This window comes from Nyctibius grandis, chromosome 4 (genome assembly GCF_013368605.1).
Source record: "Nyctibius grandis isolate bNycGra1 chromosome 4, bNycGra1.pri, whole genome shotgun sequence".
Classification (NCBI taxonomy): Eukaryota; Metazoa; Chordata; class Aves; order Nyctibiiformes; family Nyctibiidae; genus Nyctibius; species Nyctibius grandis.
Window position 1 is genome coordinate 10554836 of NC_090661.1, and position 268994 is coordinate 10823829.

The 268994-nt window shown below is 41.1% G+C and overlaps 2 protein-coding genes across 2 annotated transcripts; both read right to left on the reverse strand.

The window, feature by feature from the left end:
* Positions 1 to 5456: 5456 nt before the first annotated feature.
* Positions 5457 to 75443, reverse strand: PARVA (parvin alpha). The gene is made up of 14 exons (XM_068399354.1): positions 75381 to 75443; positions 74932 to 75141; positions 29834 to 29923; positions 29664 to 29734; positions 28923 to 29025; positions 27473 to 27613; positions 25357 to 25472; positions 19861 to 19919; positions 18789 to 18808; positions 17345 to 17406; positions 16605 to 16673; positions 14853 to 14954; positions 13990 to 14062; positions 5457 to 10550 (listed from the first exon to the last, which is right to left on the reverse strand). Exons 2-14 carry the CDS (start codon positions 75065 to 75067, stop codon positions 10474 to 10476), a joined length of 1119 nt encoding a protein of 372 aa, XP_068255455.1. The 5' UTR covers positions 75068 to 75141; positions 75381 to 75443; the 3' UTR covers positions 5457 to 10473.
* Positions 75444 to 84389: 8946 nt separating this feature from the next.
* On the reverse strand, positions 84390 to 237012 carry MICAL2 (microtubule associated monooxygenase, calponin and LIM domain containing 2). The gene is given in 37 exon segments (XM_068398565.1): positions 84390 to 84574; positions 85514 to 85587; positions 87058 to 87157; positions 92588 to 92681; positions 94622 to 94714; positions 96825 to 96919; positions 104467 to 105829; positions 107337 to 107434; positions 111755 to 111829; positions 114550 to 114570; positions 114573 to 114721; positions 118259 to 118451; positions 138646 to 138745; positions 139091 to 139179; positions 140232 to 140418; positions 141823 to 141918; positions 142348 to 142455; positions 159030 to 159161; positions 159774 to 159875; positions 160103 to 160315; positions 161702 to 161806; positions 162976 to 163125; positions 163703 to 163774; positions 167955 to 168067; positions 168580 to 168779; positions 170812 to 170959; positions 171055 to 171145; positions 171357 to 171483; positions 172720 to 172835; positions 173669 to 173926; positions 175584 to 175684; positions 176624 to 176779; positions 178624 to 178725; positions 179559 to 179675; positions 180344 to 180551; positions 201110 to 201467; positions 236902 to 237012. Coding segments are annotated over 36 exon segments (5895 nt in total). The 5' UTR covers positions 201374 to 201467; positions 236902 to 237012.
* Between the last annotated feature and the right edge of the window lie 31982 nt (positions 237013 to 268994).

The following is a 268994-nucleotide window of genomic DNA, read 5'->3' on the forward strand; positions in this document are numbered from 1 at the left end:
CCTATCTTCACATCGTGCTCTGCACCCTGGTGGATCATACAGTACTTCGTAGATTATATAAAGGAGCTCTGTTCAATGGAGGGACGTTATTGTAAGCAGAAAACAGAAATTCAGACAGTTTTGGTAATCCAACATCAAACAATGTGGGCATAGAAAATCTACTGTGGCTAATGAAAAATGAAAAGCAAAGTCTAGTTATCAGCAATGGAATTTCAGAAATCAACACTCAAAACTTTCAACTGAGGAATGTGTATGTTCCTGAAAAGCAGTGTAACTGTTCAAAATACCAGTATATAAATCTGTGCCCTAAATCAGCTTCCTAACAACTTGGTAACTTTCCACAGTGACTGGGAAGTGCATATTGTAGCAAATCCATTGCCAGACTATCTTTGTTGCATGGGAGGACAATGTCCCTCCACGACAAAAAAATCTTTGAATCTGGACATGGAGCTCTGGCTAAATGAAGCTGAGTCTGCTACGTGCCTCTAATTTCTTTGCTTTGATGGAAGTCCTAATGTCACCACTTAGGCAATGAGAAGGCGAGTTAGGGTTTTATCAGGACTAACTGGCAGCAGTCAGAGTTGAAGGCAGATCTTGATTAAGTGCTCTAAGCAACTGGAATTAAACTGTGGGACTGCAGAGTCTGGGAAGTAGTAGTCCCCATGCAAGTTTTCATTTCAGAGCTCCTCAAACTAAGCCACTTTTAAAACCTGACCTTTTTCCTCCAGGTCTCCTCTTCATGCTACAAGTAAACTCACGGAACCTGCCAAAGTAGAAAACTAACTTATTAGTCACAGGACAGTTGGTGGCACACAGAGCATACTCCTGATTAATTTATCAGTCTAGGTTATTTTACAGCCAGCTGGCCCACCCTCATTCTGTTATACGAGCGTGTTGCAAACTATAAAGTGTTCACACAAAGATACATTTCTCTCTCTTCCCCTCACCCTCTGCTTTTGCTCTGCACTTGTTTCTTTAGAGGTAGTGGTGTTGCAGGAAGGCTCCACCAAGTATCTGTATGCCTGATTCTCATTTGCATTAAGAGTCCCCAAGGTGCCATGAAGAAAGTTCAGTGTTAAATAAGATTCAGGAGTTGATTTCTGTGAGGGTCAGAGAGGGGTGGATTGTTTTCTTGTTTTTTGTTTTAATTCTTTTAAAATTGTGTAAATACAGTTAGTATGGCTTCTGTTTTGACAGGCTACACTCAGTAGTGGCTCAGATTACCCTCTCTGCCATTTATATTTGAGGAGTTCATTTGATTTTGGTATTGCTTTATTAGGAGAAGGCACAGTGACCCAATTAGAAATACTGACAGAGATCCTGACCAATTCAATCTTCACATTTTATCTTAAAAGAGAAAGGAAGAAAGAAAATAAAAGTTCTCAGATAGCAAAATTATGAAAAATCACAAAGGCAAGTGCCACCTAACACTGTACTTCTATCGAAAATGTAACCACCACAAACTGGTTTTCCACTTGTCTGAATCAAGACTGGGACAAATTTCCTAATGTGTTAGGATTGTGCATTTCTTTTTTTGTTTTCTTATAGTTTGCAAGGCAAACAAACACAATTAATTACAATACATTAACAGTCTGTCAAATAAGGCAGTTCTGTTGCTTACTTTTTAAGCTAGTGCATTCATGGGTATCTTTTTTTTTGTAGCATTATCTCATAAAAATACACATGTAAGTTTAGCACAAACCATAAAAATGTATTGTAGACTTCAGCTAATCTAATATCTTTCATTTGTAAGGAGGATTTGGGTGGAGGCCAAGTTAATTAAAACCAGAACAGAAATGTGTTCTATTCATATGAGTCATATACCTCTGACTCACAATAGAGTCTGTGCAGCTAATGGGTTAATTTGTCCCAATAACACAGAAAAAATGAAGCTAGAGGTTATGACACTGTTTGAACTGAGTGCTGGTTTCAGACAGTAGATGTGCAAGGTTTTTATGCAATTAAGAATACATATCTGCTCTAATGATGTCCTTTCTGTCTATTCAAGTGCCATTAGAAAGCGTTCAGAAAGATCTGGATGTACAGAAGGCTTAGAAACCCAGGACTGACACCTTCAATACTCTATTATTGTAACAATATGCACATGAAAGTGTTTAAGCTGCCGTCACATAGAGGAAAGTCTAAATCACATGCACATAACTTGTAATGCTGGCAATTTCCTCCTAGCCGACATCCCTGCAGCACTTCAGTGGGAAAAATTGCTCCCCAAGCAACCTAACAAACCCATACGCTTACTTGCCTCAGTGGCCTGATGCTAAGCATCTACATCTTTACCACAAGAAGCGTGGTAATCTTTTAAGCTAACAGCCTTTGTAACTCCTCTTGTCCCTTTTCCCCTGGGGACTGGCATTCCACACAAGCCTCATTGGTAACTTTCTAGTTCCTTGTTTTACACCACAACTTGAAAGCACAGATAGGGTACAGAAAGGGGAACCTGGTTTCTAATCCATACCTATCATGATCTTCTGTGTAAAGTTAGAGGAGTTCACTTACAGCTTTCCTCCTCCCACATTCCTGCACGACTGTGAGCCTTTCAAGACAAGGACTGTATCATAGCATGCATTCATGGAACCGCTAGTGCAACAAACCCTGCAGGCATGGATATAAACCAAACAGCAATAATAAGCACACCTGAGTTATATCGGCCTAAAACTTAGTGCCAAGGTTGAAAGCAGACAGCAGCATTCTGCTGCTCTGCAGTTGATTTAGTTATCTGATCTCCAAGGGCCTCACAAGAGAAGACATAAATTATCCTGGTTTTTCAACCCTCATGCAGGTGAAACTTAATGAATACAAGAGTGGACAAGAAGCATGTATCTTTTATGAGCTAATTTACGAAGCGGCTACAAGGCATCCTTTGAGGAAAGCAGGCCTTAAAAGTAATGGGTTTGTGGGTGTAATTATATAGGATTGTGCTAAGATATGAAGACGATACAACGCAGGCCTCAGTGTAAATGTGACTGAGGCTTCCCCCAGCAATATGAATATTTATCCATTTCTAGGTAAAACAGACCCAAAGAAACCACAAGGACTTTTCTCACATATTTAAAATTAATTCAGTATTTTGCTGAATTGAGGCTACAGTCCTCAGCACCTTGCAAGTTTGAGTCTGTGCACAGGAATATATGTACTCCTTGCCTTACTGAAGTATTGTCACCCCCCCCAAAAAAAAAAAGGAAAAAGAATGGAAAATTACATTTTAAAAAAAAAAAGAAAAAAAAGCAAGTTCTGGTCACAGCGATTTCCCCCCACCCCCCTGCACGTAATTTAATAGCCCTCATCTGTTCATCTAATATAACAGTTATAAATTTGGCATGTGATCCAACGGACTAATCATTCAGAGACATGACTACAGTCAGCACCATTCATTCCTTCCAGCATCAAAAGCCCTAAGCAGTGGATGGTGCTGATTAGTCACAGTTGAAGACTTTAGAGCCTCAACATGCTAGTTTAGTATTAATTTTCACCTAACTGGAACAGTGCAAACATCCAGGAGAGGGAGGAATAGTTAAAGCATGTTTTCAGGCATATTCCCAATAAAATTAAACTGAGCCAAGTAGGAAACAGTCTGTGCAGTCTGCCACGACGTGGAGATCTCAGAAGGGAAGCAGAAGATGCTCTTCCCGTTTTCCCTCCCCAGCCCATGTGAGGGGCATGGCCCCAGGCAGACTTTCTGCTCTTCACACAGAATATAGGCACCAAGGCTGCAATCCTGGAAAATCTGTTCAAGCACCACCTCCCCCTGAAGCCATCTAAATTTCACCCTTGATTTTCATGTTCGAAGCTGACCCAGTCTCAATGGGACTGAGTAGTTCTAGTTTTAATCTGGCTGGGATCCAAAAATGAGATGTAGCACTCAATCCAGTACTTGTGCTCGGAGAAGGGCCAAGAAACCTCAACTGGCTTTACAAACAAAATGCAGTTGAGTCTGCCATTTTCCTAAAACACAGCTTGTAGATGATGTGGTGCTCACCTTCCCATGTCAGCTCACCTAATGGCTAGAGAAAGGTAGGAAGCAGGGGATGAAACTATTATTTGCTTTGCCTGAGGAAATGCAAACCTAACTCAGGCTCCAGGCTGTGTAGGGTAGGAATAGCTTCTCTTGGGGCTGTTTTGACAGCAGAGTCCTAGAAGAAAGGAGTCAGAGTGACCAAAGCTCAGCAGGAACTTCGCATTGAAACAGAGCTGATGTTAGTCCTGTTCCTCTTCAAAATGTGTTTGGTATTTTAGCACCCTTTGATTGACTAAAATACAGAAGTAGGCCTTACAGGAGGCCCAGAAGACAGGTTCTTCCCCCATATCCCTTTCCGTCTTTTCAACAACCTAAGCACTGGTTTTGGTCCCTCTTCTGCTCTTTTTCTTTCCCTGTCATTTAATGTGGAATTACTTTATACACAGAGTTGCAACTTCAGCTTATGAGTTGACAGTGCTCCTTCAAGACCACTAAAAAAAGCATATCACCTTAAGTTCATATTGCAGGTTACAGCACTCTTCTAAGGACGAGATCTAACTCCCACAGGTGCAGAAGGGCATTAAACCCAGATTTTTTACTTTCTGGGTGAATAGAGATAAATAAATAGAGGTAGCCAGACTGTGACCTTTTTTTGTACTGCAATGTTTGAAGAAGAACAAGTCTACTTGCTCTTTGGGACAAAATCCATAAAATTCGGGACAAAATCCATAAAATTCAGGACAAAAGCCGTAAGTGCATATGGTGCGGCTTAAGACCGTGGATCCTAAGCAGATAGAGATAACTACTTTCCAACCCTGAGCAATAGGGCTGGTATTGAAGAATGGCATTAAAACTCACCCTGTCCTTAGGCTTCCCTGTTGATTAGGCAGTTCTACTTGGTGGTTTCAGCTTTACAAGCAGACCTAAAAATCAAACACCTGCTTCTGGATTCATTCCAGGAATTCAGTGGCTAAAAATGTTGATCTGTAGCACTTTAGATGCCTATATTTTTTGACTGGTTCCAAGTTCTGCATTGAAGCTCCTGGATTAAAGAGTCACAACAAAAACAAGTTTACAAAAAAATAGATCTCAAAATCTTCCTAAATGCAGTTATTTTCTGAAACAGACAGTTTAATTTTGATCATTTAAACATTTCACTAACATTTTGTTAAATTTCAAATTAACAAAATTACTCCACAGAAAATTGCATTATACCCAGCTGCAATACTACCACTAAAGTGTTCAGCACAGTAACGTTAAAGCAAAGGTATACTTTGCTATTTTGAGTCACATACGGCATTTTTCCTGACCTGCTGCTGTTAATCATTTCAAGCGTATGTTTACATGGCTGTTTTTGCCAACCCACTTTCAGCTGTCACCAGCCCCCACAGAAAATAATAATAATAAACACCGAGCACACCCACAAAGAGGTAACTAAGAATAGGTTAGATGCACAGAGAGGTCTGGAAGCTCCAAAAACATAAACCATACAACCTTCCTAATTTATTGCCATACATCTCATACTTTGACCCAACAACAACATACAGTGTTGATTTTCAGGTGCAAATTTTATTGTGGATCATAACAAAGGTTTCAGAAAAAGCACGGGAAAAAAATCAGCAACAGAGTGTCTCTTACTTACAGAGTACATAAAATATAGTCTGTGAAAGCTACTAACTCTGTAGTTGAAGGCAATGCAGCTTAATTTAAACTAATTATTATTTTCAGATGCATATGTTAAGAAGCAAATTTTGCAAACATTCTTTTTTCTCAATTAGTTTGTTATTGAAATTGAGAACCAAATATTTCAATGACACTAACATTGTGGCAGAGTGTGTAGTATTAAACTGTTAGACAGAAAAGAAAACCTCATTATTTCAAAAAGAAATAGTCACACAGAAAATATTGTCAAAATACATAAAATTAGCCCTAGTAAATGTTAAATGACTCAAAACTTCTTTGGAAAATCTGTGGATGCTGAGGTATACATAATATTGGAATTTTGGTACTGTTAACTCAATTTTTCTTGTGATACATCAAAACAAAATATCTTACTTTAAACTAATTATGACTTTCTACAAAGGATTTCTTCAGCCTTTAATTGTACTTTAACTGTAAAGAGAAAACCCACACTAATTCTTACAGTAAAATGACAAAAGTCTATTAGGTAACAGTGTAGAAAATCTTGCAAGAGGTCAAGGCACTGTTCTCTCTTTGAGTGCTTGGCGCACACACACAGGTCATTCATGAAGGCTGTTTTGATAGGAAGACAAGAATAACAAAACCTAGACCTAAAGCTAGTATCTAGTATATTAAATATCATATGTATCTTTCTCTAATGAAATAAACCCCATTACTTTTAAAAGCCATTCTGCTTTACAACACTGTAGTTTGCAGTAAGGTGTCAGCTAAATTAATCTGAAACATGAATGTAAAAACATACTTTATAAAAATAAGAACAAAGGTCAACCAAGTAGCATTTACTTCAATCAATATAGTCTGCCTGAATGTAAACGATTCCCAAGTACTGTAACCCTCTGTAAAACAGAAAGAACCAAATGCTCTGTTGATTTAATGCCACCAGTTTACATGGAGATATGCCAATCAGCAACTCAGTCCACAGTCAATCAAAGTAGAGTAGGACTTGCTGGTCCACTCAAATTCCTGAACTACACAGCTGCAAGAGCTGCTGACCCCCTGTAACAGAAAGATATCTACTGACTAAGGAATGTAACGAACTAGATATTCTGCAGTCAGCTCACTGAATAAGAAACTTGGTGCATCTGTACTTGATCGGAAATACAGAGCAATCCAATTCTGGGCTTTATGTGTGTGTTTCAGGTAAAATTATGCAAAGATTCCTTCAATACCTTTTTTATAGGGCCTGTTCTTTATGGCAACTAAATGCCAGTCAGCTGGGAAAGAAATCTGAAAGGAGTTGACCTCAAGATATTAGGATTTTAGATAATTACTTTGACAACATGTTTTTGCCATACTATTGACAATCTGTAGCTCCTCTTTGAAAAAAATAACAGTTTTGTGTGATTGACAGAGCATGCCAGGATCCATCAGCAGGGAAAGGATGCCTATCTCCAACCACAAAACGAATCTGGATACCATATTGCTGGATGCAATGGATGGGTTAGAACTCAGAGAAGCACAGAAAACTCTGTTCTTTTGGCAGTTTCATAATCCCCCAGCAGCAGAAATGTTTACTCTTTGTTTGTTACTCAAGGCGGGCTAACAATCTGCCAGTTTTTGGTGGACTCAGCTACTGTGGGCCTTCATGTGACAGAGCACAACAGACAAGCACATTGGCCTGAGTGGTGAGATCCAAATACCACCATGAGATCTTAAGGCAGTAGCTTGGATTCATACTACCTGGCTTTAGAAACCTAGCCAAAGCGCCGAGATAGCAGCCTCAAGATCAGAGGCTCCTCTGGGACCAGTAGAGAAACTGGCCTCTCCAGGTGACTGTTCGTATCTTACATGGGCTAAATCCATTGATTTGGATCTATTTAATCATTTAAAGAAAATATAAATAAAACCAGGACTGACCTAAAACTTAAACAACTTCTATTTTAATATAAACAGTGGGGAAAATCCTGCATTCAGCTGTACATCAGTATACACTGCTGTGTATCAACAATAAAAGCATCAGGGGTGTCAGCAGAATTTGGCCTAGCTAACTTAACATTTCACTTCCCTGAAGGAAGGTGCTGGCCTACACTGATAGCTGAAGAGCAAACTGTCTACAGTAGTATTCTATATTTCTATAATATTCTGTATCAAATCAATAAATATTAGATATAATCTGTATATTAGATTTCATATTTATCTGATAGCTATTTAAATCTACACTGTCAAAAATATAAGCAGTGACCCACTCCTACATGGCAGCATATACTATTTGTGTGAATGCGTTAAAACTATCACATGGGTCTATATTTACATAGGACACTCTTGTTTATATAGCAGATTTTAATTTACATAAATTCTTACCACAGGATAGATAGTTGTGTAAAGGTTGAATATTGTTTAAATGTTTCTATGGTTCTGCATAATTGCATTTCAGCATGAGGATTTCATCATTCTGTCTCAGTTTTATGTTTTTTAAGGATGGAAAATGGAGTCTGACAGACTTCAAAATCTCCAGTAATGTTATACCAATATAGCATAGGAATACTTAATTTCAAGACCAGGCAAAACCTAGTTTCACTGTTCCTAACCTTTTTCCTTTACCTATATAAATCTCCTCTTCAAAGAAAGTGCACTCCTGAAAACAATGGCAAAGTGTTTTGGCATTGCTGAGATGTAAAAGAGTATTTTAGCTGAGCATGATCTGCAGAAAAAACATCACACATTTTTTAATTAACAATTACAATTACTACAATCTAAGTGTGCAAATGAAAAACTTCTATGTGAAACATTAAAATAAGCTGAAATTGCTGCTGGTATATACATGAGAAGTTCTGTCTCAGTTTGCTCAAAAAATGCTTTGTTAATTCCTATCATTTAGCTTCTCAGATATTAAAGATATAATGAAATCATGTTAATTGTCACCAAGGTCAAAACGTCCAGTTATTTACCTGTGTAAAAGGCAAATAATTGTTATTCTCTGCATCTCTACTTTCAGAAACTCAGTTAAAATATAGAGGTAAAAAAATATTTTAATAAAGATATTTAGAATGCTTATAACAATCAGACAACAATTTCTGAGTTCAGAGAACATCCAAGTATTTTCCTTTGAATTAAATATTGACTTTCCTTTGAATTAAATATTGACTTTCCTTTGCAAAAGTTGATATTTACTTCTCAGGATAATAATTTCTGTGGCCCTCCAGCAGAAGTCAGTATCATTTTGTTATTAAACATCAGTCAGTGTTCATCAAAGACAGAACATAATTGCTTGTCTTCCCTTTATGCTAATGTTGCACTGGAAAACTCTACATTAAAAAAAAAAAAACAAACCTGAAAAATTGAAAAATATGTAATGCTTTATGTACTAAGTAACATATAGCTGTTATTGACTGTTCTTGCCAGCACTGCGTGTCTTCAGATGAACAGACTCAAGAGCTGACAGATTGCTTTCCCTTTCACCTATACCAGTTCTGCCATAATTGGATGACAATTAACTAAGTCTCCTTCCTGCACTAAGCAGTCCGAAGATTTCTAAATCTGTAACCCAGGATCCCAAGAATCTGTGGTTGCACTGGAATACTTCTTTTGGAAAGGTATCTAATACTATCATCAAGACTGATTAATTTACTCCTCAACTTATGCCAGTGCAGTTTTTGATGAGTAACACTTGTGTCAGGCAGTCTCTATCAGCTTCTTTATGGAAACATAGCTGGTGCTTAATATAAAGGCTAAGGGAAAAATCAACTCTCATTTCTCTTTTGTGTCTGTTAAAGCTAAAACTAAACAGATAACAGCTTATACTTGGTTATAATTAGAAAAAAGTACTCCTTATAGCCATGTAAAATGACCAAAGAACATCACATGGAGTCTTTACAGATGGAAGTAGTTTTGACCTAAAAGTAGTGCTTTTGTATCTGAAAGGCTACAGGAATGTTTCTGGAAAATAAATCTTATTTTTTGTGTTAGACATTATGCAGTAACATACATTCATCATGAAAGCAACCAAAGGGATAGATTCTAAATCCTATTTAGCAATAAATCTATACTTGCAACCTGGCAATCCTGTGTTTAAACTACTGAAAGAAAAACAAGCCATTCTTTTACTTTCTAATACTACGTAATAATACAAATATTATAGAGAAACTGTATTATACAGGTGTGTTTTCCTGAAACGTGTACTTTGCAAAATAGATTTCTTCCTTGAACTAAACCAAGTCACAAGCTGCAAAGCGTGCTTATGTGGAATGCTCAATAACACATATTTAAAGCAGAGTATCACATTATAATAAGTCTGAAGGAATGAGTAGCCACTTCAGTTTGTACCCATAAAATTCAAGCCTAACAGCACTGGAAATACAAATTAATCAGGTTAAAGGCTTGAGAAAGTCTCTTTTTAGCTGTGAACAAGAGTATTTAACTGTTTCTCCCTGTGCACACTTCTCATAATTAGAATGCAACCATCTTATCATGGATAGAAAATCCCCAGATTAGAAAAGATATATGTAAAAAATATTAAAATAGATACTCAGTGCTGAATCTTCCTCTGATTGGCTTCAAAGGCTGATTTGAATTAAAGTTACTGGTTTTTTTCATTCTTGCTTCACCTACTATAAAACAGTGTGAAGACAGTTACTATTGAGACATTAATTCTCCCAGAATACACCTAAATACCTTCCTCCAAACCTTTTTCTTCATAATTTATATTAGTTTTAAATCTACTATGAAAATAGTAATGCAAGAATATTCAATTAAAAATTCTTCAGATACATGGTTTAGTTCCTTTTAGGATAAAGATGCAGAGGAATACCGATGAAAAATATGCTAGTTATGATTCTTTCTTTATGTCCCGAATCAGTTCTTCACTCCACGTTCCTGTATTTGGTAAACAAATTGTACAGTACTCTCAATGTAGACTTCAAGTCACAGTTCACAATATCTAGAAAAAATGACAAGGGAAAAAACACATTAATAACTATTAGCTCAAAACATTTTCAGAAAAAGTGCCTATTCTCTACTCCCTTTCCTTGTTCAGATCCATATCCATGAACATTCGAATCATAAAGACAGTAAGAAAGAGTAGAAATATAAATAAAGCACAGTTTTTAAACTGGCAACTCAAAAATCATTATTTCAACCACTTTTAGTTAGGGATTCAAATGCCTAACGGTGTCGATGAAGAAACGCAACCAAGGTTTAGATGCCCATGAGATAAATCGTGCCTAGGATTACGTATATTTATATGACCGAATCTTCAGTCGGTTGTGGCTGAAAAGTAATGATTTTGAAAAAATCATCAGGCAGGAACCAATGGAACTCTTCTCTTACGTAAGATTTGCAGAACTTGGCCCATTCTGGGCTGCAACATCCTTTATTAGGACTAATTTCAGCAAGATAGATAGAGGCAAGTTTAAATTTTCTAAAGGATCTAAAGCAGCTAGGTGTACAAGTGCCTCTCTAAGACACTTCTGAAAATGCTGTGAGTTAGCTGATGTACATGGCTGAATCAGTCCTTAGAAACTCAACATCTAAAGTAAAGGATTTATAGGAAACAAAAAGCTAATGAATACCTGCTGTTTCCAAGAGAAGTTGTTGAGAAAGTCAATATTATTTCACAAGAAATCTATAAAACAAACTGACAAGTACTACTGCAGCAGTCTATGCTAGTGCTTCAAGGAATATTCAGTCTCAAATAGGGACTCAGAATTGCCCTCAGAAAGAATAGAAAAGAATTAGAACAGAACAGAATTAGAACAGAATTAGAATAGTCCTCTCTCTTTCTGTTGGCTGTACAGGAACTCAATCTCTTAACTTTGGTTCTTAGAATTGGTCATGAAGGTGTAAAGCAGGTGGTGTGCATACTCCCATTATCTTCAAAACCTCCAAGCCTGCCTAGTAAATTGTGTATGTAATCATCAGGTATTTTTGCCATTATATTTATATACAGTGATGTTTCTCACAGATTGTGAAGGGTTTATACTTTGAAGAATGAATCCAATCAAACCTATGCATGGTCTCTCAAAGTATGCAAACTGTAGCTACATGGCAAACTGACATCCATGGACAAAGGGTGAAAACAATCAAACCTAAATTCTATGCTGAGACTTTGCATGGTCATGAAACCATGGCCACATGGTTTTGTGGCTCTTAATAAATCAGATCAGAAATGCTTGGTATAAAATGAAGAGAAAATGCCAAAAGCTACACGAAGAACACATTGCTCCCACAACATGTTATGTGCAAACAGTACTGCAGAGTGTAACTCGGGAAGTTTCCTCTTTTAGGCCAGCAGCATGCTGTTAACACCTTCATTTCCTAATACAGAACTTCACATGAATAAAGAGGTAACTTTAATAGGTCTTTGCAAGATTACAAGATGACTCTACCACCACAACAGAATTCCACAGAAAGGTCCAAATTAAAAAGTAGCATGCTCACAAAGAAAGATGAGTTACTTTCCTTGCTATATGTGTTTGACCAACATGTATAACATTTTACTGGCTGCAATTTTCAAAAAGAGAAACTTGAGTTTGGCTTTGATGTACACATTTCAAGTAGTAATCTCAAAAACTCAAACTGCAAATGAATTCATTACAGACTCAGTAGATTAATGTTCTGGCCATTTTGAAAGTAAAAGGTCATGGAAAGCTTTTTAATACCTTTTCATTTATATTGCAAATAACCCACATAAACCGTTGACCCCATAAAAATCATTGGTTTTCATACTCATTTATTTAACTGCATTCTTTTTTCCACTAAATATGTTTTTCATATTCTAAAGCACTTTTCAGCATATTTTTTCCTCAAGAACCTCAAAGAAACAGTGTAGGAATTTAAAGAGTATTTAGTATACACATTTAGGGTAAGATCCTTTTCAATACTCTCTTGCTCACTGGAAATTTTAAGTACGGGCATTGTGCCCAATGTAACAACACATAAAACAGATGTGTTTTTCCATTCACATTGGGCAGGAAGTTTCATATTAAGCATTTCAATAATTGCACAAGAAATGTCTTATATATGCTGAAATATCCTTATGGCTTGATTTATACTGGAAAAATTAGCTGTCCCCTAGAGCAATAAATACCTGAAAAATTGAATGCCATAAGAATTTTAAACCTCCATGGGGAGTAAGGGATCACAGATACTCTCTGTTTTACTTGGATCCCTAGATTTCACTATTTCCCCCTTCTCTCTTTGACTATTTCAAACATGAAAGTTTGTGATACAGTCACCAATGGTTTACTAAAGCATGACTGGGGATAAGAGTTCAAGAAATAAAAAGAGATTAAAAATAGGCTGGGTAGGTCCCGATTAAATGTGTAGGCAGCATAGGCTCAATCCTGAGACATATTTTTTGTGTGTGTGCATATGTCTGCTGCTGTTATGATCTGGAAGTTGGGAGGGATGGAAAATAAGCAGAATGGAGCAGAACTTGATTCAGTGATGTGTGCCTGAATCTCCAGAGAGCCCTTACTATTAGAAATAAAACTCTGAGCATTAGCTTATACCAACTCCTCAGGGAATGACAATCCAATATTACGGTAGGAAAAGACTGTGTGCACCATAGAACTGAGTCTGCAATGGGTCTTGAAAACAAATACATATTGATTATTATGGTAGGTAACCAGCAGAAACACAGCTACCACCCCTGTTGGGAAGAGTGGAGCAGAAGCTGCATGTCCAGCTCCTGCATGGTGAGAAGTAACTTCTCATGGGAGGAACCACAAGAGCACCCTATAACATGGTGAATCAAGGGCCCTATATCCAGCCCAAAAAGCTGGATTTAAACCCTGTATTTATATGAGCAAAGAGTAGTGGAAGCCCTGTCCTGCTAAAGTCAGCAGCAAAACCTTCATCTTCCCTGAAGACACATTTTACTTTCAGTCTCCAACTCTAAATCTAATTTAAATATGCATGATTAGGTCCTGCACTCAAAGGCAGTTATCTGAACATTTGAAATTCTTCTTCCACAACATCTACATCTTTTGTAAAAATCTTGTAAATGACACTGAAATACTTGAGGTTTAGTATGAAGAAGTGAGATGGGGGAAAATGGAGCAATTGGAGCAATTCATATCTGCCAGTGACACCATTCACAATTGTACTCTTTTTCTTTCAGTGAATATCTAAGTATTACTGCATATGTTTGGTCATGCAAATCTTACCCTAGCCATTCAAGAAAGGAAGCCTTGTAACATTTGAAAAAGCATATCTATCAGCCATTTAAAATACAGAGTTACCTGAGCCTTGAGTATCTTGCCTTTCACTCTTTCATTAACATTTTAACCTTCATTTAGCTGTACCATAATCCTGCGAGATAAGATCTGGATCCAGTGCAAATTCTTAAGAAGATACAAAAAAACCAGAATAGATACCTTCTGGTCTTGGCTTTGGTTTTTCCAATCCACCATCTTGCATTAGCTCAAACGCAAAGGATACATTGAGGACCTAGTAATATAATAAAGGTAGTCATTATTGTGAACTATATACAGTATAATATAAATGGTCAAAACAAGATGTATTTAAAGCTGCAGACCCAGATGCTTGTAAAGAAAACATAGCCAGGGCTCTGTACATCAATGGAAGATTTGGTCTATGGAATCCAGGCAATCCATTGTTCTGTTTTTTTCTGGGTGGTGATGGTGGTTTCAGAAATATAAAAGTAATTGAAATATAACATGTGAACTAATATTACCCACAGAAAAATTACTTACAAGTAAGAAAAGCCCACCTCCCGCAAGTTTAAAAATTGGAACATGATGGCCCATGAAGTGCTCTTGTCTTGAACAGACAGCAGAATTGCCTGGATAACAACAGACACTGGGGTAACGGTTGGTCTTAAAATGATACATAGTACATATATGCCTTTATGCTTCCAAAAAACATGAAATCTTTCAAATGCTAAATTCTTGGATTTTGGACACAAAAAATCAGTTCTGTCATCAATTCATGTGTATAATTATTTATACACTTAATGAACAGTAACAACATCACACACTGGCTGCTAAAATCAGTTAATACTTGCTAACCACCCCATCATTAATACAATTATCCCTTTTATTACGGATAAGCATTAATACTGAGATCTTAAAAATGCTTGGAAATGGTTACCAGTACAGTCCTGTCCTGATTTCAGCTATTTACATCAAACTTATGCAGAAAAGTTTGTGTCATCCTTGTACTACTAGACAAGTTTATATGTTTGTTTGTTTTTAACAGAAAAATGTAATCTAATTACCTTTTGTTCAAAACTATCAGGAGTCAAGAAAAAGCTGTGCAGAGGAACAAAGTAGCCTTCTAGGAGACCCATTAGCAGAACTAAGTACACACCATCTGCAAACTGTAAAAAAGACATTTCTCAGTACATTTTCTAAAGAATAACTCATTACTTTGCTTAATGAACATGATATATATTGTCTAATGCAGAACTGTCAACAAACTACTAATACAAATATTTTAAATTGGAACGAAAAGATCTCATCCCACTTCTTCGATTCCTTTAATTTAGAACGTTCTGTTATGCCTTCTCCAAAACTGACCTAATGCTAAAATACACATGCGGAATAAAGTTCCTGGAAGAGAAGTCGTCAGTGGCTTTGATCTATGCCTTTGCTTTCTCTTCTACTAGGTGTGGTGAATCAGAACAGCCACCTTTCAAGCTTTCAAATGGCATGCATCCCCTGAGCAGGGAAAAGCAGAATGAAGGTGCAATCTCATGACTGCAATGAAATTCAGTACGTTGGAGGAAATAAAGGAACAAAGATTCATCTTTATCCATGTACTGCAAGTCTGAGTCAATCTAATTTTAAAGTGTATGTAATTACAGATGGGAGATACCTAATTGCTATGATATATTTTCATTTCTATCTAAAAAGTAGCAACATCCTTAAGATTTTGTTAAAAGTGTCTTACTCTTATCCCTGTGGCGTCACGTCTATCAGTGCAGTGAGATATCCTCACAATCAAACTGAGTTATCTGAAGCAACCCATCACCTTCCTGAGGTAGATAATTTTCTTTCAACTGATAGAAATACAATCTCCCATCTTAGGGAATACTGTTTCAGATAAATGCTTACGTGGTTTCTAGGTACACTTGAATAACACTTTTTTTCCAAAAGTAAACAATGCAATAAGCAGGCATAGGGAACACCTTTCTGAAAGCCCTTACACATTATTTCCATCTAAATCTTAATTTTAAATTTGAAAAATCTCTATCAGATTGATAGCTATTTAAATAAACCAGAGATTCTTAATAACATGAATCAAGACATAAAATAAAGTCTGTCCTGAAGACACCTGGGTTGGATTTTTTTTGATAGCGTGGATACCATCCTTCCTTCCTGCCTGACCTTGTAATTTTCTTATGGTAACTGCTGCAATTGTTCACATGGGGAGGTATTAATACAGCAGGATTAAGCTTTTCTTTTAGCTTCTTTCCAGCCAATTTAGCAGCTGAGAACAAGAAAGAAGACCATGTACCACATTATTCCCGTGGTGCAATCAAGCCTGCAGCCCAACTGTACAGCTGCCTATACACTTGACTAGCTTTACTCTCAAGAACGTATCTCACTGAATAGAGTCATTGTAATCCCAAGCGATTGCGTGCTTGTATAAAGGTAGGCAGGAAACAACTGTTCAGCTTGACGTTGGATCAAACCAAGCGGACAGAGTTCTTTCCTGACCAAAACAAGCGCAGGTTCTACTTACAGCACTTGGCAGCACTCAAGAGGTAGCATCTGTTAATTAATTTTTATGCTAGTGGAAGTACAAAACTGTTTTAGAGAAATTTAGCTGCCCTCATGATTTCTTTGCTTAATTAGTCAGGGTCTTCTTCGTACAAACGCATTTAGAATTGAAGGGTTTCCTGCTGAAATAACATCTTAGAGCTCAATCAACAACAATTCAATGAAATTTCTGGATAAAGTTGGGGGCATAGTGCATAACACAGTGCAACTATCCCTCCCTTTTAAGGAAGGCTGTAAAATCCCACCTGGGTCTCCAGTTCAGTGACCTCCAAATTCAATTTGTTGAGATGCTTGTTCACAAAGGTTATGAGAGTCTGAAATATGAAAACAATGCAGTGAAGGCCTATTCAGTAGGGCAGCAGTTCAACACATGCAGTATGAACTCCAGTCAGAAGAGAATCTGCATGAATAAAGACACTGCAACACAATTTTTAAGTTTTAAAATTGAAATGTGACATTAAAAATCTTTTTTGCCCAAGAATGAAGAACAGAAATAAAATGAACGTGAAGTATATAAATAAAAATACACTGTTAAACCTTAATAATTCTTAAAAAAAAACTTGTAGCAGACTATAGGGAAGTGGGTAGCTGGACTCCACTCCAGTCTGACAGCCACCAAAATACTCTAGGTCAGACTCCTGGCAGTTGTAAACTGGATACCTCTTTGGCATCAGGACACTCAATCTACCAGTTGGGTTCTACTCAACGTACTCTTTGTGAGAACTTCTTTTTGATGGAAACTTTGATAACTACATGTTGTTCTGTGTTCCAAAGTTAAGTTCATGCTGCTAAATATTAATAAAAAATAACATTACAATTATGAATTTGTATATTTGTTTAATCATAAAGCTTAATTGTATTTAATGTCTGCAAACTATGCCAATTATATATTATATACATATACACTCACTACATATATACAAACAGATAGACACAAGCATGCACATGCACGTGTTACGTATTTTAAAAACAAAAACCTTCCAACCTTTTTCACTACATTGAGCTTGTCTGGAGCATGGTCAAATAAAGTATCAAATGCATCTCTTTCTGAAAAACATTCAGAGATGTTAATATACCGAGCAGCAGTTGTTCAAATGCAGAATAAACACTTATTAATGCACACACTCGTTTAAGACAACAGTCAGCAAAATGCTTCAACACAGTCTCTTTGTATTCCAAGTATCACGTATTTTTGCAGACTGCTCTCTTGCTGTAAGCTGCTAGTAACTTATTCTCCACTACTTACAAAAAGCATAATTTTCAAGTAGGATTTGGATTACCTAATAACCCTGTTTTTCAAAAATGAACAAAGAATGGTATCTTTATGCATAAAATCTTAAGGAGCCAGATACAGGGAGCTAAGTAAACAAATCATCGTGTGCAGAACATGAGTTTACACCTAGAGTCACTACATCTACAGAGGAAGATTTTCCCCATGGGCCACCGACTGCATTGTGGTGTGCTATATTATCCACCACCTCAGGGAAGCTTACGATTACACAGCTGCAATACAATCCTTTGTGTAGATGTTTTGGGGCCATTCTGATATGCAATTTAGGACATTATCAGCAGGACAGGCAACGTAGGGTGGCATGACTGGAGCGCTACTGTAGTCACCTTCTGAAGAAAACCGTAAAGAAAAAATAAATAAAAAGGCACCAGAGTCTTTCCTGAGCAATTTCCATTTCGACAATCACCTGAATGATGGAGAATGACTCCGCAAAAAGCTACATTCATATTCCTCAATAAAAAATGCTAGAGTAGATCCAAAGCCATTTGTAGAAAGCAGACTTCAAACAAAGTAAGACTGCTCAGGGATAACATAGGGAAAAGAGGTCATGCGTGTAACCTTTTAAATCAGCTGTAAGGCAGCCATTGAAATAATATAAGAAGGAAATGCTAAATTCTTGGTGGGACTCCACCTAAAGCTCCTCAGATGAGTGTTTTCTGTTGGCCCGGCATTTGGCCAGTCTCATTGCTAGCAGTAAGACATACTAGGCACAGGAACTTGCATGGTGTTCAGGCCTGTTGAAAAATGACTCGGTCATTAAAGTGTAAGTAGGTAACATATGCAAGAATCCCAACGAGTTCACCAGCTGGTTTACGATAAGACATCCTTTCATATTATGCTGGGAACTTATGACCATTAATACTACTACAGTAATGTTCTGGAGGTTAAACCACAAAGCACCTGCAGATTAACACGTGCTGAAAAGCAATGAAATGTGTTTTAAAGATGGTCAGACTGATCTTAATGTTTTTTCCTTTTGTTAACTGCCACAATAGCCTGTGGTGCATATATTTATATATTTGCCAGGGCAACGTGAAATCCTCTACTTCCTTGCAGTTTGATCAAAGTGACCACCCACTGCAGAAAAAATGTATACTTTGGCTGCCTCGAGAAAAAGATAATAATCAAATGAACTTACCATGCCTTCCTGATAATGCCCTATGAAAAAAAAAACCAACAAAACACAGTTATACATAATTCACTTGCAGACATTGTGCTGCAAAAGAAAACACTATACGTGGCCAGATCTTCAGCTTGGTGAAAACTGGAGTAGATCCATGGATTAAGAAAACCTTCATCAAGTTACTTCAACTGAGAATCTGGATTAATCTGGAGTCCATCAGTATAATATCTCCTGGCTTCACTAAAGTCTCATGGGAGGCCAGATCGCAGATTTCCTACTATTGAACCAAATCAACACACCTTGCCTGAGTGAAGAAGGCTTTTTCACATTGATTTTGTGAAAACTTTTCCCTTTGCTTTAAAGATGCATTTACCACACCAACTACAATAACAATTCCAGCCAAAATAATGCTTGGATTGGGTTCTTAAGGACTGCAGCATTTTGCTCCAGCTGATCCTTCATGTAAGTATTATAAGTAAACAAATCCATAATGATTAATAATAAGTCGATAGTCCGTCTTTTCTCCATCCTACTGGAAACTAGGATATTCTACGATTGCTTTTTTTTCGTTTGGAATAACTTTTCTGTTATAAATTGTTCAGTGAGATGACATGTACAGGGCTTACTACTGTCATTTTACATCCCCAAAGTCCAAACACCTAAAAATAGTCATATCACATCCCTTTTTGAAAGAATCTAGTTCTCTATCAAATAAATAACAACATTAAAGAATGAAGCATATCTTTCTTGTTTGTTTGAAGGACTTTTGAATAAAAAAATAAGAAATATAATAAATACAGAAATTAATAGTAGACAAATACAAAATAGAGATTTTGTATATCTTCACTCTGTCTTCTCTTTTATCCTGGTCTCCTGCTTTTAGTTCCCCAGCTCTGTATTTCCTCACTCTTTTGTATTTTTAGATGCATGTTTGTAGCTCTTGAAAAGGCTAAAATACAGTCAGTGGCTGATGCATCATCTTCCTTGGAACCCCAATACCGAAATCTAAATATCAGCAAATGTTTGAATTTCTGAGATGCATCTGTGTTCAATTACTGAACTGTTGGCAAAAGTGGTGTTGACATACTCAGTGTTACCAGTTATTTCCTCTTGGATTTGTCGAGACTGGAGGATTCCTTCTCGTTTCTGGAAAAAATAAAAAAGTTACATTTTTCTCAGTAAAGTTAATGCTTAGAGTAGAGCAAAAATTTATTTGTGATCCACAAACATAATTAGATAAGAAACCTGCAAAATAAGAAGTTTTTAAAACAAACTCACTGTAGTATATTATTTCACCTTGCAAGTATTTCAGAAAACTCTTTTGTACATTAACAAGAAACTTGAAACTCCACCTGTAGAAGGAAGTATTTCTTTTCCTTTCTCCATTGTTCTTAATTCACTTTTCTTTTAAAGGCCCCAATTCAGCAAGACATTTGAAACACCTAAACACATATGTAAGTATTTTAGTAGACGTACGTCTAGGTGAGTTGAATTAAACCTTGTATTTCAATGAACAGCTTGGCAGATGGTGCCCATGCTTCTCTTTTGCAAAAATCTTGCTCCCAGGCTGTTCTTTCTGCCCTGTTCGTACACTTTCTTTTTTGCCTCAGTGTTTTCCTCTTTTGACTTCTTCACACAAAGAGCTCTATTTGCTTATGATGGAAAACCGAAATGGAGGATAATCCATTCACAGCCTGCTACAGTCCCTAGTCATCTTGCTGTTAACATATGCATTGACTCCAATGTTCTTCAGATGTGAGAAGCCCTTTGTACATGGTGGTGAGTGGCCTGTGTCTAGAAGCTGTACACAAAATGGCAGAAGCTTACTCAAATGGTTGCTATTTGAGTCAGCTGGAAAATGAAGGAGTGTAAAAATTTGACATTGTTTCCAGGATGCTGATCACAGTCATCTAGTGGCGGTGTAAATACCACACATATGTTTTGCCTCTTTGTGTTCTCTGTTAATTCTATTCACTGGAATTAGTAAAATTTTGCAACACAGAAAGAAAAGTCAGGCAAATGCTGACGACTGCATGTAAAGTCTAGACATTAGGCAATTATCCATGATTCTTCACTCCCTGTCGTACAAGAAAATGAGAAAAAGAAATTTATGCTGGTCCTAGACTTGCCTTCTACATGGAAGAGAGAAAAGGAGAATAAACTTTTGGAAAAGTCCTTCATGGCGTGCCAATTGGGGCTGCTGCTCTTCTCTGCCTTAGAGAAGATAGTACATCCCCACCTGAGGCAGTCCTCGGTGTATGATGTGCTGAGGATTTGGCCAGGCTCGAGTCTATTACTTCTATACTGCATTATTAAAATATATCAGGATCAAACTTACTTTCTGCAAGAAAGCCATACTGGCACTTTGAGCAATCTGACCTGCCCTTTTAGCTAGATGATAGTTTCAGTGGTTTTCTGTTATGTTTTTTAAAGTCCTGTTACCAAATATATTGCACATGGTTAAAAATGCATTCAGGGAGAACCTTTGAACATTCCAGTGTGTTACATACTGAAAGAAGGGGCACGGAACAGCTGCTGAGACATCTTCTGTCACATATCTTGAAAGTCTGAAGGAAAGCTACCACATTTAGGGCTAACCATTTCCAGCTTGTGCAGACAGCAATAAGTACTTGCAAGTTACAATCTAGTTCATGCTAGCTCAAGTTACAGTTCGACTCTGGAATTTTTGTTTATTTTTCCCTTTGCTGCAGGGTGAAAGGAAACTTTTATTTCCTCCTGATGATGATGACTCTGACAGGCCAGTGATGCCTTCTGGAGCAAAAGCCCTATCACCCTTGTCTCCTAGAGGGGTTGAGCATCATAGCAATGGCAACTGTACTTCTCAGTGTCCAGTCTGGTGATATGGGAGAAAAAAAAGGCTTCTAATACTCTACCTTCCCTCTGCAAACATGCAAAAACATCCCAAAACATACTCTAGTACCGATATAAAATATATTTCCCTTTCTGACAAACTGCAATTAATATCAATAGGAATTCTGCACCTTAATCCTATTGTTGATAACAACAAAAAAAGACAAGACATCAAGCCCTAGTTTTGTGCCTGGCATCTGCTCACTAACATTAATGGAATTTCCATACTGCCCAAATATGACACGCATCTGCTGGACACTTATTAGACCAGCACATGTCAAGATAGACTCTCTTATGCTTTTCATTTGTAAAAAGACTGGTGAAAAAGTCCCAAGAGAAACAATCAGAACAGACCTTAGAAACACTAGTCTAAGCACCTTTGCTGTGAAGGCTGCTTCCTATACATCTTTTGCACTTTGAAAACTGTCCACCTCAAATTGACCCTAACACTGATGTCACCTATTGTGAAGTTTGCTTTATACTAGATAGAGAATGACACAATATTCCTAAAACTCAAAGAACTGCTACTGAGAACTGACAGACTCTCCAGCAATGTTCCTTAAAGACAACAGTGGCTATAACTGAAAGAACAAATGATAAACATGAACATCTACTATTTGAAAGTTACTGAGAAATGAGGCATGAATTAAGATTCCCCATTAAAAAGAAAAGCTGGACGCACATTCCAGCAACCACAAAAGACTTTATTTGCACAGGCTTGGCATCTTCTTCCCTCACAACTGAAAGACTCCACTAAAGGCCATGAAAGATCTTCCTAATCACTTATCATTTTAAATTGGTGACTACTCCTAGAACAAAAAAATACATCTGAAATTTGGGTAATATGTCTGGAAATGGAAAGGGTCTCTCTTCTTCATGTCTCTCCACATCACCTACATGTCAGCAGTTTTATATAACTGAGGGCCAACTGCTTAATTTCCCTCTCTAAGTTCCATTCTGAAAACCTTCCCACTATTTGAATGGGTTTTGGCTATGTACTTTTGCTGTCCATTTCATCTGGAGGATCATGTTTTATAATTGCCCTACCAAGATGAAATGCAGAACTATTCTGGAGCTTCAAAGGACAAATACATTTGTCATAGGTTCAAAAAAAAGACTCCTTGGAGGCAATGCTGCTTGGGAACATTTCAGACCTTCCCAGGGCTGTCAGAGAGGCAGTGGGACCAACGATCTCAGATTAAGCTTGTGATGTACACCTTCTTCTAATCTAATTTCCCAGCTTTGCTTAACAGTAGTTTATGCACCCAAGAACTGCTGTCCCAGTGCTCTGAATATGCTGAAGCCATTCTGACTGCTCTGCCAATGCATTCTTGTACTCTCTGACTTACAGCTCTTGCACACAAACAATCTGTCATTTAACCATTTGTGGATGGCATAAATAAATAATTTTCAGAAAGAGGCAAAACGATGGCAAGATCCAGCTCTCCACAAAAGCTCTCATGTTTCAGCAGAAATGATCAAACAAAGCCTGGGCTTTGTTGGAAGTTATTCATTCTATTAGTATGGAAGGAAAACAAAAGAATATAATAAAATAGCTACAAAAGGACCAACTCTCACATCTTTTCCCAAATCAGCTTATAACCCAGATTTCATATTACTCTCATTGCTAACAGCTTTTGTACAAAACAGCCAAAGGAAACAAGCTTTCATAAGAACTGTGCTGATTACCTGTTGTGCACGAGCCTATTTTTTGTTTCAGAAATATCTTTGTTTCTCTTTCAATAAACTACACCCAGCCAACACGGCAACCCTCATATTTTATGTGTTTCTAAACCTAACAAAATCATGAAATGAATTAGGGTAGTCTTCCTTAAAGACTTCCTAGAAGTACTTCCTTCTTTCATTTCTCTCTCTGTACTACTCCCTTTATCAAACTCTATAGAGTAGAATTTAAAACCAGCTACCACATAGTCTGTTGAGTTTCCCTAGGCATTACCTTACTTTACAGAATGTATGAGGGTTTAGAACATGAGGCGTGCAAGTTTGAACACTAAATTAGGCTTTAGGATCTGCTGATTGTTGATTATAACTTTGAGTTCAAAGGGTATGTGAGGAATTATATAGAACCAATCCCACAGGACATGAAAGACAGATTTAAAAAATAAAAATAAAAAACCCACTCACCATAAAATAAAAATGAAAAATGTCTTAAACACAATTACAGTAAGAATACTGGCCCCCACCCTATGTTAATAGGAATCAGCATAGCCTTGGAGTTCCAATGATTGGCTTTCACCAAGAGCTGGGTCTGCAGGGTGAAATCTTCTGCAGCATTACATGGATTTTATTCTGGTGCAACTGCTTTCTCTGCAATTCACTGGCGCCTGAGCTACAGCTGTGTAGCTAAGAGGCAAAGCAGCGAGCCAGATTCTCCCACTACTTATTGTTTTAAAATTGGCTTATCTCTACTGGCTTCAGTGGATTTGCTGTTGAGCTACATTAGCCTATTAAACAAGAGGACAATTACATCCATTGATTTCAACGGGAATTTTGTCTGGACATGCGAAGTGACAGTAGAATACAAGATCTGGTTCTTTATTTTAGGACTTTGTTCTTTTTCTGGTTTAGTTTCTCATCCCAAAGACGCTCCGACCACTGCACTCCTGATTTCTTAAGCTGGTTTTGGTCGAACTTTCAGATAAACCAGTGCAATTAATATATTTATAGCAGTCAAAGGAAAGTGCTTGAAAATTATGCTCCTCTGGAGCCTTAGACACATAAGTGCAGATTTGCTGGGTTTATTTTTCATTGTCTGTAGAGAAACCCATAAAGCAGAATCTGAGAGTCAATAAGTCATTATCAGGCATCAGTGATGCATCTACCAGGGACTCTCCTTCAGATTTCTCCCCAGATTACAAAATTTGTCTGATTTGAATGCTGGAAAAAGGAGTGGTTACTTTCTCATATCTGTCCCACAGATTTTCAGTCACACAAAACTTGAGCAATAGCTCTTTGCACCAGATACTTCAGGGTAACATCAGTTAAAACACAAAGGCAGATACAGTGTGAAAAATAAAGGCATAGTTAATTGGAGAGAAAGAAAAGCAGATTAAATGGGAAGAGGCCAAATAAGATAGAGCAAGCACAAGTCCAACTGAAAGAAAAATGAGGAACAGAATAACGTGAAGAGCTTGGATGGATGAGGCTCTAATAAGTAGACTGACCGAAACAAAAGGTTTAGTTGATGGGGTTTTTTTTGCATGCTTATGAGAAAGTCAACACTGTAATCAGACTAAATTAGCATGCACAAGGCTGAAAAAGAATATTTAGTCACCTAACATGAATCTGAATGTAATAAACAGTGACAATTCATCATCCAGTGCCAAGAATGATTTGAATCTCTACACAAGTGAGAAGACCGTCAAAAACGGGAAAAATAATAATTCTAGAGATCATATTGGGTGATAAACAAACACATTCCAACAATAACAATGCTTCATATATTTTTAATGTCAGAGCCTGGCCACTTCACAATCAAAATAAGATATTCTGAGCCACAGCTCAATCTGGGAAAGCACTTCTGCCTTTTTCTGGTTGAAGCACTGTCAGCAGTGAAGCTGCACATGTGTATTTCTTGTCAACCAGAGAGACACACGCATGCCTGCCCAAACAGAAGTTCCAGATGTATTTTTCAAGAAACCCCTCAGTCAATTTCACAACAGTACCAAGAGCTGTTTAACACCTCTCTTACCTGCACAACAACCACCTGAATGGACACATGATCTGGGAGTCTGATCGGTGCTCGAAAATACTGTGATAACGCAACCAGAAGATGAAGTATGGCTACGAGACTTTTAGCATGAACAGCTGAAACAGATATAAAAAGCACAAGTTACAAACTGCAAGGTAACTAGAGCACATATTTTTACTTTTTAGGATGTAGGTATTATGGGAGACTCTCCCTCTTGCCACCTGGAGCCAGGGGATGGTTTAAAGGGACCTCTCTTTTACTGGTCTCCTCCTGCTCAACAGGTCACGTGAATGCCGCCCAGTCAGTAATATGCGTCAGCACCAAAGTGTTACTTTTTGCAACATGTCTGGATGCCATAGGCTTGTGTAGATGGAAATCTAAAGCTAATCCAAAAACCAGATTTCATGTACAGCAGTTTAAGTGCTGTCTCTGCATTCTCCTTGCCTTTCCTTTATTCCCTTTATTTCAATAAGGATTTATGGACTATCAGAAAGATATTTTTGTACTCATGACATGCACTTACTCATTTTTAAGTGTCACAATGTCTGCAGGATGATAAACGAGCCTATTTTGGCAGAAGCCTTAAGCAATAACTTACTAAACTCAATGACTCAAACATTCCTCATGAAGTTGTTATAGTTCTTGTTATTGAAGCTTTTTCACAGCAGGTTTCATATGGGTAGTTAACACTAACACGACTTACAAGATATCTAAAGCCATACTGTAGGAAATCCTTAATCAAGTATCAAACTATTGGCATGAAAGTGAATAATTTCTAATTCTCATTATTGTCTTTCTTCTTCTTCTATTTTGTTTTTGCATTTATAGTCTTCCCCAGAGTAGTATTCCTAAATGATCTTTGATAGCTACAGCACAGTGCACTTATGTTTTTTGTACTTGAACTAACCAATAACTACTACCTTACTTCACCGGTAAAGCAGGATCAGATTCACTAAAATATCCTTCTTCACTATCTTCCAATGCAAGTCTCAGCCATGCTGTGGAAATACCTATTCATATAAAATGCAGCATCGCTGTCAAATTTTGTTGGGGTGCCAGTGGTCACAGATGACGTGCTTTAGCAGAACACTAAAAAGATGTCTGTCTGTCTGTCTAGTACCGGTGTGTGCTCCAGCTGGCTCCAGCTGCTGCTGTCTATCTCTACTTTAGCTCTAAAACACATGTAAAACATTAAATTAAAACTAGAAGTTAAATTGTCAGGCCACTCCAAACACCCTGCTTCCAGCTGCATAACAAAGAATGGAAAAAACCTGGGGGGAGGTTGAAGAGAGATAGGGACAGAAAACTCAGTGGGACCACACAAAGGGGAAAGTCAGAGATGTCTAATGTTCACTCTTTCTCCCTCAAGCTGTTTCTCTCCCTCTCACTAATTTGTTGTGAATGGAATGGGATACAAAACAGCTGAGCTCAAGACAGGTATAGGAGACAGGGAAACTGCTATATACTGGTCAAGGTATTCACCAGCGTGAAATTATTCCGGATACCAAACTTAAAACAGATTAAGGGGCCTAATTCTCTAAAACTGTTGATAACCTGCTTTCTGCAACACATACACACTAAAATGTCTTGTGTTGGTCTTCTGAGGGACTTTCTAGTAGATATTACGGTGTTCATTTTTAATACAATAAAACAGGAAGGGTACAGTCCTAATCTTGGTGAGAGTTTTGTAATCAAAATCAGTGGTTCAGATTTAGCTTTAAGCAATCAGAAATACTATTCATATCTATGTTGCAAATTTAACACAAATAAAGAGTCCTAGGACCTTCTGCCTATCTACTACATTTATGCATGTACTTGCCTGTTTCAACAAACCAATTTAGTAACAGAAAACTTAAGCTGGTCTGCATATAGACTTAAGAGCAGAAACACCATACTTTGACAAACTCTGAAAAAACAGTTTATTTAAATTGGAGGTTGAGTACCAGTAAAGAGGGTAGAGCATACTACATCTGGAAGTGCCTTGCAGAGTAGCTCCTACCATAAATACCAGGTTTCAGCCTCCCCTTATCATTGGATATGTCAATGAATTCAAGATAGCAGCTATAAACTCTCAGCTGTCAACAAATGAGAACAGCATAGAAAACACACAACTTACAGTCAACGTTCCATTTAATGCTTCTTGGAGGGAGTTTAAGGGTTTCATTGATCTTTTCAAGCACTGTCTGTAGCTTCTGTTTCTGAGCAATTTCAGACTGAGTAACTTCAGCAACATTCAGCTTCTCACTTTCAAGTTTCTCTGAAGTGATAATAGAAGAAAAAACAGAAGAAAACCTGTTGTCAACTCCATGAAGAACACAGAGACATTCCATGCACCCAGATGTACATTCAAGAGATATTAGACTTCCTAGTTATAGAATTATCTGCTTTACCTTCCAAAGCCACTTTCCCCCACACTTCTGAACTCCTAAAGACACAGTTCACATTTTCCCTTTATTTACCCATTGGTAAGAGCTGATCTTGTTCTCGTCAAAGCCAACTGAATAGCTTCCCAAAGAGAGTGAGCCTGAGCTACCAGTCTACGAATCCTGCCTGAGAGACTGCTATTTCCATGGGTTTCTTGTGCCTCCACAGAAATCAGTCTGTGCATAGTCTCACAACAAGACCAAAGTTTGTAGTTAGCATAGACCTGATTCACAAGGCATTAAGGGTATTGGAAAAGATTCCACTGAAATCAGTAAGTGCTGGATCGGTATACAGATATTTAGAGTCAGGATGTATCTGACATGCATTTTTTGGGTTTTGGGTGAAGTCCCTGGAGGTATGCCTGTGAGAATCAAATTGCTCAGGGGGCATATCCAGTCCATCACAATATATTCAAGAGCTTAACCATTCATAGAAGGGAACAGTCTGTGTAGTCTTTATTAGAAGTGCACACATGATGTTTCAAAATTCATTTAAGATACTGAAAAGAAATTTACTGGAGACTTTATGAGCTGTAATAACTAAGAAAATGGCTTCCAAGCCAACAGTTAAAAAAAACACATGCCAGCTCTGCATTAGCAGTTTCTTTTCTCTATCTGTTTCTCAGCTGAAGCTCAGTTTGCAGTCCACTGGGTACCATTACCTCAGTAACGTTAAAAGCCAGACATCAAATCAGAAAGAAATTCCAACTTTCCAGAGGAACTTCGTGATGTGAATAAACTATAGTATGGAACCAGCAGAGATTGAAAACATCCACCATTGCACTGAAAATACCCTTGCCTTCAAACTTACTTTCCACTTGTAACACTTCTTAAGTTTGTACAGCACATATGCAGATAATAAATTTAATTGGGAGTGAATACCGTTGCCAAGACAAGAACCCTCCCTCTCTAGCACCCCAGGTAGGCTTTATGCTGTTCTCATCAACTACAGAGCACCACACATTACACTGTAGCTATAAGGATTGTGCACACAGCCTATTGCTCAAGGGTCTTATGATACAATGCTATTTTTATATCACTTAGTGGCATAAATGTAAGATGACACCAAGGCTCCTAAGTAGGAACAAGTGATCCACTTACTGACAAAGTGCCCCAATAGCATGCACATACATTTTTTCTTACCAAATAATTTCTGCAATACTTGTCCATCATACAGGTCTTCAGCCAAGTCTTTCACAATAATCCTCTCTCCTACCAACACATCATTAATCCAGTCAATTAATACCTATATGGGAAACACAAATTTGGCAGTATTATACACTATTCATTTGCAATTTAAAACACATGTCATTTTGTACAACGATGAACTTATTTAGCAGAAAGAATACCGAAGCTGCAACGGCTCAAAATACAACCAGTCTGAAATGTCATCAGAAGAAAATAGGAAGGACTTAGGAAAGACTCTTCTAAGGTGACCATGTCAATGCACCACAAGGTCTAGACAAACACCGGATTGATGCAGTGCCTTCTGGAATGAAATCTGTCCTTTGCTTTCAGTAGTATTTTAACATTTTATTGTGAAGCAAAAGGTGTTGAAGTCAATTCTAATAAAGATTCCTGCTAAAGTTCTAACCCCAAGAACCCGAAGACTATGAGAGAATTCAGCGTGATCTTAGATTGGGGGTGGGACAGGACTAAGAACCTGGACTCAGGATTGTAATCCAAATTCTTAAGTGTGTCTGTGCCATATCTAGAGAAAGATACTGCAACAAATGACCTGCCCATTTCACTGGGATGTACGCATCACATGGTTTCATTTAATTAATATACAAACGGTGCTTTGAAGTGTTCAAAAAAAAGAGCCAGGGATAGCATTAAAAAATAGTTTCACTCTCCTGAAAGTGTTTACATGCTTTTCATTACCTTCATTAGTTCCTGTAATTTTGGGTCATTTCTTGAATTTGGATCAACCATTGTTCGGACTTCATTTTCCTCTGGAAGGTTTAAAAGAAAGGTATTAGAAACTATTACAGGCATGACACTTTATTTTACATCAAGCTTTTATGTTGAGATGTAAAATTGTTGTGAATTACCTAGCATAGTGTCCTCAGGGTCTAGTTCAAATGGAATTGGACTGAGAGGTAAGTTAATGGCATTTATTCCTTCTTCCTGTAATTCAGATACTAGGAAATAAAAAAGAAGAGCTTGGTCAAATTTCAATTCAATTTTACTGAGTATTTCACTCTTGCTAAAAGTAGCATTAATTGTCTTAATTTCTTTCTAAGAACATGACACTATTAAATAAACCATTAGGTGTAATTCCAGCAATAAAATATAGCTAACAAAAATGGGAGGCCCAGCCAACAAACATTTACTTGTATGAGTAGATTTTTCGTGGATAATGGTACTGGAATCAATGCAATTTCCTCAAATCTTTTCCAGGATAAGGCCCACTGTCCTCAAATTTTAAAAGGCTCACTTGCATTTTAATGGTCCTGATGTTTTAACACTAATGAATCATTTTAGCTGAGGGAAATTATTATTGCTCTCAGCTATGTCACTCTTGCTCTGGAGATGCTTCAAGTTCAGCTACTTGAAAGAGCTGAGTCTGGCTATATATCCACACAGGAGCTGCCAGACAGATAAACCAGTTAGGACTGAAGGTGCAGTCACAGCACATGGCTCTCTCCATTGTTCAGGTCAGAGACCAGCTGGAGCAGACTGTGGGATGCTGCTGGTCTGCGTTCTCGGTCTCTCTTTAGCAGAAACCACAGCAGCAGGACACAAAAAATGATGAACCCTCAAAAGCACTGCCTTAGTGTAGAGTCCAGACACAGGTTAAGAAAAAACTTGGACATGGGAATGTGGAAGTAACCCAAAATCCCATGGTTTGGAGATGCCCACAGTTGTCAGGAACTACGAACGAGTTCTTACTCAGCCAAAGTCCCCTAATGCTGCAGAAATCAATGTTCTTGTAATACATGCTCTGAGGTCATAGGAACAGAGAGATCCAGAGAAGTGTAAAAGCAGTCCTGCTGCTAGTTCTGTACTGTACAGGTTCTGTACCTTGTACAGTTCAGAGAAACTTTATTCATGCATCTCGGTGACCCAAACTTTAACAGGTTGCAAAGACCAAACCCTTCCTTCACTGCCCAAACACGCTTCCATAACAGAAGAGAATAAATACAAACAAGCCAATACACGAATCCTACTGCTATGGAAGAACATATCGCTGTGCAGGGAGGGTCCCCACTTCAGTGATTGGACAAGTTTGCATCCACTTTGTAACCAAGAAATCAGTGCAAACCTGATTTACCAAACCAGGAAAGAGGCTCACTGTCTTATGAATGACAAGTGAGTAATGTTGTTTTGACCACTCATTTTCCAGTGTACAAACCTTCAACAACCGGTTGTTAGCACAACTGTTCTGGTCAGAATTTAAACTTAAATAACTTAATTCATCCATCCTACATGTGTCCTAAAGATTCAGGTAGCTGTGACATAAACTAAAATATATGATTTACGTGCAGATGCAGATTCACCATCAAACATTTCAGATTTACTACCTGAAGCTTTCTTCAGTTTATTTTGAAAATTACAGAAACAATTTAGGTTCAGAGAAAACAGAGAAGTAGAAAGTGACAGTAGAGATCTTGTGTTTTGATCCTGGCCCTGTGACTGTCTCGTAAGTTACCTTTTGGAAAGTGGTTTTACCTCTCTGCCTTAACTTCCTGCATGCAGTAAGTACAGGTAAGTTTCACATGAACACTGTAATAATTAGGCAGTTGGTGTGGTAAGAGTACTTAAAGCTTTCCAAATATTTTCTACGTCTTGTGAAATGTTTTGTGCTCTGCCAGATGCATGTTTCAAGGGCCTGTGTAGCTGTATTCAAGCATCTATTTAAGATTCATAGCAATAATGGCTGTTAGAATGCTTATTACTTTTAATTGTACAAAAATAACTTTGAAAAGTCCACTACCTTCAATACCAAAACACTAACTGCACTCTGTACACTCACCCAGCTTGTGTATCTGTAAAATACAAATACTGAGAAGCTCTAAAGAGTCATAAAATAATGTTGACAATAATAGTTCCCTGGATTGTTGTATATCGTCTAAAAGTGATGGCTGAGAGCAATGGACCAAATTAATCCCTCATGTAACTCCATTGAGTTCTGAGGAGTTATAGCAAGGATGAATTTGGTGTAGCACGTACAATCTCAGGAACTGTTTATACTCAATGGCAGTTTTTTGAACTGCTAGCACTCCTTAGAGAAAATCATTGTTGGTTTTATTAACCTCTTTGATTTTTTTTTTTTCATTTTAATTCAAAATGGTTATGGGCATAAAAATGTCAGTGGATGGAAATCTTCCATGTGGAGGTCTTTCTGTTCTGAATGTTTAGTTCAATGGAGGACTTCTGCATAAAAGTGCCTAGGCAGAAAACATTTTTTTCACATCAATCCCAAGAGTAAATAAAATCTGTTCAAGCCAACTGGCTCCACTGAGCCCTCCTATCCCAAGGGGCTGTATGCTCTGCTTGGGTAAGACACACTGGAGGAAGCAGTCAGTGCATTTTCCTAGCGAAGGACAGTGAGGAAAGCTGTTGGCTCCTCTCTCCAGGGAGCGACCCACTGGTAGAGCTCGCTGACATTCTCCAGGGAGACTGAGGGGACCTTTCAAGGCTGATGTTTTGTAAGGCATTCTTTACAAAGCCCACCGAATCTCCCCATTTTTCTCCCCCAATGTGCACATCTATTACATTCTACTTTTAATAACATGACCTTCACCATATTATTAGAGTTTCTAAAAATAAGAGAAAGCAAACAAAAAAGCGCCGTATCTTTGCATGGAAAAGGAATATAAAATACAAATCAAATAATAATAAATATAGATGAGAAATTAATACATTGATGTGTTCTAGAATGCAAGTGCTGTATTTATGGTACAGCAGGGGCTAAGTCCTGCTTTGCTGTACGCACATATGCACAAGCGGTGGTCTTGTTCCCCCAAGCAGCTCACCCAAATCGCATACATTCCTCATCACACCTGCCCGAGCCATATGCAGAACCTACCCAACACACTTCCAGATGATCCAAAGATCCCAGATGGATCCAGTTTGCCAGAGAGGACAGCTCCTCCTCAGCCTCTGCATTCTGCAGTGCACAACCCATGCCCAAGACTGGTATTAGTCCCGTAATAAAGACTCCTCCTGTCCTCTACAAGCAAAAAACATGATGGAGAAACCCTGAGCCTAATAGCATCTTTTAAATTTCTTTCCAATACCAAAGAGAAAAGATTTAACGGCAGATTAATAATACTACTAAAAGGAACAGGTAAGAACACATGCATTATATCAAGTTGTACGTAAAGGGAGAGAAAACGTATTATGTAGTATAGCCTCACTTTCTAAGAATTTCCATCAAAAAAGTTCCATGACAAACCACTGTTATACACTTAGGTGTTTACAGAGGGACCAAAAAAATGTGATTGAGGTTAAGAGTTTGCATACCACGGTTTCAGCAGAGGAATCCATTTTTCAACTGCTTTTCATTAATTTGTTTTAAGTAATTTTCATGAAAATCACTTCAGCAATTTAGTATTTTAATAAAAACAAAGCACACAGGTTTGGGACAACTTTTGCAGCAGCTGAAATTAAAATAAAATCATCTCATTTCTTGAAATACTTTGAGGAATGACTTGGAGCATCAGCAAGACCTCCTCTCTGGGTCTTACAGTGTAAAGACCCAGGAAAGGAGGAGGGGACATAGCTGCAGCAGTTCATCTATACCACACCAGTTGCCAAGAGCCAGACCAGTGCACTGGGACCTGTGGCAGCTCCTCTGAAGGACCATGTCCACAGAGCTGTCTGCTTGACATCGGGCATGCTTGGCCACTGGATGACCCCAGCAATCAGTTAAGAGCACCTTTCTGTTCTCATCCTCTGCTGCAGCCTTGATGCAGCCCAGTGCATTGGCTACCATGGGGCTTGTTCTCATTGTGCTTATCTTGGCATGGTTAGGGACTTCATCCTTTTGGATGCAAGGGGAAAATCCAATCCTTCATGGTTTTTTTACAGTCACCATGCTGAGTGAAACTGGGGGTTGAAAGTACTCTTAAAGCAAGATCCTTAAAAGCAACAGTTACACATGGCCCAGACAAATCTCTGTGGACTGGCAATATGAAAGTCCCACTTTTAACTCTGGATAAGGAATGAACACTTCTGCTCAAACTTCTGATTCAGCTCTACATGCCAAATTTGTTATGATGTAATCAAGTGCAACTCCACTGCTATCAACTATCAACAGACTTCCTCCTATCATGCCAGCACCAAATTTGGCCCCAGAGCTGGGGAGCCCACAAGCTTGTATCAACAGGAACTACAGCAGCTATTTTAAGCTGGATAGAGTTCTTACTGTTTTAGACGCTCTAGGATTACAAGGTCATAAACCTACGCTATCAAATCCACGCGGGTGCTCTGAGCCAGACTTTGCCCTTTGATGCATGCATCCAACTGCCATTGAAACTGTTGGACGTCAAGCACATCTGAAAGTGGAGTACTGCCCATACGGTTTAAATTGACTTAATTCCTCTAGTACATGCAGCCTGTTGCTCCACATTGTATTTATTAGACAGTTTCATTTGGGTTTTTTACTTGTTTATTTTGTGTGCCGAAGGCTTTTTGCTGCCCTGTTTAGTATTCAGGGCTTAATGTTATTCTGATTGGAATAAAACACATCTTATTATTTAACTGAGCTCAGAAATGCCACATCACCCAGTGCACTCTCTGTGGTTTAGACATATTTTAGCATATCTATCCAAAGAATCATAAAATAAATACAGCAAGATGTAGTGTTAAATGGTCTCTCCTCTGAGTGCTACAGCCATTGCTTTCCATATAATTGATTCTGTACTTACAAAACCAAAACTACTCAAGTGCTACAACACTAATGGATCGATTCTGACAGTTTGTGATTAACTAGAACTGAACCCTAATGTTGGAGGAGCACAGTGACACATTGCTTCTAACCTCAATCTTTCAAAATCAGGAGATTTAAATATATGCATATACATCTACATAAATATATACATACACATTTCTGCAGTTCTTTAACTTTCTTCCTTTCTTTGACCCAAGGCTTTTCCATTCAAGGTCTCCTCTGCCATTTTTAAGGTTGCAAATACTTTGGTTTGTTCTGGGTTTTTTTTTTGGAAGCCAAGATTTGTTGACATGCACATGACTCCAGGAGTTTAAGCTTTCTATAAAAAGTCAAAGGACAAACTACCTGATATTATAAACTACTATGGTAGACGGTAGCTTTACGTGCCATTTATCTATCTTAAGCTACTTTTTCCTGGTACAAGCACAACTCAGAAGGCTAGCTGCAAACATCATATTGCCAGAGTAACACTGGATGTTTGTATATACACCCACATTCAAACATGCATGCCTATGCTACATATGTTTACGTATGTAGCCAGAAATTACAGCCAGTTTAGAGAAATGCTCATTTTTCAGTAAGAAATGTCTTTACTGCTCTTGTACAGACAGAGATACCCACTCAATTACAGTTGAGCCGTATTTAGATGAATAGTTTTTGATTTTATATTCTCTTTACTGGGTGCCAAGTTCTGATAAATGCTCATGACCTCAATGGCTTACTTTTGTAACCACTTGTGCACAAGAGCAGCTTTACTTCTTCTACTGACTTGCTAGTCTGCAATTCAGACTTGAGCATAAATTACTGTATCTGCACAGATTTCAGTGGGTTTATGCTGATTTATACCAGCTCACTGGCTCAGTGTGATTCCTCTTCCCCCTCACATACTCCAGTTTTATACCCTGATATAAGTCCAGTGGAGTAATTCTGACTTTGTACTGGCAAATGTGAGAAGAGATTCAAATTACCTAAGATGGTCAGAGAACGAGAGAAAAAGCAGCAAAAGCATTTTCAAAAAGCCCTAGTTTAGGCTTTTACAGAATGATACTATTTAGTCAAGCAAACTTACGCAATTGCTTTCTGGGCTATCCATCCAAAATGTTATTTTCTAATGCTTGTGTGTGTGCATCTCATCAGCCCACAAAGGCAAAAGAAAATATTAATCTAAAATGGTACTGCCTAATTTTCTTGAATACATAATTCATCCAATATGATTTTGGCAGCTCAGCTTTAACTCCGAAACAAAAGAAATCCACACAAAAGACAACAAATCTGCATTACACATGGTACTAAAATGATCCAATGGATTTATAGATGTTTACAAGTTTGCAGAGTGTGACACAGCGTCCACCAGAAATTTGATATTCACAGCACAAAACATCATAAACATATGTCTGCAACTACAAAGGGGCCTTTTTATGTGGGGATCATTGTTAAAATTGTCTTCAGAACATAAACCTTAAGTTGTAAATGCTACTCCCCATTTATTCTCCAAGACATAACAAATGAGGAAAGAAAAGCACAGATATGTTTGTAATTGAAAATGTTTCTCAGGAAATGATCTGTACAGGAACATCATTCTCATTCCATTAACTGCTGACTCCAAGCCAACCATTTGTAAAAGTAAATAAATATGCAAACTGGCTGACAACAATGTGCCTGCCTTTAATGTTACTGCATTAGTACCCAGTCTCCAAAAAAGAATCTATTTTCTTTTCTCATTTCTCCATTAAACCAAACATGGCACACACACAAAAGAACGGGAGAAATGCTGTTCACAAAAAATGGGAGAAATGCTATAGTTTAATTTTCATGTATGCAATACAAATTAAATGCTTATTGCCTTGAACTTTCTTTAAAGTCCAAAGGTACTCCGAAGCACCTCAGTGACCAGCTTGCTGTTCCTTTCTTTTTTGAAATTAGCAGGGAAAAAAATCCTCCATAGACTGACAGATCTCTGGCCTGAGTAGGTAAAAACCAACAATGAAACAGGGAGCAAACTCAGTCCTTTTAGAGTACACGTGATTTTCTTCACCATGTCACAAGTAGCTTCATTAAGCCTTACATGCTTTCACATTTCATTTGGGATGAAGGTTCTTTCTCAGAATTTTCCTGTAGTCTCTAAGAGGTAATAAGTGGGGCAGTGTCAAGCTAACACAGATGCCGGTCATTCCATTCATTCCTTCAACACATGCTCTCAACACATCTTTTAAAATACATCAGCAGTATTTGCAGATGTTTTGAAAAGCCTGTCACCCTATAGGAGCGTTTAAAATATCATTGAAAAACCCAAAAGACAGCATTAGGAACAAATGCAGACAGGAGTTCAAACGACACTGATTTTTTCCCCCACTGAGGAACAAACCACACATATGAGAAATGCTGTGACCATTCCAAGTCCTTATCAACATGTGCAGTGCTGAACCTGATCCCAGCCTGAAAACTCCTCAAACAGCCTCAGATACATTGGTAGGGTCTTTGTGCGAAAGATACCTGCAGGTTGTTAGCTGGTCTGCACATGGTAGCCCTACATACAGAATATTTTATTGAAACAAATCCTTTGACAGCTAAGATTTCCAATTTATTAAGATATTTATTGAGATATCTCAGAACGACATGGGGTGCTTGGGGCTATATGGAGACAGAAGGGAGAGCATTTGTATCCTCCTCACTGATATTTTGATATTTCTTGAGTTATAACAAATCTGCAGGTAGCAACATTCAGAAGAGAGTCAGACAGGCCTCTTGGTGTAGTCCTAACCCTAACCAAGGGGAGGTAATTGTTCATCCTACATGCTCACCAGTTTGCTGCTACAGTTTTTTCCAAATATTGTGGAGAAGCTGATTTTATAGGACTGACTTGCCTCGTTCTCTGAATCACCAACCAGCTAATAGTAGCTATTCCAACATCAATAAGAGGCGCTCATGCAGAAAAGACAAAACCAAAGATCTGTTCCAAGAAGTCTTTCCCAGCTCCACAAGTTCTAGCTATTCCTAAGGGAAAACCCAAAAATAGTTCTTAGGAATGTGAGGGCATGCTAGTAGCAAGCTGAGGATTTCCTGAATTTCTTGCTCTTTTCTCCTTGTATATATAAGCCTTGTTTTTGAAGAAGAAAAAAATTAAATGTCAGATCCACTGCATCTCAATAATCTAGATGACTTCTTCTTGGAAGCACTATAAAAATGACTAAATTTACTGCGAAGTTACAGTTCCTTATCAAGGACTGCAAATTGGTTTATGTATCACACATGGCCACCATTTTCAAACTGTAGTTCCTAGAGCTACTTGTGTTTTAATATAAACATCTGGTCATCTTCAAGGAATGACTTTGTGACAAAGGATCAAAGGATTTGTAGTAAGTGGCCAAGTATTTCTACATCCCAGAAGGAAAAAACAAAACCAAAACCACCTTAATATCTTCCGAGAGCTCCTCATGCTTCAAGACCTGTCTTTGGTATCAAAGTCAACCAAGATAAAGTTTGAGGGTGACATCAAGGCTGAACAAATAGCAAACACAAGGAAGATGGGATAAGACTGACCTGAAGAAATTAAAATAATAATGGATACAAAAATGCAGATGTATTACTTATTTGCATAACTGGTAGCTTGCAGTCCATGCTTTGGTACCTTCTGCATCAACCCTGAGCATTTAACTGTAGTTCTCAGATTCAGTAGAACAAACGAGAATTGCCCTGCAACATCTAATTCTTTTTTCCCCTCCATTTAAAAGACTTTCAGTTTCTTCCGACGTTTAATATTTGCACCTAACACACAGATGGTTTCTAAACATCTCTGCATCTTGTCCTAGGGAATTGAAGTTTCTTGTCAAGGACAGAATCAGGATCTAATTTGGGAATTGGGATCTAAAGACAGGCCTTCAACATGGAAAAACTAGGCTGTGGCTTTGGCTGGATCAACAGAACCCCAACTACATTCTTAAAGAAAATGGGCTGGATTTGGTGAAGGGCAGAAAAATGAAACCTTAAAATGGCAGAAATATATCTTCTAGCATACTGAAGAATAGACTACGCTTTGGGGTTCTCTCGACCAACATGGAGGTTACCATGCGTTTGACAGCAGAAATACTCCAGGCTTGGACTGTTACAGAAAGGACTACAGAAAAGGTAAACTTGTTTCCCCATCCTTGTTTCATATGAGCATACATCATCAAGATGCACATCTGATGTGTGGAAGCCCTCCTGTTCCTACCGAGCCGTACAGCGTGAAGGGTCATTTCAAGCACAGAGAGAAATATATTAGGGCTGTGGCAATCCTGACTAGAGGGAGGACTTCGGTCAGCTGGCATAAATCACAGTGTGGTGTGATCAACAGTATGGCTGTGGTATTCTCCTAAAACACATTTACACAAAAGTGTAAGATGATGATGCAAGACAGGACTTCGGTAGCACAAACTGGAAACTATGTTTGGCTCAGGAAAGCAGAGCTAGTTCTCAATTTGCACAGGAAATAAATCAACACTTTCCAGTCTAGGTTCTCAAATCCCGTAATCAGAATTAGTTAGTTTAACATCCCACCAGCAGAAGAAACCAGCATTATCCCCATTCTGCAGCACAGAAAGTGACGACCTTCTAGATTAAGGGATACATTTATATGCTTCCTTTCTGGAGACACAAATTGCACTTGTAAAATGGAAGCTAGGCACTTAAAAATACAGCCTTAAAAACCTGTCTATAATGTTACACTTAATCTGACATAGAATGGACAGGAATACCCATACCTCTTGTTTCCCAAACCCGTAACATAGCAAAGAGAACACCCTTCTTTTCATACAACCAGTAGTAATGATTTTCATGCAGCCCTGTGCCTTGTCCTACAAGGGCACTGCCTGGTGCCCTCCTGTGCACTCCCGATCTTGCTCATTTCCTTATGAAAATCAAACAGCTGCTCCAGCTCCCAAATGCCCTGTTTCAAAAAAATTACCATACTGAACTGTTCATCTGATTACGGCATTCACATGTTTCTTATCAGGAAACAAGTTGCAAGCAATGTAAGCACCAGCACCATAAGGGTAAACCCACAGCTCTGAACTGCACATGCATTGCAACCATCTTTTCCAAGAGATCTCAAACAAGCTGTAAGTTCGGAGCAGCACTTGCTACAACCTGTCAAGCACTATCAGACAAGGGAAAAAACTCTGTGTAATACTCCTACCTGTTAAATGCTTTTCCTGGATTGCTGTCAATACCAATATATCATTTTCTGCATGCAAAACATTCATACCAATAGCAGCTGTGGCTGTTACTTCCTGCTTTACAGGTGAACACACCAAAAATTCCAATCCAAGCATCCAATTAAATAACCTTAAATGGGTTTCACTTCATAGCAGTAACACATTCAGAATTTCCCAGAACCAATCTGCAGCCTTCAGTTGTTGATGCCATAAATGAGTTTATGTTAATATTCCTATTAGAAAGCATTTAGTACTACAAAATTTTCATTTTATTAAGCATGAATATTAAAACTTACCTACTGCATAATACATAGCCCATTTGAAAATTGCTACCTCAAGCATGCTTTTGGCTACAAATGACAATTTTCCCTGAGTGGAAATTCAGCTGATAAAAATCACTATTTTCACACTGGATCCAGTATTACTTAAGGACTGAATTTGTACCAAACTGAAGGTAACAGAAACACATACTCATATGAAATACCACTAGAATGGAACAGTTAATTCTATCTCACTCATATTGCAGAAATATTTTCATGGAATAGCATTCAAAATTAAGAAATTACTGTGGTTTTGTCCTCTTTTACCCAGGAGAAATGAAGTCTGACAAGGGCAGGAAGAAAATAAACTCCCATTCTTATCTTCAAAATCTTACAAACCAAAAATAACTACCATTGCAAAAATATAAGGTCAGAAAACAATACTCCTAAAGCATCACAGAAAGAAAGACGAAAAATAACTGAATGAGTCGGTCTAGTCTCTTACCTTTAGGGCAAAATGCTCCACAGCCCATCATAGGGTCGCTGGGCCACCCTCATAGTGCATCACAGGGAGAACTGCAGTCCTTAAAGTGTTTGAAGCCCCTTGCTCTGCAGGCCCCTGTGCTGCTGCTCTTCAGAGAAGCTGGTTTAGCTTTAGAGCCCGTTTTCCAACAGAATGGTCCAAGCACATCACAACTCTCAGCTCAGAGCATCGTTTCAGAACAAGTGACTGACTGCCTATATAATTTAATATAATGCCACATGAGACTCATAGACCATCTGCAAAAGAAACTAAATCTGCTTTTTGCAGCTTGGTAAGTTGCACGCTGAATACTGGGATGCAGTTTTGACTGTGTGCTTTTGTTATCAGTCATATAACTGAATAAAGTGCTCAAACAGCAAGTGTAAAGTGCATGTTTTTACCAATCTCAGCCCGTTTCTGCTGTAGGTGTCTTGTACCTTTTCCCCTTACAACTGAATAAAGTCACAATTCCCCTCAAAGAGTAGGCAAGGTCTTGGCACAGACATGGCAATATTGGAAGTGAAATTTCCTCCTTTTTTTTTTTTTGTTTTTTTGTGAAACAAAGGCTGGCCAACAAGAGCTACAGAATGCTTGAATCCTGTTGCCAGAATGGAGATGCACATGTGATATTACCAAATTCAGGTCCTGATCACAGTACTCCTTTCTCTATAAATACTTCCCTGCTGAAATAATTAGCAAAACTCACATGAAAGGAGGATTAAGCTCTAAAACAGGCAAAAGCATATAATAAGCTAAAAAGTGAAGGAAAGGAGAGGTATGAGCCATCAAAAGAATAACAAACTACTGATAAGAAATGAACTAGTTTTATGGGCTATGGGTCTTTCCAAAGAGGAACAGTCATGAAAAAATCTAAAGCAATTACTTACTTGGGCTAAAAATCAAATTGCTATGAAGTTTTCTCAGACTAAAACTTTTCAGAAGCTGTAAAATGCTTAAGTGTCTGTTTCAGTTTGGAGGAGGATGAGGGAAGTGACACATCCCTGGCTCACTTCTAAGTCATGGAAAGTGGTTACCTTTCTAGTTTCCAACTGAACTTCATTTAAAACACCAGTGTCAAAGGCAAGTATGGAGAAGCAAGAGGTGTTTATTGTTTAGGGTTATTCAGCTGTGCTACACAACATTCCTCCTGCAGGTTTTGTATGAGATGTGATTCCTTGCAGAAAAACACGGAGCTCTCATCACTGTTCTGAAACCACATTCTTCGCCAGTTCTAAGGAGTCTCTGATACACATTGGTCTGCAGCTACTGGGTAGCAGCTTTCCCCCGCCAACAGTCCTATTTCGTGCTGTACTCACAAGTAGTAACGGGGCTCCCCATTCTGACTGCCGGAGTCCCATTGCTTTCTGGCACTGGGAAACTGGATTGCTGAACTGCTGAATAACAGCATTCAATTACAGGACAATACTGAGCTGGCAGTTCTTTACCAAGCTTTCCTTTTCTTAATTTCTGAATAGAACCATAAGTGTCCCAGATACTTTATTATGGCAAGCCCATTTGGGAGATAAGTACAGCTAAAGGAAAACCACGCTCCACTTGAAACATTAAGGAGGATGCTGAAGACGATTATATGTTAAGAAAATTCACAAAGTCTGAAGCTACAGCAACCTGCATCATCAATTCAACCTATTTTATAAGTAATTATTTATACCTATTTATAAAGTGGCATTTTTTTGCATGCACAAAAATAGCTATTTTACAAAAATAGAAAATGAAAGGGTTTTTTTAACTATGAGTTTTTGTACCTACAGCAGTAGCCAAAAGATCATGTCCAGGTAAACTGTTCTAATAGGTGTAGGTACAGTAGAGTAAGAAAGCTGCAAATTAGCTAAAGCAGAGCTGCTTTCTCAGAGGGCGTAACATGGCAAGAAGTTGACAATAGCAGGTCTGAAGTGCATAACTTGGGGACCGAGTAGAGGAATTTCTAATCATACTCTCTGTAATCCATTTTCACTTGCCACAAATGTAAATTCAAGCAGGACTTAATTTCTAATTACTGTAATCTAACAACAACAAGAAAACCATCATTCAAAAAGCCTGTGCGCCTCTCCCTTCCCTCAGCAGAGATCACTGCAGGGCAAAACCAGCACATTGGTAAGATGCTTTGGGCCTAGAGTTTCCCAAAATGTTCCTTAAGGGTTCACTTTCAACCCCACAATTTTCAGCTTTGTAAAAACAGAAGTATAGCCAGGGAGGACTAAAGTCTTTTTCAAGTGGTTTTGGCCATCAATACAGGAAACAATTCAAAGGCAACATGACACTGATAGCTTAATTTGTGAAAATGGATAAATACCATATCTGCCACATAGCACATTAACCCATGTAACAAATAAATACAGAAATAGCACTGCAATACTTGGTTAAAAGGTTTTGGTTCACAGAGGAGGAAATTTAATTAAAGCATGTAATGTCAATTACTGTCATTTGTAATTTTATTTTGCTTCCCTAGAAACAATACAGATGCAGGATTCTAAAGTTACCTGCATGTTTGATGCAAATGGGATAAAATTATCTAGGTTCTGAGAAAATCCAGATAGTAGTAGGGAAAAAAATGCATTTTTACCTAACCTCATTCATGGATCTTCTTCAAAGTGTTGATTACATGAGGACTGACACGCCTCCAATTTAAACATATAAGCCAACAACCCAGACCTGAAACAAGACTTTTATGTTTAAAAAATTGTGTTAAGTCATCAGAAAGGTTGGGAGGGGAGCAACAGCCTAGTTCTCAGCTACTGCAAATGGGCACAGCCTTACTAAAGCCAACCAAAGAGAGTTGACTGATACCAGAAAAGAATTTGGCTTACTGTTTAAACTGATTGATTTCAACTGGAAAATTACAGGGCCAGGCCCTTAATGCTTCTGTCTCCTTCGCTCTGCTCTGTGCAAAAGTGACAGAGGCCTAGGAGCCATGTAGAAGACTCCAAGTATCTCGCCACCACAGCAATAAACATTGCCAAATCTTGTCAGTTCTCTTTCTCCTTTGCCATATGCAATGCACTGCAATACCAGCATCCATTTCTGCCTTTACACAAACTGCTTTTCAGCAGTAGAGCTCAGTGCTGCACAGAAGCATCCTACCCATACCATGTTCTGTTGAAGTCAGGAAATAATACCAGAAATGGATGAATTAAACTTACTGTCAGTGAAATACATGTCAGATATATTTCTACCTTGCAAACTATGATCTGAGCTACCACTGGAAACAACAGGAGAAAATCTGCTGTAAAGACCTCCGAGCCATTTTCCTTTAAGTACCACCACCTCTAAACATGGCAAGCATCCTGTCTTTGAAAAATCATACTTTCCTCAACAGTGTAATGCTACAGTAAAATGGTGATTAGAATTATAGGAAAGAGCTAACAAAAGAAAGATGAAACCAATCAGATGCTTTTTTATGTCTCTAAATGATACACATAAATTGTGTCTATCAGGTTCCCCCAGGCTATTTCAGGAGTATGCAGAACACAAAATGATGCAGATTCATTACAAAAAGTCTAAATCTAATCTACTTGAATTTAAAATGCCAGGAATCACGTAAGTGGAAGATGAGAAGACAGATCTCATACGTTATACATAAGCAGAAACAAGAGTCATACAAACTGGGAGTCACATAAAATGCTCAGTTACCAAATTATAGGTCAGATCTCTGGCAGTGCCAAAGTCTATTGGTGTATAACTGCAGTGAGGAAAGAGGTGTCTCCAAACTGCCTTCGTGCCTTCCCCTCTCCTCAAAGGGATGACGTGAGGCTGGCATCTGGGATTTCAGGGATGGCTCTGGGGGTATGAGTGACACTATTTTGTCATTGGAGGTCTCGGAGGTCTGCTATGCTTTCTGAAATCCATCTGTGGAACTCTCCAAAAAGTTCTTTGCTTTTCACAGTCCACTTACATGATGACACACGATATGAAACTTTTTGCATCCTAGGCCAAGATTTCACCATGCTGAGGAAATCCTCAGCTGTCCCAACAAACCTGGTGTAAGGCCCCTCCACGTCACTTTCACAACCAGCACAAAGGCCTATGAAGCAAAGCCAAGAAGCTGCCCTAGGACAAACAGCGCACTAGCTATTCACAATTCACTTAGCAAAATTGAAATGGGAAGATTTAATTGTGATTTTCAAAAGCACTTGCTATTGCCTAAGCTTTGCTTTCCTGGAAATCCATTAAAAAAAAAAAAAAAAAAAATTTAATCTTTATGCCTACCATCAATGCTTATGTAAACTTAACCTCTCCTCCCCATTGACCAGGGCTAAAATCCAGAAGTGAAGAATTCCAAAACAGACTGTGTAATGCAACGGGAGAATGTAGATACCAGAGTTATATTTTTAGACATGTAAATTATCAAACTGTGTCCTTCCCAAATAACACAGGTGAATGTTGACAAATGTCATTCAAAAGGGGCAATTACAACCAGACCTAGGTGGCAAATGCAAAAAATTAGACTGTTGCCAAAAATAAAACACCATTGATATGACACAGTTCACCTATACGTAACTGACAAATGACTAAAAATATGTTGACAAGATCCCGAGGGATTACAGCTCCCCCAGTATGTTACTATTATTTGTAGTGCACCTTGCAAGGTCCAAGTGTTACTAAACGCAGACATGCCTATTATCTTTTTCCCTAAACACTCAGGAGAGAGAGAATGATGTTATAACTATAAATATACACAGTTTTTTATGCGTTATATCAGAAACAAAATCTTTAATACAACCGTACATGCACACAAAATCTGATCATTTGGAACACTCAATAACACAGTTCTCTCTCCAAACAAGCAAGTCTCATTCCCTGACACACTCAAGTGTAAAACTTTGACCTAGAGCCAGGCTTGTTGACTTGTTATGTGCTGACATTTTAAACTGAATGCAGAATTACTCTCCCCACATTTTCTAAGCAAGTTATGCTGGATCGAAATCTAAACATCAGCAATGCTACTGAAAATACAGAAACAACCTCAAAATCAGCAGAATCTCAGCTGCATAAAACTAGTACGCAGATCGGACCCAAATCATAATTCCTGCTGATTTCTCTCGTGGCACAAAAATATTACTCAGCAAGAGCAGAGGCAGCACAACTGGTTACCAAATAGCTTGCTCGGTGTTATGATACTGTTTCTCAAGTGAAAAAATACAGTGTGCTGATCTATAAGGATGTCCAAAATCAACTCAAAGCTTGTGCCAGAGTAAGGGGAAAACCCCCTTGATTTATAGACCTGCACATTAACAACCCCTCTTTCTTGTTACCTCTCTCTGCCTTCCATTTAGTCTTCACATTACTTGAGTTGGATTTCCTTCAGGCCTGGGTCCTATTCACTAGCTGCATTAATATACCAATTCCATCTTGAGACCTCCTTTTCTAGAATACTGCCAAGCTGGCAATATGGTTCCTGAGAGACTACTTTCCCTGATGTGCAGTAAGCTATTTATTGACACACCACTGTTCCCATACAGTTCTGCACCTAAGCAGTGAACTGGATAGCAGTTCCATATGTTGGAGCTGTTACACTTCTCTGGAAAATTATATTACTTTGGGTAAATAAAAAGCTAAGAGCAGCAGGAAAAATATCATAAAAATGTAGCTGAACGTTTCATCCTGCCTCCATCAGCAAATTTGGTCTATGACCTCTGCATATGAGTCATGCAAGTGCTTTAAAACTCGCAGTGATTTATATTTTCAGGATAGGAAGTTCAAGGCTTATATTTCTACTCCCCAACCATACGTTATTTTTCTCCATACACAACTTCTTGATAATTATCTATGAACTAAAATACATAGGCATCTTTTTTTTCTACTTTGTGGTGCATATTAACCAAAACCATTCGTCTCAATAACCAGTCTCTGTGTTCTTGGCAGAGTATAGCTGATGTGTAGGTTATTCCTGGAACCATAAAAGGCTGATGCTCTCATCATCATTTTAGTCATGGAAACAGGCTTCTACCAAGACAGGCATTGTTTGTGAGAAAGGAGATTCTCAGCATATCTGACAGAAACAAGAAGTAGTAGGGTACATCACTTTAAAAATAAAAGTATCTAATATTTACATAGTGCTGTTCATCAGAAGACCTTAGTCTGTTCTACAAATCAAGTAATGATTGTCAGAGCTTAGGGCTCGTGTCCCACTGAGACAGCACTCTCTATTCTCACTCCCTCTGAAGCACAGCTTCACTCCTTGAGTCCTACTTTTATAAACAGATGAAAGGCAACAAGTCAAAATACCACACAGGCACCAGAAAAACAGATCTCGCCCATCGCATGCACACAAACTATTTCTGATTCCATTTTCAGTAACCTTTCAATTAGTTTTTCAGATGAAATCATTACGATACACACTATTATTTGCTGCCATCCTGCTGACCAGAACCAGTGACTAACTCCCCCTGAGGCAACTCCAAACCAAGCAGAATTATTTCTGTGCTCTTGCAGGCTACTACAGAACTGCACGAAACCTTCAGTGAAGGTGCAAGCTGGAACACAGGAGGTTCCACTTAAATATGAGGAAAAAGTTCTTTACGGTGAGGGTGACTGAACACTGGAACAGGCTGCCCAGAGAGGTTGTGGAGTCTCCTTCTCTGGAGACATTCAAAACCCGCCTGGACGCGTTCCTGTGTGATATGGTCTAGGCAATCCTGCTCCGGCAGGGGGATTGGACTAGATGATCTTTCGAGGTCCCTTCTGATCCCTAACATTCTGTGATTCTGTGAACTGGACCACCTATTTCCAAGACTTTACAGCATTTCTATTATGCGGGCACTCTCTGAAATGGTGAGATAAAAGGTAACTCTACAACCTACTGTGTAAACGTGGTACTTAGTTTACATATTTGAGATCTGAATTTTAATCCCGGAAATGGTAGTGCCAGGGTTCAAAGCACACAGTGTGTTGAAGGAGCAACGTGATGGTCAGTATCTGGGTGACATAACACTTCCCTGCTTGTCTTACAGGGCTCTACTTGAATTCACAGTCTGCTTTGGAGAGAGCTAGCAGAAGAGTCTACTTTTCAGTTTCTCTAAACATTATTAGCTGGGGTCTTGGGTCCACAAACCTGTGTTTTCTATGGTCTATTTAACCTGTATCGCAACACTTGAAAAATAAGATTACCCGGAAGGTGTCACTCACTTTAAAGAGATCATTTGTTTCCTTTGTGATGCAGGCCTATAAAAACCACAGTAGAGATACAGGTATGTTGACTTTACCCTCTAGGGACCAACTTAGGAATTACTGTATTGGTTAGCTGCAACTGATTAAGCACTCTTTGTCCTCTTCCTGTAAAATTTAACTAATAATCCCTTCATTGAGTAAAGGTGTAAAAATCTATCCCCACAGCTAAATTCTGTAGGGCTATGTGTCTTCAGCACATGCCTCTGTGGGATATTTTATGACAGCAAAATCAAAGTGTCTCGCACATCCGAGTCTTGACTGTATCGTGTGGCACTGTTGTTTCTCCTGTGCGCTCTCTTCAACTGGTCCTGCCCAGATAATGAGAAATTTTCCATCTTATTTCTCTAGAGTACTAACAGTGATCAATAGTTCTGCTTTATCTAACGGGGAATCTCTGGGGTGTTGTGAATCATGTGTTGGCAGCTTAATCTAGATGGAAATCTGTGTTCATCCTTGGAAAGCCTTGCTTTAAAACTGTTTTCTGAAACATTCAGACTTTAATTGATCTTAGTATTTATTTCTAGTTCGAATGAGTTAAAACGCAGGTGAGGCTCCCGTGCTGAAAGAATGATCAGCTCAAGCATAAAACCTGATCTCTGACATGTCTGGATCAGTTTTAGAACTCTGCTGCAAAATGTTACATCTGTGTACAAGTTAATCCTAGTCTTTCTGTTAGGTCTCCAGATACAACCAGGGACCTGAAAGCTTCTGTGTTTCTTCAAATGTGTCCATTTTCATTAGTACTAAAGGGCATGTGAGGCAAATCCTGCCCTTTGTTACTTGTGCAGCCCAACTGCAATTAAGTTAACAAGTCTGTTGTAGTAGCCAGGATGGTGTCCAAAAACCCTCTTCCATACCTGTGGTTGCTCTGTAGCATTAACAGGAAGAAGAAAGTACAACCTTGCATTTGTCACTGAGGTAAGCATCTATTGACTCTGGGCACAAACACAGGCCAAAAATCTCTGCTGTTTAAGAACTACAGTGGCACTTTAAGCCTCATGATATCACTTTGATGCAGATAATGGTCATTATCACTGTTTTATGGATAGGAAAACAGACAAAAAAAGAGAATTTCCATGCAGCCTTAGAACAGAACCAGGATTAGTGCTCAAGGGCTGCTGGCTCCCAGACACAGGCTTAGTCCACTTCAGCAGCAGTCCCCCACCCTGTCTAAGCTTCATCAACTCACCACAGCATTGCTTTCCCCTCACCCACTTCATCCTGATTCAAGCCGGTCACCTCCAGAACACTCCTGTCACCTTGTTCATCTGCCCATCCCCCCCTCCCAGGCCCTTGTTTATTGTCACCTTTCCACTCGCCCACTCTGGTGCTGCTGCCGCCACCTCCTCCCCACCTGTGCTTTCACCGCTTCCCCCCTCTCCACCCTAGAAGCACAGGCACGGAGTCAGAGCTGGTATTTCCAATAGATCTTGTTTTCCAGATCCTGCAGGGAGCAGAACCAGAAGTTAAACCATGAAAAACACTGCCCCATGCTGCCAATCCAATTTATCATATTTTGAATGCAGGTATTAAAAATATGAAAGGGACTATTAACTCTCTCTTGTCCCACTTAGTGGCATCTTAAATTGACTGTTTGAACTTTGCCTTAGAAGTCTGTTTCCAGTGTTAACCGCTGATTTTACATTACATCCTAGATTGCATCGTTCTCAGCATAATCTCCAACCTCTTCCAATTCCTGTAAAACACTTTTTCCTGACAACTTTTAAAGAAGCCTTTAAAAAAATATTAGAAAGAGAACCTGATAGTCTATGCTTCTAGAAACCAATCCTGTCAGAATTAAGTTTAAAAGCACTGTGCAGGCAAAATAAAATATTTCCTGGATCAATCAAGGCTTAGTGTAATAAAGGGAAGATGTTGCCTTTAATAGTCAAAAGCATCTACCACCTTGTTAAAGAGCGCCAGCCAGCTAACCCATGTCGATGAACAAACAGGAGATTTTCAGTTTCTGGGCCCTCACATGGTAAACATGTTGGTTTATAATTACAGCTCTCTTTGCTTTGCCAGGGCAGGGGGAAAAGGGCAGGGGGAGGCTGTGCTCCACCGCAGTAGCACCTGCATGCAAATACAGCGATACCAGCTTAGGGGCTCCGAAGGGAACCACTTGCCATAAGTAAATGCAGTTTGACAGCAGCTCCTAATAAGAGGAAGGAAATGAGGGAGAGAAAGAAAAGTGATAGGAGACAAAAGGACTTTACAAAACAGGGCTTTACTGCTTTCATTTGTAGCATTTTCTTTGTTCTGTTTAAGCACTGAGCCTTCCAATTCCAGATACTGCACAAAAGAGATACCTGTCTGAAAAGGTTTATTTCAATTGGAACTGTCTTGCAAGATGCTTCACAAACTCAGCAGTCCATTATTAGGAGTAACAACGAGCTACATCTAATTAATTTGGCACAGCCTTTGCTTCTGATACCAATCAAATCAATATTAATGGAGAGTTTGAGCTCTCTCATTACAGCACAAAATGGGTACCAATCTTCTCATGAAGATTTTTGGACCATAAACTGTGTTTGAGGTCAGCGTAGTTGGCTTCTTCCCACCCCCCTTTTTTCAACCAGGATGGAAAAAGTATATAATGATGTGCTATTTAGTACCTGGATAAAAATCTACATTCAGGCTGCCTACCCTGAGAGACTGAAACCAGTTCAATATGAAGAAATCTCAGTCTAAGAAAATAAAGATTTTAGTAGCTCACAGAGCTCAAATTAAACACTTAAATAGGTAACACTAGATATTTCTCATGCTGCCTCACATTTCTCTATTTATTTTTATCTGCAGGATCAGGCGTGTTAGAGAGGGAGGCCTGGTAAGAATTGCCTCAGCCATCATTCTTGGTTACTTACATCTGTGGTCAATTTTCCACACTTTCTTCCATAAAAGGTAAACGAGGCACTGTACTTGCAACAGGATAATCTAAACAATATGAACAATGTTACTGTTAAAGACCATCTGGCTCATCAAGCACAGCTCCAGACTTTTAACTCCTTGAATAAAGTGTGGAACCCTGCAGTGTATTTTTTTTAATCCAAAATTCATTTTTAAAACAGTAAAAGTAGATCTCCTGGAGACACAAGGGATTCAGAGTGTGAGGAAATTCATTTTCTGGTTTTATCCCTCTTGTATCTTACACGTGCTGCAATCCAGGCTAGAGACAAACACTTAGACGTCATATTTTTCTACAAAAAATAACCCCTCTAAAATTGTCTGCAAGAAGCTGCTGTGCGTAACTCGTACGTGTGGGCTTGGTGTTTCAGAGAGGAAACAAGAGGGTTAAGTATTTCATAATTCACTTCAACTTAATGGCCTGATCCTGCCACTTCTTAAAAGGTAATAAAAGTCAAAGAAGGGTCATCAGGAATTAGAAGAAAAAAGGAGTGGAGGGGTAAGAGTGAATGCAACCAAAGAAGGCTTTTGTTGATTGTACACACAATTTCTTATCTGTTTGATAAATTAACAAGTGGCTGGTTGATGGGGAAAAAAAAATGTTAAAGCAATGCAGGAACAAAACCTGGCAGAAGGCAAGCCAGCAGGGAGAAAGCAGAGTGACCCCCAAAGTCTGAAGAGCAGAGGAAGCAGTGGAGCTGGCTGTGCTCTGGGCACCTGGAAGTCAGGTCCCAGCTCCGTGCCTCAGTTTCCCCACCCACCCGCTCACGGGGCAATGGCACCCATGGAGCACATGGTCAGGATTCGCTTCGGTTCCGAACTGCTCTGAAACACAAAGCGGCAGCATGTCCCGCGACTTGAAGCAAAATAGCCCCACATACAGGCGTTAAATATTCTTATACACTTAAAAGGCTATGGACTTCAAAACACACTTGTTTTGGAACTGAACAACAGACAGAATTAAATCCTGTCATCGGTCTTTGTTCAGTTTTCTCTCAGCCCTAACTCTGTGATTACTGTGCACAGAGTGGGTTAAACAGCTCTGCCAGCCCTGTAAGTGCTGGACTGTAACAGAGGGCAGGGTTTTGGTCCTCAAGAGTTGTTTTTTTTCGTCCAAAGAAGTTTTAATGGCATTATATAAAAAAAAAACAAACCACCAAACCAAAACACCAAACAACCAACTGGTTTGTTGAAATACTTTAATGCTTTTTATTTAATTTCTAAAAACATTTTTGTAAGGCGAAGCAAAGAAAATGAATTAGAGCATTGCTGGAGTTTTTCTTTTTGGGTAAACACAAAAATTAATTTTCATATTCATTGGTTCCCTGCTCCACATTCTGCATCTTGATTTAACCAGAAACATCACCCTATCTTGTTTTTAGGTAGAGCGCGCACATGACTGAACCTTCCCCTACAGTAAATTCTTCCAGCCACTCCCAGAAACATGTGCCCATAACCCTTTTTCAAAGTCTACTCTAATTTGGATCTCATTTTCATTGAAGCTATTATATCGTAAGCCCACTGCAATGTGTACTGACATACATATGCTAAATTCTCAGCTTACAAAATCTTTCTAAGATGCAAGCAGGGCTTTTTTTGATTTTTAAAGAAACTGAATTTAATATATGCTCATGACTCATCAATTAAAAAAAGCAGTGTTACAGTAAGCAAGATAGGTCAGGCAGTTTTATGATTAATGGGGTCAAAAAGTTAGAATTCATATTTAAAACTCTGTTGCTCACACTGAAACAATTAACCCTATCTACTGAGCACCAACTATACACCAGCCAAATAAAACCAACGTAAAACTTCAGAAAGAAGCAGAATTATATTGCAAAACACTTATTTTGGTGTGTGTTCCTCCCCTTCAAAAATAAAAAGCAAAAAATTTTTCCAATTTATCAAGATATTTTCCAGGTGCAACTTTTCCAAAACAAATGCAGCTTTAAAGTATGAGATGTTAGAGCACAACGTGTAAACTAGACATGTCCTAGTGGCTATGTTGCTGCAAAAGCATCCTGTTTTCTGGTGTACCAACTTAAAATCCCTTTCCTCATACTAAAGCTAATATTAGGGTTTGGAAAAGGAAAACAGAAATAATTTGATCAACAAAGAGTCTCTTGCAGAAACCTCCTGTATGTTAATGATAACACCAGTTACAAAAATGTCTCCCAATTATACTGTACCTCCAAGAAAAATAATTCTTATTTTAAATTTATTTTTCTGCTAACTTGACTGAGCGCTCATGATAGTAAGCATCAAATGCACTCTAAGCAACTACTGGATTTTAATTAACGGCATTCCACAGGAATAATACTAACATGTGCTGAGTGATAAGCATGTATGTGCTAACACTGCACTGTAAAGCCTGAAATTACACGCTTCAGTGCGTTAGATTTAAATCCTAGAAGTCATGGGCACCAATTGCTGGGATTACAACTTTCAATTAAACCTGGTTTGAAATGCAGTCATTTAGTTCTATTTCTTTAAGCCACACCTGTCCGCTAAGCCTTTTACCACATTCACACTTAATAACCCTTAACATTTTTCATCTAGAAAGCTCAAATAGTCTTTCAAACTGAATCCATGTCACTGCTCCATTTCACATATCTGGAAACTGAGGCACACAATAATTAAATATCCAAACCTAATGCAGGAACCTGTGCCATGGCCATTGCTTTTGAAAGGGGTCATTGCACGTTGTTCCCAAACCTGTTGCTCATTCTCATTTTCACAGGATCATCATCTCTTGCACAAGCATTCACATGGCTTTATGATAAATTACATCAGGAAGGAGCTTCAGATTAAAACTAACCAACCAGTCAACAAAAAAAAGGTTAGTTTTAACCTATGTCAGTTCCCAATCCCATTCATTCCACAGCCACAAAACACCTGAATTGGCTCAAGGGAGGCAACACCCCAGGGGTTATGATCAGAGTGAGACTCCATCTTTCAGTCAGCTTGTAAGACTAATGAAACTACAGCATTAATGCTGGAACTTTCTAATATCCTGCTGTGGACATGAAATCATGCACACTCAGGTCCACGTGATCATTCAGCAGCAAAGGTCAAGGGGGAATACGCACTGAAAAAAACAATATTCCAGAAAATACAACCAACATTAAGGGACGGATCTTTGGAAAGCTCACAGTAAAACTGAGAAACTCCTTATGTATCACACTAAAGGTACCAAAAACTTCACATGGTCAGAGGCCAAATGGGAAAATTCACCCAAGAAAATATTTGGAGAGAGGTTTAGTAAACATACATAAAAGGAGTTGCCAATGACAAATTGTTGGAGGCTGGCAGAGCATTTTGAAAAGCCATCATATGCGTCTTGTACTCGTATACAGCTGTACATCTCTGGCCAGTAAGTGCTGAGCTGGTTGGGCCTTCCCTTGCCTGTTTTCATGTTAACTAGCAGATATAAGAGAGACAGTTACTATTTATAAAAAAATGCTTATTAAATGAAATATTAAATTAACAAAAGAAAAAAAATCTAACAATTCCAGTTTAGATTATAAACATCAGAAAAGTGCCAGACAATTAAACCCACTGGCGTAATTCAGCTTTTCTTTCAAGACTTGAAACGGTAAGATTTCTGTGGAGCCTTTAGATGGTCTTCTCCAATGAAACACCCAGAGGAAATACTTACCTTTTGGGGGCAAAGGGAATAGAAATTGCACTCTGGTCCATGCAAGTAAATTAATGCAGCTGAGTCTGTAGCCATTATTTAGGAGGTGTGCTCTAGGTGGGCACATCTCAGGCTGGGATTTTCAGAGCCAAATAGTGGACTTGGCTACAGAATGTTACATTGAGTCAGCACAGCAAAATTCTCTCGTTGGCTTTGAAAACCTGTCGTGTTTCCATCTAATTGAAGAAAAAGGAAAGAAGGGGAAAAAAAAAGAAAACGAAAAATATAAAATATTTCCTCCTGATCCAGGACTATTCTCTATTTGAAAAAGTGGTTAATTACTCTTCTAAATAAAGTTAAGCTTACTCAGACTAAATCTCACCAAGAAACATTTGACCCGACTTCATATGAATTTCATATGGCAGGGTACTCAAATTTTCTTAAAACCTCATGCCCATATTCTTGGCCAAGCCACAGTTGCATGGATGCTGCACATGGTAGAAAAGTAGTGGAGATACAGGGGAGAGCTTTGCACATACACTTTTACACGTGGAGTACTGTGCCCAGTTCTGGGCTCTCCTGTGCAAGAGACGTACGGAGCTACTGGAGAGAGTCCAGTAAAGGGCCACAAAGATCATTAATGGCCTGGAGCATCTCTCAAGAGGAGAGGCTGAGAAATCTGGGACTGTTTAGCCTTGATAAGAGAAGGCTCAGGGTGATTTCATCAATGTGCACAAATATCTGAAGGGAGGCTGTAAAAAAGGCAGAGCTAGACTCTTTTCAGTGGCGCCCAGTGACAGGACCAGAGGCAATGGGCACAAACCAAAACACAGGAGGTTCCATCTGAACATCAGGAAAAACATTTTTACTGTGAGGGTGACCGAGCACTGGCATAGGTTGCCCAGAGAGGTTGTAGAGTCTCCATCCTTGGAGATACTCAAAAGCCATCTGGACATGCTGGCTCTAGGTGGGGCAGGGGGGCTGGACCAGATGACCTCCAGAGGTCCCTTCCAACCTCAGCCATTCTATAATTCTGTGACTCCAGGCACAGAGTGATCTTTGTAGCTCAGCAGTGACACCGTCACGAGCAACTGTGAATGGATGGAGACACATCATCTACCTCTCATCACACTGCCTGTATGAACCAAAAGTCCCAAGGCTCTGGTACACACAGTGATTCTCCAACTCAGAAATGCTCAGAAGGTTCAACTACTGATATAAATTGGAGAACAAGACTCCCACGGCAATAGCAAAGAACTGAGCAAAGAATCCACCAGGACACGCATCCCCTCAACCACTCTTTCCACACACAGATGTCAAGTAAATAACGTGCATTAAGGAAATCTAAGCCATGTGCACGTACAGGAACGCCTCACTCTTTTCTTGAATTCCTACAGAGTTAGATTCATTTAGTACCCTGGTAAAAAGCGGTACTGCACAAACATGCTCTGGGCATAGGATCTGTTACAAATCAAAACTATTAAGAATTATTTTGTCTTTTCTCTTATCTCATGTTTGATATATTTCAGTTAAGTATTGTACACACCAGGAAATTAATGGCCTGTGTCCTTCTGAGAAGTCTGAAGCTAACATATATCACTTCTGAATAAGGAAATTATCCTCTCCTTTTCTGGAGATTGACATTACGAAAGTGGATGGTTGTTTTCTGCAGATGAACTCCCTGAAACTGCACATTCTAGCCCACACTCTGTAGTAACTGCTTTGAAGCAAAAATAAAAACGCTTGGTTTGCTGCTTCTTCTGCAAAGGCTTCAATGGCAGTAACAACAATGCGTGCTAACACTTTCAAAGCCTGGGGAACTAAACGACAAGGAGGACTCCGCTAAACACAGAATCCTCTACAGTGCCTGGATAAACAACTGAAGAAAACTGCTGCAGCTGATTGTGCTGTCTCTAGGTCTTGGCATTCATTATTTAAGTTCAGTGGAAACTGTTCAGCCTTGAAGCAGACTGACTCATGCACTTTAACTTCCAATTTCCTGCAAACAATCCATTAGTTTTTGGCAAGTTTCATACTGCACAGTACTTCCATGAAAAGGGCAGTTCCCAAACTCTTCCAATTTCAACAGTGTTTTTTGTAACAGAGTTTTAATGAAGACAGAATTTGCAGATACTCATGCCCTTACGAAACTGGATGTGATCCCCACCTGAAGATGTCCAACACACTTATCAAAGGTAAATGAATGACTCTGTTCCTAAATGTTCTCTTCAAATGTACTACTTGGGACAAATCCTACTGGGCTATACTATCGCCTCCATCTGGGGCAGTGGGCTTTTATCAGAGAACAGAAGCTGGGTTTACATGTGCAGCATTAAGGTTTATCTGACAAGGAAAGTAAAAAAATATTTGCATACCACATACACTTCTCCCAAAAGTGCACTACCTACTCCTACAGTTCTCTGGGTTTACAATGGCTGAAGTGAGCCACTTGATAAGTGATAATTCTGTCATTTGCAACTACAATTGTTTTTGAATTTACCATTCCCTTCAAATATTTTGTCACTAAGTGGCATCTGAAATATGTCAGTAACTCAAAATGGAAAATAACTGTGGTATCTCCAACACTGTCACTTGGTAACTGTAGATAAATGTGGTCTAGTAAATGGTGACTAGTAAAATTCTTCTTCTTCCATCCCCAGGATATAATTATTTAAATATGAGAAGAGAGATGAAAGCATCAACATATATACACGTGAATGCAGCTTTCACAGTACTTGATAGGATTCCAAATCCATACGTGCTCCAGTTCATCTGATACAGTACAAAAGCTTTCCCCCCCTATTTTTTTTAATTCATACACCTTGCAGAGTGTGGGGCTGGAGTCTTGTGTTTATCCACAGTAGACTAAACAGATTTCCTCACCTCAGCATATTGAATCTCAAGCTACACAAGGCAATCATAAACAGGTTGCAGACTTTTCATGTTCATTCAGTTCCCTAGCCCTCTCTCCTGGGACTGTCAGCAAGCACAGATTATTAACTGAGATTTGCAAAATGTTCTGCTCGTCATAAGAACTGACCCAATCTCATCCAAATAATTTTACTTAAGTGATACAACTGTCAAGCGATAGTGGATTTGTGGCCACCATAGGAAAGTTTAGATGCGACAAACTAGGCAAGATGGACTAGTAGCCAAAAAAAGTTTTACAAAATATAAAAAAGCTCCAGAATGTTTTGAAAGGCTTGTTTTTAAGTGTTTAAAAATACATTGTGTTAGAATCACAGGGAATTAGACATTGTGGGAACTTAGGTAGCTATTTAGGCACTTAGATCCGGTATGTATTTGGATGTCCAAAAGACACCCACTAGCTCTACAGGTGTAGAGCTCCAGCAGGTGAATGCTCCAGCATTTCAGCTGGTGAAGTCCACCAGATACCTAATTCCCTAGTGCTGGACATGAACACAGACATAAACCTGACTCAAAAAACAGGTGCTTATTTCCCAGCCTCCTTTCCCAAGCTGGACTTTGCACAAGTATTTCCTCTGTAAATAAGATATGCAAAGATGGCAGACCAAAGTTATAATAATTATTACCTACTGCAGAGGGTTACCTTACTTTCTGCAGAAGCAATGTGGCATTCGATGTTCCATGGCAACGCTGTTTTCCTTATTTTCTTGGTATGTAAGTTACTATTCTCCACTTCAGAAAGAACTCTCTCCTACCTTGCTGAAACCACTAGGAAGTATCCCCAAAGACTGGTTAAATGCTTAAACAATTAGCATAAACCTAACCCCTTTCTTTCTTTCTTTTTTTTAATGGACTCTAATTTCCTCACTTTAAAAATGTGTGATTTCTTGCAGCTATGCTTATCGTGCAGTCCGATAGATCCGCTTCACTCTTTCCGCTACATTTTCAAGCCTTAACATAGTATGTGCCTGATTTAGTCCTTAAGCTGTGTGCGCTCTGACTTGAGCCACGTATGCACCTCTTTGAGCACATGAATGGTTTCTTGACTTGTCTACTTGACTTGTCTACTTGCATGCTCATTGTTGAGCGAGGAATTAAGCGGTTTGTCAGACTGATCTCAAGTGCTCAGCAGCTGAACAGCATGAATTTTTACTCAGTTGAGTAAGAAAACCTTTCCCAGAGCTTCACCTCTCTATCCATGTTAACTCCCTACAGGTGACTCTACTTTCCTGACAAAAGAATAAAATTTACAGACATTCTTATCTCTCTGGGAGTTATTACTGAAACCAGAGACCAATGGTTTGCACTGGGGAATCAAATGAAGCAGAGCTGGTATACTAGTCATCTAGGGGTTAAGTTAATTTGTTAGCGCCCTTGCTGTTTTTTGCCGTCAGCCACTGTGCATCCACTCTTTAAACTCTGAAAAGAACACTGACCTTTAATCTGTGGTATTAGTTCCTTTGACAAAATGGAAGATTATGTCTTTTTCCCACAAGCCTTCATGTGAAGCTTAGCCAGCTTCCATCTGGTCTGGCTAATTAAATGTAAGTTAACATTAAGTTAAGAGCCAGCTCCAGCCCACAGACCTTCTATTCTGCAACTGCAGATTTATTAATTGGCCAAACCATTTGAGTATTTAATTCCAATTTTTGATTACTTCTATTTTCTTCACTCTCTCATGAAAACAGGGAAATGTTTTTGAAGACATATTTGCATAATTTCAGCTCAGAAACACAAAACACTAAGACATGCTAATAAGATTCTGAGCAGCCATAAAAATTGTCAGGTTTTTTTCTTCTGTATTTGACATGTTAATAAAGTACCGTCATAACAGTGTGAAGGATCTGCCTATTATGCACAAGATCTGGAATCGCTGGAGCTGTACACTTTTAAGCTGGCTGTGACCCACAATCTGCCCCTATATGTACTAAAGCTAGAGCCAGTTGTTGTATTCCTTATTCAGTCAAAACTTTCTTTGACCTTAATGGGTGTTCTGTCTGAATTAAGAACAAAGGGATTAGATCTAATATGGGGAGTTACTAATTGTAATTATGCCCACAGTTAACTTTTGATAAAATTCATTTGGAAAACTGAAAATACAGAGCATCTACTAAGTCAAAATGGTGCTTTACACTACTTTATTTTTAATATTAACTCTGCATAGGTCTGGTACCTAATCTGCTTTGCTGTATTCATCATTAGATGTTAGAGAGGAAAACTATAAGCTTTATGACTTTTAAAATAAATAATGTGGCAAAGTTACATTTATGAATTTGTTTTAACACCTGATATTACTTTGAGAAAGATTTTTATTAAGTAAAACAGCTTAAACCTCTTAACCAAATCCTCCTCCTTTGTGATAGAGGCAAATATCACATTAAGAAATGCTATTTCTTCACATATTTATCTAATATAACACCTGCTGCAACAGTATGTAAAACAAATTAAAAAATGCAAAACCCAGAAAATTTCTGCCTCATTCACGCAAACAAAAAAGTTAAACACTAAATGACCTGTTGTTTAAAAAAAAAAAAAAAAGACAACCAACAACAGTTAAAAGTTCGTTTTCATATAAAAATCTAAAACATATCAGGACAGAGTTAAAAAAAAACAACAAAAACCTGAATGGCACAAAATGCTATCTAATGGAGCAAGACTACACACTGAAATTAGGAGACCACTGCTCATTTCCACTTCTTACCCTGCAAAAAATCACCAGTAAATCAACTCCATTTACCTTTTTTTTTCTGCCTCAGTTGCCCCAAGCAGATGGTATGGATAGAACAAACATTTCTCCCTTTCTGTCCTCACTCAAAAATTCTCAGGTGTTTAGAAACGTTCAGATGAAGATGTTCTGTGTAAGGGCAGACTATTAGCAGCTATTATTATGCTGGAAATAGAAATGGACAAGTAATTCACTCCTAAGAGACTCTGAAAACAAAAATGGTGTTGTTACAGAGTGCAAGACCAACAACAGACACAAACCATTTTTTATTAAGTTTGGTTATAATATGGGATTTTCTTATCAACTTATTCTGTTCTGTCCCCTATCCATTAAATTTTAATGACCTGCTTGATAAAAACCTCTTATGAACCTTTGCATCTCTTTTATCCTCTGCCTAGCTTACTTTACATTTCTGCTCTTACTGTACACACCAGCTCTGTTTTCTCTGTAGCTTACCCTGGGAATGCTGTTCTGCACAGCGAGTTGTTACCTTTTGCTCAACAAAAGCAACCTAGCTCAGAACGCCTGGTAAAATTCACTGGGGTAACTCCTTCAAAAATGAAAAATGAGAAGCAAAATGCAACCTAAATTTACTAGTCCTGCTCTAAGACTAGACACAGTCTTCTTCCAAAGACCCATTAAGATTCAGTTCATATTCAAAATACCGGACCTGCAATAATACAGCAAAATGCTGAGCTCCATTCTGACACACTCGTGGCCGATTCCTGTGAACTGATTCCTGGCACTGACTCGCTCACGCCAGCTTTCCTCGTCAGCTGGAGCCACCTTGTGCCCTGCAGAGCACCTGCACCCTGCTGCCCCCGGAGGAGAATGTGCACTCAGGAGACAACAACTCCTAAAAAGTATTTATTCGGATCTATATAAATTGTTTCATTCGTGAGTAACTGTTTCAAGTCAGTTAAACATGATTCATTTGTGAGTAACTGTTTCAAGTCAGTTAAACACGAGCAAAATAATAAAGATGCAAATCAACTGGATGCTGATTATTTTTTTCCAATCCAACCCACCACTGCAATGGGTTTTCTGGAAATATGCAAGACACTAAGTCACTTTGAACACTCCTGGTATACTAAGGAACACCACCACTATTTTCCAATTTATTGTCTGTTCTTACCTATAATTAAGAACTATAACATATAATCCGAGATGATAACAAGAATCCGAGACCATGAGCTGCTTTGCCGCGTGTTTTATTTTGCAGTATAACAGTAAAGTCTTTTCAGTAATGTATCTGAGTGCACAGCATACGGCCTTAAAATGTTTACAAGTGCTACAGCTCAGATTTGGCCTCTAGCCATAAAATTCAAATCCAGCTTTGAAATATCCCCAAAACTCAAACTGGATTTTTTTTTTTTTGTCTCCTTATAAAATAGGGATCACATGCACCAAACAGATCTGGACATATTTTCAGAGGCTGCTGGGGCAAATTCTGATTCATGGCCAAATCTGCCTACAGGATGAATATCAAATGTGTTGAGGGTATGACAGTACTGAGCCAATACATATTTCCTTTCCTTCTCAAAGCAAGGGTGATTTTCTTTATTCCAAGGCAGGAGGGCAGGAGGACAGATGTGATCACACCTTCTAGTAAAATTAATACACATCATTTAAACACATAAGACCTGACACGTCTTCTTAACTCTGACAGCATAAGCCACAAAAAAAAAAAAAAAAAAAGAAAAAGAAAAAAGAAAAACAAACAAACAAACAAAAAACCAAACTACATAGTTACAACAAAAACTGTTCTGGCCTTTTACCATTCTTCTTCTTCATGCACTCTGACGACAAGTTAGGCATATCATCTTTTGAATCCAGCACTGCAATACATTATACTGCATTTACTCTGAGCACTCTGACATTATCATTATCTTCTTTTGTGCCCGACAGCAACTGCAGCTCCTATAATGCCGTTATTGTAATTAAGAACAATCTGAACCATTGACAGCATTGCCTCATTTGCTCTAGAATCCCCTGTGCATTAGTGTTCTTATAAACCAATATTTCACTATTAATAGTTTGCTGCTTTAGAACTGCCTACGGTTAAAAGAAAAAAAATTATTAGGCCTCAGCCTAACTCGATGGTTGAAGAAGAAACTTGTTAAGAAAAAAGAAATGAAAGGCTGTACACTGGCAAACTGTTACACTTTTCTTTACGCACATTGAAAATGGATTCACACCCTGCCAACCTATTCAGGCCGTTTCCCAGGTGAGGAAGCTTATTTTGGCTTGGTTCAAAAGGACCACCTGTACTGATACAAAAGAAAACATCTCTCTCTTCTCCCACTAAATGTACCCAAAGTACTTCTCTGTCTAAATTCTCCCTTTCATTAATGCAGCTCACAGTTGGATAAGTAGGGCACAGCAATTTAGACATTCTTGTCTGGGAAATTCTGACCTTAACACCCACCCTTGCTGCACACGTGCTCTCTAGGCTGCCTGTACCCCTGTCCATTTGTTTGCAAAGTATGACATCTGCTTGGTTGCTGAGCCAGAAAGGTGGTCCGCCAGAGCCCTGCGATCATTCAACACCCAAGTCTTTGACTGTCTGCAATTCCAGGGAAACCATCAGCTGTGAGCTAAAGAAGGGCAGGTACAACTGGCAGGACAGAGCTGACACAATAACATGCCCCTCTTAGAAGCTAGGGCCAGAAAGCCCATGGCCACACTGTGAGAAACAACTTACATTTTTCCTCTGTGGTAAATGAGAAGCTGGAGTACTAAGTTCCAACATAAAAGAAACCAGCAGTCATTACCTGCACACTACCTGAAAAGGTCTATGTTGAAGTCTACCTATTGAACATCACTGGTAACATGGACCTTCATCTATTTTTAGTAGACATGAACACAGGAAAGCACCATATGGAAAATGACCAAAGACACATTGCTAGTGGAAAAAGCTAGTATCTCCAAAGGGTAATACAGAAAAACATGTATGAAAAAAATTATTTTAAAACTCCCTTTCTCCATCCTGTTTCTAGCACAGTTAACGTCACCTGAATTGTTTGCTTGTGCACTGCTGCAGCCACCAAAGCCAAGAGGCCAGCTCTAATTAGAGCACTTAAAAGTTGTCTTACTGCATGCAAAGGCAGGCAAACGAGATTCAAGTACTACTTCAGTACAAATGCTAAAGAGGTGGTGACGGATTTTTCTTCTTGTGAACACACATTCCATTAAAAAATTATGAACCCTACACTAAAGAAACATTCAGGAAATTATAATGTTTAGACTACATTTAGGATTTTTGATGCTTTCCATGCTTTTGCAGTATGAGATTGTATTTTCATGTCTGGGACATCTCTACCATTCTGGAGATGAACAGTTGCTCCTTGCTCTACCACACCAGTCTCTGCTCAGAGCTTTCAAAGGGAGGCAGCAGTCGCTGACAACTGTTGCACCCCCCCTCCTAACACCCTGACTAAAGTCTCCTTTTCCAAGTGGAATTTCATAGGTTTCACTATGAATAAAGGTTAATCTCACCCACCACTGAGTCAGTGCCACAGACTATCACTCCACAGGAAGGGAAAAGAACAGAATCAGCTCTATGCTAAGCAGAAATCAGAGAAGCCAAAAGGACTTAACTATGACTACAACTATCAAGAATGACTCACAAAAATACATATTCCAGGTGTTTTCTTTTGCAAAAATAATTATCTAAGAAAAACAAGATGAGTAAAATATTGTCAACCATGGTACACTATGTGGTGCTTAACACAAACATCAATAAGAAGTCATGAAGAGAAATGAAAAGACTAAAAGAAAAGCAGTATTGCTAACTCACAACGAATGTGCTCTCTTTCATTTTGTATTAAATCCACATATATGATACAAATGTTTTATAGAACCACATGCAATTATTTCACAGGGACTACTATAAAACTGAAAGAAAAGCAGACCATTTGGGAGACTGTAGAGCCTTCTTACCTAACCCTGCAATTCTTTAATATTTTGAGTAAAATCATCACTTGGTTGAACAGTCTAGAGCCAGGTGCAGTATTAGGGAGAGCAGATGGTGGCTAATCTTCCTGACACAGCTCTGCCAACACAACTCACTCTTGACCGGTCACAACCCTGTTTTTCTTTTTTTCCTGGCCCTTGGTTTTCTCTGGCCTGAGCACAGGTTGTCAAGAAGTAGTTGCATGGTAGGCTAAGGATTCACATAAGGCTGCTGATCTGATTTTGCTTTTTGTTTGTATTTCAGTCTGGTCACCAAAGTGAATTAACTCATTGGCGCACTCAACACACACGTACGCGCCCAATCCCAAGAGGGGCAAGGGTATCCAAACCATGTAATGTTATCTACTAATAAGTATTAGCACAAAAACGTATGATGATATGTATAAGGAGCAAGGCTCTGAGTGCCTTGCTACTCAGTGCTCTGAGTACAGCTACACACTCGAAGCACAGGAACTACTATGAGCAGGAGAAGGCACAAGGAATACCCAGAGAGCAAGCTAAGCCTTCAGCCCCACCCCAGCCCTGCATTTAGAAGACCTGCAAGTGAACGGGTGAAGCATTGCAAAATATCCTGCCTTCCAGCTCATCCTCTCTCACGCAAAATGGCATCACTGCAACCAGCGCATCACTGACTGCACCTAGTGCAGTGTTAACCACACTTTCAAGGGGCATCTCTTGGTTTCAGCTGCAGTTTAGCTAAGAAAATAGCCTATTATTAGGGACACAAGTCAACAGCGCCATATATTTTAATAGGAACTGGTGTGGGGAGGAAAAGGAAGAGAACAGAAGCAACAGATGGGAAAGCAACAATATTTTAGGTACACCTCAACCACTGCTTTTCTAAAGCTTCACTTCACAAAGAACTGTGCCCCTACAACTGCTGATTTCACCTTCAGCAACATCAGTGTTTTGCTGAAAAAGACTGCAGAACTCTGTGGATTAAGTCAATACGAAGCACTTGATCTCAGATGCAGTGAAGTAACAGAAGAACTGGACTGTCTTTATCTTAATCTCAGTGAGAAAGGCAGAGAGCCCAGTATTAAACTACTCAGTCTGCAGGGAGGACATGGTTTACTGGTTGCAGAAAGCATTAGAGAAAAGAAAAAGTAGGATATATCCCAGTGATTCTGTTCGAAGGAGATTCACAGAAGCACAGACCTGCACTTACAGGGAGCTGCCTTTAAGCTGAGGGGTTTCAGAAGATGTAGAACCCCACAACCAGTAATCAAACCCAGCGAGAACTTTTCTCTTTGTCAGTCTTGGTCTCTTGGTCTTCTTTTACCTCGAGGGCATTCCTTAAATGCTAAGGGAAAAGTTGGAGTTCTAAAATTACAGATTCTCTTGATAGCATGCTCACTTTACCGAGGATTAAAATGAGAACTTCTGTCCTGGTTTGGCCTAAACCAGGCCAATTTTCCTTTCAGTGATTTTTACTTTCAGCTAAGTCCCTTCTAAGTAACTGCACTTTCTGAGACTAACTGCATGTTTGGCAGACAGTGTCTGCTTCTAGGACTGATAATGCTCGAAGTTTGTAGTTATCACTGAGGCACTGGTAGGGATGTTATGCAGAAAGGCTCTTGCTGTACTTATTCCTAGGAGGATCCAAGGTCACTGCTAAATTCCTCACTGCTTACGAGTGAAGAGCCGAAGGGGGGGTCGCACCTGCAGGGAGGAGCGGACAGGGCAGGTGACCCAAAATTGACCAACGAAGGTATTCCATCCCACACACGTCATTCTCAGTATAAAGCCGGGGGGATCATGAGGGTCTCGGTCCCTTCTGCTGTTTTTTGGGGGCCTCTGCCTGCTTGGGCTGCTTCTGCTGCTTCGGGCTGCTTCTGCGGCTCGAGCCTTTGGCCAGTGTCCAAGGAGGTCTCTGTCCGTTTTCCTGCTGCCCCCGATCCCGATCCGTGCATCCTTGAGTCCAGTTCTCGACCGTCGCTGGGCCCAGCCTGGGCCTTCCCGGAGCCTGCCCTGCAGTGCCGGTGGTGACGTGGCCGACATCGGGGGAGCTCGAACTTGGTTTTGTATATATTTGTATATATTTGATTATTTCTATTATTACTATTATACTCTTTTTTTCATTATTATAGTTTATTAAAACTGTTTTAACTTTCCAACCCGTAAGTCTCTCTCCCTTTTCCCTTTCCTTTCGGGGGGTGGGGGGAGGGTTAACAGAGAGCGTCTGCCACAGGTTTAACAGCCCGCCCAGCTTTGAACCATGACAACTTCATATTTACTCTGTTCTACAGCTTCACTTGGTTATATCCACCTTCACGCTGAAGACTGAATGCATTTTTTTATGAGTTGATATCAGGGATAGCATATTTTATATCTGGAGATGTAAAGAAAAAATTAACATTGAAATAAAGGTACATCAGTCTGAGCTCGTCTCCAGCTGATTTTTTCTCCTTTCCATGGCTCTGTCCTATAATTTGGAAGCACTGGAGGCTCTTCAACCACTTGTTTAATGCTGATTTTACTTTACCACTTTAATCTTTTTTACCTTTCATCTAGATAATTGCTATGCATCTAGCCAACTACAGCAGATACTGAAAAGAACTGACAGAGCATGCTGTCACCATGCCTTCATCACACCTGGCCAGTCAGGTACAAGCCTGGTGGACCACACCAGTCCACCTTCCCTTCAGTTGAGATCCTGAACCATCAGACACCTGAATCTTTAGATGATCTCCAGAGGTCCCTTCCAATCATAACTATTCAGTAATTCTGCAACCCAAGCTTTTCAGTCTCTGTGACAGCACGGTCCAGCTGGCAGCTGTGGCCACCACCCCTTCCCCGCAGATGGGGAACAGCTGCTGCAGCAACAAACACTGCCAAACCACCAAGCACCCTCATCCATGTCTGCTCACAGCACCCTCAAGAGCTCAGCAGTGACCACTGCAACCAAGGCAGCGCAAGGAGAGGAGCAGCTGCTGCTGAAGAGAGGAGAGGAGGAATGGACACAGCCTTACAGAAGACATCCTCCCTCCCCCTGCCCTCCAGGCCGTCCCTCCCAGCCTGGCAGCACCCCAGAGAGCAGCTGCTCTCCGAAGCCAGACCCCTTGCTCTGCTCCTCTTCACCACACCCCTTCCTTTAACCCATTCTGTGCATGTTTAGTTTAATCCTGTATGGAACCTATAGGCTCAGACGATGAGGAAACTGCTCAAATGGGAAAACCATAGGAAATAAAAGCCATACTTCTGTAACAGCTAACTTGCCCACATTACCTAAGGCTGCTTTTGGAAGTCAAAACGCAAAGACAGAGTTCAGTGGCTCTATGCCCACGTGCAGGTAGTCAGAGAACAACAGAATTAATGGCCGTATTGGGTCAGAACAGCAGATCAATGTCCAGGGTCCTCGCCCTTGGCAGAAATACATTCTTAACAATACAAACAGGGAAAAGCAAAACAACAGAATTTTTTCCTTTCATATAAGCTTCCTAGCAATTGTGGATTTAATGACAGGTATTGAATGATTTCTGAATCTGAAATGTCTATGATGGCCTACATGGTTTGCACGTGGGCCACTGCAGACATATCTTTTTTTTTATCTAGAATCCACCCAGACCCATTTTTAGCCCCTCTCCCTTTTAAAAAATATTTCTGACATCCAAAACATCCTATAGCAATATGTTTCAGAACTTAATCATGAAGAGAGAAAAAAAAATTCTGTGTCACTTGTTAGTTCAAAAGCAACTGGATGGGCTTAACGATTGGGGTGCTCTTGTGGGAAGAGGCAGGAGGGGCTCTGTCCCCTCTTCACACACATTCCCTACTGCACCCATGGGTCCTGCAGCCTCCTATGAGACACCGCCACGGACTCCTTTGCCTCCTCTCTGGCAGAGAAGATGTTGGCAGTGCTGTGTTTTGTGCTAATTTCAACGCTGTTGGTGCATTTTACGTATCCTATGCTTTCCAATCCTATATGATTTAATCCCTTCACATATGTTTACACATGCTAGGAGACATTCACATAAAGCAGGCACTGATGCTCAGCTCTACCGTGACAGGGTACCTCCGGATAGAGACTCAATAACCTGTCTGGCAAAAATGCAGGCATCCGGGACTCACACGTTCCTACGCATTTGACTGCTGTAGATGAAACACATGGACCAAGCACAATTGGACTGGGCCCTACATGAATATTTGGTTAAAACAATGACTTTTTTAGAATAAGTTTGGGATTATCTGTGACTTCTGAGATTCAGAAATGCATTCACAGGTAATATTTTCATGCTTTCTGAACCAACCAAAGCCAAAGCCTATTAAAGAAAAAAGAAAAAAAAAGTCTTTTGAAACCAAAAACAAAGAGAAAATGCATTAGATAAAATTCCCAATGAGATCAGGAGTTCTAGAAAAACTGAAATGCCAGAAATAATGCTAAAATGCAGATTACAGGAGGAAAAAAGAAAAAAACATCTGCAAGATATACAGGTAAAGAGCCCCAGGTTGCAAATTACTGCATGCAGGGGCTCTTCACACTGTTTGTGAAAGTATAGTGCCTAACACAATAGGACCCAGACCTCAATTTAGCCACATATAAACAATAATAGATGCTTAACAGTGTCTTACAGATAACAGCTTACAGTGCTGATTAGTTTCTGTTTATTACAGAGGGCAGCACTTGTGGAAAGAGGAGGCAGAGGTGGGAAGGCAAGAGAGAGGCAGACCCAAAAGCTACCAAAGGCTACAGCAGTTACTCTTTCACCCGCACAAACCCAGTGCAGCATGGCTTGACAGGTGACAAACAGCTTCAAGCACGTTGGAGCTGTCATTCACATACATGCCTGAGAGCTGCACCTGGAGGGTTATTGCCATCCCAGCATAAGCAACAGTTGGGTATTCTGTCTACGCTGACAGAAGCATTTCAGAGGCAATTATCTTTCTTTCTACAGAGCAATCCCTTCAACGGTCGGAGCAGAGAGGCCTCCCCAGATATCCTCTGACAATGTGGATTCAAAAGATGGAATAAAAACCCAATGCTCTTCTCTTGAGTAGTTTGTCTTCCTTTCATATGCTGTAGATGTGCTCAGAAGGCTTGTAGCAATGAAATGGCAACAAACGAAGCAGGTGAGTCTACCCTCTATTTTTCTTTTCGCTTTCCACGTTCCTTCCACTTAACAGAAGTATTTTATGTACTTAGTTATTGCCTTGGAGCAAGTTCTGTTATTTCAGTGGTGGTACTAATAGGTTTTGTCCAGCATCAGCTACACAGCTGTCTATGATGTGCCTGTGGCATTACACCAGGGACATGGGAATATGTAACACAGTATAGAGGGGAAAGATTATAAGCACATTTCAGTTGCTACACACTAAGGTTGGAGGTAAAGTGCATTATGTCAGAGATCAAAAACAGCTGTTCAGCTATTCTGATGGCACAAGAAGGCCTGGGGTCAATGTACTGATATGCTGCAGTGAAAGAAAGAAATTCAAAAGTACTGACAGAAGAGTGATGATAAAGCCTTCCCCATGCCATTTCATTTTCATAGAAGATGCTATATGCTGTCTTCAAAGCACCAGTATGAAAACAGCATTCGGTGGCCCATTTTCATCGTTTGCACTACATATCAACAAATACAATGGTAGGACGTATATCAGTTCTTCTTTCAGCTTCATCTGCATTTTAAATACAGCATCAGGTGAGAGCAGTAGAAAAGAAAAACCCTGCAAAGCATTTAAGCTAGTCTAGAATCTCTCACATGAGAAACAGACAAGCAAAACAAAAGTCTACTGATGATAGAAAAAAATAGTCCTTTGCACCAGTAGTGCATTACACAAAAAGAAGTTGCAAAAGCAGGTCCAGAGAAAATAATTCAAATACGGCAATTAAAATTCAGCAGAACACTTCTTGTATACTAAGAAATACATTTATTTCATAGTAAAATGCCCACAGCCAGACGAAGGCATGATCTCTCACACAACAAAGCACTGAAGGTTAACATCAAGAAACAGTAGAACCTACAATACTGTACACTGTTAACATACTATTCCCTATACAGAGCAAACTGCCTACGGTGACCTCAAATACCACAATGAAATCAAAACAAGACATACCAAAGAAAAAGAAGAAATATCATAAGTGGAAGCTAGAAGAAAATTCATGCCTTCTCCTGCCCATCAACACCAAATAAACCAGGCAGAAGAGCAGTCAAATTACTGAAATTGATGTCATATCAATTGGAAAATCAACTGAGCCCATAGAATGAGCAGTAATTGCTCTCTACCAAATTCATGGGTCCACGCTGTCTGTTTCCCATCTGCTCCTATGCAATTTAAGCAATTCTGAACTTTGCTCTTTGTTCCCAAATGTGTCATAGATTTATTAGCATGTCAGGGGCCAATTCTTAAGATTCTCCACTAAGGTAAGCTATTAGGAGGAGTGAAATTTCTGTGTCTGTAATTGCCAGGCCAGGAAAATTCAAGGAGGACAATCACACATGACCTTACTGAACCCACCATGAAAAATTCATAAGATAACCCAACACACACCCCCATATCTATAAAAGGAGACTGTTCTGTTCTCTCCTTGCACTTGTATAAAGATATGTTTAGTACACAATGCAGACTATTATAAGGAGCTTACAAAAAATTTTAATTTGTGGTTGGTTTTTGCTAATACAATGAGATCCACCATGCCTCATAACTGCTGCTAGATAAGGCCTGGAATCCTCCAGTAGCACGTATGGGGTGGCTAAGTCTTTGAATGCTTTTTAGGAATGAAAGGGACAGAATCTTACTACAAACTACAAATAATTTTTGCATATAACAGTTCAGCCATAAACAGGTCATCAAATATGCTAGTGTTATCTCACAATTTTCTCACTAGATAAAAAGCTAATTATAATTAATTCCAAACATATTTAATCATTTGTAATTTTTGTTATCTTAACATATTTTATACACTATTTAAAGATGCAGCTGCTCATGCTCTCACAGGAAAGACTAAAGTACAATGTTCTCATCCTTGAATTACACCAATGTCAATGAGACACTGTAAACGAGAATCAGGTTAAGATCCTATGTGACAGATGACGACATAAGCAAATTTGAGCTTCAAATTTCAGATCTTATGAAACATTGTCATTAAATATTAGAGAATATATTTTCATATGTCTTAAGGTATGATTAATCCCTGCTTATATCACATGTGATATATCAAGTAACAGTATCTCAGGTTACTCTTTCTGTCTTGGTCACCAACTTGTATTGTGATATTAGAGAATTCATTTCACTTGTCCAGAATGTTCTCATTCTAACATGGGTGGAATACTTACCATTGCCAAGAACTTTGAAGTCCATAAGGAAAGGCTTGTCATATATTTTTATATATATTAATACACATAAATTAAAGTTATTACAGAAAATCCATTTTATATTGTATTATAAACTACTTTTGCTACATCTAAAATGAAATAGACTTTACTCTCTTTATAAATAATCTACGTTATTCTTCACCGTAATATCACTTCAGATCCTAATGGATTTTCATTTGGTGGAGCATTCTGGCACTGGCTCTATTGTTGCAATATATAAAAATATAATTTTAACAATGATCAAAATGCCTGTTGATGGCATAAATACAAAAAACATATATGTATAATCATATATCATCTACAACAGTCAACAACATATATAACACATATAGTACTAAAATGTAATTAGTATACTCCCTACAACACATATTTATCATAAGCGCACCAAGTCCCACTGACTTTCTTGACCTATTGCTAAGCTGCAAGACCCGGTTCTGCTCCTGGCTTTTTGATTCCAGGTGTGCACTCTGAGCATGATCTGGCTTAACACAAACAGAGGGGCATGCAGCAGAGGAAGAAAACAGAGGTGCATGTACAGCAGCCCCTTGGTAGCCCCTGAGGGTGCACAGGTTGGAAAAAAAGCCATAGTAGCTCTAACCAGGTCTATAATCCAGTTGATCAGGACACTGGGATGACAGACGCATCTTCTGTGTAGTCTACATTCATCTAAAAGAATGCTTGTTCTACTGCCCATACATTAAAGATAACAATAAATTGGAATAACCAGTATTGTTGCCTCCTGAAGAAATACTGACATAGGTAAAATCCAGAACGTGAATTTACTCTACTGGAATATTGAAATCACAAAGCACAAGACTAAGTAGGTAAAAGGCGAAATGAATACCCCATACAGAAAAAAACACAGCATTATTTTTAAAGAGTTACTAGCAGTTCACCATATTTAAAGACCTTACATGATCAACATTCACAACAAAACGGGGTAGAAATCTATATCAGACTAACAAACTGGATCAGAGAATAGATCCTGATGTTCTACAAAAAACATGAAGAAAGAGTAAAGGTGCCATCCAAGAGTACTTCATTCTAGTTTACAAAAGTTGAAGGTCTAAACATGGCCAGTAGAAAAACCATTTTTTTTCAAATGCCTATGACTTTTACTTGAACATTTTCTAATACATTAAGTGCCTTAACAGTTGAAGAACTATGTGCACTCCTATGACCAAGACCTGTCTCTATAGGAAACCTGCCACTAGATAGGTCGATTAAAGCAGGAGAAAAATCAAAGAACAGAGCCTAGATGAACAAGCAATCTGACCTCCTATATGAAGTTCCTAGCTAGACTTCAAACACACCTGGAGCCCTATAAACTGTGGCAGCACAACTTAAGATGGAACCCATGTGTGTCACAGCCTGCAAGAAACAAGGTGACTCATTAACAGTTTGGAAACCCATATTTATTTCTAGTGGAGAAAAGATTAGGAAGCATGAAGAGGACAAGCTTCACAGTAAGGATTTACCACCTTTGAAGCCATCTGAATCTGCTAAAAAGAAACAAACAAGGAAGATAGCATAGTATCAATCTCACCACTGTATGTGCTTCCACTAAAGAAATGTGATAAATACTTGCAGAAGTAAGAAGGATGTTAAGGTTAATTTAATATTAAGATATTAAAAAATATTAAAAACACTTTTTCTTCCAGCAGCAAATAACAAACTCCTCACAAAGTTAAAAAAAAATTCTCCAAAACACTGCTATTTTTAAATAGACTTCAGAAAATTGGGAAACACAAAGGACAAGGACAACACTAATGTTGTTCCAAAATTTCAAAAGGGTAAATATCAATATGATGAGATAATGAAATGGCAGGTGCAGGTTTTAGTCAATAAATTTAACACAGGCATAGAAGTAATAAGAAATATGATTTCACAGAATATATCTTTTATTACGAGAATGTGGATAAAAGTAACTGCTGCCTCTAACAGTTTGCTGGAGATTGTGACTTAACAATACCTGTCACTGAGGAAAACAGCATTGTTTGATAATAATAATACTGGACATACTAAATCTACTACAAATAGGCTAAATTAAAGATCTCTAAACATACCTACAATATAGACTCATCACAGAAAATTGTTGCTAGTTCAATGCTGCTAATATTCATGAATACCCTAACAGAGTAATATAACAAACTGTGTAACTAATAAAGTTTGCCGTTATTTACTATTTCATCAACTTCTGGGCCATCTGCAATGTCCAGAAAAACCCAACTAACGTGAGCACAACCGTGCAACGTGTTTTAATTGAAAAGCAAGACTACGCATCTCAGAAAGGTGACGCAATAGTTACAGAGTGAGGGGCTGTACTCCCCAGTTACATCATCCTCATCCGCAGCACTGGTGCTACTCTGAAATACTGTGCCTGGTTTCAGTACCCACGTACACATCAGCAGCAAGGGTCTGCTGAGCATAATACCCTTCTTCGCACTTGCGAGCAATGAACGTTGCTTGACAAACTGCTTTGAACTGACATTGCTTTGGCTCTATTTGCATCGTATTTAAATTAACATCAGCTGTGAAAATGACGGGTGAGTGAGGCTAAATTCCAATTCTCTGTCTCATGGGATTTTAAATAGGCTGATTCAGTAGGCAGTGGATATGAATTCACATGTACGGACAAAGAACCAGACTGTCGGACATGCTCAGTGTTCTTCAAGGTCCACTGTCGTGAGGCAAAAGGTTTTTGCTTAGTACAAGAATAATCTGGTTAAGTTTTAAGCCTTTGAGGAATGATTACTATTACAAACACTGTATCAGTTAGTGCATTACGCTGGTTTCTCAGAGCAATGTGTACCGACCACGCTGTACATCATAAAGAAACACATTACGAGTCAAGAGGATTTGAGCGTCAAGTTTTTGGGGTTTTTGCACCACAACTTAAAAGGCAAGTACCGCTGACGGGGTGTGAGGCACGGCCGAGGCGCGCAGCGCCCGCAACCCGGCCGAGCCCCAGGCCTCGGCAGCGGCGCGGAGCTGCGTGGCGCTCGGGCCCGCAGGTCTGGCGGGTCCGCAGGCCGCCGCGGCCCGCGCCCGCCGGAGCGCTTCGCCTCTGGGAGGAAACACTCCCATTCTCCAGACCGGGCACCCCAGTCCGTCCTGCCCTGCCGCTCTCTGACCCCGGCCCGCGGTACGAGCTCGGAGGGCGAGCTCACCCGGTCTGAGCCCACCCGGCCACACGGGGGGCACAGCTCACCCGGCCCGAGCTCCGCGGATCCCCCCCCACCCGCCGCCGCCGCCGCCGCCCGGCCCGGCCGCAGCGCACAGCCCGCCCCGGCGCGGGGAGCCCTTAGCGGCGGCGGCAGCAGCGGCGGCGAGGGCGGGTGGGGTGTCTCCCCGCTGGCGCCCGCCCGCGCTCCCCCGCCGTGACGCGCTGGCACCCAGGAGCGGCACCGGGCCCGGTGCCTGCGAAGCCGCGGGGACAAGGCAGCGCGCTCCTCCCTCGCAGCTCGCCTGCCCACCCCACCCCGCACGTCCTTCCCCAGTCAGCCCCTTCCTCCCGCTCCCCAGAGCCTTTTCCTCTCCCCCTGTCTCCTCCTCCTCCCCCCCCCCATTTTAAGGTAACTCCCAGGAAACATGCAAACCTGTAATTTTTACCTTCTTTGGCTTTTTTCCTTCTCGCCAGCGTGCCGCCGAGCTTGCCCAGGAAGGAGTCATCTTTCTTTCTGGACGGGGGAGATTTAGGGGTGGGGGACTTGGGGGAAGAAGGGGACTTCTGTGGGGAGGTTGCCATGATGGCCCAGCCGGCGCTCGGGGATGGAGGAGACAGGTCCGAGGCCCCGATGCCGTGGGAGGCTGCTCCCGGCTCTGAACGGAAGCGGAATTATTTCAAGCATTTGAGGCAGCTCCTGCTCCGCTCTCCCGGCTCTCCCGCTCCTTCCCTCCCTCCCTGCCGCCCGCCCTCCCGCCCGCGCGGCGCCCGCCGGGGAGGGCCCGCTCCCCTCGCACGGCTCCCGCCGCCGGCCCCTTCCTCAGCCTAATGGTCCCCTCAGCCCCCCCTCCCCCCCGCCCAATAGCCCCCTCCTCAGCGTAACGGGCGCCCCTACCTGCCCCTCTCAGGGGGTTCAGACACGGCCGGAGGGTTCTCGTTTTACTTGCCCGTGGGGTCTGGTCCGTCAGGCTCAGGAAAAGGGCGTTTCGAAGCCCGGCAGCGGGAGCCGGGCCGGGCCTGGAGGAGGGCTGCAGCCCCCGGGTGGTGTGAAGGCCACGCTCCCCTGGGAGCTGGGTCCCCAGACCGGCTGGGGGACTCACAGCTTTTTGGGTGGCCGGCTGTACGCTGAGGCACAGGCCGGTGCCTCACCCCGTGGTCCATCCACCTTTGCACTGCCTTGCAGTGGAGCCCGTCACTAACTCAGGCTGGTTGGTCAAACGCACCAATGCAGGTGACTTCACGCACAAGAGTGCTAGTTAACACGGGTGCCAAAAGTTAAACACAGGTATAGGCAGGCAGGGCCAGGGCTCAGGCAGCCCAATTCATCCATAACTTTGTAAGTGAATGCTCTGAAGGATGGGGGGTCGCAGCTGCAGGCAGATGTTTCCACACCCTGTGGCCAGCACCGATAGAAAAGAACTAACGAACTAATAAAGTGTCACTAAATAGTTTCGTGCAATTTAAAGTTCAAGCTTATTACATACATTTCAGTCTTGAGCACATTTTGCAAAGCAGCTCTTCTGCCTGTAGGTTTCAGCTACATCTGTGATACATCAGAGGCAGCGGGCATCCGGGCATCGTCATATCCACTTCTACAAAGAAATCAACTGTTGTAGTCAGAGCAGTATAAAAGCCAGTGGGAAAGAAAGGTGACTTAGCATGATAGATTGCCTATACTAATCCTGCTTTGATTTGCAGATGAGTAGCTTAAGAGAGAAGTATCTTCAAAACAGGTAATTTGCTGTGACTGGTTCAGGAGGCACCCAGGCCTGGAACAGCATTAATGTCATCTGGATGCCCTACTTTCACTTACCACTTAATCACTCGATTAACAATTCAGGCAAAAAGCCACACACACTTCATGCAAATATCTAGCTATCCATTAGGCATAATAAGTGAAATGAAATTACCATGAGGATATTTCTAAATCGGCTAATAATTGTTGTGTTTTTACAAGCCGGTAACATTGGTTAGCTGATGAGAGGTAGACATCAATGTGTATTTGTTGCATGCAGTTAGTATATACCCTGGAGAAAAACTTTATTCATCCATACTGCCATCAGTTAAAAGCAGGAACGAGCCCAAACCGTTAGCACAATCTCTGCTTTCCTTACATTTGCTCTCTGACTCATAGCACCGATTGTGTCTCAGGGCTGTTGTCTACAGAACAGTCCAAATTTCACACACTATTCTCCTTTTACAGGAGTTCTGTTCACACAGTGCATGGATTAAGAGATGAACAGTTTTGAATAGTTTTTAAGAGCATAATAAAAGACTATTTCAAAAGAAGGAGAAATAAACACATCAAGCCTTTTTTTATATGCATGTGAATCCGTGGCATTTACAAACAGAGCAATGACCCAACTAAATCTCCATTTGCACCTGAATGACTATACATAGATGTCAATATAGGACTTTGTGGGCCCAGCAGAAGAGACAGCATTTTGGCTTGCCCTTGTACCACTACGTTTGTGTTTAAAGACAGAATGAACAAGCCACACACCTCACAAACAGTAACAGGTGCTGGGTTGTGCAGTACGGGAAAGTCAGAATTCAACATGCATTTGCCAAGTCTCACACAAAATAGCTGACCCAGAATCTTTCTTTTCTATTTCACTACACTCAGGATATGTAAATTAATGACAAATGCAATATTACTTATTTAATAGCCTCATAAGCTATGAGTGTTTCACATCACAAGGAGAAAATAAATTTTAAATTAAACTTAATGTGTTTAAAATCAACTTTATCAGATCTGGAGACAGAAGTACTCTGTGCTTTAGGTAATAATGCTAAAGCAACAGACAGACTTAAGTTTACTGGGGTGTTTTTATGGGTTTCTTTCAGAATTTATTGTGGTTCTTTGGGTATAACATTATTGTAGTGTTTTTCTACTTATGATGTTTCTCTTTGAGGACAGTTACAACAACTTTTTCCCTGGTACTTAAATTTAAAAGTACATATGCTACTTTTTTTTCTTTTGATCTGGGAATATATATGGACGTATGACCTTAAATTAATATTGCATTCAGCACAAAAGGCCTTAAAGATATGCACAAGGTCTAAGTTATGGCAGATACAGGAATGTTGATTTTAAATGCCTAGCTCTTACGTATACAATATTTTAACCACAAATAAAAGCTACATATAAATTCAGTGGGGATTTTTGTTTGGCTAGGTTTTTGCTCTGCTTTATATTTGATAAATGAATACTTTCACAATCATGCTCCATGATCCCATGCACAGGACATAGTAGTGAGCAGGCTGCCATCCAGGCTGGCCCCGCTGCATCTGGCACATAGAAATCTGGAGCAGACCACGAGACCTCTCACCGTGCTCCCTGTCAATGCCTTGTTCGTACAGATGAGCCAACCAGTAGCTCAAATTAATTGTATCCTGATCATTTATATACTTTTTCCAGGCAATAAAAGAAGGCTAAATCCACATACTCAAATAATTCTTATTCACCTGCATATCTGTCCATGCACACCTGGTTTTTATTTCTTTTACTACAGGACTCAGAATGATCACAGTCTTACTTCCTGAATGAGGCGGAAGAGGCAGGGTACGTAATATACCGACCACGGGAGAGGCTATTAAGAAAGAGTTCTGTGACAGCCAAGCTAGTTAAGGCCATGAATAAATATTCATTTGCCTCGGAGTTCTCTCCTAACATTTTTCTCCTAGGTGTACCTCTGCTCTAGCCTTTTGAACATTTGGTCATTTAAAGACTGGAAGTAGAATTTTCAAAAATGCTTTATCAACCCACTGCTGTCTCTATGATTGCCTGCGGTAACACCCTTCACTGACTTCAGGAAGAACAGAACTAGACCAAAGTCTACCCTCTTTATTTTTCCAAGCATTTGCGGTCAGCCTTCTACCGACCTGCCAATTCCATGTGGTTAACTGCTGCATGTGCCTGCCCCACCCTGAGTAATAGTTAACAGCACATTAAAAGAGCCCGCTTAGAAAAGAAGGCATTTCCACACAGGTTACTTCACAGATGTTTAACATCTATTTCTCGATGGGGATTTTCCCGAGAGTGCCCCAACGTACCTAGAGATAACAGCTCTGGCAGGACCTGGTGCTCCTGCACGTGTCTGTGAGCAAGACACGCCAGGAACCTGCTCCCTCAGGTGAGGTAAGGCCGTGGCCACCCCAGGAGGCCAGGAAGCGTGAGCTGCCTCCAGCCCTGTCCTGCAGCAAAGTGTTTTTGAATTTCACTAGGAAGCCCTACTCCTTTTCACGTGGCTGTGGGCAGTGGCCACCTCTGCACGGTGCTGGGAGAGGCAGTGCAGAGAGCAGGTAAAGCACAGCCATACCCGGCAGGCATTTGTACATCCACATCTTCTATTCCATACCCATAACAAGAAAGTTTATACATCCCAAAGGACTTTGCTGCACATGATTTCAGACCCCATAAGACAGGCCCAGGGCTGACTCATCATCCCAATGTGGCTACGTTATAAGAGCAGAAAGCATCAGTATCAGGGTAGAAGGGCTCCAAATTTTCCTTGCCACCATCATCTAAAACTCACATGAGGATAAATTTGTTTCCAGCTCACAAGGTGAATTTAAGATTGAGCATATGCTTATGCTTGAATTTAAAACAGAGCTATGCTCTCTACTCCACTTGTAACTTGTTTGGGATAAGAATCTTCTCTTTAAATAAATTATATAACAAATAATAAATTAACATAGTTTCATAAAAATATGAAAGTATTTCCAACCAGATTCTTAAAAAGTATAATGTATTTTTTGTTGTACATCAAGGAGCAAAAAAGACAGACTAAGATGTAATGAGGAAAAATGTACATGAAATACAAAAGATATGTTGCATACAGTCATAGAGATTAATTATTTGGAAAGTTTCAAAGGAAAAAAGTGGGTTTTAAACTTTTCAGTAAGATGAGAACATCATCCTGGTATTTAATGCTTCTGACAACATGTCATTCCATCAATCAGTTAGTTATAAATACTGGGCCAAGTTTACTTGCATTTACGTCTGGCCTTCTTGAGATAGTTTTAGAAAAAAAATCAATATTATGATTTTTTCTTAATAAGCTTCACCTGTGCACTTCACTCGTGCCTGTAATTTTGTACATGTCTGTTACATGAATATTCCAGCAAGCACATTGGTGGCATGCAGGGCCACCAGGTCTCTTTTCATAGTTCATTAGAACCAACAGAAGAAACCATAATTTGTTCATAAATATTAGGCAAAGAGATTTAGGTGAAATCCAGCAAATACCTTACGCATCACGAAGTATTTACCAGGATCTAGGTTCATGAGATGTGGCTGCCATGAAGACTGCAGGGGTAGTATTTGCCTGCTAACATGTCAAACCCATCGTGCTCAACTATGCAAGAACTGTATGGTCCATGCAAAACCCAGCAGGGACAGCTTTAGATCTTAACAGTAGCAAAGTCTTAAAAGATGTACAGAATCTCCAATCTGCTAAACCACATCCTGTTACTTGCTCAAGCAAGAAAGCAAACAGAGTATATCTTTCTGGAAAGAGACTACTAAACTAAAGTGAAATTTTTAGTTGAAATCAGATATGCACTGAGCTAAAAAGCAGATGTTTCAAAGCACAAGACCTTTCAGTTTGCTGCCTGTGCCCAGAGGAACCTGGCCAAATACCCTAAAAATCAGTGAGGCATTCCTTTACCTTGGGGGCAAATGGATTGAACTTGAGTCAAATAATGGCTTACAAAAACCTTTTCCTGAACTTCTTGTCCAATTGAGTTTCTTTAGACCTATGATCATTTGAAGAGGGGACAAGGGGGGTGTGGGGGTGTGTGTGTGTGTGTGTGTGTGTGCGTGCTGCGAATAGGAGGGGCACCTCAGTAAATACCTATGGTGGCATTTCTACTGACATCCTGCTCGCGGGCCAGCCAAGTCCTCCAGCTGTTGACTAGCCAGCTAAGAAATCAACATGACTACAAGATTTTGAACACGGATAAAAGTCTGACTTGTTACTTCCAATAAACCCAGCAGACACGTAATTCCTGTGCAGTCCTGAGAACTTAGGTGTGGTATTATCAGAGAAGTCACCACTACACCCATCTGCCTGTGAGGCACACAAGATGGAAGGGAAAGGACACGACAGTAGAAGAAAAACCTCAGTTCAAATACGCCAAAAATTACCTTGACCTCTGAAGAGAAGCAGCTGTCCATCTGTCCTCTGAAGAGGAGAGAACTATCAATCTGTTCAGCGTCATTGAGCAAGGGGCAACGGAGTAGGCATAACATAAGCCCAAATCTTGCTTATCCACTTCTCATCTTGAGCAGCACGTTGTCTTGCTCTGTAAGGCTCTCCCACTGGTAGAAAGCAACAGAACGAAATGATCTGATAGAGGTAAAGTTAGTGGAATTTGAAAATTGGCAATTAAGGTTTTGATCACCAATTCTTAGTGATCCATGCAGTGACTATTTTCCTTCAAGTCTTCAAGGACCTGTTATAATTTGTATGTCATGCCTAAGGAAATTAGGTGGTGAATTCCTGTGTGAGAACGTGAGGAAGTTGTTGATCTCATGGAGTTTTCAACCTCTTGTGTTAAAGGTAGAGTCAAATGCCCTTTAACTTCAGGGTGTCACTATTCCTAAACTATAAAATAAATCTGTGAACTGCAAGATGGTGTGATTTACTTACCAGTATATGAATTAAGACACTGATATAATTTCTTACCTATAGATCTCTCCTAGACACACATTATTACGTTGTAGATACTGGTGGAGAGAAATTGCTATGGAAATGATTCAGGCACTTCAGAGAGTGAGATATAATTTTATTTTTCAAATAGAAAATTGCTCACATCTAGTCCATTTAGATACAGTCAATATGTTCCAGCACATCACATTATACCCCAAAATGACAGTGCCAAGGACTTAAAAATGAACAAATTATTATGTTAGTGAGTCAATTTACAGAAAAGATTGAGCAGCCAGAAGACTCATAACCAAACCAATGTTTAAATACATTTCTAATACAAGCCAATCATATTAAATTGACCTGTGAACAGTGCACATTGCTTCTCCTTTTCCCCCCCTCCTTCTCTGCTCTCACGAGATACGAAGACTTGCTTTAAATGACTTGAGAGTTTATTGTTTTTCTAAATCACTTGCACAGATCATTTTTGGATCTAATCTTGTGAAGTACTTCATATCAGGCAGGGTAACAGTAGCCTGACAGGTTTTTCCACCCAAGAGCAGACACACAGTTTTGGGTGGAGCATGTGTTACGACCACATGGCATCCAGAAAAGTATCTTTTTAGCAAAGAATATTTTTGAGGTCTATAAAATGCTGATGGCCCTCAGCTTGACTCTAATACTCTCAATAACTTAAATCTTTGGAGCTAGAAGGAAAGCACTCTTTCACATTTGGTTTTATAGCCGAACGGGTATCTGCTGTAAACTGAAATCTCAGGGCTTCTAACGATTCAGAGCAACCCGAACCTGACCGATGTCAGTGTGTGCATCTGCCCTGGGCAAGCAGGCTGGACTTGGAGAGAGAAGGAGCAACCTCCTCCCCAGGATTAGACTGCCCTTCCTCTTGCTCTTTGAATGGCAGCAACACTCAGGTCAATGGACTTTTTAGATTGCAAGTGTGAGGTGAAAAAAAACAATCTTTGACTGATACAACTGGAGGTTTCTGCTGAATTCCCCTCCTGTGCAAAGCACTAAGTTTGCTGTAAAACTTTTAAAAAATATCTTGAAAGCATTATGACTCTCAGTTTTCTACAGAAAACGGTGATAGATGTTCTAGACAGTCTTGTTCTACGGGATTAGATGAGGCTTCTGGGAACAGTAATAAAATCTAGATATTTTTCTCTACAAAACTGGAAATACCAGCAGATCTCAACAGAGAAAATTAAAATAGTTATTGCTGCCCTGCCTGCTCCTACTTTGTGTCAATGTTAAGTAACAGAATTAGTTTAAAAATCAATCACTGCAATCCATCTCAGTAAAAATGTAACCTGAAGATCAGGTACGCTTAGCCTAGGAATGACAGGAAAAAAAATGTCTGATAGTAATTTTGGAACACATTCAAGGATTCTGCTATGTCTTTCCACTGCAATAAAAGACAAATTATATTGTTAAAGCCCTACATTTGATGTTTTAAGGGTATCCCTTCAAGTTATGGTAACCGAGAACATTGTTTAAAAATCTTAATTCATATTTTATTACAATTTATTTACCAAATCAATAAAGCTAGCTACTCTACAAGGCACAGCTTTACCTATATATAGCTGTTAGAAATATACATTTATCAATCAAAATCAGAGACAACATCCAAACTGTAAAATGTAACCAGATACTCTTATCCTCTAAACAGTCTAATAAATAAATATAAATACATAAATATTGCAGAACAATAGTATATTCCTTGCACCAATAGAGGTATATTATTTGTCTGTGGTCAATAGTAAAATCTTGCTTTTATCTTTAGAAAGGGTATTTTAAATTCGTTACAATACAGCAAAAACTTAAGATAATTCATAAATTATTGTGACAGGATCCAGTGTGTCTGTTTCCCTACAAGTACTTACCAAGAGGTTTTTTAGTTTAAAGCTTTTGTAACAGGAATGCTTCTAGCTTTGGCTGTACCATAGGCAACTGCTGCAAATTAGCACCATTTGTGAAATAACGAAAACATTAAATCTTCTCAGCGCATGAGGTAAAATGATATTAAAAAAGAAAGAGTCTTTTAGTTTCTCCTTGTTTTTTCAGTTTGAAAATCTAGTGCATCATACATACAGCTAGGAATGCTACCAATCTTAAATTGCAGAATTATCTCACATTTAAGAAAGTACTTAAATTACACCAAATACTAAGGAGAATTTCTGCACACCTGCTTTGCCAATATCTACAAATACATGTACAAAAAAGATAGGGGATAGTTCCTTTAAGCAAAAATATGCATAAATTCTTAAGCAGCAAGATAAATGTACTTTAAATATACCCACAATATTTTCTACCAAATGTTGACATTACGAACTCAACATTTTTTGCAGTGCTTTTGAGGAATTGTTCTCAGGGAGATCTTTAACTGCTACTCCACTCATCACACCCTATGATACTATTTGTGATGTATTTTATCAAGTGATTGTAAAGCCTATCCCTACTGTTTGGGTCTAGGTTACTATTTCTAAATTATCATTTACCATATTTTAAGGACCTTAATCTATGACATACAAAAGCCTTTTTAAGCATTTAACAGTTTTAAGGGTTGTCACTCCTTTGATAATCCCTTACCATTTTACAAAATGTAGGGATTTAATATTGCTTTAACTCCTTGTTCAAAAATACCCAGTGCACTAAAACTTACAAATACCTGGAAAATTTATTTCTGACATTGCATTTACAGTAGTTTTAATGAGTGCTTATATGTAGTTATTAGTCAAACGACCCTTCCTCCACCAGCAATAAAAAATAACCTTATTTTTATATGAGATCCTTGCTTTCTCACCTTTAAATAGTTCACCATAGCTTGGCTGTGCCAAAATATTAACAAAACCTCATACAGATTCAGACAAACAGGTAGAAAGTAATGCCGTCTCAAAAATACTAAGTAATGTGATCACATTTCTCAGAAACTCTATTCTCAGCATTAAAATAAAATTCCAAGAAAACAACAGAGCTCTGATTTCCCTGTCACAGACCCTGATGCCCATCAGACAGGTAAATTCAGTCCTATTCTGTATTCAGGTGATCCTTCGAGCTGATAGTGAAATGACTCACTCCGGTATGAGCAAAAGAACTGCTTAAGAGCTTTTGATAACAAAATGGCATGTTTCCCAAATAAACTGATTTTAAATTTGAATTCCTTCATTTTTCAGAAGACTGTATCTCCATTATTATCAATATTGCTGAACTCATGCTAATTTGCACGTGGCTGTTTAAATCCTGCTCAGCTGATAGCCTCTAGATAATATAATGCTTTCAAAGTGCTGGTCTTCTGCTTTTTCTTTCAGTCTCTGCTCCTCTAAAGTAGATACGAGTTTGTCTCTTTCTTCAACCACTTTCATCATCTCAGTAAAAATTTCATCCTCCTCGTTCAGATCCGTCTCATCTTTAAGGCTGCCTAAAAGATCACAAAACGAGGTTAAAATCCAGATCACACTGTTGCTACACTTTGCATTTTAACTGTTGGTGTCCAGCTTGAATTAATATATAGTCAATGACAAATGAAGTCAATAGCAGTTAATATTTTTTGTGTTACAGTTCAGGGGAAATTTCTTCTGCATTTGGGCCATTTAAGGTTGGACCGTTAAGGCTTCTAAAGCCTATAGTACATCTTTTAGCAAAACTTAGACTGGAAGTGGTAGGAAGAGCACTACTTATTTATAAAAACATTTAAGCTGGAGTTTAAATTTAGTTTATACAACGTAAAAAGCCCAGCCATGAAATGTAGAACCTGTAAGAAAATGGAAAGTGTTTTTCAGAAAAAGTATTGAAAACTGCTGTCACTTAGAATCCACATGCTTAAAACACTTAGAATACACATTTCAGTGTATTCAGTGCTATGTAACCCCCTCCTCCTCCCTGCATTCCTCTTCCCCACCCTCTCTTTTCTAATACTGAATGAAAGGACTAGCCCAAACTGTAATCCCAAGTACCTAAAAGCAGTTCCAAAATATTGCGGTAACCAGCAATGCTCCAGTTAACTATAAAAGCAGATAACCTCTTTTGTGTTTAAGTGGTTGAAGAAATTACTTTCCGTTGCTGCCCATCAACACGTTAGCTGGATGTTGCTGCCTGTGCAGTGCAATTAGTGGAATTATATGTGCGAATGCTTCTGATCCAGTTTGGTATACAACTGGGCAGGTTAACTTAGCTGTCTTCACTAGAAGTCAGATGAGAAGATCTCACAAGCTGCATTTTGCTGGCTGAGCTGCACTCGCAGAAGAGCACAGGAGGAAGAGCCTCAGTCACTCTGGTCCTTTTTGGAGCAAGCAGGGACTCATATAGGCATGGTCTGGGCTGGATGTGGGCTGTGGGCTGGAGCACACTCTCCACTTACCATCAACGGCCATTTTCTCTCTCAGTTTTTGTTCCAATCTGCTTTGGTGGTCCTCCAATTCTAGCTCTTGGGCTCTAGGTACAGTAAAAAGTACATTAAAGAATAAGGTTTTTTTTTTCAATAAAGACATGTGTTAACGAAGAGACTCTGTGTTCTGTTTATCCAGTAGTTTCTGGTGCAAGCTGGAACACAGGAGGTTCCACATAAATATGAGGAAAAACTTTACAGTGAGGGTGACTGAACACTGGAACAGGCTGCCCAGAGAGGCTGTGGAGTCTCCTTCTCTGGAGACATTCAAAACCCGCCTGGACGCATTCCTGTGTGATATGATCTAGGTAATCCTGCTCCGGCAGGGGGACTGGACTAGATGATCTTTCGAGGTCCCTTCCAATCCCTGACATTCTGTGATTCTCCTCATGGGCAGTCAAAGCTAAAAGCTTTGCCTGTGCCTACATTGCCACAACACCAGAAGTACCACTACCACCTTTGGTATTATGTATCACATTAAGCTTCCTCATACATCGCAACACTTCAGGCTTTAACCAGCTGTGCTTTGTAGGTGGCACCCACAACTTGATTCTGGATAGGACTGAATGCTCCCACACACGAAGGGCTCTACCAGGCCCTCTGCACAGGAATGGGTTGTGAGACAAGGGAATCAACACACATGAACACATCCAGACAGCAACATTTTGTGTCCTACAGTGATAAAAGCAGCCTGCTTTTGCTTTTTTAACTCTGCTTTGCAGACAGCATAAGCAGGAAGCGTTGCTGCCGCAACACCCAATGACAATCAAAGGGGAAAGAAAAGGTTTGGCCCCTGGCAGCATCAGCACAGCTGGGGAGAAACTGGGGTGCAGCTGGAGCTTGTGGCTGGGCTGCAGGTCCGCACACAGTGCAGGGGGCTGAATGAGTGACATGGAAATGATAAATGGCAATGAGCAGCCTGCACTGGTGTGAAAAGCAGGTGTGGGTAATGACTGCTGCAGCTCTCATCGCCTTCCCACATTGCCCAGAAATAGTGGAGAAATTAGCTTGAGAGTCACCTCTGCCTATCTGTTGAGTGCATTTCCAAGGAGACGAGGTGAGGGAGCTACAGCCAATATTGTTTCCATCAACCACAGACAGTGGCATTTGAATCAGTTTTTATTTGCTTGGTGTATCTGCTTGTTTCATCACAGCAGTGAATTCCGACATCTTTTCTCCTATGTCCAATAAAAACTGAGATAAACTTGTCATACTATTTTTCTTCCACAGGAAGTGGAAGTGTTTGTTAGATCCGCATTATGTAAAGGCAGAGCATCTATATGCTATACTGGTTTAGAGTATCATATAGGATTGAAATAATTGAACCACTGTGAGAGGGAAGGGTGACGAGGGCTCAGCTGGAAATCTCTGTTCAAAACAGATTGTAGCTACTCTGGGTACATTTATTCCATGACAGTCTCAAACTGCAGCACACAGTAAGGTGTTCAGGTGTAATGTGAGCACACTTTTCCCCTGTTCCCTTACCATCTTTAGCACTAATGCTTGTCCTTACTTACATAATCAGGAGCTCAGACTCATAACGCATTAATTTATTCTTCTCCAGGACCAGCTCAAACCATTCATGTAGCATCTGAGTTTCATCCTTTGTGCCTGAATCTGTTTAAAATAGCAGAGTTAAGTGTGCATTACCTGCTTTCCTTCCAATGCTCTTACCACTTAAGTTAACTTTAAATAGTTCTCATTTGTAAGCCTAGGCGAGTTCAAACATAGGGGTTTTTTTGCTGTATGTAACTTACACCAGTAATGTCTGGGTATAACATTCTTGTCCACATTTAGTTGAAAGTTGTAGGTTATTGCAGTTAAAAATGCATTAAAAACACTTTTGTTTTGGAAGTTGTTTTTTCTTTCAAATAATCATATAGACTTTCTTTTTTTAATGGGCACTTTTTCTTTCTTAGTTCTGCCTTTGATAACATAGATTCTCTGTTGATACTAGACTCCAGCAGCTGAACTATATGTATAAATGGATACCCCCTTAACACAATCAGACCTCAAGATGTACATGCTAGCAAGTATCAGCTTAGTTCCTGCTTCCAGTGGGCATCAGACGCACAATCAAATCCTCTACAAATTTCCATTCATTTGCCAACTGGCCTCTAAATATGCATCTGCATTGAATGACAGGAAAGGTGGTGGGACAGCACAAATTATTATTACTGCGTAGTTTTGTAACACTTTGGGCCAGGGTATCGCTGGTAGGCACTATACAGACACAAAACACGAGATGGTCTTCCTCCCAGAGAGGTCACAGCTTGACTCTGCCTTGCTGAAGAGGAGGACGGATTTCTCTTTCACCAGGTGAGGGCCTTTACTGCTCCTAAAATGCCATCTGCACAAAAATCTTTGGCAATGGAGAACCCCTGGGTGTGTTCAAGTGGCAAGTCAGAGCAAAGGTGTATTTCTTTTCCTTGCTGTCCGCTTTAATGCGCTCATCACTTCACATTTTCCATTCATAGTCTTCACAAAAACAAAACCACCCCACCACCCTTCGATGCAGAATTACAGCAGCAGTGATGGCACCACAAAATAGTGATCACTTGTAGGAAGCAAATATCTTACACTACTCCAGCTTGAGGCAACAATTTAGGTGACACACTGACCCCTTCAGAAGCAGAAAACCAACAGCCAGCCCGTGCTCCTGCCTCAGCACGTGGTAGTTGCACACCCCACCGTGCTGCTGCTGTGTGTTCGAGTCAGGGACAGTCAGACCTGGGACAAAGCAAAAGGAGGTGCCGCTGGCAGGCAGGGGAATGCAGCGCTCTCCTCCTCAGTCCTTACATCATGCTGCTAGACAACCAACCATAAAACCCCCATAAACCAGTTTGGCTGTTTTCTGTGGATGAAGGCTTATGTGATTTCTCCTGCTTTAAGAGGACTGCACCTTTATTTCAGATGACTGAGCATGTTGAATTTTAAGCCCAAAGGTTTCAGGTTCAATCTCTAGAGATGCCAATTACAAGAGTATCACTAAACTAGGTTACCAAGTGGAGAGATAGCCCAAGTCCCGGACAGCTCAGCAGCGTTTCGGATGCCTTTCTGTTGTCGTTTTGAAATGCACTTAGTCCTTGGCCCCAGAAATTACTCTCTTGCATCTACTGCTTCAGCTGTCCCTCACTCTAATGTCAAAGTGGATTTGATTCCATTCAAGAACAGCAGTTCATAGCCCATCTCCTGCAGGCAGTAATAATCTCCCCCGACGCAGTGCTTTAGCAATCTTCCTGAGCAGGATGGGAATTGTTGGGTGTTTGGGATCGCCAGCCCGTGTGCGTGCCTTCACCAGGCACTGTCATCCCAGAGAGCCCAGGTCACCTCCTGCCAGCATCGGAGGAATTATGCGCCCCCGCACCAAGGACAGGAGTCATGCTGGCTTGGGTGCGGTTCTGCCATTTCCCATCAGGATTTGACCCCAATCTGAAGTTACCATGAAATGGGAGGATAAAGCAGCAGGAGAGGGCAGAGCAATCTTGGTCTGATTTCTGCCCAATTCCATTAAAACTTGGCAGTAATGGATGTGTTCCTGTGGGATCTCCAGGTCAGCAAGTGGTGATTAAAAATGTCTTCTCAGAGTGACTCCTGGAGCAGTTCTCACTGGGACATGCCAATGGTGGCTTCTCACAGATCCAATGTAGGGACACAGCATTAGTATTCAGAGCCCTAGGCCTTCGTATGCCACCATCAGAAGTGATCATCAAAAGCTGATCTACCTTACTGTCAGTAAAAGTGTTGCAATTGCAGGCATACGTATGTCCTGCACACATACACAGGGTTACTGTTCCCCTTTTGCTGTTTTCTTGATTAGGCAAAAATATTCTTTTTTTTTTTTTAACATTTCCTCTTGACACTTTAAAATCTCTACTTCTCTAATAAAAGAGAATTTGACGTTTCCAATACACAACCTGTGTATTGTAGGTTGATTGAGGTAAGTAGAGAGTAATGCACTTTGCAAAAATGCCACTCATCTTAGAAAAATCCTCAGTGCAAGCTGAAATAAAAATAGCCCTTGTTTTCCTTCCTTCTCCATCCCACAGAATGCCCTACAAGTGTCCCCAGAAGCATTTTTTCCCTGAGCTTTTTGAATGTTTGTTAATAATAATGTTAATAGTTATTTAAGTCTGATGGAGTGCTTTATGCCTTCCACGGGCAGAACAAGCCAATGAAGCCTTTTGCGTAATGTAGTACGACAGATCTTTTTAAAGGTTAGAGGCAAAACAATTTGTGAGTTTGTTTGTGAGCCATGCTGGCTTTTTCTTACAGCACTGCTAAAGCAAAACTTTCCTCCCGGTTTACCCAAATCTCCTTTAACCTGGATCCCATTTGAAAGTCAGATATTCTTCTAATTACATCGTGGCTATTTCTATATTCATCAGTTTTGAGGGAATGGCAGGCTGTAGAGGAGTATTTACTGAACACTGTTCTCAAAACCTCAACCTTCTGTTCTCCAGAGTGATGCTATGCTGTCCCTCTGTACAGCGGTCCACACAGTAAAGGGGGCTTGGCCAGTTTGCACATTTTTAGGAACAGCTAAATCTCATATTCCTTATTTGTACAGCTTTTCAACAGATCTCTTTTGACTCTGTTGAAAGTTCTACAAAACCTTGGATATGCTCCTTATGAAATAAAAACTAGCTGCAACATGTGCAGATATTTGTTCACCTTCCAAAACATGGAGAGATTTCTTAACGTTCTCTCAACACAGATTTTTTTCTTTACCATCATTCTTCATGATTTGTTTAGTCAACTGATCCGTTATGCTAATTTCAGTGGAAAACGTGTTTCGAGGTTTTTATTTCTGTATTTTCTTGTAGGCAGAAGATCTCCATAAGCCTCCACAAATGTCAGTGGAAAACAAAGCGATGGTACATCAGTGATTTATTATTTGGTATTTAGAACCAGCATAAAGGGAACAGGGGCATGAAAAATTATTCATAGGACTGATATTATTTTTTTTTTTAATGCACGAATTGTTGTCATTACAATTAGAAGATCATCAAAGCCTCATTTTGCTCATCAGTCTTCATGGCAGTTGTTTCGCACCCACGCATGTTCTCTTCTAATTCAGTTGAGGAGCTAATGAATAACTCCCCCTAACAAACGGGCCATTCATCCCGGGCTTACAGAATTATTAGAGGAGAGTTGCGTAAATGTCACTGAAGACTAGTGTTTGCAGGCCTGTCTCTAAATTTGGTTATTCACAACCTTTGCAGCTCAATATTATTGCTAAACTGTGATCGTTTTCTAATTACCTTAATAATACCTATTAAATCACTTGAATTGCATAAGCCCAGACCTGCTTAAATACAACTTAACCTAATAAACACTGGTCATTCATTAAACAATAATGCCCATTATTTTTAAGAAGGTTGAACAGAATGTTAAACTCACTGATTCCTGCATCATTACATGCATGTTATCACAAGCAACAAAGCACTCACATTTTGTTTGGGAAACTTACAGCTTCATGCTTTTTCACCAGAAGAGTTACTGAGACACAGTAACATCCTACATTTCAGTATCTGCTCTATTTGTAACTGGCCACCTACACACAAACAATCAACAGAGAGAAAAAAATAGTACTTTCACCTTAATGAGGGCAATCCAATTACTAAGGATGGGGAGAGAATGAGAAGCATCAATCTCTTGGCAGACAGCCATCTGTAGGAAATGCGATTGTCAAAACAGCAAAAACAAGAGGTGGCTCTGGGCCATTTATCCTCGTATTCGGTGTCTATCCCAAGAGACAGAAGCCTCTTGTCCCTCTATATTTTTTGACTTTTCCAAAAAACAACCACCCTCACACAACTCAGTAGTAAAGAAAAAGGCTAACACTCCAAATTCTCAAAGTCTTTTTAGCAGACTTTCTCATAGGCAGCAAGGTGGGTGCCATTTGATAAAAGGTTATGTTTGCATTTAAGAAAAAAGATGCTAGCCTTTAAAATAACATTTGAAATAAGTTGGCACTATTAATTATAGGAAATTAGTTAATAAATATAAAAGGTCGGAGAAATGCTCTCTTGCTGAACTGATTAGTTCAGTGTTATAATAAGGGCGAAAACTGCTAAGAAATATGGCATTAAAAAAGCCAGCATGTAGAGATGGTGCTGGGTTGCCTAGCTAAGACAACAACAAGATCAGGTGCCAGACATATCCAGGTTTTCAGTGTTGTGCAACCGCCTTTCATGAAAGCACAAGGTTCAGCTTTCTAAACCAGAGGTAAAGAAAGACACGTTCGCAATTGGGCTGTCAGCTCCGCAGAGTCCTTTCAGCCCAGAACTGCAGCCCCCTCTGAAGTCCCTTACACACATGGCTCACACTCTTATCCTCATTTTGAGCCTGGCAGGAGCCCCCAGATGTCCCATCCCTTTGCAAGACTTCTCCCCAGCTTCACCTCATGAGCACTGGGGAGCATTGGCAAGGCCGGGCTGGCAGGAGGACGCCACAGTCCTGGGTGCTTGGGACTGTTGGTTCAGGCGAGGGAAAACCTTGCCTTGGACCAGGGCCAGGACAACATCCCTGTTATCTTCTACCCACTGCAGGAAAGGCTGTGCGGTTCAGGTCTGTGTGGCTGTGTGCTGCTGTTGGTATAGCATGGCCACCAGCTCTAATCATATTAATGGCATTTCACACTCCGGGAGAAGTCATTAAGGACTCTGTTACTAGGCACGGGCTGCTGCTGGCTTGGTAACTGAGGTACAGCTCCTGGAAACCTTGCTGGTTCCCTCCAGAAGATGAAATTAAGCTCAGGATGGGACTTTAAAAAATGGGGGGAAAAACCATAAATTCAGGTTCAATAGCAAGGCAACTCATTGCACATCTGTGATAGCCAACAGAAATTTATAGCATTCAGTGTAAAGGTGCTTGAGCTAATAAAGGTTGAGGAAAAGGGTAAACAATTATTTTTGTCCTTCCAGTTGCTCTTTCATTTCAGATTTTGCACTGAACTCTCTTTCTATGACAATCATTAAAAACCCTCTGCTTTTAACAAGGTTAAAAACCCACCACCAAACTAGCAAACACTACTTCCTTTACCTGATTCTCCTCTTAGTTCTCTCTCCAGTTTGACACCAAAAATCTCCAGAGCTCTTTGTCTTTCCTCCAATTCTTCTAGTTGGCGCTGGACTGACTGCAAAATTGTAATGATATAAAAGCTACATACATAGCTTAAAAATTCAGAGACAAGAGATGGTCTCAGTGGTTAGAGAAACAGCTCGAAAAGGTCTCAGAGGAGTCATGGGATTTGCAAACTCATTGAGCGTATTAGGCGCCTAAGCTATTTAATAATTCCATGAGGTGTCTATCCACATTTTTATGGGGGTAAGTATCACAGGTACTAAAAGCAGCTCAGTTTTTCTGAACTTTAGCTCTCCCATTGTAAAACAGAGATCATAACTTTTGTGTCTCGCAAGGTGCGAAAAGTCAGTACCTTACACATTCAGAGGCACATAGTCTGAGATGCTACATGAATAAAGCTCATATAAATATTGAGGGTTTACAGCTAGAAAGCTTTGCTAGTTATTTTGTTGTCCACAGGGTTTTGTTGTTTCTTTTGCTTTTACATTTCACAAGCTTTTGACACAGGGAGGAAAGGGATAATAGCTAAGAAGTGATAATTCAGTGGCACTTCAGGAAGGACTTCTACATTCACTGGCCCATCCCCTTTTAAATAAGATTTTCAGAGGTGCCATGTGGATAATAGGCATGAAACACCTTAAAAGGCTGAATTGTCAAAGAGTTTCCATTTCAGGCTCTGTAAGGGAATACCAAGCCAAGCCCCCAGCAACAGCCTAACAAACACAAAAGATGGTTTGAAAAGTTTGGACTTTGTTATTTCCACAAAGCAATAAAATAAGAGAAGGCACGTATGCATCTAATTTTACCTTGAGATAATTTACAATTCCAAGATAAAAATTGCTAACAGAGTTGTTCTTACTTTGGATTAAATAACATACTATTTTTCTTTCCCATGAGTTTTATTCTATCATGGATTTTATAGCAATGGCTAGATATTAGCATTTTCTAAAATCCACTGTCTGGTTCAAACACAAAATTTTTCTCCTTTTCAGTAATACATTTTGCAAAAGCAGTGATGTCTACAAAAACGGAGATTGCAGATTCACATCTGAAAAACAACTTATTATTTTTCTTTTTTAATTTAATATTGGTACAGAAATAGCAAGTAGAAGCTCCATCCAAATCTATCCACCTGCTATAGTTATACAACAGAAGGTGATGGACAACTGCCTTCGAAAAGCTTGCTCTCCCCACTACCATATCTTGATTACCATTACAACCTGAATTAATGAGATTAAATCTTGCTCAGATTTCTCTGCTACAGCACAGACACACATAAAAAGTGCTAATGGCCACATAAGCAAGCCATTACGTTTTTTTTGTGTGTGTGTATATATATCTATGCAGAGAGATATGTACGTGTGATAAGTGAAACAAATAAACCTGAAAATTCTGACACTAGAGAGAACACGGTCTGAGATCAAGGCATGCAGAAGTGCATTCCCAAATCTTTGAACTGTAATTGGAAATAATAAAACATTAGCAGAGTCCAGAGCTTTTCCAGCATTTTCTGGAGAGTGGGGCCTGTATAAAGTGAAGTGACTTTGCACCATTAAGAAAGAAAACAGTTCACTTTCACTGTTACAGTAGAGAGAAAACAAAAACCACTGTATTTTCGTACGCTCCTGTAGTGCATAGGGATAATAGCCGAGTTTCTTAGAAAGGGGAAATAATATCAGCCCCTGAGAATGTATCTCTTTCCCTCTTCAGTGTATTCTTTTCTCATTGCCAGTCACTATTCCCTCTTGTTCTTCATAAACAGTTACAAAATTATGACAGTCTCCTGGGGCACACATGGATTTGTCACACACAGGGATGCAAGGCCCCGCCACGTACATCTTCCTGCTCCCAGTGTTTTGAGGGGATGTCAACACAGAAGGCAGTGAGCCACAGTGAGGAGCGGGGGGAGGTGCAGAGCCCACCCTGGGTACCCCCTGTCCTCACTAGTCATTCTTGGGAGGCAAATGGGACATCTGCGAGCTACATTTTCACCTGTGCTTTGTGAAGCCTCTTCAGCTCCTCTTGTTTAATCAATTGCTTTGTCTCCTTCTCCATCTTCCTTCTACTTCTGAGAGTCCTTTTTGCCTACAAAAAAGAGAGAGAGAGAGAGAGAGAGAAGGCAATCAAAGCATAAGTATGCTGTTACAGGTTTTCTGAAACCTTCCCCAGAATCTCAGAACCGCTGAGGCTGGGAGAGGCCTCTGGAGATCGTTTAACCCAACCCCTGCTCAAAGTGAGGTGAGCTACTACTGCAGGGTTCTTGGGGCAACCTAAATGAAATTAAAATATTCACATAGGAATATTTTCATGCATTCGCCTACATTGACTTTAAATCATTACAAGCTTTTATTGCAACCCTAAGTGAGTGTGAACTGTGTCTATCAATAAAAAAAGTCTGAATCACAAAGTTGTCTATATACAACGTACCACTATACATGGCTTCTGCAGGCACCACCGTGACCAGGGAAGAAGCCAGGCACAGGTGGTGGGGAACACCATTTTAAGGAAACTCAACCCATTTCTACTGCTGTAGCTGCTAAGTAGTAAAATTCACTTTGGATCGCTTGTAACACAGTAAGAGGGACATATCCAAAAGAAACAGCCATCACAGGACACTACTTGAATCCCTATGAAATCTTCCCTAATGCTGTTTCTCTACTGCGTTACAGAGGATTTTGCTTTTCCCTGGGGCACCTGTCGCTGCTGCCGGGGAAGCGGGGCAGTATGTGCTGCGGGACCGGCCGAGGGAATCGCCTGCACTTGCTCTGTCTTGCCCTTGACTCAAGCTATCTGGAAATGCTTCAAAGCTGTGGTTTTCCTATTTTGGAGGAGACAGAATATATGACCACCATAGACAAGACAATTAAAAAATTAACAAGCCAGGAAGCCGCTAAAATTTTTCCCACCGAGTTTTGCCAGAGAAAAATGGTGGTACTGGCAAAACAGCAGCCATAGCTGGCATGAAAAGAGGTGCTAGGAGACAGCTGAGAGAAACAAGCTGAGCAGTGAATGTGCATCAAAATGGAGTCACTGCTAATGCCCGTGTGCGACAGCTGCTCGTTCAGCCCGTTTCTGGCTGCTGCCCTGGCAGCGTTGCCTTCCCCGCTGCCTGCTCCTGCCTGTCTCTGCGGCTGCCTGAACTGCTGGGAGTTACTCCTACCCAGTTTTCTCCCATGTGTCCCTTCTTTTCTCTATTTTGTTTAAATTTTATTTAATTCACCATAATATTATCTTACTATAGATTGTCTTTCCCTTAACAGGAAAGATGAATGATGAATTCTGACATCTCAGTGCATACTGACACAGGCACCGGCGGGACGTTCCACCACACATTGCCGCACTTCTGCCTCGTGGCACTTGAGTTCCTCAGGAGCTGTGTAACTGGGTTTCCATTCAAGGCCCCACTTAGCTTTCAGCTCAGCTGTTTTTTCAGTGTACTGGGAAGCCTCTTGCTTTGCTTTCCTTTTTTTCCCCTCAAAGGCAACAAATCAAAAGGCCACCTCATACTATTAATCCCACTTACTGATATTCCCTCCACAGGAAAGAGGTAAACACATTTCTGATGAGCTATGCAGGCAATTAAAGCTCTGTTTCTTCAGATCAGAGCTGGGTGTCAAGAGTTCACTGGTGCTTTAACCCCACCGCTCCTGCTAGCCACAGGAAGCAAGTTAAGGCTCGGAGACCACGGCGTTCCCCCAGCCCTCTCGGCACATAGGGTCTGGGTTCGACTTCGTGGCTCATGCAGTCGTGCTGATTAGGATAAACACCGCGTTTTCCAAGCAACTTGCCTGTAGCGCCTCTCAAATCAAGTTGTATTTCCCCAAGGGAAATTTGCATCTGTTTGGTTTAATTTTTTCAATAGTTTGCTTGTTGGGCTACATATTAAGGTCACTTAAGAATGCAGCTTCGAAGTGGTTTCAGTGAAACGTGTCTGCTTGTCAAATTAAGACCTTCTCTGTCAACGCTGGTGTAACCTGGGGGAATTAAAGATCCAAAGAGGAAAGAGAAATTTTGATTTTCATCTATCTTAAAGAGTTTTAATGTGTTTTTCTCTCCATGATACATGACCTCCACTGATAAAGCATTCCCATCCCCACTTTGAGAAACTGTGGTGTGTTTTAGATCAAAATCATACGATAAATCTTAAATGCAGTCCAATTGAGGAAATATCTTTCTGTTTCCAAGTCAAGGTTACCTGGTGTGTTAATGAAGGCTTGGATTCAAATTCATCATCAGAGGAAGAAGTAGAATACTCGTTAGCTTGTTTTCTGACAGATAGGCGTTCACATCCTAAAATGCAGGAACAAAAGAGTCAGTGAAGCAAAAAATACTGTTCTTTAACTTACACACTCTGCACCTGCCCTGAGTTCTCAGCAGCAGCACCTAGAGCGATTTGGAAATTTGGCTGATGGCATTAATTAAATTTTTGATCCCTGTCAAAAACTCTGTCTGGGTATATTTGATTTTTTTCAGGTATTATGTACAAAATAAATTAATTCCTTGAGCACCCTGCACGTAGCATGCTGTTCTGAATGCACTCAACATTCATTAAAATGTATATCTGAAGTTAGCCATATTACCCAAATGATTGTATAAGGCTCACTATACAGTGTAATTGAATGCAAAAAGTCTGAGCCAGCTCTTAAACAAATTACCCTTATGTGGCTTGTAGCATCTGGCACCCATTTTTACTACATGACATCTGCTCAGTGTAAAATAGTTGGCGTCAGAATGTCTGGTCATATAAAAAAATCACAAATGTAATCAGAAGCAAATGGACTAAGAGAACAAGGCTTTATCACACAGCCTCATGCAACATAAATATTTCATTAATTATGTCTAAACAAACGTCACTTCTTTTTCTGCTTTAGGAATATTATCACATCATTGAACTGTTGATTAAAATGCCATAATAAGTCAGGAAAATCCATACATCACAACAATGCACTCCATAAGGAAAACTCAAAGGCTGCCTTTGGAAGAAGCATGCTTTCAGAATTATAAATTAAATTACATTTAATTGCAGCAATTTTATCATGCCTGTTTTTCCAGCATCTTGTTTCAACGGGGTGTAAATATTTGAATTTCTTCTTAATTTGTCTAATTCATAGCTTCATTCTCTTTATTTCAGAAAATAAAACTGCTTTTGGAACATCTGTCTCTATGCTTCAACCTGCTACAGGGTTAATGATTAACAGCTGGGCAGCATCTTGGAAATGTATATTATTTAAAGCTAACAGTGTCATTTTTCTTTGTATCTGCGAGGTAACAGTTTGCTTTCTATGTGCAAGTTGTATTCAGGTTTAAATCACTTCCCATGCTCCCAGTGTAAATGTTTCTTCTTTGCCTTGTCCTGGATCCCAGTCCTGAAACAGGACTTCTGCCTCAAGCCCTAATTTAAAATCAGGATCCATGAAATCCAGGTGGTAAAGCAATAAAAGCAAATGCACGTAATTTGAGGCAGAAGTTCTGATTTTTCTCAGCAATCTGAGTTTTAGAAGCACCATTGTTCTCAACGAAGCTACAAGCTCAGAGGGTCCAGTGGACCAGACTTGGGTCCTGCCCTCCCTTGGGCAGGATTGTTGGCCCCTTGCAACAGCCCTGGCAGAAATGCCAGGTGGGTCTCCAGCCTCCCGGGGGATTCCCCTGCTCCATCATTGCCCGGGCTGCCACCCCACACCTCCCCGCCTCACAGCACTTGGAGGAGGGATGCAGCTCCTGCTTGCTGACCTGCCAGGGACTCTCTGATGGCTCACGATAACTGGGGTCACACTGGTGCCACGCACCGCCCCACGCTCTGCAGACAAGAGTGCAAATCCAGCTGCACCCCATCTCTGCCCCTGGCAGGGACAGTCAGCTGTAAAGCCCTTCCCAGTGCATGAGATGGAGGCATGGGGGGTACCACAGTCACTACTTCTTTTGAGAACTAAACTCACCTACCCTGCTCTTCCCTGTGCAACCAAAAGTTTGCAGTAACTACCCTGCGGTCATGCCGCTGGTGAAATCAAATTCCATAATATGCAAGCAGCAAACCTTACAGCCCAGCAGGGCTGGAAATACAAGCAATTACACGCTCCCTTTCTTCTCTCAGCTGTGGGAATAAGTGACTGCTTCCCCATGTCCTCCTCCTTGAGTGATATCAATAATTTAAAAAGTGTTACAAGGTCTAGAGGAAAAGCAGCCTGCTGTAACACAAGGGCATCTGCCTCCTCCTCAGGGGTGTGACTCGGGAGCTGTTTGCCTTTCTGGAACAGAGAGAGGGTCAATGACTTCCCCAAGGACTTCCAAGAACCTCACAAGAATGAGGAAGCTGATGTTTGCACATGGAACAAATTCATAACATCCACAGTCCTCCCAATGCCTATCTGCTATGGAAAGCCAGGTATTTGCACCTTGCTCTGCAGAGAAAAAACATTTAGATTGCTCCGAAATAGCTCAGCCTTTCAAGGGACATGGTACCCAAAGCTGTGTGAGACAACCACCCGACTGTGATTAGCAACGTCCTTCATCGTCTCCACCCAGTAAGTCTAGAGGACAGAGGACCACATGAAACCACTCAGTCATGAGCCGTCTGATGGATCTACCTGTATGCATTGACAGTTATGGTCTCCGTCACATTTATTGCATACACATTTCACAGCACTGATGGTCTCTGCTAATACAACGTGGATAACTGAAGCATGGGCTGCTCCACGGAGGTCTCTGGAAACACACAGCAGAGAGTGACAGAACTGGCATGAGAATGCAAGTTTTTGGATCCCAGATGTGTGTCTTGCCACATCTCAGGGATATAGAAATAGGAGGACAGTGCATTTCTTTCAGCATTAAAAGGGCAGCTACTCAGTGCTCTGCTCATCTATTTTTCTTTGGCCATTTCCTTGTGGGAGAGACCAGAAATATGCTTTAAAATGTACCCCAAATGCAAATTTCAACTTCAAGACAACTATAACAAGCATAGTAAGAAATTACCTCACTGAATGAATTTGCTTTTTGCAGAGCTAGAGAAAAATACAAGTTTATTCTATTTTCGGAAAAAAAAAAAAAACCACAAACAAAACGACCGAGAAACCACTCTTCTGTATTACAGCATCTATATGTTCTACTATAGATGACTGCGCATTAATCTTTCCCATCTCCAAAGGGGTGGGATAGGCAGAATTTAGCCACAAGCTGTGAGGATTTGGACAAGGAGTTCACACATAAAAATGTTCAACTTAGGGACTTTTACACTTACTGGGTCACTTAAATCTGGAATTTAGAACTGCAATAGTAAAGTTAGATAATAATTATTTGCCTGCTCCAAATATGTCAAGCCTTAAAGCTTGATAGCTACAGAAAAGATCTCAAAGACATATTTATTTTTCCAAATATTAACTCAACTCTTCTAGACTTGGGCTTTCTCTTTCAGGCCATCTCATTCCTTCAAAATGGGAGTTATTTATTACTTATTTCTTAAGTACTCTAGCATCTCCCTAACTTCCAAATTAACATATGTTATACTAGAGCTTTTCCTCCCCAGCTAACGTGACTTTGGATGACTAGGAACAATCAGACATAGTTTTAGTTCTTAATTCTAAAGAGGAAAGGAACAAATATTTCTGAAAACTTTATTCATCTGTTCTTGATTTCTACCTCACAGTAGCTACTAGGAGTTTGGTCAAGAGACCTTTCCAGCATACCTGATTTACAGCTGTCAAATCACAAGAAACTGAGTATTAATTATTACTATTGTTATTAATCTTATTGTTATTGAATCTGACAGTGTCACAGAATACGCTTCAAAATACAGGAGGAAACCTCCAATTCTTGATATTGGAACTTGGTATCCTCATGTATGTATGTCATAAGATATAAGAAAAATTACATCCCTAAAATTTAAACTCCTTCCTATGTCCAGTTCCTTATAGCTTGGTAATCCAAGAGTGGGTGTCAAAGACCCTGCTTTGGCCTAAGCACACTTCCATTGAATGCTATCAGCAGTAAAACCCTCACTGTATTCAGAGGGATCAACTGGACCAAAGTCCAGTGAAGTCCAGTGCTTTTGAGAACCCCTCCCTTAACATATAAATCTAAGGTACTGGTTTTCGTAGGAAACTTGAGGTCCTCTGAACAAAGAGGAACGTATCACATGAAGAGGTTAAGAAGGTGATACCTACTGTTAGATGTGGGAGCACTGCTCATTGTCCTGGAGATTTATAGGGAAAACCACCACTGCCGTCACTCTGCATGTCACAGCTCACCTCCCCTTCCTGGGGTGTTTTTGTGTCACAGCAATGACTGTCGTCTAAATACACAGAAAGTCCTGGAGCAGGAACTGTTTTTATAACATTATATTAATCTGTTGGCTTCCTCTGATAGTGTCCAAAATTGCATATTTTTATAAGGTCATTGGAGCTAATCATGACCACTTTAAGTACTTCAGTGTTTTACAAAAGAGAGAGGCAAAGCTACACATATCTCTTGGGGCACTGGTGTCCAAACCAGATGGGAATTTCCATGGAGTAGGAGATGAAAAGAAAGGCCAGTAGAAATGAAGAGTGGGCTTGGCTATTTGGCTTCACATCTCTGCTTCTCCACAGATTTCTCATGTGCTCTTATGCATGTCATGCAGTCTTGTAGTGCTTCAGTTCCCCTTCTAAAATAAGGAATCACCAAGATAACAGCGCCCTAGCTGACAAGAATACCGCAAACACAGATTTTCAGTGGTACAAAGATGCGGTAATGGGAACCATGTATGAATCAAATATTTGCAAGCAATCCCTTTTCAATCTGAAAGTGCACAAACCAGCAAAATGAGTTCATAACACGTCCAATTTTCTCATCAGCTGGACTGGTTGTCCTGCTTAATGAAGTGAGCCATGTAAAAAACATGGAGTCACAAACTGAGTTATAACAACTCTCTTCACATCTAAGGGACAATTCTAGGAATGTTTTCACAGAAATATTCCTCCCATGTCTCCATCACTATCAAGAAGCAAACCCAGAGTCACAAACATCTGCCAATAACCAACCACCTTTGTGGGCTGGCCTTCAGAAGGTCTGTCTGTAAGTCAAAAGTAACCTAAACCCTGGATCCACTACCGTGTCTCATTACAAACGCTCTGCTGACTGCAACTCTCTCGTACAACCTGGCTTTGCTCTCTATCTGCTGTTGTTTTTCTGTGGTATGAATGATTTTTAGTATCTATAATTAACAGAACTTTGGCACTTTTTGAATTGCAAAAGGGGCAAGTAGGCTTAGGAGAGATCAGTTAGCCATCTGATTGATCGATTTTATTGATCAAGTTTGGGGTTTCTTTTTAAACTGCAGGTTGGAACCCAAAGGAGGAATCAAAGGACAAAAGCCTCAATGTATTTGTGCAGCAAATAAATATCTGGAATTGCACCTAGAAACTCCAGTATGGCTATTTGGGGACATTTGTATATTCTACAGGGAAACTTAGATAGGATTTTATTTTTTTTAAAACCAATCTCTCACTGAAATCAGTGCATGAACACCCATTACTTCAGTAAGATTTGTCTAGGTCCCACACAGACAGTCTGTGCAGCCAGATCTCTGCACAGCCCAAAATTTCCAAGTGGCTCTGAGGAACAGCTCTTATAAAACAGAAAGAAAGTGTTAGCCAAAAAGCCTTTAGAACAGGTCTGGATACCTGGACCTGGAATGACCCATACAGCAGGTGTAACTGCAGATGTAAGTTTGAGCAACAGGCAATCTGCTGCTGAGTAATTAAGATCTCTGTTTCCTCATGCTGAGCTTCAGCTGGTGGCTCAGCACGTGACAGAAGGACAGAGTATAGCTTTCATTTGGACAGACACCTGGCTCTGAAACACCAGCATAGGAAAGACATCTGGATGTGTATTTGCAGACGAAGTAACTAAGATAAGGTGTAGGGAAAGATGAGCAACATAACATAGAAGTAGTTGTGTAGGGTGAAACTGAAGGTCCTTCTAGTCTGCCTCCAGCAGTGGATGTCTAAAGGAGGGCTATAGGCACTGGGCAGTCACATGTGATTCCTCCCCTAACACTTGCCCAACATCCAGGCATTTTTCAGTTCAGGAGCTTTGTAAATTGGAAGTGGTTTCTAAGCATTTGGTTACTCCTCACTGGATTTCTCTTCAATGAGCTTGCCCAGTCTCATCTCAAGCCTGTGGACTTTTATCACCCAGCTTACTCTCACAAGCCAACAGCCCATCGAGGGAGAAAACACCAGCATAATGTAAGACCAAACACACTTGCACAGAACAGGTCTGTCTGACCTCAAATAGGATGGAAAAGCCCTACTGCAAAGAGCTAAGAGGCGTATGAGAAAGAGCCTCATTAAATTGGTTTCTGCAAGGTGCTGGGAGTATTTTTATATCTTTAAAGAAAAGAAATTTTCTGAGATTCGTAGTACATTTCAAGAGAGAGAAAAATAATGACATGTAATGTGGGCTAAAACTCGTCATCAGTTCATGACTGAAGTTTGCCAAGCCTGGGCCTCAGACAAGTGCTGATATGAGACACAAATGCCATTTTAGAGAGCCAAGCAGGTCTTGGCTCTTTACCAGTTTGATTTACTCAAATATGAATGTTTGAAAAAGTTCAGGGAGCTGCAGTGTTGAAACGTTGAAGATTACAGATTACTGGGCAAATGGCTAGATCGAAGCTGCATTTTTTTCTTCTGAAGAGACTTTGCTATGCCTATATTCAATAACTATTATAATTTAATAATTCCTCTTTTGGCTTGCACAACAGAGAAATGCAACACATATTAAACCAGTATGTTTTTCAAAATATTTAAAAGAAAGTATAGCATTATTCAAACCCAACAAGAACTTCTCCCATTTTAGTAGTAACACAACATACTAATTACTGTAATACATCTAGTTAAGAGCAAGTCAGCTTGGCTCAGTCAATGGGTGATGACTAGGTACAGACTCAGAAAAAGCCTCCCATTTGAGACCATAGCATGACAAGCGTGAACACTGGCAACTCTCCAGGGGTTCAGTGCAGTCCCTAGCACCCTCTGGCTCAATGGGAATGCCTGGTTTTGTGAGTTGTTAGATAAAGGATGCTCCAAGAGTCCAATCCAAAAATTCAGGAATGAGAGTTGGAGACATTCTATTCATTTTCATGAGCTTCAGGTCAAGTCTCTTATATACTGTATATCTTCCTCGCAGCATACAGCACTTCTGAAGCAGAAAGGATGCAAAAATGGCAGATCACTGGGAACATTTCACTGACTTCACATTTTACATGCAGATTGTTATTTTAATGCCGCAGTACAGCAGCAATTTTGGGATTACAGTTTGGGTCGCAATTTAGTAAAGAAACAAACAGGTATGTCAATAAACTTCAACAGGTTAGTTAAATAAGGGTGACTTTCTACAGTGGGCTAGTGGAAAGATGGATCACGGAGAAAGACAGGTGAGTGCAGACCTCATACCTCATATTTTATACCTGAAACTGTGCTGCACTTAATTCTTTCTGAGCCTATGCTCAGATTACTCAGATTGCTCTTTGACTGACATCAATATTTCTTAGACTCGTCTGCAATTTTAATACTAACCATGTTCTTGCAAACAAACATGAAAATCACTGCCTTTTAATCACTCACAAACAGGACAGAGTAGGTCAATAAGGTCCAGTGTGCTGCACTCTGCTTGCAAATCCACTCTGCTCCTTTAAACCAGAAGAAACTTTAACCAAAAAATACATTTATTAAGTCTTCTTATGTAGAAAGTATCTATAAATTAAACATACCATTCAACAGATATGTGTTTGCATGATCACGCACATCCTTTAAATGTTAAGTGCTGTTACCAGAAATAAATAATTCTACTCAGGTCCTCACCTGTCGAAGGATAACGTAGCCTGTCTTCTGGAGAATGTTCCTTCACGGAAGGCAGAGATGACATGAAGGAATTCCCTTCTCTGTCACAAACTTTATTTCTCAGTCTATCAAAAAGTGACCCAAGACTACCTTTCTGTGCAGAGTCATCCAGGTTGTCCTTGGAGACGTTCTTTGGCCCTGGAGATGGAAGAAGGAGGTACTTTTCATTACAGATACATATGCCATCCATGGGAGCCCCTGGAGGAGTCTCTTTAAAGGTAAACTTTTCTAGGAGTCCTGGGACATCCTCCATCCTAGTGCAAGATGATTTCTGAGGTGTACCGGTTGTCTTGGAAGGCCTGGTGTGAGGACTGCAGACTGGGAAGGACACCTTCTCGCTGCAATCCCTTGGAGATCTCTCTTCAGAGAAGACAGAAAAATGAGATGGACTTGAGAGAGGTCTCCCATTTCCTAAATACTCTCCTGCCCACTCCCCTACTTTAAGCGCCTGTTGCTGAGTGTTAATTGCTTTATTATTGTTACTGCTCCTTTGGCTTAGGGAATAGCCAGGAATACTGGGGAAGCTGAAGAAAGCTTGTTCTGAAGAGGCTTTGACTTTGCTGTCTGAGTCCTGCTTTAGTCCTTCTGGAGATGAGGTTAGAGGCTCCAAAATGGACCTCTTGATCGCATTGGCTATGAGCCTCAGTGGTGATTTTGGCTGGCCAGCCACGTGCTCCCTGGCAACTGCATCTGGAGTCCTCAGAGCATCTTTTGTGTCAACTGTCAAAGCTGGTGGAGCATAATCTGCAAATGAGAGGGGCACAGGACAACCAGATAGTTTGAACACATCTTTTCTCCACTCAGCATCCTTCTCCTCTGAAGTCTCCATTGCTTCTTTGTTTCGATATCCTGGACTGGTTCCACCAAAGTCCGCCTCGTTTGAATCATACAACAAGGGTTGCTGTTCAGCACAAAGCACCAGCCTCTTTTTTGCCTCCTTTAATTCTTGCTCAAGCTTTTCTTCTGGGTGCCTTCTATTTTTGTCATGTTTTTCTTTCAAATCCAGAGATGACAGTACTTTTGTCTTCCTGTTAAAATCTTCTGGTTCAGAGGTATATTTCTGTTTTTTTCCCTTCCAGCCCTGGGCTGTGTATGTCCCAATGTCACCGTATGTATCTTCAGCCTCAGAAAAATCAGCAGCCAGTGTCCCATTCCCAGGAGTCGTCCACGGAGAACCTCTGGTGCTGCTCTGAAAAGGACAGTGGGGCACATAGAGACAGATGCCTTCAGGCATCTCCCTGGCTTTTTCTTTTCTTTGAAATACTGGGCTGTAGGGTTTGAAATGTCCTCTTGTAACTTCTGGTGATTTCTTGCAAGAAGCCAACTACGAAAAGAAGATTATTTTAGGGGTAGACAAACACATTTTAGTGTATATTTTATTTCATATAATATTTTAATCGATTTCCATCTTAACATAAAAGTAATAAACATAATATTTTCTTTATATACACACATACATATGTAGATGATAATACAATAGGAAGAAAAGTTTTTCTCCCTAAAGGGCTAATTTTTCTCTAGGAGTGGAGATCTAAAGCTACTGGAAATTTTAGTAGTCCAAAAATAATGTTATTCCTGCTAAGAATCTGTCATATGTCTATGAATTGCCTTTAATATTTTCCTTAGAAAGGAACAGTCCTATGTACAGAAAAATAAACAAGAGCAGATCTGCTCTCTTCTCCCGTGTGCATTCACAGAATCATTCCAGTTGCATCACCTTCGAGTTTCCAGCAAGCACAAGAGACCATCATCTATCCTCTCCCACTGCTTTATAATATTGCGTGCTTACATAGCACAGGTAGGAATGAATGAAGTGATCCAGAAAAGATTGTAAAATGCAAGACAGTAGTTTTAAACAATTCAATTAGTTCTCTGTAATGATTATTTTTCCTTTAGTGAAGATTTAAATTCATTACTCTAGCCACTGAAGACAGTTTGCTGGAGACAGTAACAAGGCTAAATGCCCACATTATCTAGCCAGCAGACCAAAACTAGAGCTTTTTTCCTTCTTAAAAGGGAGGCATTTTATCCACAATGCTATGTGATAACGGATGGTGAGAAGATTCAATTCCTATTTCCACTTATGTGCCAGATTCCCAAATTCACATGGGTGAAGCCATTAATCTGTCTGACTTCTTGTTTCCCAGAAGCATCAGAAGTAAGGCAATAATGATTACTCCCTGTTTCACAGTTGTATTTGATGACTAAAATGAATATTGGCCAGGATCTCAGATAAAAAAACATGAGAAACATCAATAAACAAATAAACATCCTCTTAATCCTCTCTCTTTAGAATAAGAAAAAGGCCACCAAGCGCTGCTTGTAGAGTGCGAGCTGCAGCACGGAGTCACCTCTCCTCGAGCACAGCGTGGCCAGGCAGCATTGTGCAGCTCTGCTCCCCTGGGACGTTCCCTTCCTGGTCCTATTGTCCTGGACCGGATTTCAACTACCACCATGGACGTAGAAGACTTGATTTTTTTCTAGCATAGAACTGAGGTCAAGCAACTTTAATCATGTTTAACCCAAGGGTGAGGACAACGGGCTAGGACACAGAGGACATGGGCTGGTCCTCACTCCACCCGTCTCCGAGCCCAGGGGACGTGCTGCCCTTTGCTTGGGACGGTCGGTCACGACTCCTGCTGCAATGCTGCACTTAGGGCAGGCAGACACTTCCTCAGCCTTAATAAATAAATAAATAAACAAACTTTTGCTGGTTACTGTGAGAATCAAAACTATTGAAAAGAGCAGAGGATGCTCAGACAGCCTGTCAAGAGCAGACATGCCCCAACAGTAGTTACTCTCCTTTTGCTCTGCACAAGTCTCCTTCGTACCTGTGTTTGGGGGTGATCCTCTCCAGGACCACTTTGACAGCTGGCTGAGCTGTCCTTCCAGTGTAGCCCAGGTTTCTTGCTGGATAGTAGAGGGAAACCTGACCAAGACACAAATTTTACCATCATATTTGTATTCTTTTTGTCTTAAATAAACTTTGCAATTAAAGAACGAGAGTACAAAGTTAAAAAGTCATCTGGATACAGTCGTACCTGCAGAGCTGACCTGCAGTAATGAACTTTATGGCCTGACTCACATGTGTGTGCACACTGTGCCAAACACATGTTGACATTTTCAGCAGCGGACCTAAACGGCTTCCAATTTTTTGGCTGGATTGAGTGAAGCAGCTTTTGAGTTCCAGGAAACTCTCTGGAAAACCAGCCCTCTTTAGAGGGCTTTCAGGCTTTAAAAGCAGAGGCAGTGAAAACAACCAGCCACTTTTGAAGCTTTGGGTAGTTCTGAGAAATGAAGAAAATGGATGACTTCTGAGAGGGCTGTCTGTCAGAATGGGAAAGAAATGGGAAACGCAATGACCTGCAGGCAGTAAGGACAGAAACAATCCTGCGGTCTCCCAAGCCAGGCCAATGGGCAGCGCACTGGGGACTCTCCTAGGATCAGGCAAGGTAACTAATTGCTAACGGCCTTGAACCAAAACTAGCACAAACAGACTTAGACCTGCTGGAAACAAAAGTAGGGAGGTAACTTGCACCTGAAGGGAGTCAGGAGAGCTCTCCAATATTTGTGTCTCTGGGAATTTTATGCAATAAATAACCTTTAGACAGAAGAAAAGTATCCCAGAGCCAAAATATTACCATGTCAAGCTTTAACATGACAAGTATATTTATAGCTGAATTATTAACTCCCAAACCCAATTATTAGTTCTGAAACCCACAAAGGTTCCCAAAGCAAACTTTGATTCTTCTACGTAGGGATTAAAAGCTGCATAAGGACAAAAGCAACACACCAGAGAGAGAAGACACTTCCTGCATGTGGACTTCAGGAAAGGCGAGCCAGGGAGAGAGGCCAACTTTTCTTTCCTCTCAGTGTCTCACCTGTGCATTCCCAATCTTGATGCAATTTGTTAGGTTCAGTCAAGAACAGAGGGAAACGATGCCCTGGAGTTCGTTAAGGAACTCCCATAGGGACTTGCAACGAGGGGCTGAACTGAGACAAACCCAGCTTTTGGCACCTGGTTAAAGGGATACCATAACTTGGGTCTGCTGCTGGTCTTTCTTTCTGTATCTTTTTGCAACAAGTTTTCAGGGGAGGGGAAAAGAAAGAAAGAGAAAAACCACCCTTCAAATAATTTCAGACACATTGAGAAAGTCCAGTGATGGTCCTCTAAGAAAGCAGCATCAAACTTGAGCTACCCCATCTTCATTTTCACAGCCTATCCCTACCCTACCCAGATTTTCCATCCTCAGTACGAATGCTCCTTTCCCACATCCACACGGTGACTTTTCTATTCTGTATAGTGAATTGACCATGGGATAAAATGACAATCCAGAAGGAGGATGAAACCCACCATTACCTGTATAAGTGAGACAGGGGCATTTAGCCTGATCCACTAAAACCCTTCACCTCCTGACACGGCAAACGTCACGGCTCAGCACACTGAGGGGAACGCAACTGCTGCAGCAGCGACTGCCATAACACCAATGAGGGCTTAAACCCACAGCCCAGGGTCTGCAGGGTAATGGCACGTGTCCATGGGGCGAACTACTTCGCACTGCAGCTCTCCTGGGCATGCATTAGCATACAAGGACAGGGCCTGCACATGCGAGAACATGGCTTCACGCAAAGCCACAGCTTGATGTCCTTCACAGAGATAAGGGATGCATTCCCACCAAGACACTGAACCCATATTTGCACATTCAAACCAGGAGTTTTTAAAAAAAAATCCCTGGGGCACTATCACAATTTGCTTGGCCCAAAAGCTACTCAAAGTAACCAAGATAAATTAAGAGCACAGTGTTCCCTGTGGCCATGTGATGGGGATTAAAGATTTTGAAAAGTAATATCCTGCTCTGAGCCTTTCAGCCAACATAACCATGACACTGATTTCCTTTCCTTGGACATGTACCTGTGCTCTTTACAAAACATAAGTGTTTTGGGAAATAAGTCTGAAAAGGAGACACACTTTTCTTTCGTGTGATTGATGATCATACGAATTCTTGTAACCAAATCTTAAGTGGATTAAATATAGAAACTAAGATTTACAGCCTTCCTCCAGAGAGTAAACATGCCTTTATTCTGTTCCCAGCATATGCTGCATGTGCTTTACACCTCGTTTTAACAGCAGACTTGAGGTTCATACAAATTCATGCAGCGCGTCGTGTCCCTCCCAAAGGCTTTTAGCTCCCTCTAGAGCCCTTCGGGGGCACATGAAGATTTTAATAAAATGATGGGAAAATTAATTGGCAAACGATTAAGTAAAGCACTTCCTGGGACCAAGCTGAAAATGAGTCGAAATTAAGAGTGACCTCCAGTCTCGTCTTTTCTCTCTCTCAGTCTTTATTCCACCCCCTCCCCAACCTGGAATAAATTTAATTTTTGTTTGATCTTTTAAAATCTTACCTTAATTGATCTCAGTTTTTAAATCCAAGCCTTTGGTTAAGCCAACACCTGATTATAAGCCAATCCTCAAATGCTGTACAGTGCTGGGAGACAGCCCTGAGGCTGACACAGATGCCACAAGACTTTGAGGGCACCCTGCTCTGCCTCCCCATCCCAGGTAGGGGATGGCCTTCCCCCAAGTGGGACATCCCTTGCGCGGACATCCAGAGAGGTCTCGCATGCACGGTGAGTCCCCTGCGCCTCAGAGGTGCCATGAATCCCAGGGAACGCAGCCCCATCGCGGCCTGTCTGCCTGTCCATCTGCCACAGCTGCCTCTCTGGGGACAGCCCGACACAGGTGATGGGTTGCTGAAGTCGAGCTAAGTGGGAGCAGCTTCTCAGGACTGTGAAACAGCCCCGTGCAGCCTCTACTGAGATTTACGGAGTTATCCCAGACGTGTGGCACGGGGGCACTCCAAGGGACCGTGGGGTCAGTAGTGGCAGTGCTCATGTATACCTGCAGGCATCTAACTCAGATGTGAGCCGGCTGCCAGGAAGGAGGGATGCAGCTTGTCACTTTTGTTGAGATACAAAAATGAATCCCACAGTGGGTATTTGCAAATAATCTTGAAGCTTGTTTGTGCATTCAAACCAAGCAAGCTGAGACACCTCTGCTTGAACTCTAGTCCCGTAAACACACACAGGAATCCTACTTGTTTCAGGAGCAGAGACTTCACTTCTCTGAAGGGCAACTGGGACTCCGAGTGGCAGCAGAAATCCCCTCACTGCAGAAGGCAGCTGAGGGCCAGGTTAAAGAGCAGCTGTCAGCACCATTCCCCAAAACCCGCTGTCTCCATGCCCAGAAACTGTGGCACTCGATCACAGGCACAAAGCCCTTCTTTCCACTGCTGTACATTCATGTTTTATCCTTAAGGCTGTCAACACCCCAGTCTAACAGATATGACTGTGTTTCTAACCAAATTGTGAGAGGGTTTGGGATGCTGGTAAGCTCACCCAGCTCCCACACTGATATGATCAATCTTGGCAGGTACCTGTGAGTCCTTCGTGGGACTAGACAGGCACAGGGTGTCCTTGCAGAGGGGCTGTGCCAAGGCAGGCGGGCAACCCTGTTACGAGCAGCAGAGGTGTGACCAGGGATGGCTGGCTTGTTTTGGGACCGCAGCCTGGGAGGATTACCTAGACGCAGCCCCAGCTGTGAGGAGTGACCACATTGTGTTTTGGAAGCAAATCGAGCACAGGCCCAATAGCTATTGAAATCACTGCACTTCTGTGCAATTCCCACAGGCAGAAAGGGGTCAGCCCAAACCAAGTGAAACTGCTAGAAGACAAGAACTAGTAATGCTTATTTTCACCAGCTCCCCTCTTGGGATCGCAGTTAGTACTCTCTCCCTTTCAGGAACCCAGAAATATCACCTGATTTTTTTCCAACAAAAAAGAAGCGATGGAGCACCTGTAGCTGGGTATAAACAGGCACTTCCAGGAGCATTTTTAATAAGCGATACTCAAAATGTTAGACCCAGTGTTGCACCTAATCAAAAGCAATCAGCGCAGGCAGGGCTCGAGACAGAATACAGAGGTCTGGGATAGGGGTGGATTTTCTCAGCTGGAGAATTAGAGTGGACACCACATGCTAGTGGGTGTAATAATGTAGGGAACAGTGACACAGAAAGGGAATTTGATCTTCTGAGGACAAGAAAATGGAAAAGAAATATTTGGTGTATTTTGGATCTCTACTTTCTCATCTACAAAACTTTTAAAGGAAAGGAGAAATAGACATTTAAGAGGCAGAAAACCAGCAGACAGCACAAATAGAAGACACAATTGCTTCTCAGCCTTTACTCACTCGTTTGGAGTTTTCTCCTCCAATTCTGATACTTATTGAATGCCGTGGAGTGAAAACTGTTGGCTCTCTGTAGGGCTGAACAGGAACAGAACAGACACGTGGTCAGTTAATACAGCAAATGCCAGAGAGCCAAAATAGAGATAGGGGAAAAGAAAGGAGGAAAAAAGCGGTGGGGGTTTAGTTTTCTAACCAGCCCTCCCGCGGCGGCCGGTCCCTCGCCCCGCGGCGGCCGGTAGGGGGCAGCGCGCACCCGCCGCCGGCCCCCGCTCGGGCCCGGCAGCGCTGCTGGCAGCCGGCGGGCAATGGGGAGATGCTCAAAGGGGAAAGAGCTCATTAATTCTTCTCACTTATCCCCAAAAACCGACACTGGCTCTTTTCACGGTGAAGGCGGCACGAGGAGAAAGGCAGACAGACAGACAGATGGACAGGGGAACAGACTGAGGCGGGGGGAGCAATTGTCAGGGGTGCTACAGCATGGCTGGGTGAGGATGGGGAGCTGAGAGGCTGCTCGTGAGGATCCAGGTAACCCGGCTGGCATGGGGGGGAGGAAAGTGATGGCGGGGAGGAAGGTGACATGAGCAGCCGGGGTGGGGAGAGCATGAAATCGGGGAGAAAAAAAGGATTAAATCCTTCAGTGATGGCACAGGGTCACATGCTGCTGGGCACCTGGAGGGGTTTGCTGCTGGGCTTGTTTTGCCCTAAACAAGGGCTTTGTTATACAAGAGTCAACTGAAATCGCTGTATGAAATCCCCTCTTTTCTGCTTGGATTAAAAATGCACATATGGATGTGGGAATATCCCCAATATACGGGAAGGAATGAATGCTGGTGGCCTTTTCTTTTCAGCAAAACCGTTTCTCAGCTCCTCTGTCACTAAAGCGCAGCCTGGAAGAAGGTACCTTGTACAAAGGAAGATCAAGTTAATTCCTCACAATGGTCCCTTCAGAGTCACCCAAAACCCAGGACAAGGCAGTTTCGGTGAAGACAAATCAAAGGACCTCAGTATTTTAGCACCATGTAGACCTTGTATGCAAAATCCGCCTGGAGTGCCTAGAATATCACTGTGCTTAGTATAGCCACGTATTTTAAATACACAATTGAGTAAAAACATCATACTAAAATCCAGGAACTCTACCCATTTCTGAGAGACTTTGGAAACTCACCCCCTGTCCAGGCATGGATGAGTTCTGAAATAAAAACTGGTTTCAACATAGCCTTTTCCACACAGACCAGAGTGATAAAACCAAATGCAATTAACGAACCCCAAACCCCATCAAGTTTCTTGGGGTCCAGCCCTAAGCCGTCAGTGCATACATTGAGGACATGGACACAAATGACTGCTGCACGCAAAGCTGAAGGCAGAAAGCTTTTTGGGAGAACCCCCGCTTTCCCTGGGTGCATCTGCACACCCTGTCCGGGACAGCCATTCCCTTGCTCCATCCACCACGTCGCACCAGCACAACCACTCCAGCCCAAAAGCAAGGGGCAGCATTAGCACAGGTCTGTGCCCGTAGCAATACCCCTGTGAGATGGGTCGGTGTTGGTGCCCTGTCTCCATGGCCCATGAAGCACAGCTGCCACGGGCGATGCCAGTGGACAAGTCTGCAGAGATAAAATACCTGGTACATTGGGTTTCCCTCTTGTTTCTGCCCATGACTTCGTATAATGCATTACTTCATCTGCTTACTGACCACCCTCTTTGTCCACTATATTTTGCCAGCCAGGCAGAAACATCCCAAGGTCAAGCTGACCTGCCAGTAGTCCCATCCAGCAGTACCACCACACTTCCTCTCCAGCCCAAGCTAATGCCCATGGTTTCCACTCCATGAATGGAAGGTCTTGCATGCCTTGCACGAGCCCCGTAGTAACACTCTGCAGCCCAAGGTCTGGCTCACACACACACACCTTCTAAAACGGCTGCTTTTGGCTTTCCTTGTTAGGAATTCAGAGGAAAGAACATTAATTTATTGAGAGAAGCAAGAACATGTAGCAGTCTCCATCTGGAGCCCTAAAGACAGTTTTTCTTCTCTGCTGCAAGGGGCAGGGAGGAGCTGCCTCAGGGCGCTGCAGCTCTGCTGCCAGCTCCCAGGGCACGTGCAGCCCTGCATCCCCCACAAAGCTCTTCCGAGGAGAGAAACCCAACAGAATGTGAGTCCAGCAAAGCCCTGGAGATGCTTTCTGAAGCAGAAGATCCACCATAGCTTCAAAACACCACCACGTAGTCCTAAAACATGGCAGCCCTCACTTCCCACAAAGGTCCTTCTTTGGCTGTTTTTAGCACGTCTTTCAGGTCTGACCTCCTCCAGCTCCAGAAAGGAGTTTCCATTTGGAGGCAGACTGTTCCTAAACCTCTCCCCACCTCCCTGCTAGCTATATCCTTTCCTCCTTGTGCATTCACTGGATACAAAAAATTTTAAGTAGCTACTGACAGAAATACAAATTGAACCGTGCAGAGCTCTCTAGTGCTTCCCAAAATCACTGTTGCTTAGACAACCCAGCAGATATTGCACAGGCTGCTAATAATGTCCAATTTTTTTATTGGTGAGAAAACTTCTGTCCCACCCTTGCAAGCTAAGCACAAGGCACAACTACTCCAGGTTACCCTGCATCACGGAAATGCTGTTTCAGTTGCAGCACCCAAAAGACAGAAACCACCCTCAAAAAAGACACCGTTAACACGTACAACCTGACCACATCACAGGCAACAGCCTCCACTTTGAAACCTCTCACCCCTAAACCCAACTTCTGTCCGCAGGAGAGGCTGCGGGAGCATCCCTGGGTCGGGATGCTGCTTACCATCGGCAACTTTGGATGTTTGGGGCTTTCCTCTGGCACCACAGGGCTCCTGGCAAGCGATGCCCACCTCCGGACAGCGCTCGGGCAGGTGGGGGGCTCCAGCAGCGAGGTCCATCCTTCGCTCACCTCTGAGTTTGAGGAGTCGCCATCAAAATCAGACTCCAGCTCAGAGCTACAGGGAAAAAGGGCAATATGGAAAGAAAGTGGGACATGTCAGAAGACACACACATGGAGATATTCATTCCCGTTCAGTGCAACAAGCACCGGTATCAGCCCTGACAGCAGTGCAGGCTGCAGGAAGTGGACGCTTTGCAGCCAGAACTGACGTCCTCATTTGGGTTTTTTTCATTGTCATTATTACAGGACTGTAATTTGCTGCAGGTGCTGCACAGCTGAGATATCCCTGTTCCCATCAGATTTCTGCTGCCTGGATCTGCACCCACAAGCACTACGTTCAGCACCTGGAATCAAACTGCCGCCGAGAGAGCCTTTGGGTGAAACACCGCACTGCCTGGTTAGCAGGGACAGGCCCTCCTGCCTGCAAGGCTGTATCAAGATGAAGAAAGGGAAAGAGCATTTGCAATGCCATAACTGGCCTAAAAGCAAGGCATGAGGGTCAAAACTACACTTTTCACCTTTTTTCCCCATAGATTTTTGGAAACAAGACGCATGTCATAGGGAACTCGCAGGAGGACAAGCCCAGGGCAGCCCTAATCCATCAGGGCAGCCTGCTCCGACTGCAAGGCAAGCTTCACCCACAAATTAAATACAGTTACTGCTGAACCTTGCTGCATCGCCCATTTGGGACCTGGAACCAACTCCCTTTTCTGGGCAATGGTGGCTGCTGAGTGCCCGTCACCTTGCAAGCGGCAGGGAAGGTGCAGCAATATTTTCTTTTTAAATAAAAGCTTTGCAGGTATGTCTGAAAGCTAAGAAAATATATAAGAACATATTTAAATCAGCATGCAGAAGGACAGACAGATTGGATGAGAACTCTGCAAAACTGGGGTATTTTGTTCTTTGTTATCGCAACAGCATCATTTCTTATCGCACGCCAGGCACCGCACAGAGCCGCTAGGAAGGTTTTGGACCGCAGCAAGAGGCTGTGCTTGGTCCTCACCCCACTTCTGGGTGCTGCAATTCAAGAGGAGGAGGAGGCCTGAAGGAGAGGGGTGAGGATGGCCACGAGCCCAGCAAACAGTGCTTAGACAAGAACCTGGAGAAAATTGTAAGCATTAGTCTAAAGAGGAGAAGACCGAGTGAAGCTACCTGAGCAGCCTTCATATGTGCAAAAGGCTTCTATAGGAAATAAGGAAACAAACTCTCCTCATTCCCGGGAGCCACTGGGACAGCCCGTGGAACAGCAAGCGCAATGAGGCACCTGAGCTGATCACAGAGGCCAATTTTGGCATCCTCTTCCTTAAATGTAATTAAAAATACACCACACAAACATGTGTGGAACAGCACACGTTGTGACCTTGCCTCTGGGCAGAAGAAGGACCGTTTGAGGTGATTATTAGTCCTTTCTTCAATAATCATGGGATTTCTTTCATCTCTAAAGGCCAGACTGTAGGGAACAGGCACTTTCGGGCCTTCTGATATGACCACATTCCCACCACCATAAATAAGTGTGCCACCATCCCACTCAGCCTGTTGTTAATGCAAACAATACTGCTAACCTAATTCATAGATTTATTGTGATGATTAATAGCTCTACCTTAAAAAAAGAGGAGCTTATGCCGTGAGAAGTCCTGTTGGTGTGGCAGGAGAAAGCTATTTTGTGTTTATACACCACTGCCTTGTAGAAAGTAAAGGTTTATGGTAACAGCCCACAGCACAGCCCTGGAGGCAGGAGGAAGAAGAGCTAAAGGAAAGGCTGCAGACAGCATAAAGCCAGGCTAAATGCCATAAGGGTAGTGCTTGCCAGCCCTGCAGCCCTGTTTCACCCAGACCAAACCAGGGGCAGTGAGGATGGGACTACAGCTCCAGGGGCATTGATCTCTCAGTAGGCTGAATCAGAGTGGCCTTAAATTTCACCACTAACACATACTTTTTAAGTGTCTTTCAAGATGGGTCAAACATTTTTATATATATATTTTTATATATATATAAAAGTACAAATATATGAAGTCTTTGATAGTTGAGATCCCATGCGGATTGGGAGATACCACACTGAGACTGGGCAGAGCTCCAGAAAAAAAGGACATGCCATTAACATGGATAGATATATTTCTGTTTTACAGAGCAAAACATTTATTTTCTTTGGCTAGCAAGGAGGTAAGTGTGATGGTACAAGGCTTCTCCTCTGATCTCTGCTTGACAGGTGGTCATTATTCACAAGTACCTAACGCCTGAACTGCAAAGCTGTGTCACCGCGCTGGTCATTTTCCCCATCTCACTGAGTGCCCCGCAGCCAGCTCAGCAGTGACATTTGTCACTTGCTATTTCTCGTCACCCCTTTTTAGGCAGGGGCTGGACTGATAGAGCAGCGCAAGGCAAACAGTGTCCAAGCTGCTGGAGCAGCGGCAGGCTGACCTCGGAGCCGCTGACATCAGCCGCCCCAGTGACAGACGCGGCATCACCCCTCGTGCCATGTCCCACTGGCAGGGAACCAGGGGCCTTGCTGTCCAGGCACAGGGGCTGCAGCAGGGGTGGGAGCTGATCCCTCAGATCAGAGGGATTAGCTGACTCTCATCCCTGCCCGCGCGCCATGGGGGCACCACGAGCCGGAGGGTGTTAGCGAGGGATACACGCACACGCTCCACAGTGGGGTCTGTCGGACAGGGAGGGAACCCTTCCCCGAGGTCCCCGTCCCCTGTGAGAGAGGAACCACGGAGAAGTTCATCCTTCCCCAGAGGAACACCCAGACCCACGCTGCAGCGCACAAACGCCATTCAAAACCACTGCAGGGAACAGCAGAAAGTTGCATTTGTAGAAGTGTTGCTCTCTACAAGCTATATGCAACACCACAAATAGGTGTTTAAAGGACATCAAGAATTTGAATGAGCTTCCTTACAGAGCAATAGCTCCGTGTTTCAACAGTTGGCTTTAGGCTTGCTTTATTTTTTCTTTTTTTTCCTCCCCCTCTTTTTAGTTCTCAGTAAGGAAAACTGCTTTACTCAGGAGATACCAATCTAATCTTTAGACAAAATGAACTCCCACAGAATCCTGCCCAGAAAGCCAATATATTCTTATTTTTACACAGAAATCAGGCTGCTTCTGACAGCTCCTCAAGGATCCTCAAATTTCAGATTTCTTAGGACTAGGCATGCCCTCAAACGCCCCAAGAGAGGCCCCAGGGTGTGGAGCTGCGTGATGATGCCCAAGGTGGGAGACGACCGCGTCACAGGATGCACCTTTTGCCACAACACACCCACTGCCCTAATCCCTGAACCAACATTTTTTCATTTTTTTGGTACATGAACAGCTGAACCTGGGCTGATCAGGGCAATGTGTTTCTTTCTGATTCAGGCCCCTGTGTGGGATGTGAATGTTTGAAGATTTCCTGCAAAGTGAGTCATGTGTCTGGGCGATTTATGGCTGCTGTAAAGAACAATTGCTATTCTGAGCAGTTTTTCTTCCCTGCCCGCCCCCCCAGTTACACATACATTCAGTACTATAGTTGTTATATTTTTTTTCCTTAGTGTTCCAGAGAAAACCAAGCTGCTCTTATAGGTTTTTTTATAGGCTTACTTGTATTTTAAAATACCTGCTTGCATCACTGGTGACCATGACTCGGATAGCGAGAAGGTTGCGCTCAGTCATCTCCTCCTCAGGGATGACCCTCACGGTGGCCCACTCGGGGGAAGGGGGTGAGAACCAGCTCTCCAAGTCACGGCAGTCAGGGATGCTCTTTGCCTTCTTTGGGGAGGTAGGCTCGTCAGCCATGGGCAAGCAGCGGTCTGGGAAAGCACAAAGGTGATAGTGGGGTGTTAGGGGAGGAAGGAGTCTGTGGGGGAAGACTTCATCCCCATGTTTGGGTGGTCCTTGGCCACCGCCAGCAGTTTCTGTCCCGTGCTGTCCCCGTGGGTGCAGGTGAGCTGCACGCAGTAACAGCCCAGCATGGTGAGAGCATCCCTCCACCCAGTACAGCCATGCTGGGGTTTGTCAGTTTGGGTGCTAAGAGAAGGAAACTCTAAGGGCAGCCTCAACTTTTGCAGCTGCAGGTCCTTGTTCTGCTTGGTGGGACGGCCATCAGGCTGGGTGGCTGGTGGCAGTGGTAACAAAGACATGTGCCAGCCACACAAATAGGGATTTACGGTCTCTTTTCAGGACCCTGATGTACGTGTGTGTGTGGCATGAGGCAGATGGACGAATCTTGCTTGGGTGGCTAAAACTGCAGCCTTTTATTGCAAGTTCAGGTTAATTTAGGACAGCAGGAGTGAGCAAAATAAACACAGGTTCTTCAGAAGGTTATTTTGAGTGTGCGCAGCAATACAGACACCGATTTAGGAAAAGTAGAAGCACACAGCAGTTAAACAGCATGATCCCTGAACTTTGCATTCAGGCAGGAGGAATAAAGAATAAAGCCAAGTTTCCTTCATTCATCCCAGGTGATACAGATGGAGCCAAAGGCAGGAGATTATCTCTCCCTATGAAATCCTTAATTTCTGAGCAACTTCATTTACCCACAACCTCCTCCACAAGCAAATACAAATGTATCAGCAGCGCAAGTTCCCCCAGGGCTCAGTGCAGAGGAGACAAATGACAAGCTCTGGGAGAGTGGCTTTGCTCGGTTCACCTCCCATGTGTGGTGCTTTCTCCACATTTAATTCAACACTGTTGCTTCTAATTTATACCTGTACAGTGGGAAAAAATCCAACCTGGGACATGGCTTATTTTCTCATGTATTAGAGCAAACTATCTAGTAAACATCAATTAAACTCTTTAACTTGCAGCTCCTCCATTTATTGCAGGAGCACACTCACCCCTGTCCATCCTCCACCTTGCAAGGGTTTTTAACTCGAATGCCAAGCACTTGCATGGGTTGAATGGAGAAAACAAACCTGACGGAAGCAAGAGTGCTACAAGCAAATCCCAGACGCATCAGGAGGATTATATACCCCCCAGAGCCCGAGAGCTGGCCCACGGGACCCTCAGGGGCAGCAACTCCCCACCTGCAGTCCCTCACACACGGCCGTTTGCTCACACCCGAGAGGCAGCGGGCACAGGGCACTGCTACTCCTGGGAACAGACACAGCAGGTACTGCAGGTGCACGACCCACACCGCACTGAGCTCTAACCCCATCACGGATCGCTCGGTCGTTATTTTTTAGTAGTTTTACCGATTACACTTTTCCCAAGCAGCACAGAGCATTGCACTTTTCAAAAAGCTGTGGTGAGCTCTGGTTTTTCACCCTTCATAAAAGTCCAATGTATTTTCTTGGGCTTGAAAACTTCTCAAGATTTCACGGCTCACAGAGTTTTGTGTGGGTTTCTTTTTTAAATACTTCTACTTCTATGTACAGGAAGCCAATGAGGAAGGAGGAGCGGCTCGCTGCTTCTCCAGAGCGGGATGCTCCATGTGAAAACACATCTCAGGCTCTATGTCCAGCTCAACAGCACCACAGCAGCCACATGTTTCTTGACCACAGAGATTTCATTTCCTTTGGGAGATGGAGAAAATTCGTCCCTCTCTGATTTTTATGTCTGACTTCTACTTTGGCCCAGCCAGGCCACCCACCCCAAAGCCGCTCATGGGCAGCACACAGCAAGCCTGGCAGCGTTCGGGTGGCAGCATGGAAGTCCATGGGTCAGCAGGGCACGGCTGCCCGCAGCGGGGCATAGCTGCCCTTCCTCGCACGGGGCATGAAACTCTCCTGGGCATGGCCTCCTCTCTCCCAGAGCTGGTCTGGACCATGATGTGGCACCTCTACTCTCCCAAAGTGAAGTGGAAAGCAGTATAGTAAGCCAATTGGTAAAACCCAAGTCCTTCAACTCAACTTTCTCCTTCAAAGATGCTGCATTTTATATGAAAATCAGAGCAAGCAAAACCAAACAAAGTTTACGGCTCAGTCTAGAAACTTTGTACCCATGCTGGCAATCAGCACTGCCTGAGGTCACTGCAAGTGGCTGTTGAAGAAAAGCAGTTTTGCCGTTTGCTTGCACGCTCTGTACGTGTTCCCTCCCCATCCCGCGCACTAATGCTTTCCCCACCACGCTAACAGGAAAGAGGAGAAAACATGTTTATGACTAACAGACACAGCTGGAGACCATCGAAACCCACAGACAGCCAGACTACCTAAAACAATTCCCAGCGTGGTTCCTGAATGCGAACAGATTTCAAGTCAACAAGTCCCTCTGCAATAGCCCATTACACATCCAGTTTATAAATCATTATAGACATAATAATCAGAGCTGGGGAAGGACCTCAGGATGTCATCCAGGCCACCGGATGACAGTGATGGATGGCACTGTCATCTCTCTCTGAAGAGTTACATTTCTGCGCTTGCTTTCTCTTTTTTTTTTTTTGTTTCTCTTTTTAAATTTTTTTGGTACCACAGTATTCCTCCTTCTTGAATTCTGCACCTAGAAGCTGACCCTCTCAGGAATCTCTTAGACAGCTGAATCCTTTCTGAGCAAGGTAAGTTTGCATTCACAGTGACACTAATCAGGCTTAAGATCAGTATTAGCATCCACCCTGATCTAGTGAATGGTGTCCCTGCACATGGCAAGGGGGTTGGACTAGATGATCTTTAAGGGTCCCTTAAAGGTCCCTTCTAACTCAAACCACTCTATGATTAGGAAGCAAACCCACTCCTTACTAACATATTTAATCAATATTTGTATTGTGGGATATAAAGTTGAATAAACTACATTGCACTCAGCTGCATAAGAGCAGAAAGAAACTGGACCGCCTTGGTGTTTCAGGGTGTGGGACACCCACGTGTGCACACTAACTCAAACACCAGGTTACAAGTTCTGCAGGACATTTGAAAAAAATTAAGTTAGTATTGCTGTTCCTCATCAGAGGGCTGCACCTTGGGCAACAGGCTTAAACAAAAGGCAAAGATGACCTAGACACCCAAGCGTCAGTGGTTTTTGTAGGCTCTGATGACATTACACAATTCGTCTCTCCTAAAAAGCAGCGCTGGCAGCACTGCTGGGACCAGCCCTGGCCGCAGCGACAGACCGAAACCCTGACCCCGCACGCAGGTGCTGCATGGCGCAGTGAAACACAGCCCAGTGGAGCACCGCGGGGTCCCATGACAGATTTCGATCCCCAAGAACAAGAGGGGTATGGACCAAATACAGAGAGCAGGGACAAGCTGCTGCTGGATTCATGTAAACACGGTGGAGGAAGAGCGTGGCCAAGTCCACCAGAAGCCCAGAGGCTCCGCAGGCCTGGAGTCCACCTGGCAGTTACTACCTGCCCCTCCACAGCAACGCAAACAAATCCCATCGGCCATCAGCTGCAAGACCCCACCGCTGGCCATCACTGCCAGTAATTTTAAGAGTATCAAAAAGGAGAAACGTGAAAATGATCTGATACAAACAAGGAACTGAAAAAGAAAGGTGGTACTTCTTTAAAGCTCTTATTTTGCACAAAAAGATAAGAAGGGCTGTCTGAACTAACTTCTCCTGAAGCAGCCCAAAGGCTGAGTACTTACAGAAGGGTGAGGCATGCATTCATGATCCTGAACATACAGAAGGCATTCCAGCTGGGAGCCTCGCAGCTCTCGGTGCGTCCTGGAGGGCCACCTGTCCTCGCAGCACCGGCAGCCAAGTCCTCAGTGAGATGTCGGCACAGTGATGCTGAGTGGGAGGACACTGATTTTTTGGAAATCTGACTTCAGGGTGTAAACCAGGCTCTAAGCCTCAGTGCCCTGATTCCCATCACACTGCATGTCAGGGGTTAAGCACCTCAGAGTGGTACCTCTGGTGCCATTGCAATTAACTCTGGTTGCACACCAAGCTGGCTGATAAACGGTCCCTCTTAGAAGAGGCAGACAAAGCCTTGCTGGAGGTTGAGCTGTGCTCAGGCAGGGGATAAGCCTGAGCTGTTCGGCACTTCTGGGCACATGCAGCAGCCCCTCCTACCCCCCTTGCTCTCTGGGGAAACTCAAGCTCTTGCAGAAGGATTGAGGTAGACATTCAGCTCCTAAATCCAGGGCAGCAATTACCACATAAGCCCTGAGACACCTGATTTTGCTAGTGCTTAAGTCCCTTCGTAAGCCTGTGCCTAGCTATACTTACTATGTTATCCTGCTTCTTCACTAGAAGACACAAGAACGGCCTTATTGCCATTCCCAAAGGGGAAGGGGCATGTGGGCGACCAAGCCACCCGCCTGGGATTACCCAGGCAGCCCGTGATGCTGCAGGCACCTACGGGGCCAGCTGGCACTCTTGCTCCGCATCAGGTTTCCTCCCCAGCACAGGAGATTTTCTATTAGAAGCTCAGAGACTGACTCAGAGGGATTGAACTTTCTAAGATAAACACACACAATGTAAAAGCTAGAGAGGCATCCGGCCTGCGGGACAGCAAAGGGCACAGCCCCGCTTCCTGCTGATGCAAACTGGTGCCGTGCCACTGACCTCCATTACCAGAGAACTCAGCTGAGGGGCAACAGTCACTCAAAATAGCATGCACGTAAGATCTTCACTTCTGTCATGCTCACTTCAGGTTTCCCACTATGTCTCAGCACGCTAAAGACCTCCAGCAGTGAGTGGGCCTACTCTGTAGTCACAGTTTGGACTGGAGTCCTCCCTACTCACCCTTTGCCAAAACGTTCAAATAATTCCCAGGGGGGCAAGACAAGCCCTGCAGAGGGAAGGCATTAATCTTAGGTCACAGTCAGCCAACCAGATCCATCATGCAAGTATGACAGCAGGGACAGGCAGCACACGCCACAAGTATCTCGCAGCACGCTGCTGGTCAGTTAAAGTGGAAATGTCCTAACAACAACTGACTTGCATTTTTTAGGTGCTAAAGTTTCCTAAGCCAGTCAGTATGAGTAAGGCAGGGAGCTAATGTGCTAATTGCCAAATCCTCCATGTCCTTTGGTGCTTTCCCGCACACGTCCGAAGGGCAGCGAGCAGGCAGGGCAGCCCTCCCGGCTCTGCTCAGCAAGGAGCAGCCAGTCCTCCACAGCCTGCGCAGCCCAGTGTTACGCTGTCTGTTTTATAACTGCACTTACACAACCGTAACTTGCTGTCTGAAGGTCTGGTGAGATTAAGAGAAAAAGTTTTCCATTCCTTAAGTTCTTGTTAACCTCCTCCTTACTTTGGAGGGGGCTTCTGGTGATTCTTTCTCATCCATCACACTGCCCCAGAGCTTTGTTTTGGCCACACCATTGCCTTTTGCATTAATCTCCCGATTCTCCTCTCCCCCGCCAAGCACACTGTGCCTTGTCTCATTTATCCCCTGCCTCCCAGTTGCCTTTCCCCAACAGCCCTTCTCAGGTGATGTCCCAGCAGGCTCCTGGGTGCTCCTTCCCTTCTCTTCCAGCTCCAAACCTCAACAGCCCTCACTCAGCTCCAGGCTGGCTCTGGGATTGAGCTGGGCAGTGTCTGGGGTCAGGGACATCTTGCTGGCTCCACAGCAGGTGGACCTGGCCCGAGGCGAGGGCTTGGAGGGGCCCTGCTCACCAAAGCAACAAGAACAGCTCTGCAGTACCATGAAACCAGCCTCACGCTTCCTCTTCCTAAACCGTGTGACAAAACCGTAGGTCCCAAATGGAAAGCGGAGCCTGGCTGGGTTGAAGCAGGCCGGTCGGTGGCTGCACCGCACCGCCAGGCACAGGGCCAGCAGGAGGGGCTGAGGCTGTTCTCACCCTCGTCAGCCCGCGCGCACCGAACACACGACGAAGGGCACGCTGCACCGTGGCGTGGTGTGGCTGACCGGCCTTTAGAGCACACACTGCCTGCCCGGCCAAAGGGAGTTTATTCGCTTTACTACCAGACTGCAGCCCAGCAGGACAAAAGGGCTGGGATTTTTCCCCCCACTTCAAGAAAAATCTGAGTTTCTGCTCAGGTGGTTTGGGTTCTGTTCCTCAGTAAATTACTTTCCTGAACAACATAAACAAGTGACTCTAGAGGAATTTTCCAACAGATCCAGAAACCCAAATCCTACTGAATTTGGGAAAACCTCTGTATTAACCTCTCTATCCTCTGCTGTCCTTGTTCACAACAGCAATACTAATGCCTCCTCCTTTCCCTGCTTTGCCACGGTTGCTGACACAAAGTGCAACTTGAGGCTTTAGGAAGTCGTCCCTTACACAGAGTTACAGCTAGAAAAAACAATGCACAGATCTCAGGCCCTTTAATATGCAAAAAATTTTGCAATGCATTTTATAACACAGAGCAATGCTCAAAATACTGGTGCAGTCATGTCAGCAGCTGCAGTTCTGTTCAGTGAATAACCCCGGGGCAGGGACGGCCAATCTCGGTGGCTTGGGGCCCTGGGGCAGCAGCATTTCCACACACAAGCTCTACCGTCCATCTCTTCAGTGCAAGTGTCACTCCTCAGTCTGAGCACTCCTGATCGGAGCCATTGACTGACTTGCACTGAGAGCAAATAGCACGGCTTTAGGTTTTTGGGGGGTTTGGGTGTTTTTATGCAAGCAGTGGAGCTTAGCTGCCTTCAGTTATTTAAACAGCAGCAATTCAGTCAGTGATTCCAACAGAACAATCCTCTATTCATCTGCCCCTCCCACTCAAACACGATGAAAAATTTGGATAAACAATTTCTCCTTTGTATTTCAAAACCCACCTCATCCTCCTCGCACAGGGAGAGGAACAACCGTTTTCCTTAGAGGGAAAGGATTTAGCTAAACCACCTGGTAACTGAGAAGTATCCCTAAAGCTTCATCTGCAGGGTCAGTGCTCACCCGAAGGTCAGGGCTGTCCGAAACTTGCTCCAACGTACGGGCTTGGCCAACAGCCCCTGCAGACCCCCCACACAGATGCAAATCTCCTTCCAGTAAACCACACTTTTATTCTCCAGTAAGTGTCACACCACGTTTTCTCAATTCAATATTCTTCCACTTACCAAGAGTGCCAGCTCACTCTTGCATTTGAAAGACAGCAATTTTTGTGCCATCACTGTCTCAAAGGAGTCAGAGATGCAGCCAGTGAGAGCCAAAGACATTGCAAGATCTCTGCAACATTCTGGGAGGCTTTACAAAACTTAGAGGTGTATGGTTAAGGAGTACAAATGCTCAGTTCTTTCCCCACAGCACCAATAATCCAAACAGCATGATCATTTACTCACTAGAGGTAATTGGCGAGAACATTTGGACAGCAAGACCATCTTCAGCCAGTTAGTGGCTTCTGGGTGGACTTGCAGGAACTCATCCAGCAGAGACCATGGCTGAGGCAGACTGCCCACTCAGGGGAAGTTTGTACTAAGGAGCAGAGAAGGCAACAAAGCCACCCAAGCCTTTGGGATGACACGGAAGGTCCTGAGCTGGGCTGCCAGCCTGCACCCAGAGCCCCAGCCCTTCAAAATCCTTCATCCCGCTTTAGGGGAGGACGGGCTGTACGAAGATGCTCCCATCTCAGCTCTGCTGCCAAGCAGGAGCTGGGCAGGGCTCATACCTTGGTGGGGGCCTGTTTGGAACCGATTATCAAATCCGAGAAATAAACTGTAGTTTGTTTATGGCTTGGCAAAGTAGCAGCTCTAATCAGGAATATAACGATGGGTTTTGGAGGTCCCTGCATATACAAGTCCAGCAGCAGCCCTCCTGCAGGAGTTCTGAAGAGACCTTTCCCTTCACCTCTCTGGGGACGCTCTCCCTGGGTGAGCCCTGCAGAAAGCACCCAGGCTCAAGCAGCTTCATACTAGCAAAAAGCATGCAAATTCAGTGTGGGTCTTCTGCTCACTGAAAGGTCATTGCAATTGTGATCCTCTCAATGACAGGCTTCTAAAATTCACACGCTTACAGAATAACACCCAATGATGATCCACCATAACCTAAGACGTATTTTTGCCTTTTTTTAAATTACTTTTTGTGACAGCATCCTCAGTGGTCTGGATGCACTTCAGCATCTAACACCGCCTTCAAGCAGCACTGCTCTCCTGCAAAGGCTCTGTGCCCAGCAGGAATGGGCAAGGAGGGAGGATGGCAGCGAGACCATGTGCACAGTGCCGAGACCCAACACCGCAGCGGGGACAGCCCCACAAGTCATCGTGAGGCCCAGAAACAAGGATGGAGAAATCTCTCAGCATGAGGGATCAGGGACTCGGGGATCTCAAGCGCTTTTGTGAATACCTCGGTTTGCTGTCCTCCCTCAGGTACGAGGGCAAGGCTGACAGCCAAGCACAGCAGCGGGGAGGTCTGTCTTGTTTGCAATACACTGCGTACTACAGACATGAGTACGTGAATATCCTTTAAGCCCTGAAAGCTTGCAATTACTTTTGTTAGTCATTTTCTCCTGTAGTGATTTTAAGGCAGTTTATACCCATGGAAATACAGGGCAGGTCTCCCCCACAGCTACCAGACGCCTGTGCTGGTTTTTGCTTCAAGCCGGACAGGAGCAGGGCGGCTGCACAGGCCCGTCGGCCTTGCGCTGGAAGAGAGCAAACCCCTCCCGGCACTGCAGGGACCCAGGGAGGGTTTGCACGGGGCCCTGAGCTGCGCAGACCCAAATCCAGGACTGACACTGTCTTACTGTCTCGGCACCACTGTGTGCTGCCTGGCGCGGCCCGGCCGTGACAGCTCTACTAGGCTGCTCTGCCCAACAGCTCCAGTCTCAGAGCTGTTTACTGCCCCTCCGTGACTAACAAACTGCGAAGTGTGGTCTACCAGGGAGCAAGCTCCCTCTGCTACCGCAGAACAGATAAATGCATTGTCACATCCCTCCTCCTGGACCCAGAGGCTTCGCCAACACATCAGCCCAATTTAACGAGGGAAAGGTGCCAAGGTACACGCCGGAGCCTCATGCACACTGTGCCAACTCAGCGCTGCGCAGAGAGGCACTGAAACCCATTTCCATGTTACGTGGTGCAATTACAACGGGTTTTGCTTAGTTGATGAAAACACCACAGTCCCGTGATGGTCCCTGGCATGGGTCCCCTTCAGAAACCTGCCTGGGAGCAGCATGCTGCTGCACATGTGGCAACTGATATGTCCTTTTCAAAGGAGCTTAGCGTCCATCCACCCAGGGCTTCGCAGATGGCTCTCGGCACCCTTCTATGATTACCATTTTTAAGGCGCTGATTGCTCCAGCATCTGAGTGCCCCACCAACAGAGCCAGGGCCAACAAACAGACGTAAGCAGGAGATGTTATTCATACTGGCGAGTCCCATTTGACAAGGCAGCCTGACTTTCCGCACGGGCTGCTGCTCCTGAGTCATCTGCCAGAGCGGCGTCAGGCAAATCACATTACTCTGACCCGACAAGGAGATGACAAGGGCTCGGGAACCAGCCAAATTTGGGCAGAGCCAAGCCCCCGTTGGGGGCAGCTGGGCCAGGTCATCCTTTTCCCCCCCCACCTCGCCTGGGACAGGCAGAGCACGCACTGCCCACAACAGTACAAAGCCTGAGCTCTGCCAAACAGCATCTCCCTCCCCACCAGGCGCGCTGGGCCAGGCGCCTCGGACACCAGCTGGCTCGGGGCAGCTGCGTTTGATCAGCTTTGCTCGGGAGCGGCTGCTCTGCACGTGCCTCTGCCCATCTTGGACAAAAATGGTCAAAGATGCTCCACTGAAAAATCCCCAACCACGCCAGCGGCAGCAGCCTCCTCATCAAGTCAACGCCGCCGTGCCATAAGCAGCCAGAAGCATTCACATTTATCCTCCCTCCTCCTCTTCAGCTGGTTTTAAGTTATGAGAGGGGAATTCATTTTTAAGCAAGGCACTGAGAGCTCATTTCTTGACTGAGTTCAGACCAAACGGGAGCCCCGCACAAGCAGAAAGCAGGGGTGAGCCTTGCTGAGCCAACCAAAGTATGAAAGCTTAAACTAATACAAACCCAAAGAACATCCCTGAAGGCAGATGAAAAACAGAAACAGAGACAGGAAACAACAAATTTTGAAATTATATCAACCTTTCTGCTTTGGGCCACAACCCACCCAGCATACTGGTGGTCAGGAAGAAAGTTTTTGCTGGGAGGCTGGTCCAGAAAATGCCCCCAAGAGCACCCTGATCTGCCCGGCTTGGGGGTCCCCCCAACCCAAGCACAAGGTCTGGTGGCTGACCAGGTGCAGACCCCCCGGCTGGGCCCTCAGAGAGGGTAAGCAGGTTCATACCTGCTGCTGGCAGTGAAAGGGGACCCTGCACTGAGGCCAGGCAGCTCGGCACCCGCCCTGCAGCTCAGGAAAAGCAGACAAGAAATTATGGATTTCTTACAGCTCTGCCCATGTTGCGTATCTGTGTGCGGTCCTTGTTCGGGGTGACGGGGAAGAAGGAAACCTACAGGAATTGGATGTCGCAACCTGCATTTGGGCTGTGATATTTTGGCACCTCTGACACATCACATTTTTGTGACTCCCTGATGAAGCAGGAGCAGTACTTACCCACAGCAGCCCCAGTCATTCAGGACTGGCAAAGAGCTTTCAGGTCCTCAGGTGAAAAGCACCAGTGAAATCCCAGGTGCTGCTCTTATCAGCAGGAGGTGGGTGCCCGAGCACCTGGGGCTGGCACACAGCTCACCTTCCCTGCTGTGCAACTGCCCCAATACAACACAGTGGCCCCCATAAAAACCCCAGCTCATCTCACGTCCTGCTTTCCCAGCTGGCAATCCTGAGGCTCTTAGCCTGCCGTTAAACTGTGTCACCCCATAATTCATTCACAGGATGAGTGGACTCTGCCTGGCCTTGTATGGAGCTGCTGACTAAGGCAACAACAGGAGCGAACAATTTTAAAGTGGAGTTACTCATAAACGTGGGCAGCTCCAACAGTGAAAGCAAACACCAGTTGGCATCAAAAACTGACATTAAGAAATTCAGTCAGCAGACCACTAATTGATTTGCAGCACACCCAGCACACTTTACTGCCTCTCTGATTTTTTACTGTATAATAAACAAACAAACAAAAATTTATGAGTCTTGCTTATAATACAGCAGTGCTTTCAGAAAGCTGTGGGGGCAGAAGGAAGGCATCTTCATACCAGGGCTGTGGAAGCACAGCTGAAATGAGCCCAGTGAGCTCAGGGATGATACACAGCAGAAAGTGCTTGCCAGGGAAGCACAGCCCACGTGGGACTGTGAGTGGGGACGGGGAACTACAACACCTCCAGCTTGGTCAGACCTTGGTCTTGCTGTGATATGCTGGTTACCAGCCCACAATGGAGTGAAAGCCGAGCTCAAACCTGTTACAGCCTCAGCTGTGCCCTGTAGCCTGAGCTTCAAAACATATAAGGCTCCATGGGAGAACTGAGAGTCTGACACTGAAGACATCCCATTAAGGTATTTCACAGATCTGCCCTAGGAGGCTATCGGGCTTCTAGCAGCATTCCCAAGCTGATATCCTGTCCAAACTTTGACTTTTCATCACACCTGAGAAACTGCCAGGCAGGTTTTTGTCCTTGAAAAAGGACTTCTGTAAAAGATATGATGCCTGACATTTCACACATTTCAGTTCCTGCCACATTTCTCCTCTTCTTTCCTCATGCCTCCTTCATACGTCTACAGAAGTCCTTTCCATGTTATGGTAGCTAACAGACGGCAAAGAATAAAGGCAACCACCTCTCACACTTCCATGGGGTCACACACTGCTCTCTGTGGCAGTGGGGCCAGATCGCCTGCCTGGCTTCCAACCACAACACCAAATGCTTTTCTGCTGCCCCTTCTCTACCCATGGCCCAGTGATGGCCTTGTCCATGGCCCCCCTCCTGTCCCCATATCAGGAACCCATCTTCTCCCACTCCCCTGTGGGCACACACCAGTATCTACACAAGTTCAGCAGCAGAACGCTTTTTCAAAGTATCCATTACTTACTTGATAAACAGACACCTCTGAATTCAGGCACAAAATACAACCAGGGAATTTGCAGTTGGCAAAGCAAGACAGAGCCCAAAGCACACAACTTTTAAATTCATCCGCAACGGTGCACATTAACGCTCTGATACAAACTAAGCAAAAATTGAGAGAAAGGAAAAAGCAACTCACTGAAAACCTACTAGACATACTGAATGTGTATCTTCACGGAAAATTGCTTCTCAAATAAAAACTGCTATGATAACACACTATTTCTATGATTTTTAGAGTAAATATATATTTTATCAGAGCAATCTGTGTTAGTCTGGTATATTAATGCATGTAGTAATTGCAAATTCAGAGTGTGGCGACAACAGTTTCAGTCTCTAGAGTGATTAGTGTCTGTATTTTCTGCACACAGACCCAAAGGACCAAAAACCTTAGAACAAAGACATGAATGAATACCTGCAGAATAAATGCTGAAAGAGCAAATTCAAGACTATAGCAACATGCAAATTTCTTTGTAATTTCATATTTCAAAAAAAACATATCAGAAATTCCATCCATTTCAAACAAGTTTGGAGCCCACCACCTGATGAGATGAGATCAAAGCCCCCCATCTTTTTATGTTAACACAGTTCATAAAGAAAAGGAAAGAGGAAAAAAAGGAAAGCTTCGCCAGGGGACGTTCAGGTTGGACATTAGGAAGAATTTCTTTACAGAAAGGGTTATTAGACATTGGAATGGGCTGCCCAGGGAGGTGGTGGAGTCACCATCTCTGGACGTGTTTAAGAAAAGACTGGACATGGCACTTAGTGCCATGGTTTAGTTGACATGGTGGTGTCAGGGCAACGGTTGGACTCAATGATCCCAGAGGTCTCTTCTAACCTGATTGATTCTGTGATTCTGTGACTTGGGGAAATATATATATGCCTAATGTGTATACTTGGATCGAGCATTAATACACAATGTCTTCTGATCTTCAGCAACATGATCTTTCATGCAAAAAAATCAAGTCATCTGCAAACATGTCATACCTTCGAAAATATAAACATTAATGCAGAATTCAGTGCATTTCAGAACTCATTGTTTTGATTGGAATGTGAGGAATGAGTGAGCCAGAAGTGAATTAAAGCCAATTACAGTAACTAATTGCCATAATGTTGTGAGAAAACGCAGACCATAGCCCTTGCTTGAGGTTGGAATACATACACAAGCAACTTTCACTGGCATTTTATAGCTGTAGCAATCTAGAAGAAACTGGGAGGAGCAGAAATTACTCTTCTTGGTAGAGTTAATGAAAGGCTGACGTTTGAATTTGAGTAATTTTAAGCCGTTTTGTCTGTACTCTTTTTTTCAAATCAAGTATGTTTAAAAACTGCAAGACCTTTTTCATTATAAAGCATTAGCATAATTATAATACGGGAAGGTTACCTTTACAGAATCACGACATGTTTGCTTTTCATTAACAGACATCTAGGCAGGTAATGCTGCCTTGCTTTGAGTGACAGATTAGCCTGGCTTTTCCAAAAAAAGCATATCTGTGCACTGTGTACATCTGTCTGCCCAACGCAAATGGCCCTAGTGGCAACAGACAGGTTCAGAACCCACTCGAACCAGTATAAAGAGGAGGAAAGACAGAGCAACTCCTGAGCCTGTCAGACGCAGCAAACGTTACCTCTGCACTTCCAGTGCTATAATGGCATCTATGACATCAAGTAGCTTTCAAGTCTTACACAGCATTAACTATGTAAAGAGGCATTAGCATGACCTGCTCCAAAACCATGACTTCTGGAAGCCACCCAGTTCAGTGGCAGCTCGAGACCAGAGTAGGAGCCTGTTTGCCTTTCAAACACGCACCGCTGCTAATTCCAGCTATGCGAAGGGACAAAGCACTACTGCTTTGGGGTGCGTTTGTAACAGCACGTGCTTGCTGGAGACTGAGAGCACTGGAGCTTTTGGAGAGTGCTCAACACAAGAGCAGCAGGAGGATTCAGGCCTCCTGCTCACAGGGAGGTTTGCTCACATGGCCAGAGGAGGACAGGAGTCCCAAACGAGGCTTGTTAAATTCACACGGAACTTAACCCACTGATCTCTTCCTTTAGCAGTATTACTGGGAGCAAAACAAAAATTTAGTTTTATTGCGTAACAATTTTGACTGAGAGTGAGGGAACTAACATGAACTTGCTCCCCTCACCTTGCTCATTTTGTCCATTTTATTTCTTTTCCATACACTGTGTCCTGTCTTGTCCACCAGCATTCCAGGGCATGGACTGTTTACTGCTATGTATATCCCTCTAGTGACACAATTTGCTAGTGATTTGACTTTTTGGGCCTTCTGTGCCACCACGAGAAACACAATTACAACAAATCTAGACTCTAACATTACCCCAGTTCCAAGTTATTCATGCTGAAATATCAGTACAATAAGTGAAACTTTATGAGAACATCATGAACATCTGATGCCTCTCAAAACTTCAGAGCCAAACAAACCATCACCTTCTGCAGACACAAAAACCTCTTCTGATGTTTCATGTTTCCATGCCACTGCCTCTGCCTAAAATGATCAGAGATGGCAGAAATGAGCCTGCTCTGAAACTGTAAATTGTGCAAAGAGTAAATTTAGTTTTACCCAAATTGCTTTGTCCATTGCAATTAAGGAAGTGCCAAGTATTGTCTTAAGTGCTATTTGTATCCCTATGTTTTCATTATGTAAATCATCTCCCCCTTGGACAGCAAACTTTCTACTGTGCATGGTGGCTTTTTCTTTGGCAGGGAAGATGGTATAGCGCATTGGGAATAACACTTGTTGTTCTTTAGCAATGTTGTCTTCAGCAACACTTGAAAAAAATTCATTTCTGTTATTCAAACCACCCTAGTGAGGCTCAGTTTGAATCAACTTTACAAAAAATGTATCACACACAATCTTTCCATTAAATTATTGGGACTATTCTTTCTGGGATTTGTTTTTTTCTTGAAATACAAAGGAAGAGATTATAGCTTAACAATTGGAGGGCAAGCAAAAGAAAGAAGATGAAGGGGAGGAAGACGTAGGAAAGCTCTTTTGGAGAACCTGCTCTTTTAAAAGAACCACACCACCAGCTTCAAAAATAAAATGAAAATTAAAAAAATCACCATGACAGAGCAAAGGAAGGCAAAATAAACAAACAAATAAAACAAGGCTGCTGTTAACAGGTAATAGGTCACCATTAGCTGCAGCTTCCAGGGGTGCAGAAGATACAGGGAGCTTGCAAATAGCACCCCAGAGCCAGTAGGAAAGGTAAAGCTTTACCCAAAGTTATTACCTGCTTTTCCTGTACACGATCTAAGATCCCAAACACATGAACTTTGCATGACCTTTCTGACATTTGTTAATACGTAAAATAAAAACATAAGGAAAGGTAACAGAAATCAAAGAGAAGAGGACAAGTGCCACTTGTGTATGCAATACAAGCAACCGCCATGCTCACCAACACCACCTTATCATTCCCAGGAAGGACAATCCCAACACCAGCACCTCCTGACTGCAGCAGATGGGATATATATCCCACATACCCCAACCCATATCCCTTTCAAAGGAACATACATGCGATTATACACCACAGTAGAAACCATCTGGCCTTTGGTCAGGCCACAACAACGTAACACAACAGCTTCCACCAGAAGAAGGAATTTGCGACATGCGTCGTGAAGTCACTATTAGTCTCCTGTCCTCAGGAAATATTTTTAAAAGGAAAAGATGAAACAAGGAGACTTATAAAGAACTACATTTATTTTTGTTTACAGCAGATACCGTAAATAAAGCTAAAACAATTTTCACTGTGTGCAAAATACAGAATTTCCATGTGAAAATTTAAATACAGCATTAAAAACTATTTAATAAAAATATTCAGTTAAGATTATAAAGGAAAATGAAGACAGAAGATTTAGGAGAAGGACAGAATCCTCACTGGCCAGGAAGAGCTAGGAAGACTCTGCAACAGAGAGTAAAAAACACAGCAATGGGAAGTGGTTTGAAATGGCAGACCTTTCTGTCATAACCTTCATCTCAAAGCATGCTGAGCTTTGTAACAAAACACTGTAGCCCTGAAATACACAGGAAATCATGTCCTAACCATTTGTGTAGGAAGTGACACTTAAAATACAGAGAGGTTTCTGTGTGGGCACAGCATGGGGACTTTCAAAGCCATGAAGATATTTTAGGATACTTACACAAATAAGTACTATTGCTTTAGTCATGCAAACATACAGGTCAGCAAGATAAGGAGTGTGGGGCTCTGACCCTGCCGCCCTTCTGCATTCCTGGCTGAGGCATGTGAAATGGGGCAAGTGGCAGAGGATGCTTGACCCCTCCTGAAAATTGCTGCTTAGGATCAATTCCCGAAGGCCCTTAAGGGATCCTCAGCAGGGAAGGCTGGGTCACGACCACGTTAACCAAAACCTTAGCGCACTTGCTTATCAAACTGAGCCCTTGGTTCTTGTTTGGATTCATTTCCCCTTCCAGATTATCAACATGCGATTACACATACTGGAACTTATGTAAAAAACAGATGCAAAATAATTGCACAACTTTGTCATGGAGAGTAGTGGCAATGTCTCATACAGCAAGACAAATCCATTCATCAGAGTGGCAAATGAGGCCTAGTTAATTAGTTAACAAAACAATTCAAACCAAAACACTCTGGTTATATAAACGTGGCATTTTGATATTACAGACTAAAACCAGCATGCATATGTATTGCTGTTAGGCCTGCCTACTATGTTACGTGGAGTGGAAGACTGGAATTTGCATTGCTTTGGCTACTTTTTCAACAGAATCCTTTTATACCGTACTTTTCCAGTATGAAAGCAAAAAAGGGCTTAGAAAGTGCCACAGTGCTCAAACATGGCTTGGTCATTGCATGTTTGAGCTCAATGGAAACAGGTGTTCACACTAACCAGGAGAACCAGCTGGCTAATCTTGTCCTGACCTTATTTTAAAATCTTTCCTTCAATACTTTGAAAAAAACAAGGCTTTCACTAGTTCTTTCAAGAAACAATTTACTTGTCTGACTTACCTTAAAGGCACAAGAAAGTGTACATGCACAGACACAGAGAGAAAAACATTCTCTACAGAGAGAGCAAACGTTACCTTTTCTACAACTGTGAACTCAGCAACAGGTTAAATGATCATGCCAAAGCTCGCATCCATTAATATACCAGACGCACACAGTTTGCTCCAAAAGTCTTAAAAAAACGCGCAATGAAATGCTGTCAAACAACAGTGTTAGTCACACAATTTTGGAACTGGCAAGCGGAAAAAATCACCTGAGAGCAGAAAGGCTTCAGCCAGTGAGCGGGTGCAGCACCGGAATGATGAATTGGACTAAAAGCAACGAGGGAGATTGACAGAGAAGTCAGCAGGAAAAAAACCACAGAACTTAATTTGGTTATATAGGAAAGCAGCGGAAAGATTACATAGGCGCAAAGAAGAATTGGCCAAAATGAAACTGCCTTTTTTCATTAAATCATGAATGAGGACAAATAGGTACGAATCTTACCAGCAGAATATTAAGATGAAGAGTAAAAAAAAAAAATCCACCAATTAGACTGATACCAATAAAAAACCTTCCCAACAGAATCACCTGCAAACTCCCAGTGGAATATGCGGTATAATTAAGATTCCTCAGGAAAATGTTTTCATTATGCAAGTTCCTGAATTCTATTGCGGGAATGTAGGGATTTTATTCCCCATTATATAAATCTATATAAAGCAAACATCATCGTTTTATTTCTTTTGTTTTATTTTTAAACTTTCTACTAGTAAGATTCATTTGCTTTAAATTCATTGGACATCAAAGACTTCCAAGTTTCTTACTATATCACCATTTTCTGTAAGTTTACCATTATGCTCACTCTGCTGAAAAGCAGAAAATTTCCTGTAGTAAACAGCAGGAGAAAACTGCAGAAAAAAGTGTTCCTAAAGACTGTGCTGTTGACAAACTGAAACCAAAATTGATTGCAAGCCAAATTTTCAAACTTTACCACTTAGCAGTTTGCTGTGTTGCAGGAGTAACATGGTAAATCGCACTGAAGATTTTTTTTTTTTTAGGGTGAAACAATTACTACCATTAGCAAATAATTAAAAAGTATACAGTGTCCCAAAGTAGTTTTTTTTAAATGCTATAAAAGAGGTACAGATACATTTCTTTACGTATATACAGATGCCCACCATGTTACTGTAATTGTTGCTGTGTCCAGTCCATATTCTAGCAAACTTTTGCTGAATACATGTTTGAGCATTAATGGCAATTTATTTCAAACAAACACTACCTTATACCTAAACAATTTTCTTCAAGCACTTTTCAAGTTTTGTGCATATACTTAACAATTTTTTCCCAAAATACATAAGCACTCTAAAATGTGAAAAGCTTTATCCTTGTAGTTTAAAGAAAGTCAAACTATATAGAAGAAAAATCCAGTTTGTAATTTATTTTAAACAGAAGATGTTTCCTTTTAATACCTAAGAAACAAAACAATCCAAATAATCTTCTCCCACATTATGTTAAAAAAAAAACCCAAAAAAACTGCCAGCCCATAAGGAGTGCAGTCATTTAAGACCACTGGAAGGTGATCCTCAACTTTGGTATCAACTGAATGCAACATTATTTCCTATTATTTAAGCCACATTCTTTTGGCTAGAAATAAATGCTACAGATGCTTTTAATTTTAGGCTACACACCTTACTGTGTTTATGTATTTACTTATCTCCTGGTTAACTTCTGAATTTAAACATTTAAATACTTGAGAGGCAGGGAGCATGCTTACCTCACTGGCTAACTAGGCTGAAAGTAAATCAGAATTTGGGATGTTGGTGTCTCCTTGCCGTTAAATAGCTTATTTAACCTGTCCTGACACCTTCTGATTAAGGTAGACCTTGTTGAGAGACATCTGAAAGAAATTTACTTAACGATTTCTCCAGATCATAGAATTTCACCCTTCTGCCATCAGCTTTATACACTGAAATGAAGGAAATACCCAACTATGAAGTAATCTCATACAAATATGTTTGTAGGTTTCTGTTGCTTGTTCTAAACTTGTATTTTTAAAACATTCCAAACGACAATAAGAGCAGCGCCTACCCAGAGGCACCAACAGCAGTTATTTCAGTTACAGATGAGTGCTCCATAAATTGATATTCTTCGAATCAGCTACCTAATAAGGAAGCCTCGACTTGACAGATAAGTCAAGTCTAATTACACTACCAGTTCCTTTGACTTACAGTTTCAATCAAGCCTTCACTCAACTAAGATTTGCTCTTCAAATTTATTTCAAAACTTTAAATAAATTAGCAGTACAGATTATACCCACTATCAACAAAGGGTATCTATCACATGTAAGAAATGTGAAAGGCATGACTAGGAGCAATGTGAATTAAGTACATTTTTTTTTAACATATTCATGCAAGTTATAAACCTCATAACCCAGAGCAAAGATGAAAGCAAGAAAAAGAAGGTATGCGCCATATTCAGGTTTCAAAACCCAGTCTTTTGTCATAAATATTCCCCAAACATCTGAAAGAACGCATGTTCTTTCTTGGTCTAATGAAAAAAAAAAAAGGTGAGGGGGACAGGGAGAAGAATGGTTTTAAAATGTACCACCCCCCAATGGTCTGTTCACAGGATAAAACAGGAAGAAAAAAAAAGAAAAATCTATAAAATATCCTTCATCCGTCTCTGTGTTCTGGAAATGTGTCTGGACACTGCCCTTCATGCTCTAACATACAGTACATTTTATACTGAAAATTTTGATTGCACCTCGTTTATATCAGAAGGAATCCACTGTTCGTTTAAGTCACACATTAAATTGCATGAAAAGTAAAAAAAAAAACCCAAACAAACCTCAAGAAAACAGTGAGGCTGTTAATTTTGAAAATCTGAAAGGCACAACTAAGCAAGACACATAGAAGAATTTAAACCCTACAGAATTTTTTCACCCATTCAAGCACATTTTCAAGTGATAGCTCTGCTTCCCGGTACATATGAGTAAGTACCTCTAGAAGAGCACAGAGGAATGGCACACCAAGGCTCAAGAGTTCGTACAAGTAGGTATAGTTATATGCATTGTCCCTGAAATGAAGATTGGTAGCGTGCAGAAAACCATGCATCCAGTTAGACAGGCGTCTGGGAATGTCAAGCAGATCCCGTGTCACCCGAAGGGGCCAGCTTAGCGTGCCCCTAAAGAAGGAAGTCAGGATACCTGGGGACCTGTCCTCTGGACTGCTAGCAGTAGATAAAGTGCTTTCTGTGGTGGTGTCTGTGGCTTTGGGTTCCTCTTTCTTCCACGCTTCTGTTGCCTCCTTATATAAAGCATTAAAAAAATGTTAAATATACTTTTAAAAATGGAAAGTCCAGTTTCTGTTATTGTTTTTAAGTTTTTATATAGATTTTCATTTCCAATTGCTCTTAAGTTCAACTCTACTTTCTATAGAAAAAGTTAATTTCCATTGAGAAGCAGACTATACATATGCCAAATTCACAGAACCAGGAAGTTATATTTTAGTATTGATTTTACTACTTCTGGACATCAGGTAGAAAACTTCTCTCTCACACACACACACACACATACATAAACAAGTACTGCACCCTGCTCCAGGTAAAGCTGCCTCAGCATTTCCTGCATTAGTAATATAACCAATACGTACCTTTCCTTGGAGCTGTAATGTTGCTCTTCTCTTTCTGTGTTTAGTACTGATTTTGCAGTGTGTAAAATGAGGTTTACAGTAAAATTTACCTACAAGAGAAAAAATAAATTATATGATATTTTATCTATACGTATATGGACTGAAAACTGACTGTCTATAAAAAGATGAAATCAGTGTAATTAATGGTTGGGCAGCAAAAGGAATGGGAAAGTTGCCAGTGACTGAATAGCTCACAGCTCTGAATGGGTTTCTTCTACAGTACACAGATTTGCACATTTGCTAAATAAGGCGAGGTCACTTATCTACCACAGAGGTTTAAGATTAGTAAATAGCAGAAAATCAAGATTCTATAAATACCAATACAAAATACATCAAGCAACAAAAAGTCAAATAATCATTTCAAAAAGTCTTCACAGAAGATTCTCTGGACTGCAAAAGAACTAGCTTGGCCTTGAGTCTTTAATGCTTTCTAGAAGGAGATCAGGTTAATACTTGGATCTACTCAACTCATTTGGAAGTGGCAAGGGAATTTCAATTCAGTTTAATAATTTCCCTCTAAACTAAAAAAAAAGGCAAAAAATAATTCCCCACCCCAAACCCCAGGCTGTAGGTGGGATTGAGCACCCAAGATCTGAACCTCCTCTTCTACAGCAGACTGGAATGAATTACACTGCTGCTTAGCCAGTACTACTGCTTTCAACTCCTGAGCCATAACACCTTGAAAGAAATAACATATACTTGCCCCCATCCATGTAAATCTGCCACTGTCTCGGCTTATTCTTATAGATCACATCATTTAATGGCTAACTATAAGTGAGACATGAGAATAATTCTGTATTGCTGGAGAAAAATCACCTTTCCTTCCCCTGCTGTGACCTGTGATTAGACAAACTGTATTTTGGTCACTCAACTTATTTTCCACTGAGGATTTCTTCATTTAAAGCTCAGGTCTGTCATAACTGGATTCTTTTGAAAGACTAGAACTGCAAGTACAACCACTCAAAGATCAGCATGGACACAAACAACATACTTGGCAGACCTTCTCCTGACCAAGCTACTCAGCCAGGTCTTTTTCCCTGGTTCCATTAAAAGTATCAGTACTTGGACATTTTATAATATTCTTAAGTAGTTCCTATATTACCTTCTTCAACATCAAAGGCATAAATTCCTAAACGGAGCGTTGTAGAACATATTTCACACTTGAAGCACTCCCTATGAAAGAAGTGGCCTTCTGCACTCAGCCGCTCCATAACATATACCCGTTTTTTGCAGAAATAACAAATGTCACTCCCCCCAACAGACTGAGGAAATTCTTTTCGCAGAGATCCCTGTTGAAAGATAAAAATAGAAATGCACATAAAGCTGTTGCACTACATCCATATATATATTCTTATTAAGTGGGCAGCTGCTTTAGCTGCTTGAAGTTTTACACAGCCCCCTCCACACACAACTAAAATAACCATCAGTCTGGTTTTTTATTACTCATTTGCTGCAATTCTGTACGTCTATGCAGCAATTCGTAAATCAGATAACACAAGGACTTTAAGGGGCAAGTTTCCAGCTGGACTGGCATCCAGTTTCCCTCTGGGAGTTCACCGACATTTTGTGTTTACTCAGGTACAAGAGCAGCATCAGCCACCACCCTGCACCGCACTGGCTCAGGCAGTCGCGTCTCACGGCTGTGGGCATCGGTGTTTCTCAGAAGAGGCCAAAGGCAGACCTCACCAGCCTCGAACAACATACATGCACCTGGAGCTAAGAAAATAGACACCCTGATGACTCTGTTCATACACACTCCAGAGGAAAATGCAGGCTCGTGCTTTAAAGTCCAGGAAGAAAAACTGACAGTCTTCGATGCTGGTGTCTGAACTACCATTTACATCGCTGCAAACATGCCTCCCCTCTCAGCCATGTTCCTGCTGAGACTGGCCCAAGTTGGGGCTTGGTTTGTTTTAAAAATAAATTTCATTCCTACCATGGACATTCAGAATATTTTTAACTCACTGGACTTTAAAATATGATCCATATTAACACCTTGGAACTACTTTGAAAGTTTTTAGTTGAATTTGGGCTGACAGTTAACATTCTTTCATTGCCACAAATCTCATCCTCTCTGGATATACATGCAAAAGGTACAGAAAAATGAATTATAAATGGATTAGATGCCACCGGGCTTCCCTTTTCTTACTAGAGGCAGGTATGAGGATGTTACTTTGCATTATTGTATTCTGCTAAGTTACAGGTCGGTACAGATGAGCATCCTGTCTCTACCACAGCCGCCACCACCTCCCTCCCCTTCCCCGCTGACACAGGAGAGGTTCCACGCATGGGACAGAGGAGGCACAGGCTTGGCAGGGTCCAGGCACATTCAGACAGCAGCACACAGTCCACGCAACTCATCTTTAATTTGTCAGCAAAAGGCAGCCTTGGAGCAACTTTTTAACGTTAAGTGAAAGTCACAATTGTCATTGTCACGAGTCACACTCTTGTGCTTAAAAGTTGAGAATCCTATTCCCAATCTGCCATTAGTAATCCATATTTCTGTGATGGATCACTTCGAGTATGAACTACATGAAACTTTCCAAATGAACAACCATGCAAATGGAAAAGCATACAAATGCATTTTTAAAAATACAATGTTAATAGAAGAGGTCAGATAGTTACAATGAAGTGGAAGCAATCGGAGTTTAGTGCTGGCTAAGGAGTGTCATCACCACAACATACCACCTTACTTCGCTTCCCAATACCTGACAGCTCTGAGCAGTGGAGGCAGGAGATGGAGAATGAGGAATGGGGCAAGAACCTGCAGCTCTGTCCAGAGACTGCTTCTGAATTCAACGTGTCAGAGTTGAAAAACAGCTCTCTTCAAACTGAGGCACGGTGATTCAGCATTCAGGTGTTAAAAATAACTGCATAAACATGTGCTGTGCAAAACTTTCTTTAGAAGCCATCCTGATTAATAATTGTCTTCTGTTACTAATTGTACCAGTAATTACATTTAATAAAAGCCTCCTGAAGTTTTAATTCATACCAACAAGTAATAAAAATATAAATAGAAGACACGGTGAGCAACATTTCCAGCACATCCACACATCAGCATATTTTGCCAATATACACTCGATTCCTTAATAAGTGTTAGACTAAGACCTTTCATAACACTTAAAGTGGTCTGCAACCAGGGTTTTAAGTCAGGATGACATTCTGGAAACACCACTCTTTTAAGTCAAGTTATTGTTTCTTTGTGGGTTTAGTCTTACCAGTTCAAGGAAGGGAAGCTGTGGCTTGGGTCTGTGATCATTCACATACAGATTGACAAGAACTTCAGCCACAGCTCCAACTGCACGCGAGACCTTTCCTACAGTCATCTAACCAGAAAAGGGGAGAAGATGAAGAATAGAAGGAAGAGCTTTAGTTATTATTGAAAAAGAATTTAATGAGAAAAGGACAAGAATGATTTGAAAACATGCAAATGATAAACAGAGGCTAGGAGAAAGAGCAGAGGCAAAGTCTAGCAGAGCACAAGCATGTTCATGCATGATCAATGTGGTCCAGCCCGTGGCCACAGAAGGCTTCCATGCAGCCCACACGCTTCTCCCTGCAGATGATGGAGAAACAGCTGCTGGGAGCAGATGCTGCTCCCACAGCACAAGGCCTTCTGCCGTGTCCACAAAAGGCTGAGCTCGGAGCTACTGCCTGACTATCAGGGTTGGACCATTCTGACAGATTAAACAAACCCCTGTTGTTCACTTTGCTTGGGACTTTGTTGTCATATTTCAGAATGGGGCTGGGCACTAAACTTCACATTAACAGACCATATTTGGCCACCACAGCATTTCAGGAAATATTCAAAGCCAATGTCCTAGAAGTCCCACACAGCAATGTTTTATTGATGCTCACAGAGCAACCATTCTCCCTCTCCCCAGTGACTCATCTTAACGCCAGGGAAAACTGGAGCAACTACGTATGTGAAAGGAAGACACTAATCTGCTTCATCACACTATTGCAGCCATAAGTATTAGGCTGTTTCTAACCAAATGTATCAAATAGGCAGGCCTGCAAGGAGACCGCAGTTCCTCAGGCTGTGGCTCCTAACGCACCACAGCCAGACCACTGACTGCATGGTCCAGGCTTCCTTGCCAAAACACATGCCTGGGGACTGGAAAAGAAGAAAGGTGTGTGTGTGCGTGCACATGTGTGTGAGCGGCAGGCAGGCAGGTAGGTACTCTAGTTCTCTGTTCCTGGAAAAATGTCCATGAAGACTTTGTAGATTTACAGTAATATTTTCTACCTTAAACCAAATTTCCTGTAGTGATTTTGACTTTATAGTCAATATAAGATCCTACAACCTCTCTGGTGGCAAAGGCAGCAAGGGCCATCCTGGTATCGCCAGGGGCCAGGGATCTGATGCTCCCCTTCTTAAGTCAGAACACTTTTTTTTTTTTTTTCCCCCCTAGAGGATCCACGATCTCATATTTTACACTCCATTTGCCTCCTAAGAGCCCAAATTTTAAGTCCCACACTTCTTAGTGAAATGATTTTTCTATTGCCACCACACCAAGTCTTGCAAACAGAAAGGTTTTAAAATATCAGAAAGTTACCATGAAGGAAGGAAAAAAATATAAATTCAATGGTATTCATGATACTTTAAAATAGTTTTAAAGCATCTTCTATTAAGCTTAAAAGCAACTATAATGCATTGTGGGTATGTTTTCAAAAATTACGATGGATAAAAATATTCTTGCTAGTAAAAAAAATTCAAGTTCAGGAACTTGGGAACATGTCCGGCCCCTTACAGCTCCCCTTATCTTTTGAGAGTTATCCCATAATTAAATTAATATCCAGGCAGATATAAAATACATACATTAAGACAACTAAGGCCATTCGAGGGACAAATTTCTGTACTGCTTGCTCTTGTTTAATATAAAAAGACTTTCAAATATTATTCAATATCTGCACAACTTGTGGGGTAACAACAGTAAAGCAAACTGTTCATTACATACCACAATGCTGTCCTAAGTGGTACATTAAATTATAAACCAATACTAGAAATGAGATTACTTGCTACTACAGGAAAACTACGTTCCTTTGTATTGTTTAAGATCACAGAAGACAAAATTTTCCTTCCCAAATTCTACACCTCTGAATATGCTGAGCAGCTTCTAGGCCTCATACAACTTATTACTCATGAGCTCCTCGGTAAAAGAGAGCATTCAAAGTCAGCTGAGCAGAAAGTTTACCTTGAACTAGTTAAACACTGGAGCAATCAGTCAAACAATAAGACCATACTTAAAGTGCAAGTAATTGAATTTCAGGAAAAGTATCCTTGAGCCTGAACTACACCTTGCAATTCATCAGGTTGGTCGATTTCTGTTCTCCACCCATTGGAGTGATCTGTGTCAACATTAAAGCGGTCAAAACAAGAAAACTGCATGTTTACACATACTTTAAAAACGTTATTAAAAGGAAATGTTCTCGCAATGAATGCGAATTCACATTCCATGTAAAAGCAAATGGGATTTCAGTTTAATCTAGCGACCAAAAGATTGCCGACTGCTCTCCTCTCCTCATCAACAACCACCAACACAAACACTGTTGCTATTCACCAGTGGGGAGGGCAGGAACCAAGTGGACTTTAGGGCTGATGAGATCTCATTTTAGAGAAACTGTTTAACAAGGAAATAATACTGGGGGAAGATCTCTACTGGTTCTCCTTACTGAATCAGATATGTGGGTAGTCAAGAGGAGATAAATTTGCTACAGCCTCAGTACTGCACCTTTCAGATGCCTTGCAGAGGGATCTAGACAGATTGGAGCATTGGGCTATGATTAATGGGATGAAATTTAACAAGTCCAAATGCTGGATCCTGCAGCTAGGATGGAGTAACACTGGGCACAGGTATAAATTGGGAGAGGAGAGCCTGGAGAGCAGCCCTGCATGAAGGGATCTGGGTGTGCTGGTCGACAGCAGGCTCAATGTGAGCCAGCAGTGTGCCCTGGCAGCCAAGAAGGCAAACCACATCCTGGGGTGTATCAAACACAGCATAACCAGCTGGTGAAGAGAGGGGATTATCCTGCTGTAATTCAGCATTGGTGCAGCCTCACCTTGAGCACTCCGTGCAGTTCTGGGCCCCGCAATTTAAGGAGGATGTGAAGGTCCTTGAATACATCCAGAGGAGGGCAACAAAGCTGGTGAAAGGGCTGGAAGGAATGTCCTATGAGGAGCAGCTAAGGACTTTGGGTTTGTCCAGATTGGAGAAAAGGAGGCTGAGAGGCAACCTCATTGCTCTCCACAGCTTCCTGAGGAGGGGAAGTGGAGAGGGAGGTGCTGAGCTCTTCTCCCTGTATCCAGTGATAGGATGTGTGGAAATGGTTCAAAGCTGTGTCAGGGGAAGTTTAGACTGGACATTAGGAAGCATTTCTTTACTGAGAGGCTGGTCAAACACTGGAAGAGGCTTCCCAGAGAGGTGGTCAATGCCTCAGGCCTGTCAGTGTTTGAGGCATTTGGACAATGCCCTTAATACCATGCTTTAACTTTTGGTCAGCCCTGAATTGGTCAGGCAATTGGACTGGATGATTGTTGTAGGTCCCTTTCAACTGAAATATTCTATTCAAATGACATTCAGTCACAAACCAGAAATATCAGAGCAGACGAGAATCCACTGGGGCAGCCCCATCAGCACCTGCCCCCATCAGAAACCCACAGAGAATAGGAGGAATGGGGCATGCAAGAGCAGTGCTGCTCTGCGAGGCTTGTGACTTCTGCCCTTGTACGACAACAGCACAACCGATGAGCAACCTTACCCTGCCTATGGCCAAGGACTTCAATAACATCCTCACCCATTTAAGCGTGTAAGTGTAATAAACTCCAGCTACAGAAGAGATGGTCTGACCCCAAATCTACACACATTCCTTCAGAGAACCTGTCAGCTCTTACAGGGCTTAGCTTTGGTCAACAGCACACAGACCTCTGCCTGCCTGATGCTGCTCCTGTACCCTAGAAACTCAGTATTCACCTAATAGGTTTTATATTTTGCTCATGCGCTTACTACCCTTGAGGCTACTGCTGTACGTGAGGTCCCACACATACAAGCAATTTTGTAGTGCTGGGGCCACTATCAATATGTAACAGGCTACTGCTCACAATTCAGGCAAGTTTATACCAGTAGCTTTAAATCCTTTGTTGGAAAGGAATCTTAGAGAGTTACCTTACGTGGTGAATTTCAGGAAACAACAAAGAAAATGCTTAAAAATCCCCCAAGTGTTCGTGATTTACTAAGACTACTGACCTGTCAATGACATGTTACCAAAGCTTTTCAGCAGGTTGTTCAGGGTGGTTATTAACGTGGGAAGAGAAAGCTGCCTTCTGTATTTCCCTGTGCTATTATTTATAACACCACAGCCAACAAACAAGTAAGTCTCAGTAGTATTTTCATAAAACAAAGGAAATATGCTCTCTGACTCCAACAGCATACAATGCTTCCCCTTTGTTGTTTCATATTCTTAATGATTTTCCTGGTCTTATTTTGCTTTGAGGGTGATTTATTTACTTTTGGTACCACCTGCTACATATATTTTACCTCTGAGATAAACAACATTTGAGTAATAAGTTACTGTGTGTAGGAAACACCCAAGCCCTGCTTACTGCTGGTAATTAGAGTCACGTCACTGAAGGGAAGTAGTTGGTCCAAACTCTGCAGGCAGTGAAGCCTACCGATTGCAACATCTTCATAGTCCTTATGACGTATTGTGTGGATTCACCCATGAAAAGCTCAGATGAACACAGTTTTCTGAAGGTCAATCCAACTTTAAACAGGAAACAGGAATAACCAAAGCCCAGCCTGTAATACAGTATTTGTTAATTCATAATTCTACCTATGTGAATTTTGACAACTGATTAAAGCTAGAAGGTAGTTTTGATTATTACTGGCAACTTGCATATAGTATCATACAGAAGTTAATTATTAATAAGTTGTAATGACTGTATGTCTTTAAAAGAAACAATATGCTTCCATAGCCTTCCTTTCAAGTGCTCCTTTCAGGACTGAGGCCTAATAACAGGCTTCTGTAATAAGACAGTAAGCCTTCTCAGCCATCATTTTCAATAAATATGCCACTATAACTAATACTGTTCTGATGAAAATTCAACAGATGTAAAGGATCACCATGTCTGATAAAAATCTTAGTACTCACTTGAAATTAAAATGACAGCACTAACTATTTAAAGGATGGGAGGGTGCTGATATTTATAGGTCATGTCTCATGAAGTCTTGCAAAACTCAGAGACTTCTATTACCTGCTGTTCTTCTGCTGGCAAAAAAGCAGGAACACCAAGAGTGACGTGAGGGAGCTCTTTCCGTTGGCTCACCAATCCTGAAGCACTTTTTCATACTGAAGTCTAGGCTTTCTCTCAGAACAGAGACCACAAATACAAATTCTGAGTCCTATAACCCCACCCTCAAGGTAACACAAACACAGGCAATTACCAGGACATCTTCACAGCAGAGAGGTCCAAACATATTGTTAAATTATCATGCAGAGTACTTGAAAATGTACACTGCACACCTGAAATATTATCAAATTTTATTTATATAGTGCTGCACATTTAGCCAGTGTTTTATAGAGTATCATAAAATTTTCGTGTTCTGAAAAGTGTGCAGTCTTAAAAGATAAAACATGGGGACAATTTAGCCATGGAAGGGCACGGACAGATTGCTTGTTATGAAATCAAGGCAGCAGCAGGCATTCCCTGAAGATTTAATACTCTCACAGTAAAAGCAGCACTAAGAAATCTGCTTCTTGGAAAAATTTTGCTTGAGAAATAACAAAATGTAAGCCAAAACATGGTCTGTGTAACAGAACTTAAGTTGCCAAAGAGAGGTAAAGCTAAAGTAACAGGGCTATCACACAACTGAATCAACCTCACAGCACATAAATAGTATAGAGAACAAAAGTCTTGCACATTCATTAACAGAATCACAGAATCACAGAATCAACCAGGTTGGAAGAGACCTCAGGGATTATCGAGTCCAACCGCTGCCCCTACACCACCCCGTCAACTAGACCATGGCACTAAGTGCCATCTCCAGTCTTTTCTTAAACACATCCAGAGATGGTGACTCCACCACCTCCCTGGGCAGCCCATTCCAATGTCTAATAACCCTTTCTGTAAAGAAATTCTTCCTGATGTCCAACCTGAACCTCCCCTGGCGAAGCTTGAGGCTGTGCCTTCTTGTCCTATCGCTAGTTGCCCGGGAGAAGAGGCCAACTCCCACTTCACTACAACCTCCCTTCAGGTAGATGTAGACTGCAATAAGGTCACCTCGGAGCCTCCTCTTCTCCAGGCTAAACAACCCCAGCTCCCTCAGCCATTCCTCGTACGTCAGACCCTCCAGACCCTTCACCAGCTTGGTCGCTCTCCTCTGGACTCGCTCCAACACCTCAACATCTTTCTTGAAGTGAGGGGCCCAGAACTGAACACAGTACTCAAGATGCGGCCTCACCAGTGCCGAGTAGAGAGGGACGATCACTTCCCTAGAGCGGCTGGCTACACTATTCCTAATAGAGGCCAGGATGCCATTGGCCTTCTTGGCCACCTGGGCACACTGCTGGCTCATGTTTAGCCGGCTGTTGATCAGCACCCCCAGGTCTCTTTCCACGGGGCCACTTTCTAACCACTCTTCCCCCAGCCTGTAGAGCTGCATGGGGTTGTTGTGGCCGAAGTGTAAGACCCGGCACTTGTTCTTGTTGAACCTCATGCCGTTGGTCTCGGCCCATCTATCTAACCTGTCCAAGTCCCTCTGTAGGGCCTTCCTACCCTCCAGCAGATCGACACTCCCACCCAGCTTGGTGTCATCTGCAAATTTACTGAGGGTGCACTCAACCCCTACGTCTAGATCATCTATAAAGATATTGAACAGCACCGGCCCCAGAACTGAGTAACGGTCCTGGGCATAGGTTCAAAGGTCCACTGAGCCCATCCCTGATCCACTTCACTTGTGTAAAGTAAGTGCACATTGGCATAACCTGTTCCAGAAGGTGTCCGTGCTGCAGACTGCAGGCCTCCCCCAGCACCCTGCTCCTTACCATTCAAGGGTCCCCTATCCCCATCCCCAAGCCTGACCCTTGTCTCCGTTTCCACAGTGACCGTCCATCACCCCTTATTGTGCCCATAGTGGGCATGGAGGACGGGCACCCTCCCCTTCTCCACACCAGCCTTGTGCAGACACCATGGCTGACTGACCCTGTCTAACCCCTCCACTCCCTCTTAGTTACCCCTGTAGCAAGGACAGCACCAACAATATGACTTGTACCCACTGGCAATCTTGGAAAGGAAACTCAAGGGGTTTGTGGTTTTTTTTGTTTGTTTGTTTTTGTTTTGTTTTGTTTTTAAATCTACTTACGACCTTTCCCATTGAAATACCTACAGTAATCCATCATCACTTGGGGTTCATTTGGATCAGCTTTCTATTACCACATCTGCCTCAAAGGGGAGGAAAGTAAATGTTTGCCTGTTCATTATCAGACCTGCTATTTAAAAATTCTCACATATGCTGTGCCAAATGCACCATATTTAGACATATGTAATGCATACAGTGTACAAGAGAACCTGAGCCTGTACAACCCTATTGAGCAGTATATTAGGCATCAAGATGTTCATGCATGTAGATCTGCCAAAGAATACACATAGTCCTACCTAACCAGCCAAATATTTGCTAAATGAGATGAAGGCATATTTACTGTGCTGGTGACAGAACAAGATTTTCTTGCCTCAGCTGTGCTACATTCTGCCATTACCTCTGGAGAGAGCATTTTCAATTAAAGTAGACTCAGCCTGAGTGAAATCAAGTCACAGCAAACTATTGCTACACCCTTTAACTACAATGGCAAACTAATAAAAGGCTGTGAGTGCACTTTAAACAAAATACAGTTGAATTAAAACATCCAAAAGTGATTGCTCAGGCCAAATGTTCTGTAAGAAAAAATTTTAAAATCCCAGTGAAGTTATCACTCACTGAGTCTCCATGTGACTAATAGTCTAGTTTTCATATTCTAAAGGGTTGTTCACGCAGTTTGTGGAGTTTTTAAATTCTCTTTGCAGTGTCACAATAACTGTCCAAATCAAATGAGCAACAGGCCTGATATTTTGGAAACCATTACTTAGCTTAAAACCCATCACATTCTATACCTCCTATGTCATAAAAAGTAAGAGGTAAATCCAGGCAAAGGAACTATTTTGAAGCTGAAGAGAATTAGGGGATTACCACAGTAAGGCACCTGCTGGGCTCTCAGTTTTCTTGAAGGGCTGCATAGCCTGTATTTTCCTGGGGAATGAGAGGAAGGGAGTCTTTTCAACACAGCTATACCTCAACCAAGGAACGTGCCTTTGCAAGCTGCAAGTCAGCTCAGTATCTACCTGCTCAGTTACTGCTGAGACCGTGAGCCTGATTTCCAACCAGCATCAACAATAGGGTGCAAAATAACCTGAAAAGCTCCAGACTGATTCCATTAAAAGATCCTGCTGAGCACCCCCCAGATGGGAAATTACCTTCAGCCATGGCTTACCTGAAAGTGAGCAATACTCATGAGTATTTCATAAAACTACTGTTATTTAAATGCACCAAAAGCAGGCAGAATGCTTTGCTCCTCCTCACACTAAATGGAAACAGTACCGGATTTTGCCAAATAGCACTTCTTTCATGCGTCAGGCAGCAGAGCTGCCAGCACCAGCAGCACCTGCATTGGGTCACAGCAGTTGCCTTCAATACCTCTAGAAACTTGATGTTTCCACCTTTATTTCCACATCAATCCTATTCAATACTGCAGTGTTCCCAGACTGCTGCTACATAATCTGTGGGTGAAGGAAAGTGAGCACAGGCCTTTACCTGTCCTAAAAAGCTGAAAAATATCAAACTTTCTTCTGTTAAAATCCTTCTAAAACAAGGGGCGTTAGAAGCCAATGTCATACTAACTTCCACAGATAAAAGCACAGCCCACTGTAACATCAGCATAAGTAATAAGAGCTGAATATCTCTGATTCAAGTGTTACCTAACTGCTTTCATTCAGAGTATGCATGTTTCCTCTCTGTAAAGTTTGCTGTTACAAAGAACTGTATTCTAGCACTTAATGTGCAGAAGCAAGATTAAAGTACAAATAAGTAACCAAACAAATCAACAATAACATCTCTCTGTATCGACAAGTGCTCATGCAATTCTAAGACATGTCCTCTAGTTAAAATAACCATTACTGTACAGGTTCTTCCCCACGGTCCAGAAAAAAACCACAAATGCCACCTGTCCTGGTTTGGCCTAAACCAGGCCGATTTTCCTTTCAGTGATTTTTACTTTTCAGCTAAGTCTCCTCTAAATAACTGCACTTTCTGAAACTAACTGCATGTTTTTGCAGACAGTGTCTGCTTCCAGGACTGATAACGCTCGAAGTTTGTAGTTATCGCTGAGGCACCGGTAGGGATGTTGTGCAGTAAGGCTCTTGCTGTACTTTTTTTCTTAGAGAAACCAAGGTCACCGCTGAATTCCTCACTGCTTACAAGTGAAAAGCCGAAGGGGGGTCGCAGCTGCAGCGGGGAGCAGACAGGGCAGGTGACCCAAAATTGACCAACGAGGGTATTCCATCCCATACACGTCATTCTCGGTATAAAGCGGGGGGATCACGAGGGTCTCTCTCTCTTGCTCCCCTCTTGCTCGCTCTTGCTCTTTCTGCTATGGCCGGTGTCCAAGGAGGACTCTGTCTGTTTTCCTGCTGCCCCCGATCCTGATCTGTGCATCCCTGAATCCAGCTCTCGACCGTCGCTAGGCCCAGCCTGGGCCTTCCCGGAGCCTGCCCTGCAGTGCCGGTGGTGACGTTGCCGACATCGGGGGAGCTCGATCTTGGTTTTGTATATATATTTGTATATATTTGATTATTCCAATATTATTATTATACTCTTTTTCATTATTATAGGTTTATTAAAACTGTTTTAACTTTCCAACCCGTAAGTCTCTCTCCCTTTTCCCTTTCCCTTTCCCTTCGGGTGGGGGGGGGGAGGGTTAACAGAGAGCGTCTGCTGCAGGTTTAATCGCCAGCCCAGCTTTAAACCGTGACAGATTTATTGGCGCCCAACGTGGGGCTCGAGAGAAGCTCCAACAGGTTCCTCTGATAAGTCGAATCCCAGCTCCGGCGGGAGGAGACCCGGAGAGCTCAGCTGAGAGAGTATCAGATTTCTTCCTTTGAGATTTACGAGGGGTTGGAAATTAAAACAGATAGGGAAGATGCTGATGTCATTTTTGAGTACTGTGTTATCTCGTCTTTTTATAGAGTTTCTTTCACAGTTGAGTATTGCAATGATGCCTTACCTGCCGTGGGCACTGTGTTATTGTTTGCTTCTTATGAATGTTTACATGCGGTTTAGCAGTGGGCGCTGGTCGAAATGTATTGTTTTGGTATGGGGTTTGATACTGATTTATGCTGTGATAAACTGGGCAGTTACTATTCCGATCTCTTATCTCTATAACACAATGACGGGCAGTTTTAATCGCGAATCAGTAGCAGCGACTTCATCTGCACGCTCCAGGCGTCCTTTAGCTGATTCTGTTAATGATTACACTTCCAGTTTTACTTCAGGAAATAGTACCTTCTCCTTTTCTGCCAAGCTGATTCCTCTAGATTTTGTGAAATTAGGATGGTGCTGTCTAGGTGGCATGTTTTTATTTTCGGTTGTCCTGAATGTGTTTCTGATGTGGGATAAGATTAAATATCGGTGCAGGGACAGTTGTAGGTGTTGTGCAGCTACCTCAGATCCTACAGCGTGTGCTGCCGCTACAGCCACTAAATCCACTGAAACCTCGGCAGCCTGCACCACAGCTGCTACACCCCCCAAGATGGCCACTGCAGCTACTCAGACTCTAACGAGTCTCAGCACTCCCACGACAGCCACTGCATCTACTCAGACCCCAGCATCTATTGAATCTCTACCAATTGCTCCTGTAACCAGGAAGAAATACCAAAAGAAATCAGCTCGTGAAGAGGAGGATGATGACTCAGAGCCTTCTAAGGCAGAGCCATCACATGACCCAGGTGAGGGCCCTTCTCAGGCAGAGTCAGGGCCCGACACAGATGGGAGTTCCCTTGATCGTCATTTTAAAGCAGACCCATTACAGAAGAAAGGTCGTTCTAAAGCAGAACTATCACAGGAGGAGGACTCGGATGTAGAGATAACCTACCACTCCTTATCCCTGAAGGACCTGAGAAATATAAGGAAAGATTTCAGCCGTTACGATGGTGAGCCAATTATTACCTGGCTGCTCCAATGCTGGGATAATGGGGCGGATAGCATGCAATTAGACGGCAAAGAAGCCAGACAGTTGGGATCCCTGTCCAGAGATGGTGGTATTGATAAGGCGCTTGCAAGAAAGTCAAACACTATCAGTCTCTGGAGGCGACTCTTGTCAGCTGTAAAGAGCAGGTATCCCTATAAAGATGATGTTATGAGCCACCTGAGCAAATGGACCACTATAGAAAAAGGTATTAACTACCTTAGACAACTAGCTGTGCAAGAGATCATTTATAGACACCCACGGGAAATTGTAGATCCTGTAGAACCTGATGAAGTGGAATGCAACCGATCCATGTTCCGGAAGGTTGTGAAGAATGCTCCACCGACATATACCCATACATTGTCAATATTAGTCTGGGGAGAAAATGCTATGGCACAACCTAGTGTGGATGAAATGGCTAACTGTATGCGACAGTATGAAGATAGTATTTCTTCCCCACTGCAGGCCCGTGTCTCGGCTGTGGAAAAACTGACAAAGGAAAACAAGGACTCATTTAAACAACTGTCAGACAAACTGTCCAGGATCGAGAATAAACTTGACTCTCTACCTACACAGGCACGCGTTGCAGCTGTTAAGAGAAAACGCCCTCCTACAGGACCAGCTCAAAGGAAACGGAACACATCACGAGGTATCCTGTGGTTTGCCCTGCGTGGTTATGGGGAGGACATGAACAGATGGCATGGACAACCTACCAGTACCCTACAGGCACAAGTACGTGAGTTGCAAGCTAAAAGAAATACCAGAGAGAATTTTTCTAGGAGGATGGCTGCTCCAGTTACCAGTGAGCAGGACCCCAGTCAGGGTAGATGGGCCTCAAATTCCTTTTTCCAAAGTGTGAATAGGAGAAATAAAGGTCCAGTCCCTGTGAGCAGCACAAATCCATTTCTTGATTAGGGGGGCCCTGCCTCCAGCCAGGTGGAGGAAAGGGACAACCGAGTTTATTGGACTGTGTGGATTCGATGGCCTGGCACATCAAAACCACAAAGGTATCGAGCCTTGGTAGACACTGGTGCACAGTGCACCCTAATGCCATCGGATCATAAAGGGGCAGAACCTATCAGTATTTCAGGAGTAACAGGAGGATCTCAAGTGTTATCTGTATTGGAGGCCGAAGTGAGCCTAACTAAAAATGAATGGAAAAAGCACCCCATTGTGACTGGCCCAGATGCTCCATGCATCCTTGGCATAGACTACCTCAAGAGCGGGTATTTTAAGGACCCAAAAGGGTATAGATGGGCCTTTGGTGTAGCAGCTGTAGAGACTGAAGACATTAAACAGCTGTCTACCTTGCCTGGCCTCTCAGAGGATCCTTCTGTTGTGGGGTTGCTGAAGGTGGAAGAACAACAGGTGCCAATTGCTACTGCCACGGTGCACCGACGACAATATCGCACCAATCGAGACTCCCTGATCCCCATTCATAAACTGATTAGACAATTAGAAAATCAAGGAGTGATTAGTAAGACTCGCTCACCCTTTAATAGTCCTATATGGCCAGTGCGAAAGTCTGATGGAGAATGGAGATTAACTGTGGACTATCGTGGCCTAAATGAAGTTACGCCACCGCTGAGTGCTGCTGTGCCAGACATGCTAGAACTTCAATACGAACTGGAGTCAAAGGCAGCCAAGTGGTACGCCACCATAGACATAGCTAATGCATTTTTCTCTATTCCTTTGGCACCAAAGTGCAGGCCACAGTTTGCTTTTACCTGGAGAGGTATCCAGTATACCTGGAATCGACTGCCCCAGGGGTGGAAACACAGTCCTACTATTTGCCATGGACTGATCCAGACTGCACTAGAAAAGGGTGGAGCTCCAGAACATTTGCAATACATTGATGACATCATTGTGTGGGGTGATACAGCAGCAGAAGTTTTTGACAAAGGGGAGAAAATCATCCAAATTCTTCTGAAAGCTGGTTTTGCCATAAAAAGAGGCAAGGTCAAGGGACCTGCCCGGGAGATCCAATTTTTAGGGATTAAATGGCAAGATGGGCGTCGCCAGATCCCGATAGAGGTGATCAACAAAATAACAGCTATGTCCCCACCAACTAACAAAAAGGAAACACGAGCCTTCTTAGGCGTTGTGGGTTTCTGGAGAATGCATATTCCAGATTACAGCCAGATTGTACGCCCTCTTTATCAAGTGACCAGAAAGAAGAATGATTTTCAGTGGGGTCCTGAACAACGACAGGCCTTTGAACAGATTAAACAAGAGATTGTGCATGCAGTAGCCCTTGGACCAGTCCGTACGGGACAAGATGTTAAAAATGTGCTCTACACCTCAGCTTGGGACAATGGTCCTACCTGGAGCCTCTGGCAGAAAGTACCAGGGGAGACTCGAGGTCGACCCCTAGGATTTTGGAGTCGAGGATACAAGGGCTCCGAGGCCAATTACACCCCAACTGAAAAAGAGATACTGGCAGCATATGAAGGAGTTAGAGCTGCTTCAGAGGTAATTGGTACTGAGGCACAGCTTCTCCTGGCACCTCGATTACCAGTACTAGGCTGGATGTTCAAGGGTAAGGTTCCCACTACCCATCATGCAACTGATGCTACATGGAGTAAATGGATTGCATTAATTACACAGAGGGCTCGAATAGGAAACCCTAATTGCCCAGGAATCTTAGAAGTGATCATGGACTGGCCAGAAGGCAAAGACTTCGGAATGCCACCAGAAAAGGAGGTGACACGTGCTGAAGAAGCCCCACCATATAATGAACTACCAGAGGATGAGAAGCAGTATGCCCTGTTCACCGATGGATCCTGCCGTCTTGTAGGAAAGCATCGGAAGTGGAAAGCTGCTGTATGGAGTCCCATACGACGAGTCACAGAAGCCACAGAAGGACAAGGTGAATCAAGTCAATTTGCAGAGGTAAAAGCCATCCAGCTGGCTCTAGACATTGCTGAACGAGAAAAGTGGCCAAGGCTGTATCTTTATACTGACTCATGGATGGTGGCAAATGCCTTGTGGGGGTGGTTAAAGCAGTGGAAGCGAAGCAACTGGCAGCGCAAAGGTAAACCTATTTGGGCTGTTGAACTGTGGCAAGATATTGCTACTCGGCTAGAGAAACTAGTCGTGAAGGTACGTCATGTAGATGCCCACGTACCTAAAAGTCGGGCAACTGAGGAACATCGAAACAACCAACAAGCAGATCAGGCTGCTAAAGTGTTCCAAATAGATTTGGACTGGGAACATAAAGGTGAACTATTTTTAGCTCGGTGGGCTCATGACACTTCAGGTCATCAAGGAAGAGATGCAACATACAGATGGGCTCGTGACCGAGGGGTGGACTTAACTATGGACTCTATTGCACAGGTTATCCATGATTGTGAAACATGCGCCGCAATTAAGCAAGCCAAACGGTTAAAACCTTTGTGGTATGGGGGGCGGTGGTTGAAATATAAATATGGGGAGGCCTGGCAAATTGACTATATCACACTCCCTCAAACCCGCCAGGGTAAACGCTATGTGCTTACCATGGTGGAGGCAACCACCGGATGGCTGGAAACATACTCTGTGCCCCATGCCACTGCCCGGAACACTATTCTGGGCCTTGAAAAGCAAATCTTGTGGCGACATGGCACACCAGAGAGAATTGAGTCGGACAATGGGACTCATTTCAAAAACAGTCTCATAGATAACTGGGCCAAAGAGCATGGCATCGAATGGGTATATCACATCCCCTATCATGCACCAGCATCTGGGAAAGTTGAACGGTATAATGGGCTGTTAAAAACTACCCTAAAAGCAATGGGGGGTGGAACCTTTAAAAACTGGGATAAGCATTTGGCACAAGCTACCTGGCTAGTTAACACCAGAGGATCTATCAACCGAGCTGGCCCTGCTCAGTCAGATCTTTTACATACAGTAGAAGGGGATAAAGTCCCAGTGGTGCATGAAAGGAATCTATTGGGAAAAACTGTCTGGGTTCTTCCTGCTACGGGCAAAGGTAAACCCATTCATGGGATTGCTTTTGCTCAAGGACCTGGATGTACTTGGTGGGTAATGCTGCAGGATGGTGAAGTCCGATGTGTCCCTGAAGGTGATCTGATCTTGGGTGAGAATACTTAATTCTGAACTGTATGATGTTAATTGCTGCATAATACTAACAGTGTTCATAAGTGTCTTTCAGGTTGAAGCAGTGGTGATGGGAATAGAGCTAGCTGCAAGTGGCGTCCAGTAACCTCCTCGAGACTGACATCTTTAACCTGCAACCCGTGGGCATGAACCGTGACAAAACTCATACCATGTCTCCTGCCCTGAGAGACTCCTAGCCAGATGGAAACCCACAATCCCGAACTAAATGAACTTGATGAACTTTTTTTTTCTGTATAGAGATGAATCATAAACTAATGTTATCTGTATATATTTTAAAATGAAAAGTTAGTGGTGATCTGAGTATGACGTGAATGGTATGGAATAAGGGGTGGAATGTCCTGGTTTGGCCTAAACCAGGCCGATTTTCCTTTCAGTGATTTTTACTTTCAGCTAAGTCTCCTCTAAATAACTGCACTTTCTGAAACTAACTGCATGTTTTTGCAGACAGTGTCTGCTTCCAGGACTGATAACGCTCGAAGTTTGTAGTTATCGCTGAGGCACCGGTAGGGATGTTGTGCAGTAAGGCTCTTGCTGTACTTTTTTTTCTTAGAGAAACCAAGGTCACCGCTGAATTCCTCACTGCTTACAAGTGAAAAGCCGAAGGGGGGTCGCAGCTGCAGCGGGGAGCAGACAGGGCAGGTGACCCAAAATTGACCAACGAGGGTATTCCATCCCATACACGTCATTCTCGGTATAAAGCGGGGGGATCACGAGGGTCTCTCTCTCTTGCTCCCCTCTTGCTCGCTCTTGCTCTTTCTGCTATGGCCGGTGTCCAAGGAGGACTCTGTCTGTTTTCCTGCTGCCCCCGATCCTGATCTGTGCATCCCTGAATCCAGCTCTCGACCGTCGCTAGGCCCAGCCTGGGCCTTCCCGGAGCCTGCCCTGCAGTGCCGGTGGTGACGTTGCCGACATCGGGGGAGCTCGATCTTGGTTTTGTATATATATTTGTATATATTTGATTATTCCAATATTATTATTATACTCTTTTTCATTATTATAGGTTTATTAAAACTGTTTTAACTTTCCAACCCGTAAGTCTCTCTCCCTTTTCCCTTTCCCTTTCCCTTCGGGTGGGGGGGGAGGGTTAACAAAGAGCGTCTGCTGCAGGTTTAATCGCCAGCCCAGCTTTAAACCGTGACACCACCCAAGAACAACTAACTAATCCCAAAACATCCAGTTAGCTATACAGTGTGAATCTCGCTCTCTGCTAGGCACGTCTGTGGTATGATCCAACAACAGAATGTTTAAAATAAGCAGCAATGCAAAATTTTCAGAATTGAATCAAAAATTCTGCGAATGATTTGCTCTGTTCTTTAGCTTTATACCTGAGCTATTTTTAATGATTACTTTCCTCTTACAAACACGCAGAATTAACAACAGTGAACAAAGTAAAGTTTGATTCAAATGTGAAATACAACCTACACAACAGATCTGCTGGCAGCGCCTTCCATCCAAGCCATTTCTCAAGCAGCTTTAGCACAAGTTTGGATTTTACAGGAAAATAGAGTACCTGTCTAGAAGGAACAGCAGGGGAAGCTGAACTGACAGATGATGGAGAAGAGGCAGCAGCTGAATCATGAGGCTGAGGGCAAGAGGGAGTTGGGGGCAGAGAACGGGATAAGCCTTTAGTAGGTAGCTTATTCTGTGTAGAGCAGAAACAGGAGAGTTATCCAAGAGACAGTGACATTAGCACAGGTTAAGAGAATAATTTCACAGTCATGCATCAAAAAAATAGAAAGATACTAACTACAATTCTGCTCTTTTCTCTATTTCTGCACAGTAAGGAGCCAAGGAAATCATCAAGGCAAAACCTTCACGGCAAATTATATTACTGTACTCAGTTTTCTTATCAAAAATATTTACAGTGGGCAGTAAGGTAAGCTAGTGATGGGAAAAAGCATAACGAAATATAAGAAATGCGAGATTGCACTGACTGAGAGCTACTGCTCACCAATTCATTAGAAACTTTGAGTTACCAGCATATACTTAAGCACAAGACATGGTTTATTCTAACACATCTCTCTTATGCTAAAGTACTCTGACTAGCTTTATAATTGATTGTGTTTTACTTCAATTAAATCATGCAATAATATTTAAACAAAACTTTTTACCATCTTCAATGGAATCCAAATTACTTTTCAGAACCACACAGGATGAAAGGAAAGTTCAAAGCAAAACTACTGCAATTTTTTTCCATGAATTCTTATATGTCTTCTAACTCAGCACTTCTTCAGGTGCAAAACCTAATATTCACCTTTGGAAACTCCATGTATCCAAACATTGAGGCAAGATGTGCTGCTTTCTCTTTAATGTTCTTTTTATGGAATTCCCTATTTGCTATTGTCTGAGCTCTTTTCTGCAAGAAGAGCCAGGGAAGGAAAGCCAAGACAAGAAAGAAAAAGAGAGAGATTCCAGTTAATGTCACATACGTCATCAGAATACAGCAAGTTTGTAGAGAGAGTTTGTATTGTCTTAATATAAGCTAAAGTTAACAGAGAAAAATCCAGCATATCCAGGGAAAATAGAGTATACAGATTAACATACGCAGTTAAGAGACAGAAAGGAAAAGACATTGCTTGTCACCTGTTTCATTTTTTCCTCCAGGTGCTGAAGACGCTCAAGCACTCCAGAAAGTACAAATGCAGCAGAACAGGCAGATGCGAGATTTTCAGAGGTTTCTGACAGACTGGGCTGGGTATCTGGTTTTTGTACAGTCTTTGCTCTCCTGGCCATATGATCAGAACCATTTAAAGACTGTTTGGGTTCCCTGACCTCGTGTTCACTCCTAGCTACCACCTGAAACTGGGAAACATTTGAAGTGAAAAAAAAAATCTGCTTTCTGCACTACCATGCAGTATATGCAGCTTTTAAGGATGCTTCTGAAAGCGCAGCACAGTCATGCACGTAACTAGAAATAAAATGTTCTCACAGCACTCTTTGCACACTGTCTACTGCACCTCTGATCCTTGTGTCCATGCACTGAAATAAATCAGTCCTACATAACTCATGCAGGTCTTGACATCCTTCTCTAGGTTTGTCTCAGTTTGTATGAATAACCCCTGATAGCATCAGTGCAGAAAAACGTGACACTACATCTCCTTCTAGGGTTTTTAGCAAAAGTTTCGGGTCTTTTTTTTAGCATCACATCCGCCCGAAAATAAACTTACAATCAAATTGTAAGAATATCAACAGTAGTTCTTGGCATAATTATAGATCTAGTCTGACCCAAGTCAAGCTATAACATATTTCAGATTTAAAGCATTTTCCGAGGAGTTCAGAACAGTCTCTGAATTTGAATCTTCATATAAAATAGCTTTTGAAGTAAACAATTAAAATTAAAAACCCTAAAGCAAATCAACTTGCAGTGTGCTCCTGATGTTTCAGGATAGCACACCTGTCTTTAACATAGCAATTCTCAATTGCATATTTCAGCAAGCTGATCTGCAGATTTCCACGTGCAACACAGACCTCATTTCACTGCAGAATACTCTTTAAATGCTACTACAGGATATTTACTTCCTTTTAAAACTCTAATGTAAAGTGAGTATCATTACTATTTGATATAAGATTGATTTTATTGGAAGTACTAAGAGAAAAATTTAGACAACAAATTAAAAAAATTTGCCCCCTGTAAATGATGCTGCAAAAGATCTTCTGGCAGAAATTGTTACCACGAATTCCACTTGAAGAAATAAAAAAAACCCGGGCATCGATATCAGCTTCCCAATGCTCAAGCTTTTATCTTAGATATTTTTACCAGGTTTCTCAGGGTGGAAAATCCCCTTTGCCTTACCATTACAACAGCCCAAAGCATCGAGCACATGCACAGACAAATTTTCAGGTACTGCTGTAGTTTTCTCACATGTTAAATATAGCTATGTAATGATATTTACACAATTTGGAGTCTAGATGTGATAACACAGAAATCAACACCTATGTTTTTAGGGTTTTTTTCCACACAGTTACTAATTCTTTCAAATAGTTTTCTCATCTGGTCAAGCAGGTATAAAATAGCCTTAAACTTTAATGTGGTTTTCACAATTCTCAGCTAAATATATCTGTTAACTCTGCAGATTACATCCAAATATCATTTTATATATTCTGTAGTTACACAATAACATTGAGTTCCCAGCAGTAAGAGAAATGGTGGGCTTGTCAGGTGTTACCCATAGGAGTTCCTACCTGCCTTTTTGGTTGAGGTGGAAGAAGACTTGGATCCTTAGGTTTAGCAAAGCGAGGATTAACAGGAGGGTCAGAAGAGAGCAGGGCTGGTCTATCTATTAGCTCCTTGTAAAGCATTTTTACAATTATAAAGACAGAGTGGAAAAAAAAAGGAAGACAGTAAATAGGATTCAAAGATCTTTTGAGGCAGAAAGAAATTAAAGCTGCTTTTAAAGACACGTTACTATGGACCTTAACAATACATTTTGCAGATTGTTGTCGCCCACCCATTTTATTAACCCCTTCCACTATCAAAGATATTCTTAAAATTCAGCACATTCAGTATTCTTGAAGAGAGATTACGATCAAAAGGTAATGAATGCATCGAGGCTTCCTTCAACACAGCCAAGCAAACCTCTGCACAGGTATCACACGCAGAAAGCTCAGGGCATTGGCAAGTAGCCAGGTAGAACGCAAGCAACAGCAGTTCATGGACTGAGTCACTTGACATCTATAAATTCTACACTTTTGGAGGATTTAAATATGTAAATAAACAAATGGATACAAGCACGAAGAATTAAGAAAGCCACCACCCTTGACAGAACCTCGACACCTTGCACAACCTTCCTTCAGATCTTCTAGGTGACAGATCAAAATTCATCGGACTCAAACCATCTCACTGGCTAAAGTGTGATTCTGAGCTTACCAGCCCTACCTTGACAGCATGGGATTATTTTTAACACACCACTAGTCACACGAACGACAAACCATGAAAATGCTGCAGAATGTACAAATATATTCCACTATGGCTACTTTAGGAATGGAAACCGAAGCCAGACACATCTTGCAAAAGATTAGGTTCCCTTCCTACGCTTTCTAAATTTTCCACACAGCAAGATTCCACTGGATATGTAGTGTCCTTTATCCATAGAACATAGGAAAAAAACTCCTTCTCCAGTACCATACACAGCCAGCTTAGACTTCCACACAAAGCAAAAATTCTACAGACTGGCTTACAAGAGATTTCTAGACATTGCAATCCCACTACGCTATATTAACCTAACATAGATTAATACACTATATTAATATACATTAATCTATATTAGTCATATTTGTTCACTAAACATTTAGAGGAGTATCTTTAATTTGCATAAAGTATTAAAAAAAAAAAAAAAGACAACCGACTTCATCCACGTAACAGATCCATTTTTTCCCCTCAGAAATCTGCATCATGTTCACAAGGAGGGACTACAGTTTAATTTCAGAGATTACTTTTATGTTCTTCTATGACCTACCTGCCTCCGAAAAATTCTATTTGGAGCATTCTCTTCAAACTTTGCCAACAGTTGAGTTGCCATTGATTTAACTTTATTCTGGTTCATTCCTTCTCTGGCATCAGTCTGTTCTTTTCCAGCATTTGTTCCTTGGCTTGGAAAGTCTGAAGCCTGCAAGGAAACAACAAATTCTGTTTTTCTTGAGTTTACCTATGACATTCATGAAGAGAGAGATGAGAAAGATAACATCCCTACCAGCAAAGGATGAAAGGAAATACAGTCTATAGTATTTTATAAAATGACGCTGCTTAGCATGCAAAGTCACCAAAAAAATATTTTCTTTGGTTCCAGAGCACAGTAAAAAGGAGACATGAATTGGTGCTGGTGATGACAAAGCAGTCACAAAGGTTACTAATCCAAGAGGAGCTAGGCATTGAGCCACAGTGCAAACTCTTCAAACAAAAATTTGTTTAAATAACCGAGTTCGAAAAAGGAAAAAAAAACCCAATACTTTAAATGTTCTTGGGTCAGAAAGAAAACCAGTGCAATTTAGGTAATGCTCTCCTCCCTATCAAATGATATAAATAAATTTAGCTCTTCTTTAGTGCACAGCACACTAAATTCAAGGTTTTAATGGGAGAGGCTTCTTGTTCCCACCAAGCACAAGAAAGCCAAGCCCCAGCCCCCTGACTCCCACTGCTTTCTCAGCTCTGGTGCTCATCAAAGAGCTGGATACATGTGGACCAACCTCCTCAAAGACACCAAAAAGACCTTTTCGACGTCTTTTGTTGGTCTCATTTTCTTCCGTTTTCCCTTCAACCTGAAACGGTAAAGCCAAAACAAGTTCTATGGATTACTGCAGCAGTTACCAGATTTACCCAAGCAGTTCCTCCCAGGATATTAACTTTCACAACCAGGAAAGTGAATCAGAATCGTTCCTCATACGAGGAGGCCTGGTGGCCCTCGTGGCAGTTACCATGTATGTAAAAGCTGCCCAGAAACACCTGATTACGAATTCCCACTGAACTCTGATGGGTGAAAATACATGCTCATACACTTTACTGAACACAGACTATACAACGTTGATGTTTACCTTTTCCTCTTTCCATACTAAAGAGTTTATAAATCACAACATAATTCACTAGCACATCCTTGAAGAAAAAGGCATCACAGCATCAGTTATTCTGTGAATTTTAATCTAGACTACACTGGTTTCCATATAAATAACAAAATCAAACATTCACTATAGCCTCCACATCTCTTAACCTAGATATCTGCATGCAGATCATGTGCTCACAGAGCAGATGTATACCTTTTTTGGGGCAATTATTGTTTGCCTTAAATGTCTGTCTTCCTTGTAAGGTTCATCTCTCTGACTGGTTTTACATTACAGTACTTAAGCAATCAAATTGTCTATTTTGTGCTCAAGCTATGCACATATTCAATTATTTTACTGAACTAGATATTACACAATAAGTAACACTTCATATTCAGTCTGCACGAAATTGCAAAATAGTCAATGCTTAAAAATTTGTATCAGTTCTTACTAAATTCAGTCTTGAAGATTTGGTACAATGGAGAGATTTTTTTTGTCTGATGTCATGTTAGGTTATATTTTAATGGACAATAAACTACATTCCACTTATTTGCATTTGCCCACGCTGTAACTTAGTGATTGCTCAGTCAACTTAAAAAAAAAAAAAAAAAAAAAGAAAAAATAATAAAGAGAAAGATCAAAGAATACAGGCTTCCTTTTTACATATACACTGTTTATAATAAATCATTATGCAGTGAAAAGAAGCAATCCCAAACAACTTCTGGGCAAACACCAAAAGAATCAGATGACAATATTTTGATTACTTTGTATGCTTTGGTATATTGTCATTCAAGCACTAGCTCTCAGTAACCTAGCTTTACACTACCTATAATCATTAGTCTACCAAGGAAGAGTGAACAACATAACAGCACAATGTAGTCTGCATAATAATCTGTACCACATAAAAGCAGAATTTGCCTAAGTGAATGGAGCAAACAAGATGCTGCCTTTCAAAAACCTTACATAAAGGACTTTCTTTAACATATTTACAAAGAAGTCAAAGACAAAGCGATTTAATTGCCTAGCAAAACTCCAAGAAAAAGGATTGTGCCCTTTATTGTATAAACACCTCTATTCACTTATTAGTCTGGAGCACAGGAAATCTCGGTTCCTCTCCAGCCGGGCTGACACTCATAGGAGAATGGAAAACATTATCCAGCCCAGCCCAGGCTGCCAGAACAGCCACCGCCACACCAGCTCCAGGCCCCCACTTCCCAGTCCCTCACAATCCACGCCCAGATAAGGACCCTCTTCCAGCCAAATAAAAAGACAAACTAGATGGTATGGAAAGTTTAGTGAGCGACACTGTTACCCCAGCTGGTTTTTGACTCTGAGATACGCGAGTGCTCTCCCACTGTCATACCTGCATAATGCTCAGCACCACTTTTTGCAGGGGAAAGAACCATAAAAATGAAACCACACACAAACTTTTGCAGTTGCTTTCCAGGGAGCTTCATTTCCCAGCTAGTTTCAGATGGTTACGGCACTCGCAAGTCTCTGTTCTAACCCAAGTACTGTGTTTCTTGCTCAGTTCCATGCCCCATCCATGTCAAGGCTGCAAAGCCTCACACAAAATACGGCCTTGACAGTCCCACTCCCCAAGCTGATTTGGAAAATATCACTTCCACTCTCCTTTCAAACGAGCCCCTGCAGTGTGAAACCAAAGGGGCCCGCTGAGCAAATCACCTCATGCTTTCATGTAGTGCCAAGAAATACACCTCCTGTTATGACAGAGGGCTTATTTCATGATGGGAGGCTAGTCAGAGGGCTGTACAGCTTAGTAATGGAAAGCTCTCCCTACTACTAAAACTCTATTTACTTCTGGCAAATAACTCACTGAAAAACAACAACATTGTGGTCATGAAAAAGGTTTTTCTTCCAAAGAAGTCACCCACAAGGAAGAGCAATGTTTATTTTGTGTATTTGTTTTTTCACTGCTTGGTTAGCTGGGAAACATGTCACTTGGGTTTGTGTATATGTGGGCAGCACTGAAAAGTTATTTCCTAACAAGGATATATGAGGTTACTGGGCAATTGACTGTCCACAGGTTTTGAAGATGTGTTTGTGGATGGAAAATAATCGACATGTAAGTCAGTCTAGGAGATATCTGGAAATTCTGGAGTAATTCTTTGGGTTAAAAAAAAAAAGAAAAAAGAAAAAAGAAAAAAAAAATCACATTTTTACCAAAACTGAGAAGATAAGATAGCAACAAATTTCAAAAGCAATATATTAAAATACTGAGAAATGTAGTACATACATGTACACCTGAGCTTTTATTAAGGATTGAATTCCAAAAGAAGTAGGAAATCTGTAGTTTTGCAGACAAAATTTAGAGTCTCTGCATAGCTGTAAATGAAGCAATACAGTTAAGCATTAGGGAGGTCTGTTTAAAAAAATAATTAAAAAAACAAAGAACAAACTTGAGAGTCATCGTGGTCAATATGCACTTTCTGGCTAGCCCAGGAAACTCAAAACGTGCAACAGCTTTGCGTTAAGCTGTGCTTCAGATAATACATAAGTTAAATTCATGTTGGTGGAGGAGCACATGCTGCTGTCTAAGTGCTGGTTAAGCTGCAACACTTGGACTTGAGACTCTGCTGCCTCTGAGCCAGGTTGTGCAGACACTCCCCATTTAAATTGAAGTTAAATTGAAGGTAGGCTTGGCTGTGAAAGCAAAGCTCCTCCTCAAGGTCTCCCTTCAGAAGAGGGCCAAGTTAATGAATAGGCAGAAGGTGAAACAGTTTATTACTGAACAATTTCGTTAGAGTAACTTTTAAATTAAATCACATAAAACTTTTGAAGTTATAATCCATTCATAAACACATAGACAACACTCTCACTGCACACAGTCTATGTCAGACAGTATTAACTCAGGCCTCCATACGCCTTCAAGGCCCTGGACTCTTTAGTCGCAACATGTATGGGCACGGATGTGTTTTATACAGGAACATAAAAAGGGCGTGTCAATAAGTTTTCATTAATAAGTGACCAAGAGAGAAAAGTATATGGGTATGACTAAGAGATCACTATCTCAGGGTCATGCTAGTCAACCTGCCCACTGTTTGTCACCATTGCAGGCTTTACACATCTATAAGGGTTTGAAAGCTTCCCTCCAGAACCTTCACAGCATCCACAAACTGCTCAAATCGCTGCTTTCATTAAAAAACAGCACTCCCTCCCAATCAATAAGCATTCTAACATACCAGTGATTATTTGAACTGATATAATATTATGGCTGTACATTTAACTCTAGGAATACAGAACTATAGTGCTATTTTTCTTACAGTCAGAAATAGGCCAGAAAAATTCCAGACCTTCCCATCTCAAAAAAAACCTCAACAAACCCCAAAGTCCCCAACAAAAATATAAAACCTAGCATCCAGCATTACACAAAACCTCCTAAAAACACCTTTTGAAAAATTTCCAAAAATAAAAGACAATACAGGTAACAGAGCCAAGATCTCAAATATTTCAAGTTGAAAACCACAACTTAAAAACACACCAATTAAAACATCCTCGTCCCTTCAATTTTACCTAAACTGAAGAAGATTGACATGGACAATGGATCCAAATCCGCCCCAAATATACCCAAATTCTCACTGTGATTTGAAATTTTGCATTTACAGAGAACACTTAACTGGGACTACTATTAATGCTTTACTATTTGACACTGAAAATGCTTCAGTTTTATCATTATAAACATCATAATGATTGAGTGTGCAGATGTGCGTTAGCTTTTACAGTGAAATCTTATTTTACTTTTCTACTATGCTCAAAAAAATCTCCTTCTACAGGTCTTTTAATAGTAGGATATATATAAAACCCTTATTTCTGAGCCTGACAGTTTATTTTCATCTTTTAAAAACAGAAAGATTTATAGGGCAAGTCTTCCTTCACAACTTACCTTTGGTACTCGTTTTCTTGGTAAAGTTAAATTGATGTAATTATTAAAGATGAAGTTCGATGATTTTGCTGAACAAAGATCATGAGTTTCTCCATTTTGCTTGTCACCAGCATCTGTTCAAAAAATGACTGCTTAGGATATTTATTCAGATTTCTTTTTTAAATATTTTGACTAAGCCAGAACTTTCCAGTTGAGTGCTGGTAGCAATTATATATAAGAAACCCAGGCAAACAAAAGCAAATACATACAATGTAGGGTGACTTTTAAAAAAAGGAACAGAAACACCCAGGAATGTACATGCTCTATACAGTCATCCTTACCAGAGAATCACTCTAACGACCTGATACATGAACTTCATGATGTCGAGCTCCAGTTATCCAGCTGCTCCTGTTCTCTGAAACCACCAAGGACCCACAAAACCCTAGTCTTCAATCAAGTTTTTCCCTCTTTCCTTTTTTAAGCACAAGGTAACTGTTGCAGACAGAAGCAGGCATGCTCACATGCCAGAATAGCTCAGCTGGGAAAGGACTCTCGGCTCAAGAGCAGTGCTCGTAAGCAGTCTGTATGAAGTGCTTCCGCTCCCCAAACTTGGAAGAATTATAGGAGCAGCCTGGGTTTGGCTTACCTACTGCCCGCAGAGGTGTGCCCCGGAACAGTTCATAAAACTTGGAGAGGTACATGACCATGCTGAGCTTGTCAGGTTCCCCAGCTGACCCCACCTCCCTCCCTGTGGTCACAGGGGGGATCCCAAACTCCTGCTCAGCAACATCGAATGCCAGCTGGTTGTTTTTGACAACGTCCTCTTCGTTCAGAGCATCGAAGTCACTGCAGGGACAACACACTGGTATCGGTGGCAGTTCGCTCTCTGTTCCCCTCGGAAACATGCAGCGCTTCCTTGCGCATCGGATAGGTGCAGAACAGCACAGCTGTTTCACTGGGTCAAAGCTACAGTCTACACAATGCCAAAGGTAAGAGTCTCATACAAATCCCAGCTTTGCCAGAAACATAATTTAAAAGCTATTTCACTGAACTGGATTTCAATGCAGTCCCACAATAAAGGACTCCCTTATTTATGAAGAAACGCAATTCCTCCTCATAAGTGTTAAGAAACCTTTCTCCTCTCCAAACACAGCTGTGCTACTACAGATTTCACCTGTTAGCAATTGACTTTTTAGTTTCAATTAGTTCTATAAATCATCAAAGCCACGAGAAGTAAATTTAGGCTAGCATTTTACGAAACAAACATGTTGTATGTGTGCGCACACACATGGACAGGCACTACATTCTTTTTAAGGTGTCACACACACAGTTTGAATGAGGACCTCCTGTCCATGTCATAACTGGATTTAGCAGTGCACTAAGTAAGTACATCACACATGTGGAACTGCGTTATCCGTTCTCTAATCCATTTTCTATGGAACCTATTCTAAGAGTCTGATCCCTTGAATGGCGTCCAAAATTCATGATTAAAATAAACATGTGAATAAATTACAAAGCTCCAGGAAAGGTAGTTTGTTTCTCCTCATAAGGAATGTGAGTTTTTGAACCCCCAAAGAATTTCTCTCTCTACCCCCCACCCACACACTCTGCCTACTTCTGGAGCCAGGGGGTGCAGGCAGCCCTCAGCCCACAGCCAGCCGCCTCTCATCTGGCCAAGTCCTTCAGCAGTCCCACTTAATACAAAAAGCCAACGCAACCCGAACACGATGTTAATTAAACAGCAGGAGGTCTGTAAACTCAGGAAGATAAATCTATCAGCTTTCTAGAGACAGCAGTGCTTAAGAGACATGCTTTCCACAGACAGCAAAGATTACTTTGCTTTCTTCACTCTCTCTTCCCCCCTTATATTCACAAAACTATCCATAATTCCATTTTTTTTTAAACTAACCCCAGGGAAAAAAAATATCTTATTCTTGCAATGTTAGCTCTTCCTCTGGCAAAGCTGTGCAAACAAGCACCCTGGGTATCACTCCTATTTTTTCCAACTTATCACACCTCATAAAAGAGCTCAATCATTTCTTTCATTTATCCACAATAAAGGGAGGCTGACAATAATTAACTCGTGACTCCTAAGTCTGTGTAGGAAGGAAAAAGAATGCATCCGCTGCAGTTTGGAGACTGGTGAGAAGACAGAAGGGCCACCCCACCACAGACTGCATCAAGCAGGCCCACTAACCCAGTGCCAGTCGGGTCTTGTAGGATTAGGACCCCTGTCAAAAGGGGAATGCTGGCTGACATTCAATCCCCAAAGCAGTTAATTTTCAAGGGCCAGCCCTTGTTGCATAGCCCACGTGCAAGGGTACTGCGCTCCCCTGGACAAAGAGTTGTGCAAAACCACCATCTCCTGCGGCACCTCCGTGGCCCAACGTTTCCCTACATGACTGTCACAGCAACCACTAGAACACACTGAGGATGGCTCATTTAAGGCTCATCCCAGTATTTCCGTAACTCATGACAGTGCCATTATGGCTGTGGTTTTAAACATACACTAAAAACCTGTCTCCAGGGACCTAGTAATGCAACACTCACATTCTCCAAGCACTGCAATTTTTGTTTTAAATAGCCATGTGACTCCTACAAACATGATCATAAGTCATAAGGTTCAAAGCCTTCCCAGCTCTTTGAAAGCATATATATTTCATTTTAAATGGCATGCAAGGACATACAGAAAAAAACAAAGCAAAACCAACCCCACCCTCCCCATTCCCCAAACCTGGCAATGGTGTGTACCTTCTTGCAAAAACCATCAATAGAAGGGAACTGTAGAGTATCAGTGCTGTGCTGGTTGGTTTTACACTATACTTCGGTAACTGTTTAATATATCCTACACTCAACAAGATCTACAGATATCACTTACATGAGGTCAGGTCTGAAGCGATGGATAATTGCACACAACGCAAGGCCACTTTTCCAGGAGGTAGTCAGGTCTGTGACGTTAACATCACGGTACCCTTCTGTCTGTTTCTGACACCAGGTCAAAAGCTTGTTAGGTCGAGTATCTGACTCTGCAGTTACAGTGGAGAGCAAACATTTCAATCAGTTTTTGTATGCGTAGAAGGATCCAAGTATTAAGCCACAGTAAACATGAGATGTCACATACCATGTCTTGAGAGATTCACTGATCTTCTAATGGAGCTTACTCTTTCAAGAGGACATTGTTGTAACTCGTTGGTAACATATAATTGTCTCACCTACAAGTAAAAGCAATTGTCAGCACAATGTTAGAATTGCTTGAGAGAAAAAAAAAAAAAAAAAGAGTTTTCTTTCTAGGTTAAATTTATCAATAGCTGGATCTAAACTAAGGAGTCTCCTGAAGATTTTGTTTATGTCCTACTTGTGGCCCTACTTCTCCTGCACAAAAAATGAACTGTGATTTTACAAGCAAGCCTTTTACGTACTGACCTGGTGAGGTCGGACACAGCTTGAGTTCAAGTTCGGGTATCTTGTTCCTGGGTCAATGGTATACTGGTCAAAGTTCTTGTTAATATTTTCAGGGGTAGTCTGAGGCAACAGTCGATAAATGCTCTCTCTTATAGAGAAAAAAGATGGAAGAGATATTGATTAAAATAAATATTTATTATATAAAGACTTTTTTTTTTTTTTTTTTCAGCTACCTGCACCTTATTTTGATTCTGCCAGGACAAGTGTTACGCACTAAATGCATAATGCATCCATCCCATTTCTTATCCCCCTTCAGCAGAAGGATGCCAGACAGAAAAAGCACAACAAAAAGACAGACTCTTAGAACTTATGCCCATATTTTCCTGAGGCAGGAAGCGAGCAAGAAAAATAAGAAAAGAAAAAAAAAAAAAGGAGGTTACATCATTCGGTCATCTGGTTTTGCTTTAACCTCCACCCAAGGAGTAACTTCTTTACCACATAACAGCACTAAATCCCGTCATTCTGCAATTCCTATAACTACCACAGCCTTTTTTATTATGCTGTTCAATTTTCCATTTGGGACTATGCCATGTTTGAGTCATCCCACAGGCTTCTATCTTAAAACTTCTCAAAGCACTGTACTTAGTAATGCTTCTACTTGCATTACCACAACCATAACTATTTCTATTATGTATCTGTCCCTGAAACAGCCTGGGCAGCTGTAGCTGAGCAGGGCAGTTGCCATCAGGACCAAAGTCAGCAACTTCAACCATCAGACCACAGCAACACAAGGATTGCTGGTGTACTTAACAACAGATTTTTTGCTCTGGTCAAAAAGACATTACATAGAGAAGCTTATGATGCAGCATTATAGCAATTCTCCTTTGCCACACATTTATCAGCCTAAATAAAGAGGGCACCAGGGCCACTAAGCTAAAATGGAGAGTTGAAATCACAGATACCAAATACAGAACCTATTAAAGTATTTATTTAGACTTGTTTCAGGGATTTTTATTTTTAAATTAAAAAAAAAACAACAAGTGCTGAGATTGTTGGAGGGTTAGTCTTTTGACACAAGGTATCTTTGGTTTATTTCCTTAAGGATCACATTTAATTCTAGTCATTAGGAACTTAAATTAGTGATTTAAACCCATGTCATGCACGTTGCTGGGTCTCTGTACTAGTGTGCAGAAGTTTACAGAGCAACAGCCTACTGCTATTGTAAATTGTTCAGTAAACTAAAGGAATAGGTAATTTCAATCCAGTGCCACTGCAGTGAAGAAGAACATTTCTCCTGTTGGCATTCTATCTTCCACTGCCTTCTACCATTACTGCAACTCTTCAACACACTGAAAACGACGGAGAAGACAAAAGCAGCACTCACCGTTCAGCAAGGATTTCCAATGGGGGTTTTCCTTGAGCCCAGCTCCGAACCATCCATGCAGTATCAAAAGCAGCTAAGAAGCCTCTTGCACAGCCAGTACCCATTGGCCAGAAGGGCTGTAAGAAGCATCTACATTTTAATTCCTTGTATTTCTTAAAGTCTTATTAGAAAAGTATCTTGCAATGTAAATTTGGAGTCTAGGGTTTCACACTGTCTTAGAAAAGTAGCCCAGAAAGAATTAAAATACAACACAGCCAACTCTTGCAGTTTTTAGACGTTTCTGTCCTCCAAGTATTAGGTAATGAAAAAGACTGCTTTCACTTTTTCTTTTTTTAACTTCTACATTTAAAAACAAATTTCTTAACCTCAAAAGGTAAAGCCTGAGGAAAAAAAAAAAGAAAGATTCAGTACTCAAGAATTAGTCAAGGGAAAAAAAAGTAAAAAAGATGCCTTTCTTCTCATGTCCTAATTTTGCTTTGGACTGATCTTTTCAAACACTTCAGGCTGTCAGCATGAGTTAAAAAAATATATATATTAGTTGCAACATACACTTTTCACTTCAGAAAGAGAACGTATTAAGGCGAAGAGACTGCAATAAAAATTTGGATCAAGTTTTTCTCTTTGACTGAAGTCAGGAAAATTATACCATGCACCCAAGCTGAGGACACACAGCTCACAGTTTTCAGACAGAAATACAACTTGCATAAAGCAAAACAGAATCTCAGCCAGAGACTGCCAGCCAAGCATTAGTTATGACATAAACCATGACATTAAAAAAAAAAAAAAAAAAAGGAAAAGAAAAAGGAAAAGAAAAATCTATTCCAAAGAAGGTACCATTGTTTCAGGACATGTAAGAGAAGACAAACTGTTTTGGAGGATAGATTGAATGGCTGAATTAAGGGGGGGGAAAAAAAAAAAAAGACTCCTTGGAAGTCATTCCAAGATATACCTCAAGCAAACTATCCCCAACAAGCGCCACAAGGAGCTGATGTCTGTGCCTCTCTCTCACTAGCGCAGCATTTTCAGATGCATACATGGAAGTAAAATCAAACATTGCTACATCTGGTTGCCCATAGTGATTAATTGCAAAATCCAAGGAAGGCAGCTGGTAATTGGTTGCAAAGTCAGCAGCTTCTCTGGCATAGGACAGCAAATTGCTCTGGTTCACATTTTCCCCACAGAGGAGCAGTTCAGTATCAATATAGTCCTGCAAGGGGAGAAGCACGTAGGATTAGATACTCCAGCTATCCTCTCTGGATCAGAACGTTGCAGTCTTACAGCATGAGTGACAACCACACACCTCACAGCATAAAGAACTAAGTGAGATTTGTCATCTCCTCCAAAAAGTTAATAAACAGACATAGGTTACTGTACTACCCCAAACAGGAACTCTCTATGCCAACACTGAATAAGCAGCTTTATTTGCAATAGAATATTACAGTGCCTCCCAGTTCCTCAGTTATGTGTTATTTTCATAACATTACTTCCCTGCCATCAAAAGATGTTCTCATCGTCACTGCAATGCTTTTCTGCATGTGTGCAACTCACACCTGAAACCACGTGAGAGCAGAAATACCAACGTACTGACGACATAACACGCGGGTCTCAGCCTGAAGGTTTGACTTAACATCTCAGTAACAACACATTCAAACTTGGATCGTAGAAGCTTTTCTGCTGTTTTGTTTTGGGCTGGGTTTCTTTTCGGCCAGTGTGGCGAAGGACCCTGCCTTTACAAGTCATCCTACTTAAAGTCAGTGATCATTAGTAAGGCAGTTTCTATTTACAGCTTTATCATGGATGAGACCCCTAATCGCAGGGATGATACCACAGAACCGCTATTAGCCCAGTTGTTTTAGACAGTTCTTTTTCCCCACTCAGAGCTGAGCAGGTCAGGGAAACAGCTCTGACAGGCCATGGCTGCTGCTCCTCTCCTCCAGACTCCGCACAGATCTCCTGGGACTGTGCCCACCTACAGACATCAGCCCCTCAACCCCAGGGCCCAACTCCTGCCTCCCCCCAATGCTGCCAGGGGCTGCTGCCCTTCCCCTCTCCCATCCCAGCGAGGCAAGGCCAGCTGCTCTGCCCTGGGAGCCCCTGTTCTCCAAAAGGTCAGAAAATCATGGCACTGAGCTAAGTGGTCCCATCAGAAAACCAAAAAGCCGCCTGATAGCTCCCCACAAGTACTTCCTTCGGGAAATTATACTCGACTGTTTTGGCACTGTATTACTTTGCAGGAAAAATTGACCTCTCTTGGGTTTCCAGGAAGAGAAGTTTAAATGGTGCCAAAACACTTTCTAGAAACAAAAGAAAATAAATCCTCACATCTTACAGAATAAGAAGGAAAAAGGAAAAAAAAAAAAGAAGAAAAAAAGGCCTCACAGTTCCAAGCAAATACCTCTGGAAGTTCAGGCCATCATGTTTATAGCCTCCTTCTATCATGTTTCACCCACTTTAGAGAATTTGCAATTTAGCCTGGGGTAGGTTTTAACACTTCCTCCTTTGCCTGATAAAATTTAATATAGCTGTGCTAAGTTCACCTTTAAATAAATGAGGTTTTTATTTTCTGCTGTGATGACCACACCATGTATTTCCAAGGTGAGTCAAGATCCCATTTCAGCCAGTTTCAGAACTGACAAATTTAGGAAGTATTGTTTTCAGTTCTCTACAGAAACTTTGTCCTGACTGGAGGGGAAAACAAAGAAACAAAAAAAGTCAGAGTAAGATCTAAGTGATCTGAGCTTTAATGGAGTCATCTAGTAAGTCTATAAACACCCTCTCTAACATGCAACAACGTTTATGCAGATGTTCACATTTATTCTCTGCCAAGTAAATAACATAGGCTTTTAGCCAGCACGTTTACATACATTAATAATCACTCCTTTGTCCAGAAGACTCTGCTTTTTTGCTGTCATCACAAAATAATGAGTGTTATCTTTATAGTAAACAATATTCTCCAGGTCAATTCCTGAAAAGAGATAATACATTTGTTACTAAGTACAGTGCATTGTCTGTGTCATTTACTAACATCATGCAATTGATCCCCACGGGTATGTTTCCTTCTTGGGATACATTCACTTTCCCATCTGGGATGAAGCACTAGTGGACAAGATGCTCTAAAACAAAATAAAACAAGAGAGGAGATCGGCCTTACCCCACAAGAGTTTCTCTCAGCATAATTTAAAGTTATTTAGCATCCTTTTAAGGAATAGCCAGTTAACTACAGCCGTAACAACCTTCTGAGGTAGAAAAGGGGAGCCAAGGGAACAAAATGCTTTTTAGGTTGCTAGGCCACTGGCGTTGGGTCTAACCAGGAGTTTTTGTTTCAATAACAATAATAATCTGTAAAATCAAGAATGGAGTTGCTTGTACTGACAGTGGATGCAACTATTCTGAAATCCTTTTGCATACAAATGTATTTCACAGTTTATATTTTAAGTATTTATGGCAGATTCCTGTCTAGTTCTTTTCTGTTTATCAGATCTACACATCAAAAAGCAAGAATAAACTCCTCCCAGAAGGGCAGAGCCTTTTTCACAGGGTTTAAGCTGTTCAGTATGTGAACAGATACAAACAAAACAAACCATGTCTTAAGGGAAATCTCTGGGCACTGAAAACGCTCTTCTAAATTTGTTGAACATAGCAGACATTTTTACAGTTGAGAAAAATTTAAACATTAAAACAAGCTACGATGTGGCAACGCACAAGCTAAAAGAAAATCCCACTGTACCATAAATGGACACCTCCATCTGCAAGATTCTGACATCAACAGCATTTTATCACTTGTGTTTTTTTACCCAATATTTTTGAATTGATGTTAATAGGAACAGGAGGGTGCCTTGGCAGATGAAGAGTTCCTCTATTGCCTCTTTTATTTGGTTGTGGGAAAAAATGAGGATGCACCCACCCGTTTCCTCTTTAAGGTCCTGGAAGAACTTCTGATTGAAGATGAAAGCAACACCACTAATTTCTTCTACTTTGGCTTCTGCAGTTGTATTTCTGTTTATAAAATTGGCAGTGATAGCTATAGCCAGCTTTCCACGAAACTCCTTCCTCCTGAAACCTGGTAAGCAAAGAAAAGAATTAGAAACACTGGAAACTTCACATTGGACTTTCAGCAAGGGTCAGCTCAAGGCAGCTAAGTCTCTTTCCTACATCTAGTCCTACACTTCATCAAACAACACACCATCAGCCGATTCTGTCATTCCTCCAAAATGCCCTTGAATGCAAAGGTCTCTTCTCCCCACTCCCAGCTGCAAAACTGGAGCTGTACTGCATTCGAGATAAAGTCTCACTAAAAAAAAAAAAAATAGTTCTGGAGGGGAACTATCGGAAGAAGTTGAACATGGGAAGAAGTTAACAACAAATGATGACTAAAGAAAAACAGACTGGAAATAGAGCAGATCAAATTTAATGGAGGGAAACATTTTTAAAATGCCAAAGAGCAAGTAAGATTTTTGTTACATAGACAGTAAACAGCTTATGAAAAAACATGCAAGAGATGAGCAGTCAAAAGCAGCAGAGAAAGATATGAAAAACAGAAACCTCTGTAACAGTGCTTAGGTCCACACAATACCAGTTAATGAGGTTTTTCAGGGATACGAGGTGTTGAAAAATATTCAGTGGCTTAACCGTTATACTTCCAAGGTGAGACTGACTGTGAAGTTACTCACTCTCTCACACCATCCTAGCTTCCTCTTTTCACAAAAAAAAAAAGCAGCCCACTAAGCCACAATCTTGCAATCACATATTTAAGTTTTTCCCTCTGCATATTCCCCTTATCTGTAAGTAAATTCTGAAGTAGGACAGAGGGTCTTTAGAGTATTTTTAGCCAATTGCAGATGACTTTTCAGAGAACACATGTATTTTCTAAGAATAAATAAATCAGCAACGAATTTTTGTCTCTGTGCTTCTTGATATGCTCTCATTACTTCATTGGGATAGATTTAATATTACAATACCAGCTTCTGCATGTAAACAATCTTCAGTGCACCAAATATTTCCTTAGATTACGGTACTACAATAACATTAACATCTCAATAGAGTCCGCAGCTGAGGTAAGAATAATTTCGTTTTGCTGATACCTGACTATTTAAACAGTCTTTTATGGGGGAACAATAGTGTGGGGAAATTTCTAATAGGGCATTATAAGGAAAATTAACTCAGGCATATTGTGGTTGGCAGATATAAGAATAACCAGACAAACTATGAAGCTAACAAAAACAGGAAATAGTGTTCTTAGTGAACTGAAACTAACATGTATATAATGAAAGCTACAAGGGGAACATATGATTAAGTAACAGGTTTTTTCATGTGATACAGGAGCAGCTCAGCTAGCATCTCACTAAGAAAGACAGCTCAGGTGGTCTGAATTCTTAGCAGTGACTCCAGTTCATGAAGCATTTCCTCCCCTTTCCCACCCCCCACCTTAGAGTTATTTATTACCTTTTGTTATCTTTTCCAAAGTAACTGCTTCTCAAGTTAAATCACCTCTGTGAAAGAGCAATACCTCCGATGCCTTCATTAAATACCTGGCAGTCGCATTTTGTCAAACGTGTAGTGCAAATTTACAGCACAAGAGGAAAGACTATTCAATTCCTGACTTGTCGGCCTCCTTAAAGTTAATCATCATATAATTACTTAACCTTGAAGCAAGCCCAATGGCATCATGATGCACTTTGTAGGCAGTGCAGATACACAGTGCCAAGAATCAGTAATGACATTCAATGTCTTTATTTTGAGCTATAACTTAACAACAAAAGCAGAAAATACCACGTAAAAAATAGTTTCCACACAGACTTCAGTGGATTGAAAAGTAGCCTGTTGCTTTTTGTTCTCCTCTGACTTTCAGGCCTTCCAAAATACCTTAAAGACCATTAATAAGGCTAAAAGCATACATTCACCTACCTTCCAATGTGTTCCTGCGGCCATCTGCACCAATAATAACATCAAACTCATACTCTGACAAAGGATGATCCTCGGGGAGAAATTCAGCCCTCCAACCTATCTCTAAAAATACAGAGAATAACATTTATTCATTCTTCAGTAATACAATGGAGAAGTTATTTCAGAGTCTGAAGAAAGGGCATTAAGATAAATGGTCCATTTCTCATTCAAACGGAGCTCAGTTCTGCATTGGTCTGATGGAGGGAAGTTCTGCTGCAGTCAAAGCTATGTTCAGGCTGTATTAGCAAGGTGTCAAGCTCATTAACTGTCAATATAAAATTTTTAAATTGTATATGCTTTAACTACTTAAAACAATATATTTATTCTACTGTCACTATATGACCATTTAAAGATAGATAACATAGTATTTTCATTAAAGTAAAATTTTAAAATATTCGATTGCTATTACACCCTAAATACTATCTTAAAACAAATAGAAAAAAAAGATGAGAAATCTTTCTCTATTTTATTTAAAAATCTAGCATAAGACAGCTGATAAGACTGTGTGTGCCAGTAGAAGTTACATCAAATGTGAAATCAAAATGAGGCCCAGAGAGCTTAATCCATCCTCAATATTTTTATTATCAATCAAAAATTGTTTTTGCAAGAAGATACCAAAAACCTACACCAGACTCCCTACAAAGCCTCAAACGCATTCCAGAAAGCATAGTGCAAAACCTCAACTTCTCTGACTGGGTCGTATTTTAAGAATTATCAGTGCTCTGTCACAATGATACTTATTACAAATATGACTGCATATAGCAAACCTAGCTTAATAAGAAGGGCAAGACTCCCATTTCTTTAAACAGAATTCAACTACCTCGAATGATTACACATATAAGGCCTGACATAAAAAGAAGTTACTGTGTACAGAACCACGTTATGATAAACAATACTTTGGTTTTCTTGATCTTCAGGAGGTTCCAGGACTTTCACGAATTCTAGGTTCACATGGATTTCAACTCCTAGTATAAGTGCAACTTTGAAGAGGATAAGTTGAAGTTGTCGAATACCTGTAGACAGCAAGTAACAAAGATATATTTAATATGTAAGTAATCACAGCCGCTACCAGCATGTCACCCAGCTGATATTCATTGTTAACGTGAGCATGCAGCATTATTATTTCCCACACTGTGACAAACGTAAATGTAGCTAGCATCAGAGAAGGATGTTCTCTTCTGTCTCGTTTTCCTCTTGCAGCACAATCTCGTAGGTAATAAAATTCATTTCAGTGAGTTTCTTACAATACTTTTTTTTAGAGCTTTCCTTCTTAATGATATTTAAAGGATCTGCTAATCAGTATGTTGACCATTTTAAGATAGAAGACATTACAGCATATTTCCCCGTAAAATATCCCACTTTTGCATATTTTCTCATTAGATTAAGGGTTATGTCTATCTTCAACATACTAGAATGAATATCAATATTCTTCATACTTCATAATAAAAACCTATTGCTTAACAAATCCAGACTAACAAAAAAGCTGCTCCATAAGACTGTCATTTGCTCAATTGCCATTTTGCTTTAATGAGATCGGTTTTTTTCCTCTGTGCGAGTGCGCGCAAGCACTTGCACATGTTTAAGGCAAACGAGCTTTCTGCCAAATCAAGAAAGTCTCCATTAATCTTCTGACCTTGGTACACCTCTCACCTGAACAGTGCCCATGCCTTCAGATACTTACTGATGTGATCAATAGATCCTGCACAGAATTTTCCATAAAATTTCTTTGCTCCCAGTCCCCGGAGGTCATGGATTGTAAATGGCCAGAGATGCAACACATTGTTTCTTGAAAAAGTGTCTCTCTTTTCCACGACGACGACTTTGGCTCCCAGGAAGGCAAGTTCTATGGCAGTCCGCAAGCCACATGGGCCACCTCCGATAATTAAACACTAGCAGAGAAAAGAAGGAGTCTTACACAGGGTTTCACATTGACTTCCACATAGTTTCTAACTTATTCTATTGGCACAACTTGATATTCAACCGGACTTATGCTACTGAGAGTGTATTAAGCCATCTATTTATATCAATAAACATTCAAATTTTGTTCACATGTGGTCTTCAGTCAATTTATACAAAAGGATAAACTGTGCTTCATGCAGATGTGAAAGCATTTGATAAAAAGATCTAACAGAAGAAACAGCAAAAAGCCAAACACTTTTGAGCACCTGTTTGTACGTTTCTAACTCTCTCACATTTAGTGTTTCAAAAGTGCTTGCAGTAAACAGGATTACACCTACATAAAAGGGAGGGGAAAGGAAATAAGTGGTCTTGGTGTAGGCTTTTTTTGTTTTAAAGAGGAAATTGGTGTATGTTTGCTAAACTTGTTAGATAAATCTATGATAAGCCGGTACTCTTGCAGTATTAGTTATTCTTTCAAGTGATGGTGTATCTTGAAAACACCCTAGTTCACCTACTGCTGTAAAGCAGGGCATGTCAAGAGAAGTCAGCAGACTTGTCCTGATTCACCGGAGCTGGAAAACTCGGCCTGTTCTATTCCATTTCACACAGTGGTCAACATCCTCACGTTCATGGAGATCACATTTTAGGAGCTGAAATCTAAGTTTGGGCATCCTCAGAAGAACCGCTTCAGAAACTATTACAGACAATTCTTACCCAAATTTCAGCTTACAGCTGTAAGTTTTCATAGACTTAACATGCAAAGGATTTCCAGAAAACAAACTAATTAAAACTCAAACATATCTAACGCTTACATTTTCATGACTGATTACTAAAGACTGATTAGAAACAGTCTTTTAGCTGGACAACGTTGTTGTTCCACACACCCCCACAACCCCCCCCCCCCCCCCGTCAAAGCCCCCCCAAACCCACACAGACCTCACAAACCCTATGCCATCAGTTCAAGGACCGGGCTCAGGTGGGGAGGGACGAGGTGGGCCTGAGCAGAGGGGAGAGCTCTGGCTGCGAGGCCGAGCTGTGTCGCATTGCAGATCCAAACCCATTATCTCAGACGCCAGACACGCTCCCGTGTGTCCCGCACACATAGCCAGACAGTGATTACAATTTCAAAGCAAGCACGGACCGTACCCGGAGGCTCATTCGATACGAGTCTGGTTCCCATTACATTTCAATTTCGTAAAACAGAGTCATTTATTTATTTTGGTTTGTTCGTCATTTGTTTTCAAATTTAACAACTTAAGCAAGAATTACCTGGTGCTGAATTTTGTCCAGGACTTTTGTCCAACCTAGCCATAAAAGTGCAAAAATTTTTCAAAAATTGAATAAATAATTCGAATAAATTCCCACTGAAAGAAGAGCTCCTGTGAGGTGCTTTTGCTTTGCTTTAGGCAAGTGTTTTGTTAACTAGAGATATTAAATAAGTTAAAATTAGGTTGTTGCATTAGCCACTTGGCTTTCTTCCTCCTAAAAGAACATACTTAATTCATAATTTCACAAGAACACTCCTCACTGCATGCCAAATATTAAGAAAACATTAACAGATGTAATTATATAGAGGAAGAAAATGGAGTGCAAATGTTATCCCGACTGAAGAAGATCACTGGTGGAGTCTGGGTCAGTTCTTTTCTGCATATGCTTGTTGTGATTAACATGGGAACTCTGAGCTCTGACAAGTTAAGTGACTGCCTTCACAGCTACACAGTTTTCCAGTAATGTTTAGCAAGCAGTTCGAAACATTTTATAAATAAAGACCATACAAGGTTTGATAAGGTGGGGTTGTTTTTTTGGCTAACAAACTGTATTTTATATATATATATATAAATAAATGCAACTTTTAAAAAAAAGCAGTCTTTTGAGATTTAGTCACAGTGGATCTGGCCAAGTAATAAAACCCACACAGAAAACACTTGGCTCCTCCTGATGCTCTGCAACAGAGTATGTTAAAATTTTAAGGAGGATTCTGCCCTCTCCCCTCCTCCTATCACCACAGACAAAATATCTTCCTAATTGCCTAGAGACACTGTGAAAAACGGTTGTATATTTGCAATCATCCATGGTTACCTTCCATAAACGTATTTATCTATGTCTCAGAACTATTTGTTCTTTGATGTATTAAGGACACTTCCTGCTGGTGTAGAGCTTACTCTTGCACTTTGTCATCTTTTTTGAAACTTCTGGGGTCAAAACCAGCACAAAAGGCTTGTGTTTATGTTCCTACCTTTATTAAGTAAGGAAAGGGACTGTACCACTGCCCTGTCCCTCCCCTCCCCGGCTCTCTGCTTGCAAAGTCACAGGAGAAATCTTCTTGTAGTCAGCCTAGAATAAACATTGAATGGCTTCCTATTTTCACCTCCTGTTACCCCAGTCTCCCGGCTCATCAGGGGCTGCTTTTGAAATTAATTTCTTGCCATTTAACACAGATCGTGACAACGGACATCACATAAGGAAGTCTCAAACGATCAGCCCTGAAATCTAACAAACGGGTGGACAACTGCCAACAGTTTCTTGACATCCCCATCACCATTCACAGCTCAACTGCCTTTTAATGGTGCCAGATCATCTCCTAAAAAGGTATAGGGTAACTTGACTTTTCAAAGCACCTTCCGCAAATTAATCAAACTAACAGTTGCTGAAAAGGACTGACAAGGAGCTTTTGCATATTTCTTGTTCAGGCTGGAAACGAAGGGAGAGAGACTTGTATAGATTACAGGGCAGCTTATGCAAGAATAAGATCATGACTAGACTTCTGTGACCTGCCTGAAGAATCAGTATCACGTTGGATGTTATAGCCTGTTTTACGACCGAGAGTGTATCATGTTAGTACAAGATAAAAATATATTGAGAGAAAACGTTTTTCTCAGAGAAAATCTGATAGTATAAAGGACTGATCTTCTGCCTGCAAATGTATGTAAATACTTCCTGTCAAATGAGAAGCTTCATTAAATTGAATACACTCCCCAAAAGCAGCACCTACATTACAACAAGGAGCAGGTAAAAGTACAGAAAGAATAAATGAGGAGGGAGAAAACAGTTATGCATTCATGTGGCAGATTAAAGCACATGATTTTAAAATGCCGTCTCCTCCTTTATCCCTTATGAAAACAATTTATCTTTGCACATATTTCATCCAAAGATCTTACAAATGCTTAAAATATTGAGCAAACGTCCTCTAGAAGAGGATATGTACACACTGAGAAAGGGAGTTGCGACAAGGACTCCAACCTGGCCGCTCCGTGGCCCTGTCCCTCACCGCAGCCCAGCGCTGTGCCCACGAGTTCTCCGGCCAGTAATAGCTGCTAGTGACAAACTTAGGACTATTTCAGTTTAAATATTTAAGTAAAGCATGGAAGTTTTTGTACTTCAAAATAAAACACTAATAAGCCCATGCATATTTTATAAAAGTTGACTACTTAAGCTGCTGCATAAATACTATGTTTCTATAGTACTGCTAAAAAGTACTGTACTTTTCCCTGAAAGATAATTATTTGATTCTGTATAAATCTTGTCCCACACTATAACCAAGCACATTCTACTCACTGCATTATTTATCTCTACAGTGAAACAGAGCAGAAACTTCATGTATTTTTTTCCTGGTACAATTAAAAGATATCAGAAAGTTTCACTTGTAATAATATAAACATATGCAGCATTTGGTAAGTCTCATAAGCTTAATTCTACTCAAAGGTCAATCTGACTGTAGGAGATGCCACTTCCTCTCTATTAGTATGTTTAAGAATGGCAGTGCCTTGAAAAGCTGCAGAAAATGTTTCTACACTGAACAAAAGCACTTAGAGCTGAGCTAAATAGCAGCACAAGTTACCTCTCCAAAAGCAGAACTACTGTGCCAGGTGCAGGTTTTCAATACAATCTCCTGTATATAACGTACAAATACATGACAAAAATAGGAGGGGAGGAAAGGGAGAGAGGAGTGCGAAGCAGGGGCCTCTTGCAACCCCTCCAGTCCCCCACTATTAAATCTTCAGCCTGTGAATCCAGGCACCTATATCCCATTCTGGAAAAAACATATGCAGTTTAACAGCTGAGAATTTGCAGAATGCCTCCATTGGTTTTCACACAGTAAAGTAAGCTTAAAGAAACGACTGAGGTTTTGAGAGGAAGGAGGGAGAGAGCAAGAATACTAGCACTATGTTTAACAACAACAAAAAATAACACTCCACAATCACTTAGGCACAAAAATCTCATCCACTTTAATAATTTAAAGGCAGAATCTACTCATTTACCTTGAAAAATGTAAAAAAGAAAGTTAGCTGTCTGCATCTACACACTCATAGTCAAGGAATCTACCAGTTGGTAGTAGTATGTGGGTGGGGGATGCAACCAAACAGCATCTCTTTGCACAGTTAAGAACAGACAAATCCTGTTGTAGCTCAATGAGTTACACTGTTATCGTCCAACTCTCACCCACTCCTCTCCTATCCAAGGTACCCAACCATTAAATTAGTCCTGGAAAATAAGTGTGTTCAATTGTCATCCACTCCCCATATATTCTTGGGATGAAGACAGAAGCCACAATCACTCCAGGAATCCAAGATTTTCTCATTTCTGCTTTTCAGTTGTTTAGGAGGTGAAAAAGAAGAGATTAGTTTTAGACTCCAGCTCAACAGCAACTGGATATAGCAACAGCAACAGAGAGATCTTTCGTTGTCTTAAGGCGCACCAAGTCAGAAGAATCACTTCTACTCTTCAGTGGAAATGCACACATATACTAGTGAAAAAACAGTGAAAACTATCTACCTAAATTATTTAACTTCTTTTAGCTTATATGTACCATTTACCCAAATCACCAATTGGAAATCAAAACCTATAGGAATGGATCATGCTGCTAGAAATGAGCACCAAGGGGTGGCTTTCCCCACACGCCTTGAAGCCACTGCCTGGAGCTGCAGGTGGCCCCAGCAGCTGTGGGCCTCCCCACGCTGTGACAGCAGGCTCTGCCCCTGCCCAGACAGCGTGCAGGACACAGAGCGACAGAATGCTTTGCCTTTCCATGGCAAACCATTTTCCATCATTTGCTCTGGGCCTCAGGTACGTCCATTGCCACAGCCTGGGACTTCACACTGGCCCTGGCCTTCATGCAACGTCCAAAGTGACAGGGATGCACCAGGGATTAATTTGACTGACTCCAGAGGATTACATCCTACATGGATTTGGGCAAGTGCTTATTCATGATAGTGCTAAATGTGATACAACACAAGATAGGCATGAAATGTAATGAAACAACACATTTTCTGGATCAGCAGTGACCGTTTCTCTGGAAAGGCTCCAAAGAGAAACAGCTGCATAAGCAGCTAAGGCAGACAGCTACCAGAAGCTGCAGCAGGAAGCTCTCTCCACCACAATGCTTTTCACTTCATCCCCTTTACTAGACACGAAAATGCTTCTGGCAAAAATAGGACTGCTCAGTAGGACATTCCTGACTTACTGACTTAACAGTTCATCTCGCATTTGCAGTCTCAGATTTTATCACATAAATTCATTGACAGTCACTGGATACAACAGTGCAGTCAAATGTACCCAGAATCCACGGAATAGCCAATTTAAAGTTTGAAACGTTATACTTGAAGTCACTGAAAAATAAAAGTCTATATGCCACTTCAGACAACGTTAAAAATGTCAAGAGATAAAGCTTTATCTTAAAAAAAAAAAAAAAAAAAAGTTAAGCTCACAATAGGCATGACAGGTGTTGTCAATCTAAGATGCGAGTCTAATCTTGCTACAGCCCTGGTCTACCAAAGCACTTCAATATATGGTTGCTTCCCTAAACTCAACAACCCTATTCAGGTACCCGCTGCTTCTCTAGATGAAGACCCCCACACAAAGTGCTTGTCATCTCCTTTTCTACAAACCAGTTCAGTCACTGGCACCAACGAAGGATGTCTAGCTATGAAATAGCTCAGTTACCAGATACATTAGAGCTACGTGAGTACAGCACTCTCTTGACAGCAACATGCCCTACATTGCATGAGATGCTCGTACTCATTGCCTGTTGCCTGGCTTGTTGAACACTGCCACGCCTATACAACTGGTTTTACTAAAAGGCAACAGAACATGACCCTGTCAAGAACAGTGATGATAACTGTAGCTAAATACAACAGTGATTTGGAAGGTGTCCATTCGATTACATACATATATAGAAAAGGGATGGTACCAATCTAAAACAAGAATTCTTTTCTTCATTTTTAAAAAGAGGCCAGATACAGAGACTTATACTCCAAATTTCTGTGGTTAACAGATCTATACTACATGCAAATATTAAAAGAAGAAAAAAATTAATTCTTCTATCAAAGAAAGGGGAAGAGAAGGTATGGGAGCTAATTAAACTCACCCCACAAAAATTAAATAATCTTTAAAAGTGTATTTTCCTCTATTATACTGTTTTATGAGCTCCTTATAAAATTAGTAAGGTTAAAAATGTTTCGTTTGGCAAAAATAATGTTCAGTTAAATGTATTTTAACAAGAGGTCCTAATTCTCCAAAGGCTTATGTGAACACTACTTAAATGCACTACAGATAGTTCCAAAATCTACCTTAAAATATTATTAAGACTAGCAGGATCTTGCTGAACAGACATTTTTTTGAGAGCGAACACCACATAAATACCACTGTTGGGGAAGTTCAAAGGCAGCTGGGAACAGTGAGGCTCACGCACCCCTAATTGCCACCAACCACAGCAACAAAACCCTGTCCCGCTGCAGGAAGCGCAACACGACGAGTCCATTTCTGTTTCTGATCCCACCAGTATTTTACCCTTTGTACCCCCAGCTGAGCACCTCAGAAATATGCAGTTTTGCTACCTCCTGCCAAAAGCACCTGTGTCAGCAATTGGCAAAAATGGAGACATTGCTATTTTTCTTCTTAAAAGGCTGTAACGTGGATTTGAGGCTACCTAATGTAGGCCGATTTTGGACAGAGCTCTTTCACAAGTATTTGTGCCCTACAGTTGCTGCACTTGCAGCTGGATGCGGCACAATCCAGGGATCAGAGGATCTGTCTTTATTGCCCTCCTGTTTTCTTTGGTCCAAATGCCAGAAGTGAAACATTAGTACATTTATTGCATTCATTTGGCTCATCTTTACTGGGATTTTTTTCTCTTTTTTTGGAAGATAAGCTTCTGCATGGAAAAAAACACGTGCCTTCATTTTTCCTGGATGAATTTGGACACACTTGTCCATCCATCCTCTCTGTCTCTCAGATATATGTACTAATATTAGATTCACATATAAAAAAACTTTTCATAGTTTGAAATTAAAACAATGGTATGAAAGACATCTTAAACTTATAGTCTGCTATGCAACACATTACCAAAAGGCTGTATGCCCTCAGTGTGTTAGAAGTTCAAGAATTCCTTTGTTGAGGCACCAAAGCTGCCATGACTTTGTTATCTGGAGCTTTTCTGAAGAGCTCTATCAGGTGGCATGGGTCATATTTAAATATGTTGACTTGATCTCAGAGCTTTTATCACAATTTACAAAAATAAATTTTAAAAATTTGCAATTGGTAGACATAATACTGAAAAGTATTTCTAGAAACTTTCAGTTCCCCTGCACCACAGCTACAGTTATCTGAAGAAAACCTGCATATCATCTGAAAAGAAATGTTATACTATTTTTAATAAACAGATTGTCCACCAGAAATCAGACAAGTGGTTTAATCCAAAAATCTCCTCAAACGAAGCACAAAATGCACCTGCTACCATCCTGTGGAATTAAGAGCATACTTGCTGTTTTCTTACCTGCCTTTCATTGTAATGAAAACAGGGAAAAAACCCTAACACACCCAAAAGCCAGAAGAGATTGCTTTCTTTTTTTTTTTCTTTTTTTTTTTTTTTGGCCAGCTGCTTAAACAATCAAAATGAAAACAAGATAAACCTCGCAGAAAGAATGTTGCCTGACTATACCGGTCATTAATATGGTTGGCAGCATTTAAATACCTCGCCTTTTCTTGTAGGCTTACACCTGTCATACTGAGATAATGCTTTAAGGCTATCCTTCAAAACTTAGCAAAAATCCCAAAACAAAACCACGAAACAAAACAATTAATCCAGAAACACAGAACTGGTGAACAGAGATAAAGAAACGAAGGCACCAAGAGTCTCGCCCCCGAGCACAGGAGAGACTAAGCAGAGACCAAGCCTCGAGTCCCAGGAGTCTTGTGAGTAGTGACACTCATAAGATTGCGACTGCAAGAAAATAATTAATCCTCTACTTGGTTTCAGGGTCAGGGGCTGACCAGCCAGGAGAGGACTTGTCTACAGACCCAGAGGAAGCGATTTCTTATGCTTTATGGCATCCAAAGCATGCAGACAAGTTGGTCAACAACCATGGCTTTGCTACAGGAAGAAGTTGGCAATATGCTTTTAAAAAAAAAAAAATAGCACTGTTGCTACAGCCTGGTCTGTCTACAGAGATGAAATACTACACTGAACCTAAAATTTTTAACTAAACAACAACAATTACAACAATCTAATAAATCAGCTAAGCTTCTGTTTAGAAACTGTTTTTTTTTAAAGTAAGTGGTGAGTCAAGTTATTTCAAGGTCATTTCACAGACTATTTTAAAATATGTTCTAAAATACATTTTTATATTAAGTGAATTATTAAACAACATCCAATTAAGACTTGGCTTTTAGAAGTCAGTACTGGGTAAATGAGCTCATACAGAACCAGCCATCAGGTCTGAGTCAGAATGCTGATCTTTAAATTATTATTTACTTATTTATTCTTAAAAAGCTGAATCATTTAATCCCTTCATTTCTAACTTTCCTAAGCAGAATGACTGTACAGTAGTGTATTGCAGCTATAGCTGAGCTCAAAATGCAATACTGTACAAATAGGCAGCAATTCTGGGCTCCTGAGATCACTTTTCTTCCAGGTCATCATGAAATCTTCAAAGCCACTGCATGTTCCAGCACTAGCATTCGCAGCCACTTAACTAGTAAAGCCAAATACAGCTCCAAAGGGTGAAAACCTGATTTTTTTTCCAGTTTATTCAATTGGTCACTTGTACATCGCAGTTTACCATAGTTTACCAATGCTTTTATTTTTCACATTTTTATTTACAATTTGAAAACACTAGGAACTGATCAACCAGCACCTCTCAGCAATACAGCATCTGATAGTGTCAATAAGCAAGATGGACTTGAACAGTTCAGACAACTAGAATTAGAAAATGTATCCTTAGTGTAACAGTTTTTAGGAAGGTTTCTGATAGCAGGGGAAGTTGACAGCATTCACACAGAACCAACAAATCAGGCTGCTGGCAGCATAGCACACACACACAAAAATAGATTTCAGCACCTCCCGTTCTTATTTCCAAAACCTTTTTGGCTGAAAACAAAGAAGGTACATAACAGCCCTTATTACTGAAGGGGAGAGTCTTGAAAAATAAAAGTAAATATTAAAAAGGTGAAAAAATATGAAAAGGACCGTGCTTCAAAGAGAGGGGCTGAGAGCTGAAGACACAAAATCTGACAGCAAACTGCACGTCATGAGGTGTAATAGTCTATTTTACCCCAACATCTGACACTACAGAAGGGAGATAAACATACATAGAAGATCGGTGTTTATTTACATGGCCACATATTAATGACTCTGTTTTCACATTCCAGCCAGGGAGAAATTCAGACGGAGGCACTTGCCTCAACAACACCGGCTGCGCTTGTTCTGCCACTATCAGGGCTGTATCTGGGCTGACAGGCAGTGAACTTCCTACCCCAGATGCCAAAGAGGCCAGCCCAGCCCTCGCAGCCAGCCGGGCAGGCAGCGAGCAGCCCCACCAGTCACAACAGCCCTCATCTGTCAGGAAAGGCTTCCTACCACAGGCAATTATTTCCTACCTCACTAAAAAACAAACAAACAAGAAAAAAAGAAAAAATAAAATCTGAGAGAAATGCCTCTGCCTTCCACCGAGCACTTGCTGATCAGCATAACGTGTTATTAATGATCTGGGCGTGTAGTCCTTGGCAGGAAGCTCACTACCATCTCTTGCAATGTTTTCTAATCTGAGTTGCAATTTACCCTGGGGCAGTTGTTTTATCTGAATTGTAAATCCAGCGAGGATGGCAGAGAGTATAGGCAAGATGGGGAGGTGGACGCCAATCACAGAGAGAAGTATTTGCTGTTGCACAGGTCCTTTTAAAGCTGCTCTTAAAACTCATTCAAAGAGGCAGTGGAAGTAAGCGACACCATACTAATTGAAAGTGTGGCATAACCACATGGTTCCTTCTAAGTTAGCATCTTAGTCAAATGAACAAATCCAGAGAGTGATGCAAGACCATCAAGGCAGTATCTCTTGGTTGGTTTCTTAAGCAGAAACAGGCACAGCCTTGGGAAACACAAGCTGTTCTTCAGGGCTGAAATAGGAACAGCAAATGTCCAAGGCAAAATGCAAACTTTGAAAAACGAATCAGAATTTGATCCAGCAGTATTAGCTAGACTATTAGAGAGAAGGTGAAATGAGTAACAGTTCTGCTTGTGCTCCAAGTAACTACGTAGTGTTCCTCTTTAGGTCTTCCCTAAGGTAGATGAGGTGAAGGCATTTAAGCCTCTCCTACAGGTCACATTCTCTAAAGTTCTGACCACTCTTGCTGCTCTGCTCTGGACTTGCTCTAGTTTATCTGCCTCTTGCCTATAATACATGCTCCAAACTGGGCAAAATATTTTAGCTGGGGTTTCACCTGCACCCACTAGACGGAAAGGAAACCACCCCAGTCCCCGACACACTGCAGGCTGCCTCAGACACGCTCCCAGGATCAGCTCTCCTTGGGTCAGCACTACACGCTACGGACTCAGGCTTGGTGTGTGGTCTGTTACAAACACCAGATAATTTTCTGCAGCATCTTCCAAATTTTCTCTGGGTGTTGCACTCTGTTAGAAGGGTCATACTTTTCTAGAAGCTTTTAGAAATTTTATCCTCTTGATCTCAGACCATTTCTTCAACTTTTCAAGATTTGTAAAATTCTAATCCTGCATTTCAAAGCAGTTACACCTGCACCTCCTCAATCCAGCATCCAAATTTTTAATACGTATGACAAGTACCAGTCTACAACAGGAATCACTGAAATCCCACTTAATGCATTTCCTCAGTCTGGCAGCAAACTATTGCTAGCACCACTGTAAGTACAGTTCTCTAGCTGCTCATGTGCCATAATTTAACGTAAACCATATTCACAGGTTCACTATTTAAAGCAAAGGCTCTATGAACGTCAAGTCGGAATTGCAACTTCTGCTTCCCTCAGACATGCTGGGCCAACTTATTCGTAAAGGAGGAAGATACCTACATCTGGCTGTAGCGTTCACAGTCAGTGCAAGATGTCACCATTACCCACTTCACCCCTCATCTCCCAAGTGGTTGGTATAACAGGCCTACAGCGCTCGTGTATTTTTACTTTAAAACTTCAGTAGATGTGAAGTACAGCTCTTCTGTTAGCTGAAATTATATTATGCTTGTCCTCTCTGCCATCACCCAGGACCCAGAAGAAAACTAAGGCCCATCTGAGTGCCTGTCAGACTCTCACAGTTCTATGAGATTTGAAGCAAAATGTGGCCAGCTGCCAGGACAACAGCTCTCCATTGCAAAGGCTTTTTCACCACAGAAATACATGGTTCTCCTCCCTTTCTTGTCCCTTGACAGGTTTGTTCCAAAATACAGCTTAAACCTACCCAAACATTCCTGACCCAAGGAAAAGGTTAAAAGAACGACTAATTAGAAAAATACAATAATGTCACATTGTGGTATAAACTCAGATTATTTTTCAATAAGCACTTCTCATCAGATATACAGGTTAAGACACAAATATCCTAGAGACCTGAAATGGCAAAGAGGTGCCTGTGTTAGTTTGCAGAAACCTGGCTGTTTGAAGACAAACAGATTTTGTGCGTAAATGTAGACATGTTAGGGAATGTGGGAATTTTGAGAAGTGACTGACACAAAATAATCCACCTTTAAACACTGTAGCAGAGAAAGTAAGGCTAATTAGCCCAATTTCAAGGGCATTAAAGGGGAATTTCTACTTTGTTATTACAACAGATCCCAGTAAAACTTTTTTTTTTGACCACAACTCCATCACTGTTAAGGCTTTTTAGAGAGAAAATACAAATAGAAATGCTGTTATTTGCTTAAGACAATCAGCTTCTCTAAAACACATTTTCACGTCTTACACAGCATCTCTTAGAACTGTGGTATTTTACATTCTACCAAAAGTGTATTAAAAGCAATCTGCAGAAACACCTAAAAAAGAAAATAACGTAGGATGAGGTTTGTCAGCAAAGAGGAAAGAGAGCAACCACATCCCCAAAACCCCAGTTCTCAGGACAGACGTGGGAACCTCGCAAAGGACCTGAACTGTAGGAGACAGGAAATTGCCTTATTGTCTGAAATCTGGTTTTTAGCAGCCAAGTGTTTAATCACTTCTTGGTAGCAAAAGTTATGTATTTCCTCACTTATCAGTACACAAACATTACCAAAGCAAAGCTGGAAATGCCGCTAACAACAAACCCCTAACAACCACATCTGGCACTGTCAGGGCCTCCCTGAAGCCAGGAGAAAGGACTGACCGGAGCAAAGCATCGGCATGGGCTGCGTGCTGGGGACCAGGCGAGAGCACCCCCCACACCCTGCTCTGCCTGGTGGGTGGACACACAGCCTGGCTGCTTCACCCAGTCAAACCCAAAAGCACTACAAAGCCACAGTTAACTGGGAACACCACGGCCTATCGTAACCTTTTGTTTCGTTCAAACTTAATTAAGCCACTTGTGGTGACAATAGTCGTGTTTTGTGTGAAAGTAACTGGGTGTCACTCCCTGCGGGAATCTTTATAAAATATCTAGGAAATCAGGTCAGGGTGGGACAGTTCCCTTCTGTCGATTACTTGCAAAGCCCTTAAGCAAAGGACAGAGAAACAGCACAGTGCTGTTAGAGTACAGATGTAAAGCTACTGTTATCTTGCAAGCCAAACGTTTTAAAATTCCCAAATGCCTGAAAAAGTCTTATTTAGGCTGTCTGATTATGTTACTTTGGCTGGGCTTCATTGCATTTCATGACTGATAAATCTGAAAAATCGTGTGTTTGTGGAAATGTCTGTAGGATAATAAAAATAAAGTGATTTCATTACCAAATCACATGCCAAACATTTGCCTCTGCTGACGTAATTTGGCCCAATCTCAGTTTAAAACACTGCTCGAAGGGTCAAATAGTTTGTTCTGTTTTCATAGAACCCTGTCTGCTGTGTGCCCTGTCATCACCCAAGCTTCTTCCCATTCCCTCTCTAGAAATTCTTAGAGAAACGAATGCATAGACAGTGTTCAACAACTGTGGTTTCACCGTATGTTCATGGGCAATTTGCTGCTTCTCCCCTCATCTCAAACAAATCTTCCTTACCACTCATTCCCATTAGTCTCATGTCTCCTACTGCTTTGAAATAACTCTGTAAAAGTTACTCATTAAAACTCTTAAAAATAAATTTACAATGGAAATCCACTGCTCTGTCCTAAAAGGCAGAGCAAAGCATAGATACCAAAGTAAACAGCTTGTCTTTCAAGTGTACTAAACACATCTAGGTGCCACTTAAAAAGTCAGTAGAATACATGGTCCTTAATACCCCCAACACCTCAATAGCTTCTGGATTCTGCTATCCAAGCACTGCATGTTTGGATTAAGAAAAAAAAATAAAATAAAAAAAAAAAAGGCAGCCAAATGTCTTTTTGTGAAAAGTCACCACCTTTCATTCACTAAACTTCCTATAAATATGGTAGTCAACTTCTAGTTTCAAGTTTTATAACCTTCACAGGAATGCATTTTTATTATACTAAGAGAGTTAGCAATGCTATCTAATATATCTAAAATAAGTTTGGTGTGTTCATTATAAACCCTGATTATCAGGTTTGGAAATCTCCCCATTTCAATTATTATTTTGAAGAGATTAGTATGTCCAGCAAAAGGGATGTGCCATCTGGATATTCACTCTTTATAGAATAAAGAGGTTAAAGTTTTCATTATAATAAGGATATTTTTGAGTTGGAGCACAACTGGCATCCCCTTCTTTCATCTTACAATTCAATTACTCTCTTCCAAAAAAATCTTTGTCTCACGGGACACAATCAAGCTCACTGGCTTCTATACCAGTATATACAGCACAGGAGAAACACGGCTGAAAATCTGAGTTGCCTCTTGTCCTGGTTTGGCCTAAACCAGAACAATTTTCCTTTCAGTGATTTTTACTTTCAGCTAAGTCCCTTCTAAGTAACTGCACTTTCTGAGACTAACTGCATGTTTGGCAGACAGTGTCTGCTTCTAGGACTGATAATGCTCGAAGTTTGTAGTTATCACTGAGGCACCGGTAGGGATGTTATGCAGAAAGGCTCTTGCTGTACTTATTCCTAGAGGAACCAAGGTCACTGCTAAATTCCTCACTGCTTACGAGTGAAGAGCCGAAGGGGGGTCGCACCTGCAGGGAGGAGCGGACAGGGCATGTGACCCAAAATTGACCAACGAAGGTATTCCATCCCATACACGTCATTCTCAGTATAAAGCCGGGGGATCACAAGCGTCTCACCCCTTCCTTCTGCTGTTTTTTGGGGGCCTCTGCCTGCTTGGGCTGCTTCTGCTGCTTTGGGCTGCTTCTGCGACTCCAGCCTTTGGCCAGTGTCCAAGGAGGACTCTGTCCATTTTCCTGCTGCCCCCGATCCCGATCCGTGCATCCCTGAATCCAGCTCTCGACCGTCGCTGGGCCCAGCCTGGGTCTTCCCGGAGCCTGCCCTGCAGTGCCGGTGGTGACGTGGCCGACATCGGGGGAGCTCGATATTGGTTTTGTATATATTTGATTATTCCAATATTATTATTATACTCTTTTTCATTATTATAGTTTATTAAAACTGTTTTAACTTTCCAGCCCATAAGTCTCTCTCCCTTTTCCCTTTCCCTTTGGTTGTGGCGGGGGAGGGAGGGTTAACAGAGAGCATCTGCCACAGGTTTAATAGGCGGCCCAGCTTTAAACCATGACACCTCTGAAGGATCAACAAATGCCAGCGCTTCAGGAGGAAGTTTAGCTGCAATACCAGCAGGTTTATACATGCTGGACGATTTGCTTAATTAAAAGACAAGTATTTGTTTAGCGCTACAGAGGAAGGTGGAGAGAGGGGAGAGGAAGATATCTAGAAGCCAACTTGCCTCATTTACTATGAGAGGCAAGACTGCAGATTAGGATGTTTGTAAACAATTGAGGACTGGTAGGAAGCCAATTTCTACCTAATAACAAGGAGAGAGACCTGGTATCTACTCCTCATCCTGCTGATTACCCTAGAGCTACGTAACATGGCAGCACCCACCACGGCCCAGGGGTACCTCTCCCTTTCTCAACTCTGGGCAGGAGAGCACCAGGTGAAGCAGATTTTATTAACTCCCAAAGCATTCATTTGACAGTCTTTGGAAATGGGGACAATATGAAAAGAAGCGGAAGGGGTTTGGCAGATAAAGACTGTCCTGTTTTATCATTTGCGGGTACACCAGCGTGGTTAGTACGGGGAGACAAGGCTCAGAGCCAGTGCTGAGTCAGTCACAAAACCTCCAGCCTCCATCCCCATTTCTGACCCAGAGCTCCTCCTCTGCTGACTCACACCCTGGCCCCCGAACTCCCCTCCAGTCCCAGCCCCTCTCTAAGCCACACGCTCTCTGTAATGCTGCCTCAGCTAAAGCATCACCCCACCAGAGCAGCCCATGGAGCCCTCCCTACAGCAGAGACACCAATGCCACCAAGACCAGACAAGACTGACAGCATATGATGCTACCAAAAAGAGCCACTGTGTTTTTACATAAACCCTGGAAACATGGTCATAAGTAATTTTAGAGCCATTCTCTTGCAGTATGTTTCCCAACAGGAGTTTTTGGAAGGGAACCTAAACTATTATAAAACCGGCTTTGGAAGGCCAAGTCCAGGAACGAGGAAAACTAGAAAGGCCAACAGGGACTGAGTTCAAGATCATTTAATTTGTTTTTCAGGAATTTATATGATTCTATACATACATATACCTACAAATGCACATATTTATATGTATTTATATACACAGCACTCAAAACTTCTTAGCTCAATTTTGTTTACTTGCTTTATGCTAATGTTGTCCAATTAGGCCTCAAAAACTGCAGCTCAGACTTTACAAGTCCTCTGCCCAGGAACTGTGCCCAAGGTGGGGTCTACAATAGAGACAATGCTCAGAAGATCAGAGCTGTGCACAGGAATTTGCCACTGCCCTCCCTCCAATGCACAACACCATCACCCAAACCTCAGTACATCCAGAGAAATGCTAGAGTCTATCAAGGCAGCTGATAATTACACATTAGCACGTTAAACAAAGTTTCCTTAGTTCTCAAGTGTAAGCATGAGTTTTGAAAAAACAGCATACACATTTGATGTGACACCACATTTGCATGCTTTAGAGAATCCACACCTCCCTTCAGAGTAAGTCTGGGATGTTTTCATGTGCAGCGATCTCTGCTCTCCTGAAGCATCAATCTACAGTCATGGGAGAGCCAGAATTTCAGGCACACAGCATGAGCCAGGTCCTACCCTCTGATACATATACATACATATCTCAAACATCAATGGGAGCCTCATTTATATGTGCATGCACATATTTGTATCATTTACATAGGTAAACTGCCAGTAAATCAACTGCAAGTAAAGATCTACTCCATACAGAGAGGTTCAAATAAATGTTTAGAGAACACTCACATATGTCTTCAAAAGGTTATTGAATACACTCTGCCATTAGCTGGATGAATTCTTGTTCATCATTGTATTATGTTTTGCATGTTCAAAAATTTAGAGACACATTCAAACTGCTAGCATGGTGAAGAACATATGTTAAACCCTCAGTATTCTTCAATTGTCTAGCTATGCTCCATTCCATGAAGAAACCAAAAATCATTAGAGATTCTGAGCACACTACTCTGCACTGATTAGTAAAAGATGAAAATTATAGAGAAACTTTGCCAGGATAATAAATTTGTGCTCTTTTTCTAGACATATTTGCAAAAATCACAGTACGATTTCTATAGAGTTTCGCCTACTTAGGACAGACTTCTGTTTCTCTCTAATACTGGTGAACTGTGCAAATGCCAGCTCCAGAAACAGCCCTTCTGAACAGTGCTCATTCCCATTTTACAAGTTTGTGATAGAAGGAAGTATATGTTTCATAGAGATTTAACATACATACACGCGGACTCCTACAGTTTCAAAAAAAGTTTGTTTCTGCCCAAAATTTGTGCATGTCTTTCTACAGCACTTTGGTTTTATTTTGTTGTGGTTTTCCTTCTTCTACAAAGAATTAAAGGGAAAATACTGTCCACAGTAAGGCAACTCTGAAATAGCAGTGGGTTTGAACTTCTTGAAAATTGTTCAATGGGTTTTATTCATCCAGTTTAAAATCATATGGTTGTAGAAACTTTGAAAGCCATATTTGGCAATGTTCTTCAAGAGCAGTTAAGACACAGGATTATTGTTATTTAGCTGGAGTGGAACGTTCTGTGTGTATAAAACTTGTGTATATTGTAATGAGCAACTTAAGTGTGGCTGAAGAGTTTATAAGCACAAAAACAAGTACAGCATTCAGCTCTTAAATACCGTGCAAAAAAGACAAACAGTTTTTGGGTGAAGTTTGTTAAAAAAAAAAAAAAAAAAAAGCACATGAGTAGTTTAGATCCCGATTGAGTTTTATCTCCTCCAAAGATTGGGAATTGCAAAGCCATATATGAGAAGAACCGTGAGCTGCAGACTCAGCTACAGAGCTCATGGCCACAACCTCACACAAAGTCTTCGAGCCATGTATTTTTTTAAAATGATGCCTATTAACAACCTTGGCCCTGTTTACAGTACTGCAATTGCAAAAATCCACTTAGCTCATTTTGTGATCCTGTTTAACAGCTAAGATTTTTACTCCAGACTGATCTACTTCAAGCAGTCCCCAGGCAACTCCACAGAGGTGAGCACTGGGCACTGCTGTCAGATTTAGCCTGCTAACTCCTGTTTGCCTGCTTCACTACTAAAAATGGTAGCTGGCATAACATCCAAGAAAGAAACTTAAAATCACCAGTTGCACTGAAGGAAGATCATGGTATGTATATTGTACCCTAATCTCTCTGCACTGGCATTTTGGTTGGACTGCCAGCATTTCTGAGAATTCCTTATCTGTAAGTGGGGCTGTCAGAGCACACCACCGCAGTGATCAGGGAGCCTGCAGCCTTCTTGCAACGTGTCTCCTCTCATTCCTGTTGCATAGATAGGCTTTCACAGCAGACTGTGATTCACGTGTGAGGAATGTTTGGTAGATATCCCCACAGAGCCTGCAAACTGCGGTTATCGCTTTCATTTGCAGCAATCTGAAGATTCATGTTTCTCTCGTTAAATCAGTGATGACACAGTGAAGTGCCAGTGAAGTGCAGGTCTGGGCATGGTCCAGGTTCACAACGAACACCTACAAGTATTTCACAGAGTATCTATACACACACTGTTCACATACAGACATTCTATATTCATTTGGAATTTGATCATACGTGCATCATAGATACATCCATTAATTTCTGCAAATACTTACACCATGCCACTAAAAATAAATCTTTACTCTCAAAGAGCAATAATACCATATTTTCAACACTGCGGAAGGTGTTGATTAGCCTCCTGCTTGGCAACTTTGTAAAGCACTACACAGGCTGTATTTTATGTACCAATCAATTTCCGTAAGTCTTCTCACCATATATAAAAATTAATCACTTTGCTTAAGAACTTTGCAGAACCAGGCCTTGGCTTTGTAATGTCACACTTGAGAGAGAAGGACTTCATTTTTATATTTCACATGGGTCTTAAAACTGCTTTTTTGTGTTGCAAATACTTCCTCAAACCAACCATGGAAATTTGGACCTGAGGCTGTAAGTGTAGGTGAGGTGCACGTGGAATATTTCCTATAATTTGTTAATCATCAGACATTTTCTCATTCCTTCCCTTTCCTGTCTGTTTTCATCACAAGGATGCTCAATGACATATGTTCAAGGCCTTTTCAAAAGAACAAAAGGAAGGAAGGAAGCACAGGTCAAAAAGGGGAACAAAAGGAAAAAGGAAAGGAGAAAAACAGGCTGTCAGGAAAACAGTGAAAATAGCTGTAATGGCACTCTTAATTTTCTAAAGACAACTGTAGTAAGGACATTTATTACCTCAGCTGACGTCAGCCACAGTCTCAAAAGCGTATTAAAGGGAGGGTTACATGAATGGGCACATTGCATGTGATGGTAGAAACCTTGCTTCTGCAGAAAAACAGGTTTACTTCAGAAAATGTTAATAATCATTGAGAGCTTATTAAAAATGAATGAATAAATAAAAACAGAGGCCTCTATATGTACTGAAGGCAACATGGTGTCCTTCTCCCTAGTGCTTTTGAGAAGTTTCAATGCAATGATGCGAACAAGAAGAAAGACTTTCAACACTGCCTGTCTACTGAGTTCATAAAATAACCTCTCAGCGACAGTTTTAATTAAAAAGCCCTCCACAGTTTGGTATCTAGTTACCCCCCAGCGTGCCCTTCCTCTCTGTTCTACCTCTATCCAGTCAAGTAGCTTCTTAAAACTTACCCTTCTTAGGGCAACTTTTAGTCGTCACTTGGCAGTAAATAAGTGAATTTCTCTGAGACAGAGCTATTAAAATTATTCTGTCATAGCTAGATGAAACAAATGGTATGAACTAGAGTATTCTGTACACTTTTGTCAACAAGATTTATACCAATGTTCAGTGGTTCTCTCTATCAAAATATGGTATTGCATGCTCTGTTGAAGAGAAGATAATTTCCTGTCCTTCCCACAACCAAGCAGACCATCTCCTTCAGTAACTGCCACATAGCAATTATTCACATTCTGCTTGCGAAAAAACAGTTAGAGGAAAGTATTTAAATCCATAAATAGTGCAGGATTTTCTTTTGCCGTTGTTTAGCAACTAGAGCCAATGCTAAGTGACAAAGACAGATCCTCAGACCTCCCCAAACAGCGCTTTGCAGAGAACAGTTTAGGAACTGCTGTTGAAACACATTTAGCCAGCCCTGGTCTCTTACAGCAAACTGAGGAGCCTGCTGAATATGCTACGATTCGCACCTTGCAAAACTCTGTTTTATAAAGCAAGTAGTTCTTGTGAGCCTGGAATGAGTGAAGCCTACTGCCTCATGAGTTTACATCTTATCCCTGATTGACTCTGATGTCTAAAGAGGGCAGAAAACTTTTCTGCGACGATTGAGGCAGATTGTAAAGCAGAGTGCTTTTAGGATCACTCCTACATGCTGTGTGTTTCCACAGAACTTGTAGAACAAAAATACCTGAAAATTTGTCAAAATCAGTTGACGTCAGCCACAGTTTCAAAAAGCGTATTAAAGGGAGGGTTATATGAATGGGCACATTGCATGTGATGGTAGAAACCTTGCTTCTGCAGAAAAACAGGTTTAAAAGATTCTAAGCTATGAAATCCAAAACTGAATTCCACTTACCTTAGTGTTCATACAAGATTTTCCGCGTTTATAGTCTTTGTGACTTGCTCTTTTATCAAGCTTGTTCCACAAAGCTTTGGCCTTCCATGTGGTCACTCTTGACTTCAGTTTGGTGTAAAAGTTTCTATTATCCAAAGGATCTAATTCAAGTTGGCGAGTGAGAATATTGAAGGCCTGAATGGTACCTTTGCACGTTGACGCTTGTACAAAGTTTTCAAATATCTGGCCAGCTTGGCTGTATTTTTCATTATCGTTTTCTCCCATGTTCTGAGAGAAGTATTTGAAAAGGATTAAGCTGGAACTCTCGTGCTGGGGTACAGGTGATCAACACTACCAAGTACTTCCAAGCATGTTATTCCTAGAACAGACAAACACAGGTCACGTTAAAGCATGCTCTTCCTAATGAAATTAAACCCACAAACTGCATACCCAATATGAACATAAAAACATAGCATATGGCAACTGGACAATCAGGTACAAAAAGTTAGTACAGGCATCCAAGATAAGTGTTACAAACAAACCTAACATACTTGTGCTGTCATGACATGTACTTCACAGAGACTGTTATAAAAACCCTACAAATGCAAGTCTACTGCTTCAAAAACAACCAGCTTCACTGACAGCCTGAGGATTTCTTTACTTTTGTTCAGTGATAAGTGCTAGGTAACAAATGAAGAAAAAAACGAATGTCCAGGTGCTTTTCCCAAGCAGAACTTATGTCACAGAAAGTACATCTCTGGTAACGTTTTGGTCTTAAGAATTTCTAGAAACTTGCAGCCAAAAGTCAAAACTATTTGAGGGAATTTTCTCCTGTTGCACAAGCTAGGGCCAAGAGTGCAGCTTAGCCAGAGCGATTTACAATTGGCACAATTCCTTGCCACGAGCAAACGCACAAAACAGGCTAAGCAGAAACTTTATCACAAGTTACACCAGAACTGAAGAAACAGAAAACAAGTAACCACAGAGTGCTCCCCTTTTTCTAACTCTCTTGCCAAAATGAGAAAGGGTTCGGTGCCCTAGTGCATAGAAAGGAATTTTATCTCCACGCCTCCACATGTTAAATGCTAAAGTTATGTGTTTGGAGTCTTACCTTGTCATGTGCTGATGATATAAAGTAATGATGTTTGGCCCACTAAGCCCCATTGGCTTTTCCTAGTAACATGATCACTGTCAAACTGTGCCTGATATTCCAAATAAATACCCTTACATTCTGCAAGAGCAATGCTATTCTAAATTAATGTAAGTTTGAAAGAACTAAAATACTTTCACTGTGGCGCTCCCTTATCCTTCTTTAACCTTGCTCTCAATCTCTAATGGGGAGCATCTTGCAGTCAGCCAAGGTCCACAGAATATATCCGAGTGGCTTTCACACTTTCCAAGAAAATTGTTACAGGTTATGTATAAACTTGTCCTCAGAAGAGGGTCTACCTGGACTCAAGTCCAGAGATTTAAGTCATGTATTCTTTTTCTTGCTATTAAAGAATTATCTACCAGTCCAAGAAACCAAAAATTAAATCAATGCTTGCCTAACCTCCCACATAATTAGTTATTTTGCTTGGAACATCATTTGTTGGCTGATAGTTTTAGAATAAATTGTTAGAAAGGCCTTTGAAGTTATGCTTTTTCATTTAACACTGTTCATGAACTATTCATTCTCTGCTTGCATTTCCTTCAAAGAAGAAAAGAGAAAACATGACCAGTGTATTTAAGTAAAGAAGAGACCTACCATGTCTATCTTACAATCTGCTAATACAGAAAAACATTATGCAACTTGCTAAAGAGATCCCATGGGGAGGTATAAGGAAGCATTTGGAATACTCCCATTCCCTGGCTGCGCTCAAAATAAATAACCTTTGTGTGCACATCATCAGTCTGTTGTTGGTTTGTGGGTAAAATGAATTGGCAATGTTGAGAGTTTGTACATTTTCTTAGACCAAATGTCATGATTAAATATTTGGTGCCAAGAATAAGTCAGGAAATTTTTGTTTTCCCCTCTGAATACTTCATTTATAGTATGCTCCATGCCCTTTTCTGAAGAGCTTTGTGGCTTTCTGAGGTAAAAGCACAAACATATGATATGCTCTGACTTCCAGAAGGTCTAATTTTTCAAGAAACTGAGTGCCATGAACTCCCATTGACTCAAAAGGAGTTCAGGACATCCAGCACCTTTCCGGGTTCAAGCCCTCAGTGGTTAATGAGCAAACCCCTCCAACAACTGCATGCCAGCAGGAGGGAGCCCAGCCACCTTCGCTGCCCTGGTGCAGCTGTAAGGGCAGTTTTTGGGTCAGTCCAATGGATCCAGAAGCTCCTAGGGGAAGGGGAAAGGTAGAGGACTGCCGTGCGGAGAGGCTGATGTATGTCTGGGCTTTGGCTTTATGCACAAGTGCTGTTCCAAGGGGAAGGCAACACGGGGTGACTGAAGATAGCAACAGCAGTGTAAGATGCTACAATGTGGCTCAAACAGCTTGATATACTGGCACCCCAGGATTCGAGACCGATTGAAAAAAGAATTAAAATCAAGGATAAACACGTATTTTACCCGACTTCTGTACCTACCTGATGTATTTTTTGTAATAGAAAAGCCAAAGTATTTTTCTCTTCTCTCAAAATAACTATGAATAGCTTCTAGGGGAGTAGGGAAGTGTCAGTGAAACTTTCCACTTTGGACATTTCAGCTAAGGGAGTGGCAGACAGATTAGGTTTTCTTAATCACTATAAACTCACATCACTACTGCCTCAGTGCTACCAAAGACTTTAACCAACTTAAAAGCTATAAAAAAAAAAAAATACTTCCTCTCCATTGTTTTCATTAGCTCACCACAAGACTTATCATATTCATATAACACAAATATCTTTAAAAGGTAATTCTGGCATTATTGATAAGTGAGTCTGATCACAAGCTCTTTAATTTAATATCTTTTCTGCTCGCAGAGAGGAGATTTTTACAGCCTCAGCTGTTTCCATCCAGCAAGGAAGGGAAAAGAAAAACTAAAAGATTAGAGCCATATCTGAACCAACCAAAGAAGGAAAGCAGTATGTGCCAGGGCTGATAACGGTGAGGAAAAGACAGAAGAGGTGGTCAGCAGGAGCCACTTCAGGCAAAGGGAAGGGGAGGAAAACATTTTTAGCGTGACGCAAACCAGCAGAAGTAGGTGTTGTACGTGCATGCACACACACACCCACCCACACCCCAGGCCTGGGCTTCCTCTGCCTTTCCACTGGGGAAGAGAACAGCTGGGAAGGACAGCCAGGACACCTTCCCCAGCCTTAAAGCATCCCTCCTCCAACTCCACAAAGCCAGGACTGAGGCTATTCTTTCTGGACACTAAATCTTCTCCTCATGAACTTTGAAAACACTCTCATCTTGTCCTCACCGAAAAACTGTGGACTGGCATCTCAGCAGAGACATTTGCTCACCAGCGAAGCATCTCTCCTCGCTGTGTCAGAGGTCATGTTCTCCAAAAAAGCCACATTTTGTGGTCAGAAAGGCAGGATGAGACAGGAGACTCTGGTCACTGGGGTTTCTGGCTTGCTGGAAACACCACTTTTTTTTCTCTTTTTTTTTTTTGACAGATGACAAAGAGGAAGATGGTGCTCTAAGTACATGCAGCTCTGAAAAGTATGCATTTTTTTCTGAGGAGTCACAAATATTTCACTGCAGTATTGTACATAACTCACTAGAAACAATGCAATAAGGACAAGAAGTTGAATGGAGTGATGCTTAACTATAATTAAAGTTTCCTGTTCTGTAACTGTCTCAAAGACTTAAGAGACAATGCCTAAACTTCTTGCCTGTAATGGAGAAAAAAAAAATAGTGTTTGAGGAAATACTTGAGTTCTTAGAGAATTATCATTTACCCTTTTTCTTCCTTCATCATATAGATCACTCTAGGGATGAAATACAGATCCAAAAGTCTCATCAAGGTGAGTATTGATGCTGAAACGGCAAAATATGCTTTTCAAAGTGGCCACTGAACTTCCTCTGGAAGCACAATCCAAAAATATAATCAAATTTATTTGAAACTTTACTGAAGTGCTACAGAGCTCAATAAAAATTTGGGCCGCAGAAAGGAAGAGAATTAGAGAGCAGGAAATAGTCTGTACAAACAGTTCTTTTAAGTCAGAACTGAAGCATTCACAGGTCAGATTCACAGCTAACAAGAACTGTCATTTTAGGTCCCACGCATGATGTACTAAGCACACACAAGAACTTGGCCTTCCACGCAGCTTCCCGTGGTATTACAGGAGTCCCTGGAGGGCTCCCAGACACCAAGTGCAAACACTGCGAAGCAGAAGAGTTGCATTTTGATGATCTTTTCTACTGTAATAAGTTAGCCCAACCTCCTTTCTGCTTCCAGTTGGGGGCAAACAGAAACATCAGACAAGAAAAGCTGAGAAGTGTTGTTCATACTTGGTGGCTACCCAAGGAGAAAGTGAAGATCTTGTTACAACTTAAAGGAAAGCAGTGCAAAAGAGACAGAGAGAAAGTAGAAATTAAAGCAATGGTGCATGTACAGATGTATACATATGAAAGCAAACGCCTCCAGTCTTGGCTGATATTTCCTGTCAGTGAAACAAGCTCTTACTGCAGATGATTTTGAGAAAAGTGAAAAAATGCCTCCACTGTCAGCGTAATTCCACTAATTATCACTAGTCAAATGGATGTATGGAGCTGGTTCACGTCTGCACAAGAAGCCTTTCAGCATAATAGAGCAAGCAATAAAGTTGACATATAGGAGTCATTAAATGAAAATAACTTAAATTTTTGACAACAGTACCATATGAATTGCTTGTCAGCAGTGTTTTGAGGTAGTATACCCAAAAATTAAAAACATTTTTTGGCTTAGCTGTCCCACTGGAGAGAAAACAACCCTAATTTTAATCCAAACTTACACCACTTAAGTCGTTCTTTAGTCCCTTAATGCTCCGTTTCTAATATTTGAGAACATGTTCCTCAGGGAGACTGGAAAATAATTAAATTCCTTGCATTTCAATACCACTAATCCTGATTCCATTTTCAATACAGCCCTAATTCTGCCATGTTTACCGAGAATAAATTCTTTTAAGACTTCAGTTTGGCATGCAGGATACAATACACTTATTGTTTGCTTAAGGTTAGAAACATCAACAGAAAGTAAAGTCTGGATTCTGCAGCATCTGTAGTAATAATTTACTATGGCCCTTCCTCATCATCAGTAAGAACTACAGTATTTCTGCTGTCTTTTCCCTGACGTAACTGTTTAAAATCTCAATACCATTACAATAAGTGACATTTGCAAGAGAGACTTGCTGTGTTACAGGACCTTCTAGGTTTTTCAACTTAGTTTCTACTCACATTAGGCACTTTGTTTTCATGGTGACCATTTTAAATATAAATATTTCTATCTGGAGGAAACATAGCTTTTTGGTGGTTTGGTTTCTTTGCGTGTTTTCCTAGAACTGACATAAAAGGAAAAACAATTTTAAATGCAGCTCTCCCTTGCTTTCCTTATAAAACTAGTTAAAAAAACACAAAAGACATTTGCCCAAAATACTTGTTTTCTATTGGCAACAAATAGAAAACACATTTCTTAAGATCCACAATCCTAACAGAAACATCAATGAAGAGAAATCACTTCTGAACAAAGCCTCACAAACAGTCTCTCTTTATAAACAGCCACATTACTTTTCTGTATTTTTACAAAAAGCTGACTTCCACAGAACTCCTGCAAAATAACTTTTCAGGCCAAGTATGGAATTCAAAACAGTTCCTACCGAGACACTCTATGCCTATGAACTTACAAGGTTACCGTGTACGCTATCAGCTTGTTTTGCTGAAGTTATATGAGACATTTCAAACATAACCCTTCCAACAAGTGCTGCTGTGCCGATTTAACCTGCTACAGCTGGAATCATCCCACAATAAAATACAGCTGGAAGCATGTGCACAAGTACACTAATGCTCTGCAGTGAATATTTTAGATACATTCGCCAGAAGCATAAAATAGAATGACCTATCTGTAGGATTTTTTCTGCCACACAGACTAAGTCACATTCCACACATTCTAAAAAGCTTTAAAAATAGTCCAGTTTGTTTCTTGATATTACTGGTCTGAGCTTTCCAGTTTTACTGTGGGAATACACTAGGACACTGACAAGTAAAATGAGATCACTCACATAAGCCAGCAGCCTGCATATGTCTCCATCCATGCAAAGACAGCGTTGGCATGGGTAAAGCATGAGATGCTGCCCAAGGGTCCACATCCCAGAGATGGAGGCTCAAACGTCTGCCCCTGCCAGAGCCGCTGGTGGGCCCAAGGCACGCTGCACCAGCTTTGCTGTATGGCCACTCTTGCAACCCAGATTTCAGATAACAAAGAACAGAACACTGGCAACCACCGGGTTCACACTGTTCCGCCACCTGCACGGGCCGTCCTGTCCTGTGAGCATCACTACAAGCCCCAGATGCTCATTTTGCAAAGCACAGGCACAAGTATTTCAAATGAATGACGATACATAGTTTTCAGGCATCTGTATGCAGCGTATAGTTAAACTACTCATCCGAAATACTGATCAGAAACACTGATACGTTTCTGAAGAGCTGTAAAATAAAGACATTTTCTTTTTCTTAAAGTAATGGCATTGTACCTATACCACTGGAAATTGTAACTCTAAACTTTTAAGTCCAATGGTTTTGAGGGGAGATATCTCTAGCCCAACTACTATTCTGTGCGGGTTACAGTGAGTATTTAAAAATTATTATTTCTAACAGGGGTGCTAAAAGCTCTATTACAAGGTCCCAAGTTTCCATATAGTCTACACCTTCAAAGCTCACCGTAAGTGATTAAGCCACAGTCATTAGGGGTTAATGTTATGCATAAACAAGATATTAAAACATGACTCTTGTTTAGACTGGTTACAAGAAAGAACGTTTTTCAGCTCTGTTGTAGTAGATTAGAAACACAATATAAACAACAGTAGAAAGTTTATGCTGATGTTTTCCTAGGTTAAGATCACAAGAGCAAAGGAAAAAAGTATACCATAAGGATACCATCAGCCAACAAGCATACCTCTTAAGAAAAGGCACCTGTTATTTAAGTCAGAAAGATGTTATGAAAATACTGTCAGTGAAAACAATTAAAAGGACAAGCCTTAAGCTCTTTGAAAATCCTGCCTTTCTTTTCCTATAGTGACGCTTACAATTTCAAGCTCACAAACTGGAACAGTGGAGATGTAAAAGTTAATCACAGAACAGGCAGTGGGTTGGTTGGTTTTTGATCAATGCAAGATTTTCTACTTTCAATAGGATGTTAGGACATTGGGCCAGACTAATTCAGAGCGCAAGTAGTATCCTATGTACCATTACCACAATCACATCCAGCAGGGAGGCAGCAGGGCCGGGCGCATCAAGCAGGCGTGGACGACAGGAGAGGATGATGGGGAGGGAGCTCTGGCACCACTCCTGCCCAGCTGGGTGCTTCGATATCCCACTCCTTCTCACAGCCCTCTCTCCTCCTCACCCCAGGTCCCAGGGAAAACCTGGATGGCACAACCGTGTCTGTGAGGAGCACGAAAAAATGCATACCCACTAGCTGACAGAGCTATGTCAGCAAAATCCTTGGCCTAGATGCAGCTATACCAACAAAATTGAGCCACATTTGGCAGCAGCGGTTCTTCTAGCACAGCCTTCCCTTTGTATGCATGGTAATTATGGAGGTAAATACACCATAAAAAAAAGAACAAACGCATGAACCAGGAAAAAGCAGACTCTCTTAGTCAGCGTTCATGGAAATAATGTTGGTTTGCGACACTTTGAGAACACGGATAATCCAGAAGGATGGGGCAGCGAGACAGGCTATGAACTGACACAGCAACACGAGACTGCCAAGGCCCCTGGCAGTGCCCAAGGAGGTGCCACCACATTTCTAGGCAGCTGGTGGCCCCCAGCAGGGAGCATGGGGCAAAGCAGGCCATGGGTCTCGGTGCCCTCCTGCTCTCTCCACCTGGGAGCCACCCTACACCCAGATACAGCCTGTCCCCTTACTGTGGCCACTCATGACCCAGAGGGGCTACAGAGCAGAGAAAGGTGACCAGCACTGCTGCTACTCAAACTGAGAACTGCCCAAAGGCATCAGCTGGAGACACCAGAAGGTGCCTTGCAGTGAGGGACCAGAGAACAGTGGATACCAAAATAAGACTGCCTTTTGTTTCCCCTCAGGATTTCTGTGAGAAAGCAAATTAATGTTTGTTTATGTTTTTTAAGCAAAAATATGAAATGATGGCAGCTGAAGCAATTGCCCAGGATACATCTTGGGGGACAAAAAAAAGAACTGCACCAATGGTAGCTTTCACAGAATACATGCCAAAAACTCTCTGGAGCGTGTTTCAGATTGTCTTTCCAAGTGTGGATCTCTGGTTATATGTCTTCTCTCCAGTATGTTTCCCTCTCATTACTGTGGCTGCTGCAATTACCCAAGAGCTGAACAGGAGGAAGAAACAGTCAGCAGGAGAGCTGCAAGACCCCGAGGGCTCCAGGCCATGATAATTCATTTGGCAGAGCTGCCCTCATCTGTAGACATCAGACTTCCAGATCAGTAACCAGGATTAATCCACTGAAAACACAGACAGTATTGCACTGCCAATCAACAAAGAAATAAAACATTCTGGGCAATATTTTCGTATGTATACACAGACGCTTTTAGGAATCAACACGTTCAGTTGTTATAATTTGTTTAATGCAAGTTAGCACACAAGACTTCCTGTGGCTCATCGGGGTATTAATGTTATCAGTCACACTGAAATCCATGGGAACCACAAATAAGTTAAAGAACCAAAAAAAAACCCAAAAGCAGTTTTGAGCTGTGAATGGTAGGTTCCTTGGTCAGAGTAATGTCAATGCACCACTGCATACCAGCCACTGAACGACAGTGAACTGTGAAGCCGCACCCAGACAAGTCAGCCAGAGGGTGGTGGAAAACCAGAAGATTTAGGTTAAACACCAAACTCTGCTCCAGGGAACATTTACATGAGAAGACAAAAAAGAAAGCAAGCTACAGGGATTGCTTTATATCTGTTTTCTTTTTTTTTTGTCCTTGTAAACTGGACCCACAGTTACCAGAAGAGACTAGAAAAGCCATTGCTTCTGAAAGTAGAAACAGTATTTTTGGAAGAAAATGTGCAGGACAATTTCTACCCTCTCTCAGCCTTGACTTCCCAAAAAATGAAGAAAAACAAAATATAAAAAACCCAAATAAGGATTCCAAGAGAGTTACAAAAACATCATCCGCTTCTGCTGAAAGAAAAAAAATCCTCTCAGTCAAACAAGATACATCTTGAAACATTATTTTTGGGAAATCCATCAGAAAAAAAAAAAAACAAACAAAAAAAACAACAGTGGGAATGTTAGGAAGCAGTCCCTTCAAAAAAGACCTCTGAGGGCAGAACATCATTAACCAGTAACAGGAGAGATGACAAATGCATGACTGTTTTCACAAGGCAAGCTGAGATGTAGTCAGAATTAAATTATGATTCATCTTCTCCAGCACAGAAAAGTTTACTAGAACATGTGAAACACCAAAAAAAAAGCACTTCTTAATAGTAATTGTTCATCACACAGCCTGCTTCCAAAAGCCTGAGGTTTAAATCCTCTATGTAAGTCCTGTCAACAGAGTCAGAGGTGGATGCACCTTCTCATATTAAAGTCTTTACGCAACACTGGCCATTCGCTTCCAATCACCTACCAAGCAGAATGATCTATGCTTGAATACGTATCATCAGGCTCTTCATTAGTCATTCTTTCATTTGGAAAATTTACTTTTCTGCATACCTGTACTTCACTGCATGTAACTGGGCAGACACTGTAGGCATGCACTTCTAAAGTGCCAAGGCAAAGAACAATGTCATTTTTTAAAAAAAGTTACTTTTCTCACTGTCATCTAGTCCTAACACTTGCTTTACTGTACAGAAGATCCAAAATTTCCTAATGAAAGAATGCATCTGTAGGAGGCTATGGCCAACATCAACACATACATATCTAAAAGAAAACATTAACAGTGCGTTTAAAGAGACAGGCATGTGCAAGTGCAAAACCACCGCAGGTATGTTAGACTCCTCCAGAAAGTTTTAAGACAGTGTTACCATTTCATTCCCATATATTAAGATGAGGTTACATGCAACAGCTACAGCTGTTGGGGGATCCTGAAATGACACCATAAGGTGACTACATGTTGCTTATTTGAGCGTAATGTTTGCAGCACCAGAGTACATTAAAGGCATCACATTTCCTCCCTTTCCTACAGCTACAGGAAGACAGAGCTAAAGCTGTTTTGGTGCCTCAACTCTCAGTCAGTCTGTAATTTTCAGGGAGAGAAAGGATTTACTGGCTCTGGGTTTGCAGAGCGCCTGGTACACAAGGTCTTGATTAGAGATGGCTTTGTTAGAGAAAACAACAATTTAGGAAGGAAAGTGGTTTACAGAAACATCTTGGGTCAATTTGGTTTGCTTTAGCACAGCCCAGCCTCTGCCAGCCGGTTGGACACCCACTGACCTGTGCCTCATCGCTGCTGGCCCCCCAGGGCTGCACTGGGGAGGCCGTGGGGTGGGTGCACCCTCGCCCCAGCTGCCATGGGCTGCCCACGGCCCCTGTGTGGTCCCCGAGGCTGAACCGGACCCCCCCAGATGCTGTGCTCCTCCCTCACTGTACCTGCTCTGCAAAGAGTGGGAACTGGGGAACGGGAACTGCCAGAGGTTTTTCAAATACTGGGGAACACTGACAGTTTTTACTCAACTTCTGATCAGAAGAAAACCCGAATTCCGTTCATTCAATGTGCTTACATAAAGCAAACCAACTGAAGACATGAAGATGTATTTCATTATTACAGTTCCTTCATATACGATTCAAACAATTTTAATATCCCTCAACTTACAGAGACCAAGAAGAAAAACAGAGTTGACCATCAGAAAAAGGATGGAGAGAAAAATTTCTGGATGTAAGCTATTCACAAAGGAAATATTGTTAAGTTCTCCACTTTACAAATATGATTTTTTTAAAAAAAAGTTTCATTACTGAGTCCAAGGCCTTATATTGGCTTGGACTTCCCTCCAGTTTTACATTAGCAGAGATTTCTCCCTCTTCTGCACACAGGTAAACAGTATTGCTTTTATTTCACTGAAACGCGCAACCAGATCTTTATCTACACTCCAGTTATCAAGCTTTAGTTTACTAGGAATAAAGAGTTAGCTAAGGCCCGAACACAGTGGCTGTATTACTGTTGCAATTAAGTACTAACATAACCAAGAGCTGTACGCACCGAAGAGGACAGGCTTGGTTGCAGCATCTTTCAAAAGCAGGACATCCTTGGAGCTCACTACAAGGGGCTCTGAGTGTTCATAAATCCACAAAAACATCACAGAGCCAGCCTTTACTTGTGCTGCACTTCCTTAGACATTTAATTACAGACCGTAGCGATCTGCGTTTGGCATCTCGCTCTGCCATTGCCATACTGAGCCTGACTTTCTGCCTAGGCATCAGCACGGAGGTGGCTGGCGATGGACAGGCACACAGGAGGGCAGATCTGTGCTTGGACCAGACCGAATTCTGCCACTGCCTCCATCACAGCACAGCGATAGCTGCTGGTTTGGGATGAGCAGCTGAAGGACTCTCACACAACACCACTCACTACTCTGCTGCAAAGAAAACCCAAATTGGCAGAAATACCCCTAAAGATCATATAGTACCTTTCAGCTTTTTAAAGCATTGGGGTGAGGGAAGAGGAAAGAAAAAGAACTTTGAAAGGGAGCCAAAAAGTGACTGCAACAGTCACAGAATCAGTCTAATTCTTTAAGGTACAAGATGGGAGTTTTTACCCCCGCCCTCATTCCTGCCAAAAGCAGATCACTACGAAATACAAGACATTCAAACACTCCAGAACCTCCCCTGTGTGTAGCACAGATTATCATAGCAAAGGCTCTGAACGTCAGCGTCTCTTTGGTGGTGTTTCTGGTGCCTGGTGCAGCCAGGCAGGATGGGAGGCTGTCAGACATCATGTTTCTATCAAAGCTAGACGGAGCTTGACTACTTCATTGACGCTATCAACGTCAGGGAATTCCTTTCAAAGGAGGTCCGTCAGACATACTGCTGTCGGCATCTAGGGAAAATGGGCTCCTTTCTAGCCAGATTAACCTGCTACCTTAAACTGCCACATTTAAAACCACACACACGCACATCCAAGGATATATAACAGTAATTTGGCTTGTGAGCGCGTATCCCAGGGCTCCTGCTGCCACTAATGATGTGGAGCCTTTCATGACAAACTCTTTTGTCATATTTCGTATGATGGTTTGTCTGTGCTCCATGATCCAAAGTCCTCCTCACCCCATCACACACAGCTGAGGCTCTTCCACCTCTGCCCATTGCTGGCCACCGGTCCTGCCAGTGGACATGACCAGCATGCTGCCTCTGCGGGAGCAACACAAGTACACGGAATAAAATTCAAAAGCCTTAGCAACAAAGTGTTTGCTTACCAGATGCCCTAACACAGCGAGTCAATGATACCCAGAACAGTTCATTCCTAGCCTTCTATGATTGACATGACAGGATTCTTCAATTATTAGCTTATTTTTTTCACTGCAACAGAAGACACCATATGTTTGCATAAAAGAAGGAGACTAAAAAAATTGTAGAGTTGTAAATTGCAGCTGTTGAGTTACACAAGTGGCCACTACAGTCTCTCCTGTCATTGGCCATAGGATGTGCACATGAAACGCCCTTTTGACTATATAGATTGGGTCTAAGAGAGACTACTAGAAAAAAGCGCAGAAGGCAGCACTTCATTGGATTCCTAATATCCAGTATATCAGCTAATTATGAATCAACTTTTATAGAGCATATTTCTCCAAGGCATCTTGGCAGGCAGTGTACGGCAACGTGTGAACACTTCACCTCGGTATTTTCAGGTCAGACTATATCCTAAATGGGTGAGTGCAACATCTGCCTGATGTTGCACTCACTTTCTAAAAACAGAAGCCGACAGCTTTGCACAGGCCCCTCGCAGCCCATCTTCTTGCAGCTGGGGCAGCTGCACTTACTTGGTTACTCCTTTTACCTCACAGCAGACCTTTACCAGCAGGGCCACTCCGGAGTAACCAGGTCTCATAGTGCTCTGGCAGAGGTCTGTTAATCATCAGCAGGTTAAAAGGTCAGATTAGTAAACCTACTTAAGGCGTACGCCCGACAGGCCGGGGCAAGGATCTCAACCAAGGACGCTCAGCACAGCCACTGCTAACGTGACTCCACTGCTCTGGATGTACAAAACCTCAGAGCAGGCAGGGGAAGCGCACTGCGCTTGCAGGCACTACCTTCGCAGAGTGAAGAGTCCGTCCAGGCTCTGACAGGCTGCTGTAACCTCTCAGGTTATATACACAGATATTTCATGTGTTAAGAAGTACATTAAACCAAACATGCCTATATTTCCCAGACAGAAAACTCAGATTATTAGCAACAGTTACCAACACAATTACCGCAGGAGCTCCCAAATGGATTACTCTACATTCTTGCCTACATCCTATTTTTCTGATCCCTATGAGGTTGCACACCAGCACATCTCACAGCTTAAAGCTGAAAATTTTACTGCTGGAATTTTAAGCAAAAGCTATAGGAACATAATCTAGAATACAGGCTTAGAGGAAAGAAAAAACAGGTAAAGGAAAAAAAAAAACCTGAATAAGCAACTAAAACACAATTTTGGTGAAAGAAAAAAGAACTTTTGGCCCGAGTCTCACTGCCACTTTGACACTTTCTTACAGAAGTTCACGACAGTTTTGTGACACTGACTAAAACCTTCAAGTCACAATATCTTGAGTGAAATTTTTAAACATGCTATACAAGCAAAAAGTTCAGCTGTTTCCACCTACCCTTAGCCTTGGCAAGGTTATCATTACACTGTGTCACTGCTGGAAAACAAATCCAGTCATCTACAATTGCACCACAGAGAAGATGGCTCTGCTGAAAACAGGGGAGGGACTGCATCTGCTGGGGTGTGCCAAGCGAAACTCATCAGCATCACAGCACATGACTAAGCATGTATTCGGGTACGTCAATATTCAACCACCAACTTGAAAATAAAGGTAATTTCTTCTTATCTCCCCCCTCCCACCAATCTGTAAATATGGGAAAAGACAGGACATGGCAAATGAAGTTTAAGAAGCCTTAACAAGAAAAAAAACAACACACCACAAGATATGAAACAACTATTTGCACAGGATGAAGACTGTTAATATTGTATTTAAGATTAAAACGTATCAGGTAAGAAATATTAGAAATTAGGATCCTATATCTAAAAACAGAAAAGTAACTGCAGATACACTTGGCAGAGACTAATCATGTGGATACAGGCCTGGAAGGTAAATAAATACATAATCAATGTAAATGTTGTCTTTTTTGCTTAATTCTAATAGTGAGAGGTAATACTTACGTTGTCAATGCTAGTTTCTAATGACTAGGTCCAGAGCAATCAAATGGTTTTCATTTTAAATTCCCCAAAATTGGTAGAAAAGATAAAAGCTCTCTCTCTTCTGGATATCTTTCCCCAAGAAAGCAGAATAATCATTAAAATCATAATGGAATCATCAGCCAAAGGAAGAAAACACTGTTTGGCTTCACTTTCTCCTCCAAAACTAAAAACCCATTAATTTCAGTCCTGCGTCTAGCATAATATCCCAGCAAAATATTAGGCAACAGATGAAACCCATAAGGAAAGTAGAAAATGCGGATTCAAAACATGAGCTGCTTCTTAGTATGACAAGGGTGTATTTTTCTCATTAGAGAAACAGTCATTAAAAATAAATACAACGAAGGCTTCCATGAACTCATCAGAAGCACTGATCACAACCTTACAAAGTCTGTTGATACCTAGCAGGAAAGCCAGAAAAAGTAATGAAGTAAACTTGCTTTCTACTTTGTAGAAGTACCAATAATTCTCTCCCACACACATTTTCAATGAACTTTGTATGCGGGACAGCATATTGGCTACACGACAGCTGATCAGGCAGACAGACACGGAAAGCCTTGCCATTCTTTGCTTGTCTGTATGTTACTTCAGTAGAGCAAATAGAACTGAAAAACAGTGGTTCACACTCTCTTTGTGCACTAGAATTATTAGACTGAAGAAACTGTGATATATCCACATTAATATTTACTTCTAAATGAAAACTTGCATGCAAATGCAGACCTGCTACACTATATGTGCCATTCCTCTATTTATCTTAGAAATCAGTGAACTAAAAGTGACACAATAATTATAGAGCTATTTTCCAGAAGCCAGTGTTTGCAGTTCTATGGGCTTGAGATTTCAAACAAGCCAGATCACCTTAGGAACACGTATCCTATTAAGTTCTGTGTCAGTTATGTCCTGTTGAATCTTTTACTTGTCAAAGAACCCACAAAGCTTTACCTCAAAGGGCAAATGAGTTTCATATTGACATTGCTTTGCAGAACTACCTGCTTTACCTGACCATCTGAAGGATGCATACAAATACTCCGTTAGAAAAAGCTGAGTCAAGAAACTCTGTCAAACACAGTGTTAAGTCATTTGTGTATTTTATTGAATGTCAGGTTAAACCTTGGACTTACCTTTGTAAGAGTAAAGTGTTGTCAACAACACGTAAAAATGTCTCACCTTACTCTGAAATAGCCGTGTAGTTCCTGTTGTTCTGTATTAATGCATGATAAACATAAATTAAATGGGAGACAAACATTTTGACTCCATAAGTGAGCGTGAAGATGTTTCTACACGCAAGTTACTAATAATATCAATCCATTCATTAAGTCAGGTAGTAGTTAAAGAAGTAGGTATATACAGGTTTGGTGGTATTTATTTAAATGCATGCATAAAGAAGGCCTTAAGATATCATGAAGCTTCTGCATTTGTCATGAAATAGCATTAGAAATATTGCTGGAGCCCTCTACATGCATGCATTCAGGAAACAATCACAACTCCTTTCTCAGTAAAAAAGAAAATGGAGGGAAAGAACATAACCCTACCCTTTGCACTTTTGCATAAGCAAGTGTAAGATAAAGACCCTGTGGATCTCCTTTCCCACATAAATACACAGAGGGAAAACTCCCAGATCAGAAGGAAACCCAGACAGAAACCTTCTCCTCCAAGAAGGGTGCCAGCACCCACCTCTGCCACCCACACGCAACACAGCTCCTCCTTCCCGTGCCAGGACCCGCTGCTTGGCATCTCCCAGAGCCCTCCCCCTCGCTGGGCTGCCCCAGGATACCTTATAGCTCGGTGTCGAGGCACAAAGTGTGCTGAACTCCCAGAGCTCGGCATCCTGCTGAGTCCACCTCCAGGGGAGAAGTGGTGCTCCTGAAGGAATAAAGCCACTCCCCTCTGTATGCTATTCTATATTTATCTTGGAAATTGATATGTGAAGTATTCATTAAAATTACTCTGTGGAGGATACTAAAGGCAAATTTTTCCCCCCACAACATGCACAAAGCAGGTTGGCCTAGTGCACATTAACCTATTTTCCTCTCTGCTTATCTAAGCATCAAAGTTACAAATAAGATGCGGCTGACCTGTGGCGCTGGTTGTGTCTTCCTGTACTGTACAGAGGAGCTCTGCAGGATGTGCTGGGGAGTATTACATTACTCATCACCCCTCTGCTGCAGTTTCAGCTCAGATACCTACTCCCAAATATATACCAGGTACCCAGGGCAAGACCCAGCGCTTCATTAAATATTTGGCACATTGTCTCAAATGACCTTTGACACAGGGTTATTTATACATCACTGCACATCGCATGTCCCTGCGACAAGACAGCATCACACAATACTGTACGTCAGGAATGCAGGCAACAGATTTAAACCAATCCCTGCTTCAAGACACTTCTACTAGGAAGCAGGTCACAAACTGAGTAATATCCGTTTTATGCACTGAAAAATGTATGCTATTCATTTCCAGGAAATAAAGTCAACCACCCTAATCCTTTTCCCCCTCTCACATACACCCCCCATCAGAACAACAGAAAGACGGTTTCTTTTGTCTTAACAGGTTCGCTGTTGGGATGTGTTTAGTTCTTTATGCAAGCCTTATTCTTCCTAATGCATTTGCTAGGAGACCTGATGTTGACTTGGCGCAAGGGCAGTGTTCCAGAGAGTAATTACAGCAAGAGGTATTTGGTTGCATCTATTGAATTCAGTTTTGAATATGCACCAATAGTTCATATTTATGGAGCTTGTTTCCCAGCCTTAAACATGTGCACATTTCTGATACTCATTCAGCCACATTAATGATCTGAACACAAACACTGTAGAGAGGAGCATCAGCTCCTACTTTTAAAAATCCATAGATAGAAATGGGAGGAACTTACATTCTGCATTCATCCTATGAAGCAAAACTCTGAAATCTGAAAAATGGTTCCAAGACTTCAACATTCTCTCCCTACAGCCATGCAATTACTTAAACAATTTCCTGAACTGACAGAAACAGTTGGTTGCACAGATGGCAACCATAGGAATCCTCAGCACTCAGTGAAAGGGGAAAACCAAACACTGGGCGGAACGCTAGGAGTTTGGATCTGAAAGAGAACTCATTCACATAAATTATCCAAACCCAAATATCACATTTCATCAGCAGTTCCTTCAGTCCAGCTAGGATGGAAATGAGACCTGGAGAAGTAAGTTCTCTTCTCAGGATGCTCACTCCTTTACAACCTCTAACAGGAGAAAAGCAATAGAGATCCAAGTGTACAAGTATATACCGTGCCAGATCCACTGCGGGGATGAAGTGACAACAAGAATAATATTTTAAATAAACAAATACAATCAGCACTGACTATACACTTACTACATGAAGTCAAGGCCAAGTACTTCCTGCAATACAATCCCAGAATTTTCTCCTAATCAGTTCAGATTGCTACTTTAAATTATTCCCCAGCTCAGCACAAGGTGATACAGCATAAAGAATATCCATAATAAACAGCGTGATAATGAGCATATACAATAGATGATCCTGTATGAAAGAAGCTCATTTTATGAGTAAGCAGAAACCAAAAACTACCCACTACTTCTAAAGTTCATTAAGGGTAATATTTAACCAGAAGGTTTTCTCAGCTGGAAAGCGTGTCAGCAAAGAACATTGTGTTGCATTATGAATTTCTCCCTTGCTTTTAGCAACTGCCTTCAGAGACTGCACTTGTTTCTCTAAATCCTTCTGTGCTGCTCCCTTTGTGCACAAGTTTAGAGGTCAAGGGTACTGCACATCCCTAACACCACTAACAGATGGGACTCACCTCAGCCAATGACACAGATTACAGTTACTATGATATACTCTCATCCGATTACATGCAAAAAAGAATTCCACTATCTGCCAAACCCAAGTCTTCTCAAAGAGAGGGGAAAACGCATCTTCTTCTCCTGTTCCACTTTCGGCTTTGCTTATTTTTTAAAACTGTTAATAATTTTTTGTTGGATTCCATCATATATGATTTGCACACAATAGACTAGGAAAAAATGCCTTGGAAGATTTAAAAGCCTTCCAATTGGCTTTTGGAGTTGCCTATTCAGGTAAGAGAATGGCAAAATATGTTATCTGAACCAGGTAGTATTTTGACGTACTCGGTCTTTCAAAAGTAACACTATATTAAAAAAAAAAAAAAAAAACAACTTAAAATATGCAGAAGAGTTAAGATAAGCAATTGAATTATCAAAGACTATTTAAAGTTGATTATAAAACATTCCTACATATTCCAAACAAAAATTTCACATGGCTTTGGAAATTCTATTTTGATGCTCGTCTATGGCAGTTACACAGAAGGATAAGCTGTAACACCTCCTTGGGCATTACTGCAGTCTACACAGGCAATAAGCTGCAAGCTTAAAAGGTCTGAGAAGGATTTATCGTGAACTAACGGATCCAAAGAATCTGCTTTTTAAGAAGCCAAACTCCACAACAAACACTTACAATGCCAGGCACAGTCATTTTAAAAACTGAATTGGTAATATCCACTTGGATAAAAAAGCAAGAAGAAATGAACCAAAGTTGAGACTTTCCTCCTAGTTACATCAGTAACTAGGGACTGGGACACTGAAATAAAAATAATCAGAACATGGACTGAATATAAGATAGGGCAGTAGTGTCTATTTGTGTTGTGGTAGGGTCTACCTTTCCCAACAAGGAAGGGGGCTTCTCTTGCTCCCCTCCCCACACAATAGATTGCATAACAAAATAAAAGAAAACCCCCCAAAACATAACCCATCACTGAACAGCAGCTCAAAGCGGGAAGAGGGCTTGATAGCAGACACAGCTCAGACTTAAGCACAAGTCAGAATTTTTTTCCTTTCATGGAACTAAGAGTCTAAATATGACTAAAGATCATTTTGGGGAAGTTTTTACTTGCTTGTAAATGTAACTATGCATAGATGAAAGAGTTATTCTTAGTCATCTTCTCCATGTCAAAAATAAACCCAGCAATTTCCAGAATGTGTCACAATACAATATTAACCGTGTATCTGCACTGTCACTGCATCAGTGGACACTTAATAGTCTTAATTTAGAATATCTGTATTTTCTGGAAACAGTCTAATGTACCGTGCTGGAATACCCTGAACTACTAATACCACTTCTGAAGGAGTCAATTTGCAGCATAAACACCTCTGAAACGGGTCCTAGCGATGAGCAAAGCAAACAGCGTGCCACCCCTTAGCAGCCAGGGTGCCAGGCGCAGAGCAGAGGCTGCGTTCTTCAAATTAATGGACTCCTCACACAGAAAGAGCTTGAAAAGAAAAGGTGCATCAAAGAAACAATTTGTTCACATACAAAATGCGCGTTAAATGTATATTATACAGGTACACTTGTATTATACAGATACACACGTGCCGCGCTGTTTTGCACAGGCATCCAAAGCAACCCCCTCAGCCTTCCCGTAGCTCGTTTGCTCCGGATACAAAACGCAAGCAAGCTGAGAAAACAGAAGTCTGCCTCCCCATACGGTCCCTCAATTTCAGTCATCTGAAATTGTCTTCATTTTAAGGGAATCAAAACACACCATCTGCTAAGAAGGGGGGCCTCTTCCACCCGAAAACATAAGCTTTTCTGCTGATGCCAGGGGAATCAAACTGAGGTGAAGGACTCCTGAGGAACAGATACACGTTACCAAGGACTCACAACAAACGTTACAGCCACGTGGAAGAGTCTCAATGGGAAATATATAGCATTTGAAAGTTTTCCCATGAGTTTTCAAGATACTAATTATAAAATACCAGAGCAGTGAGGCAGCTGGAGCAGATACAAGGTAAGTGCTAAAAAGAGGTAAAAGACTTAAAGCATACTCATGAAGAAACTAGATAGCAATCACCTCTCTTGTTTTATGGTTTCTTACACCTGAAGAACATCTCCAGCCAAAAAATAGGCTCTCTTATCTCCACAAGGAATGGGACACGGGCACCAGACAAGAAAACTATGCTTCAGAATATCTTTGAAAAAACAAAGTCTTTTCAGATCTGACTTCTAGATTCTAGACAAATCTGAAAGAAACCTGAACTCCTCACAAACAGCAGTGCAACCACCACCGTGATATCAAGGGTATTGTACTGCTGTGCATCTTGAGGGCAGCATTAAGGCAACTAAGAACAAAAAAAAAAAAAACAACAAAAAAAAAGAAATTCAGAGTTTCAAACAGAGATGACTTCTCATTTCTGTATACTTTACAGGCTTGCTAAGAATTCACCTAGTTACAGATTACAGATAGGGCAGGAAGAGTCACATCACTTGCTGCAGGCCACATGGCAAGAGCAATTTGGGTGCAGCATCCTTCAGTTTTCCATCAAAACTGCATTTCTCCACCACACAGTATAAGCTGCATCTCCAATATGGAGAGAACTGGAGAACTAAATAAAATGCACGAGTCGAACATGCTGGTACCTGGCTGGTCAGCCCAGTCATAAAGCAGCCTCCCAGCACCCAGCCTTGCGGTATGGAGAAACCAAGATGTAGGAAAAGGACTGAGAATTTCTCAAGCCAAGGCTTTAGCTGAAAAAAGACCATTACACCTGTGCTGTAAGTAGGTGTGTCCATTCACACCAGTTGATTTATGGAATACTGATGTCTTCTGGCATAGATTGCTGGTGACCCCATCACCCCAGCCCTGCACTATTACCACTGCGGGCTCTGCTATCTGCCCCAGGGGGGGAGGCAGCAGTGATAAGGAGGAGGTTGGGCGAGATTAAAGTCAGGGGAGTAAAGTGGCTAATTACTGCTTTGGTCAGCAAGTAAAATGGTTACACGGATAAATACAGCACTTGTATTTTAAAGACAACTTGTATTTTCAAGCAGAGAATTGTAAAATTGTTGTACATTTTTCCAGTTTCTAAAGTAGTGAAACATGACAAAAACTGAGACTGAACATAAGATTCAGGCTGAGTAAGACTAAGATCAAGGATGTGTTGACTGCTAAGTGAGTTAACATAACTTTAATTCTTAAAACATTTACGGACCTCACAGTACTCAGAGAAAAACTGTGTAATACCTCTAGAGTTAGGAGCAAAGGTTTGCTGATGCTTCAGTACAGTATTTTATAAGTACATTTTTCATATGCATCCTCCAGAAAGGATAAAACCCACTGCGTTTAGAGCAATACCCAGATACTTCAAACTAAGCATACATGGACATACACTTATTTAGAGTGCTTGTGTAAATGATAACAGACATGAATTCCAGTTTGGTTGTTGGATAATCTGTTTTCCACCCATGTAATATAATTAGCAACCCATACAGAGTGGTGAAATGAGGTAAGCAAGATGCCCTCTTTTCTCCCAGATCAAGGCACTTCATGAACATCAATTAGATGTTAATATCCCTGGGAGGCAAGCGTGACAAGCCTTATTAAGCCATTTTAAAGATTAGGACACTGAGTCACAGAGAGATTAAGGACTTCCTCAAAACCAACAGCAGAGTCAGAGAGGGGACATGCTACACCACAGCTGGGCCTGGCAGCACGAGACTGCGCTGCTCCACCTTATTACAAGATTTAGAGTCTCTAAGGCAAAAAAACAAATAGTTGTTCAGGCTCATAAGAAGATTCCTGGCCATGCCAACACACCTCAGTTTTGACCTGCAGGGACCATCTTTAGTTAGATACAAGAATGCAGCTTGGTTTCCACGCTCAGATCACATTTTGGCTGAAAGTACCAGCAAGGTTGCCAATTGTAAACGGTTTTTAAAGTAGACAGAGACCTCCAGATCTTTTCTGATAAGCTTGAGAGAAAACTTAAACCTTTTTGATACGGGTTCAACCCTATAAGCCTAGAGGCAAATAAATCTACAATCATCAGTCTTCAAGCCAACCCACGGCCAACTATCTGAATTCAAGTCATATGCTGAATTTACACATTAAAAACGCAGTGAACATGACAAGACAATTACTATCATAGGTTAAGACATACTTCAAAGCACAAAAAAACCCCAACAGATGCCATATTCAATTAGCCCAAAAGGTGAGCAGAGAAGGATGTTACACTGATTAACACGCTCACTAAGACACATCCCAACCAACAGCGGACTTCAGTGTTGTAACACGCTCGGAAAGCACTTTGCTGTCTCACTCGCTGGGTACTTACGAAACTAAATATTATTTTTACTTTTCCTGCGTCGCCCTCCAACACGGCGGGAGCCCGCGCAGCCACCCCCGGCACCACCGCGGCGCGGGGGGCAGGTACGGCCCTCAGCTGCGACACCGCCACGGCCGCCAAAAGCAAACCCGCCAAGGGAAGGGAAGCCCAGCGGCCACCGCGCAGCCCGCCGCGCTCAGCCCGCCGGCAGCCGCCCGCGCCCTGCCAAGGGACGACGCGGCCCCGAGCGCCGCCACCCGCCGAGGGAGAGCCCGGCTCCGGGTGCCCTCACCCACCGAGAGAGAGCCCGGCTCCGGGTGCCCTCACCCGCCGAAGGACTCTGCGGCCGCCGCCCGCGGAGAGTCCGGCTCCCACCGCACCTGCTCCGCCCGACGCTGCGCGCCCCGCGGACCTACCGGCGGCAGCAGCGCCGCTCCACATGCTGCCCGCGGCTCGGCACGGCGCGGCTTGGCTCGGCTCGGGGCGGGGCCGGCGGACCGGGGCGGGCGGAGGCGGGCCGGCCGCTCCAGCCCCGTGCGAGCCGCTGCCGGGCGCACTTGTGCCGGGAGCAAGGTGCACGTCCCCCGCCGGCCCTCACCGTGACTGGTTTGTGTCAGTTCCCCCATGTCCCCTCGTGGCTTTTCGCGCCCGGCGCCGCGTGGGTCCCGCACCCCGCTCCTCCTGCAGCCCCGGCGGGAGGCAGGGGCTCACCTGCCGGCCCGGGTCCGGCCCCGAGCGGCTGCTCCCTGCGGCGGCACCGACCGGGCGGTGGAGAAGGTGCCACCTGTGAATTGGGGAAGTGGTGCTTGTGTCAGCACATCCGGCAGAGCGTGAAACAGGGAAGTCGGAAACGATTTCCCTTGTCTGTTTAGGTTCTGTGTTTGAGGAACCTTAAAGGTTGTCATGTAGTCGGGAGATTTAAGAAGATTTAGGTCAGCAAGCAAATGCAAAACCACTGGAAAGAAAGGTCAAGATTGACAGGTAATGTGACTAACAGCGCTTAACACTACAACTCCTTGACTTTTATCAACAATAGCAACGTCTTGTTAACGGCAGAAGTGAAGATTTATGAAAAAGAACAAAGCAAAACAATTAGGATTCACTTGAACTGCTGCAACAGGGAGGGTAAAATGCTCTGCAGCTAAAGCTTGTATCTGCTAACCTAAAGGTTTGATAAAAACTTCAGCAGGCCCAATTTTAGGTAACTTAAAACATAAATATTTTGACATGTGCCACACAGACACTATACCTTAAGTAACCTTGAAGAAGGCTGTGGCAGAACAAGGGAGCAGGACCCTTGCCTGCCATGACATGGGCTACCTGACCTTTTTCACACTTGCCTGCTCTGAGCCAAATTTAAAGCTGCTTCGGAAAACGTGGAGAAAAACAAGTGTGAATGTGGCCCTATTTATCCATGCACAGCTGAATGTAACACAATCTCTAACGAGCCAAGCATTTAACCAACTCTCTAAAATAATTTGTTGACCTCAAGGTAAGCATTTTGTTGTGGAAAATACCTCTCATTTGCGTTGAAATTTGTCTTTTAGCTTCTTCCATTGTGCTTGGCTGAACCAAAGTTTTAGTCAATCATTAACTTTTGAATTGCAGTATGTTTATCTGCTTATTTAACTTCGGGAGATTAAATGTACTTTTTCCTCAAAGTAATAAAAGCCAGAATTTAGAAATAATCGTGCATAGAGTTTCCCTGTTATCTCGAAGACTATCTTCTTTAGCAGCCTGGAGGAAGGCAAGAACAAGAAATGAAAAAATGCTGTTGGCAAACTTCCAGCCAAAGTAATCTGTAGTTAGCAAAGGGGGATGTGTCTATGAAAGAAATAATATCTGTATGATTTGTACAAAGTCTTCCTAGTTTCAGTCCAGCATTGAGAGCCACATGAAAGCAAGATCTCTCCACAGAGAACCCAGAAAATACAAAGTCAAAAATACCTCCTGGGAGGTATTCCAAAACTTCCTTCTTTAGGAAAGATGTTCCTTCTCAGTTAGGAAAGATGCTTATAGCACTGGCCCCTCAGCTGTCCTCTTCCCTCCACTCCTCTCAGAAAAAAGTTAGTAAGTCCATAAAAAGATAACCCTCTCCTGCCAAGTTCTTCCAAAATTGTTACGCACTCCCTGTAAAGGGGAGACATGTCAGGGGCTGCATGAAGACCACCAGGCACCTTACTATTCTAATAACTATAATTAGTATGTTTACTGATTGTCCTTAAATATTTGACCTTTGAAAATGGCCAAAAGATGAATGTATAGTACACACTCACTAACCTTAATTATTACCATAACCATCTTTTAAAATTATGTTTCATTAGATGTTACTTAACCAGAATTAAGAAATTCTTTATTCACAGTCACACCTACCTCTCTCCAGAGGAAAACATAACTAAGATACAGTCTAATCACTCTGGGCTAAGACGAACACACTTCAGTAAAGATAAGATTAACAAACACTAATCAAGAACTACAAATTTGGCATTACATGTGGCTCTGTTGGCTACCCTAGCCCACCGTCCCTTATGTGAAGCATGGGATACACAACCGTAAAGGGAAATAGCAACTTCCCTGGGTGCTGTGCAGCCTCCCCTTCCAGTGAGACCAAGTTCCTAACCCATTATTTTTAACAGTGCAGCTGCTTTGTAAATTTTTTTTGTTCAGTCCTAGCCTGTTCTCCCCCGTTGAAAGGATAGGAAAAAGGAATAAGAATAGCCCTAATGAAAAACAATCCAGCCTTATCAACTAGAATAAAGCCATGCCTGCTAACTGCTGTAGGATGTTCATCCCCTCACTGCAGCCGATTATGGAAAGCACTCCCTTTCCTGACATGTGCAAACCTATCTATCTATTCAAATTCTTGTAAATGTAATACTATCTACATATCCAACACAATAAAAGCCCTTCTTGTGGTATTTAAACAACCTGTCTGATCTTTTCTGATTAATTGTGGATTTCTTCAAAGTTAACTGAATTTTTTATACAAAAGAGATGGTCTGGTGGTTGTGTTGCAGCCTGGGTCTCAGGAGACCATGCTGAATTCCCACCACTCATCTCCTTTACGACTTTGAGAAGTCACGCATACGTGGTGCGTTACCAGTTTGTGATCCATAGAGTCAAGGTAAGAAGACTTCCTTACCTCTTGGGGACTTATCAGGGTGAAACCCTCATATGAGGGTAAAACCTTGACATTCTAGTACACCACATGAAAGGCCATTATGGGTAGCATAGGTATTTTCCTGCTCTTGGTTTGAAGTTTGTCATCATATTCATCTCTGGTGAGAAGTAGTAGTTAAATACAAATTTTCTCTTTCTCTTCCTTCAGTAATGATTTTTGTTTTAAATGAACATATAAAGCCATTAGAGTGGTTCTTTTAAAGGACTTTTGCTTTATAGATTGAGGAAAAGAAAATAGATCTAAGGAAAGGAAGCTGAATTCTTTATGTGGGAGCATATAATTTTCCTGGAGCCCGGAATAGCTGGATTTTCTCACCACATGTGCAGGAAATAGCCCTTCCTACCCGATCCTGAATGTATCAGATAATATCCTTAGCATATAATGGAACTATTCTAGCGTAAGACACCTTTTAAGCAACATTTCTGTTCAAGCTTCTAAACACATTAACAGATTTTTACATGTCTATTGAGGAACAGTTCAAAACACTTTGGTTCATTGGTAAGTAATGAATATTTAAACTGTTCCACAGGATCGTTGTTTCTTAATTTAAAAAAAACAGACAGAAGTACCAACAAAACACACCTAGCTAATTTTCTGGCCCTCTTCCCACAGATGACTACAAGTTCATTTGTTAGGGAAGTTTGGGGATGAGCCCTTCATCACTCTACCTTCCTCATATTAGCAATTTCTCATACACTCACTGCTTCTGCGGCACTAGCAGTAGTAGGGCTCTCCGACATTGGCACAGAACTGCCAGGATTTGTATTTGCCCTGCGCTGCCTCTATCCTTTAAGAGAGCAAGCTCTAACAGACTATCCGGCAGCACACCTGGCCAGTAACACATCCCCGGGTTGGTAACATTAGTCCTTTCTGCAACACAAATACTTTGTTGTTTGGGTTCTGGGTGTGTGTTGGTGGGTTTTTTTTAGTTTTTGGGGTGTTTTTTTTCCCCATATGTTAATATTTTCTCTGATATTTTGTCAAGAAGGAGATAGAGCTTATCTGATGCGGGTTACTGACGCAAATCTAGGAAATTTCATTCTTTGGATCTCATGTCTTTGCTGGTTAAATCTCCCTGAAGCTAAAAAGGATTTTACTGATGAGAAATGTCTAATGATACACTAAATCAGAGCACAGGATGATCTCTTGCTCCCAGTATCATTCAATATTAACTGATTCACTTCCTAAGACATTTTGATAACTGCAATCTCATATAGAGAGTACCCAGCTAGCCAGCACCAGTCTCTTCAAATCTTCATTAATCAAAAAATTTCTTCTTTGAAGGCAGATGAGCCTCACACTCTCTAGGGTAACTCTCATTTCAGTAAGGCATAAAATTACAATCCCATATTTATTCCTGCAACAGAGTCACATCTCAGTGTCATTTCACTTCATGTAAGGGATAATGTCAGCTTTGGTGGTGATGTAATTACAAATCATGGAAACATTTTTTGAGTTCTGAAAAGCAACAGTTTGAAACTTCTCTTGAGGCACAAATAATTTTGTAAGGTACATTTCAATTTTGAGAAGATTTGACAGATAATCAAATAAGGTGGACATTATGAAAGGTAGAACAAATCATTATTATAAAGAGTTGCATTGTCTTTTTTTTTTTCCTGTCCTTTTTGTAGCCAATCTTTTAGTCAGCTGTTAAAAGATTTAGTCTTCCACAGGGATATATTTGGATATTTTCCCTAAGGAATATCGTAATTATTCCAGTAAAAGCCTTCATTTTATTAATGCTGAGTCCTCAGCACCCTACGGACTTTATTCCACAGATATTTTATATTTTAATTTCTGACATTTGGGATTGTGTGCTCAGATACAGTTTTGATTCTGCTTTGATTCGCAGGAGTCACTACTCTGAAAAATACATATGAGAGAATATCAAAGGCATAGAGCTACTTCTGTTGAAATAAATGTCAACATCACACTGACTTCAGAGAGAAAAGGATCAAGTAATTAAACTTTGTTTTGCATGGATTCCAATAGGCTTTGGATCAGGCCTCATTTTCCTAGCTAGGACTTGCAGCTTTGCTGCTTTGGATTCTGCTGACAAATGACTCTGTAAAACTAACCGACCAAGCTCAACAAAGCTGATAAGATTTCCTTCCTGCACGGCTGTGCTAACACCTTCTCTGAAAACGTACTCCGAGTTTGGTCATACTTGATTTCAGATTAAGACTTTGCAGAGCAAAGTGAAGCTTAAATGTCAGCTAAAGTGATAAAGAAATTTAAGTTAATTCAGTCTTTCAAGCCAAATGATTCCAGGCTGCGTACAACTGATAAATAGATTCTGCTTTGTTACGGTGCTGAAACATCTGCATGAGCCAATAACTGTCAGCTGCTTAAAGGACATCACATTGCAAAATAGTTGGCTAGGTTGCTTCAGATTATATCAAGAGAAAAATATAGTGATCTCTGATAGAGACATTGGGGAAATTTTGTGGGGAAAAAAAACCCAACAAAAACAACACAAAAGACTTGTGTATTTAGCACACACCTGCATTAAAATAGTTCCTAGAATGTGACTGTCGGTGAATAAAGGGAATCTTCCGTGTATACATGCTTAATACAAATTAGCCATTCTGTATGTGTTGTCAGCAAGAACCCGAGATTATTTCTTGTCTGTGGGAAACCTTCTGTCAGAGACAAAGATCACTTTCTAGATGCTTTGATGTTAGCATATTAAGTCTTAACAGAGACTTTATTTAATTAAATGTTATTTATGTTTTATGGGTGTTACTGAACAAAGTCTTCCCTGAGTGTCATTAATGGAAGAATGACAGACAGTTCGAACCAGTGAGGACCATCATGACAAGTCTGAGTGCAGAGATAGTCTCTGGTGATATTTTAGGGAAATTACTGTTCCTCAGACAGCTGAACACTCAGACATACTTGCTTAGCTCAAGGATGAAACCACAACACTTCTAATTGCCATGCTTCAAGTTTCACAGATTCTCATTCTTCATTTATAAGTTAGACACTTCTAGTTAGTCTGTGCTATTTGTTTCTTTAATGAATATCACTCCATATACATGAGCAAAGCCATGTTAGAAGTGCTAAATCTCTTTTTTCTCCTTCTCAGGGAAGAAGGTGCTTCCTTTGGCAATTCCGGAGTTTACTTTGGGAGATTCTAGTCACTGATCATTTACCATGCTGCATTATGCTGTATTAGACAAGAGACAACCTTGCTTCCCATGCTTAGCCAGGAAGGAATGGCTAGGAAGAAGATGGAGTCTTTTTTTAAAATTATCTAACACAAATGTTTCTAACTTGCTCTATGGAGACAATAGAAAACAATCAGCAACCACTGGGTAGCAGTTTTTTCTGTTATACATTATTGTCTGTCTTGACAGCATAAAATAAATAAATTATATGTACTTAAACTCCCCTTTGTTTAAAAACAAAGGTTGCTAAGAAACAAAAGTTACGCATGTTTAATGCCATTTACAATCATCATTTATATAAAAACATGAAACATAACCATGATGCACTTGGAGACTGTTACAGTGCAACTAAAATGCAAAGTCATGGTCTGGGCAAAGAAGAAGAAATGTACATTTTACTGTCATGTCATAATTAGGACTCTGGCCAATGTATAATTACAACTTCTAAAGTTCTTTTCCATGTTCTGGATTCTGTAGGAAATGTCAATTAATGTCACTGACATGTTTACTCTTATATTTACTCTTTCTTCAAGATAATGTTGATATGGATTTCCAAAGGATACTGTCAATAAGAGTGGAATAACTAAGGACCTATAGGTTCCACAGATATTGTGCATATTATGGTTATATATAGTTCAGCAAGAAAAGTGTTGATGCATATAAAAATTTGGTTTACCTGTAGGTTTGCATTTCAAGCCGATTAACATGTTAAAAATATTTGCATATGTAAACTTTGTTCAAAAATATTCAGTTGTTGTCATGGTTCAGGAGGTAAGTGGTTACGCTCAATGACTTATGCATATTGACATTTTTCACTACTACGTTTATTGGTAAGAAAGAAAATTTCATCCAGCCGTCTACCTTTCACTGGAGTCAATCCTATGCTCATTTAAACCAATAACCAACTTTTCCTCTGACCTCACTCAACTGCAAAAAGAAAAAAAAGACCAAGACATCTGTTAAAAGCAAGGATTCTGCAGCCCTCACCAGAGGCCAAATAGCAGTACAGCAACACAACTGCTAAAGCTGATAGTCATGGCATTGATAGGCTACCCTCAGTACAGACACAAAAGAGACTTTTTCCTAAACCTGGTGCTATAAAATTGTGAATTATAGGTCTCTAATCACTACCTTAACCTTAGGAAAATTATCCTCAAAAGATTGGACTTCTTTCTGGGTAAAAATTACAACCGTGTTTTCAAACTGCTACTCAGGAACATGTTCTTGAAAGTTTAATTGCTTTTTAACTACCCACTGCAACTTCAGGTTTTTCATTTTATATCCAGCTACAGCAGCACTGAAGATTTCTCTTTCTTATCTGATCACAGAAAAAAAGGCAGCTTATTCCTGTTTCCACCCTTTCATCCCTGGTTTCTTAAATGGCCTAAAGCCATTTACCTGTTTAACCTTACGTTATAATTACGTTGTTCAAGCTTAGTCAATTTCAGTTTTCCCAGTTAAACTGGCCCCCTTCCAGCATTGTCAGTTTTCCATAAACCTACAGGGAAGAGCTCAGCCTTATATAAAGCCTCGGCTCCCAGAGGAGCTCAGCATCGCCATACAGACACAGGCATGTGCTCAGACACCAGTGCTACTGAAATCCATCTGCCAAATTCAAAGTGGCTCAGGAGGACACAACCCTCTTCAACACCGCTTATGAGAGGGAAGACAAGTGCTATAGCCCAACCTGGCAAAGCAAAAGAAGTTTTACAGCAAGCATTTGACACACTGAGACCACATGTAGAATAAGGCCGTGGTCATTCTCCTCCCTGCCATAAGCTTTGGAGATTTCAAAGATGTTGCAGGTCATTCAGCCCCTACTGCTGCCTCCCCCCGAGACGGCAGGCTCTTTAGCACCACATTTCCTACCACCCCTTGGCTATTGGCTTAGCTCTTGACAGAGAGGTGCCACCTCATGAACTGCCACCAGCTCCCAGGGTAACACTAAGGCTTGTTGAACAGCCTCCTTTCTGTTCCTTGGGTTTTCTTACTTCATGTGATCTCACTGGATCACAGCACAAGCAATATTGTTCTTTACAACCTGTAAAATGTTTTTATGGACTCCATAATTTAGTATTTAAACATGTCACATTAGCAACTTTAAACAAACAAGCATAGCTTAAAGAGAGACTTTTTCAGAGATGCACCATCTGCCAATAGCTTTCCAGTCTCAGTGCCAGTATAAAAAAAAGGTTTTTTTAATTAAAAAAAAAAAAAAAGTCCTGTGTATCTGCAAATTTGTCAACAGGGCAGTTGGCATCCTTCCACCCTTCCTGCTCGTGCATACCCAGAGTTTGAAATAATCAGATTTCAGCTGGTGAAGGAGGAGGCTGAACACACAGAGCAAAACCACTTTGAACTCTCTGGAATGGTAACAGCAGCACTTGGGGAGAAAACAAAGCCTGGGCACAAGTGCATTTTCACAACAGCTGAAATAAAGACATCTAACAACTGCCACATTCCCAGAGGAAATCCTGTTGAGCAGAAACTTAGACCATCAACTTGTGTGACTGTTCCATGTTGTTCACAGGACCGGCATTTCTTCCAAGTGCCCTTCATAGGTTATTTAAGATTCATACATGAGATTGACCTTTGAAACTCAGCAGAGCTGAGAAGTCTTCTTTTGCCATTCAACCTTCCTGATTTGAAAGCACTTCTTTCTGCATGCGAAGTGCTTCTTTTAGATATATTGCATCCTTGTGATTTCTTAATGAGGAGCAATCATGCTGCTCTTTCAAGATACATGTCTGGCATCACCCATTCATCAATATACTGTTTAACAATGTATAAGCTAAAGACTAAAAGGTATTTTCAGTATGAAAAAAAGTCAATTTGAAATAAGTTCACAGGATTCAAATTGTTTCTCTATTTACAGTAGTGTAATACATGGATATCTTATTAAATTTCAATAAAATACAGCCGCTATGTAACAGACTGTTTTGGAGAATGGTTTACTGTCAAACTTTACAGATTAAACTTCCTTATCAAAAAAAAAAAAGTTCTACATTTCAAGCAGACTTCTGTCTTTAATTAGTTGAATTAAATGGCTGGTTTTCTTCATGAGCCCTGCCACTTCTCTTATCATTTACTCCAGGCAGTGATAGAGCAGGATTTGTTTTTTTTAGTGTACAGTAGCAGGATTTTTATCCAACACGTACATTTCACTATGCACTCATGGAGAGAAAGCTTATATGTACTTTTTTATTTCACAGTATACCCAGATTTTGGAAACTTGCCCACTCTTGCCTTCTGTTTTGCTTAAAACATTGGTCTACAAAGCATCAATAAGCATCTTAAACTAAACTAATGCCTGTATGTCATTATTTATAAATGTGTAGGTGCTTGCTTGGAGGCAAAAGAACCCATAATACTGCTACCATTTACTGCTATTTATATTTAGCTTTTTCTTTTTTAGTGAGGGTTTTCCTGCAGCATTTTTTTTTTTGTTTCAGGTTTTACTTTGTCCTGCCCTTGGTACTGTACATAGTACCATTTTCACCCTAGCAGCTCTGTACGCCGGCCAAAGAAGGTCAGCTGAGAACAAGGGGTTGGAGCATCTCCCAGGGCCTGGCTGGGCTCTATTACTAGCACTTCGATGGACAAATATGCAGTTGAATTAAGTAAGTCAGAGGAAAGAGTCCCACTGGCTTTGGTTAGCTTTGTATCCAGCTATAAACTAGGAAAGTTTGATTTTAGTTCCATTACTTGTCCACAATATATTTTTTCCTGTGTTAACAACATAGCTCCTCTTTAAACAATGACAGAGCTGCTCTTTTCAGTCAAATGGTCAGTTTGTCAGCAAGTTACATTCTAGTATGACCAGATAGGGATCCTAAGATTGCAGCTAATTGGAGAAAGGAAAAAAAAGATGCCCTTTCTGGTTTTGTGGACAAAGTCCTTGACTTCAAGGGAATTGTACATTATCCTATTAGGCTTTGTATTCAGCGTGTGGTAAAATACCGTTCTGAAACGTGGGAGCAGCTGTTATCCTACCTTTCCAGAAAAAAAAAATGAAGAAAAATCATAGTCCTAGGAAGACCTAGGGAAATGATAGGAAAACTTGTCTTAGGCGACTCACTAATTTAATAATGGCAGAAGCAGTATTAACGCAGGAATTCTGAGTCCCATTCTTTTCTCCCTCCATATGTATGACATGTGACACATACATACTGTATCACAGAAGAAAGCACATAGGAAGTGCACAGTAAATCAAGATTTTGACAGTTTAACAAGGGTAAGTTTAAAGAAATATGTATTCTTGGAATCAAAAGCATAGGCCCCGAAAACAAGAGGGCAGCTATCAAGGCAGGTTTTTTCTAAGTTTAAAAGTGATTACTGTCCCTACACATGCATATGAGTAAGATAAAGATGTAAAAAAAGAGTATTAAGTAATTAAAGGTTTTTTTAAAAAGAAATAAAATTTTCCATTAAAAAATACTGGTCTTGTACAACAGACAACATCTATGCAGTCATGTATCAATAGAATCTGCTTTCTGAGTAATGATTTTCTCTCAGAACATTTTCTATTTATAAACCCCCTTAAGCCTTTTGCGGTATATTTACTGTTCAGACATACCACTTAATCACCAGAAAATGACTCAGCCAATCGGTCCAGGCACTTCCCAAACACAGCATTCAAAACGAGGGAGAAACTTATGAACATGCTCAAAACTTGACTGATTAGTCAAAACACTTTAAACTTATTCTTTTTTTCTACATAAGGAATATGTTAGAAATTGTTCACCTTGTCATTGGAAGCACTTAGGCACCTGTTCAGCAAGAATAAGAATATATTGCTCATTCATTCACTCTGAAATACTTTCTATTTCTGTAATTACTCTACCACAATATCATATTTCAAAAGCAAACAAACAGGCTTATGACTGAGATTTGAAACATGGATAACTCTCCTGCTGCTCTTCTTTGGTCTGGGGTGGGCATTATTATGAAAAAATGCTTGATCTTTTTATCTTGCATAAGAAACTGTCTTGGAAACATAAAGACGTAACTGGCTAAAAGTGTAATTTTTAACTTACTTCTTATTTACTAACTCACTGCTAATTTTTCAGCTCTAGAATATCAGAGATCTTGTTACATTTTCTATGCACAAAAAAGAATGCTGTTTAAATAGTCATCCATAAACATCATCCAGCATATTCATCTGAAAAAAAATTAGAGATGGAACTGGAATACAGAGCACAAGCAATCTCAATTCTCCTTTCAAGAGCAGAAGCATTTTCAAAAACTAAGAATGGAGTTTCATCCTAAAACATTAACTGGTGCATAACTACTATCTGCATCATTCATCATGGAAACAACCACAGAATTTCATCCACAGTAAAAGAGAAGTAGAAGCATTTCCTTTTGTCCAGATGTAAAGCATCAAATTTCAGGCATTTCGACCATTTAGCTTAAAGACAGCCCAACGTGCATGCACTGTCCTAACCTGTATACACTAACAAAACCTCAAAATATTCCTGACCCTTTGGAATATCCCAAGGGACACAATCTGCAAATAAATCTCCAATCTGTAGCACCTTAGAAATAGCACCGTAGCAATAATAGTATTTTGCATTACAAAGGACAGGTTTTTATTTGGAGGACTCTTGAGTCTTACCCTGTTTTGCAGCTGTGGATGTTGTGGCTTAAGGAAAGAAATGCTCACAGCGCAAGCCAACGGCCAGGCTGAGAACAGAATTGACATATTTTTACACCTAGTCACAGCTTTCACCCTCATAGTCTATCCACCATAGTGTATATCTCCATTATTTTCAATTGCAGATAGGGAGAAGGAAGCTATGGAGATTACATCCAAGTCACAACATTTATTCAAAATCTTTCTTTTAGATAACAGCTTATTTTCTGTTATTGTTTCAGGTACTTCCCAAATCTGAGGCAGGAAGGAATAATCACTTACAGTTTATGAAACCTTGGTCTATTAAGCAGAAGAATATCTATGATCCACAGCAAGAAAATTATCCTCATTTGACATTTATTTATTTTTTTTTTTTTTTTTCAGAGAGAATAACCCGTCTTTCTCTAATCCCAGTGGTTTCTTTCAAGCAGACTTTTAAAACAGGTTGGAAGTGACAGAGGAATATGTGAAATATCTACATACAAGAGAGGGCTTTTGAAATGAAACCCATTTCATATTAACTAAGCTAACTTCATATTAAGAGTCTTAATATGCCATTTATGGGTGTATGTATGGCTTGGTAATATATGCCCCCATCCTGAACTGACCTGATTCCATGCCAAAAGGGGTCGGAAAAAATAAGAATGCCGTATCGTCTGACAGACAATGTCATTCTGATAAATGTCCGAGGTCACATTCCAATGCTATCATTGCTGGCCTTTCATCTGCAGAAGCTGTTCTCTCACTTTCACAGCCAGCAGTACAGCAAAGTGGCTCAAAAGCAGCTGAAAAACATACAAGGATAACTACCATAGAAACATCAGGGGAAAAATCAAAATACTAGAATGTGTTCAGCTACAAATGCAGCTTCAAATGCATTAACATCTATTTCTACTCCAAGTTTTGTTCAAAGTATCTACCTTTCTACATCACTACAGGCTTACTGTGGGTTCAGTATGGAAAACTGACAGAAGGTATGAACAATGAACTAGTGCTTACAAAAGCTTTGTATATCTCAGTATCTGCAAAATGCCATGACTTCTCCCATCTCTGAACGGCATTTCAGGTTCCGCATTTCTCTGCCTCTGATATCAAGTGATATTATTTTGGTAATAATGAAGCTGCTTGTCAACACTGAAAAATCTAGACATGCTTTGCTAAGTCTTTGCTGTTAATCAGGAAAAAAATTAAGGTTCTTAGGTAAGATATGCCTACCTTCCCTCTTTTTTTCTGAGCCAAAGTTCTTTCAACTGGTCCTGTAAGGGACAAGGTAACCTCAACTTCTCCTGAAAAATAAACATTTGTATAGCTCTACATTATGCATATATTTACTGGGAGAGGAAAGAGAGATGGGTCTGCAATGTCATCACAAGTTTTTCTGCTGACCCAGGGAAAGTACATGTGACCCTCGCCCTATAGCTGCAAGAAGCTTTGATTTAAAAATTTGTTTTAAAATAGATTTGGACAACTGCCTAAGACTGAATGCCTGTGGCTGTGTTCTGCAACAGAGGGGAAAAAGGGAGAGAAGAAAGAAAGAAGAGGGAAAGAGGGAGGAAACTGGATTAAAAAGAAAACTCCCCATGTAAACATAGGTGAAATAATTAAACAGAAACCTTGGCAAACTCCATCTCCTTTAAAGTTATTAGCAAATAAGATTTGAAAATACATGCAAGTCAGCCATAGTATAATTAAACTGTTGAACAGTGTACCTTTTATTTAATAAAAATTCATTATGCAAATGCAGATTTTAGATTAGATGGAGTGAAATGAGATGTATACAGTACGGAACAAAAAGTAAACTTATACCAGGCACCAGCATTACTTCCAAGGCCCCTGTTAGTACTGTGTTCTTAGACACTATACTGTGTTCACCCTCTTCTGTGGAGGGTAACTTGCTCAGTTTCTCTTTTCCACCTTCCCTCCCTACTCTGATATGGTAAGTTCAGACGTGGATGCAGAGAGCAAACCAGCTAGAGTTCAGCTTGGTCACATCCCATCCATAGGTAATTCAGTGTACCTTTCCAGGGAGATCACAAAAGCAAACTTCGTCAAGACAAGCGAAATTAAGAAACACAACAAACTGCTATTGGTATCTATCCTGTCAGATAGAACAATAAAACCGACCACTCACCAAGGAGTAATATTTGGTTGTTGGAGTTGGCCTTTGGTTAAGAAATGCTCAAGAAGCAAGAATCTGTCAATTATATCAGGAATAGTTCCGAAAGAAGCACCAACACCACATACCCAAAGGCTCTTACTTAGCTAGTAAATTGGGAAACTTGTGACCACAGGCTGCTGATTTACTCAGGAGGGAGAGAAGACTTCCCAAAGTGACACGTCAGATTAAAGCTTCTTCCTTAACTTGGCCCTGAAAATGTCTCGCTATCTCCAGGGGGAACTGTGTCTCCTAACGTGAAGGGATGCAGCATGAGCACATTTTTGCACATACAAAAAGTTCACAAGACTAACACCCATTTAGCCACCCCACTTCCACTGACTTCAGTGGTGCAGAATCAGATTTGCATCTGGGTGATAAAAAATAACTTAATTTCTTACAACAAATTGTAACTATATTCTTCAATGCTCTTTCAGGAAGTGCTCACATATGACAAAAAGGTAAGGCTGTAGATAGCATAGGATAAGTGATTTCTAAACTCAGGTATGTCCTGTTGGCTAGGAGTTACTACTCCCTCAGATGCAGCACCTCATCTGACAATAATGCCATGGTCATGCAAAGTAAATGGATAATCTTAAGTCATACTTTTTACTGAAACTGAACATTAAAGCACTCAAAATATTGGCTTATTTTAAAACCATTCACTACTTTCACTGGCTGTGTTAACTTCTGTGTGAATTGTTGTATGTGTACATGGAAATAGAAAATAACAGGAACGGAGCCATGTCTTCTGCTGTTTCAAAACATGTTGAATATACCCTTGATAGCAGAGGTTACTAATAATTAGAAGGAAAATAGGATTTAAAGGAAGATATATACATAGATTAAGACCTGAGGAACTTTATCATCATTTAACTTGACTTCCTATCTAACACAGGCTGTTCATTTTCAACCATATACTTTCTGCTTGCATTATAGTATCTATTTTAGAAATATTTCAGTCTTTATTAAAAAGGCTCAAATATGAAAGAAGCTTCTGCATACCAAAGAAGATTGCACCAAGAACTAGCTTGCCTCAGAATAACAAAACTGCTGCTGCAGGTTATTTGTGGCTTGAATGTATCTAGTTTCTGCTTCCAAATTTAGGGTGTTTCTTCTGCTTGATTATAGAACTGACAGTCACCTTTCCTTTACTTGTGGGCTGTAATAAATGCTAACTCTTGGAATAAACAAACAAATTAGCCTTTGTTAGACTCTTTCTCCACATAAGCACTGGTTGTTAATATTCAAACACATATTATTCAAGTGATCATGCCTTATCAAATTATTCAGGTCAGGTTTTATAAGTGACTTGGAGCCACCAGCATTTTCCGTGTTGACTCTGGTAAAAACATGGCATTTCACCAGAGCAAAAACAAATTCTTGGGAGTAACAGAAATAATTCAAGCTAACTAGTCTTCTCTTATAACCATGTTTTCAGCCTATCATTTAACTAGCTATTTAATATTGCATTTCTCTCTCTTTTTTTTTTTTTAATCAGAATGTCCAATGTCCTTAGGATGATTGAATCATATATTAGATCAACATAGGTATGTTTATTAGCCACACTTACAAATGCACATGAGCACTGTCAAGCTCTATCACCCATAAAACTATGTCAACTGGTATTAGTTATATTACCATCAATTATTTGTTTTCTTATTGCAACCCATCTCAGATTTTGCCTGATTTTGCCTCTAGCAGTCTTAGAGTAATTACTCTGAAGTTCATGACCCATACCTTTTCCCAGTTTAAATGTTGCTATATTATCTATTTTTAGTCCATTATATCCTACAATTTGGTAAAAATGCTACTTGATCAAAAAATTGTTTAACCATCCCAGCTACATCCTGTGAATTGCTGGACTACAATCAAAGCTGTAAACATATCTTTGTATATACAACAAATTAAAAGTAGGAATCAAGAGGGACACGTCATCACACAATGCGAAGAATCAATAATAGAATAATGTGACTTGAAAGTTTAAAGAGATTATAAAGTTCTGCTCTCAATATATTGACTGTAAAAAAAACTTTTAATAGCAGTGTCTGGGCAGGAAGTTTGGCAGGAATCACAGTAATCCAGTCCGCAATAAATGAAGGTGTAGGCAAGTTTCAAAACATCTCTGATGGTGACGGGGTCAAAGCCTAGTGCTCTTCTACAAATGGTAAAAAGAAAATGTTCAAATGCTTGAAATACTGTTCTCGAATTGAAGATTCAAAAATAACATCAACAGCCTGAATCCGAAAGGATATAGTAGCTGAAAAGTAATTCCATATAAAGAAAAAAATAAAATCAGTAAATTCAGGAAGTGGTTATATTTAGTGCCTTAGATCTTAGTGCCTAAGGTCTAAAGCCTTAGTGCCAACTTTTTTTCCAGTAATGGGTTGTTGCCAAACCTCCTCCTTCTAAACATAAATAATGTCAAACAGGCAGCTTCTTGGTCATGAGAAACAAGCACAAAGATGGCCAAGACTTAGCAGAAAAAGATAGTGAAAGGCTGCACTGGGTCATACATAGTAGCCATGTAAGGGATCAGAACCTGATACTGTGGATTTCTATGGCAGAGTAAGATCAATCAGAAGAAAAAAGCATTCACAGAGCTGACACCCTTGACTCTCGGATAGTAAGGCCAGGTTTATACTGGCCCTAAGCCCATTCACCCTAGAACAAACAAACACGACCCTAAAACAAAATCAGGGCAAAATCAGAACACAAAGCATGATAAATAACGTTTGACTTTTCAAAGTCCCATCAATATTTTGTCTTTTATGAAAAATTTAAATCTTCCGGTAACTTGCAGTTAATATTCTGAAAGCTTTTTCTGAGTTAAGCTGTGTTCTTGTCCCATTCACAGATTTTGTTTCTATACTTTCTCTATACAGAGTGATTGAGTGGATCAGAAGTCACTACCGTTACTCACATGGGAGATCACTATTCATCTGGGTATTATTCTTGTCCCAAACACTGCTGACCAATATGCCAGAATTGGTAATGCATATTGAACTAATCCAGCTTGTGAAGAAAGCCATTTGTAAAATAAACAAATCAACCAGCTGTGATTACATGCATGACATGACAGAATTTTTTCTCTATGAAGCAACAGATCAGACCTGTGTCAGCTGGAGATCCTAAATTTAAACCAAGCAGCATCAGGTTTCAGATTTGCACCAAAACCACCTATATCTCAATATTTATTAGGACTTTTGCATCTGTAGATGCATTAGAAAGGAAGAAAGATGCTTACAGAGAGCAGATGTGCTGAATTTAATCCCAGTTCCTGTATGGGTAAACTTGGCTTCTTCTCTCATCTTCAACAGGATGTAAAAGTATTTAGAAATGTTTCTTCTGTGTGAGGAAGACCTTACTCATGTGATTACTGGGTTAAGAGGTACAGATTAATGATTGTAAAGTGCTTTGAAATCCTGAGATGAAAGGTATTATGCAAGAATGATGATTTTATACCATTTAATATCAGTTCGTTCATGCTGATGTCATGTAATGAGAAAGGAAGTACTCTTAAGCTAGACACTCAGATCTGGCAGGGGAACTTGTATTCTGGCTGCAACAAATTTTCCATGTCCGTGCGGCATAACTACATCACAGACCCTCACCTTTGCCACAAAACAGAAGCGATAATACTTTTTCCCCACCACCACTCCGTAGTGTTCTTAAACAAAACTAATGTATGTTTTTGACGCGTGCAAAGCTGCTTGGATGGAATGGCCATGTAACACATGATAACAGGAGTATCATCGTATCAAACAAGACAACATAATTTCTGTAGTCCTGAGATAAATTGCAAACCATGTGTGGAAAAAGTAATACCTTTTTTTTTTGTACATAAAGTCTTCCAGTCTAGCACGTTGCCTGCTTTTACTGGGCCTCCGGCCTTTCTGGTTCATTAGCAGATTTCTCACACGCAGAAAAAGGACTCACCACAAAAATTGTGTTTTTTTGCCTAGTCTTCAGCCACCTGGTTCGCATTTCACACAGAATCACAGAATCACAGAATGTTAGGGATTGGAAGGGACCTCGAAAGATCATCTAGTCCAATCCCCCTGCCGGGGCAGGATTGCCTAGACCATATCACACAGGAACGCGTCCAGGCGGGTTTTGAATGTCTCCAGAGAAGGAGACTCCACAACCTCTCTGGGCAGCCTGTTCCAGTGTTCAGTCACCCTTACAGTAAAGAAGTTTTTCCTCAAATTTAAGTGGAACCTCCTGTGTTCCAGCTTGCACCCATTGCCCCTTGTCCTGTCAAGGGATGTCACTGAGAAGAGCCTGGCTCCATCCTCTTGACACTTGCCCTTTACATATTTATAAACATTAATGAGGTCACCCCTCAGTCTCCTCTTCTCTAAGCTAAAGAGACCCAGCTCCCTCAGCCTCTCCTCATAAGGGAGATGTTCCACTCCCTTAATCATCTTCGTGGCTCTGCGCTGGACTCTCTCTAGCAGTTCCCTGTCCTTCTTGAACTGAGGGGCCCAGAACTGGACACAATATTCCAGATGCGGCCTCATCAGGGCAGAGTAGAGGGGGAGGAGAACCTCTCTCGACCTGCTGACCACACCCCTTCTAATACACCCCAGGATGCCATTGGCCTTCTTGGCCACAAGGGCACACTGCTGGCTCATGGTCATCCTGTTGTCCACTAGGACCCCCAGGTCCCTTTCCCCTACGCTGCTCTCCAACAGCTCTGTCCCCAACTTGTACTGGTACATGGGGTTGTTCTTGCCCAGATGCAGGACTCTACACTTGCCCTTGTTATATTTCATTAAATTTCTCCCCGCCCAACTCTCCAGCCTGTCCAGGTCTCTCTGAATGGCTGCCCAGCCTTCCGGCATCTCAGCCACTCCTCCCAGTTTTGTGTCATCAGCGAACTTGCTGACAGCGCACTCTAATCCCTCATCCAAGTCATTAATGAATATATTGAATAGAACTGGTCCCAGAACCGACCCTTGCGGAACTCCGCTAGACACAGACCTCCAACTGGACTCTGTCCCGCTGACCACTACTCTCTGGCTTCTTTCCTTCAGCCAGTTCACAATCCACCTCACTACCCGATCATCCAGACCACACTTCCTCAGTTTAGCTGCGAGGATGCTGTGGGAGACCGTGTCAAACGCTTTACTGAAATCGAGATAGACCACATCCACAGCTTTACCATCATCTATCCACCGGGAAACATCCTCATAAAAGGCTATCAAGTTGGTTGAGCAAGACTTCCCGTTGGTGAAGCCATGTTGACTGCCCCTAATGATCCCCCTATCCTTGATGTGCCTAGAGACAGCACCAAGAACAAGTTGCTCCATCACCTTTCCGGGGATGGAGGTGAGGCTGACCGGTCTATAGTTACCCAGGTCCTCCTTCTTGCCCTTTTTGAAGACTGGAGTGACATTCGCTTTCCTCCAGTCCTCAGGCACCTCTCCTGTTGCCCACGACTTAGCAAAGATGATGGAGAGTGGCCTAGCAATGACTTCCGCCAGCTCCCTCAGCACCCGCGGATGCATCCCATCAGGGCCCATGGATTTATGGACATCCAGGTTGCTTAATTGGTCCCTGACCCAGCCCTCATCAACCAAGACAGATTCCTCCTCTATCCTGACTTCTTCTGAGGCCGCAGGGGTCCAGGGCTCCTCAGGACAGCTTCCAACAGTATAGACAGAGGCAAAGAAGGCATTCAGTAACTCCGCCTTCTTTTTATCCTCTGTCTCCAGGGCCCCCACCTCATTCATCAGTGGGCCTACATTGCCTCTAGTGTTGGCTTTACCTGCAATGTATTTGAAGAAGCCCTTTCTGTTGTCCTTGACCTCTCTTGCAAGGTTTAATTCCAAGGAGGCCTTAGCTTTCCTAGTTGCCTCCCTACATCCTCTGACAACAGACTTATATTCCTCCCAAGTGGCCAGCCCCTCCTTCCACGATCTGTACACCTTCTTCTTCCACTTGAGTTTGCCCAGCAGTTCCCTGTTCAACCATGCAGGTCTCCTGGTACCCTTCCTTGACTTCCTACCTGTTGGGATGCTCTGATCTTGAGCTCGGAAGAAGCAGTCCTTGAACGCTAACCAATTCAATTTCAGCAACGCTCCGCAGACATTCAGGGCACCTCTCTCCCATTGTAGGTCATCCTGTATCTCCTGCCAGCTGGTGAAAGAAAAAGTACCAAATCTCTCCATGTATCATTTCCCCAGTCCTGCTTGCTACACCTGTGAAATAAAGGGAAGTTCCTCCTGACACAGGGAAGGCAGAGAAGTAAAATCAAAGGATACAAATGGAGGGAGGAAAAGATAAGACCTCGGAATATTTCTATACCAGCAGTGGGAAAAGGGTTCTAATATTTTCTTCCTTTATTATTTACAAAAGCCTAATATATACAAGCTGCTGAAGAGTTATGAGGTGTAGTTCTACTTCTGCAATGCTACCCTCTCTAAAGAAAGGCCTGGTCTCCTGGAGACCTCTGGGCATGGCAGAGTCACTAGGACAGGGCCATGGCAGCCAGCCTAGAGCCTCCACATCGCTGCAGCAGGTAACCCGCTCATCTCAGACAGACACGAGCAAAAACTTTACGTTTCTCCATGACACAGCCTCACACATTAGATAAGTACATACATCGCTCTGTGTATAGCTACATAGAGGAAATATTTACACTGCTAAGCATTTGGATTATGAAAGCATAAATACAGTGAAGGCTACTGGAGCCACTGTAAACCATCAGAGTTATGCTAGCCTAACTATGGTGAGATACACTATATAATGTGCACTGTTATATCACATGCTTTCAATGTGTCAATACTAGAATACTGAACTGTGCTTTTAGGAAAACTGTATCTTCAGTAAACACTGGCAGCCTCTTAATCCCTTTAGTATGGCTCTGATATACTGATCAGCAAAATCTAGGGCAGGCCTCTGAAGCAGTTGGATCAGGCTCTAATACTCCTTTAGATCATGCTCCTGCAAAGATTTAACATTTACAAATAACTTTATTATGTGAGTGGCTAAATGGGATGTTGGAGGATCAGGGTCAGAACTGGAACACTGAGCAAATTCCAGCTTTGGTTATATCTATCAAGGATACAAGAAAAACAAGAAAAAAGGGTGGCTTCTGATAGAACCTCATTCTTGAGAATATGCAGCATTTGAGGACTTACATATCAGCTTTAATTCAGCCACGACTATTCGGTCCTATCAGCTTCAAAGGATTTTAATCAGCACACAAAGCTAAGTACAACTGCAAAAGATAGGGACCTGGGCTGTAGCAGTCTTTCTTCTGACACAAATATTCTGCACTCCGCTGTGACCCAATGTCTATTCTAATGCTTTTCTCTCTGTTTCTAAGCCTCCTCCCCCTCCCTTTTTTTAAAAAAAAAACCTTCATCCTCCAAACCATCAAACAGGATATCTACCTGGATACCCCAGAGCACAAATGATGTGAGGCTTTTACCTGTAACAACAACCACCACCAAGATAAGGTTAGAAATAGGAGAGCTGAAAGAGAGAAGCTACTCTCTAATTTAAAAGGTAAGCAATGAGTGTTTATAGCCCTCAGCTGAGCTAGGATACCCTGCCCTTGCCACCTCAAAAATTTTGGCTGTGGATTTGGCCTCTTACCTTCTGTGTAAAGCACTGGAAATTTAATTTGAGGGAAAATAGTTGTTTCTTGAACAAGTTTTGTATGGTTTTGCAGGGAGGAGAAGAAACTGAGCAGAAAAAGAGGTGTCCAAACAAAATGTATTCTAAAACATCAGGCGGACTATAGAGGTGTCAGGTGAGAAGTATTTTCACAGTCACTGCTAGGTTTGATATTGGATAATTAAAAAAGATTATCTAATCCTCCATGAGTGTTTCTACCTGGGGATCTGCTACAGTCCTGCTGTGTTTCGTGTTTGTCATTAGAAAGCCTCAGTCCTGTTGCTTACACATCTTCTCTCACAGAGATAAAATTGTATAATATTTTAAGAATAAACACCTCAGAAAAATTAAAAGTGTTCTGGAAATAAAAGAGGAGGAAAACAACTACTTGGTCCTGGCATCTGGTTTACTCAATTTATACATGAAGACTGAATGCCAGTTATTGCATATTTTTTTATTTTTTCATTATGAAAAAAAGACTAGAAAAATCCAACAGTGATTATTGCTGGTTTTGTAGGTCAGTGTACAATTAAGATTCAGATACTATTGGAAGAAAAACTGGGCAAGACCAGAGTATGAACGGTAAATTCAGAAATTCCTGCCTATCTGAAAATTATATATAAGTATTCAAATACTGAACAACGCAAGTATTAAATGTATAAAGGAACAATCTTTGTCATGTTACCAAGAATGTAATTTTGTGCAAAGTCTGTCCTTTATTTATAAAATAAATCCACTATTTTATAAATCACATGTAAAAAATAGTTTCACTGGTAATAGCAACATTTGGTATGAACACTTCTTTAGAAGTTATCACTTCCTATTATCCTTTATAGTTCATTTCTAACAGTTGCATAATGGGTCAACTCTTTTTTACAGACTGCAGAGATATGATGCCTGTAAAACTGAGGTTATGAAATGCAAACTATTTTACAACAGCATGTCCCTGCTATCAGAGAGTAGCTTCCACAGCAACTTCACAGCTAAGTGTGTTTTCTGTGCTTGTATATTGATTTCACTCCTGATAAACAAATATATTTTTTTATTATTTATTATCATTTATTATAATTTGTTTATTATTATTTATTTGTGATAAATATAATTTGTTTATCACAAATATCACAAAAATCCCCCTCTATCTTTACAGGATGTCTGCTGCAAAATTCAAGGTTTTGAACAAATTTTCACTTGAAAATAATTTATTAAAAGCATTAATCTTAAAGTCTTGAAAAGCTACACAAGTCAGAAATACAGTAGCAGTGGCTAAATGTAGAAAATAAGTCATAATATAATAAAAGAATTGTCATTTCTAAATGACATTGTTAGGGTTCATCAAGAACCCATATGTGCTTAAATCCTTGCAGATTGAAGGTCTATAGTAGTCTTTTTTCAATATTTTAAACGTTTCTAAAATTTAGTTTAGACAAAAAAAAAATCAAGGTACTAATAAAATTAGTTTTCTATACTTTCTGACTGAAGAGTCAAAGGAGATGCCACCATTATTTACTGCAGAAAACACTGTGTTAATGAGAGTAGGACAGGAAATTTGCATGCTAATTTATTTGTTTAAAATAAAAGTTGCAGGGTACAAAAATAGGTTGCTACTTCCAAGCCACACAACAGTCTGGTAAGACAAAAACTCCATCCAAACAAAACTCTGAAAGTTGTGGTTTTTTTCTAGAATTCTGTATCTAATAACAAGTTTTATCTTAGATAACTTTTACAAATCCTATTTTTTCTAGTCATTCCTTAAAATACAATGTTCAATGTAGGGGTTTCCCAGGAACTAAAGGCCACACCCATGAAGTAGCTCCAATATTCCTGGTTTAGAAAAACTTATAAGCAGGAGATCATCTGACCAGCCCATAAAAATAATTTATTTTTTTTTAGTAATCAGCTGGATTATTAGTCAGTTTCTAGATGTGTTGAAAACTACCATGTGTCTAAGACAGTAGAGTCAGTAAGTATGACTAAATAGTCATTAAATTCCTAACCCAAAATTCTCCAGTACAGAAATCCTGTCCTGTTGCTTATCTGCTAATAAACAACAAACAACTCTGTATGAAATATCGCCAATCCCAAGCATTATAAAATCATGGCTCAGGCCCCCCAGTCAGAAGTTTTTTCACAATAAGTATGCTTTTAATTTGCTTTTCACATACAACTGAGCAGGTTATTAAGTGCTTTTCTGCAACCACAAGAGCTTGATATGTAACCTATTTTCATGTTTATTTTAAGGAAAGAATTCTAGAAGCTTGAGCTCAACAAAAAACACTAAAAATCATGACACTCATGATATTGTGAAATCTAGTGATGAGACATATGGAAAAATGAAGTGATACTTGACATTTAAAAAGCTGCTTATTTAGTTTCGTCATGGCATGTCATATAGACCTATCCAACAATTTTAGCATGCGTGATAAAAGAGCTCTTTTATCAAAAGGAATTAAGGTAAGACAGGCAGAGTAAAAAACAGAGTCCTGAGAGATCAAAGGAAAAAGAAAACAATTTGCTTGCCTGCAGGAAAGGGAAAACCTCATTTAACTAAACAACCAGGAGAAAAGGCAGCATGTACATAGCTTGAGAAATTCCACCAATGGTACAATTTATCCTCTTGGTTTCATCAAATGGTAAATGACTGTACACATAAGGACAATAAGCTACATTCTGTTCTTAGCTGTAGTCACGCAACCCAGGCGTGAGCAACTAGAGCTTAACCAGTGACTGCTTTTTTACCTCTCTGCGTTCAAAGGTGTTCATTGTTTATGTGGATGTAAACCACAGCAGTATTTGTCCCATATTTCTTCCATTGCTGTATCTCAAGCCATTCTTGTAAGACAGATTCAAGGTACTGTGGAGACAAGAACAACAGATACTGTGAGGATTTTAGATGGGCTCCCCGCTCCCCTGAAGAAATGCTGTAAACATATGCCGTAACTGCTCAGCCAGCACAAACAGGCTGTCGTCCATCCCTGTCCTCATGCGTCGCCTCCATTCACTACAGCAGGATTTCACAAGAGTAACTGGGGGCAGAGTGCAGCCGTTGTGTTTCAAAACATTTGCAGAATGATTGGATGTAATTCTTTGAAAAGGATTTAATTTTCTTAATGAGTGTGAGTAAATCATTAGCGTCCACAGTTGTAAGGGGAATACATAGGGGGACTTCACGAGGTATACTTTAGCAGAGCAAAACAACATAGACAAAGTCATACTTGTTGGACACAAGGTCTCAGAACAGAGTGAGCTGTTCCTCTAATGTTTCTACTGCACAGCGTATTTTTAAAACACTGAACAAATCAAGCACACTGATTTTACTGTACCAGAGACTACACATAAAATTTTTCTTGACAATATAATTAATATTCCTTCTCATATCATGATTTTACCATAAACATGCACATTGAAGTGTCTTCATCCCTGAAACCAAATTAAGGAATTATTTTGATAGGTGGAAATGTGGAAAAGTGGAAATCTTAACCAGATGCCTTTGGAGCCAGGTCCTTCTCAGTGTTCACGCAGCATATAACATTTACTTGCTTTCTTTTAGTGATGAAAGATCTGAATATTATGCTCTAGAAAACAACTGTCACAGCACCTGGATGAATTGCATTGGCCACGAGCCCGCCAGTTCTAAAGTCCAAGTGAAGGAAGCGTGATTTAGTCGTGCCATTCTCCACGTGCCTCTCTCTGCCTGACTCACCTTTCTGATACTTTCCCCGCCCTGACTGGTCATACTCGTGCTCTGCCATCTGCTCAGCCTATCTATCTCAGCAAAACCCATGTCTTGTGCAAGCAGTAGCCTGTTGCAATCTCTCAGTGAGAAGCAGGAGGCCCATGGAGACAGAGGCCACCCTCCAAAACAGGGCAAAACACTTCCTAAAATAACCATATCTGTGACCCTATTGTAAAAACTGGCTTTCCTGGGGTTTATTCCTCATTGCCTCCCGCCTGCCAGCAAAGAACCTGACCCTTTCAAATCAGCACTGACTTAATGTGGCAGGGAGCCATAGGAAAGCTAGCACTTCGGGTTAGCACTCCCTTTCTCCTGCTTTAACCTTTATAATCAAATATCAAAAAGAATGAAAATAAACTGTGGCTGCAATCATTGGTGCTTTTTCTGTTCTCACCAGCATATTTTATAGGTCACTGTTAGGCCAATGAAACATAACACGGTGTTCCTTTACCACTTCCCCCTGGCCCCCCCTTTTAAAATTTGAAAACAGGTATCTTCTTCCAAGCTAAATACTTTTAACTACTGAACTTCACAGAAAAAGAAGGTCACAAGCTGACTCATCAACAGCCATAATAAATGTGTTAAAGATCCTGGACAGGACATCAGATCATGTAAGTTATATAAATGCCAGGTACAGAGATACTCACTACCCAAGAAAACAGGTGTATGTGTTCTTAAGGTTTACTATGATTTATGAAGTCATAAACATATTACTTCAGGCCAAAATGTCCTGGGCCTGATCCTTCACTGCTTATCATCCATGTACATCTGTATGCATCTCCTATACCTCATGCACAGAGGGAGCTTTCAAATAAATCGAAGCAGAAGAGGGTTATATCCCTTTGTGTGAGGCATAAACACACAACAGTTGAATTTTAGAAGCTGACCCGCCAAGTTCACTGAGAGAGAGAAGGACAATTGTTAAAAAGAGTCTAAGAAACAACTGTAAAAATGCCTTTATCCAAACAATTTCTATTCCAAGCATTCAAAATACAAAAAAAATGTCCTTTGCAGTTACTATTTGGCACCACCAGCTGGATGCTCTAAGGAACTAAGATACAGATTTTTACTGCTTAAAACTGGAAATAATGGCAAAGTGATCTTGTGGCTTATGGTCCTGTATGCTATTTCGTCTTGCTGGTAAAGCGTCAGTTGTAAATACCTGGTACCTTCTGCACAAGAGGATGACCCTGCTGAATTTCATTCGTTGTGTCAAACAGTAGTCAAGTGAAATCTTGGAAATACCAAAGGATGCCCATCTGTATGTTGTGTGCCTCTGGTGAGATCTCATGCCAGTGGATACAATATATACCAGGGTCCCATATGGAAAGGGATTGTCCATCTCATCTGCCTCCTCACCCCTATGGATGCAATGTGTTAGCGCAGAAAGAGATGGTCTCACTGCTCCCAGCCATACCAGTAGTATGTTCTGGGCAAGCGGCCGAGCACCGTGTGTCAGGGCAGATGCTCCAGTGCCGAGAATGTTCTGCTTGGGCAGATTGCTGTAGCATGTTGTCGTTTCCCGCAGGGCTGTTTCTTACATCTGAGCTAGCAGAGGGTGCTAACAGTGACACAGGGGATATAAGGGGAAAAGTTTTAGAAATCTACATATCACCTCACAGGATTTTTTTGCAAAGCCCATCCTAGTCCAATTGGAGTCTATGACAAACTTGCACTTTGATACTGTCATCAGTACTTGGCATATGTCACTCCTTAGGAGGAGTACACAATGTGACCTAAGTAGGAGCAAAATGTATCATTCCATTTTGCCTGCTGGCATAAAAATCCTGAAAGGATTAAGTTGTGGGTAACAGAATATACTACGAGTGTGTAACCTGAGTGACGCAAAAACATTACTTTTCAATACAGAGCAGCACAAACCTAGCAGTTGCTCAGCAGGGTTCTGCTGTCCTTATCCCTTTGCCAGGGGTGATGAATGGCATGAAAGGATATAAAAATTACCTCCTGTAGATTCAGAATAGGTGTGGTGGTGGCAGCAGATTGCATCTCTACTCAATCCTGGAGGTAAAATTCCTGCTTACAAACATCCATTTTGTCTGAAACTGGATACTCCTCTCTACTTAAAACACAAAGTAGTTCTGTTGTAAGCACAAGGAATGGAAGGGTGAGTAACTGCCTGAAATATGAAGTTTTATGTCCAGTGAGCTCAAAGGCATCATCCTTCCCCCAATGACTTTTGGTCTGAGCATAGCTGGCCCCTAAAGCTTTGCAAGAATCGTTTCCCCTTCCCAGACTGGATTCCTGTGCAATGTATGGTGGAGGTACATAGTCCAGCCCTGAGGAAGCAGGTCAAGTGGCACAGTGACAAGGACTGAGGATGCAAAAGGATTAGAGAGGCTGAGTCAGTCATAGTAAGCAATGATTAACTTCGAGGTTCTTTGCTTTTGACATTCAGATCATATAAAATCATGGGATTACTTCAGTGCCAGTCAGTCCCATGTCTGGGCCCTTCCCTTCATAACAGGCACCACGAACAAGACAGATTATACCAGGAGAGTAAAAAGCAAAAGTTGAAAATGGGTAAAAGGTATTCACAGTAACTTATGCTTCAATGGAAACATTGCTATACCTACAAACAAATAAACTATAAAATTTGGCATAAGAGGGGCCCAGGACTGGAATAGCAGGAATGTTGCAGATCAAGATTAATGTGCATTGGCAGAGCTACGTGGAGAAATATGTGTGGCACCTGTCTCCATGGTGCCTCTCTTGAGCTAATGACATTAATCTCCTGATTTCATAATCACAATATTCAAACCTACATTAAAACGATACCTTGTAGATTGTAAACTATTTTGAGTGAAATTTTGCTGAGACAAACAAGCATGCATACATGTGACAAGCCAGCTGAATAAGAAAGTAATATATATCTATAAATATGTTCATAGAGAAACGATCTTACCTACTCTTGGGAATATATATACGTGCATGTGTGTGTGTGTGTGTAAAACTCTGTATGTTCTATACATGTTGATAATAGGATAAGCATTAAAAAGTATGACAAGAGAGATGAGGACTTTTTACAATCCCAGTCACCTGAGGTGCTGCATTGTTCCTCTCAGAAACCATTCTCATCTTCTGCCTCAAATCCCAGAATGTGCTGCAGCCTGGATTTAAGACAGAAATTCCTAGCCCGGATGGGATGCTGGAGAATCTGAAGCCTTGCTTACAAGTATCAGCAACAGGCATCTGATTAGTTAGATGCCATTATGTTATTCAACCATCCTTAAATAACTATTACACTATTTCAGCCACTAATCCTTTCTGAGAAAGACAAGTAACAAAGCATTAAATGGGTGACCATTACATGAGTACTATACTTTCTTTAGGACTGAATGTACTGCAGGTTTTGCTATGCTGTATTCCTTCCTGAAATATTCCTCACTAAGCCCTAACTCTATTAATGTCAAAACTCCTACTAATTTTAGTGGGTCTAGGAACAAACTTTCTTTTTTCAGCAGTTAAGAACAACTCCATCTAAAAGAGACTAGATACAGGATTTTGTAGCCATGTCCTATGACAGAATAACAGTGTATTTTCATGTTGCTCTTGCATGTTTTGTCTTGAAGAAAATAATGAATATTTACAAACATACCAGTTCTCAAATCCCAATGAACTTCTTATGTAAAATATATTCTGAGAAAAGCAGTACCTTTAACTGTGGGAAGGGTATGACAAGCCTGAAAACTTTTCCGTGTTTTTCATTTCTTTTAAAACTCATTCAGAAAAAATCTTGGACAAACCAACAGAGATATTTTAGCTTATATAGGCATAATGGACTCAGTATACCCTGTAGCGAGAAAAGCAGAACAGTCTATCGTTGAAAGACCATATTAAATATTGTACGTGTTTTTAGAATACCCATATAAAATCAGAAATAATTTTACAGGTAATAGGAGGTTCCTACTTTTGATGTTTTCTCTCAGGAAAATGATAGATGTGCAACTGCTATAAACCAGTGGACAGGCAGTGTCCTGGAACGCCAGAGTGTCCTCAGCGCACTGACACCCACTAGATGGGGATGTTTCCATAGGACGCTCCTGGATGATGCTGGCCTCCCCAGCAGCGTTCAGTGCGCCACGACTGTATCAACACCAGCTCGTATTCAGGTTTCAGATTCTCGAGTTTCGAATAGGATCAGAGTAACTTATCACAAATATTAATTCAGAGCAGTAATAGGAAGTTCGGGACAGCCTAGGGAGATTTTCTCTTTAAACAGCAACAGATCAAAAATATCTTTTTACATTAGAAAGAACAGACGAGCATATGCCTGTGCACACACACACACACAAACCACACATACCCGCACGCATAGATGTGTTCAAGAGCCTAAATGGAGCACAGGTCCTACCACTTCTTAGTTGGAATAAGTGCTTCTAGTCTTTAACAGTTAGGCAACTCAGACATGCAAGACTTCGGGCACAGACTCATTTTTCAATGGCCCGTATGTGTTTGGTATTAGTTAAACTCAGTCACAATTTTAAAAAATATTTCAGGTTTGCTTGAAAATCAGACACTTTGATTTTGTATATGTGTGTGCTTATGTGTATGTGGGGCGCAAAAGACTGCACGATGAGTGAGAGAGATCTAGTCTATTAAAGTCATCAATTACAGTGAAAAAGGCACCAAAATGCATTAATGCTGTTTGCTTTTTGTAATTTCAATGGTCTGATTTTCCAGGACTCCTTAATACAAGCTAGAGAGATCAACTAACCATGGTGATTAACCAGACACAAGAAGCATGGCTTTTCCTATCAGGTACTCCCAGTTCTTTGAAAAGCAATATTCACCCCCAGTTTAAATCTTCCATGGCTCACTTCCTCCTGAATGTGTTCAGCCAAAGCTGATTTGACTATGTGTAAGATACTTTTTTTCTGCATCCCAGTATTTTTTTCAGTCTGTAAGTATCCAGTCAGTACTTCCTATGCAATGGGGTCCACAAAGAATAAGGAGTTACAGAAATGCTGAGCTTTATGAGGCCCTATTTTACATATAGCTGTTAACTTCAGAACTGGAAATATCCCTTATTTTCACCATATGTTGCACAGGTTTGGGGGGCTTTAGGGATCTGCTACATGCCCTCACCTTCTGTTTGCAAGAGCACCACCTAATCATGATTTTGAAATATTTCTGTGTTCTTTTACCAGTATTTCACCTGTGCTCTCTCCACCTCTCAACCTCTCCATGTTCCTAATGTGTCATATGCAAAATAACTGAAGAACTAGTTGTTTGGTATTTTTTGAAATCACTTACAATTAAAATGGTCATTCTGTGAACCTCAGGGAAACCAGGTCTTATATGAACTCCACAGGTCCTGTGTGAACTTCATATACTCCACAGCACAAAACAGATTCCAGAGACCTAGGAAATCATTACACATACCACTGAGCTGAATCTCTGTATAAATGTTATCTTCATTAACTATTTATTCTTTTACCCCTGCAAGCTGGATAAGAGCACAGGAACCCACACCTCACTATCAACAGGGCCACACTGCTCTTTTTTTTTTTTTGTCTCACCCCTTTTCCATTGCACTGATAACTGTGGATTTTTCCCAGCTGCAAGTAGTTCTTGGCTGGCATTTGAGAAATAACTCAGCTGGTGGCTGGGAAAAGTATGTAGGGATGATCCACGAGAACAGATTAACTCCTTGGTCTCTGCTATATTTCTTTGACACAGCCAGCTTTCCTTTAAGTAGTAGGTGCTGCTCAAATTCTCTGAAGTGCCTTCCTTTCTCCCATTCCTAATTTGTTTATTCAAAAGTATTTCAAATAGCAAATTAGAGGCATACATTAAACTAGAGTGTATAACATACGGAAAAAACAACTTATGGCCCCATCTCATTACTTATCTACACCACGAGTAAGAAAACTGGCAATTCATCCACAGCCTGCAGTTTTCCTGAAATAAACCATCAGCCAGTAGTCAATGCAAGCTTAATTCTGGACAACTTTCCAGCAACAGTGATATAACCCAGTGGAACTGCCAGAAAGAGTTGTCCAAGACAAGCTGAATCAAATTTTTATTATAAGGCAAGAAGCCCTTTGTAAAATCATGTTTTCTGATAAGTGTTTGCCCAGCCTCTTTGTTTATTAGCAAACAGATACTCCTTCAAACTGTAACATCCCATTAACTTGAAAAAACACTAGTGTATTCAAAGGAGAACATCTTGTTTCTCGGTTTAAGTACACATCATTGCAAAAAACCAATCAGAAACTCCATTTAAAAAGTTGTTCTTGATACTTACATGGTGTTACATGTCATTTAAAAAATGCCTAAATGAACTTCATGCATGTGCAATGTTGAGATCCTTTCTCAAATATGTAGAGTGAATGCCTTCCAAGGACAGAAATACCATTGGTGAAAGCTTGCTATGAAGTAGATAGACAGTATTAGATATATGCTACAAGTATTTTTTTGTACTCTAAACCAGAACATTATAATCACAGTCCAGCAGCTGTGACTGAAGGAAAACCATGTTCGTGGTTAGCTGGGACACAGTTCAGCAGTCTTTACATTAAAGCAATGATGAGTCTGTGCATGGTGCAGACTCCCAGGTGCCGTGCAGCCCTCTGAGACGTGCTCAGTCATGAGACGACTCAGCCTTGCAGTTCAACGGAGGCTACAGGATCCCTTAGATTAAAAACCTCTTTTGTTTTTCAGTCCTATAGAGCTGAAAAGAGAGTGATGCACAGGCAGTTGAGAATCTAGCCCAAACCCACATATGAAATTACAGAGACACAGTTAAGACGGTAATTTCAAATTATTCATTTTTTAACTCTCACTGTCATTTGCAACCAAATATTAGTCACTAGAAAATGCTTTTGTTAGAGCTTTGTTGTGTTCCACACTGCAAGCATGACTCTCTCATCTTTTTATAAAAATGCTAGCAGTACCATGGTTTGTGTTGTTCAACAGCAATTCTCATTTTTACAGTTCCTTATCACACAAACACATCTTTATGCTTCCATATCATTCCTACCACAGGGTTGGGGGAAACAGTTTTAATCAAACCAGTGCTGAGCCTACTGTTTTGACTGTCATTTAAAACAACTGTTTTGACTGTCATTTAAAAGCCAACCTCACCAGCTGAATAGCTGTAGAGATACTGATCATATCAGATCAATCAGGCTCAGTTCTGACCCAGGCTTAGGTCCAGGAATAAGCTCAGTGTGCTCCACTGACAGTCTTCAGCCCACCCCTCCTACCCTAATTTCAGAGACATCCGTCCATGCCAGCCCGAGCCCTGAAAGGGAATTTGAAAAGAAACAAGAGGGAAGCTGTAACTGAAATCAGCACCAAGAGTTTGCATGTTTCTTAGTTTTCATGTCAACTGCAGAATATCTCAAATAAAGAAGCGGGTGCCACAATCGTGAAAATTAATTAATTAGGGGAGTAGTGTAGGTGTGCTACACTAACGGTATGGCTTCTAGTTTGATGGCATGCTGTTTGTGTCTAACCACAGGCTCCAAAAGGAGCAGCCAAGAGAAAGAAAGGAGAGCTTATTCAACACAAATACCTACAGGAATGACAGACCAGTCCATGGAAACTTCTCTATACAGGACCTGGAAAAAAGCATAGAGTTGTCATTGCTTAAAAAATTCAGAATGGATTAAATAGCATAGCTGTAAAAGTAGATAACTTATGGTGAAATCCTCTTCCTTCAAAGGCTGACACAGATGCATGTGCATGCAGGAAATATATACAAATCCACACATTTCTATTAATTATGCTGGAAAGAAACATATGCATGTGAAAAAGTCACAGGAAAACCCGTGCTTTGCGTAGTGTGTAATTTTACTAAAGTATATCAAAACCTTGAAATAGATGGCTTATTAACCAATCTTTTGCCCTAAACTATGGCAATACTGTAGCCTTCTGGGAAATAAGACACAAGATGTATCTGTCCCTTGCCACACCTGTATCACATATATATCTAGAAGGGATGAAGGATATAGCGTGATCAGAAATTGTGATTTGCTTTTGCAGGACTTGACAGATCAACCACACTGAAAGTATTTATCTGACTGGAGACTTGAGAGCAGTCAATCAGAGATATAAGAAAGGACACAGTCTTGCGAAAGATAGAAGCTGAAGTATAAATGCTTCATTCCAGCTAGGTAACAGTGACGTCTTCCAAGTCAGCTCCTGGCCACAGGGCTGCCTACCTTAGGCTCTGTGAGTCTAGAAAAACAGCAAAAACTCAACTCACAAATCACAAGGCAGTTGCCTTAAAATATGTAAGGTTATAAAAATCATTATATAAACCAGAGCAAGATTCTTTGCGTGCTCAGTGGACTCTTTGTTCTGATAAGGAGAAAACTGAAACTCCTTCCTGGGGCATTTGCTTTATTAATTGCTTTACTTCAGTAAGTACCTACAGCAAGATGTGTTTTCATGACACAGATAAAATAGAATTATCAGGTAATACGGTCCAGTTTAAAGGTTACCAAAACCCAAATAAATCAAACCTCCTTTTATTTCCTTCCACAATTTTGTTCCAGAGGAGAGATGTTATCAAAAAGAGTTCTCAACACAAAACAGAATTAACTCAAGTGCCTACAGGGTTGGGCCCTCACTGCACTGTAGGAATTGTCTTCTGCCATTGCTGCTTTACAGGTCAGTCAGCTTATAGAGATCTGTGGAGCTGTCAGCCTGTTTTGCAGACGCCAAACTCCTTGTTGTCCCAGGACAGGCTCTGCAGAGTCACTAGTCTACACTGCAATTGGAAGGGCAATTAAAACCTGAAGCATTCACTGTAGCTAGCAAAAAAACATTGTAGTAAATGCAAAAGTTCAAGATAAGTGTAGGAAACTCTTCTATCATCAGATTAAGCTGCATTAAAACAGAAATCACCTTTTAATATGCTGGGGTATCCTAGTGAAGAGACTCTGTAACATAGGCCCTTCCAACATCCATCAGTGCCATTGACAGGTGCCATTAGGAGCCAATGTTCCCAACAGGAACATCCGATGTAGTGCACATGTGAAATGGCACACCAAAAGAAGTAAAGATGTAAAGAGAACAACGCCGTTACTTTAATTCATTATTTATCGTAAGACACAAAGAATGCTTAGGAAATTTACTACTGTTATATTCATTTTATTGATGGACTAATCATTCTTGCTTTAAATATATTAAAAACTATTAATGTGCTCTCAGCATATACATACATGCAAACACGGATACATACATACATATATGTATATCTATTCCTTCACCCCAAGAATTACAGTTCTATATTGCTTGTTGTCCAGCAATCCTTGCAAGATAAGAAAGTTATATGAGTTCTAAAATAATCCTGTATGTTCTTTGTTTTTCAGTCAAGAGCAGAAACCTGTTAACTTAGTAATCAGAGTGGGTACCATACTAAAATCAGTTGAAAAATACAGCCTACAGATTGATTAGTTGAAAAAAAATACACTTAAATACCTTAAAATCCATGCAAACTTTGGAAGTGAATTTAATTTCCAGTATGAAATGGTATTAGAACTGAAGAGAATGATATTACCTAAACAAAACAGAAGCAGGAATACATTTTGTTAAAAGTTATTAAAATTGAAATACAGAAGGAAAATATGTCTTCAAAGTCCAACCTCAAATCCCCAGGGCAGCAGAAGGAAGGGAAACTGCAAGCTGATTTTTAGGCAAGTCTGAAACAGGCCAGCTCTGGACCTGCTGACTCATGTCAGCAGAGACCTTCCCTGGGGACAGCCATAACATGATGCCAAGCGAATAAAAGCAGAGACCTGCACAGGGGTATCAGGGTGGACACAACAAAGAAAGCTTTGAAAGAAGAGGATGGTCTGTCCCTTACCCAACCTGGCTCCTAGCTGCTAGGCAGTCCATTTGACCACAGGGAGAAGGGCGTGACCCAGAAGAATCCAGAAATCATGTGAAATCTGGCCTCTACCAGATTTCATGGCATTGCCCTAAAAAGGCTTTCAACAACACTGTCAGTACAGAAGGGTTGTCTCCCAGCCCCAAAGTAGGGCACACAAATCAAAGATCTTCAGCAACTGATATTATCCATAAGGGACAAGGATATAACCTGTAGCTTATTTGCAGAGAGATGTTCAAAAGTGCTGAAATAAAAAGTCTGCTCTTGGAAGACTAACACACTTCCAAAAGCCAGAGAAGTCACATTATTCAAAAACTGAAGGGCTTCACAGGTGAAAAGAATGTGATTTGAGTCACTGACCCAGTAAATGATCCACTCATCCTGGGCAAACCCACAACGCAGATGAGTCCTTCATTGTTCTGTCTCTGTGTAGTTGTCTCACATCCACTCTGCACCCATTATCTCATCTCATTAGAGCATGATCTAGAAAGTTACCATGACTTGTTTTGCTGCAGGCTGACAACTATGTTGATTCATTGGTTTATTTTAAAATATGACTGATAGTTGTATGTCCGTGTTCAAATCAGTCATTGATTGCCTGGCTCTGTCGGACACATCATTAACGTTCCCTCAGTTCCCCCAGATTCTTTGTTACTTTGCACAAATGGTAATTTTTTTTATCCATTCATTTTGCGCAAATTATGGGTGTTTGTTCCTCTCTCGCATAAGGCCATATTAAAGTGGCCATTGTTAATGCTTTTGAGAAGTTCTTGATGAATTTTAGTTGAAATCAGTATATTCTCTTCTTTCAATAATTGCTCTCTTTCCACAACTTGTACTTTTAACTCCAGTTGTTCCCTATGGCTAATGAACATGTTGCTTTTCTGCAGGCTTTGTGATTTTATTGTTTTTTCTTTGTTTAAAGCTTAGTCACATAATCCATCTTTGTTTATTCTTTCTGACAGCCTGTTTCTAAATGATAAATTTAAACTTCTGTAATGTAAACTTCTCCCAGCTATTCTTCCTTTTCCTATCTTTGGACAGTATAAGATCAGCAATGGGAATATATCTTCAGGGCTTAGCAGCTTCCTGGCAAGTCATATTTTTGTAGCTTTCAGACTAAGTGCAAAAGCTTAAATGCTTGTCAATAACTTTTTAACAGTCTCTGATCCTCTTCAACTGTTGCTGTGCAGACACACGTCTACTGATAACATTTATGGCACCTGGCAACAATGGCAAATCACCCCTCCTCCATTTGAGCTGCTTTGGCATCACCATTCTGCCACTCCTTCCAGCTGCAGTGTTGCACCATCTGCTATTTGTAAAGCATCTCCTTTGAGTGCTGATTTGTAGTTCCTCATGATCGGTTTTAACAGCTTTTTATGGACACTGACAACCTTCATGCTCTGGGAGGTCTTGTCCTGGATTGCTTTCATGGAACCACTTGCTGTTTATTTTCACAGTTCTTGCAGCCACGCAGCAATTCTTGTTGCTATTGCTATCCATATGACACTCTTCTAGCACATTTCCCCTCTCCTCTGGGTGATTTGTAATGTTAATGTCACCTAGATTTTATTTTGCACAGGGCTGATGGCTCCTGTTCCTAAAACATGACCACAAAAATTTATTTGCGCTCCACAGTACCACTCTGGCCCACTCACATTTAAGTACTTGAAAATAACTCGCAAAACAAAGTACTTGCTGTAATTTTCATAGTTTGGTCATTGCCTCTGCTCCCAGATCCTTTCTGATTCTTAAATAACATAAGATTCAGGCCTCCATCAAAAGCAGAATCCTCCCTTGTATTGAAGTACACAGAAGTATTTAATTTTTAAAAATCAAGATGTTTATTAAACCTTCCTGTGTAGATGACCCAGTCCCAATTCTGTTATTTTAGCAGGTTTATGTTTCATTATGTAAACAATAAAAATTCAGTTTCAAAATCTGCAAGAGATATCACAGTCCATTACTTTAATTTTTTCAAATATCTTGAATTTAGAAGAAAACTGTATAAAAATGTTTTTGTGTGCATAATAATTTTGTATTAAAGCTAAATAATAATAACAGCCCCAATAGATTGCAGATAATGTGAATTTACAGAGGGATATGCAGTAATATTTTTTCAAATTATATTCCATATGGATTATGAACTTTGTCCTTCAGATTTCAATAGGAATTTAAGTAAGTGTCTTGCCAGAAGAATATTGCGAAAAAAGCTAGGAAATAGCAGCTGAATACACGTTCAAGACAGCATACTCTTTTGAGTTCTTTTATCTTATCTCAGTAAGAACGTCTCAGAATATTTATGAGAGTGTTGCCAGCTCCTGCAATTATTTGTTGCTGGTTTTGCAAGGGAGTTGGAGCCAGTGATGGCAGCACTGATGCCTTCTCCCAAATGCTGCTTTTTAGTGGAATCTCACTCTGATGTTCCCACGCTTGGCGATGAGCAGTAACTGAAATGCTGCAGGAGAGAGGTAGATCTCTCTGGGGCAGCAGGCAAGTGGAGGGTGCGGTAGGAGATGTAGGGAGGGACACAGGGAGGGTGTCTCCCAAATCCTAATGGTCTGTGAGGGGACCACCAGGGTCCACCACCTTTTCCTTTCCCTATGCCCTTCCCGTGTCCTAAAATGTGAGAACTTGGGTCACTGGTGATCATTTGTCATCAGAAAAGGAAAACTGCAAGAGAAACTGAGTGAACCAGTTTCCACAGAGGAATCCTTGTTCTGTTGGTTTCAACAACCACCTTGAAAAGCCGATGATGTGGGGAAATAGTGTGCTAAAGTAAAAAAACACACCCATGAAAAAAATGGATCATATAATGATTCACAAACTCAAGTAAGGCAAGATGGACGGAGCACCTATTTTTTCTTAATGAAATACATTCATTTATTCTGAATCATTCAATGGCTTTTTCTTGTGTACTTTAACAAGGACCATATGCAAGTTAAATAGCAGTGTATCAACGACTTTGTACTTGCCCTAGCAACTTTGAAGATACACAGTCAGCTGAGAATAATGGCTAGTCCTAGTTTCAGCAAATGGATTAGAGCATCTTTAATTTATGAATTTTAAAAGTCAGATCTTTTCAAATGAAGGATTCATATGTTTTTGTAGCCTCAGGGATGAAGCCAGCTGTCAATGGCTAACCTTTATTATGGGATTTCTGTTCTCTTCTATTTAATACACAGACTTATTCACCATAACAACCACTAAAAACTGTGTGGCACAAAGCAGTGGAAAAAACAAAAAGGGCAGCAATACCCATCCTTGAAGGAATACTAATTCAAGCAAACTTCAATTCCATAATGGAAAGACCTACAAAATACCATAATTCAGTATGGCAGGCAATTTTAAAACGAGAAGTATTTGAGCTGTTCCTCTTACATGGATACAAATGATAATAAATCTACTAAAATCTGTGAAAGTAAAGTACAATGCCCAATTTTAGCTTAAATTCTGTTCTGTCTTTTGTGATATAAATAAATCATAATGCCCAGGGGAAATACATTAATAAGGTATATTTGGAATAGGAAATGGAAAATCAGAATATAGGAATGACTGAATTTCTTATAAGGTTTTATCACATTGATTGCATTTTTCTTTATTTTGAAATGACAATGACATTAAACTAAGTTTTGACTACGTACTAAACCAGAAAAATTGAATAATGATGCTCGCTTCTAATGTATTATTTAGAGAGAGTGGAAATCTGGTAGAGAAAGGCTATATACGTTACAGAAGACAAATTACCTTGTGAGGTCTTAATCAATTATACCTGATGTTTTCGATAATGTTGTAACATACAGTTTTGTACTTCTTCTGACTTCATAAATGTTTAAGATATGTGGCTAAATTACCATCTAGCATAACATTGACATAGCTTCACTAAACCTACAAGAGGGAAGACTGGATTGCTTGTATGAATAGGCAAATCCTTAAGACAGCCTACTGGCTAGTGAGTCATCTGTGAAATTGTTGCTGCCAAGCTGTGAACTTCATGTGTATTTTGTAATTGCTCACTTGCTTATCATTTTGAGAAAGGCTTGAGGAATAAATGGTTGTGTGACCTTTGGGGGATTTCTTAAATGCCTAGAATCTGCAAAGATCTAAGTGGATGGCTGATACATGGTCTATAATGCTTTCCTAGCATAATTATTATCTTAGGGATTTTTGGTAGCAGCAAGTGGAATTCATAGCATAAAAGAGGAGAAGACTGGCCAACGTATGACACATATTCTTGGCCAAGGGATGAATAATTTTTTATCCTCATATACAACCAAAGAACTATTACACATTAGATTCCCTATGCTTTGTTAAAATATGAGGCAAGCAAACAATTTTTTCATCAAATTAAATATCTCTTTTTGTCTTACATGTATGATAAAAGTTTTCCATTCCTCACTGTGCATTGGGTTCTTTCTTCTCTGATGTCCTTTATTCCACGCAAGCACATTTTCTATTTTGATTCTTCTTTAAACTAGCTTCAGGATTCCCTTCCCCTAGTCACTTGCTTTTCTGAACTAGTTTTTTGTTTCCTTGCTATGGACTTGCATGGACTGTTTTGTTCATGTGATTTTCTTTCATACAATCACTCCCAAGTACTTTTTCGCTGCAGCTCTTCCTTCACACTGCTTCTCTCTTCCTGTGTCTCAAGCCAGTCTTCTCACTACCGCTTCAAAAAACCACCTAGTGCTCTCGAGATTATCTTTTCAATTCTCCTTGTATGAGTTCCTGTCTACCTTACTTCAACCCATTTCAGCTGTTACTATATTTGGTTCCTTCTCTTGCAGGCACCTTCTTCATGAGTTACTGTTGGCCCGATTTCACAGCAGCTCTTTGTCCATTTCTTGATTCTTTTGTCCCAACTCTCGTGTATACATATTGTGTTTGCCTATAGTACAATTTTAAGAAGCAGAATAGGGGAACTGCAGCTAGGAGATGAGATCTGTACCAAGAGTTAAGTCATACCTAACTTCATGTTACAAAGTGCTGAAGCTAACGGGACTGGTCACCAAGTAATGCCATGGAATAGACTAAAAAACTTGACTCTAGGATGGCTTCTCCCTACACATATCACCTCTAAGCAAAAGGGGACCTGCTTCCCTAAGCTATCCAGGCAATATGACGCAACGATGGCCTTGAAGGATCCCCTCTGATAATGACAGAATGGCTTAGTACTTGTTGATATCCAACCCGCTTGCTTTTTGGAACTGATATCAACAAAGCTATCAACTATCTATTTGCTACAAACTGAGTGGAGACATTGATTCGTTTCATATGAATCACTAAAAACTTTCAACTATTACTTACTGATGTGAACTACACTCTAAAAGATCAGGAGATAGAGGTTCTATATTTCACTCCCAGTTTTCTTAATCATGAAGTCTTAAAAACATGAAATACTATGACAGTCCTCATGAGAGTGTTTGTAGCTACAGACTGTCACTTGACACTCTCCCCCCTCCCCAACAAAAACATATGTGCACACTTCTGTAAAAAGAATTTACATTTTCATTTTTCAGACAATATTGCACTTCCTGGATAGTTAGAATAATTTGGCATTCAGAAGTTTTAAAGTATAATTTGATTGTATGAATGCACATGGACAATACATTTGAGCAGCAAAAAAATTTCCATCCACTGATATGGACTTATGCATTACAAATAGAAATAAATACTTCCTTATAACTTTCAGAACCTTATTACCACAGGTCATTATTTTCAAATGAAGCCAATGGCTTGGAGTGGCATTTAAAGTGTCTAGGACATGTGCTAGAATACATCTGTTTGCCTATGCACATAATTTGCACTCGTGTTTGTAGAAAGGAGTCCTTACCAGGCTTTGCAGTTTGCATAGTCAAAGAAAATTCAATATGCTCTATTTCCATGGTCTGGAAAGCAGATACAGTTTAGAGGTTTCATCTGGTTTCTTGTTGTCGCAGCTCTAACAACATCTGGTAGGTGACTCACTGCTCCATCCGTTCTGGTCATGAGTAACTGAGACGATACAAGGTATACTAAAAAAACAGGCATTGTTGATTAGTTAAGTCTTCACCAGTTAAAACCTGGAGTACCTCAAAAGGAAAATACAGTCCACAAAGAAATAAAAATGAGATCAAAGCATGTTCATATTTCAAACGCATAGCTGCTATCTGGCTAAATAATGTGCCATTACAACCAAACAATATTTGTATTTGTATAATTCTACTTTTCCTGAGTAGAGTACAGCTGCCACATTATAACTGTGTTTGAAAATACTGTCAAGTATTTACTGTGTGCTGATAGGTTAATATTTCATATGTCTTTGGCATATGATAATCTAATTTCTAGAAAATTTTATGATTATCCATGAGAAGGCCAAAAGGAGATAATAGAGCTCCATTCTAAACTCTGCAGCTATGAAGATAAAACTAATACAAGTCCCTTTCTTAAGAAAAAAAAAATTAAGCAAACCATGAATCTCGTGTTCAGTCTATTAAATAAAGGCCCGCAAAGTGTTCACCTACACCCGAAAGTTACTCTGGTTCTGACAAGGCACGAAGTTAAATACAATAACTGTTCATAATCAAATCTATGTGTGTACTCTTGCATTTTTTAAACAAGGTCTTACTACTTTGTGATTTAATCAACTTACAGAGCAAGTTACATTAAACTAGAATGAGGCACAGTTATTCCCAAAAAGTATTAAATTAGGAGTCCTTCAGGAGCTGTAATTCCAGGAAAACTCTGTCTGTTGATACTCCTCTCATTGCAGTCAGGTTACTCACAAACATATGTTAACATTTCAGTGTCCTTAACACCTATTTACTTGAGCAAGACCTGTAATCATTAAATGATTCTGCTCTAATTGCTTTGAAATCCCTAATTATTTCCTAAATATTTCCTAAAGCTCCTAGATCTCAGATTGAGCTTTAAAATTTTATGTATGTTTAACGTGTAAGAATGGCCAGAAAGTTAAACGCTGAGCTGACCCAGCAAAATAACTCTGTGGGTTTTTTATACTTATATTCAGTCCTGACATTTACAAGTTTCCATACTGTAAAACCTCATGTGAGTAGAAAAATATTTTTACTACAACTCAGAGCTTTATAAGTCCAAGCAATCTGATAAAACAAATGACCAGTAAAAAGAGTAGACAATCAATACTGTTTTCACATCTTGATCTGTCTGGATAGTGTCTCTCCCATGGAAAACCCCTAACTGGTACTGTACTGATAAAGCTATCAGTTTCAGCAGGGAATTAAACTTACTGCTGACATGCTAAACTATATTTTTCAAGACTGTAGTATGGATATATGAGTTCATTGTAGACCGTAAGTATTTGGTTTGTCACTTGTTATTCCACTTTGTCAGTTAGCTGCACTGAGTTTGATTTGCCCTTGGCTGCTGTCACATTTGGCCTTTCAAGCTGCTGTTAACAGGGACTCAGCCCAGTCTCCAGCAGGATGCCAACTATGATCCTCCACTGACCACTTGTCACCGAACTGGCCAGCTTTCCCATGAGCCTCATACCAAAATCACCATGGGCCAAAAGTCACAATGGGTACTTTGGTGTAGGTGTCCCGCGTACTTGGGGGAGTAAGGGAAAGGAGCACTGCAGGGAGTAAGGGAAATAGGATCTGCAGGTGACAGGGTCAGCCTGGCAGCAGGGCAATCCCTTGGCAGTATCAGCTCCAGCCGCTCTCCCAGCCTGACTCCAGCCATATGATGCAGCCTCTGCAGGGAAATTCACATGAACGGCCGAGACACATAGAGCTTAAAATGGTAGAATCTGCAAACATCCCTGGTGTTTATTCCCTCTCTTAACTCTGCTCTCCTTCTCTCATGCTGTCCTTTCCCCTTCAGCAGGGAATTTAAGCTTTCAGCTTCTGGAATTTTTGCCTGCTGGTGATAGACTTTGTCTTTGTTGTACAGATGTTTGATGTTGTTTATACTTAGAGGCTTCGGAAGGCTGCCTTTTCTTTTCGTATTGTAGCTTGTACATTAGCCAGACATCTTGCTATTCTTTTTTTCCTGCAGTTAACTAATTGATTGATGGTTCACAGTACAATTGTTGGAAAGGGAAAAGAAGTCTATTAATTAATTGGTAAACGAACATGAAAAATAAAAGATGTTTGAAACAGAAAATGGAATATGATGTACTGCCTTTAAATGAATAAACAATGTGTGGGAAAAAAAATAAATCAAACATGCACAACTCCCTATCCTGCTGCTTTCAGGAACATGGTCTTTTGTCTCAAAACTCATCCAACCAGAAAGTGGTTTCTATTCTCCAGAATCACTGATTCAGATGATGTCTGCCTTTGTTTAAGAGTGCATTCACCATGATGGGGGGCCATTTTTGCCTCAAATCCACATTAAGGGTCTCGTATTGAGGCTGACCGAAGTCTTACAAATTTTTTTTTATGTAGTATCTCTAGGATATGCTTTTCTTCACTATGTTTCCAGCTAAAATTATTCCAGCTTATTATGTCCTTTCTAAATTAATGCCTAAGAATAAATTATATCTTGACAAAAAGATCCTATGTGTTTTTGTGTAATGTAGATTTTTTGTGTAACATATGTGTTCAGGAAGAGATGCTTTTTAGCTGTGTTAGTTTGTCTTAGAAAAATATCAGCTCTCTGGGCTGCACCTTAGCTACGAAAATTTGTTACATAGTCCAAAACATATTCTCTGACATCTTTTACCTAACATAATTTTAAACAAGACTTTGCACCAGTCCAACATAAGAACATACTATTCATAGTTAATCCTATGTGCTCAGAAGCATGCTTTTAAACAGAAGCAGTATTTTCAATACAGATGTGGCTTGCTTTCCGCTGTAAAAATGCAGTAGAGATAAGCTGATTACAGGCTTCTGTTACTTTAAATACAGATGAATTTTGATCTTTTCTGATTTTCTGTGGTTTTTCACTGTTGCTTTAATCATACAAGTTAAAAACGGTAGAACAAATGACCACAAGAGGTGATCGATACTACAAGCTCCTTCTGATCCTCAGCAATTCTGTTTAAAGGCAGAGTGTCTCACTGAAATTTATGAGGATTTTTCCACTAACCTCAGTAGGAGATATTCTAGGTTTAATATTTTCAGTGTAAGTAATTAAAGTACCTAAGGCCCTGATCTAGGTTGTATGTCAATATAATTACACAAATGTAGCTATTTTCTGTACTATTGTACACATATCTATAAAGGTATCATTTTCTACATGGGCATTCAAATTCTGCTGAAAGAAAAATAAACCAGTAACAGCTCTCATGTTAGCTGCATGCTTTGCTATGACTTAACTGTAAATCATAAAGGTACCCAGGTGCTAAAATAGGAGTGCAGACTTGGGGGTTTATAGTAATGCAACCATATTAGAATAAATGTGCACCCCCAAAATTTTCCATGTAGATAAATCCTTCTGCATAGACGCTCAGGACTGAGCCAAGAAGTAAAATAAAGATTAATCATTACAAATCCTAAGTTTTAGGTGCACTACCATCTATGACAATTTTCCCTCTTAGTTTGCAACGTCCCTGTACCCAGCAGATCAAGTGATACTGAGGGCAAAAGCACCTAGCTCCAAATGCAGGGAAGAACCTAATCATGCTGAGAATCGCATCAGGCTGCTAGCATAGCACCGTGCCCTAACATATATACCTGCCTTTCAGTAAGGCTAATGAGCTCAGGCACAACACAGGGTCACTGTGAACTAGACCTCATTTGTGTCTCGCTGGCTCAACATATGAGCAAGGCACACCACCCCCATGCCCATGCCTGTCCTTGCATACACACTGTTACGGGTGCAGGGGACTTCAGCAGCTACAGGGCAAAGTGCAAATCTAAGGAGGTGCTCTAGGGTGCTGCAGGTTGAGCTTAGAAGACATCATTTGGCTCGCCTAGCTATAATCATAGTCAGTCTAAAGCCTTGTGTGCACAAGGAAG

Excerpts from the sequence above, each read along its gene's own strand:
- PARVA (XM_068399354.1), bottom strand. The coding sequence starts at position 75,067 with ATGGCAACCTCCCCACAGAAGTCCCCTTCTTCCCCCAAGTCCCCCACC. Across the intron at positions 29,735-29,833 it reads CCCTGAGGACACTATGCTAG|AGGAAAATGAAGTCCGAACA; the intron begins GTAATTCACAAC and ends TAAACCTTCCAG. Across the intron at positions 16,674-17,344 it reads AGCTCAATGTAGTGAAAAAG|ACTCTCATAACCTTTGTGAA; the intron begins GTTGGAAGGTTT and ends TTCATATTTCAG.